The sequence below is a fragment of the Buteo buteo genome, chromosome 27 (assembly GCF_964188355.1).
Source record: "Buteo buteo chromosome 27, bButBut1.hap1.1, whole genome shotgun sequence".
In the NCBI taxonomy this organism is placed as follows: domain Eukaryota; kingdom Metazoa; phylum Chordata; class Aves; order Accipitriformes; family Accipitridae; genus Buteo; species Buteo buteo.
The window spans coordinates 78,644-364,382 of record NC_134197.1 but is presented as its reverse complement, the minus strand read 5'-3'; the positions used below and the strand labels follow the sequence as shown (position 1 = coordinate 364,382).

The 285,739-nt window shown below is 42.5% G+C and overlaps 9 protein-coding genes across 25 annotated transcripts; 7 read left to right on the top strand and 2 right to left on the bottom strand.

The window, feature by feature from the left end:
- The first annotated feature begins 76,131 nt into the window (after positions 1–76,131).
- Positions 76,132–84,192, top strand: KDM8 (lysine demethylase 8). Its single transcript, XM_075058335.1, has 8 exons — positions 76,132–76,658; positions 76,971–77,137; positions 78,512–78,644; positions 79,574–79,615; positions 80,386–80,535; positions 81,347–81,439; positions 81,538–82,069; positions 83,733–84,192. The coding sequence occupies exons 1-7, from the start codon at positions 76,155–76,157 to the stop codon at positions 81,700–81,702; spliced, it is 1,254 nt and encodes a 417-aa protein (XP_074914436.1). The 5' UTR covers positions 76,132–76,154; the 3' UTR covers positions 81,703–82,069; positions 83,733–84,192.
- On the bottom strand, positions 83,004–98,638 carry NSMCE1 (NSE1 component of SMC5/6 complex). 2 transcript variants are annotated; one of them, XM_075058338.1, is made up of 8 exons: positions 98,462–98,638; positions 96,660–96,803; positions 88,018–88,139; positions 86,707–86,784; positions 85,866–86,012; positions 84,788–84,904; positions 83,745–83,865; positions 83,004–83,263 (listed from the first exon to the last, which is right to left on the bottom strand). In XM_075058338.1, the coding sequence occupies exons 2-8, from the start codon at positions 96,775–96,777 to the stop codon at positions 83,181–83,183; spliced, it is 786 nt and encodes a 261-aa protein (XP_074914439.1). In that variant the 5' UTR covers positions 96,778–96,803; positions 98,462–98,638; the 3' UTR covers positions 83,004–83,180. The 2 variants fall into 2 exon arrangements, with proteins under 2 accessions (XP_074914439.1, XP_074914437.1); XM_075058336.1 differs by lacking the exon at positions 98,462–98,638 and adding an exon at positions 97,721–97,869.
- Positions 97,873–115,185, top strand: IL4R (interleukin 4 receptor). Of its 4 annotated transcripts, none has more exons than XM_075058322.1 (10): positions 97,873–97,964; positions 103,531–103,644; positions 107,288–107,429; positions 108,306–108,457; positions 109,550–109,704; positions 110,317–110,473; positions 111,272–111,371; positions 111,995–112,064; positions 112,218–112,294; positions 112,399–115,185. In XM_075058322.1, the coding sequence occupies exons 2-10, from the start codon at positions 103,572–103,574 to the stop codon at positions 114,596–114,598; spliced, it is 3,126 nt and encodes a 1,041-aa protein (XP_074914423.1). In that variant the 5' UTR covers positions 97,873–97,964; positions 103,531–103,571; the 3' UTR covers positions 114,599–115,185. The 4 variants fall into 4 exon arrangements, with proteins under 4 accessions (XP_074914423.1, XP_074914422.1, XP_074914425.1 ...); XM_075058321.1 differs by lacking the exon at positions 97,873–97,964 and adding an exon at positions 98,220–98,392; XM_075058324.1 differs by lacking the exons at positions 97,873–97,964; positions 103,531–103,644 and adding an exon at positions 103,730–107,107.
- Positions 115,186–115,318: 133 nt separating this feature from the next.
- Positions 115,319–144,695, top strand: IL21R (interleukin 21 receptor). Of its 9 annotated transcripts, none has more exons than XM_075058331.1 (11): positions 116,592–121,115; positions 121,606–121,696; positions 125,705–125,831; positions 130,971–131,045; positions 134,252–134,357; positions 135,004–135,200; positions 136,548–136,699; positions 137,114–137,294; positions 138,460–138,556; positions 139,398–139,479; positions 142,601–144,695. In XM_075058331.1, the coding sequence occupies exons 4-11, from the start codon at positions 130,991–130,993 to the stop codon at positions 143,507–143,509; spliced, it is 1,779 nt and encodes a 592-aa protein (XP_074914432.1). In that variant the 5' UTR covers positions 116,592–121,115; positions 121,606–121,696; positions 125,705–125,831; positions 130,971–130,990; the 3' UTR covers positions 143,510–144,695. The 9 variants fall into 9 exon arrangements, with proteins under 9 accessions (XP_074914428.1, XP_074914427.1, XP_074914432.1 ...); XM_075058330.1 differs by having other exon boundaries at positions 121,556–121,696; XM_075058332.1 differs by lacking the exon at positions 116,592–121,115 and having other exon boundaries at positions 121,313–121,696; positions 125,732–125,831.
- Positions 144,696–148,104: 3,409 nt separating this feature from the next.
- LOC142045267 (interleukin-9 receptor-like) lies at positions 148,105–161,714 on the top strand. The gene is made up of 9 exons (XM_075058569.1): positions 148,105–148,197; positions 155,223–155,313; positions 155,708–155,816; positions 157,242–157,435; positions 158,146–158,282; positions 158,635–158,809; positions 159,053–159,167; positions 160,230–160,314; positions 160,816–161,714. Exons 1-9 carry the CDS (start codon positions 148,105–148,107, stop codon positions 161,362–161,364), a joined length of 1,548 nt encoding a protein of 515 aa, XP_074914670.1. The 3' UTR covers positions 161,365–161,714.
- An 11,536-nt stretch (positions 161,715–173,250) lies between these two features.
- PDPK1 (3-phosphoinositide dependent protein kinase 1) lies at positions 173,251–209,181 on the top strand. 3 transcript variants are annotated; one of them, XM_075058832.1, is made up of 16 exons: positions 173,251–173,380; positions 181,128–181,193; positions 181,290–181,437; positions 187,395–187,664; positions 192,329–192,371; positions 192,573–192,710; positions 193,965–194,109; positions 196,603–196,700; positions 197,474–197,549; positions 199,028–199,096; positions 199,585–199,681; positions 200,911–201,084; positions 201,569–201,786; positions 202,438–202,495; positions 203,408–203,560; positions 204,127–209,181. In XM_075058832.1, exons 4-16 carry the CDS (start codon positions 187,452–187,454, stop codon positions 204,232–204,234), a joined length of 1,590 nt encoding a protein of 529 aa, XP_074914933.1. In that variant the 5' UTR covers positions 173,251–173,380; positions 181,128–181,193; positions 181,290–181,437; positions 187,395–187,451; the 3' UTR covers positions 204,235–209,181. The 3 variants fall into 3 exon arrangements, with proteins under 3 accessions (XP_074914933.1, XP_074914934.1, XP_074914932.1); XM_075058833.1 differs by lacking the exon at positions 181,290–181,437; XM_075058831.1 differs by lacking the exons at positions 181,128–181,193; positions 181,290–181,437.
- Positions 209,182–253,681: 44,500 nt separating this feature from the next.
- On the top strand, positions 253,682–268,577 carry UBE2I (ubiquitin conjugating enzyme E2 I). Of its 2 annotated transcripts, none has more exons than XM_075058625.1 (7): positions 253,682–253,825; positions 259,246–259,324; positions 259,561–259,644; positions 262,992–263,064; positions 264,672–264,781; positions 264,950–265,029; positions 267,919–268,577. In XM_075058625.1, the coding sequence occupies exons 2-7, from the start codon at positions 259,259–259,261 to the stop codon at positions 267,980–267,982; spliced, it is 477 nt and encodes a 158-aa protein (XP_074914726.1). In that variant the 5' UTR covers positions 253,682–253,825; positions 259,246–259,258; the 3' UTR covers positions 267,983–268,577. The 2 variants fall into 2 exon arrangements, with proteins under 2 accessions (XP_074914726.1, XP_074914727.1); XM_075058626.1 differs by lacking the exon at positions 253,682–253,825 and adding an exon at positions 254,013–254,206.
- Positions 268,578–270,329: 1,752 nt separating this feature from the next.
- TSR3 (TSR3 ribosome maturation factor) lies at positions 270,330–275,261 on the bottom strand. Its single transcript, XM_075058624.1, has 6 exons — positions 275,060–275,261; positions 274,495–274,699; positions 273,446–273,639; positions 272,483–272,656; positions 270,970–271,033; positions 270,330–270,893 (listed from the first exon to the last, which is right to left on the bottom strand). Exons 1-6 carry the CDS (start codon positions 275,154–275,156, stop codon positions 270,764–270,766), a joined length of 864 nt encoding a protein of 287 aa, XP_074914725.1. The 5' UTR covers positions 275,157–275,261; the 3' UTR covers positions 270,330–270,763.
- On the top strand, positions 274,883–285,152 carry GNPTG (N-acetylglucosamine-1-phosphate transferase subunit gamma). Of its 2 annotated transcripts, none has more exons than XM_075058622.1 (11): positions 274,883–274,930; positions 275,373–275,427; positions 275,722–275,789; positions 277,919–277,973; positions 278,082–278,165; positions 279,222–279,315; positions 280,867–280,981; positions 281,566–281,648; positions 281,919–282,047; positions 283,462–283,543; positions 284,663–285,152. In XM_075058622.1, the coding sequence occupies exons 2-11, from the start codon at positions 275,396–275,398 to the stop codon at positions 284,785–284,787; spliced, it is 867 nt and encodes a 288-aa protein (XP_074914723.1). In that variant the 5' UTR covers positions 274,883–274,930; positions 275,373–275,395; the 3' UTR covers positions 284,788–285,152. The 2 variants fall into 2 exon arrangements, with proteins under 2 accessions (XP_074914723.1, XP_074914724.1); XM_075058623.1 differs by lacking the exon at positions 274,883–274,930 and adding an exon at positions 275,206–275,284.
- Positions 285,153–285,739: the final 587 nt, after the last annotated feature.

The following is a 285,739-nucleotide window of genomic DNA, read 5'->3' as shown; positions in this document are numbered from 1 at the left end:
CAGTGATCCCCCCTAGGGAGCACTTGCATAACCCTGAGTTCATGACAACAGATATCTCCAGCTGGCAAAATACAGGTGACTGCATTGTAATCATTGTCGAGTTACAGGATGGCAGAGGTCAAGCGATTCTGCATATGACCACAGGGAAGGGAGACTGTGGGGACGATGCAGGGCTTACTGGTGTTTCTAGATGGATAAATGATAAACTCTCCAGCAAAGCAAGTTGTGATCATTTTTGATACTTTCTGTCAAATGCAGTGCAGGAAATATGCACTAAGTATTAATGGGATTATGAACAGGTGAACAAGAAGAACAAGCCTTTCAGAGACCCAACCTCCTACTTGCCTTTCCTCTCTCAGAAAATCCTCAGCTAGATGTAATGTAATAAAAGAACTTAACCCGTTACAGCAATTCAAAGAGAAATCTTACCACTGGTTTCCTCTGTCTTCCCCAAGAAATGCAAAGCTCTACAGATGCAATGGCAAGATTGCACAGAGCATCCCCACCTGTCTGCCTCCTCAATCTCCTGCTCAGGCAGCACCATGGGACTGCAGGGAAGACCCTCGCCCCGCACCTGCATGGATTCCCAGCATGCGCTGTCCTGCCCAGAAACACCAGCTTCTCCGCAAGGCTCAGCCCTGGCAGGGCTGACTTTGAGCTACCAGACTTCCCTCCCGGCACAAGAAGTCAACGGGTCGCCAAAATGGAAAGAGGTAGGCAAGAAAGAAAAAGAGCCATGGAGGGTCCTGCCTGTACCATCCTGCAACAGGACTGTGAGCAGAGCTGAGAGAGGGAAGCCCAGCCTGGGAAACCACACACAGGCAAGCCTTGGGGAGACACGGCCTCTGCCGCTCAGGAGAACTTCATGGGAACAGAGATCCACTGGGCCTGGGGCTTCAGCCCCCATTTGCCCACCTCCAGCAACCCCACAATGAACCAAGGATCTCTCTTGCACTGGTTAGCACTGTTTTTTTGTTCTTCCAGTTCTTTTACAATCCCTTGTTCTGAGTCTCCTGGGGGGATTTGCTGTTCAGAGCATTCAGTTGTACTTTCTTGGTGACCTTTAATATTAAGGAACATTATTAATTCTTGATTTATTTAAAACAGTCTATTTTGACAAGATTGCAGGAGAAGACACCTCTCTGTTGAAGGATTACAGACTGTCTATTAATTAAATGCCAATGACAGAGCACTGAAAGCTTTCCAAACGTCCACTGAGGAATCCCTCTCCCTGCTCCCTTCTCCCCCTTCTTGTTAGAGACCTTTCTAGGAGGTCTGGAAACCTGCCACACTCGAAGAAGACAGGAGCTCCCTCCTCTCTGCCTTGAACTCCCTGAGCCTTCACTCTCTGGTTAACTGGGCACTGAGGACCCCCTCATTACATGCTCACCTACATCCATTTGTAAATGGACGAGGCCTGCTTTCAGTCTCAAAACTGTCTTCACAAGGATCAGCAGACCAGATCAGCCCAAGTCCTGTCTCTGGACATCAGTTTGTACACCACAGGGTGCACACTCCTGGAAATTCATCCTTCCTCTTCCTCCACCTGCTCAACGTTCCTCCCCCAGGTAGCGCAGTGCAACCCTTGGGTGCAAGAACACACAGCAATACAGAAATCCTGTTTAACCCTAATCCATACTGTTAGGGCAACTCTGTATGCTGGGAGCAGACATGTTATAGTAGCTCAAGAACTAGTTGTTTCCTAACAGTGCTTCTTTATGGCACTGTCACACAGGCATATATGCATAATTATTAAAAAATGTAATTTGGCCAGAAAAAACATTGTTTCTCTATAAAAAAGGGGCATGCGGTACAAATGAACTCCAAATCTTCTGCAGAATTATCCTGAAGAGCTCCACATACATATTCGCTTCTAGCGAAACACATCTTGTACTGCAATAGAGGTAACTTTACTTCCTTCATTAGCTGTTGAAAGCACACATACGCTCTCTGAATATGCAAACCAATAGAGCATTGCAGTGACAATATCTACTATCAAACAGCATCCTCAGGTGGAAAGGAAAACAGTAAGGTTCCCCTCTTTAATCAAGATGTGCTTGCTACATTCACTGGGAAGCAGACTGAGATTAGGACTCTGCCAGCATTCCTGAAAGGGATTTCCTGTGTTCATCATGTAAGATGGTGAAAAACGAGTGCAATATTTTGCTGGTGATGTCATAAAAATGATTGATAATACTGAAAATGAGGCATCTTGCTGTGACAAAGTAAATGGCAACAACTTCCTACAAGTCTGGTCTTGAATAGGATATTACGATTTGTTCCAGTTTTCTTGGAGGAATCATGGATTCCATGTATAGAAGGTGTTGGTGCATTTTCCCCTGGCTATGAGAAGTTTTCAGTTTGATAGCAGAGGAGAAGAACGAAGAGCATCAGATAAACTGGCTACATGTCATGATGGATGAGACAATGTTTGGACAGCAGTTTACAAAAGCTTTATGTTCCTAGAGCAGATTCCATTGCTTAAAAATAACTAGTGCCTTCCAGAAGCCAATTTCTCTTTAGACAGTGTATCTACAAAAAACCTGCTAAATACACCATCTATGTTGTGTGGTATTGTGATGCTAGGACATTATATCCTCTGAACAGAGATGTTTGTCTCTTCTCTCAATGTCCCCTTTTATACTTGTCCCTGCCTAAGTCAGCCAAAACACATTTATCTTGCATCAATTTTGATGTCCATCTCTCCCTCTTCACTCTACCTGCAGTGCCTTTTGAAGAGAGAAATGATCAAGGACTCAGACAGTATGCAAAGCAAGAGCAGAAGAACCATTTACATGAAGGTGTGATGCACCGAATATTGTTTCTTATCACATTTCCTGTGAATTCTTACATAACGTTTTATATTTTGACTAGTGGTACACATTGAACAGAGAGTTTCCTTGGCCTGCCTGCAACAATGCTGCACTTAATTCAGAATCTGTAAGATACATGAATAATTCAGATTGTTCGTTCCAGTGTGCCTTGCTCTACATTTGTCAGTAGTGGATAACACTCCACGTTGCTCTCAGCTGCCTCTTCCACAAGGAGAACTACATACACAAACTCCTAGCTGAAGTCTCTGCTGCACATATTTATCTATTGCTGGATGCACTGGCTTTGTTGGGGTGACCCTCACCGTGAATAGCTTCTCAGACTGACACTGCAGGAGATGGATAGCCAGCCAAGGAAGCAGGGTATGTGTCTTGCAATTCAAATGTTATCCCATTTTCAGATGGTCTGCACCAGCCTGGATCACTGAATCACCTTCTCATGTGTCTCAGACTGTTCCACTGCAGACGAGGTCATCCCCCACCAGCTGCTGCATGAGGCACTGAACTGTTGCTGCTTCTTTCTGAGCAGGGTTTTCCATGATGAAGGGCTCCTCCCTCCTTGGAAAAAAGTATGGGGTGGGGAGCAAGCCCCTGAGCACTACAAACTTGACCTCTATAAGCTGCTAAACCAAGCATCTAATCTACTCCATAAACACTTAGACAATGGTTTATATCTCCATTCAATGGGAAAATGTTTTAATAGTCCTGTTCTCGCCTTTCCGCCTGAAGACTGGCAGCACGCATGCCCCTTCCTCCCAAAGCACGTCCAGGAGGGCTGGCCCTCTCTGCAGGTTATAGACTGGGGTGCCAGCCAGCCACGTCACCGTGCTGTGCCATCCTGTCCCAGCAGCTTGGCCCTTCCAAAACCAGTCCTCTGGGAACACTGCAAGTATCCCATTGTAAAGCTGAGGACCTCCACATGCAACCCAGCCATGGTAAGCCAGCAGAGCTTGAGACCTCACGAGAAGCAGGCAGCCTCAAACACTTGTGGCTAGGGGAGGGAGGCAGGGGGCTGCTGGAGGCCATGACCACAAGCTGCCTGCCCCAGGCAATCCAACCTGAGCACAGTACCCTGAGCACGCGGTGTCACAGGCAGGTCTGGGCACATCTCTGGACAGTGGAGCAGCAGCCCCTCTCTATACTGGCCTTAGTCTGAAGGGACCACCTGTCATAACCATCATATAAGTGATCAAAAATCACCTCAGATGCACATGAAACACTCCCAGCTTTGCAGGAAGAGCTGTGCATCCAGCATGGGGTGTCTGGCTCACCAGTGAAGCCATCATGGGCCAAAGAAGGAAATCCTGGCCTCGTCCAAGTTGCTTTTTATATTGCTTCTCTGTGCAGTCTTGATTAATTCAGCTTCATGTCTATGTCTCTTGCAAATTAATTAGTTAGAAAAATGGAAATGATTAAAAACCTTAGCTTCTTCCATGTTCCCCTGAAGCAAAACACTGCAATGCTGTCTGGGCCTGCTGTGCTCCTCATGAGCAGGACAAAGCATGGCCCAAGGCCTGGACTGTACCAGGTGCTCATGGGTGTATGGACAGCAGCCTTGTTCTTAAGCTTACCTGTGTTTTCTTATTTACTTCTGGCATTTCTTGGTGAAATGCATTTTTAAATTGCACAGAACATAAGGGCACACACCATTTAGGAACTTAAAGCCAAAGCATGCATGCAGCTGAACTCCCCAGTGGGCTGCAGGGATTTTTCTCCAGTGAGCCACGTCCTGCTAGAAGCACATGTAGTGCTGGGGGTGCTTCCCTGTGAGCAGGGACAGCCCCGCACTCCATGGGCAGTCCAGCCCAGGCCAGCTACCCAAGGAACACAGTGAGGAAGGAGCTAATCACAGAAGCTATGCCACTGGTGAGCTGCCCCAGTGCTATGCTGGTGAGCTAAGCCCAGGACAGTCAAGGGACCCTGCACTGTTGCACCCCCAACATGAAGCAGCACAGGGTACCAAGTCAGCACACAGGCAGGCACTGGGGCCACATTACCAGCATTCTTCCCAGTCCAGTCACTGCCACTGTTGGAGACATGCAGCACTGGAGGCTTCGGACTGCTGCAGCCCACATGGCAGGCTGGCAGGAGTTCATATCTGGGTTTTGCAGTTTTCCGTGCAGACAGGCATTTCTTTGCAACTGGCTGACCTTGCCCCAATTAACTCAAGGGTCTCGTCACCACAGTAATGGGAGGGCCAGATTGCAGTGGCATAACTCAGTGTTGCCCGCCCCTACAGAGCAGAGCTCATAAGCTGCAGGTGAAACCAACACAGACTCCCCCACCATCATGCAAAACTTGTGGGCAGGGCTGCAGATCTAGGGTTAACTGCCAAAAACTGGGGACAAGGGGGATTGTGTAGGTGAGGAGACATGATGGCCAGAAAATGGCTATTTACAGCCTAAGCACTTTGAGCTGCTGGGAACCCTCAGAGGGACTTGCCAGCCTTGATGGGGGCTCCCAGGTGGTGATCACTGCAGCAAACATGCACATGCCCTGCCAGAGTACCATGAGAGAAGTTACCACAACGGTGTTACAATTTAAGGTGATTTCATTCACATGGATCTCCTGCGACTTCATTCCCTTTGCCTGCTTTGTACCTAACAGAGGACCTCATGCCAGTAAGCAAGCTAAGTACCTTGCCCATGTATGTAGCAATCATTTATAGTTACATTAACAAACAGATCTAGCAGACTGCTTAATATACATAACATTTAAATTTTCATTATCATCTATTAAAGATGGATTCTCTCAAGTTGCTGTAATAGAAGAAAGATTTCTGAAAAGCTGATTTAAATACGGCTACTCAAAGGGACAAAAATCAGGCATTCAGCAAGCTGTTTCTGTTTAACTGAAAAGATACTTATTCTGACTGATACAGCAAACAAACACTGCCCATGGTCACTGGTAATTGGAATTCTGATGGTTTGCATTGGCATTTTAACACCAATTAATAACTGTTTTTTAAATTTGCATTTATTAGAAGATTTTATGTGTCTAGGAGGAAAAAACCCAAAACTTTAATATGTTCATGAAACATTTACCCATGCTTGTACTTGCAAACCACGGACTTATTCTGAAGAATAATAAGTATTCATTTGCATCTTGACTCTGTCCCACAAGTGACAGCAGTGTTGCTCTCAGACCAGCAGGCAAGCCAGGCAGACAAGCACCCAGGTGCCCCAACTCTTCCAATAGCTGCATCCACATCCATCCCTGGGGAACTAGGGCATGGGAACTCTGCAGAAGGGAGCAAGTGGGGTGAGGGGGGGCTGGGACAAGAACCCTTATTTGTCATACTATCCTACTTAGAGCAAGAGATTGAAAAAGGAGAAAGGCAACAGAATGTGGCTGGCTGCAGCTCTGGCTGGGAAGCACCAGCTAGCAGGGTACTAGTGCCACAGACCTCCAGAGCATCTCAGCATTGCTCTCCCCATAGCAGGGAAAAGCACACAGGATAAGTAAACAGATTTTAGAGAAAACTTGGTTCCTAGAGGAAGACCTAAGAGGACATTTTAACCAGCAAGTGTAAACAGATGACAAAAAAGGTGCTGACATTGTCAAACAGCAGTGCAGGGTGGCAGCATTCACAGAGGGCTTTGCTCCCCGTCATGCGCAGTCTTCCCAGCAGCAGCATCCCCACCACCCTACCCCACTTCACCCCCAGACCCCACTTACACAGGGCAAAGACACTGTACAAGCCTGCAAGAAGGAGTGGGGGAGCAAGAAGCAGGGTTGCTCCAAGCAGCAACACTGCTCAGTCCCACTGTAAAATGCCAGCACAGAGGAGAGCCGCCTGTTTGCAGAATCAAGTAGGTCTAGCAGAGGAGGAGCTGTGTTGGGGTGAGGTTCAGTGTCCGAAGAAGGACAAGGCCAAAGGAGGAAGAGAGTCATCCTGTGCTTCTCTATGTGTCTGCTTGGTTGGGAGTTGGGGAGATTGTCAGGATCAGTCACAGCCCCTTGGTAAGATCAAACCAGACAGGGAGGCGAGCGAGGGGCAGAGACACACTCTTTCCCAAGGCCTCCTGAGCCTTCACTACAGCTGGATACAATCAGCACAAGATTTGAAGGGGTCCACATGTCCTCTGCCCTGAGCAGTGGCAGCATGATCAGCAGCTGTGACATGCCACAGCAGAAAACTACTATGTGGTCCCGGGGACAAATGCAGGACAGCTGGGCTGCAGCACCTGCCAAGAACTGATGCTCACAGCAGCCCCTTTTCAGCATCACTCGGCAGCTGAATCTGCTACATCATCCCCAGCCTGCTTGCCTGGACCAGCACCCTATGAACCTGTGCAGTCCTGCAGTCCCACTGCTTGCTCATGCAGCAATCCCAGGGTTAAAACCATGTTCAGCAGCTGCTCCCTGCCCTCTGTTCTTGGGGCTTCCCTTCTGCCCATGCCAGGTGGAAAGCAAAGCAAGCAAGCGCAGCTGGATGAGAGATAAGCAACCCATGGTGCTGTGACTGCTGCTCTTGGGGGAGTCAGGAGTGAATCACAACTTCATCAGCCTACAAGGAAAAGAACCAATTATCTGGCAATTGTATGCAGTCCATTTCAGTGGGAGGCTCATAACCTAACTAGCCCTTGTAGTCGAGGGGAATAAAATATATGCTGACATCAGTACACAGAGGTTCCCATTGGAAGCCACTTTCACCGCAGTGTCGTGAATCTTTTCAGAAACAGCTTGAGAAGATTCATTCTGTGTATCAATCTTCCTGGGTAGAAAAGCTGATGATGGTCGTACATAATAATGCTTAAGTCGATTCACATGCACAGTCAGTGGCTGTCTACAAGTCTTGGCCCTAATCAGTACATTAAATAGAAACTTATGACTAATAACTCTGAAAGGGCCTCTCCAGGGGCAGTGAAATGCTCCACTTTGGCCGCTACGGCTCCTCAGGCGTGTGCTGTAGTGGCACACTCTCCCCTTGGCTCCAGGAAGGGAGAATGGAAAGTCATAACTCTTCTTCTGTTTGTTCGAGTGACACATTTTTTATGAGCTGAATTCTTTACTTTAGGTTTTGACAGTGATTCTGTGACTTTATGTTCATCCTGTAATCACAGTACTACTCTAGAGCAGGAACAGAGCCCATAAAAGCTGCTGGCTTAGCCAGCTCCATGCTGGAAGGGAAGCAGATGCCCTGCTGCAGCCGCTCTGAAGCTGCTCCGGCTGTCCTCTGCTCAGGCACCACGTGTGGCAGGGGTGGCTGGCTCTTGAATACAGTTTGCTCTCCTCCGGCAGCAGTCCAGCCTGGGCAGGTGGACCCGAACTATGCTGCTCCTGATGCCACGGGGACCCTGGGAGCTCTAAGCAGAGCAGCAGTCCAGGGTAGGAAAGGACTGGGCTGTCGGGAAGTAGGACACATTCGTTTTCTCAGCTCTGGGCATGCTGCTTCCTTCCAGTTCAGCTGTGCTTACGAAAGATACACCAGCCAGTAGCCTCTGCATCCACAGCTTCGCACAGAAAGCACCACGCAGCTGCTCTGCTTCCAACAGAGTCTGCTGGATGAGCTCGGCCTTCCTCAGCAGGCAGAGGCAACCTCGCTGCTCTTCAGGAGCCTGCGTACAGAGCATTCATTCAGCTCCCCCACCAGCCAGGAAGGCTCCAACCAGGAGCAGGTGGCTCGGAGCTCTCTGATTCAGGGCCTCTCATGCAGTCAAGATTCCTGGAGCAGTATTTGTAATGCCATACCAGTTACAACCCATCCCCCTTGGAGGTGGCACATAAGCAAGGATGAAATAACCTTAAATCCCACATCTTCTACAGAAAGCATCTGATGCATCTTCACCAGCCATCCAGGTGGGCATCATATGCTCAAGTACGGCTGGGAGTGTTCACTATATGTGCAGGAAAATCCCTCTAGAAGAAACATACTGCGCTTTGTAGATTTTCCCACTTAAACAGCTCTGGTGTGTCTTTTTCTCTCTGAGATTCTCGTGGGGTTTTTTAACAGGTAGCGGACCACCTTAAAACTCCCCCTTTCATCAACACACAGAGAAAATCTGACCATTAATCTCCTGTTCACCCCCTGTGTACAGACACCACTCATTACAGTGGCTGTGGGAGTCACCCATTTAATTAATGAAGTAAGCAAGCGCTTGTTTTCTGCTGCCAAAGGAATGTAGCATTTGAGAGAGAACCTAGAATTCACCCTTCTTTACCTTGATGTGTGCTTTACTGCGTGACTCATGGGTGGGCACTGCATCACAGGCCACTGACGAGGTTACGCAGGATGCTCAAGAGGTAGGCAGCACCGGAGCAAGCCATAAGCTTAACTCAGGCAGAGACTGCCATGACTTGCTGGCAGGTTTGCAGGAGTGAAGTGTCATCCTAGATCAAAGTCTTCTGAGTGATTCCCTGTGAAGAAGGAAGATAGAAAGGAAAGCATCTTACAAAGCAGATCCCGGCTGCCTTCACCATCCCCACCTTTGTGTGGCTGTGGTGCAGCTCCTGCAGCAAGCACATGGGAGATTGCCAGCTATGCACAGATGATGCGTATAGTGGCTCTGAGCTAGGAGCCTCTGTGGCATCCTCTGTGATACCACACCAAGGACAGGAGAGCCCAGAAGGGGTGTCAGGAGAGACTATGTCCAAAGCCACTGTTAAGAGCTCTCTATATGTTGTTTTCTACAACAGCTGAATCACAGATGGTGCTTCATTAAGCTTGAGATTCATCAGCCATTGTTAGTGTTGCGCTTAGTAATAAAATAATCGTTTAAAGAAAACAGTCATCAGAACTAAGCAAGCCCACTGGCTGCTGAGTTTGACTTCCCCCACCAAGGCCTGGCAGACAGCCTACTGCCTACCAGTTCTGACAGGCAGGGCAGTGATGGGAAAACCCCGGATGGCTCTTTTTATTGTGAAAGCACTATATGAAGCTGCAAACATATCTGTCACCTTCCAGCACATTGTTTACCAGCTCTCCTCAACATTCCCCAAACAATATTTTCTAGAGACTGTAATTCAATACCTCACACCCCAGCGTTGTAGCATCAGCCCAGAGAGCAACATGATGAATGTATCGTGTTTCTCCAGGGCTTGGGCTAGGGAACTGGTTTGTGGTGTTCCAGCTGTTAATTATCCCTCTGCTTTTTGCTATTCTCATCCCAGCTGTGCCTCTGTATTTATCATACGGGTCTACATGCACTAAAAACACTCTGATCGTTTTAAAGTATAAGGAGCAATTTACCCCTTTTGTGTAACACTAGGCAGCTCAGGGGATCAAATAGCAAGACTTGATCAATAAGGTGCTCACTAGATTAGAGGCACCAGGGCTCAGACCTCAAAGTGCTTGTTTAGAAGAAATGCAAGTGAGAGAACGCACCACGAATGTTAAGCACAGGCACAAATACAATTTCTATCCCTCTCCCTTCCCCACCCCTTCCCCAGCCTGCATCCTAGAGACATCCTCAGATTAATCCCTCTGCCAAGAGACCATTCAGAGCCAGGAGAGCTCAGGCCAGGCTGTTTGCTGGGAAGAGCCATTCCTGCTTTTCCAGCCACAGCAGCGTTGGCTTCACTGGCAGCTGGGGCACAGGGGGCGATGCCCAGGCAGCACCCATGCTTTTCTGCTGGGGAGCACCACACCAGTCCCAATCTGCTCCAGCTCCCCAGCAACTGCACGGCACAGGGCAGTGCCCGTGGCACCTCCTGCCCTACACCGTCCCCAGGCCACCCAGGCTTTTCCCCAGGAGAGCTGGGGCAGCAGCCTCCTGCTCCACCACTCTTTCTGCTGTTACCCTGGTCTCACACAGGGTTTCCTGGGACACTTCTGCTCACTCCACATTCCCACCACTGCTCACTCGCACTCCCAAACCTTTTGTTAGCGCAAAGCATAAATGTTAAGGGCTGCACGCATGCATTTTCACAGCGTACATTCCAGATGACTAACCAGCAATACTGACATACAACTTAAAGATGCAAACACCAGTCCTTCATTATACCTTCATATACACTACAATGCACCCTCCCCTTTCTCACCACTCCATTACTGCTGCAGGGCTTTTTCACACCTGCACTGAAGTCTTTTGTTTTGTTTATAATGACAGCTTGGGTTCCTTGTGAAACCTGCAGCCTGCAAAAACAGTCATGATGTACCCAGTTCAGGATCCCTGACAGAGTCTCTGTCCCACTCTCCGCCAGTGGCCAGGAGGCTTCCTCTCGCTGAGGCACCACACAACATCTTGCTCCTTCCAGAAGCGAGAGGTAGTTGCTGCCTGCAGAGACAGCACAGTGTCCTGATACCCTCAGCACTGTAGAATCATTACTCCTCACAGCCCCCCAGGAAACAGCAAAGCAAATACTATTACCCCCACTTTGTTTCCAAGGACCTCATACAGGTAATTAAGACCCATGCTGCCACTTGAGCTGTGAATTGCTGATATTTAATGACATTTTCCAAATATTTTTAATAGAAATTTCAGGTCTTGTTCCTAATCTGACATTTATCTTCTATTAGCATGAAAACAAATAGAAGGGACTGAGAATCACTGCTTATATTATAAATGACTTTATTGTTGGTTTTATTACCTTCCCCATTAAGCTGTCACAATCTGTGTCTCTTCCCATTTTTGTGATGACCAGCCAGTGAAACCTGTCATCTTTTACATATGATTTATACAGGACCCTAGTGATAACTTTATTCATGTGGAGGATAATTATCAGCTATATTATTAAGGTTGCTCAGTTGCCCTAGGGGATAATGTGTCAGAAAGGTTAAAATATTGACAAGCAATAAAGCATGTATTATAATTATACAAGTGCCAGGATAGATAACTGGCTGTGAGCAAGGAGCTGAGCTACAGTTTTGCATTTGCCCAGCAAAGACAGTAATGACATGGTCACATCTTACCCTTCCCACTAGGACTGCAGAAGTCTAGGCCAATTATTTGGAGGGGACTCCAACAAAGAATATGCCCTATCCCATTCATATATATTGATCACTTACACCCTGACAACCATGCCCTACAGTGAGCTGGTCTATTATTCATAATTGAACAGGATGCAGTAGCTGAAGTAGACAAGGTTTTTCTACAATCCTTCTGTATTTCTTCCCACGCCCCCTAAAAAAGTTTGTCTTCATAAGAATGGCAAAAGGAGGGAGAGCAAAGAATTGGCATCTCTGAAATGAAACACTGATTTCTTCTGGGATTGGAGCAGCAGGTGCATGCCTTATTGGTAAAATGGTATATAGGTATAATCTGAAGGACATTGCTGAGATAAATTGCCCTTTGGTTCAGGCACTAACAAAACGAAGCACTGAATAACTTGGCACTACATCTGAAGTGAGACTATAAACCTAACCTTGGTCATTCCTCCAGATCTACTATTGTTACATCAAGAAGAGTAGACAAGGGACTGAGGAGCTCATAAATAATTTCTCATGGAAAGCACGTACACTAGCCAGACAAAATCTCTCTCTGAGAAAATGTGGAAAAGTGGTAGATTTAACCTACTTCAAAATGTCATTTTTTTGAAGAAAAAAACCCCCGATCCACATCTCTTTCTTGATGCTTAAAGGACATATCTGTACTGCAGCAGCATGTTAAGCACCAAGCCCTAGACTGGGCTTTGGGCAGTTGGAGGAATTTGCTGCAGCAAACCCTGCCAGTTCCCTCCAGTATAATCATATTGAAAATAGATGGTCACCTGTGGATAAACATGACTAAACAAGAGCTGTAAGACATTTAATAAACTATATCAGTTAACTTTCTTCTGCTAAGGAAGTGCCAAAGACTATAGAAACCATATTTATCTCAGGTTCATCTACATCTCACCGGATTTGTCCAGGGAAACATAATTAACGTAGAAGACTGAGGTCCTGCGGACAAGGGTCAGAGCTCTAGCCCAGCCAGCATGAGACACCCCACAGCATTGCCCTGGAATATGGGCTTGTGCCATTCTTTCACTGGCTCTTTGAATGAGTCATGGACACTGGAGAAAGCATCTAAGTGCTATTAGAATTAATTCTATAAAATATCCTTTCTCTGCTTGCCACAGGTACACAAGTGAGAGCATATGGCTTTCTTCTCTTTCTCAGAACCAAGAAGCCTGTTGCTGTAGATGCAGCCTGGTGCTCATGAGCAACAGTCTTCCAACACAAGAAGTGCAAGACACTTCCCTGGGGCAATAAGCAGATTTAAGAGCCTCCTCTGCTCTACTGTCATTAAAAATCATGCCAAGAATCAGCTATAGCAAGTCTGTGAGGCACTCCAGCTCCCCTCTGCAGGCTCTCTGGAGTCCCACAGGTGATGCTTAATGCAGTTCTGGAGAAGTTCCTTGGGTACCCACAACCACATCTGTCTCCAGGCTTAACATTTACCCTAGAGTTGGACAAACTATTTGTGTAGCACACTGCTCTGGTCCTCAGATGACAAGACCTCTGCAAGGGCCACCTGGGAGCTTGCATTCCTGCCTGCTCCCCACGTTTTTCTTCCTCCTTCCAAGGAATGGCTGGCACTCAGCAAAGTGGCAGACCCAAGCCTAACTTGACTTAAGGACCTAGTTGTGTCATCCCCAGTGCTAGCTCCAGCACAAACACATGAAAGTCCTCAGAGCATGCAGTCTGTTCCCCATGCAAATGGGTTGCCAGGAAGAGGCATTACTGAAGTCAGTGCTTTCATCACACAGGAAGGGAGTCTGCCCCCCGGAAAGGCTCCTTTTCTCTGAAAACTTGTTGATAACTTCCCCAATGACCCCCACAGCTTATGCTGCAGGAGGTGTAAGAACACAGCTAGATGACCCAGATTTTCCTCAGGTGACAGCTTTGTGGAAATGGTTTGGAACACTGTTTCTCTCAAGGAAAGGTACTGGTCTATAGGGGGGCTCAACCTGACTGCAGATGGTGCTGCCCAACACACTGTAAAAGGATGAGCAGCACATGAACAGCAAGAGCTGGAACAAGAACTCATTTGGTCCACAGGCACCTTGGGAGCTGAGCACATTTTACAGTGTCACACCAGCACACAGGGAACAGATGACATAAAGAGAGGTGAATTTAAACCCACGATCTCAGGAGGGCAATGGCTGTAGCAAGCAGCATCTCCTCAGCCTCCAGCTTCAAAGCAGCAGGAATTTTAAGTGTTACCATTTACAAAGGGCTCATCTCCACCTTTTGTTTGACTGTAAATCTCCGAAACTCACTTTGTTAAGGAAAGGTGTGAGACAGCAGGAGGAGTACTGTACCTCTGTCACGCCTCTCCAAACGTGTTCCCCTCTGATACATTATAGATCATCTCCATGAGAGAATACATCTGCATTACAAAGCATGAATACTCCTTTCAAATAAGTAACAGACATGTCCACTACATGTGTGTGACAGCAGGAGACAGAGTCCTTGATTTGCAGTCACCTGCTCTAACCATTAGCTGAGCCTGCCACACTTGCTCTGCAGTCCCCCTTAATGGTCCTGCAAAGTCCCGGCGCAGTGGCCCATGCTGAGCAGCCGGGCAGTCTGGATGTGCTCACTCTCCACTGTGGGTGAACTTGTGCTGTAGTGAGGGAAGAGACAGTACCTGCCACAGTGCCCTCCCTGCCCTTGTTCAGGTGGTAACCTCCTTGCCACCTTCCCCTCCAGCCCTAACGCTGTTCACCCAGTGTCAGCAGCAGAGGGTTTGGTCTCTAGTCTGAATGTGGGAGATGTCTCCTGAATTCCTGTCCCAGATTTGCTTCAGATCGGGCTGTCGCAGCTCCCTCGGGAATTTGCTTTATCAGCCCAGGCAGTAGTGCCTGGAGTAGTGCCCTGTGCCGTTCAGGACAGCTCTCTCTGGGGTACACACCTCCGAACGCTTTTCCGAATGCTTTGAAAGCCAGTGTTGCAAGGCCAACACTGTCCCCCCATAGGTCTTTGCTACAGAGCTGTAGCTGCTTCTTTAATACAGTCTTGACTACCAGTGTAATAAAGGGAAGACTTGCCTGAGTCTGCATATTCTGAAATATCTGCACACTCTAGTTTACAGAAGCCAGGTTAAATGACAGTCCTAGAGAAGGCTTGGAAGACAGACAGACACTAAACATGGAGTGCAGGTGACCCTGTTCGGGGCTCCAGGCGGGTGCTTCCCCCACCCCGCATGGGCAGCTTCTGTCTTTGGGTCCTGCCCTCCCACGTCCCCCTCTTCCCACGGGGCACCAACTCTGCTGAGTCACCACCCTGTCCTAGGCAGCTCCAGGCAGAGGCTCGGGCAGGGATTCCCACTGCTGGGCTGCAGGAAAGGAGGCACAGAGAGCTCACCCATGCTTGGGGTACCCAAGCATCCAGCAGGTTCATGGACCTGTGGTAGTGCCTCAGGTAGGACACAACATGGAGACTGGATGGACCACAGTGAACTTAAACACAGCAGGAGAAGATGCCTCTTTCAGAAATGCGTGGGAAATCATAAACATCAAGTTAAATTAAGAGGCTGTTCTCCTGGCCAACTGTAAATATTATTTCCACTTTCTTTCAGGCAATTCTTGGAATGGCATGCACACACTTCACACATAAATATAAACTCCCTTCCTCCTCCCATGGTCTAACAGTGTTAACCCACAGCCGCGGTGCAAACAAAATGCATCTGCCGAGGCACAGGCTGCCGGTGTGAGAATGGAGCAGCCACAGGCTCCCAACCCACTGCAGAACCGGAGGGTGGTCTCAGGCGATACCCCCATGCAAGGCAGGGCAGCTGCTGGGGAGAGCGAGACACAGGAGGTGGTTGTTAGGTGTGCTACAGGGAGCAAGAGCACAGGGCATGCTACTTGGCAGGAGCTTTCCTGTGCTTGTCTTCACCCATTATTAAAACAAGGAGTGAGAGGGACTGGTGTCAGCCTGGAGAAGGCACAGGGAGATGGTCTATATATCTTCTCTCCTACCAGAAGCACTGAAGGGTGAACTCCCCCCTCGTTTGGAAGAAACCCTTCTAAGACACGTATTTACTGACACAGAATTAGAGAATACAGACTCTTAGAGGAAAGCATGTTTAAATAACATACCATTCCTTGCACAACGCATACAAATGCCTACTTTGGCTCTCTGAATGCTAACATCTAGCATCACAATACTTCACAGAGCACCAGAAGACTGTCTCCACGGGACTACCATCTTGATAAAACCTCTCCTGGAGTATTTTCTTCCCATCATGCCTTGCAGATGCTTCCCTTTTTAATTTGTCAGAGACAAGCAGCTGCATCTCTGAAAATAACATTTTTCAATAATGCTCTGTTTACTGCCAGATCTCCTTTCTCAGCTAGTACCAGTTATGTTTATCCTTGTTTATCAGAAGGGCAAACTGCAGCCCAGGCCCATGGTTTAGGTTAATCTCACAAATATGTTCAAATAAAAATCGACTTTGCACTATTGAAAGCTCTGTAGCTATGAAAAGATGGGAAACATGAAGTCTTATTTTAGCTATGTATCATAGCTTTCCAATTGTGATATCTTCTCTGAGCATAAAGGAGTTTTCTACTCCTTACCAATAAAAAACAGATGGCACCAAATTTGATTGTCACCTTCTCAGAGCTGAGAATGCTTTTGTTGTGCTGGATCTATTGTAAGACAGTTAGCTTCAAAGGTAATCAGATATTTAACGTATCAGTAATTCAATGTGAAGTGCCTGGGATGAATGTAGTAACAAGCTTGTTAATTGTCAGCTGTTTAGTCTACAAACAGTGTGGGGAGCTAGTTAAAAGAAGTTATGAACACAGTATCTGCCATTCGGGGCAGAACATCATTACCAGAGGCAGGGTCCCATCCCCATTTGCTCATGGTGGGGTGACACCCAGTCCCTCCAGCCTGCCTCTCACTGCCAGAAGTCATCCCACTCCCTGCAAGGCCATGCCACGGAGCAGTGCTGCAAGCACAGCCCCTGAGAACAGGGCCCTTAGGAGCTGAGCTGACCCTCACTGGCTCACCTGTGGCTAGTTCAGGCATCAGCACGTCTCCTGGCACTGCTCTGCACAGGCTCCTGCCTCCCACCTCCTGCCTCCACGCTGAACCATGCCGGGAGACAGGAAACATCCAGGGGCTGTCCCTGCATTAGAGAACCGGGAATGCCATAAAAGCCTGAGGGTTACAACAGAGGAAAACTAGAGAGCACTGATTGTACAAAGCTGCTTCTCCGCCCAGCTTCTGCTATGGAAATTGCAGCCGGGATGTATCTGATAGCATGCAGGTCACAAGCCTTTGTCATTACCAGATTACACCTGCTGGGAACATACAAATCACTCGGCATCTTCAGGGAACCCAATATAGCAGGGTTAGGAAAAGCCTCCTACCAGTTGCTGTCCATTTGTGTTATAGTCAGCACAGCCCTAGGAATCAATATTACTGCTCATAGAAATTACAAGCATTAAGGATGTTAGAATGTGAACTTGTCCTTACTTAGAACTAAATGTCTTTTAATGGCACTTGAAGCAGCCTAGAAGTAATCTGCCCTTATTGGATATACAACTGCAGCTGCTGTCCCAGCACACTATGAATGGATAGCAGAACCAGCACTTCAGAAGTGGCCTGGCAGCAGGGCAGGTGCAGATGTGACCAAAGGAAGCCTGAGAAAAGGAGCTCCGACTCTTAGAGTCTAACACAGAGCCAGGCTCCACAGGGACAAAACAAAGCAGAGACAGTGCTGAGCCATATCGGAGGAGATGCAGTTTGCTACATCACCATCAGCAGCTAGCACCTGTATCTTCTCTGGGGACTACTGCTAGCAGGACAACAAGCACCTTCACGGCAGGACCAAGCAGGGATGAGCTATGACAGCTCTTATCTCTACCAGCACGGTTGGGCTGCAGCTGGGCTACCCAGACAAGATTCCCATCCAAGTGTGCTGCATAGCCAGTACAAATTCTTTCAACAAGTGCCTGCTGGTATGTATTCCTGTATCTCTCCTTAGCCTGTTCTGCTCCTGCTCTCTTGCCCCACGGCAGGCAATGTTTAGGAAATATTGCTCCACACTGCCTGCCCCACGTCTGCACCACTTCTGCTGCAAACCCTCCTGCTGGCATCAGCCTCCCCTTACACCCCCTCAGACCTGGCTCCTGCTCCCCTGCTCCCAACCCATGGCCTTGGGTTGCTGCCCAGAGAGGATTTCTTCAGCTCCAGAGGAGACTAAATGCAGTGTTCCCTTGAGATGCAGCCCAAAAAAGCAAGGAAGAAGGAGTTCTTAAACACACAATCTGTGGGGAAGCAACTTCTTTTTCTGTGTATTTTTCTGGGAACGCTATCAGCCTCACCAGCCCACAGCTCCTGGCCTCTTCCTTTACCTCCCCCATACGCTGGTAACAGTAACTGTTACTGGCCTCTCAAACTTCTCCAGTGCTCCCCATTTTGTTCAAAAACAACATTAATGGTTCAAAGAACTCTTTCATACCATATTCCAAATTTAAACATTTAACAGTCCCAGTTTATCATCCCCTCTAGTTTCCAGTATAATAAAGTATTCCGTGTTTACTGCAGGATACGAGTGGTTCACCCATTTATTTACCAATACAGATTAGGAGTATTTCAGCCTTTCCTACACTGTGACTGCCGATCAGAACCCAGTCCTCAACATAATTGTGGCTAATATTTCATTTTTTCCTGGTATGTTTAACCCTGGCCCTAACCCAAAGAGTCTTCATTGATACTAGTGCCTTCTCTCAGATGAACGGCCAATTAGGTTTCATTTACTGAGTTTCTCATTTTCCCAATGAGATACATATTTGTATCTTTTTATAATTTAATTGCTACTTTAATAAGCTCTCTCTTGATCAAGAGGCTTTTTAACTGGAGATGCCTTCTTCATGACTGTGAGATTATGAACATTGGGGGTATCTGCTAAAATACCTTAAACAATCCCAGTGTTATTCATGTTTATGTTTACATTCTCCCTTTCCTGCAGTATTCTTATGATAGTATTCATCTTGCAAAACTGCCCCTGATGCATGTGCCACACCAGGAGTATATTCTTAGTCAAAAGGCCCTGATCTGTTTTTTCCTGCCTGGGCAGGACTGTGGTGTTATTATCAAAAAGGTGTTTCCTTTAGGCCACTTCACCCTTTTAGGGGCAATCCTCTGTGGCCCCGGAGAGGTCAGTGGTCCCCATGCCCTTCCCTCAGCCAGTGCACCAAAATGAAATACCAGATCTGGATCTGGTCTTGTATAATGAATGAGTTGGACCCAGAAGCCTAATTAAACCTCTCTCACTATTGCTGTCTCCAACCAAGCCCTTCTGACAATCGAACACCAGAGCCTCAGATCTCTTCAAAGGAAGATGCATGGCTGTACAAGCCAGACAGCTCTCCTCTGTTCCCACGCTCTCTGCGGCAGCTGCTGTTCCCTCGTTGAACCCAGACATCACCTTAGTCCCCCTCCTCACATCTGTGATTCTGTGCATGAACTCTTGCCTCCATAATGCAGCAAGTGCTAATGTTTGATGACTCAGAATAGGGTGAGAAGACAGGCAGGCAGCAGTCAGAAAGCTAATAAACCCCACACTCAGTGTGGCTGGTTATTTACTTTGGGAACATGAAGTTCAGGAGAGAGTATCTCGTGCCTCCTCCTAATAGCAATTTTGAGAATCCACCAGGGATCAGTTTAATGCTTTGGAAAAGGTTAATGTTGTTCGGGATTTACAGCTATATTTGAAATGGTTTAAACTATTATTTTTATTTCTTTGAGTAAAATGGAATCTCAGTGAATTGTGCAAAGTTAGATGGTCAGTTTGTGTCTGAAAGAGATCATTAAAAGCTTGGGTGGTTTTACATAGCACCTAATTCTGTCGGACAGGCAGGTAGTAGGGAACTGCCATCAGCTCTGGGTTAGCTGCTCCAAGTTGCTCCAACCAAGTCCTAAAAGAAGTGCCTTCCTCCCCTCTCAGAGGAGTGAGACTGCGCACAGCCAGCATGCCGCCAGAGTGCATAGCCACTCCTGTCCCTCTCAGACTAACTGGCCTCTCCCATTCACAGCAAGGAGCTGTCAGGAAAGCAGGAGCTGACCCTGCATCCCAGCAGCCATCCTTGCGTGGGGGGAGTGCAGCATGCTCAGTGGCCAGCCCCGCCGCAGTTCCAGAGCCGGCTGGGGCCCCGCCGAGTGTTCTGCCAGCTGCCGCCTGCTTCTCAGCGTCAGAGCCAGCATTTGCTGTCTGATGGACGTCTTGCCTCCTGGAGCTGTACACTCCAAGGAGAAAAAATTTCCACCCCAGTTTTACATGTCAGGCCCGGTGAGCATCCCCTGTGCCTGTGCCGTAAGTGAGGACACCTGTCCCTAACGCCTCCGCTGCTCTTCCCACTGCTTAACCCGCATCCGAGGCGTTTCCTCTCCCTGCATAGCACCCCACCTGAGGTGCTGTCATCCCCCTTCATAGAGGAGTGTTTGCAAGCGCCCTGACAGCCTGCCACTCTCCCACAGTAAATACCCAGGGAGTGTCAGAGTTTTCCTTTTCTGCAAGGACATGCGCCTCTGCAGAGCCTGGCTTTGACTGCTGGGCCAGTCCTTAATCCCTTACCCTCTGCGCCTCACAGTGGCTGCTGGCACTTGTATCCAGGGGCAGACAGGAGGAAAAGCACTGCATGCGCTCCTCAGTCCTCTCAAACTCCCATGTCTGCTGCCAATGCAGTTACTCTCATTGGTTGCAGGTGGTGTCTCGTGGCCAAAAATGCTGTCAGGGAAAGTCCACGTGCAGGCTGTGCAAGTGTGGAGTAAGAACACTGCTTCTTGCACACAACCAGCAGAAAAAGTGTTGGCTTTAAAAACTTGACACCGGCTACATGTTACCCCGACAGCCAGCAACTCTTTCTTATGGAAGAAGTTCAGGGCATTGATGTCTCCTGCTGCTCATTTCAAGGGTCATCTGCTAGCCTGCAATTGAAGGCTTTTGTGTAAAATGCTGTGACAATGTCAGCTGTAATTGCATCAGTCATGCCACACAACAAGACAAATGTGACTGGAGATAGCGTGTCAACCTCAGAAATTGCTTAAGACTGAAAAGCAAGTGGAGAAAACATCAAATGTTCAGAAACAATTATTTCACTATAGTAGGAATAATAACAGCTCTCATTTCCTACACACAGTTCTCCTGGGAGATGGTGCAGAAAGCTGCCAAAGTCTCCTCCCTTCCCCATGGGATACTATCAGACTGAAATAAAAACACAGAGTAAAGGTGTGCCATTTTCTTAATGGAGGCTGAAACTGCAAGATTCACCTACCCTGGACACAGAAGCATCCCTGTTGCAACCTCCAGCCTTCACAGCCCACAGATACCTGCCTCTACAGAAAGTCTAGTTCTGCTAAGATATATAACCAGGCATTTTGCCCTGCCAAACTCATCTGTAAGAGAGAACACAATGACTTGTCCCTGTTTCCTTCTGTGAGCTGTGGACACACCTCTGATACAGTCCTGTAACAATAGCATCCTGACTGCACATGAGACTGGCAAGCCTGTGCTAAAATGACCTCACATTATCCCCACAGGAAAGGACAGGGCAGGTTTCCACCTCAGCAGACTGTTAACCTTGTACCAGCGCCGCCTAGACCAAGCAGAAGGTGTGGGAGGGATTCTTCCTCCTAAAATTAAATAAACCTTATGTGAAAAATGCCATTTTCAATGTCTTGAGCTGTCAATTGCAGGAGAAAGTGATATTGATTTCTACAGAAACTTTATTTAAGTGAGTGACCTATTAAATGAAACTTATTTGACACCAGATGACTCTTGCAATTTAATTCCTGAATGAAGTGATGTCTCCAAGGCTTTGTGATGTTCTTTATCTTGAATGATGAAAGGCATTTTCCTTACAGCCATTTGCTCCTGTATCCCAGGGTCTTTGCAAACAAAGTCCTCCAAAGAATCCAGAAGGCTTAGACCTTCATTAGCAAACTCCAGCTGATAAACAGATAGCCCAGCACACACCAGTCCTTAGGAGTAAAGCTAAAAGGTGCAAAGGGCCTTAGAAGAACCGCCAGACTTTCTAGCCTGCCACTTGAATGAAGGTGCTAAGGAAAGCAGGAGGATCCAGGACCTCAGCTGCCACAGGCTCTGCAGTCCTGGCCCTGGCCAACGCTTGCCCCAGGGAAGTCCAGCTCAGTGCCAAAAGGCCAGGGTGACCTCTCAGCCCAGGGCACAGAGCCCTTCTTGTCAACAGCACCCTGAGGGTATGGAGCCTGCTGCTCTCATCACAGGCATATCCAAGAGATGTGTGCAAGGGGCAGTGCAGGCTGCCTGGCCCCAGGGAGCTCCCTCTTCCCACCCTGGGGGCACAGCAAGGCATCCAGCCCTCTGAACCCCACCCTGACCAACACGGTCCTTAGCATCACTGCTCCAGATGCAGCTCCTGCACTTTCTGTCAACCTGTTTAATGTCAGTGCAATTGCTCTCCTGGCTCTTCTGTCTGCACCAAGGTTAATTCCTCGGGAACGGTCTGCCAGCAAGCAGCTTCTGGGGATGTGCACCAAACTCCTCCCTTGCAGGCAGACTCCACCCAGGGGCCTGGCAGTCACTCTGCCCTTCCCCAGCACCTGCTGCCAACCCCAGCTTGGGCACAGCATCCCCCATCACCACCCCGGGCTTGGCAGTCTGCAGACGCTACCAGTCCTGCGGAGATGTCAGCAGGACGCTGCCTGGAGGGCAATGACAGGCCCGTGATTTATAAAAGCAGCAAATAAACCTCCTAAGCCAGCAGTTCCTTCTAAATGCAAACCGAACGCATCACAGCACCTGTGGATGTGCTGCTCCCCAGATGCCCTGCAGCAGCCTCTGTGGAAAGCAGTCTCACAAAGGGGATGGGGGTCCAGGAGGCATCCAAACAGACCCACTCTGCCAGCAACTCCAGCCCCCTGGAAAAAGCAAGTCTGCCACAGGCAGCTGCGGGAACGCCAGCACCCACTTAGAGCCCCTCCAGAGACAGACAGCTCACACAGCCCCATGCCTGCCCTCGAGAGGGAGGCACCCCAGCAACAAAGAACCCACCCTTGGAAGGGCCAAGGAGTTCATCCCTCTCCTAAAGGCACGGCCACTGCCTCCTTGCCTGTTCCTTGCAGTCTCACTCCAAGCCTGTCAGCCCCACAAGGCAGGAACCGTGTATCCCAGAATGTTTGGGCAGCAGCTATGCTTGATCTCGTTTGGCCTCCTGCACCCACTGGAACAGAAACAGCAAACAGAGACTGTGCCAGCCTCACACAGGTTTTCATTGCTGCTTCTGCAAGAAACGCCCTGGCACTGGGGCTGGGAGGCATTGGCAGGAGCTCACCAGTGCCAGTAGCGTGCTGCCTGGAATGCTGTTGTGATGGTGTTGGGGATAAGCCTGCCTTCTGGGGGATGCTCAGACTCTAAAACCTCCTCCCCTTCCTCCTGTGCATTTCTTTCCTCAAGTGCCTCAAGGCAAAGCTAGAGCTGAGAAGAGGCATTTGCTTTTCAGTCCAGCCCCCTCTGCACTGGGCCTTGAAGAGCTTGTTAGCTGGCTGTGAATACAGAGCTGTCTGCCGTGCTTCAGAGACCACTCACTTCTGCTTACAAAAGCTTTTCCACAGTTTGTTCTTTTAAAAGAAGCCAATTTATTTTTATTTGAAATCTATAAGAAACAATTGAATAGTAAAACTGTCAGATTCCAACTCTTTCATCAAAATGGCTTAGTCATGTCTGGAATGTCAGCACTGAGTAACAGCCCAGGCCCTTTGCATCTTCACACACCCAACTGCTCCTGCTATGGGCATCAGGCAAGCCTTGCAGAGCACTGAGCTCTGCAGCACACCCTGCAAAGTGCTGCTTGTGCAGAGAGTCCTAGTGGTCCTTCTCACTCAGGAGCCCTTCCCAAGGGCCCTTCATGGGCAGAGACCCACAGTTACTTTGTGATTTTAATCTCTCTGTTCCCAAAAACCAGGAGCTAAGACTGTCCCAAGTTTCAGGAAGCCTTTTTCCAGCTGCGTGCCACGTAGCATTCACAGGAGTACGAGGCAGAGCACCTTGCTGTGTACAGGAGGATCGTTCTGTGGTGTTCTGAACCGTGTGTGGGACAGGCAAAGCCACAACTTGCTTGTGCATGTGCTCATGGGAGTACTCCAGGAAGTTTTGCAGCTCAGCAAACAGTTCAAGCAAGGCTAAGGAGGGGAACAGAAGAAATGCCCATGGGTCTGGGCTGGATGGCAAAATCTCTCACTGATACTCCTTCCTTCTGGGAGGCCTCAGACCATGGCACTGGATCCTGAGCGAGCCTTGGAAGGTACAGTTGCCATCAACAAGCCAACAACACATTTAAAATGAGAACCATGCTCCAAGCAAGAAGCCATCAGATGAGCTGCTCCCTCCCAGTAGCTCTCAGCAAACATCCCAGGGGCAGGAACAGCAAGTAGAGGCCCCTGTGCACCCAGGTCCCCTGGGACCATCAGTGCAGCGTTATGGCCCAAGGAGCATGCAGCTGTGCCCTTCCTTTTTACCACAAACCTGCTGTTATCCCACCTCTGTCCTGTTCAAGAGACAGCACAGCCTAGGCACCAAGTGCTTCCCCCAGCAGGCAACCATCCAAACGGTTTCTGTAAAACTACTTTGTATATCTGCCCTAATTTCAGTTTAGTCACGGCAGAGCAGCCCACAGGATTTGAATGCAATTTTCTCATTGAGTTATACTAAATCCTTCGGGGAAGGAGCCAAAATTATGTAGAAACCGTAAAAAAATAAAGCAACATTTCTATTCTGCATTTTACTTTTTATTATTATTTAGAGTTAACCTTTTCTACTTCTAAAGCATAAACTCATTTTACATTCCACTATCAGATATGGGCCATAAGCTACAGGAAACATGAGATGACGGTTTCATATACACATGAGCTAAAAGATAATGGGGCACCCAGTGGTCATTGCTCCTCGGAACAAGACCCAGAGCAATAAATTCACTCAGACACACTAAACTGTTGTCCACTTGTTAAAAGACGATGAAATGATGCAGATGAGGCATGGATTATACTGCAACTCACCCATCTTAGCTCAGAGTGCTTCACTGGCAGTGGACAGCCAAGCAGTTTCACCCCAGCAGAGATTCTCCCTCTGCTCCCACGGTCATCTCCATCAGATTTAAACACAACAGCTGGAAATCTGTGACATAAGAACTTGGACAGTAAATACTACAGCACATAAAAATCAGAAGACCGGATTTAAAACAGATCTGCTCTTTGCTAAGCTGCACAGGGCACCACTGCCTATAGGCAGCACTGGAGGCTGGAAGGAACTGCTCTTTTCCAAAGCATCACGTACAAGTTGTCATTCCAGGGGCGGAAAATGGGCTTGACGGATGGAGAGTTAAATTAATTATGACCCTTTCCGTGTTAGCTGCCTGCAGGGGTAAGTTACTGAGGGCCGGCAAGCAGCTGCCAGGGTCACTGCTCTCACGCCCAGCCTGTCTGCTGGAGAGCAGCACAGCATTTCCTGCCCTCAGCCCAGCCAGACCCAGCACCACCACTCCAGGCCACTGCACCTATCCAGCTCTAGGGTTGTGCTCCCAAGAGTTCTTATAGCACAAGAACTAATGTAAGATCATTCCAACCTTATGGAGCGAGGGACTGAAATGCTAACTATAGCCTCAGATGGAACAACAAAGGGGACCAGTTTGTCAATGTATGCTGACGGTAGTTTGATTTTCCCAGGAACCACAGCCTTGCCTGTCCTGCTGGTAGTGCCTCTGCACAGACAGTACAGACATGGCAGCGCAGGATCCTTTTCAGTTAAGCTCTGATGGTATCAGTATCTAACCTGCTTTGAAGCAGAAAAGGATTTCCTGGTAGCGCACAGTGCATGCGCTCTCTCACAGAAAGGAGTAACTAGTTTAATCACCCTGTCAGTTCAAAGCAGCGGCTTGTGCCACAGACCAGCAATTTGCCACTGAAACCAATTCCTGCCAAAGGTGTTGGTATGCTGCTGGAGTCTATTACAGTCTCCACATACAGCTGATGGGCTGCCACACTGATCTCTCACAGCTGTCTACTGATAGCTGACAGAGTACATCCTTAAAGACAAGTTTCCCTCATCTAGTATGTTTGTTTTCTCTTCCTGCTGCCTTTCCAAATGCCAAGCCTTCTTTAGACAGAAAGCACACAAAGCAGAGTTTAATTTATAAAACACTACTTTCTTTCTGAAATTTCAGCGAAGCCGAAACTTGACTTGAAAATTAACATCAGCTGCATTTACTCTACATGTAATTAATTCCCTTCATACCAAGTGCTACCTTGGGAAAGAGAACAAGTCATAAACGTATTCACCTGTCATTAAAAAAGGCAGACAAAGTAAATAATTCAAGAGATTTAAAAATAAATTCACACTTTCACAGAAACAGAATTCCAAGCTGCTTTTCATCTCCTCTTTGCAGCATCTTGCTGTAATAGAACAGCGATACAAATATAAAGGGAGAGAACATGGAGCAGGTCCTGGGCCTGATTAGCTTGAAAACCGAAGGAATCTGTTTGCAAGGACAGAGCCCTGTGAAATACACATAAAGGCCTCCTGGATTTGCAGCAGGTCCAAAGAAACCAAAACCTTGAAATTCTGGAAAAAATACAGGCTTTCAATGCAGGCAGGGCTTCTTTGAATGGGATGGGGGAGGGAATCTGTGGTGCCTCCTCAGAGCTCTATGAAATGGGATATACAACTAAGTTGTTTAACAGGGAACCACATCAGCTTTGCTATTGCATTTATGATGTAATTTCATTACTATTTTGGTCCTGACTGGCACTTTCAAGCCATACCTTTATTAACAGCATCCTTACTAGAATGGGATAGTACTGCAGGTGCAAGACACTCCCACCATCAATAAGAAGGCTGGCTGCATCCGCTTTTCACAAGGTTCTGTGTGCATCTGTAGGAGGCCAGGAGATGGACACAGTCGCCCAGCTCCACTGCTGTGGACCTCTGTTGACTGGGCAGTCATGGGCAGAATGAGTCCCAGGGTGGCACACCAGCAGCTGACCCAGGATAATTAGCTATATTCCCTCAACACAGAAATAGGGGGTGGCCCACCACATATACACTATAAAATACTAATTGGTCTCTATCGACAGTAAGGCAAAGATGACCGTGGCCACAGGCAAGCACACTGGCATGGCATTGACACGTCTTTGCACAAATGCCACATCTTGCACTCGCTGTATGTGCATGTGGTGCACTCTCTGCTGAGTTGCATTAACTGGTGTTGGACTGCAATGCCAAGGGCAGCTCAAGTGCTTTGCCAGACACATCTCCCAAGGCAGTGTGGTCCAGTGCCAAGGGTGATACATACTTCATGTCCTTCTGGCTAGATGTAAAAGCAGGTGGCTGGCTGGTGTGGCCATTAAAGCCTCCCCCAGCCATGGAACCATGGGCTGTTGCCACTGAGGTCCTGACCAAGCCGCCGGTCAGAGCCTGGGGCTGTCCGGGACCTGGGTGCCAGCAGAGCTCATTGTGGCCCAGTGCCCAACAGGACACTGCTCAGGGACTTGTCCCAGACAGAACCGACCCTTCAGCAATTAAAAGGCATTTCAGGAATGATGGGCTTGGAGATAATGCCTGTGTGTCCCTAAAAAGAAGGAGGAAGAGTCTCTCCTGACTCCACCAAGCCCAGAATATTCTGAATCAAGGCACTAAGGCCACGTAGGATTGCTGCTCCTTCCACCCACCAGCATGTGCCTGACTTTTCTACACAGAATTAGGAAAAATAACTCCTAATACCAGGTAATGATGATCTATCACTTTTAGTATCTTCAAAATCTGTAGAAATTTATTTCCTATAATATTTGAAAATTACTCTTTGCTATTGGCTAGCTAAATAACGTCTTTGATGCTAAACAGCTTTCCAGGGGCATTGCAGGTAGTTCAGATCAGTAATTATCCTTTGGGGTAGCAGTCACATAATTAAGCATTCCTCTGCAGCTCTCTCAGTCTCAGACTGGAGTCGTCCCTGGTTCAGCACTCACAGACTGAGGCAGGGAGCTGTGCAGAGGCAGAGTCTGCGACTTTTCCAAGTAAAGAACTGGCTTTTAAGTAGACAGAAATCAGGTGGTATTTTGCTTGTATCTTTCCCAGTGCCTGATCCCTGATTTCCTCCCTTGCCAAGCTATGCTCTCTGCTTACAGGTCAAATGTGGTTTATTTTTGAGAAATTCTTTTTTTCTTTTTCATAGGAGTAGCAACAGGAGTGGGAAGTTCTTTGGCCTCTAAGCCAGAGTTGTCTGCAGTGCCTTCTTGCTGAAGTCAAGAGGCTTCCTGTCAAGTGAACCTAAATATACCTACCTCATACAACAAAAAGAGTGAAGCCACCTTCCAGCCAAGAGCAAGAAGCAGCAATTCCTGGCAGCTCCATCCAGAGCAATGATACCATAATGTTCTTTAATGCAGTTTCTGTGCCCAAAAGGGCATCCCACTCCCACTGACTGAGACCAAAAGTCAGATAATTCCACGGCACAAAGGAGCCACGTGGACGTTATTAAACGCTACCCAATGACTTTGTGCTGAGTCCCCTAGTTGGGCAGCTCTGCGGCAAGATGCTCTCAACTCTTCAACTACAGGAGCATGTGGCTTCCCGAAAAGGCTGCATTTCATTCCTCGCTACATGAAGAGCTCCTGTTGTCTCTTAGTTCAGTACAGAGTACACATATTCATATTGAACAGCGCTTTGCTCAAATGCTACGTCAGCCGAACCTCCCTATAGCCTGCCTGCTTTCCTAAAGTCTTTCAAAAAATGCTTCCAGCACGTGCTGGCAAGAGGCAGGTTCACAGCAGGCCTGCAGCATCAAATACTCAGACTTCATGATGCAGGCCTGGTAGAGCAGACGGCCAGCATTCAGACTGGCCCACAAAGGGATCCTGCCAGCATCTCTTGCTGAGACCGTGTGGGACATCAGTGTTCTCTGGGCCCATGAAAAACAGCTTACTGCTGGCTGTGACAGAGAGGAAAAAACTGTCATAACGATCCCCGTTCCCTGAAAGTGTTTCTCCTTGCAGTGGTTCTTGGGGGAAGGAGACAACGACACCAGGCAACAGCGGGTGTGAGCTATTGCTACACCTCCTAGAGTGTGCTGCAAGAGTAGGAGAGCTCAGACCATACTCCTGCACGGCCTGTAATGGCATGCTGAGTTCTGGAGATCCCCTAGGAGCTGACTGAGCAAAGACTGAAGAGGGGTTGTGAAAGATGTGCTCAGGATCTAGCATGGAGAAGAGATGGATGTGGATCTGGAAGCCTGGTGCAGAGAGAGCACTTTGGTCATCAGCTGGGTGTGAGGGCATAAGAGCCCCATATCAGCACAGCTTCTGTCAGAGCTGTTCTTGGTCTGCCTCAGTAGATGCCACTCCTCTGCTTGGGAGGAGGGAGAAGAGCTTCTCTTTGATAGAATTTCATCTGTTCTCTGCTGCAATCTCAACAGCAGGATGGAAGCACATAATGTGCAATTTGTTTTAACTCAGCTTTATCTTGTCAGTCCTAGCTATAATATTGCAGCAAGCATCATTCTGAAGAACAAAGATGTGATGGTGCAGGGTGAGATTCTGCAAACCCTATTGATTACACCACAAGTCATCACTATAAATATTTGAAGGAGAGAAAAACCCTTGTTCTATCTAAACATGTTCATGTAACAAAATGTGCAGTTGAGAGTGAGTGAGAAATGGCTCTAACAGGACACAGATGCTAGAAAGCAAAGCATTTAAGCTGCTTACCTTTCAACCTAAATAACATCCATTAAATGGAGCAGTGTAGGACTCACACTGTGAAGAGAGAAATACAAAGGGCTCAGTGTGCAGGATCCTCAGAAGCACAGACAGTATGTCATGCAGGAGACACTATGTTCCTAATCACTACAGCGGAATTAAAGCACTTTCTACAGCTCCTTTTGGGGCCAAGAACTGCTGCAAAATTGAGATGATGAAGCCTAGAATTTCTGGGTGCACCTGCGCTGAGTGGAGGAGGGCGCTGACAGCATTTACAGACACGAGGACACCAGTGCAGCAGAGCAGCTTGTTTACACCCTGCTCATTATTCCGGGTTTGTCATTGTGCCAAGACTGTTCTCACTGTGGAGGAAGCAGAGAAAAGAGGGTTGCCTGGCAGTCCCTGACCTGTCAGCTCTCAGGAAGGACCCTGGGCTCCCGCTCCTCTCTGGAATAAAAGTCAAATTCTGGGAGAAGGCAATGCATGCAGTCAACACTGGCATTTAGCAGCTGAGTGCTCTTGCCAAGTCTGTCAGGGTGATTTGCATGGCCAGCGGGCTGCCCTCCCAAAGCCAGACCTGTGGTGGCAAACCTTATTTCTCTCCTTGTCTATAGGAAGCAACCCTGATTCATTCGTTCAGCTTGTATTGATCCTCTTTTCTTTATTTTTACGAGAAATGAATTGTGAGGAGCTTTTTCTCTGTTTAAACTTGAGGAGATGCTGTTCAAGGACTTGCTGCGATGTTTCTCTATCTGACAGCTTTATTGGGTAATAGCCACTGATGGTATATGCGTGCACAGACAGTCAGACCTTTTATACTATGTGTTCCCATAAAAATGATTGGTTTTAAGGTGTTATTCTGGCATTGTTGTGATTGTACCATGAGACCAAGCAGCCTAAAAGGCAGATGTGAAATGAAGGCAGATTAGTAGGCATGCATTGACTCTCCCCGTCCTCCACACCCCAGCAGGGAGAAGCCAGGCTGCTATCTGCCTGCTGAAGACAGACAGTGTGGAAGGGGAAAGCACAGCTCTGTTGAAGCTCAATCAGCATATAATATTCAGACATCCCAGCTCCCCCAGGGAATGGCCATATCATATTTCCCTGCCATCCTGAATGAAGCCAGAGGGATTGGTCTGAGCCCAACAAGCCAAACACAGCTCTTCTGTCACCTGAGGCACATTCTGCCCATGACAGCATCCCTGGCACAAGCCACAGAAGTGCCTGGGCAGACAGTGCTGGGGCTGTTCTTCAGCAGGGAAACAACCAGACCTCACCACCCTCCAGGGTCTCGGGAAGCCCATCTCTTCCCCTGGCTCTCCCAAAACAACGTTGGAGTAGCCTGTGCACTGCTGCAATGAGAGCAGCTATTTATGCAGACAGCTAGCTCTGCTTATGGTGTGGTTTGACTGGGTAGTCACTGAGGGCTCTCATATTTATTAGCATGTTTTAAAAGACTATTCACTGTGCTCAGCATGTTGGAGGGGTTTCAATCCTACTGTTCCTAAAGCAAAAGACAGTCCCCCTTAAAAGCAAGACTGAAGGCATAATTGATGCTACTAGTATCCACATTACTCCAATTCCAAAAGAGAAACTGCTTTTGTGAATTTATTAGCCAGTGCCATTAACTACCATTAGTTAATTATCACACATTAATTGTAACTGGGATTTCAGATGATTTATAGTTTTGATTGCTTGTTTTCTTGTCAGTGGCTTCAAAATCTCATCCAACCAGAAGTGAAAAAGTTTACATGTTATGCCAGGGATGGCTGGATCACTTTGGCACCGGTAACTGAAGGTAATGAGGAAGAGTCACTGATTATTTCAAAAACGAAGAACAGATGTTCCACATATTAAAGAGCTATTATGCTAAGTGTCATTCCAGTGACTTGTGGGAGTGGCACACTCATTTGACTAAGATTAGCTGTTCCAACAAGGTCATTTATGCTTTAATGTAATTAGTTATGCCAGTATTGATAAAGAAGAAAAAATACAACCTGGCAATGAAGCATCATTACCTCATCACAAGACTATCTCCTTGAGTTCAAGCTTTCTCAAAAATCCCAGTAGAATCCAGCTCACATACAACACAAGATTTTCTTCCTTCCTTTTCTGTGCTGCAGGACAAACGGGGATGCGTCTGTTGAACCCGAGATCCCAATAAGAAACCAGAGGGTTTCAGAAAAAATGTCCTGGGAAGCAGCAGAATGGCTAGAGAGCCCAAGAGATCCTTACGCAAAACAGCACCTGGGAGAAACAGCTCCATGCACTTAGTGACTGAAATTATATTGACTCCAATTACCCCTACTGTAACTTGGTTAACTTTTCCTTGGGCTGGTGCACCAGGCAGGACTTTGGTGCAGTAACTAAAAAATAAAGCCTCATCAGATTTGGCACTGGTTTTCTGGGCTCGACCCGATACAGCTGTCACGATCAAGGGGCCTAGTGTTCCTGGGAGCTGCTGAAAGGACACAGATTTTTTTTCTACATCCGTATTACTAAGGCTGAACCAGAAGCCGTGCCAGCCTACGCTCCAGAGGCACGTTTTTGTTGCTATCACCAGGTCACCGTAGGCGACACCGACGCGAAGCCTCAACGCCTGCAGACCGCGCGGCCAGGCAGCTGCCGAGCGCGGCCTCCCCGCAGCGGGCTGCGGCAGCCTCACCGCCTCTTCGCCCCTCCTCAGCCCCTGCCCCGCAGCAGCACCCCGAGCGGCAGAGCCAGGAAGCCTCCGCCCGTCCCGCGCAGAGCCAGCGGCCTCCGGGCTGCCGCCCTGGAAAGGCCTTCCCTCCTGCGAGCGGGCGAGACGAAAGCCCCGGGCCTTCTGCCCGCGGCGGGAAGAGTCGGCCCGGTACGCCGGGGCGGCAAGGGGCAGGCGGGACCTCGCCGGCGGGGAGGCAGCCCAGCCCCGCAGGCGGGCAACCGCCGGACAGACGGAGCCGCCGGCAGCAGCGCGGCCGGCCCGGAGCGCCCCCCCCCCCCCGCCGTCCTCCGCCTGCCGCCCCGCCGAGCCCCGGGCTCCGGCCCCGCCGCCGGCCGCAAGCGGGGAGGAGCGGCAGAGCCGCCGGCCCCGGGCTCCTGGCCGGGCGGTGCCAGCCCCAGCCCCAGCCCCAGGGCCGGCCGCCGGCCGCGCCTCCTTCCTCGCCTGCTCCAGGAGCGGAAGGTAACGGACCGCGGGAACGGGGCTTGTGCGTCCGCGTGTGCAAACGGCTCGCGCGACCTGCAGGAAAGCCGTTCTGAAAGCTTGCAGCGCATTCAGATAGCCTAGCAGTGAGTTTTCAAACAAACAGCTGTTTCAAGAAACCCGGCTCCGAACCCACCCTCTCTTCTCCCCAACGCGTGTCAAATCTCCATCAAATGCTTGCCACCTGTTTCCACTTCACAAGCAACCAATCCTTGTTCATCAAAGTAACAAAGCTGTTTTCAATTTGAAAGCAACAAATCAAAGTTTAATTATTTTGTCTTTCAGAGCTTTATGCTATCTTTCACGAAAGCTTTTTCAGATACGAAGAACTATCATTGGCTGGCTTAAAAAGGGAATAATTGACTGACAGCTGAAAAAACACTTCTAAGGACAATAGTATTTGTCAGTCTGGTGTTTTTCACTCTAAAGACAAAAAGCATTTTATCAACACCCTGAAATTATTTTGTCAACAAAATTCATTTTGTAGCATTACCTTCATCTGTCAAGCTGACAGAACATTCTCCAGAGTGTTTTAAAAACCATTTTTCTAACACAATTAATTTCTGCAAAATTAAGTTTTGCCTTTTAATCATATGTGTGGGAAGGTGTTGCAATACATGCACAGGAAGGTGTGAACAGCCGCGCCATTACCTCGCGCACAACCAGAAAGAGGCCGTGTGTACAAAATACTTGCCAGGAAAAGATTACACCAGCCCGACACAAGTTGAAAAGAGGTGCGACAAACCAGCTAGCTACATGTAGACAAGAATCCCGCTTGAGTAAATCACGCTTTTACAAGTCACTTGATCTCACTGAAAACATTTCAAGGAGCTTTATGTAGAATACTGCACAGCAATGAGAGAAAGGAGTGTGTGCATACACAAAACAAAGCATTATCACCCTAAAACAAGTAGCATCTACGAGATGGTTCTATCACCCCACGGCAAGGGTGACATGGAAGATGTACCAGTACCCCACACAATGGCAATACGTGCAGCTAATGGAGAAGGACCTTTTATACACTTGATACATTAATGCTGGTAGCAAACAAGCACTGTGGTTCTATGCCATATAGGGGATTTTCAACGGGAATTTTTCCAAATGCCTCCCTGTCACTCAGACACCAAATTCTCAAATATTTTCTATGTTTCCTCTCAGAATATCTTGACTGCCTTTCTACTTGAATTTAGATTTCTAGCAGATATGTAAGTGGACAATTTTCCTTGTGCCCATTTTGGTTTTTTGAGAAAATGATCCACAAAGAGGATCCACAAAAACTTTCCCAAGGCCATGCATTCAATCAGCACCCGGTAACAGAATAAAACCTAACCTCCCTGCCTGGCAGTGCATCCCCCTAGGCAACAGTATCAGGGAAAGTTACTCACGCTTTGCCAGAATTACACCTGAGGAAGTTTCTGAAGCTTTAGAAATGAATTTATGGGTGACTGAAATACATTTCCCAAGAGCTGTATGACTGTGAGACATTCTCTGAAATCAGCTGGTAACTGGAGAAAAGGCTTGAACTGAAATGTAGGTCTCCTCAGCATTCTAGCCCTCTATTCAGGAGCGCAAACCCACAGATGCTCACAGGTATAAATATGAGAGTTGATCAAAAAAGTCAGACATGTAAATTTATACTGTATGCTAAGAAATGCTGATAGCTGTTATTCCTGGAAACACAACGTTCCATCAAAAGTCTGTCTTTAACGTTGTTTCTACATCTTTTTCCAGTTCCTATCATAAGCCTCAGTCTCAAAAGGTGAACTCAGGGTGTAAGCTTCTGCCTCACACTTTGGTTTCATTTTTCTAATGTTCTGCAAAGCACTTTCTGAATTCCTGGACATGGATTCAGGCTGAAGAAAGGAAAAGCTGCTCAGCTTCAGTGAGGAAAAGCCAGAACACCTGCACAGGTTTCAGAGCAAACACAAATTCTTTCCAGGTGTCTGTGCAGTTCTTTATGACTTGCTGCCGCTGTTGTATTGGGTTTACGTGGCAAGGTTTTGGTAGTAGAGGGGCTGCAGGGGTGGCCTCGATGAGAAGAGACCAGGAGCTGCCCCCGCATTGGACAGAGCCACTTCCAGCCGGCTCCGAGACAGATCCGCCCAAAGCTGAGCTCATCAGTGGCAGCGGTAGTGCCTCTGTGATAACATATTTAAGAAGGGGTAAAAACTGCTGTGCAACAGCAGCCAGGAGAGATGAGTGAGAAAATGTGAGAGAAACAACTCTGCAGACCCCAAGGTTAGTGAAGGAGGAGGGGGAGGCAGTGCTCTGTGGTGAAGACCATGGTGAGGGAGGCTGTCCCCCTGCAGCCCATGGAGGTCCATGGTGGAGCAGATGTCCACCTGCAGCCCATGGAGGACCCCACACCGGAGCACGGGGATGTGCTTGAGGGAAGCTGTGTCCCGTGGAGAGCCCATGCTGGAACAGGCTCCTGGCAGGACCTGGGGCTATGGGGGACCCACACTGGAGCAGGTTTACTGTTCCTGAAGGACTGTCTCCCATGGGAGGAACACCACGCTGGAGCCGGGGAAGAGTGTGAGGAGGAAGGAGCAGCAGAGACAACGTGATGAACTGACTGCAACCCCCATTCACCGTCCCCCTACACCACTTGGAGGGAGGAGAGAGAGGAGTTGGGAGTGAGGAAGTGAAGTTGAGCCTGGGAAAAAGGGAGGGCAGGAGGGAGGTGGTTTTAGTGTTGTTTTTCTTTCTCACTATCTTATTCTATTTTTAATTCACAATAAATTAAATTAATCTTCCCCAAGTCAAGCCTGTTTTGCCTGTGGTGGTAATTGGTGAGTGATCTTCCTGTCCTTATCTTCACACAGGAGCTTTTTCATCTTATTTTCTCCCCCTGTCTTGCTGAGAGGGGGAAGCGAGAGAGCAGCTTGGTGGGCACCTAGCAGCCAGCCAGGGTTAACCCACCACAACTGTTAATGGCTGAGCTGGAAAACTGGAACCTCAACCCAGTGGATGATACAGCTGCTTCTTTCTTACCTCTGTGCTGCCTGCTGCATGCCCCAGGAACTCAGACCTTCAACGCCCACTCACTGTCATGGAGTTAAAATCTGATACATCCCTTCCTTGTCCTGTCTGCACTGGGGTTTTGTAATCACTGCCACTCAGCCCCTCTCCCATTGCTGTCTTCTTAGCAGCTCCTGATGCTGCTAAGGTTTTTACAGTCACAGTCACATGAGTTAAATAGACTTGCTGCCTCTGGGCTCCTTTTTGACACTGAATCATTAATTCATTAATCTGTTTTTCGTATTTCTAAATAGAAACAGACATGACTAGTGTGCATGATCAATACTGTGTTCTCTCATTCCTCTCAATTCCCATCATTTTAGAATCTTCTCTGCTTTAATCTTAGGTCTTTTTAATAGGAATTGGTTTTGCGAAGAATTTGACACTTCATTATGGCAACCCCATGCTAATAGACTTAATAATTCAGATCTGCATTGGTCACTTTTAACTGATATTACACATTTCAGGGTTGCTTCATGACTATGTTCTTGTGAACCAGTAACAGCTTTGGCCTTCCCCGGTGATCTCCCATTGTATTACCAACACCAGGGACTGCATCTGTCAAGACTCCAAATGTGGCCTGGAAAAAGAGTGAAGATCTCCTTACACTGATCTTGAGAGCATTAGAAAACAGACTGTAGGTAAAGAGTGAAATCCAACAGACTACTAGAGCAAGACGTAACAGCCCTACCAACATAATCAAGCAATAAAGCGCACAGACATGTCAGGAGCACAGATAGTGCTGTGCCAGAACAGCATAGCTACGATGCATCAACTGAGTCCTTAGAAATGTTCAGCATGGCACACTGCGGGGCCTTCTGCTGAAAAAACAACAGTAATCCTGACAGTAGCTCATTGCAGCAGAAGAGGCAAATGCAAGTCCCACCCTCAGAACAGACTGCACAGGCTATATTCTGGCTGAGTTCATAATTGTTAACAGCATCTTTATTAAATCGTTACTATTATTTGATTTGTATAACATTTTCTGCAAGTCTGACGGCCTTTACAGCATTACTGTTGGTGTGGGATCACTTTACCCACATCTGAAACAGGAAGAAGCAGCTGTATGCAGCTAGTAGATTAGGGAGGCACTGAGAAGGGATATCCTATCCATCAAAACTACAGTAGAGCTTCAGACAGAATGTGAAGCACTGTCTTGGCGCCCAGCCTGGACACCACACCTCACAGCCTGACTCGTCTAGAAAGTGAACCAAGAAGCCCTAATGGCTGTGACTGGTCAGCATTTTGCAAATCAGCTCCATCCAGAGCCGGGAGCTTCTGCTGCTGCAATGCACACACAAGGAGCACTCGCGGGGTTTCTGATCACAGATCTCCACTGGGTAAGTGTACCCAGCTGTCCAGCTTGTGAGGTCAGAGCAATTGCAAAGCTAAGGCAACAAAGCCCCAAGCTCCCAGTGCGGTAGACGCAATGCCCTTGCACATGCTGAGAGCATATGCCAGCATGGCACTCAAATAGCAATGGCCAGTGCTTTATCAGGGAAGGAGATGCACTTTCATGTTGTATGAGAAGTTTGGATATCAGCTGTCAGGTGGACTTGAATTAACGGCGCAATTCAAAGGGGTCCCAGTGGTCCTCGAGAAATAAGGACATCCATGTATAATCAAGGACAAGAATGAGAGCACTGGGTGTTGTTTGCATCTCAAGGTATAGCACTTCCACAAAGACAAACCATCACATGGTACTTTACAAGTTGTTCTTCAGCACCTCTCCATAGTCTCTGAAACCCCAAAAGGCAAAGAGGCCCAAAGGCTACTGAGACAAGGGGAGTCAAAAGAATCTCAGTAGACATAATAAAGGGGGATGAAAGATGGAGTTTAGTGCTTACATTGTTGAAATTAGCTGAGGTAGAGACAGTCCTTGATAAGAAGAGCTGGTCCCAAGAACCAGCCAATGAGGCAGAGACAGTTCCTGATAAGAAGCAGGAGCTGGCCCCAAGAGCCAGCTAAGACTGGTCTTGCAGCTTGGGTGAATACCAAGAAATCACTGAGCCTGCACAAGAAAAGAGGTTACTAGCGGTGACGAAGAGGAGTCATCTATCTTCATCTCTGCAACCACCAGACGACCACCATAAAGAGGCACTGTGCAAGCGCAGTTGAGAGGAGACTATGGAAATGACCTCTTGGAGCTAATTTTAATATGAAGCGGGGATAGGTCATGCATATGTATAGGTGTATTGTGAATACGTAACACTTGACTGTATAAACTTGAGGCGAACTGCTGAGTCGGGCGCGCATGACTTTGGTGGGACTACCCCCCCTCCCCCGTGCTGCCCAGAGCTGAATGAACATATCTACTTTACAATCTCACTGATTGTGGAGTCTGTTTTCCGCACGTCACTACAGAGGAACAAGATGGAGAGCTCTGAGGCTGCCAAGAACCCTGTCCACTTGACAAAGAGACTCCTGATGCCAAGAGGAGGATTCAGTGGAATTAGGCAACAAGCATACCAAAACACAGATACAAGATTAAAAGCAACAGCATTAAGAGAAAATAGCTTCAACGGCTGCACAGCATTAATTAGTCCAAAGGCAAAAACTACAGAAGGCCACAGAACTCAATACATGTCTGTGGGGTGGCTCACTCCACTGGCTTTGGGGGTTTTCCCAGTGACAATTCTGGCCACATTGCATGCACACATCAATGGCACAAGAAGCCACCAGAATCCAGAGTGCTTTCTCTCATGATCTGTTTCTTCATTTTGCAAGTCGGTCTTGTGGTTTTGTGTGTTATCACTACAAGCCCTGTTAGGTCTGTGAGATGAGAGCAGTCTGGGAATGAAGCCCAAAGGGGTGTCTGAACCTCAGAGGTCAGAAGTATGGACTGTACTGGGTGTCAGCAGATGTGCTCAGCAGTGCTGACCTGCCCAGGTGCTGGCTGGCTGAACCGACACCATCAAAGAGAAAAGGGACTTAAAAACCATTGAGAGCCTGAAGCCCCATCACTGCTCTCTCTGGGCATACACACACTGTGACCTTATAGCACCTCTGCACTCCAAAATCTTTGATCACAGAGGACACATCAGGAGAGAAGCGCAGAGACACCCCTTTTGGAGCAGGAAAAGAAGGCACCAAGCTCTCAGAAATCAAGTGCCAATCTAGACTCTTCTTTTACTGTGAAGATTCACCTGAGCCGGCACCACTCCCATTACTGCCATGCAGGGCTCAGATATGCACACAATTCATCATGGGCACAGGTATGCAAAGGGCTTAGGTCTGTTACCAGGGCTGTGAAGTTCTCCACACTTACCCAGAGGTAGCCCAGGTCTGCTAGCCCAGCAGCATAACATGCTTGCCCCGGCCAAAAAACCCATGTTAAAGCCTGCTTACCACAAGCACCTGCAGTGTGCTGTATAATTAACTTTATGAAAGCTCCTACATGCCAGGCATAGCAGGGTGGAAAAGGTTCAGAGACTGGAGCAGTCTCACTTGAATGCATAAAAGCAGCAGGAAATGGTGAGATGACATGCTGGAATGAGGCTCAGAGTCCCTGTTTTTGAGGTGAAACCCCATGCCTTCATAAGGGAGGCATCTTTTCCTGGAAGACAGCCTAACTCTTGCGCAGATCCTCAGCACAACAGCTCCCAGTTTTACCCCTTGTAACTGTAGAGAGCTCTGTTTTACCCCTGAACTCTGTGATTTCTCTTGAAACCAATTGTCCTTTCTGTTAGCATCATGTGCCTTGGGGCAGGGCTTCTAGTAGAAAATAGTTTGTGTTATTTAAAACATGGGAGTTAACAAAATTGACTTCAAACAGCCCAGAGAAAAAAGGTAAATGACATATTTGCTGCAAATTCCAAAGAGAGAAAACCACATCTCCTGCTTTTATGGTAACAGGAAAACCTGAAAGAGACATTAACAGGTCCTTTAATCATGATTACAGAAGATGTCATTCTCTTTTCCTGTAATGAATGAACACATTGGTAGTTGGCCCTCAAACCCTCCTTAGCTGAATTACAATTGCTCTATACTGGATTTCAAACCAGAGTCAACAAAGCCTGCATTTCCTTTTTGTTGTTGCTATAGTAAAAGTCTATGACCAGGGCTGCTCCTCTTGGCACAGGCATTTGCTCTGTGTAAGAGGTTATAAACCAGCCCAGGTTCAGCTCACCCAAAGAAAAAGCTGCAAAAGATGAGCTAGACAGCCCTACCCTGCACCTCTCACTCTGTCCTGAGGGGAATATACTGTAACTTAAGAAGTCTTTCCCAGCTTTTACTTTGGTGGCTTTGGAATGGGAATATTTTACCCTGAGTCACAAAGAAGCTACTCCATTTCTGTACGTAAAATGGCAGAACATTATACCAACTTCTGTTTACCCACTCCTGCCTGTGTTTTCAGGGAGTGCAAGTCACCCCAGACTCTGCACCACTACCTTTGCAGTGTAACAAGTTCCCAACAGTACCATGCGAAGATGAAGGTAGTGAACCAAGGGTGGCACACGGAGTTGCTACACCCAGCAGGGATTTCTGGGTGTGAGCCAGAGGCTGAGAGGAAGCAGCACCCACCTCCCTGGCACTGAAGGGCATATGCCTTCCTGCAGCATGACACTGTGGTGTGTTGACCTTGGCTGGCCACCAGGTGCCCACCCAGCCGCTCCATCACTCCCCCTCCTCAACAGGAAAAGGGCAGAAAATATGACTAAAGGCTGATGGATCAAGATAAGGACAGGGAGATCACTCGGCAATTACCATCACAGGCAAAACAGATTCCACTTGGGGAAGATTAATTTAATTTAATTTATTGCCAATCAAAATAAAAGTAGGATAATGAGAAATAAGAACAAATCTTAAAACACCTTCCCCCCACCCCACCCTTCTTCCTGGGCACAGCTTCACTCCCAAATTCTCTACCTTACCCCCTCAGTGGTGCAGGGGGATGGGGAATAGGGATTACAATCAGTTCATCACACCTTGTCTCTGCCGCTCCTTCCTCCTCAGGGCCAGGAGTCCTCACCCTCTTCCCCTGCTCCAGTGTGGGATCCCTCCTACAGGAGACAGTCCTCCACAAACTTCTCCAATGTGAGTCCTTCTCATGGGCTGCAGTTCTTCACTAATTGCTCCAGTGTGGGTCCCTTCCATGGGCTGCAGTCCTTCAGGAACGGGCTGCAGTCCTTCAGGAACAGGCTGCTCCAGCGTGGGTCCTCCTCAGGGTCACAAGTCCTGCCAGCAAACCTGCTCCAGTGTGGGCTCCTCTCTCCATGGATCTGCAGGTCCTGCCAGGAGCCTGCTCCAGTGCAGGCTTCCCCTGGGGTCACAGCCTCCTTTGGGCATCCACCTGCTCCAGCGTGGGGTCCTTCACGGGCTGCAGGTGGAGATCTGCTCCACCATGGATCTCCATGGGCTGCAGGGAGACAGCCTCCCTCAACATGGCCTTCACCACAGGCTGCAGGGGAATCTCTGCTCCGGCGTCTGGACCACTGCATCCCCCTCCTTCTTCACTGACATTGGGGTCTGCAGAGTTGTTTCTCTCACATTTTCTCACTCATCTCTCCTGGCTGCTGTTGCACAGCAGTTTTTACCCCTTCTTAAATATGTTATCACAGAGGCACTACCGCTGCCACCAATGGGCTCAGCTTTGGGCAGTAGCGGGTCTGTCATGGAGCCAGCTGGAACTGTCTCTGTCCAACATGGGAGCAGCTTCTGGTATCTTCTCACAGAAGCCACCCTCACAGCCCCCGCGCTACCAAAACCTTGCCACGTAAACCCAATACAGATACCAACAGAGCAGCACGGCCCCAGCATCACTCCTTTGCTCCTTTTGGCCCCTGCTCCCTCCATGGCAGATCATGGAGAATACGAGACCCACCAGGTAAGTAAAGGGGCTGAGAGGTAGATCACACAGGATAAGTGCCTCTAACTGATGCACACACCTCTGGCACTAGCTCCCTGTCATCTAACTCCAGGAAGTATTTATTAATGAAACTCTCCTGATTGTTGATTCATTTGATTGTTAAAGCTTGTGGAACTCGTACTGTTATTACTCATTGTTATTAATGTTCACAGCTCAGCCTCTCTCTTTCCAATATGCTCCGCAGAGGAAATCGAAGGCTGAAGCCAATTGTTACAGTAAATGAATGATGGAGCCGCTTGAGGATAGGAGTAAGCCTGCTGCTCTGGGACTGTTGCAGGTTATTGGGAGTAAGTTAATCTTCACACACAAGGACTGCAAAATGGGAGGCTGTTTCAGGTGGGTTCTCTGGTCTATGCACTGCTTCCTCAGTCAAGTCATCAGTGAGCATCACCCTAACAAAGCTGTCTGTGCACAGGACCAGTGACAAAACCAGGCCCAGTTTTGATCTACATGCAGAAACAGGTCTGAGTTCAGCAGGAGCATGGCCCCTGCCAGATAGGTTCAACACAAGGACTCAGACAGATGCTACAGGCAACTTGGCACAGCCTTGCAGAAAACACATCTCCATATGACTGCACATACTGAAGAAAAGCAGAGTTGGCTATCCTCAGAAAGTTTTCTCCTCTCCACTCTGCAACTGCTCAATCCTCCTAAAAGGCCTAGGACAACACGAGCAGGGCACAGCAGGTGGTAGACCAGAGCTCAGGAGTGCAACACCTGAACATGCTGTGTAGAGGGGGAACAGCACACTGCTTGCTCCAGTACTCTCCCTCTCTTCCCCTTCTCCAAGCCTCCTCCACCTCTCCACAGCCTCTTTGCTACATGATGTTTGCCAATTCTTGCACCACATATAAATTCCCCAGGCCAAAATGGTAGTGCTCCTACCTGTCTGGTAGTTGAGATGCTTCTAAATCCTCAGTAGCATTCTTATGCCAGCTTTCCAGAACAATATATTTGTCCATGTTATATCTTCGGAGTCTACAGAGCCGTCACATACCATATTCGGCCTATTATTCATCTCAAACAGAGAATTCTGCAAAGCAAGAGGAAATAAAAGAGAGCTTAATACAGCTTTACTAAAATGGAATTTGCCAAAGACTCATAGAAAAATGGATTTAATTAGGGCTGCTAATGGGGAACAGTTTGTTCCTGTGATTTAAAGCAGAAGTTAGATAGTGTCTATAATTTCAACATTTTAAATTATATATAGGGGGTTATTTCTCCTTTCTACCTTAATTATAAAAATCCATCTTTATGAATCACAATTTTGAGGCAAATAAAGCAAAGGCAGCAAAAATGATGTTTTATTTAATAAAACTTGTAAGAACTCACAAAAGAAGCAAAAGACACTTCAGTATGGATAAAATAGACTTACTATAGCAAATAATAGTTGCAGACAGTCCTCTGTGCACTATTGAAGGACAGCACAACAAGGTTAATTTTTTACTTGGGAAAAGGTGTGTAAAGGAAGGTGTGTTCTGTTATAAAAAATGAAACTGGGTGTGGCTTTTATGCAATAACGGGAATGTCCTCCATTTAATTTTGCAGCTAAGCAGTCAGTCTACTAGAGTTGCAGGCATTAATTGGCCTAACGTGCTACGGCTAATAGTCCCATACTCTAGAAGTCTCTGCTATCCCTTCTTACATTGATTACTGTCAGAATCTCTGAATTGCCTGAAAATTGTTTCTCCAGATAAAAGGGCCAATAGATCTTGTTAGAACCACTCCTCCTGAGCCTCCTCTGTCGCCTTTGATTTTATTTAAAACTAACAAATGTCGCATTTGTGAAATTCCTCCTGTTAGCTGGCTCTGACCAGATGACCTAAGTAAATGAGTCTCAGAATTGTAAAGCACTGATTAATTTAATAACAAATAGCCCAGACAACTGACTAGCAAGCTAGGCCTAGCTGCCGTCACTGCTGCAGATTCTGCACTCACCATAATGCATTTTAATACTGCACCTCAGATCAGAACGGAATCAATGAGTGAAGTTCAAATGTGGCACATTTCCTATTTCCCTGACAGCTTATTTCATGGATCACAGGGACCAAAGTACAGCTGCTTATTCAACAGAGGAAAGAATGAATCAATTTTCATTCTTTAATACACTGTGTGACCTATTCTCTGATGCTCTATCCTTTACAATGGCTCTAGTCTTTTCAAGGCCTTCAGTTTTGTCAGATAGAGAAAATTTAAAATAATGACAAAATGCCCTGCCCTAGGTCTGCTTCCAACTGACTAACTGCTCTGCTGGTAATAAGTCCAAATGAAAGATATTATGTCACTCAGGTTGAATTAAACAAACTATAATCCTATATCATTAAAAATGAACCAGTCTCCTGGAAGATTTCTGTGATTTCGCTCCAAGTTCCCCACGAAAGGTGCTGGACGCCACAAAGATTTTGATCCTCATCTGCTCAAGTTTTTTCCCCTGCTTCAAAACATGAAGGAATAATGTGACAAAATGGCAGCCACAGCAGCAGCAGCTGGCTGAAAGAGCAGGCACTGTGCTGGGGAAATCCTGCACCCATCTGCTCCCTTCCTGCCTGCACAGACAGCTCAGGCCCCGTGCTGTCGCTCAGGACCCGACGCAATGAGCTGCAGGCCAGCAGGGAAGCCAGACGCAGAAATGCAGCACCTCCTCCCCACCCGTGGTCCCAAAGACCAAGCCACGCCAAATGGGGAGACCAACATTCTGTTGCTCTGCTCACCCCACCAGACTCCCTGAAGCTAGCAGGTAATGTCAGCAGTTCTTTAGGCAATTTGAGCAGAATTAATATACTGAGATGCATCATTTTGCAATTTCAGTGTGAAGATAATTTTTTTCATTTAGAAATATCCCTAGGTATTGTGGTTTTAATTACCCTCTGTGTGCCTTGTGTCTTGCCTTATTATTTATCCCCAGTTCACAGGTGATACTCATATTGTTCTTGTCGTCGATAACGTGGTTCCAGCCTGGGCTTTCTTACTGTAATAATTTTTCAAAGAAGGAAGGTCAGATTCTGCAAAGGAGAACAGAGCACAAGGGCGAGTGCTGTAGCCACCCTGGGCAGCCATGGGCACCACGACCTGGATGCTGGCACCCCAGAGCCAAGGCAGCAGGGCCCACTGCAGCCGTGCCGAAGGCAGTGTGCATGAGCCTGGCACCAGGACAGAGAGGGACAGCTGAATTGCCAGCTAACTGATGAACTGGACAGCAGTGTGTGAATTGAAAAGCTTAGAAAGGAAGCGCTCGGAGATCTCCACAGGCAAATAGGATTTCTGGCTCTCCTTTCTCAAACTCTCCTTCCCCTGTCTCATTGTACTTTATGACTGGGACGAAGGTGAGAACCCATGAGGCTTGCCTGGCCTTAAGACATAAAGGTAATAAATCAGGCCTTATCAGAATATTATCTAGATGAAATAGACATATCATGGCCAGCTTTACTTGCTTTTCTCTCTACATATCCAGTAGTTCAATTCTAGGGCTTTCAAAGCATGTGGATTTAACAAATATCAGTACTTCAGGGCACATGGGCAGACAAATTGCTTTTTCCAGTTCATAAGATGAATCTGGGAAGCGCATGGGTCACTAAATGGTTGCAACAAATGTTCTAGTCCAGACCTGTCTTTAAGCAGGCTACGAGCTGTAGCAGAGGTTGCTGGTTTGATTTGTTTGCCCCTGAGAAATTAATTTTCCTTTTTCATTTTTCTGCCTTTTGTGAAGGAAGTCCAGGGACACGTCGCAGCTCGTAACACCCCAGCAGCAGCAGCTGTTCCACTTGCTGCTTTGGTCTAGAAGCAAACAGGATACTCTGCTTGTGGGAGCTGGTGGCTGAACTGTGAGCTCTACAGTATCTGCCATCCCTCCTTCCCAGCGCTCTCTGGGGGCAGCTGTTCAGATGATGAAAAGTAACTCAGAAGACCTGAGAACAGCAAGTGCCCTGGCTCAGACATACAGCCTTACCCTCCCCCTCTCCCCAGATTATCCAGCTTTAATACAAAGATCTGCTCTAGTTGCTCAATAATGGAGCAGTTCTGAACGTTAATCAATTCTTCTTTCCATCATTAAGGTGCCCTTGAACCCAGCAGTCCTCTGGCCCGAGGACACACGAGGTGGCAGACCTGAGGGTGCTGCCTGACCTCCTTTCCCTGAGCTCCACAAGAAGCCAGCTCTGCACAGGCACTGCACTCCTCCCACTTCACCCCTTGCACACACAAATTGAGGTGCACTGTGTCTCAGCAAGAATATTACTGCAGAAGGTCCTTGTCCCAGCAGTCCTTAGTGGTGGGGATACAACAGGAACCTTATAGCTGGACCAAAATGGTCTCCCCTTCTCACCACAGACATGTTCCCTCCACACTAGCCTGCAGACTTGTGGCTATCTTCACCTTTTCCATATAAGAACAACTTTTCCTTCCCAGTTTTATCAGACTTAGCCCTCTTATCCCCTATCCCTCTCCTGAGCAGACCAGCTGCCCATGGACTGGCTGCTACCAGTGCTTGGTTCACTGGCCTGGTGCTTTTCTCACCCAGCCAGGATTGTACTGCAGCTAAACAAAATATCTGAACTTCTCATTGATCAAGCTTTAGCAGACAGTTCTGGAGGACAGTGATGAGGGATGGAGGCTGAGCAGCCAGCAGCTATTGTACAGTCAGCTGCTGAACAAGTGGATTTTGATGAGGTTCACCTGATTAGCTTTGGGTGCACGAATGAGAACTGTGTATGCGGTGCTGGGCACATGCTGTCATAGGGGTTAGTGCTCTGCATTCCTGTCACTGGGACCCATTTGTCCCCTAGCTATCAGAGAGGATGCAAAAACTGCCCACTATGCTCTGTCAAAGTAATGTTCAAAATGGAGTTTTAACAAGACCTTTTCCCTTCAAACAATGTACAAATTAACAGTCAGCAGCATTTGAAAAATGGCCCTAATCCCTGTCTGCATGGGGAGTTTGTTCCCAGTGCAATGTGCCATATTATGACAACGATATATTCTTCAAGTGAGTGAAAACTAATGAATAACTAACACCCTGACAGTCTTGCTATTACTGAGTGCTTAGGAGTTGGGTAAAACTGACAGTGCAAGATGAATATGGCACTAAGATGAGATGTTACTTTGCATGGCTGGTCAGGGGAATCCAGACTTAATGGACACTACAGATGGGTTAATTCTAACAGCTGAATTTGATTCTGAGCCATAGTTGCTCTCTGAGCAAATAGGGAAGGCTTAATCACTTGGACAACTGAGTCGAAGGTGGTAGTCCCATTTGTGAAGAAAACACTGGGAGCGCGGTTCTGGGAACAAAAGATGTGAGTTTGCCTGTTGCCTCTGCCTCCCCAAGAGCAGGCAGAGCCCTCTGCCCACTTCGGGAGGATCCAGCAAAACTCAGGCAGATGACTCTCCTACAAATGCAGTCAGGAAGGCGGGACTGTCCCTAGCAGGAGGGATCACCAGAGCACACCAAATGTGCACTAGCTCCTGTTTTCACAACGCAGGAATCACGAGGTGCCAGTGAAATTATTCAATACAGGCTGAAAGAGGAAGGGCATTATGACCCCAGAATTGAATGTGGCTCTTTGCCCTGAACACTGTGAAGCCCAGGTGTATTCATGGGTTTCAAGAGGCTTCAGAGACACTCCTGGAGCACAGCTCCACCTGCTAGTTCAGGGCAATGGTCAGACATAACCACTACTCCAGAAGGACTGCGAGCAGCATCTCTGAGGACCGCAAGCAAGTAATAATGTAATCCACACTCTGTCTGCTATAGGCTTTTCACAAATATCTGTTAATGGCTGTGGCAAAAGAGAGGCCCTGAGCTAGCCAGTCCCCCGTGCCACACAGCTTTCTCTCAGATTGCCTCTGTGGTGGTGCTGGGGCTCGTTCAATGGCTTGTCCCTGGCAGCACCCACCTGCAGCATTCCCTAGGCTCAGCAGAGCATCACCGTCAAGGGGGAATCTCCTGTGTCTCGGTTAGCTCTGCCCATCCCCAGTGTAACACAAACCGTAGTGCTGCAGGATCTCCCCTATGCCTGCAGCACCAGATGGGCTGCGTCACCAAGGAAGGCTTGGCTTGCAGCAGCAGGCAAATATCATGCATTCCTTGAGACTTGACATGGCCGCATCTTGTTTCCACCCCCATTCCCTTCGGTTTAAATGCAATCAAGGAGAGATCTTCTCTGCCCTCAGAAGACATGGAGCAGGTCCTAGTCTGTACCTCTTTCCAGGAGCAGAGATTTCAGATGATAACCTCGCAGTGCGTCAGCCTGGTGAAATCGTGGTCACAGTGATGTCAGGACGTCTCTGAGCCTCTTACCCCAGGCACAAACCAGGAGGAGCCAGTTCCTGCAATTACAAAGTTGAGCCATATCAGAGGAAAACTAATCAGCTTGCTGGATGCCAGCAAATTAAATATTAATCTAACTATTGTGAACACAAAAATGTTCATCTTCAGATATTTTCTGGCACAAGTGCCAAAATCAGAGTGGAACTAAGGCTTTATTCATTTTCCATTATCAACTTATATAAAAACACTCAGAAAAATGGGCAATGATGTGCAGAAGCCACTCAGCACAGATAATTACAGTGTAAGTTCAGGCAGCTAATCACTCCTAGAATATGCTTCAGATCGAGATAACTCTGACTGGCTTGTTTCCCTGCTTTGTTAATCAGACAGACTCTCAGCTTTGCCCAATGGGGATGCGGCTCCCAGAGTCAGCATCTTTAAATAACAATAGGGCTGCCTGGCAGGCATGGAAGCTCATCCTGCCAGCCAGCAGGATGGATAGAAGGCCTCTACACCAGGAAAGCAAAGCAGCAAGAGGGAGGGACACAGCAGAAGCAATGCTAGGAGGTGGGGCAGGCAGCCCCGGACAGGAGCAGGGAGAGGTGGAGGAATGCAGCACAAGGCAGGTGTGGAAGCAGAAGTACAGAGAGCCATAGGCAAGGACACCCCGAAGAACTGGTGTTCCTGCAGCTGCAGGATGGGGAGGAATGGCTATGGGAAGGTACAGTCCTGCAGCCAGCCTCTCCTTGCAGGGCAGCAGCTCTGGCCTTCACGGCGCTCAGGCAGAAGAGCTGCTAAGGCCGCCCACGCAGCAGCCCTCCCGCACGGCACCCACACCCCATCCTGACCACCACAGCCGGCCGAGCATGGGTCTTCCCTGTGGCCTCTCTGTTGCTGTGCTCTAAGCACTGCGCTGCCCATCTTCCCAGCTGAGCCCCGGCAGGGGCCAGGGGAGCCATACTGGAAAGAGGAAATAATGGCACTGAAACCAAAGGATTCTTCTTCAAGGGAATCCACTCCTTTGGACTGTGGGAAAGAGGGGATTTTCCACAATCCTTTCTCTGGCATGTCAGGCCCGACCTTCCCAGTGGGTGCCAGCCCATGCGCTTTATGTTCCAGTTTCAACAAGGGCCTGACTTTGCTGCCAGTGGTCACAGCAGCAAGCAGGAACGGTGAGCTCTCGCTCAGCATGGGGCAGATGCAATGAATGGGTCTGTGTATAGGGTGGTGGTGAAGGGGGCATCTACCTGAGCCAGAACACACTCAGCTGCAATCTGGATATTTTTGCACTCACCAATGTCTGACCACTGTATTTACACAATGGAAAAAACGAACTCCCCTTTAAAGTTCTAGTGGATCACCCTGATGTTCTCAATCACTAATTTACATGGGCTTTTTGCTTGGAGCTTGGGCAAGAATTATTTTTATAATAGCACTCATGGATATTCTCTCTTCTGCTTAATTATTAACATTGCTGTAGTAAATAAGGGGTGTTTATGAATTCCATCAATCTCAACAAACCTTTTTGTTTGTAAAGCACTGAGACATTTGTAATGAAGAAGCAGCATTCACTTTTGCTTTATTTAAAGGAATGAAATGACAAATACAGTTCTATGGATGCTCTTGCACCGTTTCTTAAATTTGAATGCCTGCCAGCAATTATGCCTGACTTACAAGCTGCTTCATTATAACAACCTAAAAGATAGGAGTGGACTGGAATAAATCAGGACTTTAAATAGCTCGCATGCCCTTCAGCAACACACAGGTTTTCAGAGATGGCAGAAGCTCTATTAGTTAACACAGTGCTAAGTATTCTGTTTTGAAACTGCAGTGTCGCTCCATGTCAGGAACTGTGTGTGCATCAGCCAAACTCTTCAGCCACGTCTCTGAACACTGCTTCTCACAGGCTCTGCTCACAGCAGTGGTAGAAAGCTGCTTTGGAGGGAAATGCAGAAATTCCATATTTACTTCCCTTAGCACATTCTATGTTCAGCCTTTCTTTAGTGATACCAATGGGCTTGTATTCTGTAGAATGCTGGGTGCCGCTATTTCTTGTCCTTAAGATCCCCATCAGACAGAATGAACAGGGGAAGTGCCAGCCACTGAATTATTCAGTGTGGTCCCCAAGATTGGCCTCACCATTGAAAATGTATCTCTCTAGAGAGACACAAACTAAAGCAGTAGCTGTTCCTGGGTGTTACACATACCAAGACATCTCTCCCAGCTATTTATACATCGTACTGCTAAATGGGCATTGCCAGGGTTTCTTCTTCTGATCCAGTTTGACCCTGACAAAGAGTAGTTTCCCTGAAACAGACATGTTCTCTTCTGTATTCTAAATAATCATCAACCTTTTTTCCTTCTTGAGTTAAGAAAGCCATGATCTTTGGGTATGTGCTACTTAGGATCCTAGGGGCTCAGCACAAGCAACTGAGCAGCATAAACAACTAGAGCTTTTGTCAATGTAAAATGAAAATGACCATGTGCTCATTCTGGAAGAAACTGTGGTATTAGAAAGCATAGGTTTGACAAGACGAGCTAAAACCTACACTCTTCAGATTCCAGTAGGCCTATGCCATATTAATTATTTATCAAGATGTTTTCTTAAAGTAGTGTCTTTGTGCCTTTAATTTTCAATTCCCCTAATGCTATGAGGATCTCTGCTGGCAACGCATCAATTATTAATAGAGTTAAAACAATATTTGTTTTCCCCAAATACATTTTGGAATGCTGTCCTCATACCAGTTAGGTTTTTCTGAAACTTTAATGAGGGTCTGTGATTTCCTCCAGACTCATAGCTGAGGCACAGACTTGGCTGGGCCTTTGATTTGGCTGTCGGAGCGTGCATGGCACTGCATCCTTCACACTGTTCATCCCACTGGGGTTGGGGAAGTGATCAAGCTAAACAGCTGTGATGAGGGAGGAGAAACAGCAGCACGTCTGTAATTGGGAATTTCGTTTGCTGAGTTCAGAGGTTCTGTTGTTCTAGTGACTGTTTTGCATTTTCTTATTCCAGCAGCTGTCCCCAGACTCAGTAAAGAGAGCCTGTGCTTTTCTCAGTTTGGAATACTTTTCTCCTAACAAAGAAAACAACAGTGCAGTTCCTTCAATCTACAAGAAACCCATTTCAATTCAGCAAAAGGATACTTGAAACATCATGTTTTTAAGAATTTTATGCAATCTCAGCCACTTGTCTCTCTGCCAGGGAGCATATAAAAAATTAAAACCCCAAATACTGCTTCTTGCTTTTCTAGGCCCTAATTATAAATACATTTTCACAAGGAGGAGTCAACTTAAGCCTAATATTGTGTGAAATCTCATAATTTCAATGCAGTCTTCACTTGATGTGGATTGGCAATTGGAACTGTGGAATCAATTTTTCCCATACTTGAAACACCCAAATGAGTATGAAATGTGTTGCATTTGTTCCATGCACGTCTACAGTTCTGCACTTTGCTTAGAGTGGAATGATCACTCTGATGTATTTTTTATAACAGAGCAATGTTTCCTCATACTTTGATGTTTCACGTATGGAGCTATTATAACCATTTGCCATTTAGATGCATGATCCGTGGCTAATCTCCAAAGCTTTGATGCATGCAATAATTATTACTATTGATGTCATTGCACCATATTTAAAATATGAACATCTCTTTGTAAGTCTACACCTAACAGAAGATGGAAGCAACCAGTCCACACCAAGGCTGGAAATTTTCTGTTAGTAAACCTCTGAAACGTGTAAGATGACATCCCGTAACCTTCAGTGAGGCACTGACTATGATGAATGCAAGGGCTCAGAGAGCAGGAAGGTGATGCAATGTGTGCTCTCATCTCTGTGCACAGTGAACAGCTTTAGGAAATTGAGCCCTGGGGTCTCCAGATTCCACATTCTGACAATCTGCTCTTGATGCTTGACCCTGAACTCAGCCATATGGCATGTTTCGGGCAACTCCTGCACCTAGGGCTCTGAGTAATTTTATCTGTGCAGTGTGTCACTGGCATTCAGGAGCCTGGCATTCATTCAGACCATGGTTTCCAGACCTGGCTAAGCAGAACAGCTGGAAGTTCCCTGGAGCTCTCCACTGCCCTGCCATGAAACCTGGGGCTGGAGAGATTGTTAACTGGGGAATCTCTCCTGGTCTAGTTGCTTTCACACACTGACATTTAACCAGAACTGCCTGTCCTGCACAGATGCACAGGAACATGGGCATGGGGAGAAAGTGAAAATCCCCAGAGAAGTTTGGTACTTGTGCATAAATTTTGGGTGTGGAGGAACAAATGTCAAGTTTGTAAAGTTTAAAAGATGCCTTGACCTAGCTTTGATATGCTGCAGTGGAGTTAAGGTTTCTCATGAATTGCATCAAAAAGTTCATTTCTGTTCTCCTGGAAACTCTTCTTACTCTTTGGCTGCTTCTTTAGCTTTTTGGGGACCATCTTTGCAACCACAAAAGCCAAAACGGTCAGTGGCAGCAGCCTGTGATGACCTGGGGACCAGTGCAGAGAAAGAAGCCTCTGATGACCTGGGGACCAGTACAGAGAAAGAAGCAGCCACTGGATTATAACAGGAGAAACAGACCCTGGAGAATCTTTCTAGTGCAGGAGGCAAAGGGAGAAAGTTGGAGTCCCAAAAGACTGTGATGGACCAGTAGCAGAGGAGTTCAGGACAGTTTGTCAGACCAGTACCACACAGTGCAGAAAGCTGCATTTCCAAGCATGAACGTCTCTAGGCAGGGAGCAGTCTGACAGATTCACATTGTAGGAGTCACTAAGAAGGAGACGCTTTAATGAACACCTTCTCCAGTACCTTGATTAGACTGTGCAGAATTATGGCCTGCAGAGAGATGTGCACTGCTACCCCAGTGAGCACAGGTAGGGTACATTGGCAGCCTGGACACCGACTGTGCAGTTGTGGCTGCGTGGCCAATCTCCCACAGATGCCCTGGGGATGGCTTGCTCTTCTGCGCAAGCTGTGACAGGAGTGGATGTTTTTCATGGAGATGAAGATAAAACTACACTTTGGGAAGCAGTGACTGTGACACATCTGCAGGGGAAAAACCAGAGAGCCTCTCCCACCAGACTCCTGTGCATATCCTAGAGCCCCTGGCTGTGCTGGAACGTCTTCCGGAGAGGGACCTCCAGCCCTGCCAGGCAGACACTCACTGCCGAACTGCACCACATCCCTCAGCCCTCAGTCTCAAGGAGAGCCCCTGCTGCTGTAAAAGCATCTCATGTAAAAGTTGGCCAGTTTTAGCAGGCTGAGTCTGAAAAGCAGAAGTGCAGTCACCTCGCCACCCTAAGCCCTGTTATCCTATCTCCCCTACACAATCTCACAACAGAAGTGCTGGTTTGCTCTCAAGTCTGGGAGTAGTTCTTACCCGAGATGGTAACAACCAGTCAGGGCCACCCAGCTAACTAACTGGCCCACTAACTAACTGGCCCTCACATCCCACACAGAGACACTGAGCAGATGTGCCGTGCCTGAGATTCCACAGAGTGCTGACCATGCAGGCAGACCCAGCCCCATAATGAACACAAATACTTTTTTCAAGTTTCAGCTGAATTACAAGATAAGGAAAACTAACAGTGCTCACAGTTCCTGTGGTCTTATTTTCTGCAGTAGCCTGAATGTATGTTTATCATTACAGTGTATCTAGAGCTCATCTGTTCTTGCAGACGAAACGCGCAATGTAAAGCAAACACATTTAACAGTCTGCAGAACACCACGGCTCACATGGCACTACCCCAGACTGGGGAAGGTGAGTCCCTGCTGGGGGAACACATATGAAGCAGCCATGCAACTTGCTGCCTAATTACTTCTGATGCAAAACTGGCTTCGCATCACTGCCATGGCCAGGCACAACTTCAGCCAACTGCACTCTGGGAGCACTCAGTGCTTGCACCAACCACGAGTTAGGCCCATGGGTAGGTTCATCTTGTAAACCCATCAACAGTTCTCCAACATGGATTAGAAAGTGGTTGGAACCTGCACAGCTTGAAACATCTGGTACTTTATTTGCTATGTTAAAGCACAATTTGCCTCATGAAGCCCCACAAAACAGGTGTGATTCCTTTGTTTGTTCTAAGAGCACTGGGAGGTTTAGCCCTGGTCTTCACACTCCAGCAGCCTAGGTAATGCTACAAAGCTGAAAATGTACAAATGTGTTGGCCTGTTATTAACACTTTCAACTTGCTAAAACATACTTTATAGGTCTCTAATTACACTGAAGCAAACTGCGTTAATATATTTAGTTAACTGTTCAATTATGCTACTGGCAACCATTCCTGGAAAGTCAAATTTAACAACTCTGAACACCTAACTAGTAGGAAAAACGTTATATTTTGATTGCACATGAATGTTAATGGTTAATAAATTCTCAAAGCTTCTATATCAGAATAATTTTGGTGTGCAAAGACTCATTTTTGTATCAAGAACCACAATTTGCTTTAATTATCTTAGCATAATGCCATATCTACAGAAAAAACATATTAGAAAATAATGACAGAAAATAGACCAAGGTCTTCAGCATAGAAAGTCACATGGGTCAAAATGCACTGGGAAGAGTCTGCTTGGAGCATATAGGACAAGATTAGTTTGATTCTGAAAAGTAGGTGGCTTAAGCGACTAAGCCCAGCCTCTTCCCAAGGACACCTGGAAGCAGCCTGCAGTGTAGTGTGGCTTAAAACAGCCAGCTGACCAAGCTAAAGTTGTTACTCTGCATCTCCTTACAAAGAAAGATGTGCAACCAATGAAACTCTGACTCCTGCAAGCCAAGCCAAGAGCCAGGGAGCCAGCCTGTCTGGACAGGGCATGCCCTTGTGCCTCTATGCAGTGAGACAACCTTTCTGCACTTCCATAAGAGGTGTTAATTATAGGCTGCCTTTGCCTCACTCAGACTCCACTGGTTGGTCTGACATGTCATGTCTGAGCAGAATTTTCATTGATTTTATTACGTACAGCCAGTGTTTTACATGGGAGGATCAAGAGACAGAAGACAGAGAGTGATTAGCTGAAAAAGAGAACAAAAGCAGAAGGCCAGCAAGGGCAGATGCAAGGATCAGGAGTCAAGGGCAGATGAGAGCATAAGCAGTTAAGGAAGAGAAGAGGCTCTTTGGAGCCACAAGCCAATTACACATAGCAAAGACATTCACTGTTCACTGGCTGGATGGTCTCATCTTGCCTCGCAGCCTGACTCAGCCATCGTGATCAGAGCCATGGCCTTTACTACCTCTGCCTCTTAGGAGGCGCATGTGGCTGCCCTGCTCATGTGGTCCTGACCTGCTCTGCCAGCTGCAGAACCTCTCCTCCCTGGGTCCCTGGTGACTTAGGCAGCTGCTGGTAATTCAGGAGCTGACCCCTCCTATGCAAACAGGCTACAAAAATTGCTCCCAAAGACATTGGATGTAGTCAACTCTCTGGAAGAAAATGTGAATCCATGCAGAGAAGTGTAACCAAAACTCTATGCAGGTCCTGAGGAAAACCTCTTCCCTGGCAGGCAGAAATTCCTTTGTTGGCCTCCAAAGGCAGAGCTTGCATAGTTCCTGGAGACCCTAGTGGACACTCCGGTGCTCCCAGTATCCACCACACCCTTCTCAACTGCTTTTAAGATGATCACTGTACATGCCCTTCCTTTCCTCTTCTTTAATCTACCAAACTAGAAATATTGTCAGTGTCACAGTTAGTCCAGCTATGCTGTATTGTCATTGCATCCCAGAGGCACAAACCAGGGAGACAAGTGTAACTTATTCCTGTATGAACACTGTCTAATGTCCTTGCCTGACAAACTGACAGCACAGAAGACAAACATGACAAGAGCTTGCTTTACAGATCACTTTATCCCCTTTCTAGTTAATGGGGTTCTGGTGGCAAAATTACTGAACTCTCCAGTTCCAGCTTCTAGGCAGTACCACTGCTCTCTTGATCCAAGACTGAGCAAAATTAGGAAGTTTGATATACTCCTTAGCAAAAGTTCAACTGCTCATCTTACCAGTGTGCAGAGCACAAAAAAAGTGAGTGCAGGGAACTCGATTCACAGCTGCTGTAAATCTTACTAGGTCCACTCTTGTCTGTGGGGTTGCTCACTGTGGAGCTAGCCAGCACCACGAAAAGACCTTCGCAGTGTTCATGTATTCCTATTTCACTTCTGAAACAGATGAGCTGAATGCAGCATCTTGATCTTTAGCTGGTGACAAGAGTCCTAACATGCTTCAGCAGGATGACACAAAGAGTTCCCAGATGTCTTTATCACCCACCAGGGCACTCACTCCATTTGATTTCCCCAGCAGAGATCCTTGGTAAATCTACATTGTGAAGCAGAGACCAAGTTAATCTAGAACTGAATCAGGCATTTCATTCTGCAATACAGCAATACATATCAGAAAGCACTAGGAAGGAGGTTAAGCAAAGACAGAATCTCTCTGAAAGGGCAGTATCAAGCCTCAAGCCTGTCAAGACTGAGTGTTGCCTATTCAGAACACCCTGTGGTCACAGCAGCCGTGCTTCTGCCAGGAACAACCACCTCATAGCAGCTCTCCTTGGACGTGAGGCTACTTCCCAGCCTGACATTTGCATATCAGTGAGATATCTGCAAAGTCTAATCACAGTTTTAAAAATAGATGAATTCAAGCATCAAATAGCATAAGTTCAGAATTCAGATAATTAGTAATCAAGTCTGGCCTGCATTCCATCCCATTCTGGACCTGGCAAAGAGACCCTCAGAGCTGCATGTAAAGATGACATGGTCACCTGAGCAAATCTGCAAAAGAACCTCTGGGGTATTTAAGCATTCAAGTGGCAACGTAGCACAGCACAGTCTTGTTTTAATATAGATTACCAGCTGCCCTTCATGATTTGGGTTGTTTAAAATAAAACAGAAGTACCAATGGGGGGCACTTTTCATAAAAATATGTTTGTGTATCTAAATGGCATGTAATAACGTTCTCTGGTGTAACACTGGTAACACATTAACCCTAAGTGTATGTGCCTAGGGTTACATTTCCAAACTAACAGTTCCAAAACAACACTTCATGTAAATTGTTTTGAATTCACTGAAATAAGAAGCACAACCAGTGCAGGGTCACACCCGTCCCATCCCCTCATGCTCAGTCCTCCTACATGTATCATTGGTTCCCAGATAGAGCCATGGGTGGGCAAGCAGCACTGGCTCAGGACACTACCTCTCTGCCAGATTGCAATCTGAACACATCATCTCTTCTGGACAGGGCTCTAACAAGCCCACATTGTCACTTGAGGGTTAAGGATTATGGTGACAGGGAAGGAATTACAGCATTTCCAAAGAAAAAAAGAGCCTATTAACCTGCTGCAGAGCACTGAGCTTTTTCCTGTGGCAGACAGTGCTGTCCCTGCCTAGGAGTCACAAAAACAATGGAAAAATCCCAGGAATGTTTTGCTGCTTTCACCTGGAGACTTGTCCCAAAGTCATTTCTCAATGCAAAAACAAAAGGACGCACAGGACTTTTATCACTGAAAGATGCTGCCTTGGATCTCATTCTACCCCAGAACAAGTACAGTTGAAATATATGACAATTTTTAGGCAGCAGTGTCAGTCTTGGCTTTTTAACTCACTATTCAACTTTAACCTGCTGCAGGAATGAGAATGAACAAGGCTTGCTCAGCATCTGTGACACTCTCCCACTTATTAGCTGCCCAGGTCTTAGTGTGCAAAGCACAAAGCTGTAGGAACAAATGAACAATCCTCCCTGAGAGGGATGCAGCTGAAATACCCATAATGAAAATTCAATGTTGAAAATGCTCTGAACTTATCTTCCTTTTTTCAGGCTTACATTGAAAATCATCATTATTATTATTATTATTATTATTATTATTACCAAACATTTGACTTAATTTTTAAATGTAATTATAAAACTGAGAATAATGATGATATTGTGTTGCCTTCCCCAAGGTAGGCATGAAAGGTAGAAGGTTATGTATTTAACTAATGAGGCTGCAGATGGGATGCAGGTACCCACCTAGCTCCTGAAGTCTAAAATGGGACTCTGGAAAGGATCCAGCTATCCCTCAACTTGAGAGGAGAAAAAAGAATTTCAGCTGTTACTGCCCTGGTCACTCTGTCAACAAATCAATGGAAGAGCTTCAATATCTACCATTAGAGCTTCAAATGCTGCATCATTTCTCCATCCTCAACAAGCTACTAGATAGCTTCTCTGTCCTCTGATTTCAGTTCCAGAGAAGAAGAAATTTCTTCCAAACAATGTGATAACACAGTGGCAGAATAGGCTTTGCACAAGAACACCGTAAGTCCTTATCTCTTGCCAGACTACAGAGATGGTATAAAGTCTATGGAGAAGTGACTGTGCATCCTAAACGGCAACAACTACAGTCAGTGCTTAGCAAAGACACAGAAAAAATGGTGAAGGATGAAATGCCATGCATGGAAAATTGCAAATACCTTTTCTTACTACCTTATGCTCCTCATTTCTTTCTGTGCAATCACTATTACATGTGACAGTGACTCCTAGTACAGTTAGATCATGGCCTTCTGTGGCCAAACACTGTACACATATACACCATGTGAAACTGTCTTTACCACTGGAGGTTTATATTCCACTGGTCATATTTCTTCTGAATACCAGAACAGAAAACAGCAGCTGATGCTTCTATATTAGAAAGGTAGACCTTGTAACAAAACAGCAGCCAGATCTTCATCACTTTACTGCCTATGAGTACTTTGGTGCTTGTAAAACTGTGCTTGCATCACGTCTCCAGACAGAATTCTCCTCATTTTTCCCAGTGAGGCCAGAAAATGTCTCAGAGCTAGGTTCACAAGATCTCTCTCTAAGCAGTTAAGGAATGAAACATCAGCATCCTTTTTCTCTACTCAGCCCTCCCTCCCTTCCTGTCCAGGATCCTTTTGGCCAACTACTAGTTAGAAGAGAGCCACATTCTGGGCAACTTCAGGGATAAGGAAAAGTCCCAACTTCTTGCAGCAAAGTGCCAGAGTTGGTTATCATCTGGATACACAGAAGAAATACCTGTACAGTATATAAATCACCTGTCATCATCCTCCCTGGAAAACTCATTATTATAATAGTCTAATCATTGTGATATCCACTAGCATTACTCCCACTAACATTAATTCTGATTAGTTCATCTGGTATTAATGTGGATGTCACAAGCACTTCCACGTGATTTTGCAGGTTTGTTGTGTGCTTAAGACCATCCTGGTTTCTGCTTCAAGGAAACAAGTTTTTCATTCATCACCTGTAAGACAGTCAGGCACCAAACTCCCAGGATTCATTAACTAAGCTGATCCCTTCCCTTAGGTCTCCCAGTGTCTTCCTCGCAGTGAAAAAAGTACTTCATACCCCACCATTGTACAAGCTCCTTGGTGTAAAGGATTTGAGTTTTCATTTTGTTATTTTGTGTACATTCCACAGAGCTGAGTGCAACATCAGTGCTCGACACTCAAAAACAACATGTCCACAACTCTGGAGTCTCAAATTCCATCCATATGTAGGGTCAGTCTTTTAAAGAGAAGGGAGCAGCTGGGGTTTCCTACATGTGCTCTTCTGTGTCTGTGCTCTCCCCCTGACAGCGGAGCGGGACCAGCCTGCAGGCAGGTCCCACAGGCACCAGACATTTCATGTCAGCCTGTGGCAGGTAGCACAACTGCTGGTGAAAGGCATATTCTCCTATAGTAACAGGAATGGGGATAACTCTGTCTGCTCAGCCCAAGATCTTATCACAGAGCCAAGAGTTTTACTACCAATTCCTTCAATGCTCTTTTACATTTCACTAGCTCTGTTTTAGACATGGCTGGAATACAAAGCAGAATTCACGTGAAGGAGCATCAGCTAATCCATGCTGCCCTCTTCAGGAGCTGCTATTAAATCATTACAGGGGTGCAGCACAACCCTGCCGGGCAGGGAACAACCTCGACTGGTTTTCATAAATAGGCACACCAAGAACTGCATTTTAGCAAAGGTGAAGCGCTTCTCAAAAGGAAAGGCTTCTTCTGTGGCACTAAACGTGTTCGTCTTTGGCTCAGGCTCATAGGAGCAAGAATCAGCTTTTCTTCAGGAAGAACATGCACCCAGGAGATGCAAAGGAAGATGAAGAGCAGGGCAGCAGTGGCAGTAGCTATACACACTGCCTGTAACTGGGGGAGCAAACAGATGGAAGGAGATGAAGGGTAGCAAAACTCATACTCCCTGCTTCACATTCTGATGCAATGGATAGGACGCGGATGGGGATTCCCTGATGGCACATGCCGTCACACCCACACCACAGTGAGCTCAGCTGCTCGATGACAGTCACAGACTTGAAACACTGGCCCATACTACTTCAACAGAGGACTTCATAGCTCAGGAAGCAAAGCATCCAGTGACAAAGCAGTTGGTCCACACAGTGACAGGAGTATGTTGCCCCAGAATCAAAAGGATGGGCATGTCATACACAGCAGAGGAAGAATGCCAGGAGCCAATGTGCACATATCTCTGGGACTTGTCCAGTCACAAACTCCTGACGTAGGTGTGGAGAAGGGGTGAGTATCAAACAACAGGGACATAGCAATCAAAATGCAAACATTAATAGATCACATGAAGTGGGAACAAGGGAGGATTTTAGCATTATATCAGTATGGAGAAAGACCAGAAAGAAAGTCATTGAGAGAATTTCAACTGGTTACGTTTCATTAAAGAGGTAGAATTCAGCACAATGAGGCTGTGTTTGAAAGGTGCAACTCCATCTGGGAAGGTCAAGGCCTAGCATGTGCCGCAAAGGCCTGCCAGTAATGCTGTCTTGGTAAAGGGCTTTTAGCTTCTTCCCATTACACAGGAGGAAAAAGCTAGACCCATCATATCCAAAGCAGCTATCTGGAGGCAAGCTATGGCACATTTCAGAGATCGTGTGTTTATAGTCCAATGATGTTTAAATCATTTGCTCCCATCTGCCACCCAGGGACATCTTTGCATTTTGCTTTTATTTATCACCAAACTCTATTCTCATTCCAGCCCACAGAGGCTGGTGAACAGTGTTTCTTTATTTTTCATTCCAGAGGATTATTACTTATGTTGAACCCATTTGTCCCCCTAACAGAGATGTAAGATGTAGTTCCCTAGGAATACAGATGTTATTTAAAGTTCTTTTCCAATATCCAATTTGCCTTTTATTTATTTAGGGAGCTATTTCAGCAGGAACCTTGCTGTTGAGAGACACCATGGCTTGTTTACAGCGCTGGTCCTGAAGGCGGCCAGGAGCTGGGGGAGTCAGGCAGGCAGCAACATTACAGATTAAAGAAGTAATTACAACAGAGAATACAACATTAAATAAAAGCAAAAATACCAAAGACAAGGAAGGAAAAGGAAACATAAAACTGGAAAAATACACTGGTGCTTAGGATAATCACAGTGCAGGGACTGGAGTAGGCTCCTGAGCAAGCACTTCCCAGCCAGACATCACCTCATTGCAGAGTATCTCTCCCTGCACGTGTTGTGATCGTGTATGTGGCTGCTAGCGGGGCTGGCATGTCACCTTTCCAGAGGCTATCAGTCAGGCCTGCACTGAGGGGATGGCTCCTGGACCACTGTTCAGCAGAAGGGCTTGTCTGGCTGCAGCGGAGCGTGGGGCTGGTAACTCCCAGCAACAGACACAAGAAGTCCCGACTCTGCCCGACTCTGCTCTGTTGCAGACACACTGTGCAGCCCTGGGCAGGCCCCTTCACCTTCTCTTCTGTCAAAGGTGCTGGGTGACAATGACACTCCTCACTGTCTCACAAGAAAGTGATATACTTGTGACCCTCTGGAGCTGCTCTGAGCCTGCCTGCTAGGAGAAGAGGGACTGAACAAAATCTCGTAGCCAGGCATTCTCAGGCCCCCTTGCAATACAGCTCGCAGACAGACATGCAGCAAGGAAAGGGACTGGACTTGGTCAGTTACCAGGGGCTGAGTAGCCTCATTCGCATGGGACTTCTCTAGGCCTAAGGCTCCTTGTACAGAGAACTAGCCAGGTCCCTGTGCACAGCATCACGCTGCCAACCGGACACTCCCTCTGTGGCACTTGCTTGGCAGCACCAAAAAACCTGCATTCTCCTCAACTGTAGGGGCTTCTGAACGAGCATTAAGAAGGTACGTCCGTGCCCCAAACACAAAGTAGCTGCCAATTATTCCCGCTGCTGTTAGTTTCCTTTGGTCTCACTCTCTGATCATTTAATGGGAAGTGGATTATGCAATAATTGAATGTTGGAACCAGCAGCTCTCCCCCCCCCAGCAGGGGATACACATTATTTACCCATAAAAAACATTCCCAAGGTTATTACCATGTAAACTGTGATTAATTAAATTCACAGGAATTATTGCTGAGGCATGTAAATGGGAAGATTCCTGGAGAGGAAAAGCTGGGGAGCTGGCTCCATCCTGACAGCAACACAGCCATGGAGTGAGAGGAAGCCCTCAAATTACCCCCACGACTCATGCTACACAGGGAGCAACGAAGTGTGCAAAGGAATGGGAATGCTGGAGACTGGAGTCAGTGTCTGCTTAACTCATTCAAAATTTCCATCTAGAAAGGCCATAAGCTCCTGACCATCTGGGTTCCTCCACGCTAGCAGGCTGCTATGCCCTTGCACAGGCATTAAGAACACTCACCAAAAAGTGCATAGACTTAAATCACCATCCACTGCACAAAAGCCTTCATAAACACTCCCAGGCCCTCACTGTCTCATAGAGAACTCGGAATGGATCCTAGATGCTGACTGAACCTCTTCTTCCCCTTTCTTCCTCCACTCCCATCAATCAGCAAAACATCACTAGATAAGAGGCTCGCCTACCTATCTCCAGTGGAATCTGACATCCACACAACAAGGCACTTGTCTCCTGTCTTTAGACCTGACTTCCGCTGCTGGCAATAAAACTTTCACTGCAAGAACCAAATGCATCGCAGCCTAAGGTTGCAGTGCTCTTTGACGAGTCAGAGGCAAATTTTAGAGGTAAAAGAAAGAACAGTAAAAAATACTGGCCCCACGTGTAAACCTACGTCATATGCAATTTCTTACCTAAAACGTATCAAATTCAGGATAACATAGACATGTAAGAGTGGCCACATGAGTTCAGACCTAAAGTCCATTCAGCCCAATATCCTGCTTTTGGCAACAGACAGGAGAATATGTCTAGAGAAGAATATAAGAATTAGAAAAGCACATAGCAGCACAGCCCCGACCTCTAGTGAAGTGCATACAGTTTGGAAACTTTCTGAGCCAGAGTGGGGTGGGTCTTTGGTATTTAATATTCACAGGTGGATTTTTCTTCCACAATTTTGTGCTTTCATTTTTTGAAACTTTTAGCACCTACAACATCCTGGCACAAGGAATTCCACAGCTCCAATATGCACAGTGTGAATAAGTATCTCCCTTTTTTTTTTTTTCTTTGAGTCTGACATATGCAGTGTCATGTCCTTCCCTCCATCCCCAGCTCCTTCATGATCAGAGGCAGTGAACAATCATTCCTTCCTCATCCTTCCTATTCTGCATGATTTTATACACATATATTCCATTTAATCATCTCTTTTCCAAGGCAGATCTTTCCTCATAAAGAAGCCATTCCAAATCTTTGATTATATTTGTCTCTCTTGTCTAATGTTTTCTAGTTCAATTCTTTGCTTTCTAAAATGAGGGAACAGTACTGCATAAAGTATTCAAGGAGCGCAACACCAGGAATTTATGCAAGGACATAATCCTGTTACCTGTTTTGTTCCTTCTCTAAGAACTCCTAATATGTGATTTACTTTTATGACTGAGTGCTATGCCAGCATTTCCATATAAATATTTATTACAATCCCAGGTCTCATTCATGACTTAACAATCACCTCTGTACTCATCGCTATATACACAAAATTAGGATTGCTCCTCCTTCTGCTCATCACTTTCTATTTCTCTACACTGAATTACATCAGGTCAGTCACTCACTATATAGGAGAATTTCCACAGTGCTCTGCAGTGAACACCTATTTTTACTACCTTGAATAGCTGAGAATTGTCAGGAAACACACAGTCATCGTTCATCCTTTCCTCCAGACCATGTATGAGCATGTCGAACAGCTGAAGCACGGATCCCCACAGGATTCCTCTGGTGACCTCCCTTCACTGTGAAAACTGGCCATTTACTTCTATACGCTTTTTAAGTTGTGTGTCCATCTGGGGACCTGTCCTCTCATCACATAACTGCTTGTTTTATTTAGAAGTCTTTCACAAGGGACCTTGTTGAATTCTTTTTGGAAATCCAAGCAGAATATATAAATCCAGTTCTTCTGTCCCACATGTTTGCTGCCTCCTCCAGAGAACTCCAAGAGATTTGTGAGACATGCCTTTCTCTACAGGAGTCCTAAGTCTTCAGTGAGTCACATTTACTCACATGCTACTGACTTCATGCGTTCCGAAAAGAACAAGGCACCAATTCCTCCCCTGCCCCATACTGTCTCCAGGTTTTCCCCGATTAGGTTACAATGACTGGTGCACAGAGAGTTTTCCCAAGTGCTAGCTTTGAAATACCCTGGGAATATTCAGCCAAATGTTCCCATGAAATCCTGTCTGAAGCTGCACTGAGCAGCACAGGACAACTGGGAGAGGTGCCCCTACTCCTCTCTGCGGAGGTGTATATCAGAAAGGTCAGAGGTGGTGCAATGAGGGGAAGGTGAGCACTCTCATCCCACATGCATGATGGTGCTCCTTCTCCAAGGGCACAGGAAAGCTCCCTGGCTCTAGGGCGCCAGTCTGCAGCTCTGCCACTGGCAACGGGCTGTTCATCTGTGTCCACTCACAGCTCTTAACATCCCCTGCCATGGGGACTCCTAAAACCAGCTTCAAAACAAGGGGTTTGGTTCCACACTCAGAATAGTGGCACAAGTGCAGCAGACAGCGGAGTGAAATAGCATGTGTAACTTGGGAGCCATTTCTCACAGACTTTGTTTAATTTCTTAGAGTGAAGGAGACAGAAGAATATAGGATTCATCACTTTAAATTCTATATAGTGACAAACCAGCAAGTGCATTTAACAACCGAAATATACTTTATAGACAGTAATGGATACTGTTAAAGTGTAACCTGGTATTTGGATTATCAAAAACAGAGTCTATCAATTTTTGGTTTTGTATTAAAGTTGTTTTTTTCCATCTGTTGAAAGTGGCTCTTTGTGATTTCACAGGGCATTACACTTTATGTGTCTCATTTGTTGCACCCAAAGGAATTTCATTCTGCTACATTAAAAAAAATACCTTGGGATGCTGGCTAAGCTTTTAACTTTCCAGAACATGCTGTTCCATGTCTGTCTCCATCCCAGCAGTTACCTTCTTTGAGTGTCTAATTTATACATCCCTACATATATGTATATAATGTAATTCACATGTCATATTGCCTTTGTGACAATGACGATCCTGTCTCTATCCCGTTGTGCCAAATCCATGGTCACCAGCCCAGCTTCAACCATACTTGTCTGGAAGGGATAGACCTGATCTCTGAAGCACACTTAGATCTGTATCGGTGCTTTTGCTTTTCTGTGCACTACGCACAGATGGAGAAAGGGGAAACTACATCCAAGTTCACTTTGCTGCAGAAGTCATACAGGTGCATACTGCACACACAGATACATGTGGGTATGCTTTCGCTCTCATGTTACTCTTACTTTTTTCTTTTAAGGTAAAGTACAGGCCATTCTTGCCGAGCGTTACCACGCCAAAACAGGACTACCTCTTAGTAGAGGATCATCCCAATTATAGCACCATGACTACCATCCATTACAAGTCACATCACAAAACCCACTTCCAAAGGCATCACCTATCCTTCCTTGAAAACCACAGCAACCAAACACCAGCAATTTTGCCTCAGCAGTAAGCCTGGTCTCCCATTTGTCCCAAGCTCTCAATGTCTCTAGGTCCCTGCACACTTGCCCTTCCTGTTATTGTCACTATATTGCATTGCCTCAGATCTTGCAGTCATTAGATCGGTATTCTGAAGGATCTTGCTACAAAGAAATCTGGGGAAGGCTTAGTATATTGCTGAATCTAAGCTTCCTACTGGGTCTTCCCCAGCTGCATTATTGCTTCACAAAGCTGTGACTGGGAACTGATGCTTTGGCTTGGTAGGTGACTCCAACCTGCTGTGCAACACACACTGGCAAAAGCAGAGAAGGGGCTAGGTCCTGCACAGCTGTGCAATCTGCTGGACTACCTTTTTAGAGCAGCACTATAGTCCACAGTTTCCAAACACAAGCTGTGTGTCAAGCTTGGGACTAACTAGGTGACTCATCATGAAATGTAGCCCACTCCCATGATGATGCATAATACATTCCTTTTATAATCATTATGGAGAGAATTTCCAGGGCAGAGGAAGCTGCAAATCATTTTCATGGATTGTTACAACATGAAGGGATCCAGAGTGCATGCTGCTTCTCTTATCTTCCTTGCAGTGACCCAGAAAGTTCTCCTACCCAAGAGCTCCAGCCTGCTTGAAGTGGAGAGTTGCTCACAAATAAAGGGAGGATGTTCCTTCTCAGAATGTGGATGACAATACACTCATTTCTATTAATTCTCCTCACCATGGCAACTAGCTGCTCACTTCCAGAGCGCAACGGGAGCATGACCTGACTTTGCAGGATGCCAAGCACTCCCACCCTGCCCAGACTCTCTGTACGGTCTGTGTGGAGCTTTGCTACTACCAGCACCAGACAAGGTGGGTATGCAGCTGCTCAAGAAGAGCCAAAACCAAAATTCCACTCTGTGTCAAGTGTAACATCTTGGAACTAGCCAGGAGGAGCCAGCAGAGCAGCAGGGGATTCTGCCACTGCACCAAGCATCCTGCTACAATCTGCTTGTACAGAGAAAGAAAAAAACCTGTCCAGTCTGGGAAGAACGATGGAGAACAATGCTCAGAAGCAGCCCCTGATTCCTGCTGGGCACACACAGAGCCACAACAGAGTGGAGCTTCAGTTTTTCTGTCACGATTCAAGCAGTGACACCAAGGTATATACAAAACAGATTGATGCTGGGCATCATAGGCAAAACTGAGAAGTCTGAGCTCGATGTGTTTCTCTCCTGTATTTTCTCACAACCTCCAATATTATTATAGTGACGCACAACACCAGAGAATATAATTGCTGTAGTGATTACTTACAGCCATTACATTAAGCTTTAAAATGCTCCTTTCAAATTGAACAATGTTTTTTCAAAGTCAACAGCTGGTTCACAGCTTGAAAGCAACAGTTAAGATAAATTAAATAAAAAGGGTAATAAAATCACAGACTAAATTTAATTTCTGAAGCACATGCAAACTCCAGCAAAGCCTTTAAAATATCTTTTAAAAACATCCACAGAAACAAAAGTCAATACAACCAACAATTATACTGTGCTCATTAATAAGAATGTGATGTATAAACACAAATCACTGTGTACACTTCTAACTATACTTAGAGCACAAAAACAAATTCATGCAGCATTTATAGCCCTAGTCTGGGGGATAAATCAAACAAAAGTTTCAAATGAGAGTTGTAAATCTTGGGGGGGAGAAAAAAAAAGGTTTTTTATATATATATTTTCTTCCTCTTAAGGCACATACATATATATAAAGTGTGGTTAATGAAAATGACATGTCCCTACCCTTAGGATAAAAAGGTGATCTGGTGTGTGCTCAAGATCAGTACAATGCTAGGAGCCTTTATCAGCTCTTGAAATGCACTACTGGAACGACAGGCAAGACTTACATTTCTAGAGTGTATGACTTCAATTAAATGCCAAGAGACTTTTCTCTGGCCCGATCACCTGTTTGCCATTGGGAGAACACTATTCACAATTCAAATGGCCTCTGCTTGGCTAGCGATGAAGTGCCAAAGCTACACATCCATTTGGATGAGGCAGAGAAATGTAAAGGAGCCATACCCTGGCTTTCTTCCACACTCCTGTCAGAAGAGCTTTCCACCTACAGCACTGTTCCAAACAGGCTGACTAGCGAGCAAGCTGTCTCTTTGCCTCCATCCTTTATATTGTTGATGAGCTGTTCAGCATTTTACATCCTATTGCACTTGAAAAAGAAAATGACATAAGAATCAAGAATACATATTCCACCTTCTTTATCACAACTGGGTTTTTGTGCCATATCAGAAAGGCTGTTTCTCATCAATGCTCGTTAGCAAGAAGAAATATCCCAAATTGGTGTTCCTTGTACATCTTTCCAGTAGGCAGATAGATTTAGCATCACAGTTTTACAACACACGTGTATGAGACAGGTGTATTGCAACAGACAGGTATATTCTCTGAGTTACATACCATTTTCCTTCCTTCTTCGCTGTTTGTCCCTTGCAAGCAGCAATAAGGACTACGACAGAAAGCAGAGATTAGCCAGTCACTTGCTCTAGAAATCAGTGGGACTACCTGTGTAGTAAAAACTGCACTAAGTACACATCCAAAAGAATGAGATGAATATGTGAAAGAGGATGTACCTCATTATTTTTAAGGAGAGGCATCTCTTTGAAGGTGGATTACACCAAATATTTTCCTACACTTGGTGCACAAGCAAGATTTTGGCAGGCACTCAGAACGAGGACGTGTTGGCATATATTCAGTATGTGATTCACCTCACCTACATTTATCTGCCAAAAAGCCAAGAAGGTCATCTAAGCTAGTCTTTTAGCTTCCTTCTGAGCCTGAGGAGAGAAACAGATGCCCACAGAGAGCAATTTGTTCCACTTGCTTGCCTACTCTAAGTATCCCATCTTGGGCTGGGATGGATCCCTCTCTCTCAAACAACTCAAGAAAGCCCAGAGGATTGGCTTAGGCTGGACACCTAGTGGAATCTGGCCTAGTCTAAAATTAAATCACCTACCTAGGGTCCAGCTGAGACAACAGAAAGAATACTTATTGCCATAAAGTTTTTTTTAAAGATTTGTTGTAAAGATTTTTTGTTTCTTTTAATGTTGAAGGAGCTGTCTGAACATGTTTGCAAATATGAAGGAGATTCAAGTTGATATAGGCAAAAAAAAGAAGTAACTGAATTTTAAAAATAGTCTAACTTACATAATTTCCATACAGCAAAGGTAACTAAGGCTACATATGTAAGCAATACTAATAGCGACTATGTCCCAGTTGCATCTCAGCACTGACACATATGTCCCAGATGGATGTTACATAATGTTTTTGGAAAAATAAGCATTTTCCAGTGATTTCTGAAAGTAGAACTGAGTGTGCTGTTATAGCCTGCTACAGAAAGAACACTGTGTGTCCTACACATGCTGCAATGAAATGCATTCCAAAATGCCATGTAAAATGTCACCTTATCTCGCTTAAAGTTATTCCATCTAGTAATATCAGAGAAATTACGACAATATGTTGTTCTACATGAAAGCACATGACAGCGCTATTTGTGAGACCTGGCAGCTGCCACTCTCAGCAGAGCAGATGGCAGTGATAAAAACACAATGCAGGGAACAGGTTGATAAAGACATATCCGTCATTACGCTTTCGCTGTACAATTACACTCAACTCCAAGATACAATCGAAATGCATGGCTGTGTCACTCTTGAGCAGGAAGACCTTGCCTACCTGAGGAAAATAACTCTTGTATAACAATTAATTCTATACATATTATTAATCAGAATCATTCATCTCCTGTCCACAGGAGCAGAAAAAGCAGCCAGGAAAGATATGCAAAGTCTTTAAAGTCTTATGTATTCATACTTTCATTCTCACAGGGGGAGAGACAACCATTCATCCCATGTAACAGAAAATCAGAGTCAGCCATGATAACAAACACTCTCATGGCAATCATCAATTTACACTCCCATCTGAGGACCAGAGGGCACCTTGCCTCCCATTTTCACTTTTTTTTTCTTTTTTTGGGGGGTGGTGGGGGGTTGGTGGTGTTAAATGAGTATATCGCTCATGGAAGGTACCAGCCAACCACTCCTGGAAGCAGAAACAGTCTACTTACCCTAAGGCACTCATGGCAGGGCAGCAGCAGTACCAGCCTTTCCTCCCCTTCATCCCTGCCCCAGGCAGACAAGACCACTGCTAACACTGACAGGCACTTCTCTGCTGTGATGGCCAGTAAAGGCATACACCACCCAGGCCCATCATGAGAGCATCTTCCTGATGCAGATGGCTGGAGGGGAATTGATTGCCATCACCTCATAGAAGCACCACAATCATAACCAGCAGTCACTACCAGCATGGAGCCAGTAACCCTGAGGTGGCAGAGCTTCAGGTGCTCTCAGCAGCACAGCAGCTAGATATCAGTCCTGCAGGGAGACCGTCAGAGCACCAACATGAAACTAAACAGCTTTCTCTCACTTTGCAGAATGAAGAATCTACAGATTCTAAGCCAGTTTGGCTTAGATCAAACACTGGAAGTACTGATTCAGAGAACAAGGATGCTAAACAATATTCATAGCCTGTTAACTCCATTAAGACACTGGTTTATAGTAAGGCTTTCTTTTTAAATGGGCAAACTAATGAAATCAACTAGAATTTTAAGGTCCAGCTGAAAATCTGTTAGCTTTTCTAACAGAGAATCTAGACCTGGGGCACAAACATAAAATGCATGTATAACATTTACTTTAATATATGACCTCCAACCATGATACTTTTTTAATGTTGATTCCATCCTTGTTTATTAACTAATCAGAGTAATTAACCGTGCAGTAGTTTTGAGATGTCTTTAAAATAAACGAGTGTTTTTAGTACTATATATGTTCTTACAAGACATTAGTGGAGACTACTTGTATTTTCCAAGATAAACAAAAATTAATTTCTAACAACATAATAATTAATTATATGCAATGTAAGACTAATGTACTGGTAATTAACATGACAAAATATAAGATGGCTGATACACAACCAATAGATACAGCTAAATGCATGTATAATTGAAACAGGAATAAAGATTAGCAGGTTTTAAACCTTTCCATACTGAGAGGAAGAGCTGCTTTCCTAGGAAAGCAGTGTTCATATCTGTCACTCATTTTGCTTCTACTAGAACAAAAGACAGTAAGCCTGATAATAACCTGTTAAAATATTCTACCTGAAATTCTTATCTAAGATTGGCTATACTATTACATTTAAATCTTGTGTTGTTTACTGTGCAAGGTATACATTATATCCTGATACAATTTCAAAAATTTCAGTTAGCTTAGGAAACAAATAGTTTAAAAACTAGCATCTAACTAGTTTGTTTCATGTAACAGTATATAAGCCTAATAAAGAGAGCAGAGCTGACAAGAGTTGGAACCCCAAAAGACAGTTATGAAGTATAAATCAGATGATATTCAGCTGCCCCATCTCACTCCTGCAGCACTCAGAACTTGGCACTTCCCATGGAAGGTGGTAACACTGATCTTAAAACACAACTGCCTACACTAATACACGAAGGGAATGAATCCTACGATAGTTTGAGAAATGGAGAAGTTAATTTATACCAGAAACCTGACAGCTCCTAACTCCAACTCACAACTGCAATTATTATTCATTATAAAAATACCTGGTTGTTAAAAATGTGACTGCAAACCTTGGATCTCTGCAAGGTCCACCTCACTCCTCATTCCCCGAACTGGATAGGCTTTATCTTGCAGGTTGTTTTTGAACTTTTATGCTTTCCGCTTGCAAAGGCATCATGAAATTCTGGATCTTTGTTCACCTGACATGACTAGAGAGTCCTCTTCTTTAACAGCCCACTACAGTTACTGCTAGACCCTCTTTCCTTTGTACATATAATTGGTCAAATAATAACATTTAGAGGCTAATGTGTTTTCGGGTCCCACCTTTACATACCATAGAGACACAATTTATGCCAACCTAATGGCAAGATAGAGTGTAAACTTAGTAAGATGTATATAAAATTAATATTTCTGAAGAGAGAGGATTTATAAAATATTGTGACGACCATCGAAATGTTATGAAATGTTGCAAAAGTTTCAATGTAACTTCCATAGTTTCACCTTGGTTTACGTTCTTCTTTACAAAATGTGAAGGAGATATATCAAGAACATAAATTTTTCACTTGTTGCCATAAATTTGTTTTTATTTAAGAGCAACTGCAGTAACTCTGATGAGCACAATGTAAACTCCATCTTAGGAAGCCACCACTGCCAAAAGTCACAGTGGAAGGAAACACTAATTCTTGGGAGAGGTCTCCCCGTCAAGCTGCAACAATCACTTCAGGACTGGTCTCATCAACTGTCAGGATAAGGGCAGAAGTCCCACAGAAAGTGTCTTCCAATGACTCTTTCGCAAAGGACAGGTAACGAGGAAACAAACCACCTCCCTTGGTAATTCCAGAGTGCCAGGCTGCCAAAATGGATATGGAGCTCCTGAGGAGCTGAGTGGCAGCCTGAAGTCCTGAGGAGATGGAAAATCTTTGGTGCTGCTGTTGTGCTCCTGCAGCAATTGTCAAAGAAATTACTCAGTATGAGGTGTGTTCTTATAAGAGCAACATAAATGACCTGAGTCACAGCACACCTGGGATTTGAGACAAGGTGGTCCAACAACAGAGTTTCCTCATGCTCGGATCCCTTTTTGCCCATTCTGCTAATATACTGGACAGGCAAGTGACAGAAGCCACCAGAGAGCTGCCATGCTTGCATGCCATTGCTCACGCTGGCCAAGCACTGCAGAGATGCTAGAATTAGACCCAGGATGCTCTCCAGATTGCTGTATGTGACGTGGTGGTGGAAAGGGTTTCATCTTTAATAAAAACTCCAAAGTCAACCCATCTGACACTATTTTGCCCATCAGCAGTGCAAGTAATTTACACGTCCCTACTTGGGTTTATATATTTGGGGCATCTGTTTAGTTTTTATTACTTCTGGCCCTGGCTCCCACACTCCCTCACAGATCAAATAACTGCCTTCCCTATTTGCTAATTCCAACAGCTGGTTATTACTCACCAGATTCCTGCTATACTCGCCTGGGGAAGAATCATAAATAAATGTGTACAAGCAAACAGATGCTGTCATTTTAAAAATTGATCCACCTAGTAAAAATGTCCTACTTAGGACTCAAGTGGTGAATCACTGAGCATGTATCTTGATGTCATTTTAATAAAATCCAAAAACAATTGCAGGACTTTGTTCATTAATTCAAATTAGGAAATGAGGACAGAGTGTTATAAAATAAAATATTACTACAAGTAAATAATTAAATTCCAAACAGGCCAAACACCTGCTCTTTCCAATGAAGACAAGGGCAAGATAAGATACAGAGCATTATTTTTTTTTTTAATATTTGGTATAACTAATCTCTTTTCCACCAGTGGCAGACAAGGTAACATCAAGTAAGAGTGGGTCCTGGAATCTATGACTGTAAACAGAAGAGAGAAATACAGATGGTTTATCAGACTTTATTATCTCTCTTAATTGTGTGACTGTTTATTTGGGTTTTTTTTAAATAGGTGATTTCTTTCTGAATGTCAGTGCTAGGAGAAAGTGAGCTGCCTGGAGTATGTTTAAAAAATACACAGAATATGAAAGAGAACAAAAAGTGCTTTGCAGACTATACCGTAGGAAGTAGCAGGGAAAAAATCTTGGTACCAACTTTTCCTTCTTGTTTTAAAAGGGACATCTTTCTGCAAGGTTAGGCAATTTGGCTCCTACAATCGTTAAAAAATTTACTTCTGATGAAAACAGCACAAGTTTCAGCGATGGTGGCATAATCCACCGGGAAATGAAACTCATTTTCACATCAATTTCTGCAGGTTACACAGATGACAATAATCTTTGTTCATTGGCAGCAGGAATTAAATTATTTCTTGTTGACTTAAAATGGAACTGTCTAGCGCTGAAGTCATCCACTTCCTTGGTCAGACAGCTCACAAAAAAAGAGTATCTGCATTAGTTTACAGACATTTCAAAACTAGTACACATGTACTGCAAGGTTAATTACTATGATAGCAAAACTTCCCAATTCGTCTTTTGCAGATCTTTTGGGTTTTTTTCCAATAAAGACAATTTCAACCAAATTGCTAAGATGCGGTATGATATTAGGAGCTTTTAGTGGATTTTCCTCCTAGACTAAAGGCCAAACACACTACAACAAGACTTAATACACACCTGAAAACCTATCTTTATTAGCTTAGCAGATATACAGCTCAGCCCTTTCAAGACTATTGATGCTGTATCAGCATTCAAACTGTTGTACCAAAATATGACTAGAAATAATTGTCTTCCAGTGTATGCTCAGAGAGAAACACTGAACCTCCCTGAATACCCAAAACCTAAAATCTACTCCCAATTGGTTCTTCACCTACAGTAGAACTGATAAAGCTCATCACAGCCTTAATGCCCCACCATTGCGCTACAGATTACATGTTCAGAACTTGGTGTTATTTAAAATACCAGAAAGAAAATCCAAATCTTCAAAATGTAATTTGTGAAAATATTCCTAATATTTAAACTAGAAAAACTAGGATTTAGTGAGAATTGTATTAACCAACTTAAAAGTGAATAGAAGTTAATATAAATGGCAATAAAACTGGCCAGTCCATAAGCACAAGACTAGCAACACTTGCTAGCATCATAAATTACAAACACTGAACACAAGGTCTAACAAGAAGTTTTCCCTTGCCAGTTAAATACTTTCTCCTAAAGCAGCATATATTAACATTCATCAATCAAGGAGCAGAAAATTCTAAATGAAGGTGCTAAAATCACACAGTCACAGGACAAGTTTCAGGTGCCAAGAGAAAGGCAGTTAGAAGACAGAGAATAGACGGGCCAGCATGATAAGCCAATGCATCAAGTCTAAAGTGTGACAGAGGAGGAGGAAGTCATTCAAACAAAACAGCTGGGGAATGGGGCAGAGGAGAGTTACAAGCAGCAGCAGCAACAGGAGGACTCAACTCTTTTTTTCCCAAAAGCACTTAGTGACTGAGCATGGGACAAAGAGGAATGAGCATTCTCTCAGTACAAAGGGTGATGATTTTAACTTTTTCTGTAAACATAAGCTTTTGCAGCACGTCTGAAGATTTCAACCCCAAACAAGCAACACTTTTTCAGGACTTAGAAATTCCTCATTTCTTGTCATGTTGCTTTAAATTTTGGTTCATGATGTTCAGACATTCCTCCGAGTTGCTGAACTTTAAGTAAAATAGTATTTTCTTTGCAGTCAAGTATTAAGTACTGAGAACACGTTCAGGGCACATTATCAAAGCAAGCTGGGGCTGAAAGATGCCACACAAAGCGTGTTAGAAGATTGACATGCACATTCCATACAGGAAGCACGTCTCAAGCACAGACTAAAAGCATGAAGCATAAACCACCAAAAGAATGTCCCCTCACAGCAGCGTTCATCCCTGACGCTTCTAGGCTCCTCTCAGGTTACTCAGATCAGCATGCAAGGTCCCAGACAGGCTTTCATTCTAATGCTTAAGATCAACATTGCTAAGAGTATCTCCCCATCTTCCAGGAATCATCGACTTGTTAATAGCGGTCCCACTTTTGGAACAGAGAGATTTCCAAAGTGAAACCAGCTATCTTCCTCATACCATCACTGTATGGTTGACATGTAAACTACAGCAGAAAGAAAATGACGTTGGATTTACACATTCCCCTTTAATGCAAACAGCTGCATCAATCATACAGTTACTGAATTCCAGCAGGCTCCCTAGTGAAGAGCCCGAATGACACTACCTAGACTGACTTTTGGTGGTATTACACTGCTCACGGAGACCTGGGCTACGGTTTCACAGAGCCTTTAACGCAGCAAAAAACCAGCAATGCCACCGACAGGAATGGCTCCGCTTCCTTCGTCTGCCTAAACCCCCACCGCCCCCTTCTTCACACCTGCCAACGCACACGCAGTTACGTGACAAACCAGGCGATGAGGCAGATCTGGGCCAAAACTAAGCTGAGAAAGTGGGTGTTTTTTTAATCTAGCAGAGGTCCCGGTTCCGGTTCGTTACGCGGCTGCATGAAGACGCGCAGCAGCAAAAGAGCACGAACGCCAGACAGATCGGCCCGGCGTGAGCGGAACTGCTCCTTCCGACAACGTGCTCTGAAAACCCCACGAAGAGCAGCGCAAAGAAAAGCTGGCACCACCCGAGGAGCCGCAGCTCTGAGGACGAGGTAACGACGCCCGACACCGACACCGACACCGACACCGACACCGACACCGACACCGACACCGACACCGACACCGACACCGACACCCCGACCCCTCTGCCGCGCAGCCGCCAGCGCCGCCGGGCCCAGCGCGGCGGCGGAAGGGAGCGCGCGCGGGGCGGGGCGGGGCGGGGCGGGGCGGGGGCACCCCGCCTCTCCCGCCAACGCCGCTTACCTCAGCCGCTGAGGCGGGGCCGCGGGCGGGATCGGCGCCGTCCCGCCGCCGCCTGCCCCCGAGGCCCGCCCAGGTCCGGCGGCGGCGGCGCACTGCTATGGCGGCGCTCGGCGGCGGGGAGGGCCCGGCCGCCGGCCCCGCGGCGGACGGCGCGCTGTGGGCGGAGGTGCGGGCGCTGCTGCCCGGCGCCGAGGAGGGCCTGACTTTGGCGCTGAGCGGCGAGGTGGAGGACTGCATTCTGCCGCTGCTGCGGCGGGCCCGCGGGCTGCTCTACGGCGCGGCGGGCCGGCCCGGCGCGGCGGCGGCGGCGCTGCGGCGCCTGGGCGACGTCCTGCGCGACTACTCCTGGGAGAAGCTGAACGCGGGGCCGTGGCGAGAGGTCAGCAAGGCCTGGCGGCAGGTCTACGCCTACGGCTGCCTCTTCGGGGCGCTGGCCGAGGTCGCCGCCGGCCGCCCGCTGGCGCCCGCCGTCCGCCTCTGCGACATGGGGCTGCTCATGGGCGCCTCCGTCCTGGACAACGTCCTCGCCCGCCTCGTCCGCGTCCTGCAGGCGCGCCTGCCCCGCGGGAAGCGCCGCGCCGCGGCCGAGGGGAGCGCCAAGGTACCGCCCGCGGCCCTGAGGCGACCTGGCCCGCGCGGACCCCCCCGCCCCCCTTGCCCTCGCGGCCCCGCCCCCGCGGGCTCCCCGTGACCCCCCCCCGTTCTCCCCCCTTCCTCTCGTTCTCCCGCCGCCGGGGGTCCCCCGGGCTCCCCGCCCTCACGTCCCCGTCGCCTGTTTCCCTCACCACCGCCGCCCCGGGTCCGGTGTTCCCTCTCGTCCCTCCCTTCCCCTCCGGGAGTGCGCGACCCGGCGAGGGGGGCGGCCGCGGGGGCCTTCGCTAGCAGCTGTGGAAGGAGGATGTCTGTGTTCCAGAGGGTCCGGATTGACCCCCCTCCAGTGCCAGTTGTGCAGCCAGAAGATGAGCTTCCGCACCTTCACTGCCCTTCGCTGGAGCATTTCAGAGACAACTACCTCATTCCACAGAAGCCTGTGGTCTTAGAGGGGATTATGGACCACTGGCAGTGTATGAAGAAGTGGAGGTGAGAACGAAGAGTTTCTGCCCTCTCCTAGTAAGGGCGAGGATTGTTTTCTGTGTCAGGTATCTTGATGCTCGGTAGAGCAGCAGAGACCTTCACAGAAGATAGGTGCCATTGGCAATGACTTTTGTTGGCAGCACCTTCCTGCTGCGGTGTTGTCTTTGCTCTGTAGAAGTTGCTCCATAAATGAGGGCAGCGCATCAAACCGTCCAGAGCATTGCAAGGTAAGTGCTCTGGTGCACCTGGGAAACCCCGAGCTGGCCGGCGCTGGAAGGCAGCTCGCAGCCCTGCTTCCTGGGGCCGTGCCGGGGAGCGCTCTGGCGAATTGCTGACTGACACTGTGTGTTGCTCAGCTGGAAACTAGAGACGAGCACGCGTTGCTAACTGTTCCGGTGAGCTGCTCACATCTGAAGTGGGTCTGTCTGGCACAGATCAGCGATTTTTATAGCTTGGAACTTGCTGATAATTAGTGCAATGGAAAGTGGGTTTCAGAGATGCGTGAGTAAGCGTGATTGGCTTTTTCATTCACAAGTACAAGCATTGATGTTTGTTCAGTGTTGTGTTTGAGCGTTGAGTTTCAGATGCTGCCGTTCAGAAGCAACTAATAATGTTGTGCTGCTTGTGTAATGTAAGCAATGGAGCCAGCATTTCCAATACTGAGAAGTGAACATTTGTGAGATAAAGCTCATGATTCCTTAGTGAAGGGGAAAAAACCCTCACACTTAGTTTGAGCAATTGCTTTTGTTCCGCAGCCAAGGGTAAAATTGACATTAACTGAAGACACTTGTTATTTCATAGGGGTTTTATTCTTTTTTGAGGGAAGGTACGGCACTGCTTAACTTTAGACCCTTAAAAAGATGAACTTCTCCATTTAGTTAATATCATCATCAGTAGAGAGATGTATACCACCCGTCAAAGTAATTCCTCTGACTTTAGCCAGAATGGATATTATTGGCACCTGTACACAGAACTTGGCACTGACAGAGAGCTGATCTAGCATTAATGATAAAAAGATAAAACATTTTATTTAGCAAATGTGGCAGTAGGCAGCAAAAAGATTAGCTATCCCTAGGCAAGAGAGACCAACAGCTTAAATCTGCTCAGCTCATTAGGAAACAATAGTTAGCTGAGGTAAACAGGGGTTTAAAACAAAACAGACAATTGTGGCATAATATACACACAAGCTTGACTGCGTGTTTCCTTGCTGCTTGCATCCTTTTCTGCTGCCTTTTGTCTCTGGTTGGTTGGTTTTAGAGAGAAGAATCTCGTGGTAGTAGAGTTTTATTACTCTAAAAGATTGATTTTGATTGATTGCCTTACATTCAAAATTAGTAAGAAGAGCAGTATAAAAGGGTAATGGAACTTTCTTTATTTCAGCGTGGACTATTTTTGTCAAGTCGCAGGGTGCCGCACAGTCCCCGTGGAATTGGGTACCCGATACACAGATGAGGAATGGTCTCAGAAGCTCATGACTGTTAGTGACTTCATCAACCAGTATATTGTGAATGAGGTCTGTTGATTCTTGGTTTTTTGCATCTCCAAATACAGCAGTGTGTTACTGGTACAGAATTTCTGCTTAGAACAAACATGCTTACAGGTGATGTCAAGGGAGAGGGGTATGCTGTAAGCTCAACTCTGAATTAAAAGGTTTGACATATTTTCAAGACCTGAAGCTACTAATAGTTATTGCAACAATAGCTAGGTTTGATTTTTATATATAATCAAATGTACAGCAGCTGGAATTTGATTAATAGATGGATAGTTTCTGCAGCAAAAGCAGGAATGGTGGAGTCTAAGGATAAGGGATCCTCAGCCAGGAGTTTTGTTCCTCTTGGTTATTAAACTGCTTAGTGAGATCTAGGATCAAGACCCAAATTCATATGCCACCAGGTAAAAAAAATAGAAAGTTGATTAGCAATTGAATGTCCTTTTACTTTCACAGGTGAGGGTCTGAAGCCCTCATTTCTGTTTCCTAGTGTTTTGTCGGAAAGGACCATGTGCCATTGCAAATTGGTCCACAGTGCAGCCTGGAACAGAATGTCAAGATACTTGCGGGGAGTGACGGTGAATTAGCCTGTGTACCAGCAGGGTCTAGCTATAAAGATGCACAGCGTTGTCACAGGATTGACAATAGAACTGTTGAGACTCCATGGGATTATAGCTACTGTCGAGACTCCATAGGATTATAGCTAGGCTTCTTCCAGTAATTTGAGCTAGATAATTTGTTGATCGTGGGGATATATCTACACTCTTAAAATTTCAGTGTAGCTCTTAAGTTACTATTTCAGAAGACCCCTTATACTGGTTAACTGTTAAAACAATTCTAGTACTATGAAATAGGACATTGGAAATGGATGTTACCTATAAGTAAATTAACTGACTGAGAAGTCTTACCCTGTATGTCACTGCATTTTTTTTCTTTCTCTGCTGTAATTTCAGAACAGTGTGGGATACCTTGCCCAGCACCAGCTTTTTGATCAGGTAAAACTGAGTGAATGTCTTTATCTTTCTGCAGTCAAGCGTTCCCTTTGTAGCACAAGTCATCTCTGAGGATGTCAACTTTACTAGATGGAAGGGCATAGGGAGAATTCACAGTATTTCTTAAGCTTCTATTCCCACGATTTGAAGGAACAGAGGGAGGGGTTTATTCCGTTGGCTGAAAGGCATGGAAACAAAACCCTTTCAGGGGTGAAGATATTCAATCTTGGTGCTGTTTCGGTACAAGGTAGCATATACTTATAGGGATATCACCTGGAAAGCATCATTTCCCCAAAGAATATGTAAGTCAGGGAAGAGATTTGGACAGGAAACAGTCTTCGGTGGTGATATGTTCACTGTATTCTGAAACATTGTTCCAGTTAACCAGAGATTAGGCTGCTGGGAGACGTAAAAAGGAATCTCACGGAGAAGCAAGCTCAGTGTATAAAAGCTCATCTATTCCTTTTCCATGAAGAGCAAACCTGCTTATTCTTGGGGGTTTCTCTGGTTTCTGCTAAAGCAAAGGGTCTCTGAAGAATGAGAAACCCCTTTCTCCCACCTCTCCTTCCAGCAGAATCTGCTAGCTAGGACAGAAAGTGTGAGGACATTTTGTGCAGATTCCTAGCAGTTCAGCTGCTTCTCTCCTGCCTTTGCTGGACAAGCAGGTCATTTGCTTTCTTTATGTCAAGCCTTGTTCCTCTGTTCTATGAATTACATACCTTTGGCAAGTCAGCACATACCTTTTTTAATGTTTTATTTCTTTATGGGAGTAGATCCCAGAACTGAAAGAGGATATCAGTATCCCTGACTACTGCTGCCTGGGGGAAGGGGAAGAAGATGACATCACCATTAATGCTTGGTTTGGTCCAGAAGGCACTATCTCACCTCTTCATCAGGATCCCCAGCAAAATTTTTTAGCCCAGGTCTGTATTCTACTTGCTCTACACATGCCATTAATGCTATAGCTCAAAAAAATGCTTACAGTATGTAAGTGTTAGAGACAGGTAGCAGACAACTTGATGAACCATTGAAGGATAGAGACTGCGCAGGTATTATTTTGCTATTCTGTTGCATGTGTCACTACTGCAACTTTTAATACTCAATGTAATCTTCTAGGCCACAAGCACATTTTATTAGCGTTATCATTATTAGTTTCTCTTTTCTGTTCTATTAAACCGTTCTTATCTCAACCCACGAGTTTTACTTCTTTTCCCGATTTTCTCCCCCATCCCACTGGGTGGGAGCGGAAGTGAGTGAGCGGCTGCGTGGTGCTTAGTTGCTGGCTGGGGTTAAACCATGACAATGACACAGAAATAAGAGCTAAAGGAGTATATGGAAGCTGAGCAGTCACTCTGTGTGGGTGCCTCTGCTTGCTGATGTGAACTGCACTGAAGACTCAACCTCCTTCTTCTCAGTTCTTCTAACTACTTTCTAGCTACCTAGAGCCCAAATAACATTGCATCAATTGGGTACCTTAAACTTCGAATTTAAACTAATTTGGTTAAAGGCATTTCCTGGTACTTTGAATTCTTACCTGCTCTAAGGGAACAGGTACTTGAATTCCAATAGTCTGATTTAACTTTTTACTATACCAGTCTCTGTTTATTACTAACAAAGATAACAATATTTCTTGTAATCAGGTATATTTTACTGTTAAATGCCAGCTATGGCTCACAGTTCCCAGTCATGTGCAGGTTAATGACAGATGGAAAACATTTATTGTAATGTATACAGGTATTTGGAAGAAAGTATATCTGTCTATGTTCTCCACAAGATTCAGAAAACCTGTACCCACATGAAAGCCAAATTCTTCACAACACTAGTCAGGTAAATAGTTGCCTGAAATTTTAATATCAGTAATGTTACTTTATCAAATCATATTTGAGTAAAGACATTCTACTGATGATTGTTTTTGGTTTTTATAGGTTGACGTGGAAGATCCTGACTTAGTTAAGTTTCCCAATTTCAGAAAGGCCGCATTTCAGTCCTGTATTCTGATGCCAGGACAGGTTCTGTTTATTCCAGTTAAATATTGGCACTATGTACGATCGCTTGATATCAGCTTCTCTGTCAGTTTCTGGTGGTCATAGCTCTGAAGCACGCATAAAGTCTGTGAGCTTTGTAATAGGAATTAAAAATCAGAAAAAGTAGCATCTGGTATCTTCTCACAAGAGAATTCTTTTTAAGCATGAGAATGTTCTTCCCTGTCCAGGGGTTTGAGGTGGATTAAAAAAAAACCAAAAACCACCACACTCTTGCTTCAGCATGGTGAAAGAATCTGGATGGGTAAATGGAAAGAAGATGCTACAGCCACTTTATTTTTGTAGATGCTTCTAACATGAACTCCTCATAAAGAACATCTGTTAGGCCATCATCTTGTATGTGTGTGTACATCTGAAACAGCTTTATACACAGGCACTGCCAGGACTCTGCTTCAAACTGTATTTGGAACATCAGGTTGGTGTTATCTTCTACTTGGATTTAATAACAGTAAAATTTGGGAGTTACGTAAACAATGAGGGATGGTGTTACCCAAATGTTCAATATGAAAGATACTAATCTCCTATATGGAGAAAGTTACTGGTGTTAAGGCCTAGGAACGTAACTGTAGTTAATCCATAGTTTAATTGCAGTTAAATAAACTGAAGCTTAACCATACTTTGATTAACCATGAGCTAAACTGCTGATACTCTGCCTTGTACAGCGTCACACATTTCTACCAAGGAAAAGATATGCTACCATTCCATTCTGGTACCTGGCAGTATCTAGTCCTTGTCTTTTTTTCAAGTCACTCTTAAAGGAAAAAGCATCCTTACATAAAACTGGCAACAGAAGTGCTAACACTAAAAACTAAAAGAATCTGAAGAGGGTAATTTTTTTCACCACTTTGCAGGCAGAAGCTGGCATTTCCCCAAAAGTCTTGTCCTACTCCTTCCCAATCATTTTGACTATGGGAATATTCCTTCTCTTCTTGAACACAGCTGCTCGTGACCTGGCCTTATGTCAGATGAACTCTTCTGTATCTAAGAAGGGACAAAAACCAAGCAAAAGTGCTAACTGAAAGTGTTCAGTCTCTAGCCCTAGATCAGATATTCAGCCAGCTGCCTCAGTGAGGAGACCTCAAGCACTGCATGGATTTTTCACCTACTTGAAGCCCCGTTGCATTTTCATTTGTGTAACTGAAACTGTATGAATAGGGAATACTGTTGCTGAGAAAGGCTTCTGCTAATATCTCTCCTGCATAGATCAGCTTGCAGGACTGACTAAAAACATTTGCATCTTTCATTCCCAAACATGCACTGAGAGTCAGAACCCAAGAATATGGAGAACTACATAAACAAAGCAGCCTCCAAGAAAGCTGTGCAGGCATAACTGTGAAGAAGGAGAACAGGAAGGTCAATGATTTTTTTTGTAAGATTCTTTCATTCAGGATGTTGGTTTTATTGTAAAATCCTTAAAACTTCAGGAAAAAATAAGTACACTGAACAATGCACTGTTACTAATGAATACAATACAGTCCAGCTATTCTGCGAGCGGGGAAAAAAGTTTTCACTGAAAGCGAGTTTTACTAGCATCGTCTAGTGCCAAGAATGAAGCTCTTCTCTGCTCTCCCTGTTTTAGATGGTGACTGGGAGTCTATCCGACTCATACCTGTAAACAAAACAAAAGGAAGGTTGATGAATGACAAAACAAGGATGATATTGTATAACCTCCAGATTTTTAAAATGCTTTATATATTCCTATGTTCCTGTTCAGAATGTCCAATTTCCCTGGCTAAATAGAGAAGTTCCAAAGAGATTGTGCTCCTCTTGAAAACTCGGTATTTGCAGAAGTTTGTGTCACATGTTGTGTCTGTCCCCTACCTGCCCCACCCCATCCCCTGCAACACACTTTAATGATGTTAGAAACAATCTGCACAGGATCTGCTAGTGACCATAAGGCATAATCCTTGCACTTTCAGGGCTCAGTGTTGCCCATGAATGGTTTACTGTCTGAAACATACAACTGAAGTCAGAAATAACTGATATTCAGCTACAGTTATAAATAATACAGGCAGTGCCACTGAATATCAGTCCATTCTCTAGTATTATTACACTCAATTTTTTTTTTTTTTTAATAGGTTGCTTGGTACCTGGAATGTCACAAGACCAGAAATCATTACACTGCGGACAGCGTGGTTCAGTCTGAGCTCTGAAGTACTTTCTGACACAAGGTAAATGCATTCCAATTCCACAGGATTCACATACTTGGCTCTGAAATCAGAAGTGTTGATAAAAAAAAAAAAATATCTTTCTAACCTGTCCTTCAGCTTAATGTAAAGTTGTTACAAAGGGCAGCAGATGTGCAGTGCTTTATTCCAAAGAATGGTTCACACAGTACAGTTGGTGGATACTCAAGTGAAAGGTAGTAAATGATAAAAGGAGGCATTTTCCTGGAAGCTAGGAAATACTATTTCCCTATACGGACAAAATTTACCTTGAAAGACAAACAACACCGAGCTATTTGGGTGCAATAAAGGAAACCAATTGGGATGGAAAAAGTAACATGGAAGTACGTTAGTTGGGAAGACGAGAAGATGCAGGGTCAAGGAGCAAGAGAATGCTGTAATTTTGGAATAGGAGTTCAGACTGTAACCACTTATGCAAGACTAAACTGGTAACTTACCAGCTGTCAAAATACAGTGCTTTAGCATGCTATATATAAGCATACATGTTCATTCTGAAGTCAAAGACACAAGCAATTCCTGAACCAAAATTCCAGGACCAAAGATGAATGTGTGTCACATGAAGACTGTTGTTTGTAAGGTCCAAATGTAAGATAGCTAACTCTTACGCCTATTTAAGGATAAGGGGTTCATCTCTAGCCTGCTGGCTTTGGAAAGCAAGACAGCACAATCATGCTCCTCATTGGGTGAGTTTGCTTTCTCCAAGTTTATACTTGGAGATACTGCTCCAAGACAAGTTTTTTTTCCAAAGACAGAAGATAAAATACCTACACTGAAAAAAAAAAAAAGGGAGGGGAGGCATGTTTATATACATGGGCACCATTACCAGATTACAAGACCAGAATTTTTCAGTGCCTGCCTAATTACTCAGAGTAAAGTATCACAAACTTCAACTATGACCACATAAGAACATTGGCAGATACCTACTGAGGTAATAAAACAAATGTTACCTGGATGGCAAGGCTGTGACAGATGTTACACTTCCTTGCCACATCTTGGTAGTTGCTGAGAATGTATTGTTCCATCTCAATTATGCAGCGAGTATGCAGAGTATATTCTCCATTTCTCTAAGGAAACAAGTGGCAAGACTTAATTTAATTCCTTTTACCTTTTTTGACTTTTCTAACCACCTGCTAGCAACCATTTGACATCCACTTTTTTCTGCCATCATGAAACTAACATGCTGACGCCGATATAATGCAAAACTGAAATACTTTTGAAGTAGCAGAATTCACTTGTTTAGAAGATGAGAATCAAGATCTCACACCTTTAAGAGGTCTAGTCCTTAGAAGGTACAGATGAGCAAGCATGCTCTCCTTAAAGACATGCAGTTTTGGGACCCTCCATTTGCACGTTAGCAGAAATTCTACTGGCTTTCAGCAAAATCTAGGCATTTACTGCTTGAGGTATCTTTGAAAATTTCTGTTAAATCACTCTAATGTAAGTAAACATGTGGCAGCAGGTTGGAGTTCTATGATGCAACGAATCCTGGAGAAAAGGGATTGAGGTCTCACTTCTCTTGGCAAGCAACTGCAGTGTCCATGCAGCAAGCTAGTCTCAATTTCTCCCTCGTGAAGTAAAGGAGATTTAAAAACATGCACAGTGGCCCATGCATTTCTGGTACAGGAGTTTTCAACATGTTTGCCCTCGCTGCTTTCCAGGATATTCTAAATGTAACTAACAGCACTGATGGCCCTACAGCTCTTGTTCCAAGTTTAAGTATGCCATGCTGTTGTGTACAAAGGATGTCTGTACGTTGCAATGCAGGGCTGTACACACATACCCACCTAGCTCAGGTACAAGAAACTGAAACCACATTGACCTGTATAGACCTACCCAAGGACTTTTTCCTTGTAAATGTACTACCTCTTCTTCAAAAATCACTGCAGCAGCAATAAGCACAGGCCCCACAAAACCATTTTTTCCATCATTCATTAAAGAACAGCTCCAGTTTCAGCCATCACATCCATAACAAAATAACAGCTGGACCTATTAAAATATGAACACTTGAAAAGACACAGCAGTTACCTCAGAGAGCCACTTATCCTCCACAAAAACTTTCAGCACTTGTTCCGCTTCCTTTTTCTTCATTTTCTTTGTCTTCAGTTGGTCAGTCAAGTTTAAAATATCTGTAGAAGAGGCAAAGCCATTTTCTGATAAGATGATTAGGTCCATCTACAGAAAGAAACATTTTCAACTATTAAAAAAACCATGCTATTAGATAGACACATCTTATAGTACAGTGCAGCTTTTTTACCATCCATATATATGAGATATACTACAGTATATGGCTTGAACCAGGATTGTAGAACAAAGGCCAAAAGCTGAAACAGTCCTTGTTAGCTTGACAGTTTTAATCTTTGCCAAGAAAACAATTCCACAAATAGAACTGAACAGTGCTGCCTAAATGAAGCTGCATTCAGGGGCCCTTGAGCATACTCAGGGGTGACAGCTGTGTTGCTTTTTACCTGCTTTTTGTCAAGGTTCTTTTGAGGAAAAATCTCTGACTATTAAGTTTGTCCACTGTGGAGTCATTAGTACTGCGGAACCTGCCTGGCACTTGAAGGTTGTAGCAATCACAACTGAAAATCCTGAAGGTGTTTGTTTAACTAAAAGCAGATATGTCAAGTCACTAACTCCAAGGAGCACTCCCTTATTGCTGATTTCAGTTTACTGATAACTGACTTTCAACAGGGAATCATTACTTGCATATACTCCCATCCCCACCCTCCCATTCGATTTAGGATAAACTTAGGTAAGATGGCAACTAGTTCCTAAACCACATCTCCATTCATTTCCATTTCCATTCATTTTAAGATGGTACCTTCACAAATAATGTGATTTACTAACTAATTACTGACATACTTACTGTTTTTCTGAACAATTCTAATTCATTTTCTGTATAGTCCGATGCCATTTTAGTTATTTCAGTTTCTGCCAAATTCACCTACAAAAAAAATACTTAAACTGAAATCAAAGTGCCTTTGTATTTCTACACCATAAATTGTAAAAGATCCTCTGTGCTAAAGAATACATCATCTTACAATTAACAGAAATGTCATTTCTTTAAGTAGCCTGAAAGTAGCTGTTCCTTAAAGATGGCACTCAATGGTTCTCAAGTCCCTTCTTTGTAACCCCTGATCTTCCAGCCATGTGTTCTTCATAGCTGCCTCTGCCCAGTCCAAGCTCTTAAACAACTTGGCCTCCCCACTACAGAATTATATAGAATATTAGTTCTATATAGTAGAACTAATATATTACACCAGGATACGGTGCTGGACAGTAGCACTATGTCATAATACACTTTTTTGTTTCACTGTGGAAAACAGTCACCTATATTTCATATTCTTATTGCACATGCTGCTGCTATTTATTATTAGCTTAAGTTAATTGGCAGAATGACCCAGAAAGGTTAAAAGCAGCAGCTAATGTTAGAATACTTCCTGTATGGTCTTTTGAAATTACTATATAACCTTCCGTCTCTGACATGCATATTGCAGAACATCTAGGTAAATGTTTTATAGGCCATTCCTTAGCAACTGTTTTATGCTAGGTTGATTTTTGAGTAAGAGAAAAAGAAAACTAATGTTGGAGGGCTCTCTGTGTTTTCTAGTTTAAAAATTCACCTTGAGAAAGAAAGTCTCCTGTGAAAAAGAAATCTCACTTCAGCACTTAAGCAATGTTTATGCTAAATAAATCAGATGCTGCTGTAGTCCTTGCTGCCATGTTCCATGTCCACGCACCTAGGCTGTTGGCAGTTTATCCTCCCACTTCCCTGTTCTACAAGTAGCTTCTACAGCAGCTGTCAACATAACAGTGGAACAGCCCCGCATAAACCACACAAGACGCTGCTAAGAGTAAGAAGCCTACTGGCATATGCAGCCTTCAATTCTAGATTCTCTCTGTTTTCTCTAAATATCAGTTCTATTATACTGTGACCCTAAGGTAAGTCAATCTAACATCCAAAGGTGGCAGTTAGGGCAGCCTTATGTTTATTATGCACACATACAGCTAGATTTTTTTTTGCCCAGTTACAACTGGAAGGTGTGCAGACCTTTTACTGGCATGTTATTCAAAGGTTAATTTTAAGTTGGAGACAGGGAGGCTGAGGCTCCCTCTGCCATTCATGCGCTGGTCATGAGAAGCCAAACCACGCGATGGCAGCACATCACATACTTACTAAAGCATAATGTGCTCTCCCATCACCTTCTGACATTCCTTTCCGGATCTGCATAAACAAAGGCTGTAGATGGCTGTTAATGGTACTGATGAAATCATCCAGTTTATCATGCGCGTAGTAGACTGAAGATAAGAAAAAGCACATACTCAGAAAACCCAAACAACTACAGATCAGGCAGATCTTTTTATGTTTTATCTGCTGAAACATTTTTTTCCTAGGTAAAAGAGCTAAATGTTAGTGAGGCAGAATTCAAATAGATCTGCTACATTCAGCAGACATATAATTTTCTTGTGCTGCTGACTACTAGCCTTCAGAGAAGCTCTGCTCCTTCAAAGCCAGAGTTTAGAGAGAGTCTCCAGGCATTCTGCCTTGCTGTATGGAACCCACCGCATTAATCCATTAATTACAGTGACTTGAACCAAGTTTAACTGAAAATAAAACGTGACCAGGAAAAATTATTATGCACAATACAAAAATATACTTGCATGCTTTTGTTTACACACAAGGGATTCCTTGTTTCTTTGTGTTCTGTTTCACAAATTAATGGCATATAAATGATCAAGTTACATACCAAAAAACTTAAATTCTAGCATTGAGAAATACAGGTAATATCTTGTGTCATGTTCTACAAACAAATGAAATACTAGCAGAAGTTCTATCATAGACATAATCAAGATGGACTTTGGAGTCACTCTGTAGAAGCATGTGCTATGGCTTTTGCTTGCACAGCAACAGCACACACCCTCAGGAGTTTCCATCCAAAACAAAATGATGTCAGTGGCAAAACTCCTGTTGACTTAAGCAGGCTAGGGTTTAAAAAACAGTTAAGTAACAGCTTATAACTTTAGAAAAATAATACTCAAAAATACTACCAGTTATCACTAACTTAATACTGTTTCTCAGTTACAAGAGGCAATCACTTGTGTAAACAGTATCAGATGTCCCACTCTCAAAACCCCACTATACTTTATAGTGTAGCACAATGCAAAAACATCAGTCACAGGAGGCTCCTGCCCAGAAAGTTTGTGATTCTGATATGTAAGACTCCTTAAGTGAAAAAAACCCCAACAAACAGCAATAGCAATAATAAAGTAAGTATAATATTAAAGTAAGTATAATTTTGTTAAATTGTCATGCCACCTGCCTGGCACCTGTCAGCAGGAAACACTCCGCACACATCAAAGCCAGTGAGCATTAGTGACAAAGCTCAAAGAGGGCAACAGAAGAATATTCTTTTGTACAACAGCGCTAACATTTTAATGTGAGATGAATGGCTGCTCTAGTAGATCTTCGGTGGAAAAAAAGGGATATAAACTCCCCATAAAAAATGAGTGGGGGACAGACCACACCAAAAGCTGCACTTAACAATTCTAACATCTAAAAAGTTGGTCAGTTTACAATTCCAGACTCAGAAGAAATGATAAATGCCCTTTACTATTTGCAAAAGCTTTAGCTTACCTCTCTGAAACAGTTCTTGTACAGGCAGCCATAGCAAATGATGGGATAGAAACAGGTTATTCAAATACATTACTACTGAAAAACAAGTTATTTACTGTCAACAGATTTAATGAGAAATTAGATAAACTAATGTGATCTTCATTCAGTAGGTATCCACAATCTTTGTATTCTGACTATGCAGGTACAGGAATCTCTTTGTCCTTTTTTCTTCTGGTAAAATCTCTCAGAGGTGTCAATACTACTTCGAAAGACTATTTAAGAAGACCTTGTTGTAACATGAGTATGTGAGATGCATTCTAGAGCCAGGACTACCCTACTTCCAAAATACTGGATTAAACGTTTGAAAAGTCTTAATTTCCAATAACTTGCCCTGTAAAATGCAGTACCTTAAAAAAAAAAAAAAAAAAACCAAACAACAATAAAAATCTCAAAAAACTAAGACTTAGTTACAATTTCTGTAAATTATTTTTTGTAACAGAAAATAAATAATTTCCTTCTCTAGGGCATAAAATGCAATCTCAACTAATATTGTATCACAGATGTACTTACTGTAATGTGTTTTCAGTCAAATAAATATAAAAGCAAATTGCTATTCCAGTACCCAATTATGAACACAACGAAGTTCTTCATAGCATTTAAAACCAAGTATATGCAGGAACCAGGTATTATTCTGTCAATAAACAATTCTCAGCCTTGAACACTTAATAAAGATAGCGTGTGACAGCATTAGAAAGAGAGCTCATTATGTGTTACCCTGAGAACACTGCTTGGGAGCCTTTTCTTTTAGAATAAATTCTTTCAGTTCAATGACAGACAGCAGATGAGCAAATAGGAAACAGTGAACAGTAAATAAATGGAACACAAATACTCTGGGGCTTGGGGTGGGTTTTTTTTCTAAATTTAAACAAATTCTTAATAATAAATATTTTCCACAGAAAAGCTGAACAGATCCCTCACTGAAGATAAAGCAGAGGTGCTCAGAGAAACCGGAAACTTTTCTGAATGTGCCTGTATGCAAACTACGAACAGCAGATTGCATAACAAACAAACTTACACTCTTGGTTAATTATCTCTTTTCAATAGGCACTGTTTTAAATTTTCTTGCTTAAAGACAAGCGAACAACAGGAATCTTTATTACTTAGATTAGCCTGAGATGCCACAGCTTCATGATAAATTTAAAAATATACTAGCACCATTATAAAATTAGAGCTCCCATGTTTACAGCAAAAGCCTACAAATAAGCTGAGTGAATGCTTGCTTTAAAATAGAAGAGATTGGAGCTTCACTCATATAAAAACCTAAACACAGTTATATCTATGTACTTCAGCTTCTATGTTCTCTGTAAACAGAAGATTAAGTACAATTCTAGTCTGCAGGGCAGCATTATGAAAATGTCATGTTTTTCTTCTACTTTGATGACACTGAGCAGATGTAATATAAGCTACTGATGACCGGTGTTGATATTTATGGCTGATTTTCAAGACCAAACTGTATTTAAAAAACTAGTAACTATACAACAGTTTTTGGCATAGAGTTAATAAGTTTGCAAACTTTATAATTCAACAAAAAACTAGAACAAATCGTGAAGAATAACATGACAAATTACTTTGGATTTTAAGGCACTGGTGCTCAGTTTTCATTTCACAGAAGAATAAAAGAAGAGAAAAAACATTCAGAAAAGTTTATTTCTTTAAGGAAAAAAACGTGGTGGAGTTTGGGGGGTCCCCCATTTTCTTCAGTTACTCTCCTAGTACCACAATGATTAATATAATAAGCTTCCTATCAGGATTTGAAAATGCTGCCATCTAACTTTATTATAGCTAGAAAAAACTGAAGCAACAGGACCATTACTGGTAAGAGAATCTAAAAGCTTATTTTACAAAGTTCTTTAAAAATGAAACATTCTTAATTACACTTCGCAGCAACATGTTGTACAATACCTTTTTTTTTTTCTTCTGTTTAACAACATCAAAACCAAGCCAGAACACTTCCTTGTATTAGCACAAGGTATTATACATAAATACATAAAACCAGGCAATCCCTGTCTCAGGGAGCTTAATGACGTTTGAACTATGGACTAGACTACATCATTCACTGTTGAATTTTTTATATGTATCCTGCTTTACATCATTTTAAACTCTCATGAAACCATTCACATTAACTCTCTTTCTACACGTACATCTATGACAGCTGTTTCAGCCTTCCCATGAAAAACAGAATCACTGGGAAGAAAAACAAGTTGCTGCTTCAAGTAGCATACTGCAACACAACAATCTAAACCAATCAGACTACAAAGGAGTTTAGGGAAGGAAAAGAGTTACTCAAACAGCACAGATGGATTTTCACCAGCACTGCAGTGTTGATACATTTGAAAAGTTCTAATGAACTTCAATAAGGACTCACAGCCAAGACTTCAGTTTTAAAGCATAACCGCTAGGCCACCAACACCTACACTCTGCTATAATGCTGGTTCAGTACAACTTGAGACTGACATATCCCATCTTTTTGCAGTCTTCTTAACACAGGGAGTATTGAATTTTGACCCAAGGCATATAGTCAGTCTTCATTACCAGAACATCTAAATGAGTACATTTTATGTTTCAATCCAGCTACAAGGCATCTGATGTGCAGCAAAAAATACTTAGCAGAAAATATGGGCTGCGTTACATGGGACACAAAAATAGATTACTTCGTTCTGACCTTAAATTCTATGGATAATTAGATACAAATCCACAGTAAAAACAGCAGAGTCCCTGTAGAGTGGGTAGCATTGTGACAAGATACAAGAATACTACTAAGCCTGGCAGGAGCATAGCTTCCAGAACTAGTAATAGGCAATATGATGCAGGTGAGATGGGAGAAAGTACAGCCACCGAGCAGAAAACCTCATCTCATCCTCACCAAAACGTTTCCTCAGCATTCACTTCTCCCACAACACGCAAGAAAAATAACTGAAATGCATTTACTTAAAAGCGTTCACTACGCTATAGCAAAGTACTGCTGAGGAATTGTGTGATCTCACTGTCTATACTCCCACTGATCTTCCTCAGTCCCTTTTCTGTCAGTGCTTTGTGATATTCTTCATTGTCTACACAAAAATGCCTAGTTTGAGGAGCCAAAAGCCATGTTTTATTTTTCTAGTTTTGACATATTTGATGCACTATAAAGTGAAATACCAAAACAACAGTACAGTGGATTTTTCTGTTGTTTTGCAATGCAAACACTTCTCTGATAAAACAGATGGTTATCTGCAAATTCCACCACAGATAAGAAAAATTCCCCTAAGCTCTAGCTGAACTTTGCAGACAAGATATAAGCATAATGAGCACACTGGGTCACACACAGGAGCAGCTGCTGGGGCTCTTCCTAGAATACTAAATACTAAAAGACATACAAAAGATGTAAAGCAAAAATACTTGTCTATTCTATGAATCCCTGTTTCTCTTATAGAGTTTATTTAGTGGGTCTTTCAACAGCCAAGCATGAAATATATTATGCTTAAGAAATTGGTATGACTGTAGATTAAAGTAGCACTAATGGTTATTTCCTTCTGAGTTCAGATACCAAACCAGTGAAACAAAATACAAAACACAGTTAGTCAAAAGCCAGTCTGATACAATGAACATTAATGAATGGTTAACCAGTACACTCCTGTACATCCAAACAGGCAGGAAAAAAGCAGTTTTCTCTCATTCTTCTATTTTTCTAAACATCCTTTCATATATGGACTGTATCAGTCATTTTTCTCATGAACTGCACTGTAACTTAACATAGAGTTACATTTTATAATTAATTTTATAAATATTACCTAATATAGTCCTTCAGTAAATATGGCCATTGGTTTGAAAGGCAACCTGATTTTGTCCTTCCAAATCATCCTTAGGTTCATTAAAAATACAGCAAAAGAAAATATATCTGTGTTTTTCTGTTAATCTTCTGGCCTTGAAGAACACTGCAAGGAAAACGCTTGTGAACAACCATGTCTTTGGAAAATAAAATGCCGGTCACAAAAATACCCAATATTGTTATATTTAAATACTCGTCAAATGAAGATGTGCTGAATCCAAGAAAAAATAGATAAACTTGGAAATCTATCAAAGGATAGAGAGCACATGAATCTCAATATTATTGCACGATCTGTTTAAAAAAAAAAAAAAAAAAAAAAGTCATTCTATTACAGAAAGAAACATGTTTTCCAGGAGAGGGGCACCATATTTCCAGCTGTACTATTTAGAGTAACATAAACCCAGAGCTTCAGTTATTAAAGAACTTCAGCTGGCTGGGAAGACAGCAGGAAAAATAACTACAAACTCTCCTATTTTTACTGTTTCCTGATTTCAGGCTGGGGTCAAGGTCAGAATAATAGTCTATGTATTGTCTTGTAAAGGGATCCAATAATAGCCAACTCAGATACTACCATTTCCCTGACTACACAAACAAAGGAGAAGCCAGCTTGCACCCACAGACAACACACAAAGCCATCCCAGAAAGGATGCTGAGAATGTTGTGGAACCTTAGCTATTCTGTAATTCTAGAGATCTGCAAGATGTCTTTAAATTTGCACTTAAGTTTTTACTATAATGTGTTTCATAACTGGAGAAGCCGTAACACAATGCAGACAGAAACAGCATGCACTAAGGGATTCCAGTAAAAAAGTATTCACAATTGCAAGAACCTTCCTTGGCAAGCCTGCAATTTGTATCCTAACTGAATTGTACACTTTCTAGTGGTCCTACACAGCACTTTGATAGATGTTTGGAGCTTCTCCTTCAGAGCTGCATGCAGATTTTAGCATAGACACTTGTCTGCTAACATGAAGCATGCAGGTGATACATGAAAAGTAAAAAGGTACCTCCTAGCCAAAAGGCTTAGGATTTTGAAATAAACCAGAACAAGAGAATATGCCAAACACCAGGAAGGAAAGTTTTCAGATCACTTTGCTCAGAGGCTGCACAGGCTAGTTACTATATGACTTGACTTCACTTGATGCAGCTCTTTTATCCTTTTGTATTTAAGGAAACCAATGTCATGGATAGGAGACAGCCTTGTTATGTAATGCTTACAACCTGTAAGGAAAAGGAATTAATTCAAATAAGCTAGTTTTAGTAACATTAGCTTTGATCCGATTTGAAAATTATTGTTCAGATTACAGTAAGCAGTATTAAGATGTATCTGAAGAAAACTACATCAAAATCAGAGCTTCATCTAGAAACAGTCCAGTCAGGCTGAGCATAAAAATGCTATTGCCATGATCCTGTAAACTGTGATACTGTTAACTTTGCCCCTAACAAGAATGGGATTGTCAAATCGCTGGTTCTTTTGCTCATAAAACAAATGTGTTCCATTCAGTGAGTCAAGTTCAACATCCTTTTGCCTCTCAACATGACAAAAAGCTTTCCTAGGTAGAGCATTTGATAAAACTTTAACAGTTAAAACTCCCACACTGTATCTGTGTAATTTCACAAACTTTTCCATTGCACATCAACGGTCACTATGCAGAAAAAATATCAAGTACTTGGTAGGTAGGCAGCAGTTGCAATGGAGCCATTTTTTTCTAAATCCTTCTATTAAATAAACCTTCATAATGAATAGTAACTCTGTCAGTTCTTACTGCAGTACCGCTCACTGATCCTGCATACTGAAAACACAATCTAGCTGTGAAGTTTTTTTCCTTAAGATTCTTTGTTCTTAACACACAATAAACTCATTGAAGTCATGCTATTGGCTTGGGCCATCTCTAGCATTTACAATAAATTCTTTTACAAATCACAGCGGCTTGGTTCTCACAAATACAGGAGTCAACCTGTAAAAAGCAACGTTATTTTTCCACGCTTCCATTTTTTCAGTCGGAAATTTGGGCAGGTGATGAAATAACCTCCTTTGGCTCTGGAGAGTTTGCAAACCTATGGAGTCTGTTTGACTCCTTTTAACTAAGGAAAATACATAAATAGTGCCATCGCCCAGAAAGGACTCCCCTTGTGGCAACAAAGCAAGATGGAGTTCACAACAGGTTGCGTGCATCGGCGACTACAGTCCCCTCTCTCTTAACAGAGAGAAAGAATAGGTAGCAATGCTGATGCTAAAGTTATCCTGGTTAGCCACCAGCAACTGAATAGTTCGGTTCCCCTGCAGTTACTGCTTCAGCTCTCAACAGTCACACAGATATCCTGAACTGACTAAACCCTTCAAATAACTGTTAAGGTGGCTTTTATTGTTAAAGTTGTAAATACTAGAGAACTAGAAAATAACTCAAGACATACATTCAGTGCATATTAGATCTCAGAATGTGTACTTTAAACAACATTTGCTGGAGTTATCTGCCTTCCAGTAGTAATGGTTTAAAATCACTGATTTGAACAGCATTTGGGTGTTTCCTTTTAAGTGACACTTTTTGTTCTTACACATTCCTTGTCCTTTTCAACTTTGTTCATAAATAAGGGAAAGATGAAAATAGAGGAATTTTATTCTTTTACTATCTTCAGGGAACCAGCAACTGGCACGTCTAATACCTACTGATTAACTAGCGCTAAACACATTGTTCATTACAGCTTTATTTGAGTTTGTGCCCAGCACATTTGCAAAATTAGTGAAGATGAAACACAGATCTCTGATCTGTAAGCAGATCTCTCGGAAAAATCCTCATCTAGTTGAGTACACGTCTGTACTATTTAAGTTTGAACATCAACTTCAAACAGATTTGATAGTATGCAACCAAATTTTTGTTATATGTGCCCTAAAATTCAGCTTGGTATAGCACACATTAAAACTAACCAGCTGACTGTGTAATCAGTCAGATGTGACAGATTTACTCAAGATGGGTAACAGCATATGCTTCATATATTCCAAAGGAAATCTTTCCAATTAGGTATGAAGAAAAACATTCTGGAAATTTCAGCACTATCAGTGTAAAAAATGATTTTTTTTAAAAACGTATAACCTATAAAAAACATCTTTGCTAAAATAAAAAGTGTTCTGTATGAGTTTGACCTGATTAAAACTTAAGTTTCCTCATTACTGTGTTATTTTATCTTTAGGAAAGAGAGAGAACAGTCACATCATTAAGTTTTTAAACTTTTTTTTACATGGTGTATGGTCTTCAGAAATCTAATTGTTTGTAAGCTGCAGCAGGAAAAAAAAAGTAGTTCTTCCATCTCCCTGCTTTTTCTCTGAAAAAGAGACACACCTTTATGGATTTCACAGCAGCGCCTGTGTAATTTCCTAGCCTCTGATCCTTCCATTATCCCATGAGACATCAGGACCTGCAAGAACCGTCGATGAGCATCAGTCATCTGAGCTGCCATTGCAGTATTCCACCAGGCTTCAAATGCTGCAAGAGGCGTAAGCTGGAATTAATGCACATGTTCACACAAATTAAAAATACACAGTCCAAGCATACGTAAGATTTCAATTAAACTCTCTAACATTGCATCAGGGAAAAAAAGGCAGATCCCCCAGGTTCTGCTCAGAATACGGACAGTGACTAACTCCACGGTTCTAGAAGGATACAAAAGATAAAATTCCAACCAATTTCAGCTACAGAATAAAACAACAAAGGCATTGTGCTATCGTACCCCCAACCAGAAAATAGTAGGGTTATACGTGTAACAATCGACAGAACAAAATCCTCCTCCAAACGTTCTGAAGAGCCTCAGAACCAAAGAAAAACATCTCAGGAAATTCCTTGGCCGCTGCAGCCAAACAATCCTTAACCGTCCACCAGAAAAAAGAGGTTTCCACACTCCCAAACTGCTCCAGGCCAAAGGACCGCATGACGGACCAAACCGAGAAACGCCGCCGTGCGCTGACGTTCCCTACGCCTCGCACCCCGCCTCCGCCCCGCACACCGGCGGTCGCCGACCCGCAGGCCCGAGCCAGCCCACCCGCCCCGGGGACGCCGCCCTCCGCCGCTCCCGCCCGCCCAGCGCCGCGGGGGACGTGCCGAGGCGGGCGCGCCGTCGGACCGCAGCGCGCTGGGAGCTGCCCACGGGTAAAACGTGAAGCGGCTCCCGCGTCAGCGCGCTGAACTCGCGGCAGAGCGACCGGCGGCCTCCGGCCGGGCTCCGGCCTGCCCCGGCCGCCGCCGCCGCCGCTTCGCCGCCCGCTCCGCCCTCGGGCCGCAGACCCGCCGGCAAAGCCACGGGCAGCCGTCCGAGGAACGACCCTCTCCCCACCGCCCCGCCAAGGCCTACATCCCCCCTCGGCCTCCGGCCGCTCGGGCCGCTTCGCCCCCCCAGGCCGCCTCACCCGCCGGCCTCCGGCGCCGCTGCAACCCCGCTGCTCGACAGCTCGGCGATCGCTGCGACCGCCTGCCATCGATCGGCTCGGCAATGCGGCGGCCCCGCCCCGCGGGCGGGGGGCGGGGGGCAGGGGTGGGGGCAGCCCCGCCCCGTGGCGGGGGGAACGGGACACACGCCCCGCCCCCCTCCCGCCTGTTTTGCACCGTCCCGAGTGGCGGCAGAGACGGGCGCTCCCCGCGGCTCCGGCGGAGGTGAGCCGGGCTGAGCCCCGGCCGGGCGCCGCAGCGTTCGTGCCCCCGCGGTCCCGCCGAAAGCCCCGGCGGTGCGGCGGCTGCTCCTCCCCACCACGGCTTCGCGAGCAGCCGGGCTGGGCCCCGCCCGCCGTCACGCGCGGGGCCGTCGCGCCTGCTCGGCCGCCTCCGCCCCGCGTAGGCGGCGCCGCGCGGGCAGCGGGAGGGGAGGGGATGGGCGGGGCGTGCCCGCGCGGCCGGCTGGCGTTTCCGGCGGGCCGGGCCGGGCTGGGCCGCGCCGCCGGCGGGGCAGTGCTCTGCGGCCAGGCGGAGGACGCGCGTCCGGGGAGCGCGGCGCCCGTGTCGGGGCGGACGCGCGGGTGCCGCTGGGGCCGGGACCCCCCGGTCCGCACCGAACCGAAGCCCGGGCGAGGGCGAGCACCGACCAGGCAAGTGTACCTCCGGCGGCTGCCCCTTCCCCTCCCCGCCCGGCGGAAGGACGGTCTCCTTCTCGTTACCTGTGGCCGAAGCGGAATTTGCGCGGTTTACGCTTCGCGGCTGATGCGGTGTCTGCCGTTCTCCGCACCGATGCTGAAAACGAGCTGGCTTTTCCGTGCTGCCCGCGGCCGGGGCGGCAGCCTGAGCGGTTCCGGGAAGGTGCCGGGCTTGCGCCGGCTGGCGCGGGACGGGTTGGGCGGAATTGCAGTTACTGCTCCGAATGTCCCTCGGCCTTGTCGGGGTCCGGGGGGGCGGGGGGGGGGGCGGAGCGGGAGGTCCCCGGGACGCGCGGGCTGCCGGGGGGCGGCGGGGAGCGCTCGCCCCAGGGCCGGTCCCCGGACATCCCGCGGGTGCCGGTGCCGCTCGGCTGCGGCTCCCCCCGAGGGGGAAGGGCTCTCTCGGGGCGTTGTCGCCGACAGAAGTGCTTTTCCTTCCTTGAGGCTGCTGAACCGGGGCGCCGCTTTAGAAATAAGCGAAGGCAGGACGGGTTTAACTCCCGGAACGTCCCGTCCCGTCCCGTCCCGCGGGCAGCGAGGCCCTGCCCGACGGGCGCGGGGGCACCGAAGCTCTTCCCGCGCTCCTTTGGAAAAGCCGCCTTAGCCGGGAGCCGGGAACCGCAGAGCTGCGCCCCGCTCTCGGGTCTCCTTCTTCAAAAGCGACTGCCAGCGTGTGGGGGTTCTGAGAGCGCTTCAGAGCAGTTTGTGCTAAACTCTCAGAACCCGGGGGTCAGAAATGGGGCATCAGAAGTGAGCTGTTGTAGTTAGTCGTTTTAGTCCAGACGCTTTGTGTTTTCGGCGGTTTTTGTCAATGTGTCCAAATTCAGCAGTTTCCATAGTTCCTGTCGGTTCTGAATTAGAAAATACCTGAAGTTATCTTGCTGCTTGCAGACTTAGATTTGCAGTTTCTCAAATTATGTGAAAGTACTGTATTCCTTATAGGCCCAAATGACATGTTATTACGCCTTTTGCTGGCTTCTGTCATCTCAATATGAAAATATGTTGGAATGCAGAAACCTCAGCTGAAGTCAAAAATAAAAATTGACCAGTTTCAAGTGTTTTAGAGAGAACCCGTCTGCTCATTTTGAGAGGCTCTTTTCATATTTATGAGGAGAGGTTTATCCAGGTGTGCCCTGTCCTGCTCCAGAAATGCAGATATCATTTGTATGTTGTTGCATGTTGTTGCGTAAAATGACATTAATGGAAAGTATCTCAAACTACACGAAGGAACTTGTGGAATGAGAATGACATTAAAATATTAGTAAAATTACTCCTTTAAAAATAATATAAAAGAATGTCTTTCTCCTTTAAAATCCACCATTCTGAAGTTAAATTCCTTCTTTAGCAGTCATACAATGGTGCAGGAAAGACTATGCTAGATAAGCAATAATATGTGTTATGCCCTTTAAGATAAAAAAATGGGACAAAGCCTCCCAACTAATGAATCCATAATCTAAGGACCCGTGTGAGTTTCTGCTTACCCAATGTGTTCCACTGTAGCAGTCTCAGTAAGAAGAGACCACATTAATACAGTGGTGTATTAATTGAATTGCAAAGAAGCACATGGGTGTGGTTTACTCTTCAGTTGAGATAACACAAAGTGGGAACTATTGAATTTTATCTTTAGGCCCTTCATTGACCAAAGTTGCCATCCTTAATTATTGGAACTTGGAAATATCTTCCAGTCTACCCTTTAATTTACTCCTTAACGCAGTGTACAGGACTCTTTCCTCAGCTTCCAAATTCTTGTGAAAACCCATTTTGTATGAGACGCCTACACTTTTCACCATACACATACTTTGTGCAGTTGCCTCTGACAGTCATGTTGCATGTCAAAGAGTAGGTATTATGATTTATGTTCCTGTAGGTCTGCCACTTTGTATAGGCACTTACAGAAAAAGAAATAAAAGCAGCAAGAAAAAAAGATGGAAATTACTCCCTCGCTTTTTTCTTTTCAAATTTTGATACAAAATCAGTAGATGAACTTTTGCTTTGCTATATAAGGCTTATCTCATTTTAGTCTGCAGTTACAGCCAATGTTTTAAACCAGAAGGAATAAGACAAGATGTACTTTAATTTTTAAAAAGCCAGTTTTAAAATAGGGAGTGATCCTTTACCTGTACAATTGCAGCAAAGGTAAAATAAGCAGTCTTACATAGAAATTTCTGTCATCTGTCTTTTGGGCATGAGTTACTCTTCGAGCATAACAGTTTTGCAAATTATGCGTGTAGATTAAATGTGACCCTAGTTTATTTAGACCAGACCAGAAGTCATTATTGTTTTTCTTGCTGGTAAATGAAATATCTTCAATCATATCATATTTTTTTTCAAGAAACAGAAGTGATAAATTACCAAAGCACATACATAACTTGTGCCAGTAATCACATAGACCTGCTTCTAGCCCCGATAGAGATTTTTTTCATAGTTTTGGGGAAGTCACTGGTGTCTTTTATACCTTACTGTCCTCAAATATATTGGGATTACTAGGTTTGCTGTGATTTTAGTTTTCTCTATATGTGTTATATACTTTTTTAAGATTGGTATTTCGTTATCTGATATAAAAAACTTAACAGACAGGAAAGCTACTGTCATTTTAATTTTCTCCCTTTGCATTGGATTTATAGTCCACTATTATTAAAAAAAAAAAAGTTTGCAGTTTCATTAGAGGATGGGTTAACTCTATTTTCATCAACATGTACAGATCTTTTCTCCTATGGGGGAGATATTTTTGCTCTGCCATCTGCTGATTCATACATGCTTATGTGATACAGGATTCTCTGCCAAAGTTTTAAGAGTTTCTTGGAACTGCCGTCATGCGACAGTATTACTTAACAATGGACTGGAAAGCAAACGCCACCTCTCTTGAGAATTCCAGGAAAAAGGAGGAAAAGAAGAACGATCTTTTTATGCTGGAGCAGTTTGCTCTTTTTTTTTCTGAGCAGCAGCAAAAGCACTTGTGTTCTTTTCAAAAAATTTATTACTGTACTCAGTCACATTTTGTCTGTTTCCAAAAGGTGAAGAGCTCAAAATGTGAAAAGCTCAACTCTTGAGTAATAGCTTTCTTGAGCATTTATGAGAAATAAATCTTTCAAGTATGTCCTTTCTTACTAGATGAGCAGTAACTGCCTCAGAGAAAGTCACAAAAGAGTTTCCAGTCTAATCTTCTGTTTTCGCTAGCAATGTTCTTACCCCTTAACCTCTAAGATTGAAATTTTCCATGTTTAATCTTTAGAAGCTTGTTTTAAAGAGTGGTCAATCATGCATGTGAGAATGGAAGAAATACAGTATCATTAAACGTGACTTTTCTGACAAGCGCAGAAACTTGGATTACAAGGTAATTGCCTTGGAGCTGAATCTGACATATGGAACTAAAGATTGATCATAAGGAAAGCGCTAATACTTCTAAGTATATCGGGGGAAAAAAAGTTTCTATTGCTACATTTCACAATAGTTTTGATTTATATAGATAGTATTTATCAATAAAAGGTGTGGTGGTCCTTATTTAAAAAAAAAAGTTATTTTTCTGTCCCTTAATCAACTGAGAGAGTGTCTGGCTGTTGCCTGCCTTGTGTTTATTCTATTTGTATTTGACAACTAATATTCAGCAGCTGTGCTTGAGAATCTGCACAGTTTGAGAGGAATTATTTCAGGGGATATGGCTTTGATAGCATGCCTTTGATGCTGCACAGCCTTACGTGTATACAGTGCCCACATGCATACTTTTAAAAGGTCATTAAATTTTTCCTAAGCTAGTCACTTAACAAGTTTATACCACGGCAGTTGCTGATCCCTCGCCAGTTCCTTTTGTCTAGCATGCTGGTGAAACTCAAATCTGTTAGAAGTGTCAAAGGTTGTTCTACTCCTGTAGCTGGAGCAGAGGGTATTGAAGCACCATCAACAAATGTGTTTCAATGGTCCCTTCTACTTCAAAATCTAACAAAACTTCTGCAGAAAGCCTAACACCACTGTCCTGCTAAAGGAGATCTGAGAAGTTCTCTCCTCTTCACTCCATCACACAGAGAGAATCGTGAGGTTTTGAAATCAAAAATAACGTGCCACCTGGGAACTTCGCAGATGTAAGCAGAGCAACTGTAGCACGCAGGTAGTAAGAACACTGTGTCCAGACTTGGAGATTAGAAAATAGCAAGAGCATGAGAGGGAGGGACAAAAGGGTTGTGTATTAACAGACAATGGGCTGCTGAACAAGTTTTGTCCCTCTTCATGCTGAATGCAAAGTCATGGTGGTTCCGTATTAGTTAGCATGACTGTACCTACAAATTTACCAGAATTTTAAATGCATCACATACATTTCTAGTGATATGAAAGCTGGTAGCCGTATCTGATCCAGAATATGATCTTCCACAAAGTGGCTACATTGCATCAGCAAAGGAATCTTGGGGAAATAAGTTTTTGGAAAGTCTTAAATTAGTTATTTAATCTGTTTTCAGTTTACCTGCGCAGCTTCGCTATGCTTAAAGAATTCTAATATGTAAAAGCTGCCCAGTTTTCCTTCTCTGAAGTTGTGCTGGTTATGTCATGATTAGGTATGTGGTTTACAACTTCTTTCTAATTATTTACTGTTTTAATGAATCTATGTTCTGCTGAAGCAAGGGTCAGAGGTCTTTGCGAAGAACTTTTTCAAGAGGATGATATTGTTATTATCTAGGGTATTGGTGATAGGACTCGGAAAATGTTTTAGTCAATAGATCAGGCACTTGATTCTTAAATTCTTTCAGTCATCTGAGTGGAATCATAGGGTTTTGGTGACGTGTTGATAGTCAACGATTTGGTCTATTGCTTACCCTTTTAATATCTCACATACTAGCAGCTTTGCTTTTCTAGTGGCTAAAAGAGTGGGTCTGCTGCCAATGTCAGTTTAGTATCCTCTGTAATTAAAACTTTGCAGAAGAGTCTTCTGGCTCATTTGTATTATCCTTATTCTTCTGCACCTCTTGTTCCATGAGCAAGCTTTAGGGGGATCAGGCTCTGCAGGGGATCTGAATCCTAACATCTAGCAGCGTGGTAGGAAGAACTACACCCTTCCCTTAACAGAGGCACTGACGTAAACTTATAATAATGTTTTCTGTTGGCAGAATTTCAGCATAGCTTGTCTTACTGAAGCTGGCCAGTGTCAATGATGGCAAGACTCTTAAGTGCTGCACTGCATACCCTGTGGACCCTTTTCTTTTCATATACAACAAATGAAGGTACGCTTGTCAATGTTTTAAATTATTATACTGAAGTTTTATTGACAGCATTTTCCCATGACTAGTAGGCAACACTATTATCGTTAATTAACTAATATAAAATGTGTAACTTCAAACATCAGAAATACCCATATACTAGAATAAATTCTTAGATTTTTTTTTTCTTTTTATTGACCTTTTCCATATGAGCAATTAAAAATAGGAATTTGCAGGAAGGAGAAACTGAGGTTTGGAAAGTCATCTCCCTGCTTCCCCGTTATCTAACCTCTGTTGGACATCTTGCTGCAAACAGGGTGGTCAGCAATGACCCAGGGACATCTCTGTAGAAATCCCATAAGAATAGAAAGCACTAGTCTCTCATTTGTTTATTTTCATAAATGCCGCTATTGGGCCATGCAGGACCTGGAGGGAGCTATGCTCGTGGCATGGAGCCTGTAGATCTACAGGGCATCTGTCAATTTGCATTCTCCAAAGTATGCAGAGTTATTGAGTTGGAAAATGTAGTTGATGGGATTTGAACAAATCTTGCAGGCACTTGCTGTCAGACATTAGGTGCCCCGACTTGTGCCTGTACAGGGGCAGATGACTGACATGTGATGTCCTATATGTTCTTCATACACCCTTCTTTTGGTCTGGCAGGATGCGTAGCTGCAGATGAGACAAGTTAAGATATATAAAATCATGTTTTCCGACAATGCATTTTTATTCTCTGGAAAATGAATCTTACGTTTTGCTTTCTGTATTTTTTAAGTTGTTCCACAGTAGGCTACAGTTTTGGTTTTTTAAAAGCAAACCAAAATAGTTGAAAGAAAATTAAAAATAGTCTGTCTCTAAAAAAGAAGGTTTATTAGCTACTTTCTTAGGTACTATGAAATAGTACAATTGAATTAATGAGAAGGATCAAGGTTTGCAAGAGTGCATTGGCTGGATCATCTGATCTTGGTAATCCCACGTTCTGCAAATGATCTTTATCAAGTTTTAATTTTACAGTTTGGGGTTTTTTTCCCCCTAGTTAACTGCATGTTTTAAGTTTCTTCAGCATGGTATTCTAGTTGAGGATTAAAAAAAGAAGTCCAGTATTTCAGTTCCCTTTTTTAACTACATGAACTGAAAACAAACTCTGTGCTGTATGTGGTTTCAAAAGGAAATTCTCAAATATCTGAGGTTTTAAAAAAATACAGTGTAGCAGAGATGGAAGAGAGAGGAGGTCACAGGAAGAGAATGCAGAAGATAATTTAGACTTTAGAAAGACATGAGGACGCTGAAAGGCAAGATAAAGTAAAGCTGCTAATCATCAGAGCTTAACACAGCAGGAAGACCTTCATTTAAGTGAAGTATTCTTGAAAGTGTAAGATCATTAACAGGTTGAAAAATAATGACATTCATCTTTAAAGAGCTTAAAATGTTAGTACTTCTTTTAAAAGTGCATCTTAAAGTGGAAAAAAAAAGAAACAATAAAAATACAAATGGCAACCAAATATAAACAGCAGCAACAGGATAAATAGGTAATGTTTCTTTTAAAATAAATGAGCAGTGTGACTGTTACAGTATTGCAGAAATTTAATTCTTGGGGTTTTTTTGAAGAATCCAGAACTATGCAGAACAAAGGGGAACTAAATGTGGTGCTGCCATCCAGAAAGGACATAAGAGTGATAGTTCTTATCTACAAGATAAATAGCTAGCCTTAGTAACTAAAAAAAAGCAAAACATCTTTTCTGAATATTTGAACACTAATGAAACCGTGAGCTGCAGTCAGTTCTAGGTTTATAACCAGTCAATATACCAGAAAATTTCAATTATAATTTTTACAGAATTTTAAAATGGTTCCTTGACATTGCCGTGCATCCTCATTTGGATAAGTGAGCCTCACTAAGGTTATTGAGCTTACTCAAGTGATTCAGGACTGCTTAGTAGTCAAGGTTTGTGGGAGGCCTTTTAGAAAGGCAAGTGAAAGTGATGTGTGGATTTTAATGAGGGTGAAAGACCATACACTGACAGTACTAAACAATTAAGTGTTTCTTTGAGTTGGGTTTTTACTGAAGTACCAGAGGGTACGGTAGGTCCCGTTGTATGTTATGTATCATGTCCACTAAAAGGCATCTGACCATCATGTTTATTACATTTGCAGATACTGTACTGTATCAGAGTATGCAGAAGTTATATCAGAATAAATAACATAAGTGGCCTACAGAAAAGTGGAAATGTAGGAGGGATAAAACAAAATTACGTGTTCTTGACAACAAAAGTTTTGCTTGGGAGGAATAATCTGAAACTTAGGTACCCATTGGAAAGAATAAGCCTGTGAAGCAGCTGTAGCTGAAGGACAAGGACCTCACAGGATCTGAATTGTTGGCAACTTAATCTTGAATTTGCACTGTAAATGACAAGAATGGGGAGTTAGTAATGTGCTGGGCCATGTAAACAAAATTGGCCCATGTATAATTGCCAGAGGAACCTTCTAGCAGAATCCCTTGTAAAACTGTCGGAAAAATATCAATTAATAGGATTCTTAAAACCAGCCAAAGCTATGCAAAATTTTTACGAGGAATTGAGATGTAGAGCAGGAGAGAAGGATTTAGATCTGTACAACTTGTACAAGAAAAGGGAGTTACTGTTAATATTTACTAGTAACAAACGTCAAAGAAGGCAAAGAATTGTCTGAGATGATAAAAGTATTAGCTACTTCCGACTGCTTCATTTAGAAATGATCACATTCCAGTACCACGTTTGGCACGCTGTTAGTCCTGATAACAGCACGGCATTACTGTCACAAAGCTCCTCCTCTTCTGTTCCTTGTTTCACTCGTGTGGAGTGCATTGAAATAATGGAAAATGTGGCTGGAAGGGATACCGAGGCTTGTCTATTCCATTTCCCTTTCCAGTTTTAACAAAGATATTTTGACCAATGTTTTCTGTTTTTTTTCTTAAATACTGCCAGTGAAAGAGACTGTAAACACAAGCACTGGGAGTGCAGAGACTTTGGGCTTTTCTGTACCCTCTCAGTGCCTGGAACAATGTGACTCTCAATCTCTCCAGGTCTCCGAACACTATCATAACAATGAAAAGAAAACAGAATAGGAAATACTGAGTGAAATTAAGAAAAGATGTATACTAGAAGGAAGCCTGTGACAGGAAGATCTTCTAGACAATGGGGAACTGCTCTGAGGAGGCAGAGGGCATGCATTTGGGAAGCTTAGAACCATTGTAGATAAAGCATGAGTACATGCCTGTAGGCAGTGATCTTAGTCTGACTCTGTTAATTACCTGCATTTTGGCTTTTGAACCTTTTGTATTAACACATAATGCTGTTTTGTAATTAAATGCTGATGAGTTTTACATAGAGCTATCAGAATCAGATTTTCTGTGCTTGGAAGACTGTGTTGGATGAGTTGTGCCTTTCTATTTCAATATTACAACTGCAGACCTGCTTCCTCTTCAAGACTGTAGATGTTGTCTCCAGAAAGGTACAGACATTTGGTGACATGCATCTCTTTCCATTTACCCAGAATGTGAAAAATAACAATGCTTTCACTTAATTTATAGGGGGTTGGTAGCTCTGTTTAGGTGGAAAAGTTAATATTTCTGCTTAATCAAATTTATTCTTTTGATTCTCTTGCTTCTCATTGTGTGCTGCTGCTCCCTAGTTATGGCTGCAGAACATGTACGGCAGTTTGCATGCTTCAGTGACTATGACAAAGAGCTGGTTTGTCACTGGGAAGTGACTGCACAGACGAATTGCTCCAAAGAATTCCTGCTCTACTACAGCCAGGAACATTTTCATCAGATGTAAGTGTTTAATAAGATGTTACATTATCATTGTTGGAACCTCATATATCCTTTAGCCATTATCAGCTTTGATTCCCTCTGTCTACCATGGGTTTCTGGGACAAAACATAATCCAGATTATTCTTGCGAGGAGGAAAATGGGTTGCTGCAATTAACAGCACGCTCTGTTCAGTGGCCTACTCTTCTGCAGACCTCTCTGCACTCTTAGTACAGAGGAGTGATCAAGTCCTATTTGTAGGGGTGGTAGGGCTCTCATAAGTTTACCAACCTTCATTTCATGCAAAATTTTACCTTCAGGAGAAATCCTACCTGATTTGCCAGTGTGTAGCCTGTGTGAAAGGTGCTCTGCCCTGGAGCACAGGTGACTGATTATCTCTGCACACAGTTTAACTCTGTGTTCAAGCACAGACTGTTGTCCCTGTTGTGCAGCAGGGCCAGTCATCATCTCCTACAAAGGAAGATGCATCTGGGCTCTCCTGTTCCTCTCCATATGATTTCTCCACCCAGATATCCAAATAACCTCACTTTGTAGTAAATCTGTTCCTATACTAGCAAGCTGTAAGCCTGCTTCTTCAGAGGTTGAAGTGCGATGAAGAGTGTTAATTTTTCCTCTTGGGATCAATCATTAGCTTTTCTGTCAAGTTTTTCATTTGTGCGATACAGATATCCAAGGGGTGTTTGGGGAGGGTGGGTTGTTTGCAAGTTTGGGGGAGCTTGGTTTTGGTTTGGATTTATTTGGGCCAGACATTTCTAGGAACTAAGCTTGTTTGTCTCAGATTTGATGAGCTCTACACATTGGGAAGCTTGATTTCACCTTTTCAAGAAATAGTGTGCCATACTCTCTAAATATCACATAATTTTCTGTCTGTGTTTCAGAAATACGTGTGTCCCTGAGAACAGAAAGGACAGTTCAAGGTGCACTTGCACAATATGGCCGGATTGTTTTGTATCAGGCCTCACCTATAATCTAACTCTACAGTTCAATGGGACTGATATGTGGAATTACAGTGTTACACCAGCCCTGGTTGGTAAGAAGGTGTTTACTTTGTCACCAGGACATCTGGTTCCAGGCTTAGAAATCCTAGCTAACTCCTCATTCATGTCACTGGAACAGTTTTTCCTTATCAGAGGTGAAAAGTGTCATGCTGGCTTAAATGCAAAATCTATTTGGCTTAGAAACCTGATTCTGGAGTAGATTCTTAAGGAAAGAGTATAAACAAGGGGGCAAGCAGAGGCTGATTATTCTTCTAGCTATACCCTCCCAGCTGCCAGCCAGCAGCAGTTTGGGGGCTTAGATGTGTCCTTAGTGCATTTTACTTTTGGCTGTAGAATTCAAGGATGAAGAGGAATGTGCTGCTTCCAGTTTCTAGAAAGACACTAGGCTATCCCTACTGAAATTTCTTCCATTCCTGTCTCTGTCATACTCTGATTTTTCATACTAGTTGAATCATCCTCCCTAAACAGAGATTTTTATGGTAATTGGTGTTCGGTTATAACAACCAGTGATAAAAACTTAACAAGACTGCTCTTTCACAGGACAGAGCGTAGATACGGTTTATGTCTCTCTGTAGGCACCTAGTTGGTTTAGAACAATGTGCTTTTTCATAACACTTGTCACCTCAAACACTCACAGAAATCATTCATATACCTTAGGCAGGCATTCATCTGCATCGTTGAGCTGGTTCTTTTCAGAATAGTTGATTGTCGCTGTTGCTTATCAGCAGAATAAGCAGGAGCCTGCTTCAGTTTCTAAGAGACAGTAGCCAGGACAGCCTGGCTGCAAAGTTGTCAGAAGCTCTGTGCCTGCCCTATGGCACAGCATGCTATTGTGAGGGCACAGGTTGTGCCCATTTTTCCAGGCTGAAAGGTGCATCCAGTGCACCAAAAGGTTGAACTTGCAGTTTGTTCAGCCAGCTTGAAGATTCAGTGCTTGTTAATGAATACCTTGCAGTTGCTCTGTTTTGGCCTCTATATGCTTGTGCTTACAGCATAGTGAAAAGGGCTAAATGCATTGTCTGCGATGAGATTCTGGTCTCTGGTGAATGTTTGTCTCTCTGCTTCTCTCCATCAGTGCTTTCCCATTGCCTTGTTCTCCTTAATTGTATTTTTTTAACACACAGTTAAGCCAAGGGCCCCCCAAAATCTTGCCATTGAGAAAGTTGAAAATGGTAATTTCATTCTGAGCTGGGAGGAGAGCTACTCTCCTCATTCCATGCTCTCTGGAGAGCCGGTCATCTATGAAGTGAAATACTGGAGGAAGCAGCACCCGACAGAGGTAAGAGACAGTTAGTCTCTTCATTTTCTGTCTCTCTGGAGCTTTCAGGTTTAAAAAGTCCTCTGAAAAGTCTTAAAACCATTTCATGAATAATGGTGTAAGGGCCAGCAAGAGCAAGTCCCATGATGTTCTTGATCACACAATTGCCACAGGTCATGTTGCCCCAGGGTGCTTCAGCTGGACTTTAAAGGATTGAAGCTCTTCTGACTGCCACCCCAAAATGCTCTGCTCTTCACAGTAGACAGGGCAGAGATTGAAAATAAAATGCTTCTGTTCCCTGAACTTCGTTTGCTCCTTAGACATCAGAAAGCTGGAGGCAGTTCATGACTCTGTGGCACACTTGAGGCATTTCAGACACCCTTTTGAACAATTCAGCACTTCAGAGCTGGGCTTCTTCTGGAAGGGGAAGAACATGCATGGTGGCATGTTGCAAATACCATGCGCTTATGACAACAAAATGCAGTATCACACACACCTGTTTAGGTATACAGTCATTCCTTTGCTCATTTGTGAAAGGTTGCTGAAACACATAACACTATTGTTACTTAATTGCTGTCACTAACCCTTCACCTCATAAAGAAATCAAAGTGAACTTTCTTACTTCCTTTTCAGGTTTCTGTAAAAGCAATTAACTACCAGGCAAAAAGCTTTGAAATTACTGCAAGCTCCTTGAGGAGAGGCTATGATTATGTCGCAAGCGTAAGGTGTAACTATACAAACTACCCGGCCAGCTGGAGTGAATGGAGTGAAGAAGTTGAATTTCACTATGGTAAGTATTGTAACAAATAGCAGCTTGACAAAAGGATGGTACAGTTTTATAAACCATGTCGTGGATATATCCCCACTGCTCTCCTCTCAGAGGAGAGTTATGGAATCATCATCTGCATCCTTTTGAATGTATTGTGGATACATGTGTAATGGCTTCCAAAGAGACTAAACATAAAAAGCAACTCCTGGGCAAATTAAGGAAGATAAGACCAAGGAAGTTGGATTGTTTAGCCTTGTGAAAAAAAGGCTGAAAGGGGATGTGTTTATTCTCTATAAATATTTCGTGAAGTAGACACCAGGGAAGGAGAAGAGATATTTAAACTAAAGAACAACATTGATGTAAGAGCAAGTGGGTATAAGTGAACAAGAGCTATTTAGGCTGCAAATTAAGCAATACTTTAACCGTCAGAGGGCTGAGGGTTTATAAAAATCTCTGAAGAGCAACAGAGAGGACAAGAAGCATAGCTGCACTACAGTGGGGATGATAATGCCATTCTAGGGACTGTGTGACAGGTTTGTCCCCAAGAGCTGACAAATGGCTTCACAGTACATGTTGGCTCTCCCAGCTCCTAATACTCACAGCAATGGACTGCAGTACCTGCATTGATCTTTCAGACATGCCACACACCATCACCACTGGTAGCTGTATATGTTCTGTTCTTTGTCTGCTGGAGGCTTTATTTTACATTCTCTAAAGGAGTATTTTTTTAAGGCTGAAAAGAAGAGCAATGAATTTGGTATTGCCAGTACTTGTATTTATATGCACATACACACGTAAATGTGTATGTTTATTTAACAGATTACCAAGTAACAGCTGAAGACATTCTGCAGATGGCTGTTCCTGTATCCTGCATACTGATCATGGCAGTATCTGTAACTTGTTACTTCTGTTTTACCAAGTATGTATCATACTGTTCACAGGTTTTATAGACTAGCAGTTTGCACAGATACCAGTATTGCTATTGATTAGCTGACTGTCTAGTAGTACAGGAATCTAATGTTTTGGTTTTCTGCAGCACCTTTATCATGCTATGAGCAAAGGTTTTATAAACGTGAATCAGTTGCACTCTGGCATTTTCTGAATAGATAACTGAATATTCACTATTAATCTTACTAGAATGGGCCGCTTGTAGCATCCAAAACAGGCTGCAGTTACGGGGTTTGTCAGTTTTGGACCTCAGTCTTTGCTGGAGTTCCAGTAGTGATGGTTAAATATCTGTATTTCTTTTCACATTTTTTTTTTTAGTGGTAATGTGAAAGTGGGTTCCTGTCTGGTTTGCACACTGTTTCGAACATGATTAGAAGAACATGTGACTGTGGTTGTGCGGAGCAGTCATGCACCAAACATATAAACATCTTAGCACTAGTTTAATGAAAAGCAGCCCTTGGAGATGCACAGGACAAGCACTTCCTGTTGCTGCAATGCAGATGGCTGAGAGGGAGAGAAAAGCAGAATAGGGAAGTGTACACTGGTGAAGCCAAAATGCAGTCAAAGCAAACAATTTTAATGCTTCCCTTGCAGAGTGAAGAAGGAATGGTGGGATCAAATCCCAAATCCAGCAAAGAGCCATTTGGTCGTAAAAAATGTCAAGGTAATTTAAAGGGTTTGCAAAAAATACCTTTTCCTGATCACTGGAAGTAGAATATGTAATAAGTGCTATTGTCTGGCTAGTGCAGGGCACTAGTGCTAGTGCAGATACTAAACACAATTCACGTGTCCTAAATCTCATTTGTATCTTTATTAGTTTTCAGTTTTGTGCTACATTGATGAAATTAAGTTCCCTTTCCATGACTTAAAGCAGAGTCATATGGAAAATCAAATGTAAGTAAGATAAAGGGAAACACCCCCCCCTTCTCTTTACAGTACAAAATAATTGCCTATTACATAAACATTAACTGTCCTTTCCTTTTGACTTCCAAAAACAGAAGTTGCAAGAACTGTCTGGCTCAAAGTAACATCAGAAATGTTGAGAAATCGTCTAGTTGCCACAGCAAGCCTGGAGACTGGTTCCCAAAAGGCAGCAGTGCAGTTTTAACCCCTGAGACAATTCTGGTTGAAGAGTCTGTAGAAATCTGTGAATGTTTAACAGACATTGAGGCTGAGAGCCAGGAAGAGACTAGTGACCAGATCACCATGTTTGAGCCTTGTGAGAGCAGTGTCAGTGCTTTCAGAGAGCACACTGAACACAATGATGCACTAGCTAGCATGTTTATTGAGCTCCTGGCAGATGAAAACAACGTGCAAGACAATAAAGACCCAGACATCATCACAGGTGAGAATAAAACCTTTGAGAAACTTGAGTCAGAAAATCCATCACAGCAAAACACAAAGGAAAGTGCAGCCCAGAGTCAGCAGCCATGTCATACAGTCTCCCTTTTCACCAAAGCGTCTCAAGATGACTACAATTGTAGTACAGCCAGCAAGAAGTCAGAACAATCAGAAGAATCCTTTGAATCTGGCTATCAGAGCTCCAGCATAAATTCTGCTTCTCTGGATGCAAGAGATCTTCAACATATGGTTCATCAAAGCCTTTTTCCATGCAGTTCTGAAAGTCAGCATGATTCATGTGCCCTGAGCCAGGAGTCTCCAAATAAACCATCCTTTGGGACCAAAAAAGACAGAATAAGCAACCCTGCACACAAGAGTTTTGATACCCTTATGTCTCCATCCATGGGGCTGTGTAGCTCTGCATACAAGAGCTGTGACACCCTTATGTGTCCATCTGTGGAGCCCTGTGGTTCTGCCTATAAGAGCTGCGACACCCTTATGTCTCCAGTGGTGGAGCCCTGTGGTTCTCCCTACAAGAGCTGTGACAGCCTTATGTCTCCATCTGTAGAGCCCTGTGGTTCTGCATACAAGAGCTTTGATATTCTTGTGTCTGCATTCAAGGAACCAAGTAGCTCTGCATATAAGAGCTTTGATACCCTTATGTCTCAGTCCATGGCTAACAGTAGCCTGACTCTGTGTTTTGAAAATGTGTGCTCCTCACCACCTTTGACACAGTTTGCAGAGACACCAGAACTTAGCTGCAGAGATCAAATTTTTCGACCCCCTAGCAATCAGACACGTTACACCAACTACAGATCTCCCTGCACTGAGCTTGATTTTCAAAACGCCTGTTCAGAACATACTGATTTTCCATCCTTCTCCATACATGCAAATGATAGTGCTTCAGGTTTCCTACCAGAGGAAGAAATACATAAGCAAGTAACATACCAAAATGTTCAAAAGAAAGCCAATATAATTTCTTGCCCCATTGGACCTCAACCGTCTGGTTATCAACCTTTTGATAATGTAGTTAAATGTAATGGTACTTACTGTGACAATGACAGTGAGGTTATCTCTAGGTCACTGTATGAACCCTTCATTTGTCTTTTGTGCAACAACCTGAGAGAAACACCTCCGGATACCATAATCTGTGAACCTGACCAGAGGACAGATAACCACATATGTTTGATTGTACAGGGTTGTGACTGCAGTATTGTTCCAGGTTTGGCCTCTAGTGAGAATGTCACACAGACCAGTGATGGCAGCCTTTGGATCATCAACTCTAATGAGCTGTCTAGTGATAGCAAAGATGAAAATACCAGCAGGGACAAACAGCTATTGCATTTGTTAGAACTGAGGTGTCAAGATTTTAGCAGCAGAGAAAGAACTATAAAGGGCACAAAACCCAAGAGCTTTAACTATACTGGTAAAGGAATGCAAGAGAGCAGCAGTAACAGACTAAATACTGACTGTCACTGCCACACGCACAACCACTTGAGGAAAACTGGAAATGCAGGGGAAAATAAAGAGGTGATAAAGCATGTGGTAGGCAGGAGGTGTGGCTCAGCAGCTAGCTTACCAGAAGAATCACTGGACAGCATTGGGCTAAACTTAGAAAGAAAAACTGCAGACCCCCTGGAGCTCCTGGTCTCAGGCAAGTTGTCACCTCCTCTTTTTGTGGATAACTCCTGTCCTTCTGATTCTCACCGCATTCACAGTGAGGGTTCCAGACTGGCACCTGCAGTTAAAAAAAGACCAGTAGAACTATTGAGGGAAAACAACAGGAAGAATGAGAAAAAAATGGAACTTGTACAAGCCCTTGCCCAGGAGGACAACTGCTACATGAAGGTAGCCTAGCGACACTTGCCAAGACTGAACCAAATGTGTCACGGGAAATAAACTGTGTGGCAAATTGAAATGCTGCTTGTTCTTCCCGTCTTGCCTGAAGTGAGGGCTGCTGCAGTTCAGACATGGATTCAATGGGTTGTAACACTCATGCCTGCTGCAGGGCTGGCAGTCGGTATGTGATGCAGGCTGCTGGGGGACAGTAAGGGTTAGCACCGAACAATTGCAGCTACAACTCTATCAGGGGGGCGAAGCCAGAGCTAAAGTTTCTCTGGCCGCGATTGTTCTCTAAAAGTAAGCAGCAACTGCATGAAGGAGGAGTTCTTAGTACACCTCCTGCGGTTATTGCCCTGGCTCTGTATGTTGCTTGGGAAGCACACAAAGGTGATGCGGAGGATGCTGACATGCCTGGAAGTGGGATGTAGGTGCAGGTCAAAGGGGAATTGACTGACTTGGACTGACAGCATCACACAGCTCCCATAATTTATTTGAGGGAGAGGAGGAGGGAGGTCCTGTGTGCCTAGCCCCAGCATGGGTTATATGTTTGTATACTTGTTCAGTCAAGACCTGAAATAAAGATTACTGTCATTTGGGCTTAAGCAATGCTACTGTTGATGATTAGTTTCTTATTCTGTAGAAGCAAGCAGAGTTATTTCATACTTCTACAGCTGTAAATGGAAGGAGACATTTCTAAGCAGTGTTTTCCCAGAAAGTTTATCCAGTTTATGGTCAGACTCCCTAAACTGATGGAACATTTTTTTGGCTTCTTATTCTTGTCCAGTCAGAATGGGAATTACACCTGCAGCTTTAAGGCAGCATATACTTCCTGTTGGATAATTGTTCCAAAAGTTTTATGCACAACTGAACTAGGGCATTATCATTTATTTTGTTATCGTAAATTCCACCCTAGTATGCTGGCAGTGGCACAAAATAGTTAAGAACCATTAAGTAATTTTATGTGTATTAAAATATACATGTGTATTCTCATTATTTAGAGAACTCTATTTGCATTGCCCTTCATAAGGAAGGAAACAATAATGCTAAGCACAGAAACTGGTTTAACATGTTTTGTAAGTAAGGTTTTTGTACTGCAGATCTCTCTTCAAAGTTCAGGTTGGCCAGGTAGTTGAGGTATCTATGCATCAGTTTTGCAGTGGTAAAAAAGGGTATGTAAGCCCTGGAAGGAGACCCACAGTGAAGTGTCTGTATTTAGATGTGATAGTTAATGTTTGTAGCACACTTTCACTAAGGTGGTGGTTAGTGAAAGATCTTACTGCTTGTAGCTAAGGTGCTGATGAACATGTTATTTATTTGTCTTTACTGAAAATATCAGGTTGAATTTTATTTTCACTTAGGTGAGGTTTAATTCTATCAGAAATACTCTTTCTTTGCCTGAGGGCAGTCACTGCTGTAGTTAACATCAGCACAAATGGGAGGGCTGGTAGGCGGACAGATGAAGAGGCTTTCCAGGACCCATCAACCAAACCGGCACAGAAATGGTGGAACAGGAAGATGCATAGAGGCTGTGGTCTGCCTCATGGGTAAGCTGACTCACTTCCCTAAATCCAGGCAAAGTCAAGTTTAAGCAAAATCCCACAGCTAGTTACTGCAGCTACCCAGAATGGGTTACTCACTGTTTACTGTAGTAGCACAGGGCTGTTAAGGGAGACGCAGGGACACCAGTGGTGCTTTCTTCCCCTTCTGCTCCTGCACTCTCCCTTATGCTCTTTGTGAAATCTTCCTGGAAGGCTTGCACTTGGCTGGAGCAGCCAGGAGACGTCTGCTCAGGCTAGGATTGGAAAGCTGTTTGCGGCAGCACTTCTGTGCTGAGCCCTAGCTTCATTCTGCTTTTCCCTGGCTATTTTTTCATCTACATAGCTGTGCCCTCCTGCCTGCTTATTTCTGTTGGATGGCTTTCTGTGCATGGGTATTCTTCCCCTTCTCTCCCTTCAGTATTTCTCTGGTGAAATCAAACTGTAACTCCTTGAGAAGGGGGAGCCCTGTGCCTATGCCTTTGCATAACCCAGAACTGGTGATAAACACAGGGGCTGGCTGGGGGGCTGGCCAGCTCACCCCCTGTCCTGTGATACGCACAGTGCATGACTGCAGCAGGAGCCAAGTTCATGTTCTGTCCTCCGCTGCCTCCACTCTTGCCATCTGGAGCTATTGCTGGGCTATAAAACACAGGTAGGTTTCGGATGACAGGTTTCTGGCCTAAGATGAAGATCTGCCCAGAGTGTGTGGGAGTTCTGACTTTGGGCTGGCTCCCAGGACTGCCAGCGAGGTGTACTGGCCTGAGCCAAACCTCCCGGGGACCAGCCTGTGCTTGCAGAGGCAGCTTACCCTCCCAAGAGAGGAACTTAATTTCTGAAGGCTGGGACCCTCCAAGCATGTCCATTTTAGCTAGTGGAGGGCTCCTACCAGGACAGAGAATTACTGATTGTAGGAAGTGTATTTTCAGTGTTTTTTCAGTTTGTTTTGTAAGCCTGCACTGCAAGTGGAGGCTTGTGCTGAGCATTAGCCTAGTTACAATGCTATTTATTACTCACTCACAATAGCTCCACCTCCACATCTTTCTCACCTGGCTGCCTACCAAGTATTAGCAACCTGACTCACCCTGAGTGAAATGGGTTCCTGAGAAAAGCAGGTGTATTCCCAGTTCAGGAGAAACTAGTTCTGATACACTGCTTTTCCTTTACAGAGAATGCCACGGCCTTGCCTTTTTTTTCTTGCTCTTCTTTCTGAACAGTGTTAGCTCCTTGGAAATATGCACCTCTACAGAACAGCTGTTGGCAAATTCCTATCGATCGCAAGGTTTGTCATTGCCTGTGGCAAACTAACAGTAACACAAGACAAGGGTGAGAGTAGTATGGAACAGGGGCTTGAGGATGTGGGGTCAAGTTCTTGGGGGTAGGGATAAGTTAATTTAGGGTGAAGGAGGAGTCAGCTTTTCAAATAACTTGTTTCTGCTTCTTGCTTTGGGACCCTGCATTGTTCAGGCAAGGGTGCAAGGATGTCCAAGTGCTTATCCATCATGAGCTACAAACTTTATCTAAGAAAGTAAGTTCTTTTAGGTTTTGCATTCTAGCAGTGACATGGCCAAAGGCATAAAGGGTGAGAGAACCAAATGAGGGGGTTGTGACTTCCAAAACCCTGCTCGCTAGTGTTTACCTCTGACCATGGAATTATGTGGCAAAACTCCTTAGTGAATAGAGACTGAGAGGACAGTTTGGTCTCTCCTCTTCTGTAGAAAACTCCTTAGGGAGCATGATTTGTGCAGTTTGTATCCTAGCTCTGACAGAGGTGCTTCCAAAGTGTGTAATTTTGCATACAGTTGCTTTCACAAAGAATAGGTGGTTTTGACTAATTCTCAGGGGATCTGTGCCTGTGCAATGTAGGCATCTGTGCACGTGCACACAGATCATCATCCCCCCCCCCCCCCGGCCTTTGCAGATTGCTGAGTACAAGGTCAGCCCCAGGCTCCCACATGGTGATGTATCACAATCACACGTTACCTGGAATTTTAATTTTTTTCACCACACTGCTATGACTGAGGCAGCCATGTCATGCTGTCAGCTTTTCATCAGATATTGCAGCCACGGCACGCAGCCCTCAAGGCCCCTCTGACTAAACTGTGGTGATGAGGTCGGAAGCCAAGCAACAGCTCAGTATGAACTTGCTGACAATGAGAGCAATGAGACCAATGAACTTATCTGGTTTTCAGCTGCAGGACTATTGTCTGTCAAACCAGGTTGCTCCAAAACAAAGGAAAAAACCAGCCAAGTGAGGAAGAGGGCACTTTCCAGGTACCTCACTAACACACATAACCAATGTTAAAGCTTACTAACTTGCTGTACCTCGGTGTGTTTTCCTGGAGTACCTAGTAACAGCCATCAGCAGCACCACTGGTTTGCTAAGTCCTGAGTATTCTCATTCCTTTGACAAGCTGAGAAAGCAATGTTGAGAGGAACTTTACGTCTCTGCTATACTCTGGCCAAAGGTGCTTTGCTCCGTTTGTCCCTTGTGCTGTCCTGCTTCCACCATGTCCCTTCTGTGGCTTTCTACAACATGGAAATTTTCACATAGTCGCCTTCTACCCCTCCAGCAAGATTGCAAGATGAAAAGAGAAGAAAAACTGGCTGCAGCCCTAGATGAACAGAGTGGGGAACTGACTGCTGTGGCACATTTAGCTGCACAGGGGGAAGGAGCAGCTGTTTTCTTCATTTTTTTGCTCTTAGCCAGAATACTTTCTACAAAACTGACCATCTGTGCAGAAGACATAGAATTCTGTATTCTGAATGCAGAGAGGCAATTGTAATGGCAAGAGTTGGTATAGTACCAGCCTGTGACCCACAGCCTGTCTTTGATAGAGGGATGACTGTGCTAGACCTGCCCCAGTCTGTGGAGTGTGGCAGGCATCCTGAGGAGATCCTGTCCCAGTTCAGTGATGGATCCAGTTGCTTCCATGGTCCTGTCTGTGCTCCATTGTATAAGAGCAGGGCATTCACAGCAGTGTGGTGTTTGTCCTCTGCTTGAAGGTTACCAAGTCCGTGACTAACGCAGCACTGGGACTTTCCTACTTGCTGCTGTTTCCCCAGCTCTTAGATACGGGGGAATTTGCCATAAGCTGAAGAGTTTGAGGTTGGCTGCTTCTCCCCAGCTCAGCCACTGCTGGTTTCACTTGCAGTGAGCCACCCACACAGCAACAAGAATTGTAACAGGGTGAGAAAGCACTGGACTGCCTTCTGGGGGTAGAATTTCCACACCTGGCTCAGGGTTGTAACCAGTCCCCAGTTTGTGTCTTGATGCTGTAGGGAGCTGCTGTGAGAACCAGGTCTGCACTGGCTGTGGTTGGCCCTGGAGTTGGTGCTCTTGGCCCTTGGTGAGTAGCCAGCAGAGGCTGTGTCTGGCAGGCTCTGGATTTGAAGGTTATGCAGGGCTGTTCATTGCTGGGTGGGGTGCTCCCCCGCTGCCTAGCTGAGGTGCTCCAGAAGCACACAGTATGCTCCTCCACAACATGAGGGAGGCAACAAAGCTGTCAAGTGCCTTCTTTCCTCCACAAGGGCAGGAATTAGGACCCATAGTTTAGCATGCGCTAGCTATTCCCTGGCTTCGTTCTGAGCGGTGCTGGGCCCCTGCAACAGACGCTTGTCTGGAAGGATCAGGAATTCTTACCACTTCTGGTCAGGCCACCTTTGCTGTTCTTATGACTTGTCTTAAAAACCCCCAGCTGTGCTCCCCAGTGTGAAGGACCAACACATTCAACTGCTGTCCATATTGTCTCTCTTTTGCATGTTATCTGCCATTGTTTTAGCTTCTTGCTGCTCCTAGCACATCACTTTCCAACATCCACACATGCACAGTGGCAGGGTAGGGAGTGTGGAAACCAGGCTATGCAGAGCTGGTCACAGAACAGCAACCAGGGGATCCAAGCAGCTTCCTTGTTCAAGCAAGAGCCTCACACCACAACCAAAGCCACTGTGGAGCATGGAATCCCCCGGCCCCTACATTTTGTAGGAACAACCTTCAGAATCCTTCTTTTCTTGCTGAGCACTGTAAATATTTACCAGTGCTGATTTGGATGCAGATACACCGATGCAACACAATTTCATCACATTAGTCCCTGTGCTCTAGCAGAGCCAATAACCCCACATTTTGGCCTTCTTAGCCTCAAACAAAACAAGCTCCTGCCTTCTGCCACCTTACAGTGAACTCCTACCAGCATCATAGCAAGGCCACAGCTTCACAAAACTTGGACTGCCCCAAGAAAGTCTCATGAAACCTTTTGGCTTCTCTATGCAGAAATGTATTTTGAATTTTTGGAAACATTGGTTACTTTGGAGCAATCCGTTTCTGTGAAAATCCTGTTTATCTCCAACGCTGCTAATATGCCCCAACATACTTCAAGGTGCTTCTCATAACTCTGCCTGTTTGTCCATCCTGCACCGCCATCCTGCCTTTTCTCCTGAAGACACGGTACATCCCTGCCAGTGATGTGAGAAACCACTAACTGCATTAGCACTGCATGTTCTGTGGGTTTGGGATGGAGCCAGCAGTGCTGCTGGAGTCTGTGGTCTGCCATGCGATCATCTCCTGCAGCTCACTGCTTGCCACGTGGAGGCAGCATGCAATGTGAGCCATTAGCTTTTGCTTTGAAAATACTTCCACAGTCAGAGGTTGAAAATAGCTAGTGTGTTTTTTCACCCTATTAGAGATACCAGAAGCTGTCCAAGGCACACTCAATTGCTGCACCCAGCCCCAGGTGTGGAAGGCCTGCTGTAAAAGCTTGTGGCCAGGCAGCATGGGTGGGGTATGCTGATTTTTGACAGCTGTGGTAAAACAAGGATCCAAGAGGCTCAGGGGATGCTCTTGCCATAAATAACTGTATGCCAGCAGCAGAGTTCTGGTCTTTGTGCATCCCTGTGAGCAGAGGTCTGGGGGTGAGCTGATGGATGTTCGCTCTAGATGGGTCAGCTTCTGCCAACCTGCATGAAAGGAGCCAGGAGTTCTGCTAGCACTGCTGACTCAGGTGAGTGCTGTGGGAATGTGTGATGGACTTGCTGAACCCATGCAGACTCAGTGCTCTTTGGAAGCACAAATGTAGAAGGTGTGACCTGGGACTAGTCTGAGAATGGCTGCTATTACGAGGAAGGGTGAAGAGAATGGGACATATCAGCTGAACAGACAAGAAAAGGCTGATGCTTAGTTTGTAAAGCTGCAGGAAACCAGCTGTGGGGCAGGGCTTTGACAAGTCTATGGAGGGAGAGTACTGCCTGTGGGCTATCCAGAGGATTCTAGGCTCTCAGAGGGGTGTGGTGTGGAGGCTGTCTTGGGGAGAGCATGCTTTCCTGTGGGCTGAATATGTACAGTGTAGTGAGGCATCTGGGGAGATGCTCTGGGCACATTTTGTGTGGTGCAGATGAGGGTGGTAGGTTTGAGCCTGAGCAGAGCTGTAGGTTTCTGTTCCAGATGGTCAGGGTGAGTTCACAGGCACAGTCATTCCTGTTTCTGCTTACCAGCATGTGTCTGGTGATTTCCCAAGAGAAGATACGAACCTCTGTGCAATCCCCTCTGTGTGAGCAAGACGTGCACAGTCAGAGCTCTGTGAAGGTAAGCTCTTTTCCTCTGGCAGGAGCCAAAGTAATGTCCTCCTACTACAGCCTTCATGCAGAATGGGTTCAGACTTGATGTATATTGGGGAAAATGAGGCTGAGACCAATGTTGGTGGCTACAAAGAGACAACTGGCAAAGGCAAAAGGGAGGCAGGAGGGCAGGGTGCTGGGGTCTCTGTAGGTAGCACTCAGCATTCCCCAGACCAAAAGCAATGCACTCCCTCCTCTGTGCAGCATCCTGTGTCAGCTCACAGGCTGCCAGCTGGGGGGCTTGTTGTTTTTCAACCTGCAGCTTTGCTGACTAACACCTCTGCTTTCTGCCTGGCTCATTCATGTTTTAGCCTATTTCCTGAGCTTTGAGGTGGTTTCTTCTATTGCTTTCTCTTCCAGTAGAACACTGTTACTCATATCTCAGCTGTTCTGCCATTTTTTACTCATTACTTATCGTAATGTATGATTATCTTCCTCCTAAATGTCACCAGCCAGTAAAGGTGCCTTTGACCTTAGAGTTGTACCAGGTCTGTATCTTTGACGATGCTGAGGGTATTGTTTTAATTCCATTGTGATAGGAAGAAAATATAGAGGTAGTATTGTTTGTGTGGGGATTTTTCCCCACATAGTGAACTTGATAACTGCAAGTATCACTAATTCTGCCTTCTAGAGAAAGGAATTGTCAGCACTGATTGTTATTTCCTCTGTGTATATTTATTCTGGCTGATAATTACATACAGATGTTGACCTTCCAGTCATCGCAAAATGCTTTTGGGTCATCGGTAGCAGAATCTATGAAGCCTTCCCTGGTGTGCCCGTCATGCTTCTTGGTGAATATTGCCACTGCAGGCTGGGCTGAGATTACAGCTGGACGAAAGTAGTTGCCTCTTACATCGAATCAACATAAATCCATGGCAATTAACTGCTTCAGGTCTCCAAGTTAAACCACGACACCTTGGTTGCTGGATTCAGCTGCCCTGAAGTGCCGTGGAACCTCAGGTGTAGAGGAGTCAGTGCCCACTGAGCAGCACAGAGTAGCTCTAGAACTGTGTGCTCTTGGATGTGGTCACTGCACACTGACTTGCTTTGTTCCATGCAGGAGGTGTATCTACGTACTGTGCTCCAGGTGGCAACAAGTATCAGGGCTCCTAGAGATCTTGCATGTGTGTCCTACCTACATCATGGCTCCTCCCAGGCTGGATATGGTGGATACAGTCCCTCTTAGTCACTGAGAGAGATCTGGTGGGTCACACTGTGCTGGGCTTACCAGGATTGAAGAGGTAGGCGTATGATAAGCTTTTGCTCTGCAGGGGCAAGGCTACTTATTGCTCTTCACATTGCAGCACTTGCACAGTTTCACACGTGCACATGCATGTACTTGCACATACACACATGTATAGGCGCAGTGCTAGATGACAGAAGAGTCAGTCTTTAAGTTTCAACACATCCATGCGTGATGAGCTATTTCAGCCTTCCACCAGGGCCTTAATGCTTCTCTTGGCTTTATGCTCTACCAGCAGTGAGCATCACAGAAGGGAAACTGTACATATCTGAATTCTGGCAGTCAGTGAAGAATAAAATTACTTAAAATAAACTATCTTAGAAAAGGAAGTTCCAACTGCCACTGATGCCCTTTCCTAGGGCTCATTACATACCTTCAGTCCTACCTCTCTTTCCTTGTCTTTACAGTAAATACCTCCGTGCCCCTGACTTACCCTGTGAATACAGATGTTTTGGACCATTCAGGCCAGGGCAGGTGGCTATTGACTATGCTTGCCAGGTAGTTTCTGGTAACTGGACTGGCCCATGTGCTGGTCGTGCACTGTTGTAACATGGATGGAGAAGATCCCATTACTTAGCCCAACAGCTGTTCCTCATTGTGTTTGGAGTGGAGTCCCTGTAAGAGAGACCAGCTCTTCCTTCTGCATGCTTTGTGGATCACTTGCATGGTGTCAGGCCCAAGCTTCTCGAAAAGGCTTGTCTCAGCTGATGCTGCCTATGGGTTGTAGAGGTTGTCACTGCTGGGTGCTGGGATAGCACAGGGTCAATTAGGCTCAGCAGCTAAGCTAGGCATTTCCCAGGCAGTTAGTAATACCTTTCTCTTGTGAGGATAGCAGACCAGGAGAGTGGTGCAGCTTTTGCTCCGTGGTTACACGGGACTCACCAAGTTGTGCTAGCACCATTATTTGTGCAGAAGAAGGAGGGAAGGGAGAGCATGTCCAAAGAGTGATAGTCTGGCAGGCACAGGCCACACCACTTTTAAAACGTACAATAATATGCATTTGGTATTACAGAGCTAATTTTTAAAACAAGAATGCTGGTGGTACTCTAAGACCAACTGCTTTATAAATTTAAACATATTGGACCTAAGTGCCTGTTTTTCTCAAACTTAACTCGTTAAAAATGAAAAATCATTTGTTGTGCTATTTTCTGTATAACTGCTTAGGGTGCATTTACCCTGTGTTATTAGCCTTTTGCTGTATATTAACTGAATCCCACGTTAGCTTTTCTAATAATTTTGGTTTAGACCTGCTGGCCTGCTTTATGGCCCAGAATACCCTACTTCCTTTCATAAAAACTCTGGCATGTTGTTAACATCCTTACAATCTCCTGGGAACATCCCCTGACACAGCGACACCTCACCTTGTTCCTGCCTATATATCAGCAGAGAAACCAGAGCTGCTCTTTTTTGCACTGTTATTAGCAGTTTCCTCGTGGCTGTGTATTCATCACTCCAGACTGGGATCAGCAGTCTTTTAAGTCTGGACTTCTACTTTTCAAACAGATGTTACGTATGCTGGAAGCAGTAAGCTCCTGATTATTTTTCAAACGTCTTATCGGTACATGAGAGAGAGATGCTACTGAATATGGAGCTGGTACCTACTGCCTTGAGCATCTTCTGACAATCTTATGCCCTCTGTGGCCTGCAATTGCTGCATCCTTGCCTAGATGAGGGATGAGATTTACTTTGTTCTTTAGCTACTGTAAAAATGTATTGTACTTATACTGACCAGCTATGGCTCTCGCATATCTGTAATTTCCCTTAGAGCTCTCTGAAGAGCCCTGAGGTCTGGGTAAGAGCTGGCCCCTACTGGCTGTGCATCTGCTGCCCTAGGCAGGCTGGCTGGGTTGTGCTGTGCTGTGCCAAGTCTTTGCTTCTCTTCTTGCTGTGCAGTGGGTGCAGTAGGGGCAGTGGGCTCTTCAGCTCACCAGGTCTTGGGGCTGAAGGTAGAGGCTGCCTACCCTGCACCCAGCTGCTTTGTGCCTGCTTCACTGCTGCAGTCTGCTTGGGTTATTCCACCTCCTTGTTCTTTACCCTCCTACTGCCAAGCTACGCTCTGTGTGCCAAGTCCCCTTCGTCGTGCTGCTCCTTTCCCTCTTGCCCAAGGATGCAAGGAGCATGAATTGGGCTCCTTGCAGCCCCTTTTAAGGTATGTGGAGGTGAGTTGACCTACCCTCGCTCAGTGTCAGCCTTTCAATCTGCAGATCCCCAGCCCAGACACAAGCTGCAGGCATGAGATCAGGGTAGGGGTGACCCCCTCCACTTGTGCAGGAGCCAGACCACCTCCCTGCCTGTGGTCTGAGGATTGGTGCTGTTGCCCTGGTCCCAGGGACTGTTTTGGGGACAGGTGGAAGCAGAGTGCAGTGGTACTTGGCTGTCTCTGATGTGGTACACACTGTACTATATAGTTAGGCTTAACCATTTAATGCCTTGACATTGATGTGTCCCCACTGCAAGGCTCTAACTCCACCAGCCCCACTATGACCTTTAGATCTGAGGCTCTTGAGTTTTTATCTGCTCTCCCACCTTTTTCTCATGTAAGAGAGCAGAGCAGTACAGTAATAAATGTTGCGTGGGTGTTTGGACCCGAATTCATTGCCTCCTCTGCTCACCACATCCTTCTATCAGCACAGTAATACTGATACAGTGGTGACGTCAACCACCATTTATCACTGTGTATTCCAATACACTACAGCCCTTGGTTGTGCACAAGTGGGCTTTACTCTTACACAGTGCCTACAAGATCCACCTGCTTTCCAGCTCCTGTGCATGCAGTGTCTGCAGTCACAGTAATGATTTAGCCAGGCCGGCCATGGAAGTGTTGGAGGGCTGAAATGGACAACTGAAAGAACGGGGCAAGGTAATATCTCTGTTTCCACTAATTTTCCCTGCTGCTAGTTTGTTACTGCTTGATATCTGCAACTTCACTGTAAATCTTTCTTATAGCTGACGTGGCCCTTGCGCCCCTGCTGTCATTGCTGTTGGCCTCTACCAGACAGCTAGAGAATCATTCTGTCTCCCTGTTGCTTTAGCTTTGTTATTAGATGGCAGTGTACATTGATAATGATTTTTTTTTTTCAAGAAGAAAGCTTGTGTTTGCATATAACTGGTGGACTGAGAGACTTCCACTCTTTTTAGCTTGGGTGTAGCTATGACATTTATTTTCTCATGCTTGGAAATACCAGATTATTTTTTTTTTATTAAACTGAGTTCTTTAATTAGTCATTTGTTTTGGTTTGGTTTGGTTTTTTTTGTGGAAGTTTTGTAAGTGCATGTATTTCCTGGAGACACTACAAATTGTGAGCTTAGACTGCATCCATCTTTGGCAGCATATAGCACCATATTTCCAGATCATTAACAAAAATAATCTTTGTAAATGGCTGTGTCTGTGTTGGTCCTATTTCCTATTCTCTGTATATTAAAACCTGGTAGCATCATTTACATGTGCACACCTATATGAATGGCTAATCAGCTTTATTACTGCGCTCTTGCATACTGTTCCCTAGGATACTACAGAGTTTGCAGCAATGGTGATTAGCAGCTGTACAATGCTTGACATTTTTTAAGAATTAAGTAACTGTGTTTCAAGGATGCATGAAGCTGTCTCAGAGTCCCCATTTCACAGACAAAGAAATTGAAATGAGGTGGTAGAAAGGACTCCAGGCCTGGTTGGATGGGGCTTTGAGCAACCTGGTCTAGTGGAAGGTGTCCCTGTCCATGGCAGGGGGGTTGGAACTAGATGGTCTTTAAGGTCACTTCCAACCCAAACCATTCTATGACTTTTCTACTGCCAGACAGGGAATAAGTTCCTGCCTCTGCTCATTGCCTGCTGCCATTCTTCCCTCCAAGTGAACAATCACATAAGCAGGGTGCTGACAGATGGAAGCAAATGGGAAGGGTGTAATAAATGGAGGGATGTAGGAAAGGTGGGGATCTTAATCATAGACTGGGATTGAAGCTTGCAGAGCGCCTGACTGGAGGAAGCTTCAGAACAGGGGCTGCTGTACATCTCTGTGAAGCCACGAGGTCTTCCAGCCATCAAAGACCACAGAGACACTGCTGTAGAGCTGCATCTTTCCTAGCGCTTCTGCACACACATCCATGTCTTGTCATAACAACCTGAAGCACAGCCAGGAGGTCAGACACACAGAGCACTGACGCTCTCAAAGGTAGCAGTCCATCCCCATGACACTGAGGTAGGAGAACTGTGTAAGAAGTGAAGGAGATAAGCATTGGACTAATCTGTGGGCACTGGCAAGGGTAAGAGATGGGGCAGTGGAGTCCCAAGTGAGGAAGTATTGTCTCATTGCTTCACCTGTGTTAGCAGATCCTACTGCTTTTCTCTCTTATTTTTGCTACTGTGCTTTTATTCACAAGTTTCCTTCTAGATTACAACCTTGTATGTTAACCTCTCTCCAGTGTGTGATGGGAGCCTCTGATACCTCCATAAGACGTCTTCCTGATGAGCTGCTTGGGCTTGTTGCTTTGACTTTTTCCTTTTCAGTCCTTCCTGTCCCATTGGATTGATGGTACTATTCTCTGAGCAGAGAAAGGAAAATAGGGAAGGCACTGTAAAGAAACCACAGTCCAGTAGCTAAAAGCAGCAAAGACTTCCCCTGCATTGCTCTGTCCATTTAGGCAGGAATGGGGGTAAAATGAGGGAGCTACAGAAATATCATGAACATAAAACACTGGGGGCACTGCCAGTTGGATTCTGAAACAAGCAGTGGGTCTGCAGAGCTCTCTGAGGGCCCAACCCTTCCTCCCTCTGCTGAAGAAGAGGCAGCAAGTTGCCTTTCTTGGCCTTACAGGGTGGCCAAGACTGTGGAGTGTGACAGTCACAAAGCAAAGTGATGCTGAGATGGGCTTCTGCAGCCGGGCACAGTACTAGATGGCACTAGTCTGTCCTGCAGTTCAGAGTGTGTGCGGGGTTACAGTCAGTGAGAGGGCATGAAGGCCTGAGGAAGAACAGCAGCGACCCTGGGGACTGTGTGCTCTCTCGGAGTAGGAACAGGCCTGTTTGGACAGGTTGTTGGCATGCTAAGCTGGGGGACCCCTGAGTGTTCTGAGCCCAGCAACAATAGGTTCTAGGTATTTCGCAGGGAGAAGGACAATTTAAAAAGGCAGTGGACCATCACATGTATCACGTCTCTAGGGCTAGTGGCCAGTTCATTTGGCTGCAAGGGACAGGTGCCTCTGCTAGGAAGTCACGAGCAGATGCTGCATCAGGAGACTGCCCATCTTGATGGCATCTGTCTTCATGGTGCAGCCAGTCTTAGCGTGAAGTCAGGTGAGCAGGCTTCAGATGGCAGGATAACAGGGTGCCTTCCTCAAAGGAAGGAGAATTTGGAGCAGAGCAGTGGAAGGATGAGTGGGACCACAAGGTGGGGTTAGACAGTGGACTGTGTCTTAGTAGTCAGGGACTGCACCGCCAGAAGTAGTGGTGATGACAATAGTTACTATACAGAGAAAACTTGGAGAACTGGGACTAGAGGGGTCAAGAAAAGATGTTTCCTCAAGGAAATGTATGATGCAGAAAGAAGGGCTGGAGTGTGGGGAAAGAGTTTCTTCCTGCCACTCGCAGCAGGCAAGGGATACTAGCAGGGTAAGTAGTAAGCCTGGGGCTCCTTAATGAGCTGGTACATGTGCTTCATCTGCAGGATACGTTTGGCAGGAAAGGAGGGGCAGCAGCAACATGGCTGCTCTCACCACAGGGCTGAGGTGCTGCAGCCATGAAGTGTTTGTGGCACCTCCTGAGTGAACCTTGCTGATCTCATCTGCACACTGTGGTGCCTTGAGAGCAAGTCTCTGAGCTCATGTGGGGCTGCAGGGGCTTTTTGGTGGCTGCTAAATTTATTTTGCTTTCATTGTTTGAGTAAACCTGGGAAATTTTTAAATACCACAAACGTTCCCCAAGTGGGAGAGGCCTCACTGGCATTCTTTCTGCTGACTGACTGTTTGCTGCTGGTGGTGGGGGAGGCACAGGCACCCCAGGACCTGGGTTCTGCCCCTGGGTCAGGGCAACCCCCAGTATCTCTATAGACTGGAGGATGAAGGGATTAAGAGCAGCCCTGCCAAGAAGGACTTGGGGGTACTGGTGGATGAAAAGCTGGATGTGAGCTGGCAATGTGTACTCGCAGCCCAGAAAGCCAACCATATCCTGGGCTGCATCAAAAGCAGCGTGGCCAGCAGGTTGAGGGAGGGGATTCTGCCCCTCTGCTGCGTTCTGGTGAGACCCCACCTGCAGTACTGCATCCAGCTCTGGGGTCCTCAGCACAGGAAAGACATGGACCCGTTGGAAAGGGTCCAGAGGAGGCCACAAAGATGATCAGAGGGCTGGAACACCTCTGCTATGAAGAAAGGCTGAGAGTTGGGGTTGTTCAGCCTGGAGAAGAGAAGGCTCCAGGGAGACCTTATTGTGGCCTTTCAGTACTTAAAGGGGGCTCATAAGAAAGATGAGGACAAAGTTTTTAGTAGGGCCTGTAGCAATAGGACAAGAGGTAATGGTTTTAAACTAGAAGAGGGTAGACTCAGACTAGGTATAAGGAAGAAATTCTTTACTGTGAGGGTGGCGAGACACTGGCACAGGTTGCCCAGAAATGTGGTAGATGCCCCATCCGTGGAGGCTGGATGGGGCTCTGAGCAACCTGATCTAGTTGAAGATATTCCTGCTCATTGCAGGAGGGGGTTGGACTAGGAGACCTTTAAAGGTCCCTTCCAACCCAAATGATTCTATGACCTGCACCAGGCCCTCCCAGGAGCTCTGGGTATCTTTGGGTGGCTGCAGCTTGTTGCCCAGTCTTCACCCATATCGCTTTCACAGGTGTCTCTGCAACCTAGTGCAGGGGGGGTTGCAGAGTTCTGGGTCTCTACAGAGACACTCCTCTGTGTCCAGTCACTGACAATGCTGCTGCTCTGTAGTGTGGTATATGGGCCTCCCCTGCTCTCTGTGCCTCCTTGCAACTTACTGCCAACACAAGTATGTCCCAAAAATAATACAGGTTGTTTCTCCAAAGCCTTGTCCCCAGGCAGCCTAGGCCATTTCAGAATAGCTTGAGAAAACAGTGCTGAAATTTGTACCAATAGGTATCAACAGCCAATACTCTGCAGGGAGCTCATTTTAAGTCTTTCTGTGCACATCTGTGTGTTTCTATAACTGTCAAATACTGTGAAAGCACAGACTTAATGTGTTATGTGCCTTGAGGTCCTGGTCTTGGAGCAGGGGCTGTGGGCTGAACAGTCATTTGTATGTCATGCTGTTTCCTCATATTGTTGTAAACATCCTGCTGTCCTCTTCTCTGAAGGCTTTCCCGTAGGTTCTCTTCACCAAGCTGCATCAGTACAGCCTTCCCCAGAAGTGACTGCTGTACATCATTCTCTTCTGTGCCATGTGGGAGGCTGTTATTTTTTTGTCTGGTCTGCCTTCCTGGAGTCCCTTAACTATATTCCATACTTACTTAACCATGGGTAGGCCAAATCAATGAGTTCTCACAAGCCTTGCTCATGCAGACCCACAGTGACATTCAGACTCTATTTGACTAACTCACTGTACAGATGTCTAAGCCACAACGATGTTACTTCTCCTAGTTGCAAGCCATTTCTAGTTGCAGGAAACTGATGAATAAAAAAATGGGTTAGCACTTACCCCAAGTGTCTTCCTGTTGCATGGATGGACTGAGGCTGCAGTCACTTTGCTTTCTCTGTGCACATGCTGCTGGCAAGGAGCAGAGATTTCACTGACCTGGTTTATGGCCAGCTGGCAGGGCTGTTAGTCATCCTTCCCCTTAGCCCATGGAGTAGGTACACACAGGAGAGCTGAGATGACTTGCCTAAATTAGGCACTTTACTTTTAGATGTTTAAATGAAAGCAAGATTAATTCCACCTCAACCCTCAACATATGAGTAGATGACTGAGCTGAATTTTCAATTGTTTATTTTTTTCTTAATGTTTGGGTTTGTTTGTGTTTTGTTTTGTTTTGTTTTTTTTTCCCCTGCCCAGGACATCCAGTCAGAACCAACATGAGGAACAAACTGTGGCTCCAGAGTATTTCCTTCTTCCTTTTATTCCAGTACAGTAAGTTCCCAGATATCTCTTTTGGGCTGTACACCCACAGGATTTATCTTGGTGGCCATTGATGCAGGCTCTGCGGAGATGTGCATGGCACAAGGTTGCCATGGGACAGCAAGCACAAGATAGGGTACTGGGGAGACGGTTCCCTGGGATGAGTTATAGAAGAGGCTCCATGGGCAGTGGAGGACAGACACAAGAAGGTGCAGAGCTCAGCCAGACTGCATACCACTCCAGGAAGCAGCCCCAGTGGGGAGAGTGCAGAGGTAGAGCCTGCCTTGCATTGAAATATCTCCTGTTGATGTTAGAGTAGGATTTCCCACCCCCCACCCCCCAAAAAACAAACTTTACCAGAGGAAAGGTTCTGGTGGCCAAGACTAGGATATCCCCAGGGCTTATGGTCACTGTTGGCAGGCCAGCCAGGGACGCTGGAGTGAACCTCTCCTGGTCTAAGCCCCTTTGCTCAGGATGGCACTGTGCAGACAGTCAGTCCCCCTTTCTTGCTGGTTCCTACCCACCATGCAAGCTTCAGCTGACTCAGAGCTGACTTTCTGAACAGGTCAGCTAGACAGAAAAAGACAGCGACAACAGTGTCTGCAGGGAACAGGTGCAAGTTTAGCATTTTAGATGCTGCTTCTAGGCAGAGCATTGGACCTGCTCCAAACCTAAATTAGCAGAAAAGATAAATTCAGAGTTATATCTTCCTGCCATACAGGACCATTGTGATGTCTGATCTGAATTTTGTGTAACACAAGACAGGGAATTACCTTGTACTAATTTCAGTTTGGACCAAACTAGATCTTACTGTTAAAAGTATTTGATTTTTGTTTCTGAAGCTGCCAAGGATGAACAATTCATCCTAGATCTAACTGGGTTTAGGACACTTAATTATTCCCTTCCCAGAAAAAAACTGTCCTTTTAATTTTTTGTTAACACGTTCTTGCCCAAAGATACACTTGCAGCTCACCAACTACCTAGGAATAGTAGTCCATTTGATTGATTAACATAGTAGCACAGGAGAATGCTAGTTAGCAATGCTTATTAATACTTGCTGCCCTACCTAAAGGAAAGCAAGGGGTTTATAACCCTGTAGGAGAGTAAAGTTAGGCTAAGGGAGAAAAAGTATCTTGTTCAGGACTCTGGAACAAACAGTGTTTGTACCAGGGCCCTCTAGAAGAGCCTATTGAGAGCTCAAAATGAAAAGTTGAAACTTAATGAAAATTTTAGAACAAAATTCTGAAGTCAGTGTGAAATGAAAAAGTCAAAATGAAACAAAGTGACAACCACATAATTTGAATCACAGTTTAATAAAGCATATGTACACGCTTGGGACTGGTCTGTTGCAAGCATCCCCAAATTTCTTCTGTTGCCATCCTGACTCTTGGGGGAAGGGGGGGGGGCTGCAGCACTGGGTCTTGGACATAAATCGGAGTGCTGCCCAGAGTTCATGTAGGGAGAGCAGTGTGTGTTCTGATGCAACAGGACTAGGAAGAAACTTTTGCGATGAGTGAAGTCAGTGGGAAAAGTTGAACTTACTCTGGCCTAGAATTAGGCTGCAGCCTTCACTGGACATGCCTGCTGTGCATTGTGACTGTAAATGCAGAGACAACTTGCTTGTGAGGGCTGTAATTTGATCTGGAGGGTGGAGCAGATGTTTCTGGTTCATCAATACACACTTTGGCTGCATTCCATTTTGATTGTTCTCTACAGCATTCTCTTCAACTGTAAAATCAAGCTTTGTGGTTGTTGAGCGTATCAAGTATGTCTGCTTTCATCTTAGGCAAACAACTCTTCTGAACGCAAAGCATGTTCAACAAAGGGAAGGTAGGAAGCAGGGAGTGCAGCTTCTCTAACCAGGCAAGCAGCAGAATGATAAAAGGGAGGTGAGCTTGCAAAACGGTTAGCATCAGAGGATTTGGGTGCCTGATGGCTGTGAAGTAACATGTTCCCATCAGGCTGGGGGCAGCCCTGCTGGTAGGGGAGGACCCATGCTTGATTTAAATGGATGTAACATCCTTGAGATCTTCCCCTAGATGATGACAATTTTATTCCCATCAAAAAGGGGTGATGTTGTCCATGCAAGAGATGAATAGTTGCTACAGTAGGCATGGTTTGCACCAGCATGGCATGCTGCATCTCCTACAGGCCTTTCCTCACTCAGTTACTCCTAGGTAGTAGCAGTGGCTCTTGTCAGCCCAAGATGCTGTCAGAAGAGGACTCACAAATGCAGACATTTCTCACTGTACTGCCATCTTCCCTGCCTTGAAATCCAGGGAGATAACTTAAGTGTGTTATGCACAGAACAACAGTGCTTTTGTACAGCGCATATCAGATCCTAATACGTGAGCAGAGCTCCTGCAGAACAATTAGAAGAGCATAAATGCTGCCTTGTCACCACTTTCAAATTAGCTAATTTTCTTAATGACCAGCATAAAGTCTACAATTGCCTCTCAAGTTCTCTTTAGAAGTCTGTTTCAGTTTAAGTAATTAATAAATTGTGCCTGTCACTTTAGTATGAGAATGATTTATGGAAATTATAGTAACTACAAACCTGCAATATTTTTTTTGCCAAAATTCCATGAAAGTGTATTCTGAGCCTCTGGAGCAGGATATGAAAAGTATTGATGCTGCAGATATCAAGCTGTAGAAAATAGTATGCAGAGTGAATGGTAGAGAGAGAATTACTAAAATACCACTTTTTATTTTTACATGTGCAAAGTACTGCGTGGATGTCATAAAGAAAATGACTAGCAAAGAACAGCATTCAATTTAGGAAGTGGTATCATTAAAATGTTTGAATATGCTGCTGTTTCTGATTGGGTAATCATGCCTCTTTTTATGTGCTACATAAGCGAAGACTCTTGCAGAAATAACATGTGACTCTGCTGTAGTGACTGTGTAAGAGGGGACAGAGATAAGTTTGAAAACTCAGTCACAATTTGGGCATTTCCTGGTATTTTGGCATGCCATTTGCTGCCACAGCATTTTTTTAATAGGTTTTTGTTTGACGCTTATCTTGCTGTCAATGACTTGCCTCCCTGTAGAGATAGAACGCACCTTATGTTCCAAGACTGGAGACTTTGCAGGGGGCTGGCACAGAGTGGTCTGTTCCCTTCAGATTTAGTGGGAGCCCTGAGGACTGTGTGTTGATATAAGATCCCGCTTGCTTCATCATGAAGTTGATATTGTGTTTTCTCTTTCCAAACCTACAGCTACGCGTTGTGAAAACCTCACTTGTTTTGTGGACTATGTACAGACCCTGTCCTGTATCCTGAGAAATGAGTGGGATGCCAGTTCATATAACCTCACTGCAACATGGTATGTCTCAGTAGGATGAACAAAATGCAGCAGCAGGAACTTTTAACATGGCCATAACACATCAGTGTCCTTCTGTCCTCTTTGTTAGGCAGAATTCTTGTTCTTGCTGCTGTGCTGTTTTTTACTTGGTACTTCGCACTCCAGTTATCAGCTGGCTTCTCCCCTAGTAAAGGATCCTTGGTTCCTGTGTCCAGTGACTGCACTGCTTGCCACTGACTGCTACACTGACTCTGGCTTCCTTGGCATTGTTTTCTCTCCTGCGCTGGGAACACCTTGCCCTTTGCTGCTGTTAACAATAGACTTTCACTCATGTGCTGGCAGGGCTCACGCAGCTTGTCCAAGCCCCGTATGGCTGCTGTTCTGCCCCAGTGAGGAAGTGGGTGCAATCCTGGGCTGTACAGCCCTGATGAGCACCTTTCCTTTCCACAAACGCTTCAGCATCACTTTCCTACTTCTCTCAAAGATGTTAAGCTGAGCAAATAGAATGGGGGGGGGGGGAGAATCTGTCAAAGTTCAAAGCTAAATTTTTATTTGACCATGTTGCCTCTTTTTTTTCTTATTAATGTCTGTGCCTGGTGGTTCAGCAACAGATTAGTCCAGCTACAGCATGTAGTAGATGTGGACTTGTTTGTTTTGGTGGTTTTAGGGTTTCTGAGGAAGATCCAGAAAATACTGTGGCTGCCTGCAGTCTCCTGCAATTGTCCAGAAATACCAGCCACACACAGTACATGTGCACCGTGGACATGACTGAACTCCTGGCAGATTTCAAAGTCCAGGTGGATGTTACAGAGATAGCTCATAGGCAGCATGTGATTTCCAAAGGCTTTTATATGGGACAGAACAGTAAGTACAAAAATGGTGGATTTGATAAATGCTGTCTGACCTTATGTCTAGCTGCTAGGATAGTCTGGGCAAGGAGTAGTAAGCGTGGCAGCCAGTGGTGGGGGGCTGTGTTTGGTGTGCACTTGTCGACACAAAGCACTGTGCTCTTATTGTTGCTATTGTAAACTACAGAAACACTTATGCTTGAGGCTGAGCTTAGAGCTGGCCTGGCCCCAGCCTTTTTGCGGGGAAATTCCTTTTACCCGTGAAGCAGTAGGTGATAAATTTCCACCTTGGACCAGCCTCATACCTAGACTATGCAAGTGTTTGCTTTTGGCTAGAATCTAAAGGGTGGAAGGAATTGCTTTAATTGCAAATGCCACAAATGTCATCACAGGAGTCCCAGGAGGTTCTTGCAGTGGACACCTGAACTAACATGACATTATTGTAGGTGGCACAAGGTGTCCCAGGCACAATGGAGGTGGCACTTCCCCTTTCTGGGGCAATTCCTAACCATCTGTTCTGCATGACAGGAAGACTGGGTGCAATCATATAGTTGACTTGGTGTAATGCTGGTGTGTTCTGAGTTGTACAGCAAACTGTGAGGAAAAGGGGCAGTTAGCTAGGCAGACAGGTACCATGCAGGCATATGAAAATAAACTTTACATAAGAAGTGTCATCGTTTTGACAAATGCCATAACGTTTCAAGAAAGCCCCTTGCCGCCACTGACAGACTATAGATGCTGGTGCTTTTCATGTCTCCTAGATGTCTCCATACAGAGGATCATAGCTCAGTGACAGACCCTGCAGACTAGTGCTGCAGTCTGTGCATTACTGCTTTTCAATATAAGAAAACACCCTGCAGGGGGTGCAAAAGCTTGCTTTTTAGGCACTTATGACACAGGGATTTGCACTGGGTTTATGCAGTGTCCACTAGCCTCAGCTTTTCATGATGTCTCTGTCACACTGAGGGGGATTTCCCTAACTGTGCAAGTGACCGTGACTACACAGAGTCCTCTGATGTCATGAGAAGAACAAGGTGCTCTATTCTTTACCTCTCCCAGGAGGTCTTAGCCCCTTGTGCTATCTCCTGCTCCTTAGGTGATGAGGATGTTCAGAGAAAGACAGAAGGCATATTCACAGAAGAGTGGGCCTGACTTCACTGTGGTGCTGAGGCATGAGGTTCTGTGTGTGGCTCAGGACTGCTCAGCCTGAGAGGCAGGAATGTTGTTGATTACGTCCTGTGTAGGAGGGCTCACCCCTACCGGGGCAGTTTTGCTCCCTACTCACTCTGCATTACTTATACCATGCTGGGCCACCTCTTGTCTGCAGTAATGTTATGAAGGGTAACACCATCCTGTCTTCCAGTCAAACCACAGCCTCCGTTCAATCTGACTGCTGTGTTCTCAGAGGGTTACAATATTTCCTGGGAAACCATCTACCAGAACTCTCCCTTTTACTTTTTGAACGAGGAGTTGGAATATCAACTGCGTTATAAGAGAAGGACCGACACTTGGGAGGTAAGTCAGATGTCAGTTTACCATCAACTAGCATGTACCGGCAAAGAGGAGGCCAGCATGACCAGAACAGGAGTGATGGTGTGGAAGGAGGGTTTTCATGGTTTAGAAAAAGTGTGTCTTTGCTTGTCTGGACTGAAAAGAGGCAGAACTGAAAAAAGAATTGAGAAGCAGAAGCTGTTTGAGAAGTACTAGACCTGTGGGGAAGGCTGATAGTTCATTTGCTTCTCATGCTGTCCTGCATGGAAGGATCCCCCAGGGCCCCATGCATCTACTGGCCAGTCAGAGCATGGCCTTATGGAAACAACATGAAAGCAGAGGAGATTTACTTTGCAGGGCTCCTCACTGTGCAGCAGTGAGGGTAAGGTGGGAGCAGTTCTGTCTAGGCCTGAGTGTTTGGTGTTTAATTGTTCACAGACTCAGAAGACTAAAGATGTCGTCCATGAAGATAAACGGACACTGGTGATCCCACCACGGGAACTCCAGATGAACACTGAGTATGAGTTCCAAGTGAGAGCCAGACCTCGAGAAGACACTGGCTACCATGGATTTTGGAGTGAATGGAGTCCTCCGCTGATGGTGAAAACCAGCCCTGCTGGTACACACTACCAGCTCTCCTTGCCCTTCCAGTTGCTCCAGTGTCAGAGAATGCTTCCAGAATTCTAATCAAATCTAATTAATTGGATCAAATTCTAAATAGTCTAGTAAAGACAGGCATGTTTGGCTTGCTTACTGAGTACATGAACCCCAGGCCTGGGCTGATATGTGCTGTCTGTATTGACCTTCTCATGGTTGTGCAAAGCTCACCTTACAGCATGGCCCATGGAGAAAGGGTTTGTTGGGGCTGGCTGTAGGTTTGGGTGCCACAGCAGGAGTGCAGCCTCTAGCTTCTTTTCCAGTGTCAAATGTCCAGGGTCCTGCTTGCAGCTTGCGGAAGTGGGGGAGATCTAGTAGAGATGCCTCCACTACTGGGGCTTAGTATTGCCTTCAGCTGAGAGGAGAATGGATCCTGCTCTCAGGGCTGTTCCATGTCTGGACTCTGATGTTTGGCCATGCTGGGCATGGGTGTTTTGTTTGGTAGCCACTACTCTGAGTGCACAGTAAGGTATGCACAGAAGTACACTGGTGCTTGTCGTGGTGCAACAGAGGCTATGCAAATAGGGAGTCTTGTTCAAATAGAGCAGGGCAGGATGACTGTGTTGTCAGCAGCATGTACTGAGCTCCCCTCCTCTCACTGATCTGCAGCTTGAACTGAAGCATTGCATGGTGCTGTGGCAGCAGAGTCAGGATCTGTTTGCTAAGGGTTATCCGAGTTCTGGGTCTCGAAGGTGCTCCTTTCTATCACAGGTGGAGAGCAGCCAACAAACACTCATACAGTCAACACCTTTTCTTCACATGTCTCTGGCCAGCTGCACTCTGTTTTCACTTCATGGATCATCTGTGGAGGTGTTCTTAAACCAGGAGGAGTCACTAACAGCAGGGGTCTTTGTAGCAGGGAGCTGTCCTGCCCCAAGCATGTTGGCTGTCAGTCTGTGGTGCACCTAGGCCATAGGGCAGCTGATGCATTGCTCCTTTCGTTGATGCAGTATTCTCTGAGCATCCTCATTCAGACCTCATGTCTGGAGTGCTGCGCCTCGGGTGACAGCCTCAGTGTCCCTAAGAAAGTCTGGGGTAGAAATTGAGGGTGTCTCCTCACCATCTCCTGCTTATTGACCAGGGTAGAAATGCAAGGTGAGCGTGAATGACTCTGTCTCTTTCTCCAGCAGTGACACAAACAGCAGGCATGGGATGGCTGCTGCTGTTTGGTGTTGTCGTGGCCATCACTGCCTCAATCACAACCTTTCTGGCCAAACAGCAGAGGTAAGAATGCTTCAGGAAGCTGGAGTAAATACACCTATTCTGTCTCACTAAAGATGGGGTGTTCACATGCAGCCTTCTTTGCATCTTGTATATCCATTCATGGATACAGCTACGGACCTGTGAGGGCCAGCAAACTATGGCTTCTAGCTGGTGTACTGCCAAGAGCGCCTTGCTTTCTCTGGGGCTCTGCTGCCATTCAGCTTGTTTGGACAAGACAATGGCATATGGGGAGTGAGCAGGGGCCACGCAGCCTCCTGGGCTGTTCTCCTGGTCCTGTCTGTGCTCTGTGGTTGCCAGATGGGAGCAGTAGCCAGGGCTGGGCTGCCCCTTGCCAAGGCTGATGCAGGCCCCTCAATGACATCTGGGGGCCTCTTTCCTTTTTTGAGTTTTACATGCCCCTGTAGAGGGATGGGGTGCATGCTGCCACGGAGGAGGGTGCTGGGCTGGTGCAGCAACAGGGCTGGCACAGCCCATGGCCACAGAAAAAGTGCATAGGGCAGAGTTCTAGCCTGTAGGTGCAGGCCATGAGCCAGCCCAACTTGAGGGGAAAAAGCATTTCTAGCACTTGGTGCTTTTCCAGAAAGGAAAAAATGGGAACCTCTTTCCTTAGTGTGAGTATTGTGTACACAAGTCCTGAGGGCTGAGGCCCCACCTCCTGTGAGGCTCACAAGAAAGGCCATTAGATGGCTCTGACGGCGCAAGGCATTCTTGGATCCTCAGTCACTTGCTAACTTGTGAGACTGGGCAGGTGGTTTCAGCTGCTTGAATTGGATCTGGAGATGCATTGCTTTGCATCTGTGATGTGTGCTTAACCCCAAAGCCTTTCTCTTTTCTCTTCCAGCTTGTGGAAGAAGATGGCTTGCATCCCAGACCCTGCTGCCTTTTTCAAACCTCTTTACCTGGTGCATAATGGAGATTTCAAGGTATAAATGGCTACACAAGCGAGTGGAACATATGACAAAGTTAAACTAAACGGTCCATCATGCTATCCTGGGCAAGGGGTTCTCATCAGGGCAGTGGGAGGGGGAATCTATCTCAATGGAATGCCAAATGGCTCCAGATATAAGGACCAGAGCTCTCCAGTGTCTATTCTGTGCCACAAAGGCATTTGTCATGTTTGTGCTGCTTATTCCCTGTAGGTGCTGTCTCAGTGGGCAAGCTGAGCTCATGTGTGATCTGTGAAGCCTGGGAACCTGGAGGGAGTGGACAAAGGGATACCAGGACAATAACTGGGATTTTTCCAAAGCTCCAGTCCCATGCTGCCATCAAGGCCATGGAGCAGACTTCAGTGTAGAGCCAGATCTCTCACTCCAGCCTCTGCAGTGACATGAGCTCAACATTAAGCCTTGTAGTTCTCTCTGAAGAGTCACTCATACAGACGATAGCTAGGTGTATCATCCTGGAAAGGTGGCTAGAGTTTGGGGGGCAAATAACTGCTGTGTGGTAGTACAGTGCAGCTGCCTCACTATGAAGGAGGTGGCTTTGAGTAACTTTACCTAGCCCTCCCAAATTCTCTTCCCATTTAACACCAGTCAAATTTGCTCATGTAACAAAATGATTTGCTAAGATGGCAAAGTTTGCTGGAGTTCTCAGGATGCAAAAGTAAAAGACTATTGAGCATCCATAAATAATCATTGTATTAAGCTGAAGAGCAACTCACAGTGCCGTTATCATACTGTAAAATTGCTGTCATGTGAGTGCAGACATCACTGCCTCTTTCTGAACAAGTTCCTGTTGTTACAGCAGCACTGATTGGAGACACTTCAGTGTCTGCTTTTTGTTTCTGCTTTTTCTTAGACCCTCTGGGAGAGGGACACCAGCTGGGGCCTACTGATCTTCATGTACTTTCCCACTGCTGCAAAGCTGATGTTTGCAATTAGGTTAAGCAAGTAGTCTTGGATGGGTGCTGTTCTAGCTGAAGCCTGCAGTGACTGTCTCCCTTCCTGCCTTCCTCTTTCAGCCCTATTATGGCTTCCCGTATCTGCACCAGAGGGGTACTTGCATCCTCTTGTGAGGCAGGTGGCCCTGGTTTCTCTCAGGGAAAGGAACCAGGACCAGGTGGACTCAGTGTGGGAATTCCTGAGAGTCATGGGCTAGTGCTCACAGCAGAAGGGAAAGCACCCTACATGCCGAGAGGCATGCTCCTCTCTGGGTGAAGCCATGGGGTTCTCTGTTCTGTGGGAATTACATTCTCAGTAGCTTCTAGTTAGGCTGTTCAGTGCTGCTGGGAAGGGAATGAGTGTCAGTTGCTAAAGCTGAGTGGGTTCTTAATAAATTTGCAGATTAAAGCAGCAGTTGCCCGCACAGCCACAGAAAAACATGCACAAGCAGGGGGTGTCAAGAGGATGTGGTGACATCACTAATAGGTGAACAGACTCATCATTTTTGGCTGGCAAGAAACCAATTGATGTAGGGCTCATTCAGTTGCATCCTGCCTGCATCAAAGCAAGTGGCTAGGTTATGTGTGTGAATAATGATCAGCAAATTGCAATAGTAATGCTCTGCAGACAACAGTCCTGGATTGAGTAGGAAGCAGTGAAAATGTTAGAGGAAAAGCTGAGACATGAGAAGGGAAAGCAGAGGAACATTGTTTACTCTTGTGTGTACATGGGTCTTTTGGTTCATGTTGGGTGGGAATTTGCAAAGAACTGTCAAGAGGGAACAGGAAATATTCTGCCTGCTTAATTCTGAGAAAGAGATTTCCTGCTGTTTCTTCAAGTAGCCTTTTGCACCTGAGGTGCCTTTCTGTCCATTACAGCTTTAATTAGTTCTTTGTAGCTTAGGTTAAAAATAAATTAAAATAGTGGTGCTTCCTGCCATAATGAAGACTTTTCCATGCTCTGTGTCAGAGGGTAATACGCTGTATCAAGCTGTTCTCTTCCTGAATACTTTGCTCATGTCTATTTACAGTGAGTGCAGTTTGGGACAGGAGTCTGATACAGTTAAGGCAATCTGAAGGCTGTGGCAACACCTAGCTCTCATGCAGCACTCTGTCAGAACCCTTCACAGCGTTTATGAAGCTCAGCATTGTTACCTATTTTATACACAGCAGAAAGTGGTGTACTTAGAAGAGCCTTGACACAGCTCAGCCATCAGGCAAGTGTCAGATGGAGCAGAACCAAATCTTGAGTCTGTACTGTGCCCACCCTCTGGACTGCGGAATCCTCTAGTAGGACTTATTGGCATTCACTAGTGGCACATGCCTAAAGTTTGCTGTGATTTGAGTGTCTGATTCAGTGACTTCTTCAAAAAGAACAAACTTTTACTCTGTTCTTAGATCAGAGAAACCAGAGGTGCCTTTATTCCCAGATGTGACTAAATGCAAGGGGCTTGTGATCTAGAGATAATGCATGGCACAGGGCAGAATGTAATACTAATGGTGATACAGAAGGGCAAGATTCAATGTGTGGCACTCCCTAATCATCTGAGTAAGTGTTATCTGCAGCAGGTGGTGGCTACAGCTCTTTGAAGTCCCCATTCCCTGCCTACCCCTGCTTCCCTCTCACTGTGATAGGAAAGGCTCATCTGGGGCATGGTTGCATACAGGAGACTGGGAGAAGCCTTGCCCTGACCCCCTTCTCAGGGAACTGAGGTGAGGGAAGTGACAGAGCAGGACTATGTGTGTGTTGGATGCAGATGCAGCACATAGAGGGAGAGGCTGACCATCCTTCCTGAGAGAAGCAGTGTCCAGGACAAGAGGGCAGGGGAGACTTGGTGGCTTTGGTTTGGACCTCTGGCTGATGCAGAAAGGAATGCTGCTATGGGCAGTGGTATACTTTGCAGCACAGAGAACACTGCAAAGTCGTGCAAACCTCTCAGCTAATTATTTTCAACTACTTGAGTCAGTTCGCCTGCAGCTGCCTGTGTCTGGTAATAACAGCATCTCGTACCCTGCTGTTTTGGAGGAGTCAGTGATTTTGGAGTTTGACTTTGCCTCTAAAAGCATAAGAACTTTGGTCATTTCTGTGGAACCTCAAACCTGACGATACTAACCTCTCTCTCTCCTTCCCCACCCCCCTTGCCCCCATATGTCCTTTTATGCAGAAGTGGGTTGGTGCATCCCATAAGAAAATGACCTTTGATTTATTTGAATGGGGAATAGTCCTTCCAGAAGTCCTAGAAGTTTACACCATGCGTCCTTCCAACAGCACCTCACGGGAAGAGCTGCGTGAGCTGAGAAAAGATCTGCCTTGCAGGCCCTGTGTGTCTTGCCTGACTGCCCCAGGTCAGGATAGCCAGTCTCTGCTGTCTAGTGTGAACAGCAGCAGTGGGACTCAGGACCGGTCATATGGGCATTTGTCCATTGATACTGTGACTGTGGCTGATGAATTTACACCTTGTAACTGCCAGTGCAACTGTAACCGTGTGTACAGGGGACACGAGCATACCATCGAGGAAGATAGTGGGGCTGGAGAAACTGGTTACCCCAAGGTTAACGTTGATGATGAAGATGGAAAGCTATCCAATGACTTGCATCTGGCTGACCTGAGCACGCAGGACAAAATACTTGCTTCAGGCTCTGTGTCCACAGACCACCTGAGGAGTACAAGTGTCCCAGCCCACCAGCAAGTAGAAAGGGCTTTAGGAGGAGGGATGGGGAGCATCCTAGAAGCCCTTTGCTTGCAGCCTAATCAGTGGGATTTGGAAAATCCAGGTTCTCTACCTTCTCCTGATGGTGAAAGCGTTTCCTACAGTGAAGGCTCCTATGACTTCTTCCCTCACATTGCAAGGCCTGGTGACAGTTACCCTATGATCTGCGTAGACTTGGACACTATCGACAGTGGCTTTGTGGACTCAGACTGTGGGAGTCCAGTTGACTGTGAATTTGAGCAAAACAGTCAGACCAACTGTGAGTCCATCCCTCTTGAGCAGGAGGATTTTCCACGGAGCTACGTCAAGCAGTGGGTCTCCTGTCGCTCTGATGACCCTGTCAATGGGACACAGACAAACTAAGGACCTGATGTTTCCTTGCAGAGCGTAGGGCCTTTTCCATACAGTGCCAGGAGCAAAGCCTTAGCAAAATTCAGAAGAGAAACAAAGTATACTTTGCGTAAGCTCTATTGCACAAAACTGAAAACTGTTAGGTCTGTAGAAATATATGCCTATTTCTATTGCCACTTATCTTGTTAATGTCTCAAACTGGATATGATTGATTTTTTCCTTTTTTTTTTTTTTTTTAAGAATCCTAGGTCAAACCCCCTTATAATGGCAGAAAAAGCAACTGTACCTTTTAGCTTATGTATATGTGTAAATTTTTTTAACAGTAACCTTATGAAGAGTACAAAACTTTAAATTATTTTCCCTGGTATTCTCACATGATTTGAGAGTTTGGATGTACATGGAATCTTGAAAGCATAACCCATGGCAAGTGTGTTTGTTACATTAAAGTTCCCCTACCCTTTCCAAACAACACAGATGATGTTATTGTTCCTACTAATATTTTTGGCTCTTTAAACCCAGCTGTAATAGTTTGTTAATTTTGGAGGGTCCCAGCCCTGTCCATGGGGCATGATCAAAAACAATTCTCATATGATCATCACAGAACTGTGTGTCCAAGAGACCAAACACAACTAAGGTTTCAGAAAGACTTTGCCTTTCCAGGTGGAGTCTGCAAATTAAAAGTCTTCAAAACACACATAATTCTAGAGAAACTCTTGCTACCAGGGCTTTCTACTGAATCAGCATCTCTCCCAGCATTTTCCAAGCACATTAACTGAAACATTGAGCAGCTTTTATAACTATGCAAAAATTTCAGAAATGTCCTACCTGGATGTGCCTGCAACTCCATCTTCTGCCTTGGACCTGGTCTGCTGCAGTTAATGGGTCAGTAGCACAAAGTCTGAGCAATTTCTGCTAGCAAGTAAAGACAACCATGAAACTGCTATTTACACTGTTACTGTGAATATGTTTCCATCTGACATCTCTGTATCTCTGGGTTTTTTAGGATAATCGTCTTTAAAAGTTACTGTAATACTGATATTGAATGTGGAGACCTACATCTTGTGTAGGCATAGTGCTACTAACCCCTGGGCTGCTTGGCTCCAGACGATCTTATAATGAGAGAACCTTTACGGTGTATGGTGTATGTTTCCAGTGTGGTAATAATCTGTTGTTGCTGTGATACCAATAAACTCTCTTCCTTCTCCCCCATCTCTTACCCAAGACTTTAGCCAATCCCACAGCCCACTAAACAAGAGGGAGCACTATAATGAAGAGAAGCTGTTTCTTTCACAGGGAGAGTTTTTCTATGCATCCACATCCCTGGTTTGATTGTTTAGAACAGCCAAGGTCTCTACTATGTTGCTTTTGAACCTACAGGGCTTCGCTCTGCCCATGTTGTTATTCCCCCCTCAATATACCCCTATCTCGGCGGCTTCCTGGGCACTGCTCCAAGATACCACTTTTTTTTGGTTCCTTCCCTTCTTCTTTTCCATTTTTCTTGTCATCTTCTGCGAGAAGTCGTGGGAGGTATTGTCTCTGTGCGCTTATGCAGCCTCCCTGCTGTGCTGCAAGTACCCTGCGTGCCCTCCCTGAGGCAGCAGAGGACCGAGCTCGCTGCACTGCCTGGTTGAGCTGAGCCCGCCCGCACTGGGCTGCAAGGTCTGCTTGCATCGTGCTTGTGTCTATGCCGATGTGTACTGGGCAGAAGCATCGCCGATGGCCTGTAACACAGTCTTCTGCAGCTTTGTCCTGCAGCTATTTGACCTTCAGAAACTACGTGGTGGAAACTGGCCCCAGGCTGCTTAAGGGAGGAGGGGAAACTTGCCTATCTTTCTAGGGCCCCTTCACATCTCGGTTTATCGCGCTTCTTGTTTCTGTTAGCATCGCTGGCCCCAGAACTGCTGAAGGAGCTGTTTCTGTTACTGCTACGCTATCTAGCTGCACATCTGGAGAAGGTGGTGGTTTGGTGCTGTGTTGGGCTAGAAGTTGCCTCTGGTCACCCTAGGAGGCAGTCTTCATGGGCAGAGAAGAGCTTGCTTTGATATGCAGCATAAGGTTATTAAAATAAGGGAGACTGTTCCCTTTGAAGTAAGCTGTAACAACTAAGCTTTTGGCCAAGGAGTTGTTGGCACCGTGGATGCAGAGGGTTTTGAGGTGGGTTTGGTTTTTTTTTCTGTGCCTCCTAGCAGCAAACTGCAAATGTCCCTGACCTAGCAATATCTAATTTGGAAAAACTGTGTTTCCCCAGGAATGCCAGGACCATTGTTAGAATTGCAAGTCCAAGTTTTGTTAGTTTTTGGGAGGCCTCCCCTGCCCTCAAACAAGCTGCCTCTAAAAGGTCTCACTCCACCCTTCTGTGACCTCAGTAACCCACAGTGGCAGATTCCTGAACAGCAGGGTGAAGCACAGGAAAGAGTTACGATAATAGTGTGGTAAAGGCATTTGACATTTAAGTGCTTGGCCAAGCAGGCCTGCTTAAAAGAATAGAGTTTGTGATAGGCTGCCTAAGCCTTTCACTGCAGGGGAATCTGCTTAGCCACTCCTGCCAAGCTCAGGTAACCGGGTGATCTAACCTTAGTCTACCTTGCAAAGGTGAGGTTAGTCATGCACTGAGCAGTGAGATGAGGTAGTAAGAAGATGCCAGCAACACCATCCATGTAGACAAAGCCCTTAGATGGCTGTGGTCTGCTGCACTTTGCACAGTATTCACAACCATCAGGGACATGACAGCAGACTTAAGATGTTGCACTGACCAGAACAGTGTCCTTTTACTGGGTGACTTGATGAGCAGAGGATAGAAGGGAGGTCAAATCTCACAGATTCTTGAGTGACAGTATGCTTGGTATACAGAAGTGGTCCTGGACTATAGTACTGACCATCTGCTCTGATAGACTAGCAATGTGTTCACTAGCCAAGCATAGAACCAGGTAGATACAGAAATCCCAGTTTATCTGAGGCTACCTCAGGCTCAGAAATGTGCATTACTGCAGAAGCCAAGGACTGCAGCACAGATAGAGCAAGTGCTGCATGTCCCTGTAGCTCCCACTGTAATGTGGTGCTTCTCCTGTTTACTACGTTTGCCTCTACAGTGATCCAAAACCAGAGGAGATAGCAAAACATATGCATTTGGTACTGGGTTCACAGTAGGCAAACAGTGGATGTCTATCCAAATGGAGCACTTTGAACAAAAACAAACAAACAAAAAAGAACTTCAAGGTAGATGCAACTTGAAACAAATCACCTGGTGAGAAACACTGTTCACCTGATGAAAGCTACTTGTGGGACAGGTATAAATGGGTCCTAGAAAACATGAAACAAGGATCTGAGGGACCTTTAGAGAGCAGGAGTTCAGTTAGTGGTCTTTGGGCTGAGTGGCACTTGGGATATGGGGGAAGTATGAAAAAAGGCAACTCGTAGAGAGGTGTGATGTTCTTGTCAGAAACGCTGCTCTGTATTGTGGAATAGTAATAGGAAAGGAAACCGGGAAAAGAAGTTTGTGCTTTGCTGTTTGAGCCAAATTGCTGCTGCACTCCTGTACCAATTTTTCTGTTTGGCCATGTAGGCAGAATATGGTAAAAGCTGTGGGTCTTACACGGGTGTAGCATCTTTGTGGTGACCCGCAGCAGTAGGCTGGGAAGATGCAGGGGTACAATTTGTCTCTACAGGAGACAAGATGTTTTCTGCTGCAGCAGGTGAACTCCAGGCATCTGGACAGTTCTGAGGGTGTTACTTGCTTAAATGACATGCTGAAGGCTGCTTGCATTTTAGGGGCTTTCTGTTTCTGCTCCTGTTCAGGATTGTTGTAACTGTAAAAAGCGTAATATACATTTAGATGGGTAACCATGGGGCCTCTTGGGAGCTGGCAGAGCCCTATTGGATGGGGAAGGACCAAAAGCAGGTATTGAGAGAAGCACCATAACTCAACCTGTAGTACCCATTTGGAAACGTCTGTCTCCATTTCTGCACGGCCCCTGCCTTCCTGTCTCTTGGCCCCTAAAGCTAATACTAGCAGACTGTTATTCAGTCTGTGCTTTGCCTGCTTCTCTCTTCCCCTTCTCTGGCACTAGACCCATGTACATGACTGACTTGATGGATCCTGGCTGTAATGCTACCACTGCAGCATTGCAGCTGGGTACGGAAAGATCTGTTCCTTATACGCTCTAGGATTTGGACATGGAAGCACTGCAATGCTTGTTTGCCTTTGCTTCCAGAGTTGCCCCTTTGAGTATAGTGCAGCAAGACACTATGGAAGAAGTACAGGACAGGCAGCTCAGGGATGCCTCAGGCATCTGAGCACAGTTGGGCAGAGGCCTTGGATGGAAGCAGTCTCATCTCACATCTAGACAGGGCTAAGAAACAGCTTTAGGTCACTTAGAGAGCTCTTCTGTTGGCCTTTTTTTATACAAATGTTGCAAGAAGGTACTTTTATATTCAGCAAATTACTTGGCCTTTTAAACGTTAACCCTTTAACAGAAATTCCTCAGTTTCTCCATCACTAATGAGTAATTGCAGATGCAGCTACTTTACCTCAATCTGATAATCTGAGCAGTTTTTTATTGGTTCTTGAGATTATCTTTAAAATCAGGCACAGTAAGCTCTGCTTTATTATGCCACTGCTGCTACTGCCTGATCATCAAACCACACAGCCTAAACTATCAAGGGACAGAAGCAGAACGAAAAGTGAAGTTTCCTTTGAGCTGGTAAGACAGTTTAACATATTTATGTGCTATGCCTGCCAGTAAACAATGATAGGATACATCTACTGAGCCAAGATATTGGAAAATAATTTCTTTTTACTTAAATATGGAATTCTGTGCTGTTTCTTGTATTAGGAACCCAGAACAAGAAAATCACCAGAAGGGTCTTTGCACTTCTGTTCTGCTAACTTGCTGAGCACAAAACGACACTATTGTGTTAAGTCTGATCTGGATTGTGCTAGAAAGACACACCATCTTGAACAAATGATTTTTAGGTACTCTTCTCTGATTGAAACAGGTGAATGTAAATGAATCCAGCCAAAATAGCCCTTAATATTTGGGAATTTGCAGACAAAAATCTGCTTTTTTAAATGTATGTGTATATATGTGCGTGTATGAGTATCGCTTTATTCCAATAGTCATCCTTCGTAGCAGCTTTTTTTCAGCCTCTGGGATCCAAGTCTGTCAAATCTAAAAGTACATAGCTGTTCATGAGCATCAAATTGTGGAAAAATGGCTCTCCAAAGATGAAGAGAGAAAAAGACTGGTTATATGGGGTTCTCTCTGATAATCTGCACAGATGAGGAAATCCTACTACTACTTCCTTATTCTCCAGCAGTTCACATGCTGATCGTGTGAGTCTACTATGTGCACTTGACATGTTTCTGTCAGACACGTGCTTAGAGGACTAGGTATTCAGGAGGTAGATAATCTATCATTAATTTTTCTTAAAGGACCTACAGAATATTTTCTTGTAGGCAGGGATGATTGAAGAAGTGCCCACAATAAACAATCACACTTAGTAGCACAATGGATCACTCTGGAGAATGTGCACTTGCGGCTAACCTTAACGGATGGAGGGATGTGCATCTTGGTACAGACGTGCTATTGCTATCACTGGTTTACTTCATAGGTGCGAGTCACTGTCCTGCCTTTCTTTACTGCATTTTGGTGCTGCCTCTGGAAGAGGTTGAAGCAAAGGAAGGGATTATGGCCAAGGGAGGGCAGGTCATCTATGACTAATTGCTAAGATGTAAGGAGTGGAAACAGAGTGTTCAAGGATTCAGGTCTGCTGTGCCTGCTTCCATTGTGCACCATTTGTATCTTGCTATGGGATGGAGAGTGAGCAGACCATGTTTTGGAAAAAATCAGAGCCTGAAGCTTCTGACTTTCTCTGAGATTTAGGTGAGCATACCAGACCATATGAGTGAGCTGCAAGAAGAAAAATTGCACTGACAAAACAATCTATACAAAAGTTGATGGCAGAGGTGGAATAGAACCTAGGAGTCCTGGCTGTCTGCTGTGGGCTGGCATATAATATCACTACATGTATCAAAGGGTACTCAAGCATGTTGAAGGATCTTATGCACATATGTCCACATGAAATTGTTGCTCGTGCTCTTGTATGACACCTCAATTTCATGTTTTATCAGGCCTTTGTGAAGCTGATCTTGTCTGTCTTGTAGTCATCCAAAGGTCCTTTTTTTGTGTCTGTCACTGAACCCATTACATTTCTCTACACAATTTTTCTATCTCCCTTTCTCTATCACATCAAACATATCTTCTTGTCCCCACTTTCAAAGTCACTGACAGCCTCTCCTTGTCCTCTTGCCATCTCTCACTTCTGTATCAAGAAGTCAACTCTCTCTATGATTCCACTTCCCACTAGATCATCAAATCAACTCCTCCTAACCTTCCTCCATGCTACTGCTTACATACTGAAGGTGCTGCCTACAATTGTCTTGAAGAATGAGGTTGAGGTAGCTCAAGTGTCTTCTTAAAGCTCTGCTTTGCCAAGTTGCTAAAACCCAGACAATATCTAGGCTACTCACATGCTGAGACTGTGCTGACACCTTCTTGTATTACTTTGTCTCTCAGTGGTATCTACCAAATAATTTATTTTACCCTATAAATTCTTAAAAGCAAAGGCCACCTTTATTGTGTGTTCTACTGGACCCCGAATGTGGGGGTTAGCCAGAACTTCGAATATGGATTTCTGGTAATACAAACAGATACAGCAATAACAGTCGATCACTTGTCTTTCTGTTGATAAGCAGTCGAGAGCATTTGGAAAATCTGTGTTGTACAAATTCTTGTTAAAATGCCTTGAAATGGCTTTTGGGACATGGAGGCAGCTGATGGAACCACAGGAGGGGAGGGGAAAGGCATGGCTGTAAGGCCTCATTTCCTTAAGCAGATAACAGACAGAAGAACTCTGCCCTGGAAACATAGAGAAAGGACAGAAACACCATTGCAACCTGCTTGAGACCACCTGGGAACTTGATGTCACCAATCAGTTTCTGCTGCTGAACCAACACCTGGATTGGTGGCAGCATATCAGTTCAGGGCTTTCTCTCAGACATGTGGTCTCTTTCTTTCATGCAGAGTGAAGGTGGTTCTTCTCCCTTCCTCTGACACCTCCCACACCTACAGTTTTCACAGGGCTTTTCTGCCTTCACCTGCAACTCAGTAGTGTTGCAGAAACTGGGTGTTAAAACAAGAACAAAAAAAGCATCAAGCAGCCTGGCTAGTGATTTGATTTGTCTTCCAGTCCCCCAGCTGCTGTAATAGCGCCTTTGCTGCTAGCACGGGATATAGGGCATGCCAATGAGATGTTGCCTTGCAATGGTGCTGGCACCTTATTGGTTTCTGCTTGTTTCCTGGCTTGGTAATCAGCTTCTTGCTTTCCTCCTCCTGCAGAAAGAACAGGCACTGTTCAGAGATGATGCTCACTGGGAAAATGATGAATGCCTGCCGTGTCACCAAGAAGCCCTTCACCCATCCATTGTCACTGAAATTGAAAAGTGCTTTTGCACTTGCCTCATTTTTGTCCCATTCTGTGGCTGTCTGCTGTCCAGCACCAAGAAGAGCTGAGGTCTGAATTGACCATGTCCATTTTCTTAGAATCATAGAATTGTTTAGGTTGGAAAAGACCTTTAAGGTCGAGTCCAACCATCAGCCCAACACCACCGTGCCCACTAAACCATGTCCCGAAGTGCCACATCTACAAGTTTTTTGAACACCTCCAGGGATGGTGACTCCATCACTTCCCTAGGTAGCCTGTTCCAATGCCTGACTCAGTAAATAATTTTTTTTCTAATATGCAATCTAAATTTTGCTACATGGCCTATCAGAACCTTCATATTGACCTACATAAGAGGAAGAGAATTTCACCAAAGCAGTCATTTTCTTCTGGGACTTGCTAAGACAGTTCATCTGTGGTCAGGCTGGGCTATCATCAGCTCAACCTGCCTTAGGTAATGTCGCAACTCTTTTCCCACTGCTGAGTGACTTGAACCAGGTGGGAAGCACAGTCAGTATGAAAGATGAGAAAAGGCATCAGAGCATCTCTAGGATTCTAGCAAACAAAGTTAGCAGCTATTTTCTTGCAAGGCCAAACTTATTGCAAGCGTCAGCAGACATTACTCAAATGACCTCATTAATATGTCTCTATGCTTGCACTTAGCATTTCCCCTGAACACTACAAAAATGTACAATTATTTCCTTTCTTCATAACTGGGAAGAGTCTGGCAGTTACTGAGAAGTGATAGGGCCTGTTCATGAACCAGGTTTTTAGGATGTGGTACTATAGGTTTACCTTTGCAAGGTTGAGGACTGCCGATGTTAAGAGAACGCTACCGAGGTCACTTTAGGATGGACAATTATAACTAAGTCCTGCACCAATTTAATGACTTCCATCTGAGCTAAGGATTTTTTATTATTATTTTTTTAAGATACCTAACCAAGATTTATAGTCTACAAGTCTTGGATCATATGTTTAGGCAAAAGGTTTCAGCAATAAAGATAGTTCCCTTTTGTACAAATTCTGCACTTTGTTTCTGTCTAATTGTATCTACCTTCAGTGCCCAACTACTGGATTCTTTCCATCTTTCTCTAATAGATTTTAAAAAACCCAAAACAAACCAGACTTTTTTCCTACCTGAAATAATCTTCCCATGTAAGATACTTATGGCTGGTGTGAAGTTACTACTTAGCCTTTCCTTTGGTTAAGTTAAAGAGATTTAGTTGGTCTTCAGTTGCTCATTTCTGAGGAAAGTTATCCAGGATTAAATCATTCTTATAGCCCTTTTCAGAACTATTTTCATCTTTCCAGCAACTTTTGTTTAAAGCGTGGATCCCAACAGGAGAAATGAACTAATAATGGTGTTATGAATGCTACATGTAGCCGCAGTAACACTTCTTTTAATTGATATGGATCCACAGTCTGTGCGTTAGCTCCTCTAATTGCATTAATGTACAGCAGACTCTCATTCGGCTGGTTATGTGCTATTTCTCCAAATCATTTTCTGATAAGCCTTTCAGAACTCAGTTTTCCACAGCCTACTTATGACTAACATTCATGACTTCTAACACACAAATTTGCATTTAAACATGCTGTATTTGTTTCCAGGTGAGCTGGAGAGCCAGGAAATATCTGTCATGTTTCAAACATTGCAGAACTGGACAAAGAACATCTTGCAGTGGGGGGGTGGGGGGGTGTGGAGTTTCTCAAATTAGTAGCAATTACCTGGAAATATTCTGGAAATATATCTTGTCCTATGTTTGTTTGTTTGTGTGCCTGAACAAGTTCTTGTAAGCACATGTATAATTCTACTTAATGCAGCTCTCTCTATTTCATATTTAGTCAGTCTTACTGTGTTTATCACAGAGATCGTATGCAACTCTGATTAGAATGATAAGCAGGAGAGACTTCATGCCTCCCAGCCTCCCTCAGCTAAAATCAGCTAATGGTGACACTTCCTCTCAACCCCCACTCTGAAGGTCTGCAGCAAAACAGGATATTTACAAAAAAACCCCCATAAATGAAGAGGTGGTGAAGTGGAACCCAGAAAGATTCCTTTTCTCTTTGTCAGTTTTTGAAACATTGTAATTATTTTACTATTTAATTCAGAAAAGGGACACCATAAGCAGGCATAATTATAGGAAAGATGTTGATATGTGGATGCTGCTGCCTTGCTTTGTGAAATCTGGGACTGGAAGGATATACTTGGGCATGGAGTCCAGCTCCTGCTACTGTTGGCCACATCAGATCATGTAATCCCTTCAGGAAAACAATCCTAATAATTGAAATACCACAATCCTTGCTAAGCGTAGGCTCTTTCTCACTGAGTCCTATTCAAGACTACTTCAGACCCTTTGTTGATTAGAAACCACAATCTTATTCTATAGCCAGGCTATACTCATTTGGTCTTGTGCTAATGCTGTACTTAGTGGTTCTCCTATCCTGACACTCCTCCCTCCCTTTTCCCCAGCTTCTTCTGAAAGAGGAATCATAACCCCTGGCAAATTTTGGTTGGGTGTGTTTTTTTTTGTCTTTTTTGCAATAACTAAGCCAAGCTCTTTCAAGACAGATCATTCTCACAGTCTCTCATTACCCCAGCCCTAGAGCTCAGTTCCGTGTCCATGCTTGTCAAGCAGTGCAGTGTTCCTCCAACATTTTTTGAGTTTTTCAAGTAACTGTTTTTGTCTATATTTATTAGTGGTCTCTGTCTACAAACTCGCTCCATCTTTTCTGAGTTCCAGGCTGAGTCATGGGCTCCTTATTGCAGCACACTACCTGCAGAGGTGCTGGGCTCATTTGCCGCGTTAAGGTAATGGCAAATATTGCAGACTGAAAGCATCTTTAAAAAACACTGTATATTGCTGAGTAGATCAGGTCAGGATTCTTCACATTAAACTTTGCTGGAAAATCATAAAATCAGAGAATTTTAATGAAAATATCATTTAAAATGAAAACTTCATTAGGAAAGACTTCACAGAATGGAATTTCTGGTTAAAAAGAAAGAGGAGTCCAGCATAACCTTGCAGAGAGATAGTGTTCCATATTGCAGAAGATACACTTCAAATATCCTTACACCATCCTTCAGTAAATTAAGTAACAACTAGGCCCTAAGTATTTTATATCCTAAATGAGTGCTTTGACCAGGAGCATATCAGCTATTCCCTCTGTTTCTGTCTTTTGGAGGTGGGTTTTTTTGGTTTGGTTTTTGTTTTTGTTTTTTTTACAGCAAGGAAATACTTATGAGAAGGAAATATGACCCCAAGATTCCCACACTGCAGATGAGCAACTAGGTTATCTGCCTGGAATTTTAGCTTCTTGTGTATCTGTGTTTGTGTGTCTGAGAGAGAGAGAAAATTACGTTAGGTCTTTATTTTGTTCAGATACAAAATGGGTGAATTTCTAAAACAAAAAATCCGTAGGATAGAACAGTTTTTGTTCCTGACCTCACAGCCTTTCACACTAGCTCAGGACAAGTCCAAGTGGCTTGAAGAAAGGCTCTCTGAAAAGTTTTGTGACACCAGCATGACAAGCAAGTGTTCTTCTAGCGAAGAGAAAAGGGAGGTGCAGAAGACCAGTTACTCAACTCCCTCAAGATAAAAAAGAACCATCATTAAAGGCAGGCAGCAGTGTTTGTGGTGTAGGTGGCTTTCAGCAGGTGACTACTGGTGGTGGACAAGCTCATGACAGAAAAAACTATTGAAGCCTTGAATATGCAGAAGTTTTGTCTGGTCTGGGAGGCCCCTGAGCTGCAAGTATCTGGAGGCTGAGAATGTTCTCAGAGAAGAATATCTATGCTTCCTCTATTGCTACAGTTTTCTCTAAGCATCTGGTTTTCGTTACAGTAAGAAACATGATACGGGGAAATATGAACATTTGTTCCAACCCACTGCGGCTCTCTACTGCTCTTAAAATGTCATAAATCAGATGCCAAAAAATGCAGGAAGAAGGAAAGATAGAACACCCCCGCACCCCCCCCGCCCCTGATAAAATCGCAGGAGTTAAAGATTTCCTTTCAGGCAGCTGGTGCTTTAGATTCCTGTGCAAAGTACTATTTACTGCCATGAGAAGAAGAGTTCCTATAGAAGAAATAATAAAGCTGAGCTGGTGCCCTGTCTGACAGAGTCAAGGTCAGCTTATGTCAGAGCTGGGAGAAGCATGTAGCTAAAGCTTCAACCTCCTGGTACAAATACTGACAAAACTGCTTCTAACAATTGTTCTGTTTTAGATACTGTCTGGAATGGGAGGAGATGTGTGGCAGCTGGGCCTCCAGCTGTGCATTACTGCTGTGGTGTTCTTTGGTGGAGGAAGAGGGAGAGGTAAGAGGAGACCTGGAATAGGTCCACTGTGGGAAGAGAGGCAGATGAATGTGCTCATTTTTCATTCACAGACCCTCAAGTATGCAATGCAAGACCTTGTCACTGCCCTTTCCTAGGAACCAGGACAGCCGGCTGGCAATGTCAGGCCTAGGGAACTGGGCACATACTGGACAAGCTGGGCAGCAGAAAAAACGTAGCCACTGCCCAAGGTCCCTGCCCTTATATCTTACACTCATCTCATGCAGTGAAGTGCAGTACAAGAGAGGAAGAATGTCACGAGGAAGGATAGATGAGGTGTCAGTAAAGAAAGCACTAGCACATAATGCATTTGATATACCGAGCAAGGCTTCATCAGGTGATACACGAATGCAGCTCTGGTCTCCTTCCTCTGCAGAGTTCCCCGGCAGCCTGAGCTGCCTGAATAACTACGTGACTACTGTGAGCTGCACGTGGGCAACGGAGGAGCCCGTAGGCAACGGACCTTTCCACCTGCATTTCACCAAGTAAGAGATGCACACCAAGAGCTGTCTGTGGCAGCCCTGGCCCTGGCACGGGCAGGAGAGCGCAGAAGAGCAGAGATGGGGCCTGCCTGTGGGCTTTGTCCCCTCTGCAGTGGAGACCTGTGGCACAGCTAGCTCTGCCTCCTCACCGCCCCATAGAGGGGATGCCTCGGAAGCTGCTCCCTCTGCACCCTTTTGTGGGCCCACAGCCTTGGGGGTGCAGCAGAGGTCCAGCACACGCAACTGTGTGATCTCATGCTGGCTCAGGGCAGTCTGTCTATCTGTCCAGTGTCCCCTTCAGGCAGGGGCCTCTCAGCACAGAGAGCCTTCCCATCCCAGCCTCCGCTCCCCATGGTCTGGGGACTTTCAAAGCCCATCCCACAGGAAGCTGCCTAATCAATTTCTAACCACTTCTTGTCTTGCTGCCTAGAAATTAAACCCTAGTGGTTTAATCTAAATCAGTTAATATATATATACATGCACAAAAGGATTTTGAAAGTCCAGTGAGATATAAGCTTTAATACCAGGTTTAGAGTATTACGTGAATAATTTTTCCTCTAAGAGAAGAAATCGGGTGAATAGTTTGCTAGGTGATAGGATAATAAGCATTGTGATATGCTAACTTGAGATGAATGTGGTTTAGATTATGTAATAATGTTGTCTTGACTACCAATAACTAGTGAACTATTACACGAGGGTAAGCCACGCTGACATTAGATGCTTCATATGTTCTGGTAAGGTTAAGTCAAAAATAGCCTAATTCTTAATGACATTGGACTTTACATCTATGAAAAAATGCCAAGCTGATAAACTGTGGTATCCCAGTTTATTGTGGGGTCACATGCAACATGAAATACTTGCTAATAAATGGCTACATTAGATAATTTAGTAATAGAAGACTGTTCTTTGGAGCTATTTCCCCAAGATGATGTTCTCTGTCATTTGTCCTATTATGCTGTGCTGAAGCTTGTGACTATTAAAAAAAAACAAACCCACAAACAGCAAACCAACCTCTGACATGTTTTGCTGTCAGTACTGGTTTGTTCGTAGCAAAAGAGGCTTTAACGTACAACTTGTTAGCTCTGTGCTGTGCACTTGTAACTAACTGTCCACCCACTCCTACCCCCCTACACCAGCTGCTTTCCTGGCAGCAACACACAGCAGCACTTTCAGTTTCCGAGGGAGCAGGGGGCAGCTCCTGGGAGGTTTGGTGGTCTCAGCAGTGAGGTTATGAAAGGTGTCTCCCTCCTCCCTCTTCAACCCTGCTGCCCAGCCAGCTTCAGCATTGCTTTCTCTGCTGTCTGCACTAAAGACGTTCATGTTCTTCCAGAATGCGGTGCTGTGCTAAGCTGCTACCCATCTTTCATAAACTGAAAAGCACTTAATCATGTGACTTAAAAGAAACTTTCAGCCCTTTTATTCTTCCAGCCTCTGGTCAAAGGGCCACAATGCCAGCTGCAAACTGACTGCCACAGAGAGCATGCAGAATCAGTACCACTGCACAATCCATTTAGCCAGCCAGATCTTGGAAACAGATGGTTATAGAGTCTCCCTCCAAGGCAACTTCTTTGGACATAATCACACGTACATTACCTTTCCAGAGTACAATCCCCGCAAGCACAGTAAGTATGAACCAGGGCAGCTGAGAGCTGAGGCTCTGCCTAGCAGCTTTGGGGTAGGTCTGATATGCTCTCTAACAAAGGGTTACTCACTCTCAAAGACAGTGAGGGAAAATAACGGAAACAAGCCCCACTGCCCATCCCTGCAGAGTGCACTATGTGGACTTCATCAATAAGGATGCAGTCCCAGTGTCTCTCCATTCTGACTTTTCCAGGACTTCAGAGATGGCTGGCTCTGGAGCACCTTTCAAGTATACTTCTCATCTGCATCATGATTTCTTGTGCTGTGGATAATGTACAACTAGATTGCCTCTATTGTTGCGTTTTTTTCCTAAGAAATGAAGTAATGAGGAATCAAAGTCATGGATCCAATTCAATGTCCTATGGCCTGGTACTTCAGAGAAATGCTCTAGTATTTGAAATCTCAGAGCCTGTCTATATTAGTGGTATGTTGGAAGAGCAGACCATGACATCTGGAGTGGTTCTTTGCTTGCAGGACTATCCCTGGGTCTATCTGAGTTATCGTTAATTTATGTCAGTTCCATAGCTGTTCTGACCTACCCTGTAAGCTAATTTGGTCTACTGCTGGTCTTGGTATCACTCTTTAGACCCAGCTTTATCTTCAAAGACTTTAGTCAGCCTAGTATCATGCATCTCCTTCTGTGGTGTTCATGTCCCAAATATTGTGAAAAAACCTACCTCTCTGTTTGCAGTAAAACTTGATCCACCTTTGAACATCCAGAGCAACGCCACTGCCAGCAAGTGTCAGATATGGTGGAGTGTGCCTTGGTATCTCGTTGACATTCTTCAGTATGAGTTGCAGTATAAGGAGTACAGCATGTCCTGGGAGGTAACTGGATGAGGCACACACTGATACTGCCTTGCTCTTTGGGTGCAGTGGCCTTGCCACTCAGCTCAGGGCCTTCTGGGAGCTGGCTGTTTTAAGCTGGCCTTCCTGGTTTCCCACATCAAGGCTGAAAGATTTTATATAAAACATCAATACTGAAGATTGCTCAATCTTCTTCTCCTGAACCCTGCATTCAGAAGTCATCCATCGTCCTGTAGGCCCTCTTCTTGCATCCAAGAAAAGAGGATTTGGAAAAGAAAAGGGGGGCCGGTGTGTGTGGGGGGGGACAGGAGTATTTAAAAGACCATCCCTTTGCCTGGCCTTGTTAAGAGAAATTCTTTGTAATATTTTGCAGATTGCATTGAACAAGACACCATCCAGTTCACTGCCACAGATAGAAATTGAAGCCACAGAGCTTCGCAGTGGCATTGCTTACACTGCACGAGTTCGCTGCAAAATTTCTGAAAATGAGGATTCGTACCACAGTCAGTGGAGTGAGTGGAGCAAGACAACAGTGTTTCAAAGAGCAGGTACAAAGATTGTTATTTTTACCTTAATTAATGTCTTTTCATGTCCATGGTCCAAAAAAAGGGAAGATACCTGGTAAAATGAAGCTTTTCAAATCAGAACCAGCTTCCTTCAAGTTTTTGTAGTCAAATCACTTTCCTTGAGGTCTTTAGCAGCCTGTTTCATTTGCATTGCTCGGTTCTTTGGGTTTCTATCTTGACTTCCAGACATTTGCTCAATTATTTTTTTGCTGATTCTTTTCCTAGGTGTACCAAAACTGTCTGAAAAGATCCTAAATACCAGAACTATGCAGTTCTTGTTCATTCCTCTGAGTTTTGGCACTCTACTCTATTTATGTTGGAACTGCAAGCTTTCTTCAAGGTATGTTACAGTTTTTCATTAAGTTCCCCTTGATCTTTATAGCCTGAAGAGGGTAAATCAAGTGTCCTTATATCCCTTTTGCTTCCTGTTTCTGCTGCACAGATTCAACTGTCTTCAAAAGCTCTTTTGACAGTCTTGGGATATGACATACCTTGGCTGATGATAGTTAATGACCCACTATGTATTCCTTAAGGAGACCAAGTGCTTTTGCAGCACCCAAACTCAGCTAAAGCTCAAGGCTGAGGGTGTCTTGGAGTTAAAGAAATTTAAACCAATGGAAATTTTTTTGTTAAGTTCCATGTAGATAAATCAAAAGTGCAAGCACACAGCAATCCGTAAAGCTGGTTAAACTGATGTCAATTTGAAGCTACTTGTGACGTACCTGGCAGTAGTCAGTATATAAAATACCAATATAGGCAAACTACACTGACTCAGATTCAGTGTTTCTTAGGTTCTGGGACCAAGTTGTATGGAGAAAAAAAGTGTTTCTAGAACCTTGGTTCAACCATCCTCTGCAATTTCTTATGCTGGCAGAGCAAAGGTAAATCTCCTACCTCTTCCTTTTCTGCCTTGACATACATTATTATGCTCCATATATATATCACTCTTAGAGAAACAGAATACACGATAAAATATTTTTACAGGATAGACTTGATAACAAAGGGACTAGGATGTCTGGCAGAATTTCTCTGTCTAAATGTACTGAAACTAGAACTCTCTAACACATTTCCAGAAACAGTGGTTTAGCTCAAATAAGTTGCTAAACAAATGTAGAAATAGCTCGGTGCGTATAATGAGTAATAGACTAGTACTGAGTTTGCAGCATATAGCATTCTTCAGAAACTTTTAAGACTATGCTTCAGGCTAGAAATTTTAAATGCATGCACAGGAGGCAGACAAACAATTGCATGAGATTTCAGAAACCATGTGAAATGGGCTTCTCATGCAATCTTTCTAGCTTAAGTGTGGGGCTTTCATCTAATCAGTGTGCTGTATCATAAAGACAGAATACAGAAAAAATTGTCTGTTTTTTTTATTTTAAGTGTTGTTTTCTCACTTCAGGGCAAAAAGCCTCTCCTGCTTTAATATTCCCACGCCAGCTGCTTTCTTTCAGCCACTCTATAATTTGCACAATGGGAATTTCAAGGTAAGAAGTAAGTTTCATTTCTTTCTTATGACCCTCAGTTCATGAGAGGAAGACTTTTTTTCTGGGATTAATCATTCTAGCTCCTGAGCAGGATTACTGACACATGGTTCCAGTCTTCCTGGGAGTTTATAGTTTCTCAGTTTCCTGCCTCCACATACCAGCTAAACCACCAGAGCTTCTGTCCAGTTTCTCTGTCCTCAGAAATAAAACCCCTCCAGTCAGTCACTCCCTATCCATGCTGAACATGAAAGGTGCACCCTGTCTTTGCAAAGACAAAGCAATACAAGCAGCTGCAGTATGTTCTGGAGGTAAAATCTTGAAAATTTCTTGTGACATCTTGTGAAACTAGCAGCTAGATTCTCTACCCTATTACTCTAACTTTGCCCAGTAGATTTGCACTAAATCTCTGGATTATTGTGCCAAAGCCATATAGAAAGAAGAGTTATACTGCAAACTCCAACTTTAAGCAAAATGTCCTGAACTTATTGATCCTTTCACTAGGACTGGGTTGGACCTAATGAGGCTTGTAGCCAACTTGGAAGAGAAGAGGCCAGGAACTCAAACAAAGTGACTGCAGATGGAGTTTCTGAGCTAAACACCCAAGAACTGATTTCCCAGATCTCCTTGAAAACTATGGAAAGCACAAATCTGGTTGCTGCAGAAGAAAACTTTGCATTTGCCTCAGGTCCAAGCCAGCAGTATGTTCCCAGCAGGTATGTAAGAGCAGAAGAGACAGAAGTGAGGCTGGGAATATTGTTTGCACAAAACCATGCAGATGATACAGTTGGGCTGAAAATCTCTGAAATAATTAAAGCCAACCTTGAGACCCCTGGCATGGGAAGGAATTATCCCCCTCACTCACAGTATGGAAAGGGTGACTTCCTTATGCTTCAGGAATCTTTAGAGATAGCAAATGTGTCCTTCAGCAGCAGTGACTATTGTACCTTGTGTGACAATGATACCACAGGTTTGATTTCTGCTGAACTACTGAAGCTCTCCAATGGTAATAGTCTTGTCAAACATCAGAATGATCAGAGTGACCTTCCCTGAGGAATACTGCCTGCAAAGGTTTTTGTGCTGTCCTCTCACCTCCCAACACTGTCTTCCCAAGTGGCTTAAACGGTGACTGTGCAGACAATTACACACACGTAGCATTTTTAGGTAAATCCTCAATTTCTGTACTTCAGAAGAAGATTGGGACCAACTCCTCTGGCTAGCAAATACTACCCCTACAGGCATGGCAAGGCCTGACTCTAGCAACATCGGCTGTCTCAGGAGACACTTGACCATGCCCTTCCCTATATTAATCTCCTGGCAGTATCAGAAGTCCAGCAACCCCCTCGTCTAAGGAAGCAGCAGCAGACCTGCTGTTTTTCCTCAAAAAGAGTTATTGCAATTCTGTGCCTCTCAAAAGCAGCAATATTTGCAATGTGCTGAACCATGATTTAAACTCCATTGTTATTTTAAAACTATGTACATTTTTTCATAAAACCATGATAAACAATTTTTGCTAAAGAGGGTAATTTTGCTTTTTAATATGATATTGATGACTTCAAATCGTTCTTTATTTCATCAGAATTTATAATTGCACTATTTAAAGATAATCAGGCAGTGGGCCTTGTTCTTTATTATCCTGAATGGCTGTAACTTTTTATTTTGCAGTAATTAAGCCCCATGTACTGCTTTGATTTTAACAAAAATTTATTCCAAGGTTAAGTGGCTGGGCTGATCTAATGGAGAAAGGTGAAAAGCAAAAATAGCACAAATAAGCTTTATTTAATTACAAAACAGGCCAGGCCCACTGCCTTTCCAGGGCTTTTATTATTTCTCCAGAATTGACAAGTCCCTTGCCTATCTGCTCAACAGGTACAAACTTTGAGCTGAATCTCTGGTGGTTTACTTTCTGCCCTAGACACAGAAAATCCTATATATTATTGATTACCCACCAAGTAGATTCCTGGACTCTCAGTTACATCTCCTAGATGTAAAGGGCTCAACAGTTTTAGCAAGCATACTGAAAAGTGTGCAAGTGCACCTACACTAGCTGGCACGTGCATGCATACAAGTCACATTCATTCCCTCCGCTTTGGGAGTGCTTCCCTTGTCTCTCTGGTGACTGTTAGCACTGATCAGTTTTGACAATGCAAAGAAAGATTTCAGTTATAAGTAACAAAGTAGATCAAGACACCCTTCCGAAATACATGTGCTAAGCCAGAGAACTAGTGGGGGAAGTCTTCCATCTGGGAGAAAAGCAGCAAAAGAATAGGGAGCTTACACCCAACTTGTGTGACAGCCACAGGAGGTGCCAGCAGTGATTTGTTTTCAGTGTTGTAAGCAAAGGGCTTTTCTGATATCTGAAAAAATATCCCCTTTCTACTCCTTTGTGCTTTTTATCTTGTAAAAACTATATTCAAGGGTGCTTTTTATACTATACCACAACCTAATGGTGTTAGAAGAATGTGGTGTTATTGTCATTAACAGTTGCTATAATTTCCTCTGGAGAAGAAAATCTGTAAAACAAGACCACATGCTTGAAGGATTTTGGTGATGCCAAACTTTTAGACCCCCTACTGTGGCTTGATTTGGTGTCCCAAATTTCAAATCTTCGGAATTAGAGTGATGCTTCCTGAAATTGTCAGATCAGTTGTATCTTAAATCTCTCAGATCTTGACAGCCCTTGCTTATGAACATGTTTGCACAGCAATTGAGCCAGTTTCATAAAATCTTGTTCAGCTAACAATGTATTCTGTACTGGTAATATTAGCAAAAGGAGAATGGGAACAATTATATTCAGATGTGATTAAGGAGCTGCAGGTAAGGCTATGGAATGGAGACCACAAAACTTAATGAGATAGAGAAGCAAAAGGAAATAGAGAGATTGAATGTAGTAGGAAATTACTTGAGAGAAATGAAAAGTCAAAGATGCTGCTCTCTGTGTCCATTGGGCCAGGACAGGAAGACTGTAAGAACTGAGTCTGGAGATGATGACAGGCTGATGGTTAAAGGGCTGAAATGATATTGCAGCATCAGTGGTTATCCAGGTGAAACTCTAATAACTTTGAGCTGCTTCTGCTTTTATGCAGCTACTTATAAAATGGGAAAAGTGCAAAGAGGAAAGGTACCATAGACAATGTTGTCGTAGCCAGAAAAAAAGAACAAAATGCCTCTGCTTTACAATTAGGTCTTCGGAACAATAAAAGCCTCATTTTTTTTCAGCCAATGAAAAACTACAATTTTTCTAGAAAAGCAGTGCATAAAAGCCCATTGTTCTGTCCTTTTGCTTTGTGTTTTTGGTTTTGGGTTTTGTTGTTTAGGGTTTTTGTTCGGGGGTTTTTTGTGTCATGCTTGAGGCTGGTATTAGGTTCAAGCTATGGTTTTTCACAGCTTCTTCCAGAATCTCTGAACTATTCTAAGGCTGAGTTTTCCTTCTAAGTGTGAGATATATATCTATATCTCTCTATATATTTATATATAAAAATATATATATAGTGGAAGACAGAGAACTACCATCTGGTAAGGAGACATAATGTGGGCTCTGGTCAAGCCTCTGAAGCCTTTCATTTCCTGTGACTACGGAGTGTATGCTATATGTATCATCTGCAACCAGAACAAAGTGGCCAGTATTTTCCCCTTTCTTTTCTTCCTGTTGAGTTTTGTCAGAGGAAACAATTTCAGAAGATATTTAAGTAATGCTTGTAAGCTGCTAAGGAGTTGAAAATGTTCTGTGACAAAGATTTTTAGTTGTGGGTTTGTTTTGTGTTTTTTTTTTTCTCTTTAAAGTGAATAAAGTAGAAGAACTAATGCTATGATTATTCAGAAGTAAATAAAGCAGAGGAATTAATGCAACTTTGATTTTTCAGAAGTTAGTGCCCGAGAGCTTTGGAAAGAACTTTAGTTTAGAAAACACTGACTATATGAATCATTAGGAAAAGCTGGTTTGAAAACATTACAGAAGAACTAGGAGAGGGAAGAACTAAACGCGCTTCCTAGTTCGCAGACCAAAGCACTAAGCCAGTGCTGCTGCTACCACTATCAACAGAAAAAGGGATAAGGCGGCTCCTGAGTGAAGATATATTTTACAGCTCATAAAGCCAAGGGGGACAAGCACAATGAACTATCCCATGGCATGTGAGTACCAGTACAGTTCTGCTAGTGCCCACCCAATAGCTATACCTCTGGTGATGTGTTGGTGTTCCCAGTACTGAGTGATAGCAGCTGTATCGCTGTCAGACATTCTGTTGTTTAGTCATCTGCATGCTCATTTCGAGGGGGTAAGAAGATCAGACTGCATGTTTCTCAACAGTATAGGTATCAGCACTGACACAAACTCATTTTGAAAGAACACCAAACAAGTCACAAACATTAACACACAGCACTCAACCTGTTGTGCCCTCGAAGTTAGGATGACTTGTCTTCACAGTGTGGCTTCTAATGCATCAAAGCAAAATGCAAGCATCTACTAGTGGTGTTTGGCATGCTGAAACATGCCCGGCAGCCCTGAGCTTCAGGGCTCAAGATCACTGATCTGCAAATGCCTGCTCAAAAGTGCAGAAGCCAAGCCTGTGAAAGCAATCTTTTTTCCTGAGACTGCCATTAGTCAATGGCCAAATAAAGCCACAAAGCCATAAATCTTTTCCTGGTTAAGTAAGCAGATAGGAGGAGAGTAATTCCAAAAAGAAACAAACTTGCTCTTTTTAGTTTACTTTTGTTAAATTTGGTTATTGTGTAAACAAAGGATAGAGAAAGTTGGTTAGACTGGGAGCAGCACCATCTTACAAACTGCCCAGTGTGAACTCTGTCAGTTCCAGCTCCACAGCCCTATCACTCCATCTTTTCTGTATTGCTGTGCTCCTGTGAGTCATAAATCCTGTGCTGCAGAAGTCTTTCTCTATTAGCACAGGCCTTTCCAGACAAGCATAGTCTCTTGAGTCTCCCAGCATCCCTCAGCAGAGTGTATGCTCTTTCACAGAGCCATCCACATGTTCACTCATGTAGCCAGTAAAAACACCCAAAATTGAAAATAATCTGTTTAATCTTCAGTAATTTAATCTAATCTGCAGACCTGTTCCTGCTAGAGGCATAGCAATTCTGAAGACAGAGGTGCTAATCAAGTACAGAGATCTAAACTATTAGTTCTAAAGCAAGAACTGTAATATTTGACAACATACATGTTTATGTACTGGTGATCATAACTGGAAAAAAGGAGGGGATGTTCTTTTTATGCTAGGAAAGGGAATGAACACACAGGGGCTTTTGTTTGTCTGGTTTTAACAACATGCAAGCCAAGGATTAAGTTGCAACACAAAACTACAGCACTTGGATTGCTGCTTCTTTGATGCTCACGAAGCCAAATTAATTGACAAAATACAAAATCCCCGTGTCAAATCTCATCATTTTAGGGCTGGTGAACATACTGATCTGATCAACACACTTCCTATTTTCAGTGCGTATGGAGTGCGGCGCACAAAATGCTGTGACAGCATCAGCTCTAGATATCATGTGCATGTACAACAGCCCAGTATTATGCGGTATTTGCCTCTGTCTAGAAGTAGTACATTTATATTCATATAGTACTGCAGGCCCAACACAATATGGCTTTTTGAGCCAAGCTGATTCACATGAGGCCTAATATAGGCAGTGCCAGAGCGCAGAAGTAACAGTCATTACAGTCTAAATGCAAGTACTGAGTTGTCTTTTGTATTATCTTTTTCTAACGTGGTCTGCCAAATGCTGAAAAAGCCATAGGCAAGTCTAAATAAAGCATTAGTTTAAGAAAGGAAGCAGGGCATCAATGTGGACAGCTCAGTGAAAACTTTTTCATAACATTCATAACATTTACATTCAAAACCAGACAATAGATGTATTCAGAATGAGATTCACAGTACTAGAGAAAAAAAAATTAAGAATGCTTTCACATAAATCAGCAGCATGCCCCGCCTGGTTTCAGTGTGCAGAACTGGTTACCCCAACTTCATGAGATTAGTTTTCAATAGCTTGCACAGTGGTTCTGACAGCTCAATATATTGCAGTAGGAGGTGCACCACTGCCAAATACATAGGTAATACAACCTTTTGACTCCTAATACCAGTTTCTTCTTTACATAGCTAAAGATCATATATGCCATTTAAAGACTAATGATCCCTCTCATCACCTTTCCTTACCTTCATGCCCTAAAATCTGCACTGCTGCTACCACCAAACTGAGTTTTTTTTGTCTGCTGGAAATAAGGAAATTAGTTATTTAATCAGCATTCTGTGGGAGGGAGAACACAGGATGCATTCTTCCGTGACTGGGAAATCTTGGACCAGCTCTAAAGAAATAAATGGAGCCAGCTCAGCAATATTTCTGGGGCTAGATAGTCCAGTGACATGAAAGTCACTTGCCAATCTGAATGGAACTTGTGTACATGAACTGAGAAGTCTAGGGTTTGTTTACAATATGCCTGTCTCTGATCTTCTTACGTTTGTTATAGTCAAAGTTTTCCTATTGCTGCAATATAGTTGCTTGCATTTGCAAACTGTGTATTAAAAATTAATTTATCTCTCTGGGTCTAATACCCAAAGAGCTACATGTGATTTTGTACCTGTACGGTCAGTTACAGAAATGCTTGCCATAGCCATATGATTCAGATACTTAAGTGAGAACACAGCTGGAATACATGTCTCTATGGAGAGAACTGCTGTGTCTAGTCTGTCTTAGTGTCACGGCTTAAAGTGCAACAATAGGCCTTAACTGGCATGACCAGTCTCACCTGGGACTCACATCCTCTGCCCAGGGCCTGGGAGCTCCATTTTACCTCTATTTAGGCCTGACTGTCCTGGTTTTGGCTGAGATAATTTTCTTTCTAGTAGCTGGTATAATGTTATGTCTTAGATTCAGTATGAGAATAACGTAGGTAACACACTGATGTTTTCAGTTGTTGCTAAGTAGTGTTTAAGACTAAGTCAAGGATTTTTCAGCTTCTCACGCCCAGCCAGCAAGAAGGCTGGAGGGGCACAAGAAGTTAGGAGGGGACACAGCCGGGACAGCTGACCCAAACTGGCCAAAGGGATATTCCAGCGCATATGGCATCATGCCCAGTATATAAACTGGGGGGAGCTGGCCAAGGTGGGGCGGATTGCTGCTCGGGAACTAACTGGGCATTACTCAGCAAGTGGTGAGCAATTGCACTGTGCATCACTTGTTTTGTATATTCCAAATCTTTTATTATTATTATTGTCATATCAGTATTATCATCATCATAATTATCATTATTATTTCTTCCTTTCTGTCTTATTAAACTGTCTATATCTCAACCCACAAGTTTTACTTTTTTTCCTGATTCTCTCCCCCATCCCATTGGGGGGAGTAAGTGGGCAGCTGCATGCTGCTTAGTTGCTGGCTGGGGTTAAACCGTGACAGTGACATCATTTGTCTTTAGTTTTGTTTCTGTGTCATTTCCCGGATGGCCTCTGGACCTAGGCTTTAGGCAGGTTATATTTTGGACGGACCCCTTGGGTGGATGTTGTAGCTTGTCTCCAGTCTTCTCTCTGTCCCTGACTCCTGGATGGACCCTGGACCGACGTTGTAGCCTTGTTTCTAGCCGTGCCTGCTAGAGAGACCTCGGACCTGTGTCAGAGCATCCCTGCTGCTCCTGGACTCCCTGGTTGGAGCCTGCACCTGGGTCACCACCTCACCTTGTCTGGAGTGTCAATGAACCTTGTAACCAGCATCGGGCTCTGCCCCCTTTCTTCAGAGCCTGCGGAACTGCCCGATGGGTGGTGGGGGACCGCCTGTGCTGGGTCGCCTGGCCGGCTCCCCCCGCTGCAGGGCAGCCCGGCCGGTCTCTCGCGGCTCGGTACCGGTGCCCTCGCAGGCAGCGCCCCGTCCCGCAGCATGCCATTGCCACCTGCTGGAAGAGCCCCGTTTTCACAGGCTTCCTGCCTGTAAAACTGAACATTGAGATCCTGTAGTGTTTCTAAAATGCTTCTTTTGGTCCACTCTAACCTACTAAATTACTTCTGCGTTTTCCCTCAGCTTGGTAATTAAATGTCTGTCATCAGGTGGATGGCAAAGATGCAGACAATTCTTAAAAAATCACCATTGCAATTCACTCAGCAGGGTAGGGGAGGTGCAGTTCACCTCTCCGAACACTGCAGTGAACTATCTTAAGACAACACATTATTTCCTCCAGGAAAGGAGTTCTTCCTTCTATCTGTATTCTTCTGCAATAGTGTGTATTCAACAAATCCCGTCAACCCTGTTCAGGAAATTAACTAAGGCCGCACTAGGTACCGGAAGAGAAGAGGTGTGACTGCTTTTACGCACTGGTAAGAAATGCAAAGGGGTAGAGCTACTTAAACAGAATGGCAGGTTTAGAAGTTTAAATGTGGTCATTATGTAAACTTCAGCTTAATCACAAGCCACCATATACTAAATCAGTAGTTCAGAAAGATTCACAGAACATGTCTTCCATAAATTGATTAAACTCAATGTAGATGAATGCTCCAGATCCAACACAGAAATGAGGCTCTCAAAACATTTTGTACTAAAAGTAGCTGAAGCGAAACACCTAAGCAGCTTCCAAGTATGGATCAGTGTATGAAGGGAATGCTGTCTCCACATTCATGTTTGGGGACCATGGAAATGGGATTTAAATTATGCTTAAAATAGGATGTCTACAGTCAGAGGCAGAAAGGGAAAGATATTTTAGACGCCTAATTTAATTGTCTACATTTTACAAGTGCCAAAGAGTTCTCTCTTCTGTCACTGTTATTGGCGAAAGGCTACATCAGTTACACCTGCTTTGTGGATTATGTTTATACTACTGCTGTTACTTCTGTTGATTTCATTTTTTCCTGCATTTTGCATAAGACTACCCTCCTATTTTAATTCTCTTTATATGGATTGCTACACACTTTTTATTTTCCAAAGATAATGTTTTTTCTTAAAATAAAACTATATTCGGTAGGTAGTAGAGAGATTATCTGTTAACATGGCCTCCACAGCTTCTACTGCTTGCACTGTGAAATGCAAACACATGTACCACATAGCAAAAATGCTACACCAGCAATTAACTGCAGTTGTAAAACACCAGTTTACTTTTTGACAGGAGTAATGGTTTGGGCATACCTAAAACTACAGTAGGCTTTTTCCAAGCTGTCTCAGTTTAGAGGTCATGTGACAGCAGAAGATTAGCACCCAGGACTGCAGAGGAATGTATCTGCACTTGAATGTGGTTCTTGGATAAATTACAAAGACATTTTCTGAATGATGCTGTTGACGTCATAGAACCTTGCAGAGTAGGAAGAGACTTGTAACTTCAGTAGGCAAAAGCATAAGATACTCTTAGCAAGAAAGGGTAGGCAGAAGATTTGTTGTATTATTTTTAAAATTTTGTAAATAAACTGGGATCATGGAAAATAGAGACTTCTGGGAAAACATCAATGCTGAATTATGGTATGGCAAGTAGGAGAAACTCTGCCAAGTAGCAAAAAGCTTTTGTGTAGCTTAGGGCATTAATGCTGTAACAGTGTTCGTGGCTACTGAATGTTTTGTCACTCTGCTGGTTTTTACATATGCAAATTCAAACAGACCCTCTTGGCCAAAAGGCAGGCTCTTTTCCATTTGATCTGGCAAAATTTTTCTATCATCTGTTCACAGTTTTGGCTCTGTACCTAGGCAGTATGATAATGGTCCACACAGCTGATTGAACAGTCGCATTTATGTTTGTTTATGTCCTTGCATATTTTTATAAGGCTCAAAAAGCATCAAGCCCATCACAGAACTAGTAAAATTTATGGATCACACAGAGCAAAGTTTACAGCTATTTCACAGCCCAGAGCTGTGAGCACAAAAAAAAGGAAGGAATGAAGAAGGGCAGACTCATAATAATATTACATGACTATTCAATTAAACTTATGCATCACGACAGTTCTGTTCAGACTCACTTCCTATTCCAGTAGGGCTATCTTAGGCTGACAGGATATTCTGATTCACTTGTATCCCTGCTTATCTGGGCTGCGGATCAGCCATACAGCCTATACATGTATCTCACCGTACGTGAGCTGAGGCAAACACAAATCTGGCAACAGCATCACTATAGGCAAGTTGCTAGGTTCTGCTGCTTAACATCAGACAAACTGTAGCATTTTCCTTTATAGAAAAACGAAGTATGGTGCCTTCAGAACAGAGGTGGCAAAGCACACAGTAGCATTTAAAGCTGTTTCATGAAATACCAGTATATTGCATCAATTAAAGCCTTTCAGCATGGAAAGCATTCATTGGTGCTGTAAAGAGAAGCATTGCTGTGTCATCCTTTGAGATGAAGACAATGCTGCAGAGTCCAATGGCTTCATCTTGCAGAGGTTTAGAGTAGACTTGCTGGAAAACTTGTACACTAGAGATTTTTATCTCTTGCTCAGTTGAAAACAAACTGAGAAACTAAAATTAAATAGAAAAGGGGCAGCAACAAAATCTACAAGTTTGTCAGCAGTCTGAGGAAAAAGGGAGAGTAGAGGCCCGTTACTGAGCAAGAAAGGGAGTGAGTAACAGATGATATGCAATGGATTGAAGGATACAGCATCCCCTTTCCGTTTCAGTAGAAAAACATAGTTTAACAATGGAGATAATTAATATGATTCATTTTAACATGATGATAGTAGCACACACAAAATCTGAGTTAAACCCCTTAACAGGTGTGTTAAATTCTGCAAGGCCAGACAGAATTTGCCCTAAAGTATTTTTTGCAAAAACAAAAAAAACCCCAAGCGAACCATAAATAACTACCTGAAGCAGTCTCTGCAACGCTGAAAATTATTTCTGAGAAGTCATGCAGGACGAGAAACCTAGAAGACTTTTGAAAGATAAACAGTCTCATCTTTAAATGTAGGAAAAATAGGGCCCAAAATAATGATAAAGCAACTAGCCTAACTTCATACTTTAAAAGGATTCTGGAATAAATTACTAAAAAATATTAAAAAATATTTAGAGGATTAAAAAGTACAAAACAATATAAATTGATACATCAACTTTCATCTTTGACAAAAGAGTTTACTTGGTGATGATGGGCAAGAAGTAGATATTACATAATTTGACTCTGGTAGGATTTCTGACACAGCTCAATTTTAAAGGAATACTAAGGAAGCTAGTTGGCCTAAATGATACCACCTAGACTTATGAATGAATGATTACAATTCTTGAAAATGCATTTGAGTCTAATCATTAATAGTTTCCCATTAAACTGAAATAGCATTTCAAGTGGTATTCCAGGAGTCTATCCTGGCTTAATCTTGGTCTGATTCAGTATTTTCATCAATTTTGGTGACAAAATAGAAAGTATGCATACAAGATTTGTGACACTGTTCTGGGAAGGATTTTAGTCATTTGGGGAGATGAAAATGAGGAGAAAAAATATTCTGACAAATTTTAAGTACAGTCTAAATAACATGAAATTCCATAAAGTGCAAAGTATTGCGCTTTGAAAGAGAAAACAAATGTATTAATATAAATTGGGAAATAATAGGTTAATAGCAATATACTGAAATAGGATGTGAGACCTCCAGGCTACCATAATATAAATAATGAATAAATAGTGAGATGTTACTGCAAACAGACAAATACTATCATAGCACATAAAAAGAGATATGTAATTTGAGAACAGTAGCAAGTACTTATTTCATTCTACTTGTAAGAAATGAGGCCGCAGTTGAATAGTATATCCAAGTCTAGGAATGATACCTTCAGGACAATGTAAATCAGTTGGAAAGAATCTGGGGAAGAAAACACTGCCTGTGAGAGAGGCCAAGAATTTGGATACAGTCTGAAAAAGAGTGGAGGTGTACTTGAAAAACGCCCCCCCCCCTCCCCCCGCCCCGGGCCCAACCTCTTATTAGACTACAATCAGTTGTTCTACTTGTCTGCTGAAGAAAAGGAAGAGAAAAATCATCATACAGAAAAGTTGATTTAGGCGGGCTAGTGCAAGAATCTTTCTAAAGTAGTTCAACTCTGTGACGCTGCTGCTGCCCTGGCCCTCCACCCCATCCCCCATTTGAAGCTAGGCATCTGTATGTTGTAGATTCCGATGCAGTTCAGTAAACCAGATGGTCCTTTCCTGCATCATCCTTTTGAGAAATCCCTCACAATTCAACGACCCCTTGACAAACGCAACTTGTTTGCTACAGAGCGTAGTGCGCAAGCGGCCCATCCCTCCCAGCGCGCCTGTGGCCCTGCTGGTGGTTGGCATCGGCGCCGGCCGGCTCCCGGGAGGAATCTCTTCCCGTGCTGGTGAGCGCAGGCGGGCGAGACTCTCCATCCCTTCTGCACACCTACCTGAAAGAACGTTTGTTACTAGGGGTAAAAATGGTTCGGTTCCCAGGCTGCAGAGGAAAGCCCTGGAATGAAAACTGCGCGTCAGAACCGGTGAATTCATACCCAAGGGGCACAGGGAAGGTGTATTTTTCCCAGAGAAGGCAGGCTTTTAGAGCGAACATCTGTACTGAAACACGCATTTATGAGGACTCGGCGCTCTCAGCGCACCTTCGCGCGGGCAGGCGCCGGCGCAGCCAACAGCAAGGCCCCGCGCCCCCAACCGCCGCCAGGGCACCGCCCCGGCACTCCCCGCCCGCTCCTGACGTCACCACGTCGCCGCTCCCACAGCACTCTTGCGTCGTGGCACGACCCCGGATGCGAGCGCGCGGTGGAGGTCGGGGCGGCCGCGCTGCCAGGCTGCCTGGCGCCTTCCGCCCTCACCCTGCGCAGGCCTCCCGACAGGAACTGCAGCCGGCGGCGTCAGCCCCACCACCGCGCATGCTCAGCTCGGCTGGGGGCGCGGAGGCTGACGGGGGGCGCTCCGCCCGGCCTCGCACGCGAGTAGCAGGCGGCGCCGCCAGTGAGCGAGCGGACCGCGCGGAAGTCCTGCCCGCGGCGGAGGGGAGGGGGGGGATTGTTGTGGGTGACGTCACGGGCGGAGGATGCGGGCGCCCCATTGGCTCGGGCTCGGCCGCCGTGCGCTGGGATCTTAAAGGGCGACCGGAGCGCGGGCCGCGCTGGCCGGGCGGGGCCCATGGCCAGCACCAGCAGCCACCTGGTGAGTCCGGGATTTGCGGGGCGCGGCGCCGCGGCCGCCCGGGACTGCTGGCGGTGCGCCGGGGGGGGGAGGAGTAGGCCCGAGCGCCGGGGCCGGCCCGTGAGGGGGTGGCCAGCCGTGCCCTACGCGCCGCCCGGCGGCGGGGTCGCGGTGGGGCTTCGCGGGCGGCCCCGCCGCCTGCCGCCCGCTCGGACAGGGAGGGCGGCGGGGCAAAGCCCTGCCGTCCGTGGGGCCGGCCTCCCGGTCCCCGTTCTGGCTCCTGGGTCGCCGCGGGCCTGGCGCGGGAGGGCCCCCCTCCCGCCCCGGCCGCCGGCGGGGCCCTGAGGCGAGCGAGCGCGGCGGCGGGCGCCCCGAGCTCGGCCCCTCCGCGAGAGGAAGCGAGGCTGGGGCCGAGGCTGGAGAAGCCGCCCCGCGGCCTCTCGCGGAGCTTCGTTCTCGGTTCCGGGTACGGGGCGTTGGCGTGGCTTTGCCGGGCCGTCTCCCAGCGGGAGAGCCGGCGTTGTTGCCCTGGGGCAGCCACCTGTCACTCTGTAAGGGATTTTGCTTGTAGTGGGAGCAAACGCGTGAGGAAGGTCGTGAGGGTCGCAGTGGGACGCCGTTTCAAACACGGTTGTTTACATTGGTCCGACGGCGTAAAACTCGTAACGTTTTGTGAGCACTGACTAACGTAGGATGGAGTTGTAGCTGATATACAGAACTGGTAATGGTAAATCGTAGTTTACGTTGTAGATTATACAGTTTAGTTAGTGTAGAAATTCCTGTATCGAAAGAGTGGTTTTTACAAAAATAACTGCCAGCTTTCGTTGATGTCAGTGTGATTAACTGGCAGGGATATGTTCCTTATCCTTGTGTGCGTACTGCTGTGCTTTGGGTCTTGTGTTCTTTCTGTCAGTTGCAAGCTGCCAAGCTCCACTCTGTAGCGCTTAAAACTTTTTCATCGGTTGGAATTGGCTAAGGAGGGTCTTCTGCATGGAGACTGGCATAACTGCGTTGATGCTTGAAGTCCTGTTTCAGTGTGCTCTTCTCTTCCTGCTCGCTGCTTGTTTCATCGGGGTGTTACATATAATCATATTTGTTGTCTGAAGATGAGAATTATTATGTGGAATAGCCCTACAGGGGACGACATGGAGTACTGCATTGAGGATTATGAAATAAAGTAATGTTTGATTATTAAAGGAATTAGTTTTGCTTTTCTGCCACTTGATAGAGCTCCATATGGCGCCTTCTCAGCATCAGAGATGACTTCTGTTTGCTTGGACTCTTTTAAACAGGGAGTATGCTTCCTTTTGTGCTTCTGTCCTTGCTTGTTGCCTCCCTTTCCAGGTTTTTCTCTCCAAAATACTTCCGTTGCTGTTTGTTTTCTATATATGGTTTAGATCCCTGCCTGTAAGAGAAACATACAGAGAGAGAATGAATGAAGAGCAAAGCTGACTGACAACCGTTTTTGTTAAAACTATTTTTTCAGGGTAACTTATTTTTAATTCCTTCTCTTCCATCCTGTTTAATATTTCTCTGGTCAGGGGAGCGTATTGACTGGCAGTAGCAGATGGAGGTGGCTTGATTCAGCTAACCTTTTTGTAATTCAGGTTATATCAAATATGGGAAATTCAGTATTTCTGAGACTCTGAGCAAGTTGCTGTTAATGTTTGTATGGTGGAATTAATGACATTAATAAGTTCTGTGATTATTTTACTATGAACGCAAAAGACTGGGGGAGGGTGAGGAATAGAGCACAGCTTTGAAAGGAATATTCCAGCATTCCTCTGCCAAAACAGTTAATTTTTGTATTCGTGTATGTGGGGACAATTCCTAAAACATTCTACTGTTTTCTGAAGATGTGGTACCAAGGAGAGATTTGCACTTTTAAGAAGGAAAGAACTTTAGTGCTGCTTTAGTTTTAGGTGTCAGTATGGTCTTAATTATTTGCTGTTAATGCCTTCATTATAAGCATATTGGGTCTCGTATCAAGAATTGCTCTTCCTCTCAAAATCAAGAGTCTGGAAGAATGGTTATTTACATCTTCGTTTTCAGCAACATCTTCACTGGAAGGATCAGCTGCTCTAGTGATTATTAGATTCCACCAGTGTTTCTGACCTGATAAAACCTATGGTCACGGGTATGTCTGAACAAAACTGCTAGCTTCCCCACCCCTGGAACTAATATGAACTACACTTTTCAAAGAACTGGTTTCTTAATAGAGTAAGTTCTGCATCTATGCTAGGAATTATTTGTAGCTATAAAACTTTCGGACAGGCTTGAGGGGTTTTCCTTACATACCTGTCTACTTAATATTCTCTTGGGTTTTCAGCATAAGGCTGTGACTAGTCTTTATCACTCATGCATAGGCTTTTAACTGGGATAAGTTTTCTGTAAATCTTTTACTGAAGCAAGCTGCAGGAATAGAAAACAGTAAAAGATACAGATGTTGAGTAGGTGCTCAAAGGTGAGAAAATGGAAGAAGCTTAAGAGGAGCAATTCTATATGCATTCATATTTCTAACATAGGAAGTGCTGGTAGCTAGCGGAAAGGAGACAATCCAGAGAATAATCTGGATATAATAGTGATGTTCAACTAAACAATGAATCCACTGTGTGGTTAGGCTTTTTTTTTTTTTTAAAGCAAATTATTCTTTGGGTTACTGGCCTGTTACTTACAGTGCTAGAAGTAATGTCTGTTTCATATAGCTCTTGAAACTCTACAAGTAGATTGCTGTAGCTGGACATTGTAAGACACCCTGTAGACTCAGACTCATTTTACTTCCCTAAAGCGGATCAGTTGGAAGGCAGCATTGCAGGAAAAACTTGGAAAGGGGTGCTGACTATTGAAGTACTTGCAGGAATTTTGGTACAGAAGGCATGAAACGAAGGCACAGTCACTTTGTTAGACTGAAAAAAGTAATAAACTGGCAAAGTAATAAAAATAGGTTTGATACATGAAGAGGTGAAATATTTTAGTAAACCCTGTTTTTTAACAGTAAACTTGTATTTTACCTTTTTTTTTTCTAGAAAAGCTGTGCGGATTGCTGTAGAACTAGCACATTTATCGCATCAGAAAATATGCAAGTGAGAAATTACTTTTTAATATAGAAAGATAAAAACTTAATTCAGAAAATACTATGTTTGAAAGATAAAATCCTTCTGCAAGTTCCTCATGTTGGAACTTCCTGAAGAATTTGTATGAAGCCAAGGAATTATTGTTTCTGGTATTTCAAATGGGAGAACTTTTTTGCAGGTGGCCAAGTTAGATTATGTGTATGCAATAAAGAAGCAAAAAAGGGGAAGGAGCTAATTTTTCTCCCTCCCCACTTCCCTTTCTTATGTCTTATTTGCAGGTAAGCTTGTGGAAGGTTACTAAGGTCTAACTAAAGCGTATGGAAGGGCTGAACACAACATGTACAAAGTTAGTTGTTCAGTCTAGAACCTTATTTTTCACACCTTATGGATTCTACTCAACAGTGCTGTAGGAAATGACTGGTTTGTTGTGTGACTAAATGTTGAAGTTGAGACTTGCTTTCTGCTTTAAAACACAAGCTGTAAATACTTCACCTGGCCAATATTCTATAACTCTTTATGGTGAAAAGTTGCAAGGATTAACTTGCTTAGCACATTCTTCTGAAAAGGAAGTGTTACATTTGATGTTTAGTTCTTTAGTAATCCTGCAAGAATCTAATTTACAGTTCTTCACTGTGCTGTCCAACCTTTGTACATTGCTGCCACCTCTGTGTGGCTGCCTCTCTGCTCTTCACCCCAAGCTGTTCTCTTTACCTCCTAGAATTGCTAGCAAGGAGCGTAGTATAGGAAGTCCTTCTGTGTTTGTTAGCATGAGCCCCCATCCATGCTGCGCAACACTTCTTAATATTGGTGTGCTTCATGAGATAACTGATGGTGTAGAATGTGATCTAGACTATTGCGATTACAGATGGCTTTTGTTTTCTTGTGAGCTAGCCTGGATCTGTTTGTGTGAAATGAATTCTCAATGGCTTGTTTACATATATAGCTATTTGGGCCATAGGCTGACTTTAGGTTCTTAGAGATTTTTGTGGTTTCCTGTTTCTGATCTGTTTTGAGGCTTGGGGTGGGGGGAAGAAGGTGGTGGAAAGAGGCCTTAAATAGTCTGCCCCTGAGGGTGCTTGGAACTTATGCTTTGCTTAGCAGTAGAGGAGGTTAGAGGGTAACTGGCCGATACGCAGGTTCTTACAAATCTTCATTAGCTTTAATCCCTACCTGAATTTGGAATTAGAATCCTGGAAGTTAGTGGCAGGACATACCACCCTATGTGTAAGGTTGTCAAATTTAGAAAAAGGCATTTGCATTAACTAAAATGTTTGGGTCAACATTGCTCTGTATGTGAGAAATTAATTTCTGTAGAAACAAAATCAGTCATGTGTATAAAATATCTTTATTCGCTAAATGAAGAATCAAAACAATCTAACAATGTAGAGGTGTCCTCTGTGCTTCCAAATCCTTGAGCCTGTTGGTTCTATTTTTGCTGATATAACATGAATCTGATTTCCTAATTACTCATTATGGATAAACCGTGTTGTAGATTTATTGCAGAAAGTAAGGAACTGGTGGTAAATGATCAGTTCAGTTATGAAGGGCGTGGAGTGTCAGAGCTGAGCTTTGTTTCTAGTGTTTTGAGATTATTTTATATGAACAATACAGTGTGTCTCCCCAAACTCTAAAACACTTCTTTGTATACCATGAACTTTGTGAAGATGTACATCCAGAAAGCTTAAGAAGAAGGGACGATTAATTTTGATTCTTCTTCAAAGTTAATCTTCTTGATTATGTTTTGAAGGTATGTTTTGAAGGACTTGTATCTACCAAAATTGATTTTGAACATGAGGCAAACAACTGCCAGCTAGATACTAGAGTCTTTTTTAACAACCTGCTTGTGCCTTACGGTAGTACAAAGAAAAGTCCCTGAAAGAAACTATCTTACTGATCAGATTCTCACAGGTTATTAGAGCATGACATTATGTCAGGCTTAGCTAGGGCTTTATATAAAATTGCTCTGAAATAATGACTGTATCTTATGATGATTTATTACAAGTATTTTCAACATTACCTTCATATTACTGTAATTTCTCTTTAAATTGTATTAGGACTGTTAACATATCAAGCAGACTACATTAACTTGAGTTCTTTTCATACTTCTGTTTCCCACTATTGCAAAGGTCCCACCCAGTTTAGGTAGAATAGTGTCTTTGAAGGGTTATCTGCTCCAAGCTTTCCTCTTCCATTAACACAATCTTTATTCTTGAAATGTATTACCAGGACATTATTTTTAAAGTAGTCTTTCTTTTCTTTTAAATGATGGTCATTTCTATCAAGATACTTTAAGAGATTTTTTTTCGGGGGGAGCGGGGGGGGGGAGCGGGGGGGACAGTTTTATGCAGTGCTTCAATGAATGCTTACCTTCCAGCATTTGAGAGATTTCAAATGACACTGCACATGAAGGTGAGCATAGTTGTTTTGGTGGATCAGAACCTAGACTTCTTTATATCAGTTAGCATGGCAGCCTGTTCAAACAACAACAAAGTCCTCCTTTTATACGACTGAAGGCTTTTGAAACTTGCATGGTTTATTCATAAAAATGGTCTATTAAGCAATAGATTTTTCATGTAGCAACTTTTGAGATCAAAAAATTTCACTCCACATAGACGTATGACTTTTTTGCAAAACCAAGTTGTGTTAAAATAGCTTTTATAATTGAAATACGAGATTTCAACCTGCTCTTTTAAATCTTGTAATCAGTAACCATTTTTGAACCTTGATCAAAGTATAGATTTTGACAAATTGTTTCTCTTCAGACTGTTTTGCTGACTGTAATGGTCAGTTTCTTCAAGACGTGGAGTTGATGGGCAATTTGTTGGGTTATGAGCTAGATCTTAAGTTCTCTACGATAATCTTTGCATACCATTTGACGATGAGGTTTGAAAGAGTGCTGATGCAGCTCTAGACAACAAAATGCAAACCACTGTGCTACAGAAGATTAATGTTTGATGTTAATGCTTTTTTAATATGTACAAATAACTAATACTTGGAGTAGGGTTTGTTTACTGCAGTTTGAAGAAAATGGTTTACTATGATCTTCAGAGAACTTCTCTGTAGAAAAATAACATCCTGTTGTCCTGGGAAAATATCTTTGGCATCTTTGTAACCTAGTACAGTTTTTAATAAGTACCTAGTTTGCTTTTTGGAGAGGAGTGTTTGTTCTTAGAAATGCCTGTGGCTTTTATTTGTTATGATTTTGTGTTAGACATTTGAATTATCTGCCTTATGAAAGGTTGAACAAGATCTGTCATTTCAATATAAACTTCACTTGTGGTATGTTGAAGATTAACCAGCTTGTTTAATTAACTGCTTTGTATAGTACCTAAAAACAGGAGGGTTTTTTTACGAATGCCTTAATACCACCCTTTTTGATCAGATTTTTTTTAACTAGGTTTTTTTAATGCTATGTTTTGCACTCTGCTGCACAGAGATAAGTCATTAAAGTATGACTTAATGTTTTCATCCCAGAGAAAACTAGGTATTTGCCAATGTAGTGTTCAGTTACAATTTTTTTTTTTTCTAATATATTCCTTCTTTTCAATGAATGAGTGTTGAGTGTGGTTCTTTAAAACCTCTGGCAATTTTTTCCTCAGATTTCAGAATCTGAAAGCATACTTCCAAGTCTGGTTTCCTTACTGTTCCGGTGTAGTGGTATTCCTTCTTGACTGGGGAGATATGTAATTATCAAGCTGAAAGTGTGAGCAGAGTACATATTTTTAAATACCTCCCAATTACTATGGTGTGTTAATTTTTTTAATATGGCTGTATGTATTTGAGTGTCAAAGTTAACCTGTTAGGTGAGTGAACAGTTTACTAGTTGTGTAATGCATTCAGGAGTACTGCTGAGGCTCAGCTTAATCTGAGTTTTGTCTCATCCGTAACATGCTTGATTTTATGTTATAATGATGAGACAGTCTGGCAGCATCTATTGACGCTTTTTAAGGCATATGAATGGATTTTCTCTTTTTCTTTAGGTAAATATTTTAATTCCTTAAAGGTAATAATAATGTTGGCAAATAGATGTATTATTAAATTCTTTAAATTATCTGACAAACTTGTAAGCATATATAAATGGAAACTGCCATGCAACGGAGTTTCATAAATTATTCAGTATATTGTTTCTCCCTGTATACACACATATGTACAACCGGTTAATAGAAAGGGGATGCTGTTGGTCACTTAGCAGAAAGTCTGGCAGTCCATTTTTAGACAGAAGTCCAGAGCATAAGTAGACATGAGCATATAAGGTATGAGAATTGATGTTTACTGCAGTTTATGAAGGCACACCATCTATTATTTTTCTGGGTTGCCTTCATTCACAGCAGTCGCTTTGATGTAGCAGAGTACACAGTTTATGAAAGGGAAACTGGTGTTGAATATTGACAGGGATCATGTGATAGTCATTACGCTTCCTGCAAATCACTCCTGGATGGGATTGGTATGTAAAGGGAAGTGCCACCTGTGCTGTGCTCTCTGCCCTGGAAGGTGAGGCTTTTAGTTGGATTTTGTTATTCTGAATCAGTGTTTCTTTGTATCTTATGTTTCTTGTAGCTGAGCTACCCTGCTTTTGCCTGCATTCTCTTTTTAGGTACTATGAGGAATAGTATGAGGACATATATTCAGGCCCATCTTAGTATATGACCTGATGAGTTGCTTTTTTTTCTTTTGGAATATGCTGGAACTTCCAGGGTGTACCGCACTCTAGCCTTTGAAGTGGAGGCTGTCACAAATAGGTATTGGAGAACCTGGAGAAGGTAAACATTTTCATTGTGGGATATGAGGGGGGAGGAGGCCAATGGGAAAGCTGTGCATAATATCTGTTAATTGCCCTTTCTTATGCTCTTTTACAGATACAAGATGTGTGTCAGATGCAGTTGCTGCATCTTTGTCAACCCTCTGAAACACCAGTGTGCCATGAAAAGAATATATTAAATATAACTACCTAGATGTTAATTTGTTCCCTTTGCATTTTTCAGATAAATCCTTAGGAGACCCCAGGTTGTCAATGTTTAAGTTATAAGCAATACAAAATAAATTTCAATTTCAGAATTTTTGGCTTGTATGACAATATCAAAATAATTTATAAAACCTCTCAGGTCAAGCCTTATCTATCTTAAACTGTCTTTAGCAGAATGTCAGTATTGATAAATAGTAGCAAGTCAGCTTTGTCTCTAAAACTACAAAACACCTGTCCAATGCACGCAATTACTTTCTTTCAATGTGGAATAAAGGCCTTTATTCCTCCTTAATAGCACAGATAAATAGATGGACTCCATATTTTTACTTGAAGACAAGTATATTAATTCGGACATTGAATCTTAGATTCATAGATTTTGGAAGATCTTTCTGTTTCTGTATCAAAGGGCTATGTTTGGCAGAGGTGTAAAAGCTGTGGTTGGATACTATGACATGTGGGGAGGGTATCTTATACTGTATCATGTAGTATCTGTTTTGAAAGCCTCTCAAATTCTATTTGCAAGTGAAAAGGTTAATTCATAGATATTCTAGAGTGCTGCTATGTTGCTTTCTGAATCCTATAATTTCTTAAGCAGACTTTGCTGATGTAGGACATACATGTTTGTATTGATTTATCTTCATGATGGTCTGTGAAATTCTTATCAAAATTTAGTCTTAGTACTTAGGACATACATCATGCAGTAATTCTTATATCCAGTAAGACTTGTGTTGAATTGCAGGCGATCATAATTTTTGGAGTTCTGTGTTCTCTGATACCGCAAGGCTAAAAGAGTCAGATCCTTTAATGAACACAGATTTCAGGAGCTTAATCTAGTCAGGTGATTAGATGTTTTTCCAGGAGTTCAGTGTCTTGATTTTCTCCTGAAACTGGTTTGTTTTGGTTTTCTCCTTAATGTTTGCACAGTACTAGTGGCAGTAAGGCTTTGCTTCTCCTATTTGATGCTTTTTAGTTCTGTATATTCAGGTATGGACTAGCTTAAGTTCTTTGTCCACTTGTTTCCCACCATTATGCCTAAGTTCTTGGACCATATTTTAATTTGTAGTAGTGTTTTGGTAGAAACAAAAATAAAGTCTCACTGATTTTCTAATTTACCAAAAGCTGTGGATTGCTTTGAGTAAGAGATATACTTTTTTGCCAAATGGTGTGTGGCCTTCCCCTCCCTCGCCCCCCCCCGCCCTAGTCTTTAAATTTATGCAGTTATTCTTTTTCTTTCAGCCTTTTTGGTTTAAGAGTCAATTCAGTTGTGAACTGGAAGAGATCCTTCTTTGGGGATGACTATTAATTATAAGTTGTTTAAGAATTTAACCAGTATTAGTTAAAACGTGTCCTATATTCGTTTTCCTCAACAGTAGTCTGTATTTCAGACGTTATATAATGCCAAGTCAAATGTTTTATGGATGTCTATCTGCATTATTTCATTTAGTAGACCTGTGATGCATTTTACCATAAAAAACATTCATAAGAGGCTTGTGCCAATGTTCTAGCTTATGCAGTCTCATCAGCATTGTTTATAATCAAAACAAATATACCAGTTGAGGTGTAGACCTCGTGTTGCTTTGTGTAAATAATACTCTGTTAGCAAGGTATGCTTCCAAAAAAATTGGCCTTATAGGTAAGTGGATGGAAGAGCTTTTCTGATTGTGTCTGCCCTATGTCTTAATGCAGCTAGAGATTCAATAATACAGTCAGCAGTTAGTAATACAGTCAGCAGACTCAGTGTTATCAGGCAAGTGATAAGTTAGGACCCTGTTCACTGATTTTCTTCATAACAGAAATGAGATCTTGGTAGTAGAGTTTCAGTGATAGCAAATATATTCTCAGTCATCTTCAGGGTTCAGTATCATGTCAGTTAGGATAGAAGTAAAAGATACTGGAAACTTCAGAAGGCCCAGTGTCTAGAAGTATTTTTTGCAATACTGTGTCAGCATACTTGCAATACTGTAGAACTGTATCAGCAAAGCAGTGTTGCAGATTTTGCAGTGGGAAAAAGCTAGTAGAGATGCAGTTGTCGTGGTTGTACTTGCTTTAGAGCAGTGTGGTATTTGATGCATACGATATGCTTAGGTATATTAAAAGTTGTGGTGGTAGTGCTGTTGTCAAAATGCTGAATTGCAAAAAGGATTCCAAAAAGTATAGGTCCTTTTAGATAGCTGGGAGCTTTGCCTGTGACTGGCTTTTGAGACAAAGGGGAGTGAGGAAAGTATAAAAGGAAAAATGTAGTGATATCTAATGGGCTTTTTGCACTGATTCAAGTTTTCTTCTCTTAAGGTTTATTTCTACTGTTTGCAGGCAAGAGGGGAAAAGAACAATATAAGGACTGATTTCATATGGCATGTAAATAAAAGGAAGCCTGTTTCTAGTGATTTAGTGAAAATTAGTTAATCAAGATTTTGATATATCTGTTGATCTATAATTCCACTTAACCTTCAGCAGATTTGTTATTTTCTTCCTGACTAGGGTTTTCAAACTCACAGTATGTTGCACTAAGAAGGAAACAATTTTTATATGGAAGTAAATTAGAAACAGCACCCTGAAGAGCTTGGTAAAGTAGGTAGTGTTAGGGACTAGTTTTTTAAAAGCAGAGGTAGAATGATTAGATTAGTGGTTACCAGTGTGGTCCATGGTGATCTATGATGTGCAGTAGGTAAGTGTGTTGTCACTATGTGAGGGTCTGTGCTTTCATTGGCTTACCAGCTGAGAAATGTTAGTAATGGCTGGAAGGAGAGCATCTTCACGGTTCTGAGAACTGCAGATGCAGTTTAGAAGGTTTTTGAATTCTTCAGTGATTGACTTCATATCTCACTAAAAAAGTCTGTATCCAACAGAAGCAGAATCTTAAACCTGATTTTTGCAAGAGTGGCTATACAAGGTTAAAAGGGATGAACTAGCCTGTGTCCTGTCTCTGGTGTATGTGAAGACATATATGTAGAAACATGTGTAGTCTCTGCAGATGTGTTTTTTTTTGAGTCTTTCAAAATAAAACTGAGGAGGTAAATAGTACAGGACACAAAATACTATACAAGAATGTGGAGTGTGGAAAGACAAGTGTAGGAGTGACCTTCTCTATAAATGGTGAGGTGCAACACACCTAGTTGCATAGTTCTGTCATTTCTTAGGTAACTGATACTTTAAATCTCTTGCATCTTCCTCTGTCTGTCTTGTTCTTAATCTTGACTTTCCTTTGAGAAAGTCAGGGGACTAACTGACGTTATACCTTGGCTGGAAATAACGATCTCTTCCTACAAAGCCCTTTACTCCTGTCTCTTCTTCCCTTTATGACTTTTCTATACTTGATATTCATTGTGATTTAGTATCAGATACTATGCAAGGAAATACACTGGGTCCAACATCTTTTTTCCCCCTTTTTCTCAGTGCTCTCTGGTGCTTTTGTGGTGTGTTTTTTTTTCTTGTTTGTTTTTTCAAGGTGATCTTGCTAGCTGCAGAATCTAATCAGATCCCCCACGGTGTTGCTGCTTTATTTACCTGTAAACCCTCAGTTGCTCTAGAATAGCCTGACTGGAACCACCAGTTCATCATTTAAATCCTGATACTTAGTCTGTGTGCATGTGTTTTTTATTTACTATATTTCGATTAATGGGATATTTCTTATATTGGCATCACTTAGGTTGTTGAGCAGTCATGCTTGTGTCAGCCTTGCTGCCCTCTTGATAAGAAAGAGTACAAGCTTTTTTTTAATTCTAGCTACTATGTATCTTTATACAGGCTGCTGTTTTCATAGCTGTCTGAAGGAAAGGTGATTCAGCTGGGCTATGAGAATGTTAGGGACAATAACTAGTCTGGGGAAGCTAAAATATCTGCATGGAAGGCGTAAAAGGAACTGTGACCTACAGCACGCATAATACTTCAGTGTGTATGTGCTGTTTTCATAATAGCATCAATATAGTTTCTCCTCTTCAAAGGGAAGAATGCTGCATAACTGATTCTGAGTAGGGGTATATACTGCCCCTTCAGGGAGTTAGTGAACTTTTCAAAAAGCAAAATTCTCGCCATCTGTCTCCCAAGTCCTCCCCCAGGCTCGCCCCCCTTCTGTCCTCACAAAAGCTGTACAAAATGTAGCAAATGGCTATCATTATAGGCAAATTCCTCATTAGTCTCTGCTGTATCACAAAACTCAGACAAAGGTCTAATAGAAGAAGGTGTTACTTGTTCTTGATTTGCTGCGCTATTGGTGTAGTCGTAGTTCTTGGAAAAAGCCCTAAGAAGCAATAGAGATCCTGGGGCAAGTAGGCTGCACTCAGACTGGAAAGGGAATCTTCCCTTATGCTCCTTGGAAGATATTGTTTAGAGTAGTTGCTTAATAATAGTTAATTTTCAATCTTGTGGAAATTGATATTTATACATGAATTATGGAGAGTGGAGTTTTTAGCTGTACTCTTTTTGACCTTGTTACCTTTGTCTCAATTTAGAAAGTATACATTTGCATGCTTAGAAATATGTTGGTGTCACATTGTTCTGTAATGCCACTAAATGTGTAAGTAAAGTGTATTTCTGAATTGTATCTTAGTTTTGAAAGAAGTTTAGCAGTAAATAAAGGCTGCTTTTCCCTACTGCATAGAGCACGGCCAAGTGAGTAATTGCTAATTGGGGAGTTAGGTGCTTTAAGCCCATATGCGTGATTGAATGCAAGTCCAATTCCCTTTTAAAGTGGTTTCTGATAGAAATGCAGAAAATTGTTCTGAATCAAATTGAAGTTCATGAGATAAAAAATTATTTTTGTCAGAAGTAATGTTTATTTGAATATCAACATGAGGTATGTTACAGACTAGGTCAGGGTTGTACAATACATCTGTTTTGAGGTTAGGAGATTTTCCTTAGGTCATAGGTTCATTCTGCTGCATGTATGTTAGAACACTGAGATTAAAAAATAATATTCAGGCATGGTGTTAATTTTCTTAAATATTCCCTCTGTTTTTCATACCATTTCATTTTTTATTATCAGAAGTAGTTCACCAGAGCTCTCTTATTGTCTGTGTTTTCTGGCCACTTTCAAGTAAAACGTTTGGAGCAGACACCTGACAGACTAATGGAGGTACATTGCCAACAGGGAGAGAAAGCAGCTTGACAAGTTTCTTTGCTCTTACTTGGAAAAATTGATAAAAGGATACCAAATGATGATTCGCTTTGTATATTACAAGAATCAGTATTTGGAGTGTATCTTCTTGTACTTGCTGTTTTCTGGGCTATATCTGGTTCTTTGTTCTGGAATTGGGAATCTCTTTAAGTGACCATATGTACAATTTAAATAGTGTAATCTCCCTTGTTTTAAAAGGTCATGGACCAGAGCATTCTTCAAAAAAGTATTAGATATTGCTGATTATTAAACCCTCCAGCTGATCTGTCTTTTGTATGTTTTTCTCTCTTCTTTCTGTACTTCCCCAATGTGTATTAAAGAGAAATACTACTGGAGAAAGTGAATTTCCAAGTAAAAATGTAGGAATGTATCCTTTGTCTCCATTGAAGTTTTCTTGCTTTACTTGTTCATTTACAGTTCATTGTAACTTGGATCTCTAAACTAATGTTACTTGTGAATATAGGTGTTTACTGCATAACTGGATAATTCTTTTAGTTTCAGGGAAACTACTACTTGTTAAGATTGGATAGATGGCTCTGTCTCTAAGCACAAAATAAAGTTTAAAGATCATGTTATTCATAGGAGAGTATACCGTGAAATTTGATACCTTGGTGTTAGGGAGCATTTTTTTGAGTTTGGAAAAAAAGCATTTTTTAATTTAAAGTGTCCAGACTTCTGACTTATGGCTATACATGTGTGTGCAACATGACCTAAAACAGAGTTGTTAAACAAATTAAGAGCTGCTATTTCCAAAATAAATACTAATGTTCCCTCCTAAAGACATTTTAATGATAACCCTTTCAAACAGGACTTTATCTGATGCTTCTACAGATATAAAGTGCAGATGTGTGTGGTTTGAAGGTATGGTTTCATTTCTCTTTTCAGTATGATGCTGTTCCAATCCAGTCTAGCGTGGTGTTGTGCTCCTGTTCATCCCCATCAATGGTGAGGAACCAAGCAGATTCCAGCACTCCATCTGTCATTTCCACCTGTGGCAGCAGACAGGGATCTAACATGGAGGGCACTGCTGCTGAATCAAGATCTAGTTCAAACTCCTTGCAGCAACATACAGGACAGCAGCCTCCACAGCCTCGAAAGAAACGACCCGATGACTTCAAATTTGGGAAAATTCTGGGTGAAGGATCTTTTTCAACGGTAACTTTACTTTTTGTAACAAGTGCCAAATATCTTGGATAAACTTCAAAATTTGTTGTGCAAGTAATATTGCTGAGATTTAAATGTGGAGAGAACAGCTTGAAGAGTAAATGAGAGGGACATAGTGGTTTTAAGTTTAACTATTAAAATTAAGTGTGGCACTAAATACGGGTGCTGATTTTTCAAGTACCTTTTAAACTCATCAGAAGTTCCATTACATCCTGATGACTTGATACTTGGATTTTTAGGAGGCATTGCTTTCTAATTTAAGTTTGATAGCATAATGGCTTATGTTAAAATTTTATGATATAAAGGATTGGAACTGGGCTAGGAGTTTGTCATGGTAAGAACTGTGCAATGTCCTGTCTGTGGCAGGAGCTACTGCCAGATGCTTAGGGAAGAAAGTAAGAACAGTGACACTTTTCCAATATTCTTTCTCAGCCTGTAGTGTCATGGCCCTCAAGGACTTCATGAGCCACAGTTAGTGTCTCTGTATTTAGTAGCCTTAAATGGATTCTTTCTAACTTACTTCTCACATCCATGGCCTTGCACAAGAATGAATTACTTAAGTGTTATCATAAAGAACCCATGAAGCAATTAATACTTCCATTTGATGCTTTTGTAGTTGCCCCATTGTAAGACAATAAGTAGTATTTTTGTATGTTTTTCACATCTTTCACTTGTCATTTATTGTATGTACCTTTTGGTTGTTGATCTCTAAATGTTGGGTTTTTCTGGTTCTTCCTATACGATCTACTGTGGTGTTTAGGAAGCAGGCCTCTAGTAGTCATCAGGAGTAATTTGCGCTTAAATACATAGTTTGCAACTTGCAAGTTTCCCTAAAGAATGCAGCAGAGTTGCTGCCTCTTGGGTATAGCAGAATACTCTGCTTCAGTGAGAAACTTTTAATTTCTGGTTGTGGTCTCTGAAAGTTAGCACCATGTTCCTTGTAAACAGAGAAATTCATAGGGCCTAGCCCCGACTTTGAATAAACTTCTGTTCCAGCATTCTGCTACCTGTTCACTGGTAGATGTTTTTTTGGTCCCAAGTCTAGGGACTAAATGCATTTAGGTGGGCAGCAGGAGAGAGACTGAATACTGTGAAAACATTAATCCATACGTAGCCTTATTCTTTTGAGTTTTACAAGAAATATTTCAGTTACCATAATCATCTGGGCCTCAGATAGTGCTAGAGAGAGCATGTTTGGGAGTTAGTTCTTCCCACCTGTCACCTCCTTTGTCAACCTTAGCAGTTCTGGTCCATTACTGCAGTGCTATGACTTTAGAAACTGATCAATAGTTTTAGGGATGCCTTTCATAATGTTCCACAGGAGGTGCTTGGTTATGCTCTTTCCATGGCCACTGAACAGGTTACAAACTGTTGCTGGAGGGGACTTAACAGTACTTGCTTATTATTATTTTTAAAATATAATGTCCAGTCCTGTCTTCAGCAGCTGGATTTTTTTAATTTAAAAACATTAAGCTCAGAATAATGACTGTAGCCTTCAGCCTATAGACTGCATCCTTCAAGAAGGAAACTTGCTTGCTGCTCTTACAGAATCACAGAAGGATTGAGGTTGCAAGGGAACTCTGGAGGTGAGCTCATCCAAACCCTGCTCAAGCAGGACCACCTAGAGCCAGTTGGCCAGGACTGCATCTGGACAGCTTTTGAGTATCTCCAAGGATGGAGATTCTCCAGCCTCCCTGGGCAACCTGTGCCAGTGCTTGGTCACCCTCACAGTAAAAAAGTGTTTCCTGATGTTCAAATGGAACCTTCTGTGTTTCAGTTTGGCCCACTGCTTAAAAGAGCCTGACTCCATCTTCTTTACACTTCCCCTTCGGATATTTATATACATTGGTGAGGTTTCCTCTGCGCCTTTTCTTCTCTAGGCTGAACAATCTCATCTCTCTCAGCCTTTCCTCAAATGAGAGATTCTTCACTCTGTTTGACTGGGGAGCCCAGAACAGGACACAGTACTCCAGGTGTGATCTTCCCAGTGCTAAATAGAGGGGAAGGATCACCTCCAGCAGCATGCTGGCAACATTCCTCCTAATGCAGCCGCCTTTGTGACAAGGGCACATTGCTGACTCATCTGCTGCCTAGGTCCTTTTCTGCAAAGCTGCATTCCAGCCCATCAGCCCACAGCATATACTGGTTCTTAAGATTGTTCCTCCCCAGGAGGAGGAGTTTGCGGTTCAAAAAAGGGAACTGCATGAGATTACTGCCTGCCCATTTCTCCAGTCTGTTGAGGTTCCTCTGGATGGCAGCACAATCCTCTGATGTATCAACACCAGAGCTCTTGATCTGTGGGGCATGCATCTTCATGTTCTTATCAAAACATCTTGTTAAAAATGTATGCTGTGTTCTTATTAAACATGGTTGTAGATTCAGAGGTCTGATTGTACTCCCCAAGATCTTCACCAATATTCTGACTGAAAGGTATTCATCTCAAAAAGCATGGGCCTTCATATTACTATGCCTCCAATGACAGCTTCAGATTAAAAAAAAATAATTAAAAAAAAATCATTTACTCAGGGTCATAATATATTCCATTTTCTTGGACTTCTATTAAACTACAACAAACTCTACCTGCTGCCAGTGCTGTATTTCAAATTCGGCAGAGATGTACATGATCTGGCCTCAGGGCATTTTTCTTCAGAGCATTCTGCAATTTTGTGGGACCTGCTTCTGCAGCTGTTAACTGTTCTTGGACCCATGCTTGATATTGACAGATACACAAATGCAGGGCCTTCTAGTTGTTGCTCTGCTCTTTTAAAGTAATGAAAATCTACTTGCTATGTAGACAACTTCAAGGTCTTCTCAGAATAATACCTGTTATGTGGTGGCAGAATTATAATTCTCATGTTTGGGTAAGCATGTTGTCCTGCTCACCTCCTTCTATGTTGCTGGTACATTTCCCACCCCACCCCCTTCCTTGGTTTTGTCTCCACCTATAAATGAGGCTTCATTCTCTTAAAAGAGGAGGAGCTTTAAGGAAGGGTGAGTGTCTAACCGAAACCAGTTCTTAAATGCAGACATAATGTCTGATAGTCTGAAGTATTTGTTCAAGTTTAGAGTTGGGATTGGCCATGATGTCAGCCAATTACGTTGGCGGTTATTTCTGCTTTGTAGACTCTGTTGAGGGTTCTCTGCTCTTATCCCACCTTCTTCCAGTTTGAGATGTTTAACTACATTTCTTGCCTTGCTGTTTTCTGAATTTGCAACTAACACATTTACATGTTATGTTAATGCTTTTGGTTTTGTGTTTATGTTTTGGTGGTTTTGGTTAGTTTGTTGTCTTTTTGATTTTTTTATTTTTTTTTAAGCTACCTGTCTAAGGTCTAATTCCTTTCTGTAGAATTTACATTCCTTATTGATATTACTTCTTCCCATAGTGTGGATAAGATTCAGGCCCCTAATAGCAGAGACGTGGTATTAACATGTACCTCTGTGGGGTTTTTCTTTTTCTTTTTTATTTTTGTGATTCTACTGGGGGTTTTTTGTGGGTTTTTCTTCTTCTTTTTTGTGGACTATTAGTTAGGAGGAAATTAGGATATATTTAGGATTTTTCCTTGATCAAAAACTGTGAACTATAGTGTGTTTGTAGATGATGAACTTTTTTTAGAAAATTAAAGGTGTCTTTTTACTACTGAACTGAGATTTCAGTTTTCTAATACTGAAAGAGTGCAACTGCATGCACTTCTTTCACCTGAAAAACCGCCCTATTTAGAAGTTCTTTTTCCTAAATGCCTAACTTTTAGTATCAGGTGTATGTAATAATACTTTGGAGTACTCCATTATAACTGATTTTGCAAGGGGTTAGAATATAATGAGAAGTGGATTAGAAGCAAGTCTGGTGCAGTGATTAAAAAAAAAATCAGTATAATGTTGAGATTCTAGCAAGGTAGTAGCGTGGATATAAACTTAAAATGAGAAAAACACAACTTGTAGTCATCTATTGTTACAAAGTCATTGCTCAGATTTATGCAAGAGGACTTTTCAGATTGTCTTAAGTTGCCTTTTCAGATTGTCTTAAATTGCCTTTTATAGTTCTTTCTTGAGGGCGAGCTTTAATTTGTGGTCCTCCAAAAGCTTTTCTCTTTAAAAATGTAGAACTGTTTGTCTGAAATTTATCCCTTGCTTCTGCTAATTGGAAATCTCTCATTTCCTTTCTTTAAATCTTTTTTCTAACCAACTGTAAATAGTTGAAAGCTCTGTCTCACTTGTTACTTTTGATCTTTCAGATAAAATTTGTCTTTCAATCTTTGCCGTTTATGTTAAGAAAACTTACTGTGACAGTTAGATTTTTATAAATACTCCTCAGCACACTTGTTGCTTTTTTCACCTTTAAGAAGATTTGGCAATTTACTGTGACTTATTTTACAATCTTCAGAATTTTTCGGGGGGGGGAGTAAATCGGTGATTACCCAGTTAGGCGTATAAGTCTTTTAGCAAAACAAGCTTTGTTATGCTGAATTGAATTTCTGCAGTGGTCTTGCTGAAGCCAGCATAATATGAACACAGCTTAAATATTTTGCTGATTGCAGTTGTGATAGCTTATTTTGGACAATCAATATTCTAAATACCTACTGAAAGATCAAAACCAATGTTAGCATATGTCTTTAATGAATGGTTACAATATATTTTCTCTCCTCTGGCAACAGGTTGTCTTGGCTCGAGAATTGGCTAGCTCTAGAGAATATGCCAGTAAGTATTGACTCCTTCAAAATGAACTTTTAAAAAATACAGTATCAATGTAGTCCTGTTACAAAACACCCGTTCAAAAGACAGTATTAGTGGTTTTATGATAATTTTCTCTAACCAAAAAAAAAAACCCAAACAAATTACTTGGATGGACTTCATTTGGTTTTACCTCCTGCATTTTCACTCTGTCTTTTTCTCATCAAGTTAAAATTCTAGAAAAACGTCATATCATAAAAGAAAACAAGGTGCCATATGTGACACGAGAGAGAGATGTAATGTCCCGCCTGGATCACCCTTTTTTTGTTAAACTCTACTTCACCTTTCAGGATGATGAAAAGCTATGTATCCTTTGTGTTTTAAAACTTGCTGTAACATTTTCTTAAATGTAGCAATCACCAGTTTGGGTTCCTTTGAAACATTGTCTAACAGGAATGATGAAAATAACTTGAGGCATTAAAAATATCTTAATGATGCAATTTTTGCAGTAATGCTTGTAATAGAAATTAAGCAAATAGAATGAGTGTGCCCCATGAGAGAGAAGAGTGGGTGACTTGTGGTTCAGGGAAGATTAATAAAACAATAACTTAAATATTGTCAATGTGGTAAATGCTGAAGGGCAACTTGCAACAATCTAAGTTTAAAATAATTAAAAAAAAAACATTAAAAAATTGGAAGGTGTATGAGAAATGTTTTAGAAATGGTTTATTTCTGATTATATACAGTAAACCACCACAATTCCTGTGTTTAAAATAGGGGTAGCCAGCTATATTTACTACTATTTTGTATTTGAACAATTAGATCTATTAACATTTTTCTTATGTAGAAGTGCTTACAGAATAATCTGAATGGTAGAAAGCTGAAACTTCTGTTTGGGCCACTATTTCCCAGGTTCTCTCTCTAGCAGTAATTGCAAAGTGCAGTTATGTCTGGAAAGCTCATTGGTTTGCAGTCGGCTTTTTTTTTTTTTTTGGTTCATGTGAAGAAAGTGTTAAACATGTGACTTTCCTTCTAAACTTCCCACTTTGAATTGGCTGTACCAAGGGTAAAAGGATAGATCAGTCTGTTTCTGGGGTCAGTAAGTATTTGTGTTTTTCATAGAGGCTGCTAGCAGTGCTAACAGGTTCTATATCATGTGTGTGTACGTACATACGTATGTACACACAAGCACTAACAGAACTTAGAGGCTCTCATTTGTAATGTACACATTTGCTCATTGAACACTAGGCTGACTTTGGAACTTTCCAGATGATGGGGCAATTTTAAACCTGGGCTGAATGCTAGTTATGACTGTAAATAGTTCTTTTCCAGGGCAGTTATGTATACAGTTTAATTATTCAGGTGTCTAACTGGAAAAACTACAAATTTAACCCTTTATGTAGTCTTTGCTATGCTAAGAAATTGGGACCTGTCCCCTAGGTTGTTAATATATTTAAGAAGTTGGTTTGGGTTGCTACCATGTAAAGTTTCAGATTGACCAACTTCACTTCTTCCCTGTTGTTCATGTATATTTAGTATTATTCTTGTCTTCGGAATGAGGTGTGGGGATTTTTGTTTTAGAATGGTTTAGTGATAGACCTTAACTATACTTACATTCAGATTTTGGACTTAGCTATGCCAAAAATGGAGAGCTGCTAAAGTATATACGCAAAATCGGCTCATTTGATGAGACCTGTACCAGGTTTTATACTGCTGAAATTGTATCAGCCCTGGAGTATTTGCATGGGAAAGGAATAATTCACAGGTAATACGAAATTGAGACCAACATGCATTTGATTCTGCACAAGGTGTTTTTTCTAGAAATGTTCTTTGTGAAGTCTAAAGCAAATTGGTTTTTTTGGAAGGCTAATGAGAGCATAATAGGGTTTCATTAGCATTAGTACTGTTGTTAACAGCCAAACAGAAAACTTTAGGAGGAGGAGAGCGAATCTCTGTTATTAGACCAACTGTTCTAGCCAGAAGAAGTAAGAAGACTTTTTGGGCTACAATTAACATTACCAAAAGCTTGTCTTTTTCAAGGTTGATCAGTTGGTCTAAAAACAGAAACTGACTTTTTGTTTAACTACTATTTTTTTTTTTGGTGGTGATACATACCAAAAGTAACTAGAACTCTGCTGGAGTGTGAATTAGTGTGCAACATGTCATCAAGAAAAGTAAAATTAATGTATGTCAGTTTTTACTGAGTAAACAGTTTCCACAAAGCTGAACAATAACTAGGTAAATGGTGAAATTTAGCGAAGTTTTTAATAGGACCTTTGTAGTTGTTCTTGATGCAGTTATATTGTCTGGATAAGCATGTTTTGTGATTCATGTGTATTAAAGAAATTAAAGCTGTAAATGTGAGAAATCTGAGCTGCAGAACTTATTTTTGGGTAAGAAATCTATTGTGTCTGTAGGTTCCGAAGCAGCTGTTCATGGAACAGTAGATGCTAGTTGGGAAAAAGCTGGATGATTATGTTTCTGATAAACATAACTGAAAGTAATACTGCTAAAAGGACAAAGTGTTTTGCTAATACTTTTCTGTGAAGTAATTGGGAATAGAATCTAAGGGGGCTGGATGTGGAGAGTACTAAAAGCATAAAATTTTCTACAGGGGAAAAATAATGTTCAAGAAGTCCCATTTTCACTTTGGTTATATAGCTCATGTGTTACACTGGGAGAATGCTTATAAAATGAATGCAGCATGATTGTCAGTATTACTAAGCCTATATTGGAAATCTTGTATTATAAAAGAGCTGCTTTAAGTTTTTTTCTTCATATGAAGGCCACTATGAGAAACTCAAAAGAAGACACTGAAATTGTGCAATTAGAGAACTTAGTATAAAGTTTATTTAATTATAAGTCCATAGCTCTAGCAGTGCCTGAAAGCTCTTGGGATTTTCTGCTGCCTAAGAACTATGACATGAGATAGAAACATTTTAAGATGCCAGGCTACTCTGGAAAACTTACTACAGATATATCTTTCTATATATCTAGATATATAGCTATAGCCTAGATGCATAATAGAATATTAATATATTAATATAGGTATAGGATACATTATATAAACTGTATATGTATGTGTGTATAGAGTACAATATATATACATATATATGTATATGTAAAAAAACCCACACAGAACTGTTAAAAAGGCCCATTCTATTCATGTGCTTTCTACTCCTCTCTGAGAATAGTTAACAGGAAAATGAACAGGATTTTTATGGCTTGTGTGTCATAATCACTTCATTCCAATTGCTCTCTGTGCTAGTCCACAGACTTTAAACTGTACAACTGCACAACCCATGCTTTTCAATAATAGGGGACTGTAATCTGAGGAAAATAATGCTGCACAGTGGTTGATGGAAACAGCTTTGAATTTGCACTGATTTTTCTTACCAGTCAACCAAAACAACTCCCATGCTTCTAGATTTCTTTATGAGCATCCGAAGATACTTCTTAGGAGGGAAGTATGTCATCTTTTCTTGTCAGCTGAGGAAACTTGGTGCAAAGTAAATAATACCATAACAGTGTAACCCAAGGCTATTTTTTTTTTATGTTGTTGCTAATGAACCTCTTGACATCTAACTCTATATTGCTATATATTGTGTGTGTGTGATACTGTGAGGTCTGGTTTTATTTAGAATCAGAGGCAGTGTCCATACAAATGGTACGCACTTATTTGAAATACAGTTTATACATGGATTTGTATGTGACAAATGTAAATATTTGGTGGTTTACAGTTCTTACCTGTTCTGGACATTTAGCTGGGGCTGGGGGGTTGCCATTGTTTGACTAACTGGAGTTTTGTGCTGAGTAAACAGGCCTAGAAGATGTTACTGCCATACCAGTCTGTCAGATGTTATTTAAGTTAAGACTTGGGAGTGAAGGGTGGGGTTTTTTGGTTTTGTGTTTCTTTGGGTTTTGGGGTTGTTTTTTGTTGGTTTTCTTGTTGTTGTTGGGTTTTTGGTTTTTTTGTTTGTTTGTTTTTTTCCATTTGTGTTGAACAAGGGAGATGCACAATAGCTTAGTTTTGAGATTATTTGTTACTTCAAGTCTTTGTAGAAAAAATTTAGTTAATGGGCTTTTCAAAATCTGTTAGCAGTCTGCATGTTGACAGGTACAAGTTAGATGAAAGTTGACATAACAATGTTTATAGAATATCTGCATCATTTATGATAGTATTATATACACAAGTCACTAGACAGTTTTGCAACTTTAATTTGTGTGCTGCTTAAATATAAAAATCTGCCTTTTCCAGGGACCTTAAGCCAGAGAACATCTTGCTAAATGAAGATATGCACATTCAGATAACAGACTTTGGAACAGCAAAAGTATTATCTGCAGATAGCAGACAAGGTATGCCATTATTTACTTCATAATGTGACACAGATAACTATAGCAAGTGGCCCTTTGAAAATGTACATATGTTGTATTTACCCAATTTTAACCTTTAAATATCATTACCTCTTATCTAACAAAACCACTGAGAGATCTTGAAACAGTTTTGAACTGTCGCTGCTTAGATTATGTCAGAAGAGGTAATATTTGGTGTAGTAGTATAGCCAGCTAGATCACCAAATATAGTGGGAAGTTAAACTACTTCAAATTACTTTTCATCTGTAAGACTAGAATACAAACAAATAGTTACTGTGGCTCAGCTGAAACAGTAAGTTTTTACTCTGCTTATGTATCTAACCCCAGTGATTATCAGAGTGGCTCAAATGTGAAGGTTATAGAATTCTTGTGTCATTAGTTGCTTAGTATTAACCTGTGAATCAATGATGCTGCAAACAATGCCTGAAAAAAAGCACTAGGCTGAACTGAATTTGATAAACTTAATTTTTTACTTGAACGTAGTAAGCTTTTGTTGGTAGATTTTATACCTAACAAAGTGCCTAAATGCCTAGCTTCTTGAACCAAATAGCTATCACTGAGATTGATTTGTCTCTTGCAAGTAGGTTTTGTGGATGGGTAGAGAAATTAAATTCCTGTGAGTTCTTTGTAGCTTTACATAAATTGCAATAGATTGCCTTTGGGGTATTTTTTATTGGGTGGGGGCAGGGGGGTAAGGAGGAGGTTGGCTTCTCTATCAGTATGTATTTGCTTATTTTTTTCCATTTTCTTACCAGCACGGGCAAACTCATTTGTAGGGACAGCACAGTATGTTTCTCCAGAACTGCTGACAGAGAAATCTGCCTGTAAAAGGTGAGGATTCTCTTGTATCTCAGAACTTTACTGACTCTGTCAGGATATTGTCAAATGGTGGGGAGGGGATAAATAAAGCAAGCCAGCGAGCTTAGTATTTCAGAGAAACAAGATGCTTGAGTATAAAGATTTTTTTAAGAGAGTTTGAAATATTTTTTTTTTCTTAACAAGTATTCCTTCTTGTCTGAGTGCTGGTTTCCTCAGTTCATCTACCTTCTGGAGTTCTACAGACAGGATTAGGTGTTGTCAGGAGAAGGTGTGTAATGTGAAGTTGGATTTCTCTTACCCATAAATAAATCAGAAAAACCTTTTCTGTAATCCAAATAATATAACTATTTTAATTCTGTTTTATATAAGCTTGCTCTAATATGGTAATTCCTGCTGTAAAAGCAACAGAATGTCATGTTCTGTCAGTTAGGGGAAAGGCTACAGCTTTCTTTATCTTGTATTTAGATCAACTTGTGGTTATCTTTGCTAAGCCCTACTTGAGGCTTGCAATGGTTTAAAGCTCATCTCTGTACCTGGTATGAGTGATACCCTTAAGAAATTTCTTACCTAATTTAAATTGGTTCTTGATGGTAACCTACAGACTGTTGTATATCTATTTTATTACAACGCTGGAAGAATAATCAAAGTAATCATTGACATCATAGGGAAAAGAGATCTCTTATATGAATAACTGTGGTAACTTGTGGTAGCATTTCTTGAAATGGTAGAAATACCATTAGACTTTCCACTTTTGCTACTAGGAAAGAGGTTTTGACTGTTTTGGCTAATGGTAAGACTTCATCAGGCTATGAACTCTTTTTAGAAGTTACGTCATGCTTCATCTTTACAGAAAACTCTTAATTTGAGTAGTTTTGAGTGTTTGTTAGTATTTTGGTCTTCCGTGAGGAATTCTAAGCTTTAATCAAATCTATGTATAGTTTACCTCAAGGTAAAATAATTTAAAAATGCTCTTTCAGGCCAACACACTAAAACTTAAGACTTTCCCTCACCCATGTACCATATAGCCTGCCTGTTTGTTTGTGTCTTCAGAAAAGCTTTAAGTGAAAAAACTGTTTTGTGACTTTTTTTTTTTTCCCTAAAATATTTAGAGGAAAGGATTTTAATTCTGAAGGAGCATATATTGCATGCAGTTGAATGCATCTTTGAATTGTGGTAGTGGATAATAAATATTCTTTTTAGTCTCATTACATACCCATTAATTACTTTGAGAATTCAGCTGTCTTGCACATGTGCTTGTAGTCAGTTGTTGTGGGATGGTTACTGTATACTTAAAAAAAAAAAAAAAAGTCGTATTGCTAGCCTGCTCTTCTGTCAATGAATGAAATTGTTGGAAGTTGTGCTAGGCAGGTTTGTCCAATGTGTTCATGCTATGTTCTAACTAGCAGAAGTTTAAGAATTCTTTTAAAGTTACAGTTTAAAGACTTTTTATAGGAAAACATACTATATGTTTTTTCCTCTTTCTTTTGAAGCTCTGACCTCTGGGCTCTGGGATGTATAATATATCAGCTTGTAGCTGGATTGCCTCCATTTAGAGCTGGGTAAGAGATTTAAGCTAATTATGTGGATCATACATATGTTGACTTGGTTTTGGCTTTTACCTTACTACCTGTTCTGGACTACAACTTTTCATGGTGCAATGTTGGTGTTAATGTCATGCCTGCATTTATTTGTCCTTTCTGATGTCATGAAGATGTTTAGACAGCTATAACTAGAGTTTCTGAGAGAGATTCCTTAATTTATCCTAGGATTTCACATGTAATTTATACCATAAAGGTAACTATGCCTGCATGAAGAGGGTATGAGGCACCTCTGCGTTGAGCCATTTGAACTTTCCTTATTCTTCAAGTATCTGGTGCTTACAGGATCATAGATACTTGGAAGACTGTACCCCTTCACTCTGGAAAGGTTTATGGGAATTTGACTTAACTTGTAGATCTCCCGTTCAATATTTGTCCAGGTTATGCACTGTTAAGGTGAAAGAACCATGGAGAACTAGTAACAAGAGCTATGTTTTTCTCTTTTGCAGAAATGAATACCTTATATTCCAGAAGATAATAAAGTTGGAATATGACTTTCCAGAAAAATTTTTTCCCAAGGCAAAAGACCTTGTTGAAAAGCTATTGGTAAATATATGCTGCTGTTCAATGATTTGATGACATTGGAAACATTCAGCTTATGTAGGTTTTTTTTTCCCTAAAGTTTCTATGCACTCTGTTGCAAACCTTATAATAAGAACGACTGTGAGCATTAGTGACTGCGTAGGGGAGTGTCTTGAAAATCAACAGCCATTATTAAACAGCACTTAGGTTGTAATTTTTTTTTTTTTAAAATCTGAATTCTAAGGTGTGGACAAGGAATGTCTCTCAGCGAAACGGAAGCAAATGATTCTAAACACTGTGCATTACACACAGAAGTTAAAAGTCAAATACTTAGGTTTACATAGTACTTAGATTGATTCTTGTTGAGTTGTATAGTGAATCGTTTAGTTGGAAACAATGTTCTATACATCATGGGGAGATATATTCTCATCACAGTAAAAATCAACTTACCTTGCATTTTAGCATGCACTTACTTTGCACTTAATACATGGCTCAATAGTATCAGCCAAAGAGTTACTCTGCATGTGAATGTTTGACAGATAGGAAGAAAAAAATAGTTGTGTCTCATCAGTGAGATGGCTATGACTCTAAAGTGAATATACAGAGAACATTTTGGGTGGTATAAGCTTTTTGAAGTTCAATAGTGTAGCATATTAGCATGGGGCAGGGGGTGAGGAGGAAATTCTGTCTTATGTTTGTGGATGATGATGAGTGCAACCATTGTAAAGGGCCTAGCAGCATATTCCTGTGTCCGGGCCAGCTCTATGGCCAAGCCAGTGCCTGCTGAATGGTAAGGTCCAGGTTGCATCAACATCCTGAGAACTGTGTAGTTTTAGGGTGCTTGAGAGGTTGATGTTTGACACCAACTGTAGCTTCCACAGCTTCTTGCATCACTAGAATGTGATGCTGGGCTATACTTAAATGAGCTATGCTCCACCAGGCCTTCTCTGTACGTTTATTTGGTTTTGTTTCTGTCTGTATGAAGAATCAAAGCCAAAAAAATGTGTGGATCCAAAGAAGTGCTCCTTTCTCTAGATCTGTGAGCTGATGTAATCTAAAAATGTTGCTGCTGAGACATATTGACAAATAACATCTTGTATTATAAGCAGTCTCCTTATATTCTAGATATGTATGCTTAGGTCAGTGAGACCAACTGGTTTTAAGTTTTCACATGCTGCTGTGCAAATGTGAATGGTGCTCGCCCTTTCCTTGTCATTATTTTCTGCGTGTTAACTTAACTGTAATTTGCTTAGGTTCTAGATGCTACCAACCGATTAGGTTGTGAAGAAATGGGAGGATACGGACCTCTTAAGGCTCACCCCTTCTTTGAATCCATTGTGTGGGAGAACCTACATCTTCAGACACCCCCAAAACTTACAGCATATTTACCTGCTATGTCAGAGGATGATGAAGACTGTTACGGAAATGTATGTTTGTCTATTGCTCTATTCAGCTCTGATGCTGCCCGAGACTTTCATTAAAGCATAATTATTGCATATTAAATATTTTTATTGAAACTACTGTTTAGTTGTATTTTAATGAAGGCTCAATTATTAAGAATCTAATATAAAATTGCTGGTTAGCTGGTTAAAATTTGAACTAGTCAGGTGTTTGGGGGGTTTTTTGGTTTGGTTTTTGGGTTTTTTTTTTGGTTTGTGTTTTTTTGTTTTGGTTTGGGGGGTTTTTTTGTTTTTTTTTGATGAAGTGAGAGTTTGGAAAAAATACTGGTTGGCTTGCTTTTGACCAAGCGTACTTTTTTGGATAAGTGACGCTTAATCTATAGAGAGTAGGCTGTCTTTTTGCCCAAAGCATGATAAACAAAAGCATGCTTAAACTAGAAGCCACAGTTAGTGCAAAATAAGCTTTTTTAATCACAGAAATTTCTTTACTTCATTTTGTTTCCTCCTGTAGTATGACAATCTCCTGAGTCAGTTTGGTTGCATGCAAGTTTCTGGTTCTGCCTCTTCCCATTCACTGTCTGCCCCAGAGACAAGTACACCACAGACATCAGGAGGAAATATTGAACAGTATATTCATGATCTTGACAACAATTCCTTTGAGCTGGACTTACAGTTTTCTGAAGATGAAAAGAGGTTACTTCTGGCAAAACAAGCTGGTGGAAATCCTTGGTGAGATCTTTGAATATAGCTGCTCTGTTACTTGCACAGCAGTAAGGAATCCAGAAAAATAAGTTATTTTGATTCAAATTAATATTTGTCAGTCTTAATGTCTTCAAGCAAACAATTAGCAACTAGATTTTTCTTGACTTCTATATTTAAAGCAATAGCAGTGAAAACCTAATACTACATTTCTAAAATTTAAAAGGTCTGGAAGTTGTTGTGGAGTATGTTTGTAAGATAGGCAGAAATGACGCTATACCAGTGCTAGGACTCCACAGAGTCCTAGAACTAGAAAAGGTTCTTTCCTACTTACAGTTGCCATAAGTTGTTGGGGTTTTTTTGAATTATAATATTTGGTTGATATCTAACCAAAATACCTCTAGATCACGTACTTATTAGTGTTTCTCTTCACTTTTGAGAGAGGTTTCTCATTTGTGATTTTTTTTTTTTCCTTCCCCTCCCTGTCAGATTTTAGAAAAAACTCTTTGTCTTGGAATGAGGAAGAGTCCAAAACTCATCTAGTAAAGTTGTTCAGGACTTTGGAAGAAAAGGAGACACTAGGGAGAGACATGGAAAATTGCTTGTTAATAATAGTAAAAAGAGCTGTTTCTGTGGAAGAATTACTTCTGGAGTAATAGTTACTTTTCTTTTTTTTTTAAGGCATCAGTTTGTAGAAAATAACTTAATCCTAAAAATGGGTCCAGTGGACAAAAGAAAGGTAAGGGCTTTTCTTAGTTCCCTGTAACAAGATTCAGCTGTCACATTTTTGCACAGTTGCAGCATAGATAAGGAACTGGTTTTAGAGCTTCCTTGTTTTAACTTACTTGCAAGTGTAAAATTGTTTTGTTTATTTTCTAAAATGCAGCATTTTCTTGTGAATAGATTGTTTTTTCTTAATTTAGTGGTGTGCCCTTGATTTTTGGAAAGGCTAAAAGTAAACGTGCTATTGATGCTTTCATTTTGAGAGTGTAGTAAACGAGTTTTTGGTCCCCCTCCTCCTCTCAATCTGATATAGCCCACTAAACGCTTTGTCTTGATGCATTGCCTGCATGTGGATTGAGCCACAAATATTGGAAAATAAAATAAAGCCCATAGTGTCCTTAACTGTGGTGTTTTTCCTGGATCCGACTATTGCCTGTATGCTGAGAGAGGCAGAGCTGACATTAGAACAGATAATTAAGTTTAACATGGTACAGAGGAGCAATGATAGTCTGTGTCAGCTTTACAGGAATGTAGGTTCTCTTTCATCTAAGTTACTACCTTCTTGTTCCTAATTTTCTCCACAAAATCATGAGTATTGATTTCTGAGCTGGGGTCTTTGACAAATAAATTTTGCTTCACTCAGTACAGCTAGTTGTTTTATGTTTTGTTAGAACTTGAAGATGCTTTCTTAATATAGTACTTGTGTTTTGCCATGTAGTAGGAATGCATTGTAACCTCCTAAAAAAGGAGTGAAGTCAAATAGGTAAAGCAAAAGGAAAACAAAAAAAGTCCCCCAAATGCAAACGTACTATCCTATCACTGAGCTGTTTTAATTCTACCTCTGTTTTTAAATTCAGATATCTACACATTTATGTTTTTTCCCACCTCATGCTTTTTTTTGCATTGCTGCTTCTGCTTTTCTTGTTAGGGATTGTTTGCACGTCGGCGCCAATTGCTGCTCACAGAGGGGCCCCACCTGTATTATGTGGATCCTGTCAACAAAGTTCTAAAAGGAGAAATTCCATGGTCTTTAGAGTTGCGGCCAGAAGCCAAGAATTTTAAGACATTTTTTGTTCACACAGTAAGTGACTTTCTTTAATTTCCTTATAAGTTGCACTAAGATCCTTGGACAATTATTGTAAGTCGTTAACAAATAAATTTTTCCAGACAAAATACAGTTCCTTAAATACAAGTCTTGATAGCCTTAATTTAAAAAAAAAACAAAAACAAAACACCACCAACAACCCTTCCTGAAAAACAAACCAAAACAACAACAAAAAAACTGACATACACATCTCCCACAAAAATACAAGTGTATTTTTTATTATTTGTGTGTAAATAAACTATAAGTAGATTTGAGGATTTGAAGTAAGTTCTTAAGAACTTTTAAAATTTAGCCCTATTTTTATATAATGGATCACAGGGAGTGTACCAACAATATATTGTCAGTTGACTGCTTAAACAATACTGAGATGCCAGATGTATGGTTATTCAGTAATATGTAATGTTATATAACCGTAATTGGATTTAACCTTTGGGAAGTTTATGAACTGATTCTGAATAATTATTTTATTGGTAGGTGCAGAATACTTACTGCTTTGGTTAAACTGTGTTTGGAATACTCATTAAAATGTTGTTCGCTTATAGCCAAACAGGACATACTACCTGATGGACCCAAGTGGGAATGCTCATAAATGGTGCAAAAAGATACATGAAGTTTGGCGGCACAGATACCACCAGAATGCTGCTAAATAGTAATGCTCATCCAAAATTTCCCAGTTTCCCTACTTGCTGCTAGAACTCCGTGTGCAGCCGATCAGAGGAATCTTTTCAACCCACCTGTTACCATCTCAAGGGGAAGCATATGTCTGAAATGTTCTGTTTTGTTTTGGTTTTTTTTTTTTTTAAAAGAAAGAAAAAAAAAGAAAAGCAAAAACCTAATGGAATTCAGGGTCGCTTTGCTTGCTCTTTGTGCTTCTGTTGAGGCTTCCACATGCATATCATTGCAGTGAAGATCTTGCTTTTGTGCACTTCAGCTCAATTTCTGCTGCAGGCTAGTGGATAGACCTTGTGTTACCAGCTTCACTTAAGATGAGTTAAAATCAATCCACACGCACACATGCCAAATCATGTACCAGCCTTGCATTTTATAGGGCTGGAGTTTTCTGTGACTTTCAGATTATCATTAAACTGTACTTCATCAGGGAGCTTTTATATGCCTCTCCTAAGCACCACCTCTTTGTTTTATCTTCCTTTCCTCACAATCCCCCAGCTTATTGGTATATGGCATTTGTAGCCAGGTCAGTTGCACCCTTTTGTAATTCCTAATATAGTTCTGGTTGCAGGATTTATGTGGTACTTTAGTAATTATGTGAATGAGTCAGATGTATGTGTCTGGCAGACAGGCTCCAATGATACAGGTTTTGAGAGCTGAACACGGCACTGAAAGTTTTCTAAAATTGAAATGTTGGCTTCTGAAGCATATAAGATTTTAAACATTCAACTTAAATTTTAATATGAATCATATATGTATTTAATCAAGGGACAGTAAACTTACCAGCATGCTTTTAACTAATGCTAACTAAAAAATTAACTAGTTAGTATGGGGTAAAAAATGTTGCTATTGAAGTAGTAAATAGTTTTTCACCTTTTCAGGAGATGAGGGCTAGAAGCTTTCTTTCCAGGGTGTGCATGTATTGTGCATTTTAGTGGGGCCAACCTATTTACCTGGGTAGAGAAGGAAGTGTGAAAGCTTTGTACAATTGATTACTTGACTTTTTTTGTCTCATTGTGTAATGAGATGTACAAATAATACTATTTTTGGTCCTTGGCTAAATATTTAGCAACTCTGAAAAAAATTAAGCAATTGAAATATTAGATCCATAAAGTAATCTGGTTAAAAATTCAAAGGAAAATACTGATACAAAGGGGAAAATATATGGTACATAAGGCATATCTATAAAATGAAAATATTTTTCATATCGATCTCCTTTAGCCTCTTCAAATTTCTTGTGGTCAAACATTTCTTGTAACATTGCAAAGATACAACTTTCTATGTGCTAAAAACAACTTCCCTAATGTTATTTTCAACATGCCTGTGTTCCTGAACCTTGCAGAGAGGAATGACCTAGGTCTGGACAAAGGGATTCCTCCCCTTTTTTTAAAAGCAGTATAAACATCACACCTATTTATTCACCTTCTACACATACAATCTCTTTGCATTTTGAGGTCTCATACTATGATGTGCTTTTCCTTCCACCAAAGAAAGAAATGTTCCACTGCAATGCTGAAAAAACTCATGGGCTACTGTTCTAGAAGCGGTATTGTAAAAGCAGTGGCTTATCAGGATTTCTCAGAAAACAGATGAATGTTGGATATTTTGTTGTTGTACAGGGTGAAGGAGATTTATTATTGATCTCTTTAAAAACTGTGTTATGTGGTTGAACTTGATGACAGTGAAGCTTTTCCGGTATCTTTCAGTCTTTAAAGAAGAGAATGCAGTTGCCTTTTCTTTTGGAGAAACTACATTCTTGTAGTCTTCTGTTATCCCACAATGTACACAGACTTGACAAAAGTAAATCATTGGCTTACGGTGCCTCGTTTTAGGGGAGCTAAGGTGTCCTGTAAATGGCTGAGATGAGAAAGAGACAGAACACCATTCCCTTTGCACTGTGAGAATTTTCATCACATACAAGGTACACTCACTCCTTGTCACTAAAATTTGAATAGCACAGTACACCTCCTGTCTGTGCCTCTATTAATCCTGTATTTACCATTCTAACCAGGATGATGTGTATTGTAAGTTTGTAGTGCTATCCATTTGTTCTTTGACTGTCTAATTCCAGCTGTATGTTGGATCCTCTGGAGGCAACCCTGCTGCTTTTGGATTTAGTCTTTGGTTTAGAGATGTAGATGTAATCCCAACTTTATACAGGAGAGTTTCGCGGTGATGGAAATTCATAGTGCTACTGCTGTTCAGTGTGACAAAACTTGGCCTCACATAAAAAGTCTGGCAAAGTTGTTCTGCTAATAGTGAATACCTTAGCTTCATTAGGAGATGGAGTGATCTTCATTGGCTTGTTCACTAGGTGGAAATCTAGGAATGCCTAAACATGTTTTCTGTAATATTTAGACTTGTAGTCATTTTGCCATAACAAAGTAATTACTCTGCTTTTTCACACCTTTAAAATCCTTTCTCAGTAGACTTCCGTCCTGCCCACCAAAAACTTTCAGCCAAAGAAATCTTGATAGCAGTAATCTATCAAGAAAGGTGTCTGGATGGCTGATGTCTGCATTCTAGTATTCCTTTTCTCTTTTGACAATGCTGTCATTAGAAAACTGTGAGCACCTCTTACAGGCATCCCTTCCCTTAGAACTTCAGTGTTCCAAATCAAGTCTTCCTTAGCTGCTGCTTTTTTGGGAAGGGACTAGAACTTTTCTGGGAGACGTATTTGTCTGTCTTGGACTGTAAATGAAATCTGTGGGTTTGAAAGATGGCAAAAGAATAGAGTGAGGCAAGACAAAGCAATCATGCAGATTTAAGTATGTTTCACCAGTTTGTCCACTTAAATGTGTATTGGCAGGTGCTGCATACTATGAAGGGCTGGTTCCTATTTTAAATGCTTATACCTGAAATGGGGTAGCCTCAGATCTTTGTCCTGAATATCACTCCTGTGGTTTATGGGAGTTTATGGAATGAAATGTACAAGGGAGATTCTTCAGAGCGGCAGATAAGCCAGTTAATTTCTCTGCTCTTTACCCGAGGTCTTCAAAGCACAAAAAAGGGTTGTTAGGCACTTGAAGACTTCTTCAGACTCCTCACTGCAAACCTACTGAAAACCAAATCTATTGATTGATTCATTCCATCTTTTGCATTTTGAACAATTGCCAATCATTTATAAAGAATCTGGTCAATAATGTTGTAATTTTGTTTTGCTTGGGCTTTGAACTTCAGGAAGGTGTTTATTGCATCTGTTTTCTGTGGGGTGGAGCTTAAGAAAGGACGAAAGGATTTTTGAATTGCAATGTTCTATTTAGTGTCCAGCCCAGTCACAGGAAGTTTAAAACTACTTTGATAAACTGGAGAGATGAGTTTATTACTGTTGGCCTTAAAGTCCAGTTTTGAGAAGGACTTACACTAAGGAAGACTTGCTTCAGATGTGATGGTGAGGCATTGTGAGCAGACTGATATTACCTATTAAGATCTCATTTGCTAAGCACTTAGTGAGTACCTCAAACTATCAGCTAGTACTGTGCTCCACTTTCTTTTCTCCTTCTGATGTGATTTAGTTGTGAAGTATCTGCTATATATAAGCCCGGAAAAAACTCTGTAGGTTGAAACAAAGATGTGATAATTGTAATCCATTTTCATAGTTCAAGATGTTTAATTTAATGTGCTTGATATAATTACATTTTGTGCTGGGAACTTGGAAGAATCCTGAGGATTTCCCACATGTACATTTAACAGTTTCTTTTGAATTATTTAGTAAAGTCAACACAATTACTCCATTTGGCCTGTGGACAAAACATTTGATTTCAACACCTTGCTGAGGAGAGAACTTGTGTATTAATAGTTGCCTGAAGATGCTGTCTGTGGATTGTGATCATTCTTTCTACAAGTGAATTACATGAATAGGTGTGGTATTTATACCTGAAATTTTGCTGAATGCCTGTAATATTTTATGCAAATAGTTTATTAATCAAACAGAAGTGCTCCTGCAAAGCTTCATGACACAGTCCATCAGCTGATCAAGTGAGCTTACAGACAAGTAATTCTCTGACCCAACTTGGTATGCTTTCAGTTAACACTGGTAATTTAAGAATGTTTCCTCTTTCTTAGAAGAAATATGACTTTCGTACCGTAAACAATTGGAGGGGTTCTTAAGCACCCAATAACCTGGACTGTCTGTCAGCATGGTAGCGAATGTAGATGGTTGTCATTTGACAAAGCTTCCTATGACCATGTACTAACTCTGACTGGATGTGGCAAATGTTCTAAATTGTAGCAGAACTTACAATTACTGTATCTGACAAAAGAGAAAAATAGGAACCAGGAACCATAATCAGTTTTGATAGTTGTATGCTAGCTGTTTTCAGGTTGGTGGCAGTCAGTTATGTGTGTAATATTCTCTACCTGGTTTGTAGCTGTAACTGTGATGTACAGATAAAAGAAAAAAAAAACCAACAAAAACAAACAAAGAAAAAAAAACCAAAAACCCCACAACCAAACCAAACGACAACAAAAACGAATCCCCACCCCCCTCAACAAGCACCACAAAAGAATCTCCCCTTCTCCAAGAACCCGTGAAAACAGAAGCAAATAATGCAATGATATAAGATACACACTTTTGTATTTTTATTCTTCTAAGGTTATTTGCTGGCTCTTGTTGGCCTCTAGTTCAGTCTGTGTTATTTAAATTCTAATATATGAATTATTTGGATTGAATTCATGTTCGGGGCCATGGTGTTGTATGTATTGATGTACAGCCTTGAATGTGAATAATTATTGTAAACTATTTTACACCTTTTTTCTGGCTTTATTATATAAATTTTCTATTGGTCGATGATTTAATCATATCTCATAATTTAATGACTGTTTATTCTCCTCTCGACAGATCTCTGTGCTGTAGATGTGTAGTTAGTGACTGGATGACGGATTTCACTTATGCTTGGTAGTCTGTAATAAAGGCATGTAGGGTCCTGGCCCGGCCTCCGCCTCTTCCTTCCGTCGCGGGGGGGGGGGGGGGGGGGGGGCAGGACCTCCGGCCCAGCGGCGGCGCTGTCGCACGCCCGCCCTCCGCTTCCGGGGCCGCGGCCTTGGCGCGGCGGGCGGGCTGCCCCGGGCCGCCCGCTGAGGCCGTCGTTCGCCGCTCGGGCGCGGCCGCCCGTCATCGCGTCGTCGCGAACGGCCCCGGCGGACGAGGCTGCTCCGGCGCAGGCGCCGGGCGGGAAGGGGGAAGGGAAGCGGTTCCGAGCGGGACGCTTCCGGTGGGAGGTGCACCCGGGGACCTGTGGCTGGGGCAGACCCTTGCGGCGGCGAGGATGGCGGCGGAGAACCACTGCGATTTCCCGGTTCACCCGATCGGCGGCCTCGGCCTGGGAGGCCCGGGCGGGCCCTGCCGCCGGTGCAGCTCAGCGCCGCCGCCCGGCGCGGTGCCCGGCAAGTGGGTCCGGCTGAACGTGGGGGGCACCTGCTTCCTGACCACTCGGCAGACGCTCTGCAGGGACCCCAAGTCCTTCCTCTTCCGCCTGTGCCAGGCCGACCCCGACCTGGACTCGGACAAGGTGAGCGCGGGCCCCGCCGCGCCGCTGCGCCCGCGGCCCGGCCGCGCCGCTCCGCCGGGCCCCCTCTTCGCGCCGCCCCCGCCGCGCCGTTGCGGCGGGCGCCTCGGTCCCGCCTGGGAGCCGGCGCTGCCGGAGCTCGGTGTGGTGCCGGCCCTTGGTGCGGGGCGGGGTGGGGCGGGCGGCGTTGCCGCTGGCGGTGAGGCAGAGCCGAAGGGGAGCGCGGGGCTCGGTGCTGCGGTGAGAGGCTGCGGGAGCGGCGGCAGGCTCCGCCGCCGTCGGGGGAGTCTCTCGGGGGTCGTGGTGCTTCGCGAGTGCGTGTACGTGAGGGGGTTTAGTTGGGTGAGGGTGGGCTGATTTCGTGCAAAGCGAGGGGGTTCGTGAGTAACGCCACGGCTTATAAATCCAACAGAGGGAGGACAGGGTCCTTTGTATACGTTCTTACGTTGTCCGACCGGGTTAGTTTTAGTGTTTTAATGGGGTGTCAGCCTGCACTGATGCCGTGTTATTTCTGCACTGTCATCACCCGCTTGTTGAAGAACCAGATCAAACTACTGGTAATAACATCTATCACTTAGCCATAGTATTCCACGTTTCAGCAATTGTTTGAGTAAAACATTGCTTACTCTGCACGGACTGCAAATGGTGGGTGATAATGAATATTTGGGTATTTGTTCTGACTCATTTTTAGTAGGGAAAGAAAAGTTACTGATTAAGATTTTATTTATGGAGTGGTATGTAGTAATGGATGTAAAGTCTTCATATAGAGTGCTGGCTCTGAAAGATTTTGGAGCGTAATGGACAAGAATGGACTTCCAGTACAGCATGCTTAGGGAAAAGAAAGGAACAGCTTATAACCCTTGAATATATAACCAACAGGTTGAAAATAAAGAGTTGATTTTTATATGTCAGTTTTTCATTCCTTTTTTTTTTCCCCCCAGTATGACTAGTAGTAAATTTATCAATTTTCTCATGCATATCTTCCAGAAAGGATGTTTAAGAAGGTAGGGAACAGAACCTGAGTAGTGTTCCAGAGTTAGAGAAAAAATATCTTAAAGTATGGCCACGTGGGGATTGTATTTTGTTGTCTTTGGTTTGGGTTGGGTTTTTTTGGAGAGGATTAGCTTAAACTGACCTACAAAAATAAATTTAAAAATGTCAGTGGCATGCTTATAGGTCAGAAACTGTCTTTACTTGGGACGGAACAGGAAACCTTTCTTCTAAGGTTTCTTAAATAAAAGATAAGGCACACTTAATAATTAAGGCATCTGTCTCGTGTTCCACTGCAAAAAGGTGCTCATTTGCTATCTCTCAATGCCATCAGGGAAGGAGAGAGAAGTCACATTTTTAGAAGAAATGCTTTAGTTCTAATTAAGGTATTTGGCTGCCTTTTTTCACCAATTGATGAAATCAATCATCTTTCACAAGCACAATCAGTGAGGTGATGCTGTCTTCTAACATTTCTTGAGGCTACTAATCTAAACATTTTCTTTTTTACTGTGCTTACATTTTTGGGTTGTAGCACCAAATCATAAATTTATGCTAAGGTTATTTAGCTGTTTGGTAGGATATGGAGAGACCTGATGAATTTGTTCACGTTTTTAGACTTATGTAGTTATAGTTGTTAGTAGCGTACGTGACAACTTAGCTAGCTGCAGTCACAGCTATAGAAGGATATCCTTTGCTTACAGGGAACATGCCTATACATTATTTAAGCTGCTTAGATATTACTGTCATCCTTTTTTGCTAGTGTAGAAGTCTAATGGAAACCACTTTGGCAAGATGCAAACAAATTGCATTGTCCTGTCATTATGAGTAGCCTTTTTTATAAAATAGTAGCTGGTATAGTTATCTTTAACAGATTATTGTGCAAATCAGTAACATGAGGCAAGCAGTAGGTATAGAGCGAACTCCAGATTGTTGAGGAAAAGCTGGATTTAGAGAAAATCTTGTTATTCAGAGATGCATTGTCTCGGCTTGTGAAGCTGGATGTCTTCAATTTGATGTACAAAAAGCAAAGCCTTTCCTGGTTAAATATGCACTATGGTCTTCTTTTCAGGATGTTTGACAGAGTGTCATGTCCTGTTGTCTTGATCATCTGTAGTCATTGATTTTCACTTCAACCATTCAGAGCCTGCAGTCAACTGTAATCTTGGATTTTGCAGAAGTGGCCTACCTCTTAGATTACCCATCATAATGTGTTAATTACGGTACCTAAGATTACTTAAATACATAGAGCCTTTCTTCCAAGGATTTGATTTGGAATCTTTAGATTTTTCATCTCCTGTAAACAGCAAAACATAATCCAAACGGTTCCTTTTTTTTTTCCTCTGAATGATAAGATATCATAGATGTCCTTTCAAGAGAAAAAAAATCCTTCCCTGACATCTCACCAGTCTGTGAGTGCACTGTCTTGGTACGATAGCACATCAATATAATGTATGGCTTAGTTTTGAAATATCAGATGCCCTTAAATGATGAGCACAGATAATTCAAGGGGATAATTGGTAATATTTGTGTTATCATCCTGGACTCTGGTTCTTCTCCTTTCCCACATATATGTAAATCAAAATCTGATAGTAATAGATTTGTTTTTTCCCTCATGGTTTTACTCTTTGGAGTCCTGTTCTGAGATGTAACCTGATACTAAGTTAATATATTTTTGTTAATCATATAGTAAAGATTATTTACAATGGCTACTATGCAGCACAATTTTGTGCTCATAAAACAGTAGTTCTTACAAGATGCAGCTAATAGGTAAAGATACTGCCCTCTTAAAAGCCTGGAGCATTAGAGCTGGTCTTTGACCTATAATTCCCTGGGTTTGATTCCATTGTGTATTCTTCCTAAAAGTCACATGGGTTTTAAACACCTAGTTTTAAACTTTAAAGTGAGAGAGAATGTGTATTTTGACCTCATGTGTAGGCTGATGCCTGTTACACCCATCCCAGACATACTTGTGCCTACCACCAGATGAGGATGTGGGGGAGGTGGGGCGGGGAGAATCCTGAGGGATGAGCCAGCAGGTGAGATTATCAAAATTGATAGCCACAGCCCTCTGTTTGAAAGAACTATGAAAAATCTAGCCTTAACAAGGTATATCATGTTTCCAGTATGGGGAATTTGTCTGGGATGCACTTCAGTAACTCGCTTTGTGAAATTTTAGATGTATTTTCAACAGATTAATACTGAATTGTGCTTATAATACAAAACACGTTTTATAGTTCATAAGCGCATTTCATATTCCTCTGATCATGTTCCATTTGATAAGTATGTAACTCAGCAAAAATGGAGGAGGAGGTATGTTTTTTTTATAACTTCAGTGAGTTAATCTGGCATGTGGAATGCTCTAATGTTGTCCCAACTGACAAAAGGGAGGGCAGCAGATTGCACATCTAGAAGCAAGACCAAGCAGAAGAGCCAATAATGAAATTACCTTGTATACCAGTAAATAGATCTTTGAAGAAAAAAGTTTAGTTCACATTCTTTTTTGCTTTGCAAGATTGCCAAATCAGAATCTTTAGAAAATGAAGGCGTAAGAAATGCTTATCTCAGATGAGAACACACGTATAAGCAAACCCCAAAATCAATAATAGAGCTGTTTCTGCTAAACTCAACAAGCGAGGCATACCAAAATTAACCATGTTGATATGTTAAGAAATTCTGAAAAAGGTTAACTGGATGAGTTTATTAGAAATGAGAATAAGACACTGAAATAGTTAATCGGTTGCAGTTTACAAATATCAGTTGCATACATAGCGATTTTTCTCCACTGTAATTTCTACACCAACATGTTTTGTTGTTATTTAACTACATAAATTACAAGATTTCCTTAATGCTTGCTACTAAAAAAAAATTGAAAGGCTTCAAGAAAGGTAGCATGTTTACCTTCAAATTATCGTCAGGTGCTAATGTTGTACAAGGCCGTGCAGCTTATCTCTTGGTATCAGATATGTTTCCAGTTGCAGCAGCAGAAAGGTTAACCTTGGCACACCCTGTGGCAAAAGTAGTGTTGAATGGAATGAGATAGTGACATTGATTCTCTGAATTTAGTATGTTTCACAATGTGATATGCGTCTTTGTATTTAAGACTCTTCTTTGTATTTAAGACTATTTGAGAATCATTTCAGCAAATGAATGAGTGGTAGTGGTCATACCTACTGTTCACAATAGGATTTGTTTTCCAGAGTATTTAAATCTTTCTTTAGAGATAAATACATAAAAATAGACAAGCAGAGTATTGCTTCTTGCTCACTTTTTCATCCTTGTTTAACTTAATTAATGCTTGTATTGTTAAGTTTTACTGCTAGGTATTTCCTGATTTCAGCACCTTCCTATTTTATCTATATACCAGTTTTTCTTTTATGAACTGTTCTGTCATTCTTTAAACTTTCCCCTAAGCGAGAAGATTGTCAGCCTTTCTTCATAAGTTTTTTGGCAACAGTATTCATGCTTGATTTTTAATGCCTTTCTAAAGTTAAGCGTGATTGTACTGAGGTAGAATCTCTTAAGGAAGGAAGCAAGCAAGCACTGAATGTTTTAGAAAAATCAAAATCTTCCTGGCAGCACATCCTTAACTGGCAGCACATCCTTAACTGGCAGCACTAAAAAGTATCTTAACTGTAGTCATTGTTCTAAGATATAACTGAGATAAACTTTATTTGTCCATGAGATTTCTGACTAGTTAGGTGGCTTGTGTTATTAATGTAGTTTTGATTAGTACTGGCAGCCTGCTGATGCTCAAAGTTTTTAGGTCACATAGTTTGAGAAAAATGTGTGCTGGGCATCTAGCTCAAGATTTAAAAAGCACAGGGGGTAGGGGAGACAATTATTTCTAAATCCATACTTAGTGCCAAATATTATTGTATTTCTGTGCATATTGCTGCCTTTAACAGAACTTTTGCTTGCTCAGTATATGTAAATGATGTCAGTTCTTTAGATGTTCCTGGAGTGTGTGGAACATAACTTCCTGACACAGCCGGTAGGTGAGCCAACGAGGGGGAGGAGCCTTGCTAGATCTGTTGTTCTGTTGTTTACGAACAGGGAAGGACTGGTGGGAGGTGTGATGGTCAGAGGCTGTCTTGGGCTTAGTGACCATGAAATGATAGAATTCTCAGTTCTTGGTGAGGCAAGGAGGGTGGTCAGCAAAACCACCGCTATGGACTTCCAGAAGGCAAACTTTGGCCTCTTCGAGGCACTAGTCGAGAGAGTCCCTTGGGAGACGGTCCTGAAGGGCAAAGGGGTCCAGGAGGGACGGACGTTCTTTAAGAATGAAATCTTTATGGCTCAGGACCAGGCTATTCCCATGTGCCACAAGTCAAACTGCCGAGGAAAACGACCAGCCTGGCTGAACAGGGATCTTTTGCTAGGACTCAAGAAAAAAAGGAGAGTTTATCATCTCTGGAAGAAAGGGCGGGCAACTTGGGAGGAGTACAGGGATCTTGTTAGATCATACAGAGAGGAAATTAGAAAGGCAAAAGCTCAGCTAGAACTAAATCTGGCCGCTATTGTAAGGGACAACAAAAAATGTTTTTACAGATATGTTAACAGTAAAAAGAATCCTAAGGAGAATATCTATCCTTTAATGGATACAGAGGGGAATGTAGCCACCAGAGATGAGGAAGAGGCTGAGGTACTTAATGCCTTCTTTGCCTCAGTCTTTAATAGGGAGACCAGTTATCCTCAGGGTACTCCGCCCCCTGAGCCAGAAGGTTGAGGATGAAGAGCAGAATATCCCCCCCTTAATCCAGGAGGAAATAGTTAGTGACCTACTACGCCATCTGGGCACTCACAAATCAATGGGACCAGATGGGATCCATCCAACAGTACTGAGGAGGTGCTTGCCAAGCTGCTCTCCATCATCTATGGTGATCCTGGTCAATGGGGGAGGTCCCAGAGGACTGGAGGCTTGCCAACGTGACTCCCATTTACAAGAAGGGTCAGAGAGAGGATCTGGGGAGCTACGGGCCTGTCAGCCTGACCTCAGTACCGGGGAAGATTATGGAACGGTTTGTCTTGAGAACACTCACATGGCAAGTCCAGGACAAGCAGGGGATTGGGCCCGGTCAGCATGGGTTTACGAAAGGCAGATTCTGCTTGACCAACCTGATCTCCTTCTATGACCAGGTGACCCGCCTAGTGGATGAGGGGAAGGCTGTGCATGTTGTCTACCTGGACTTCAGCAAAGCCTTTGACACTGTCTTTTATGGCATACTCCTTGAGAAGCTGTCGTCACCTGGCTTAGACAAGTGTACTCTTTGCTGGGTGAAAAATTGGCTGGATGGACAAGCCCAGAGGGTTGTGGTGAATGGAGTTGCATCCAGTTGTCGGCGGGTCACAAGTGGTGTTCCCCAGGGCTCAGTGTTGGGCCCGGTTCTGTTTAATATCTTTATCGATGATTTGGATGAGGAGATCGAGTGCACCCTCAGCAAGTCTGCAGATGACACCAAGTTGGGAGGCAGGGTCGAGCTGCTCGAGGGTAGGGAGGCTCTACAGAGAGATCTGGACGAGCTGGATCGATGGGCTGAGGCCAGTTGCATGATGTTCAACAAGGCCGAGTGCTGGGTCCTGCACTTGGGTCACAGTAACCCCATGCAGCGCTACAGGCTTGGGGAAGAGTGGCTGGAAAGCTGCCCTGCAGAGAAAGACCTGGGCGTGCTGGTTGACAGCCAGCTGAATATGAGCCAGCGGTGTGCCCAGGTGGCCAGGAAGGCCAATGGCATCCTGGCCCGTATCAGAAATAGTGTGGCCAGCAGGAGCAGGGAGGTGATTGTTCCCCTGTACTCGGCACTGGTGAGGCCGCACCTCGAGTCCTGTGTTCAGTTTTGGGCCCCTCACTGCAGGAAAGACATTGAGGTGCTGGAGCATGTTCAGAGGAGGGCAACCAAGTTGGTGAGGGACCTGGAGCACAAGTCTTATGAGGAGCGGCTGAGGGAGCTGGGGCTGTTTAGTCTGGAGAAGAGGCTGAGGGGAGACCTTATTGCTCTCTACAGCTACCTGAAGGGGGGTTGTAGTGAGGCGGGTGCTGGTCTCTTCTGTCAGGTGGCTGGAGATAGGACGAGACGAAATGGCCTCAAGTTGCGGCAAGGGAGATTTAGGTTAGATATTAGGAAAAATTTCTTTACTGAGAGGGTTGTCAGACATTGGAACAGGCTGCGCAGGGAAGTGGTTGACAGCCACCATCCCTGGAGGTATTCAAAAAGCACCTAGGCGGGGTACTCCGTAACATGGTTTAGTGGGCATGGATGATAGTTTGAGTCGACGATCTTGAAGGTCTTTTCCAACCTAGATGATTCTATGATTCTATGTCCATGTTAGAGTGCACAGCTTTGAGCCAAGAGCTTGGCAGTGTGGATTCTGAGTGTGTCCATTCTGGAAAAGTCTTTGGTCTAGTTTTGACCTCAATGAAGATAATTAACTGGAAATAAATTTCTGACATTTCAACTAGTGTATTAATGCAATTATTGGGGAGAATGTTAATTGGGATTAGGGAGATGTATGTATTTAGTCTTACTTTTTAGTCCTACTGGTATCCTCTGCCTGGTTCTGGTATCCACAATGCAAGGTCACTTCAAAAATTGGAGAACTTGGACAGTAGTCACAAGATGAAATAGGATTTGGTGGAAGGTTATAAAGAAAAACTGTTTTTTTGGCAAGGAGTTTAAGGAGACTTCTCAGTCCAGAAGTACATACATGGAGAATAGAAATCTAATGGTGAAGCCTGTTCAGTCTAGCGAAGGTATTGTGAGATCCAGCTAGGGAAGTGTGAAACTATAGATATCCAGGCTAGACAGTACATATTTTAAAGCTGTGACAGTAATTAGTTATTAGAATGGCTTGCACAAAACAGTTAGGTTTCACCGCTACTTTCTAAAGGTTAAATTTCACTGTAAATAAATTTAGTCCTATGTATGTTTTAAATGAAGATCAGGCTAAGTATTCATTATGATTCCTTTGAGCCTCAGTCTCTATAAAAATTGAAGTGGAAATGTTTTAAGACTGGAATACATGATCATTTAAATGTTTTGGGCAATGTTTTTTCAAATTCTTTGAAAATACATGTGCGTTTTGAGTCTCCTGTCTCCATGAATGCTGGATTGTAGATATGCTTTAGGGTTAATTCTTAAGAAAGAAGGAATATGACTGTGAGCTACACTGACTTTTCATTGGTACGTTGAACCAGGTGATCGAAAATTAAGAGCAAGTTATTAGGCTTCCTCTAAAATTCCATGGTGTTTGTAACTTGGGACTAACTTTGGTGTGGGAGAGTGATAATAAGCAAATGCAGCCTTCACTGTACCTCAGCAATGTTGTCTCTTAAATGACGTCCTCATAAAAAGGAGCAGATATGGAAAAGGTCTAGGACTTACAGACAAGGAAGGAAAAACCCTTGGTAGAGAGAAGAATGTAATACAAAAATAGAACTGGGTAAAGATACAAACACCTCTGTGGTTAATTAGCACTTTTGTGTTGGATGCACAAAGAACTGGAGCATTTTCTTTGAGTATCCTTACAAAGAGTGGGAAAATTTGTACGGAACACCTGTGGAATCAAAATGTGGGGTGATGTGACTATATTGAATAAAGAGGAAACTTGAGTTTCAGCTGCTGTTCTGGTAAACATTAACACCTGTTTGTATAAAATATATCTACAAGAGAGAAAACTGAGACCTTGTTAGAATATAGATTTGTCTGGCATTTGTGGTATTCACCTGAAACTTGGGAAATGGCTTCGAAATACCCACATTAGTTGTGTCAGTGAAGATTCAAAGTTGCTCAAAGCCTGTAGAAACCTAATTAACTAGTTAGCAGAGGAAATAGCATAGCTGGGTGTCACAACCCAGACTGGACAGACCAGGGAGTTGTGTTTAATTCGAAATTCCCTCGGGCTAAATTAAGGTGAAACGACACCAAACGATCAGTTAAAGATTTTATTCATGACAAAAGCAAACTGAACTGGGGAGGCGTGGTAGTAGGTGGCAGGGTTTCTCACAACAGGAATTGGCATAAGACTACTTCTGTAAACCGTGTAACCATATACATCAATTCAGGGAATAAGGAGATCCCTCCCGTTGAGTCACGACGTTCAGAGCAGACCCCCTTGCTTTCCAGTCTCCTCCTCAGAGAAGGGCCCAGGGGCAGCTGGATCCACTCTTAGTCTCAGACTTGGTCAACGGTTCATATCTTGAAATGGATGAGGTGTAGGGGTTGTGAAAAAGGAAAAGGGAAGAGAGAAGAAGACAGAGAGAGAGAGAAAGGAAGAGAGAAAGATTTCACTGGTCCTGGGTCTAGCGTTGGCCCAGTCAGCCAATGGGTCCAGTTCCGGTGGGCTTGCGCACCCGGGGCTTCAGTTTGTGTCCTTTTTATCATCCTTGCCCCTCCTTCGGGCGGGCACCCAAATTCCTCAGGTTAATGAACAGTTTGTGAGCCTTTGGGCTTGGGAGTCCTTTGGGGAGTAACTTCTCCTTCCCTGCAGACACGGCCGTTGTTTGATCTTTGTATCAGAACAGGGAGCTGTACCCTCCAGCACGCCCTCCCCGTCCTGTTGCTGATGTCTGAGCTGATGGGCTTTTTGCCTTGGTTCCTTGCTGTGCAGGGTTTGTCTTTAAGCAGAACTTGCCCCACCACAATGTTTGAGACATTAACTCTTTCAGTCTCTCACACTGGGACAACACAGTCTGTTCATATCCAAGGTAGCAAGCTTAAAGATAGTTCAGTTATGTCTGCGCAAACTGTAGCTACACCTTTAAACTGTCTAGATGATCACATTTGAAGTGCAATTTATTATTCTTATCTTACAATAAAACAATAATTTTTCTTTTAGAAGGAGTGTCCAAAATGCTAATTACATGAGAATACAGTGTGTTTTCATGTACATGTGGATGAAGCCAATCCTGGCGATATTCTGAAAGTGTGGAAAGACTTAGCACCATATTTTGAGAGTTCTAGGTAGAGCAGATAACTACATTACTGTGTCAAATTGTATTGGGTTTATGTTTACATAAATATCCTTAAAGATCTTGTGTAATCGGCTTTTCTTAGTGATTTCAACATGAAGTGCTTAGTGTACATTGAAGGATAATCAGGCAGCTCACTCTAAAGGAGGAGTGAGTAGGCATTTTCTGTAGGAAGATGCCTAGGAAGTAACTGTTGTGCCTCTTTTGCCTGTGCATTCTTTGCATATTGTTACAATATTCTTTACTGAATGCTTTACGTTTTGGGTCTTGACTCCCTGGCACTAGTCTGTAGCATACCTGAGTTGTAAGGTCAAAGTCCAAGACACACATCTTTCTCTTTGGAAGAATGTTAATTAATGCATGTTCTCCATGTCTGTAATCTGGGTAAGCAAGTGGCCAGTTACTCTGAATTGTTCAATCTACTCATAATTTTGCATGGAATTTACATACTAGAGTGAATCTTATTGACAGAATTTGGATTGCTCACTGTTGGAATTTAGCCAGAGTTCTTAAACTCTAACTTGATATTTACTAATGTAAAAAAGAAAAAAAAGTTACTATTACACCATAAATTGTAAGACTTTGGGTTCCTTTTTCTTCTTATTATTTTTTGAAGACACATTCTTGGCTGAAAGGCTTCATAGAGTAAACTATGACAGTAGTGAGATGGCACTTTATTCATATGTGGTATATTATACATACGTTTGGTATGGTATTTGTATTTATCAGTATGAAGTTTAAGCATTTTTATAGATTTTAGATGGTAATTTGGTAATGAAGAAAACTTGATAGTGGTTAGGAAAGGAATGAGTGTAACAGGAAAAAAGTGGGATGAGAAATGATAGAATGGAAAAAAGTTTGTGGGTGATAAGGAAAATGGTTAAAACCAGGCAGAAGATAAAAACAATTCTATCTTATGTTTCACAGAGTGGATGCTGTCAGTATGTGTAAAGCACGTGTAGTGCAAGTGCTAATAATAAGCTCTGATGTGCATGCTAGGCTACTGAATTCAGGTAATGCAGGTTGCTGGTGACCTCTTATTAGGTGGAAGTTGAAAGAGAAGGTCTGACATAGCTTGTTCCCTTTGTGTTTTTGCTGGAAGCTTGTTTAGTATATAGAAATCTACTCAGGTAAGAGTAATTTCAGATACTGTAGTCCATAAAAAAATAAAAAAGGAAAATTAATTTTTTTGAGGCCGTTTGTGTAAGGAGTGAAGTAACCATTGTTACTTGAGATTTCATTCAGAGCTTCTAGTTATTTTGCTTCTGTGACCCACCTGTCTATCTCTGTAATGGTGTAGAGCTGGTGGCCAGTATCGCTTCAGAGGGGAGGGCGATGTGAGAAAACACTGTAGGGTAAAAGAATACAATAATCATTGAAGAAGCTTGCTTCTAGAGACTTAATTCCCTTAAATGGGAGGAATTCTAGTTTTCTAAGTCCATATGTTTCTTAATTCAGTTCCAGTTCAACTGATGACCAAAGGCTGTGTTTTTTTCTTTAAAACAGCGTTTCTTTTTATCAATTTTAGGTCTTCCTTTCCAACTTCACTGGTTTCTGTTTCTGTAGTAAATAATACTTTTCAGCTTATAATTCATACAGTTGTCAGCTAATTTAATTTCTTTGGGTTGTATCTGTAAATTGTTCATTCTTGAAGTGTTTTGGTAATGTAAATATATTTAAATGTGAAACATTAAAAATATACCATTTTATGCACCTCATCTATCTACTGTTTTTGGTGCATAGTCTTGCTTCTGTGAGACCATGAGTTTAGGTCAGAAGAAATTGTGATTAGACTTCACCAAGCACTGTCTGCTCTGAGTTTAGGTTAACTGACAGCAGATTTTAATATATCAGCATTTTTTTGAACAGTTAATTTTATATAAAATATAACACCCCTTCAGTTCTTCTAACATGACAGTGTGTCTAAGTGTGTAAAGCATTTAGCTTGTAATTATAGGAAGATGTTTATGGTTTTTGTAGTTCAGGCTGTGGTCCTTCTACATTCTACCAACCCTGGTTAGACGAGCACAGTTATTCAGAAACTAAATCCATGTACCTGAAAATAAATCCACCATCTTTCTTCCAATGAAACATTTTAGGAACTTCAGATACTGTTAAGTAGAGAGAGTTTTCAGGTATCACAGTTCAGTAATCAAACCTTTACATATCAGCAGTAATGTCCAAATGCAAAAGATTGGGTCAGTAGAATTTTTTTCAGGTGATACAACATGTATGACTGTCACATGTAATTTTGGGAGAGAATGACTCAAATTTAGCTAGGATTGTTGGTAGCGATGCTTTGTTAGTATTTCCTGTAAACTACTAGAATATTAAAGATAAGAAAAAATGAAAAAAGTATTTGGGGTGCTGCCACGTCTCTCCAGTATATGTCTGTAGGATATCTATTGCACCAAAACTTTAGGTACTAAAGGATTAATGCTGTTGGTGATCCACTTGATAGTAGAAAGGAGCAGTGGATCTATTAGACGTGTCTTATCAATCTTCCTCAGACCTCTGGCCAGCGCAAAGTATGTCAGTACTGCGTTGATCACAGGTGTTCACACATAGACTCTAAATCATGTAGGAAAGACCAGTCTTGCTCCTTCATCTCTTTGTCAAGAATATCAGCTGTGCAGGTGAATTTCTTGAACTGTGTTTTGCATTCCACAAAATGCTGTGCTGTGTTCTGTAAACTGAGCATCAGTTAATTTGATCTATCCCTTCTTTGTTGGCATGAGGTAGGTAGGAACTGCATCTTCAGTGTACTTTTTTTTTTTTTTAGAAGATGCACATACAACCCTGGCTTGGTACACAGCTGTTCTCTGAGCTAAGACAAAACCAAAAGTTTTAGAACAAAGTGTTGAGGTTAAAGAGAAGGTAGGTTTGTTTGCCTTTAATTTAAACAAAAGAAACCACACCCCCACACCCCCCCCAACAGAAAAATCCAACAACAACCAAACAAAAAAAGCAAGCTGGTATTTGAACCTCACTGAAATGTAGCCTTTGTTCTGATTCTTCAGGTTTCCAAACAAAATGATAGTTTTGTGGGTTTAAGTGTTATTTTTAACCTTAATTTTCGGTGTTCTCACTTACTGCTTAGATCTTTCATGCTAGCAATGTTGATAAGCTTTTGATAAAGGGTTGGGGGAAATTGATCAGGTAAGAGAAGTTATGCAGTACATGATTGAGTTGAGTGATCAGTCTGATATAATTACAACTACATTGTTGAATTCCTTTTAATGTCTTCAGTAAATTTGGCTTCAAGGGATGTGGCTATGTCTGAATACCTGCTTGCTATTCAGATGTCAAGCTGAATATTAGCCTGCAATTCCTGATTGGATGTTTAAATCTTTGTGGGGTTTTTTTTGGCCTTTCTGTTTGTTTATTTGTTTGGGATTTTTTTGTGGTGTTTTGGGATTTTTGTTTTGGTTTGGGTTTTTTTGTGGTGTTTTTGGTTTTTTTTTTGTTTTTGTTTGTTTGTTTTCTAATCTAGGATGAAACAGGTGCCTATTTAATAGACAGAGACCCGACCTACTTTGGGCCAGTGCTGAACTATCTCAGACATGGGAAACTGGTTATTAACAAGGACCTAGCTGAGGAAGGTAAGATGTTACTAAATCTCTTGCTTTCTTGTCACTTGCTTATTATTTTCACTGATTTTGAGTCACCAAAAGTAACTTACAATTAGATGGTAAATCTTAATCAGTGTTAGCATTTCAATCTGTTTCAAGTGAGGGTGATAGTTATTGTGCAGTTATAGTATATGCTGTTATTTGAGTGTTTTGAGTGTGATTCCTGATTTCACAACCCCCATCCCCAGCTGGAAATAGAACATAAATATTCAAACATGAGGGGAGATGCCTTTTATCATATAATTTTGTATCTTTCCTGTATGACTGTGTGAAATACTTGGGTTTAGTCCTCTTCAAGCAAAATAATACTGACTGTGAAACAAACTTTAGAAGATGTAAAGCAAAATAAGAGTGAAGTTCTGGGATGTTCAGTTGTGTGGAACATGCTCTTGAAGAGTAAATTCTGCCCCCAGCTTCTCCCTCCCTGTCCCCAATTCATATCAGTTTTACCCTAATAGAGGATGACTCTTTTAAACCATACAGTACTAAAACTGTATTGATAAGGTATTGAAGAAATTGATCAAAGAGAAATACCGTCTAACAATATTAGCAGGAAATAATGTGAAATATAATTTCCATGTGCATTGTTAAACACAGAGTATGTGTGGAGAACAGGTAAGGTTTGAACATGTGAGTGGGAGCAGTCTGTAGTATGTGTGTTTAAGCTTTTGTTTCAGGGTCTAAGATCTCAACTGGCAAGAAGAAAAATTCTCTGCACACTAGCAGCTGCAGAGCTTTTCAGTAGGACTATTTGAATTTCTCTTTCGTATTCCAGCCTGAGGCAGGGCCTGAGCTATGGTGGTCCATCAGTCTGCTACAGAATGACATTTGAGCCCCTTTTTTTTGTTTCCCGCCTCTCATTCTGTATGTGAAATGTCATCAGTTTTCTTCAGGGTTTTTTTTTTTTTTGGACAGTTTTTCAGAATGAGCTAAACTTTGAACTACATGTGCCTGAAGGAAGCCAGAATCGTTAGGTTGGTAAATGAACTTTTCCTAGGGCAAAATAAATCATTTTCTATAGCTGTAGAGAAGATAATCTTAGGAACTGGTTGGTGGTTTTGGCCTGGAATCTTTGGTTACGTTCTCTTTCCGAAAAATGTTCTCATACTAGGTGTACTGGAAGAGGCTGAATTCTACAATATCACATCACTAATAAAACTGGTAAAGGACAAAATAAGAGAAAGAGACAGCAAAATCTCACAGGTGAGGCTGTTTTCTAGTGTGGTTTTGATTATTTGTTCTAGGGCAAGTAGTGGGTGGGTTTTTTTGCGGTTTGTTTTTTTTTTTTTCCCCCTTAATTGCTCACTTCCCCAGTAAGATACTGAATGGCTGCCCCCATCACTGGCTGAGCTGGAACCATTAGTACGCAAGGATTAATATTCTTAATTGCCAGTACCTGCCAGTCTGCTTACAAAGGGCACAGCCATATGGTTCCAGTTCTTGTTCAGAAACTGAAAACATTCTAAAGAATTGTTCAGAAATGTCTGGTAATAGTAGAATTTGTTATAATATCATTTCTGGAAATAGTTATTTTAGAAAACAGCTTTTGTAGTATATATTTTTCTCATATGCATTTAAATACTCTGAATACGATGAGTTTGCCTAACTACGGTATAACTGCTGTTTATACAGTATGTTTATACAGCATACATACAGATGCTGTTTAACTCCTGTCATATGCTTTTGTAGCAAAGTAGTTTATTTGTAGTGCTTGGTAGTTGAGAAGACTGCCTCTTCTCATAGCAGCTCATGGATATTTCTTTATGGAAGTGAGTATGATAGAGAAACTGTTAATTGAAGAAAGTATTCAAGTTTGTTCTTTAACTCTGCCACTCTGGTCTTCCCTGATAACTGAGTCTTCATGGAGATATTACAAACTCATATTGCCAAATTTCTCTTGAAGCCGGGTTGTGGGATAACAGAGTTTTGCTCTGATAGCATTTTCTAAAGGGTTTCAGCTGAAATGGTCCTAGTTATTCGTTGCTCTGGATGGGAAACTTTGACAGGGAAATAAAGACATTTTTGAATATGGTCAGACATTCCTTAAAGTTAGGTAGGCCTCTGCAGAACCTCAACCTTGATTTTGAATAATGTGGTTTGCCACCACATGGACCGATAGGTAAGTCTTAAGATTATTTTGTTATAAATGTTAAGTAGCACTTTCAGTCCCTGAAACATTCATGAAGCATTGAGTCTTCTGCAAGGTAATTCTGAACAGGTGAGATTTCTTTTAAAAAAAAAAAAAAAGGCTGTTCAAGGTGGTGTTGCTTACCGTTTCTAAAGAATAAGGGCAACTTTAGACAAGTCACAAGCATAGTGAATTCCATGCTGTATTGAGCAACTTATATTTCTTCTTGAAGGTGCCAGTCAAACATGTGTACAGGGTGCTGCAGTGCCAGGAAGAGGAACTCACTCAAATGGTTTCCACAATGTCCGATGGCTGGAAATTTGAACAGGTAAAAAAAACCATATGGGATATAATTACAAAGTCTTCTAAAATTTCAGTTATGTCAAAGAGGAGTATAAAGTCAATTCTGTGCATCTTTTTTAAGTTCACTAATTTTCAGAAATTGGATAGATAAAGATACACAGTTAAGTTAAAATTTGGTATTTGTATTCTTATTTGTCAGAGGACAAAAAACTGTAGCTTTCCAGGAGATAAATTGTGCTGACTTTCTATAAAAACATCTACATCATGCTTGAAATGTAATTCTTCAGTGCCTATACACTAGCATTTGAAGGGTGAATAAACCAAAATTAACTAATACAAGTTTATACGAATGGTAAGTCAGATATAAAGAGCTCCAGGTAAAAGAGATGAGCTTGGGAGATAAATGTTTGTCAGGCCCAAACAATGCTTCTTCAGATAAAGGACTGATACGCATAGGAGGGTGAACTTAACCATTGCGGATGTGAAGCTGGATAGGTGTAAGCTATGTGAACCTTTTCATTCTTTGCGCTGTGTAAAAATAGCTTTGTGTGTACATTCAAGAATACATTGTAAAATTGCAAGATGATCTTTCTGTTATCTTTGCTAATCTCTGTAAGTAAGAAACTAACTACGTGGCCTCTTCATCCTTCATGTTCCTAACCTACCAGAATATTTAAACTGCATTGGAGCAATGAATCTGTTAAGTCAGGAGTGAGACAAAGTGCTTAGCCACCAGCATCTTTTTCAGTGTCTGGTGCCAACTGTAGGAGAGATTGGAATAAGCACGAGCCTCTTAACCTGTGCAGTCTCACTCTAATAACACAGCAAAGCAACATTTTAAAAAAGTACAGCACACAAAAGTAAAAGAGAAAGTTTTGTTTATATTTGATGAAATGTGTAAGGTGCTGGTGTCATGGAGACAGCTGTGATCGAATAAACTAAACCAGCACAGAGAAAGCTCTTGTGCTTCAGTTCTCTGGCTCAAGTATTACCAGATCTGTTTGGCATGCCAGAAGCTGAGTCCCTGAAAAAAGCTCTCACTTAATGCACGTGACTGGTTTTTGACCAGTGCATTGGCAAAATTTCTTTGATATTCTTCTTTGTCATGAGAAACTAGCTTTCATTACAAACAGAGATTCTTTACTTTTTGACAGATTAAATGATACTATGGCTTTTATCTGTCCTAAAGCCTTGTATTCTTTGGGGTATTGTATTTGGGAGTAATACTGCTTTGACAGTGCAACTGCTGAAAGAACTATTAGAAACTCTTTTAGAACCGGAATATTCCAGTGGTTTTCTTGAATGTTATGTCCTTGTTTCATCCAGATTTCTCCCTATTTACTGCCTCCACCATGTGTCTCTTGGACACATGGTTTGAAGTAGATAAACACAACAGCTGTATGGTCTCATAATACTCAGCTTCTCATTACCTCAGACTAGGCCATTCTCTCCTTTGGTTGTATTGTAGACCTGCTTTTAGCAGACATCGTTCACTTGAAACATGATTAGAATATTCTGTATAATCTAAACAGTTTTATTGTTAAGATTTGAGAACACTGTAGCATTTCTGTAATTTTTTATCTTTTCTAAACCTGTGTTGCTCAGCAGCATGCTTCCTTCAGAAGCAGTCTTTGCGGTGGCAACTACCATGCTTTGTACGTATTATCATTGGTGGGATAAGAATCATCAGCTTTTTCAGAGGAGTACTATTCCTATGAGTTGAGAGTCCTTGTGCTCTGTGCCCCATATAACATGTTTAAGTGGTTGTTTTTGATAAAAAAATATTACTTTCCCCTTAACATTTCAAAATTTTCTTGTAAAATACAATTGAATGTGGTGATTAAATAGGAGTGGAAGGTGTTAAACTTCTGGTGCACTTAGGTGGATGTGTTGATGCACTTTTCCAAAGAATACCAGTGGAACTGCTGGTAGAATACTACAATCAGTTCCAGTCCAAAAACTACTGCCAGTAGTTGTGCTACCCCACTTTTGTGATTTCAGTGGGTTATTTTGGAGATGATTTTTAGCTTCAATTGTTACCTCTTCAGGCAATCAGAAAAAACAATATTTTGGCAATACTCCATAATGGGAAACTTTGGGCTATACAAAATTGCTACATACAAAGGCTTTAGACAGCAGTGGTGTGTCAGTTATGTAAATTTTAATGATTAATGTAACCTGAGTCTGTCACCATAATGCTGTCTTAAATATATTCACTGTATGAGGAGGATGGTATTTAGCTGCTGCCTTCAAAATTATTCACATAACAATAGCAAGATAAAAATAAATTTACTGTTCATGAGCCTTCTCATCACTAGTAATCTCCAGTTTACTCAGAATAGGCAGTTATTGTCTAGTTCTTCACACTTAATTTAAAGCTCTAATCTTTCTCAAGTGCGCTGACAGGCTATGCTTTAATTTAAATGGGCTAGGAATTGCCATGCATTATTAAGTTAAAACATTTTCTGTAATGACAAGTTGAGAAATTTAGCTGAGGTTGTTCTGAACTTCTGAATTATTAGATGTTAGGCAAGTGTGAACAGAGTTCTTGGTACTGATTTTTATGGGAACAAGACAGACAATTTTTTCCATGCCAGTTATTTTCTTGGATCTTCTGTAAATTACCCCTTCGAAAACCAATTTAGAGCACTCAACTTTTTTTCCTCTAGTTGACTTCATATGTTTTCTTAGCTATATTTTGTTTATCAACATCTGGAACAAGATGAAGCTCTTTCATGCCCAGGCTTGATATATTGCTTTACATAACACCTTCCAGTCTTATATCGACGTTACCTTCTGCACTTGGCAAGTGTGACAGGAAAATAATGTTCACTTTCATAATGCACCAAACTTTGTTTATATTTTTCAGAGTAGTTGACTACACCACAGTGATATGGGAAGTTTTCTGACTTACTACCAGTAACTCTTAACTTCCCTTGAAATTACAAAGGGCTTTGCAACTGCCTCTTTAAATTTTAAGTATGTTGAAATGAAAGTTGTAGCTTGATAGCAACCTGTTCTAGTGGCAAGTAAATGTTACCTGAACGTTTGAGCTCATCTGTTATTTGTACGATTTGGATAATGGTATGTGCTTCAGCTTTACAAAGGTTTCTTTTTGTGTTTTGCTTTGATTGGTTATTTCAGCTTGTCAGTATAGGTTCCCAGTACAGCTGTGGCCGGGCCCAGCAGTCAGAGTATCTGCTGATAGTGTCACGGGAAGTGAAAGGGGAAGAGAGATGCTTCCAGAAATGCTGCAGTGAGGTGTGTCACACCATTCTTTTTGCCCTCACACTGATATGCTTGGCCTCCTTGCGTTTCTGCTGCTTTCAAATCATTCCACTTTATTCCTGGATGTACAGCACATAGTAATTTGTGTGTATTTGTGACTGGCTTTTATTTATATTCACGGTATTTCATTATACATTATGATTGTTCATATTGTAAAAATAATAAACAAACAGACAAACAAAACCCCCCTAGTTATTTAGTTAAAGGTTTTTCCCAAGAAGAGTTCTTATGTTCTCAATAGGTAACTTCTTTTCCTTAAATCTTCCTCCAAAGTTAACAGCCTTTGATCTATACTTGTTTAAATTGTACCACTTTTACTTAACATTAGGAGCCCTCTAAATAAAGCTTTGAGTTCACTGGGTTTAGAAAGGGACATTTTTGTGTTAATTGTTGTTCCAGTTGAGCGTATTTCATCCACCTAATAGCCAGTAAAGTTCTGAGTTCGAACCCTTTATTTCTGGTAACTCGGAACTTAACCTTTTTTTTAGGTGGATGAAATGTATTCAAGCTGGAACAATGAATAATGGAATTTTTCAGAAATAAAATAAGGAGTGAGGGGAGAACAAAACCAGGAGTTTTAAATCTTGTCTCAAGTGGAAAGAACATCCTGGGGTTTTCTGGCTTTATTTTTTTTGTTGTTTTGGGGTTTTTTTTCCCCCTTGGAAAATTTTCTTGAAACCCAAATGAAGAATCGTAGCTTCGCTCATTGGCTTTTTAGGCTGTCTCATCCTTCCTGCTCCTCTTGCCATCAAGTCACTGCTTTTTTTAATTGCTGTGTTACTTGCCAGTGTTCAAGAGTTTGGGAAGGGATTTTTTGGCTAACCAGTAACATTGGAAGCAGTTTCCAGTTCTTTACATAGCTGTGCTTCATTTTGAAGTGTCTTATGTGAATTGATTTGGGAACCTGGTGTTCTGTAGTATTTTTCAACAACAAAATACTCAGAGTACTTGTTCTTTTCCTTGCTTTATATGTGGTTATTCAGTCTGAAAGATCAGTATAACATCATGAAGATAACATGACAGTAAAGTGACTTGATATGAGCAGAACCTTGCGTATGAATTTACGTGGACACTTAGCCATGCAGTTATAGATTTTAAACCTGGACTGTTGCCTAGCTATGTTCCAGAATCTGCTTTCAATGTACCAAGCACTATCTGTTTCTTGCAGTTGTATAGGTAACATTTGGAATGTGGAATTAATCCATTGGGTTGCACACTTTCTGGAACTGAATAGGAAATGTGGCTTGTTGTTAAGGATGCGTAGAGTACAGGCAGCATGATGTTATTCATGTGTTCATGTCCTAGATAGCTTAAAGTAAAATTCAACATAATAAAATGGGAGATGGGGGAAGGCAATGAAGAAATGAAGGCAGGTATAAAACTTAAAAGAAAAAAAAATAAATCTGGAAGGGAATGAATTTTCCTTCCTCCTAGATTAGAAGTCCGACAATTGCATTAAGACACCTGAAATAAATATGCTTGTGGTCCTCGTGTCAGTTATCAGTGCTGAGTTTAATGGCTGATAGCCTTAAAGGCTTTATATAGCCTTTGGCAAATCCTTTGAGAAGGCAGTAGAATAAATGCATTATAACTCTAAAAGGCATAGAGGCCATTCTTACATTGATACAGCTTGATTCTGTAAAAAAAAATTGAGGGGAGGACTTTGTTTTATTCTATCAACTGTTAGTATAATTAAAAAAAAAAAAGAAGATAAGCTTTCCAAGACAAGCTTTCTAGTGTACAAGTTCACGACCTCTGAAATAGAAGCAGTAATATTCAAAGTGTAAGAATATTTAAAATAGAATTTGAGAGTACTTGTTAGAAAATTTACTCAGTTTTGAGAATCAGACCATCACAGAAAGAGAAGGAAATTGGTAGTCATGAAGTAGAAAATTTAATAAGTTTGAGTAACTCCGGCATGAAGCAGAGAAAGACAGGGATGTTGTTTGTGCAAGTTGGCATGGTTATCTGTGATGGTAATGCTATTGCTAATTTGTCCTGTAAATGTACTGTATAGATTCTGCATCAATATTGTTAAACCAGTATAGCAAATCTGTGTAGGCAAATTATTGAAATGTGACTGGTTTTGAGATCTGTCTCAATTCAGTTAGGTGTGAGATTTGTTCACTTCAAAAATTAGGTTCCTATAAGTGATGCACCACCCATTTTGCTTGTTCATAGGGATATTTTTAGGTGTACAGTCATTGATTTAAGATGGGAAGAGATTCATGCATTTTGCTGCCATTGAATAACTTGGTGCAGGAATCATTTGACCTATTCTCTCAGCTATACCACTTTTATCATCTGTTTTTCTTGAATAGTCTTTTTTGAAATACACAGTTATCCTCTTGCAAGGCTGCAGACTTAGGAAAAGTTCTTCAGGAAGTTACTTCATCATTGTCCCTGAAATCATTCTTAAATCATTCCTCTTTGAAAACAAGCCTGACCATAGCTAGGCATTGGGTAGTCTCTGCCTACCTTTACTTATGCCAAACTGTTGGGTTTTGTTTTTTTTTTTAACTTTGCTCTTTATGATTGTCATCTTCTATCTTACTTAAAAGTTCAGGCTTTATGAGACATGGGAAATCCTGAACTGTATTGGCACATCAAGCAATATAATACAAATAGTTGTATTTCTGTTGATTAAACAACAAAAATAATAATGCTTTCCATTCCTGCCTTTTTTAGTTACAGCTGAAAGCCTGCTAGTGTCAGCACCCTTATTCCATGCAAACAGTGAATGGATCATGGTCTAATGAATTTTCTGTGATAAGTAACATTGGCATTTTCCTATGCTCAGTTATGACACTGTTGGAGCTCACAAGGCCTCTCAAGCAGGATCACACTGCTTTAGTAAGGAGTATAATGAAATAAGTAATGGAAGGAAAAAAAAAAGGATGAGGAAAAATACATGCCGGCATGTTTACATATGTATATATAATCATACGAATCTATGAAATTCGGAGTTTGAAAATGTTCTTTTTTTCCTTCCTTAAGTTCTTGGTCATTACAACTCTCTCTACCTTTAAAGCCCCATGAGCCAAAAAGAGTTTGTCCTTTCAGAAAGTCTGAGAAACAGTAGGCTGGATAATCTGAAATGCTTTTCCTACGCATTGTAACACATGTTTTGCAGACCTTGGATTACTCTGATTTGTTATGGGTTCTTTTTCTTTTTTTTTTTTTTTTTCTTCTTCTTCTTCCCTGGGGGTGGGCAGGGATGGATGAACATGGGGCAGGAGAGTTTAGCAGTTCCTTCCAGTTTATCAGCATCCTTCTTAAAGTGTTGCCACCAACACTGGGAACATTGGGGTGACTTTTGGAATACAAGTGCTAAAATATTGCTTTATTTCTGATCATGCTTTCTGACACAACACTTCAGTTCTAGTCTGCAATCGTTTTCCATGGTTTCTTTTCCTGCCATCACCCTTATTGCTGCTGATGCATCTCAAAAAGCTACGATGAAGTTTCTATCATGCTATTGATACTACGCAAATAATACATTCTTAGTTGTACACATATGGAACTGCTTACAAGAGCGTCACGTCTTGGAGTTTTGAAGAACTTGTGTTTAATGTTGCTAAAGTGACTTTATCTTGAAATGCACCAGCTGATTAATAATTGCAAAAAGTCATCCAGATGTTTTGCAGTCAGCTAAATCAATAGTCCTTTCCAACTAGCTAATAAGTAGTCAGTCTGCCATGTCTCCTAAAAAGACTTATGTGCAAAAGGTCAACTTACTTGGATTAGGAAGCATTAGTGGGGGATGTAAGTAGCTATCAACTGAGGACCTAATAACCTTGTTGAACCAGGACTGATGATTTGGCTGATATTTGATCTTGTATCATGTCTCCTTTCAGAGAGGTCATTTATTTCTTTTGAGTGTCAAGGAGTAAAGAAGTCTTTTTCCTTCTGGTAGCTGTTATCATAGTTTATCTGATATCAAGTTCTTGCCATTTTGCAAGAAGAAAAGTTGACTGTATACTAAATCAAATCATACGCTTGAATTTTATTCTTCCAGTTTCTCTTCAGAGAAGGTGAATTATCTGTGGCTTTATTTAAACATGTATCCAACTTTTTGAATGTTTTCTAGCCTTTAAGTGGGTTTAAAATACTGTTTAAAATAGTCCTACATTTTACTTCAGTAGTTGAAGCAGTTATTGTATTTGCAGTATATGGCTTGTAATGGCTATATAATATATAGGATAAACTTCATACCACTTCAACAGGCTTAGAGCCAACTTAACCGCTTTTTTTCTCTTGAAAATTTGTGCATGATATTTTTTGCTGATAGGGAAGAGAATCAACAAATCATCTCTATATACGAAGCAAGTCTGGGTTGATTTTCCAGCTTTTGAGTGGACTTTCTTAGTCCATTTTGTGCAACTAAGCAACTAGTTACTTTATGGGTTTTGTGATTCTATATTGCACAAATATGTTATGGTCCAGACTGCAGAGTATCCGTTGTGAAACATTAGCTGACTTAACATCTCAAGATAAATGGTGCCTTTGTATTCCAGTGAGAATGTATTGGTCCTTCTAAAAAACTGGGGTTTTGTAACTTCATTACGTGGTTTTGGTGGAAAAAATGTCTTTATCGCATTCATTTTTGATCAGCCTGTGTTCATTACAGACTATGTATGTATTTTGCAGAACTAGAGTGATGTTAGGAGTAGAGGAAAGAGGGAAAGGTTTCTGGTGATCACATCCAGACAGTATAGTTAAAGTAGGTGGTTAGAGAGTGCTGAATTTTGATTGCCAGTAATGTTCATTGGAGGCTGAACCTTGTATGCTGTAATACTATCAGGGTCCAAAAATTTTGACATCACCTAAGCCTGGCATCAGGTTGGTTCATTGTGCCGACATACTGCCTGCTGCTCTTTGTAGACATTGGTTCTGTCTGTCTGTGGAGGTGCTTGCTTGGCTGTCTTACCACAGTGCTGGAACATCTGAGCATCTCTCCTCTCTCTCCTTAAAAGTACAATGAGGCTTTATTTTCTCCTGACAGTGCTATCTGGAAGCTGCTTTTAACCTTGGTCTACCTTCCACTTTTGTTGGGGAAATAATCTTATCCCACAAGTACAGATTCTAGACCAAGATTTCGTCTTGGCTGTATCTTCCCTGCTTTAACAAGGCTTTTACTGTCTTTGGTGCTCTGCTAGAGTAATGGCATTACACAGTTTGGTTTTAGACAGATAACTACAGTGTTTTAAGTGCTGTTGCTTGAAAAAACAAGTCAAGCCTTTTCTGTGGGGCCATTACCAGGACATTTTAATGATATAATAGAGATTGGGGAATAGGACAGCCTTATCACATGTGTGTGGTGATTTGGTATGTAGATTTAATACAGTTTTGGTAATAATGTTTAGATACAGTGTATATGTGCAACAGGTTGATTTTTAGGACTTTGAGCTGTGTCAGTAGTAATAGCACCATATGTTATCTTGTCATGCTTTTGAAATAAACCTTTAAAATAAATGAACCAGCTACATCTGAATTGATTCTGGCTTGGAAAGGCAGGCTATGTAAAGCTCCTAGGATTAGGTAAGTGTACTGTGTGTAAGGTAAGACAAGTTACGTGAAATTTCTGCCATTTGATAAACATGCTGCATATGAGGTAGTACTGATGTTGAGTATATTCTTTCTTCTCAGTAAATTGTCATTTATCATTCAATATCAAGACTTGCAGAAACTTGTAAATATGTCACATTTCATTATACATGGCTTCTGCTTGTCGCGCTTCCTTAATTAACTTCCTTGTAGTAGTACATATGAATTTCAGATGTTAATCTTGGTGTCCCACCATGCTGTGTCTTGCTGTTTTCCAATCAAATGCAAATTTTGTCTTTGTCCACTCAAACTATGTTTTAATAGAAGTATTGTTATTCTGTAAGTAAAGTGGTGGGTATCCCCTAAGGCCAAAGTGCTTCCTGCATGCAGCCATTTACATATTAAAACATGCCACATTAAGATACCGCATACAAACTTTTAAAAATTAACTTTGGAGGATGGGAAGGTTTCCACTAAATAACAGAAACGGGGAACAGGCTACTTCTCACTGGCCTGCCTCTGTAGCCTTTTCTTTCACAGTATAGTCATAACCATAAATCATTAATTTTGTAAGTGTTTAAAAAGCAAAGCTATGTTTATCTTATCATCAGAGTGTCAGTGTATTTGTCAACATCAAAATGTATTTGCAGTGAAGTGGAGAATCATGCTTCAGGCACTACCAACAGTCTGAAGAGTGAGGAATGTTTGTACTAATGATGAGAATTTGAGGAATTTGTTTGGAATTTGTTTTATGTGGAAATGCAATTGACTTTTTTTTTATCTTTCAGCTAGTCAGTATTGGTTCTTCCTATAACTATGGCAATGAAGATCAGGCTGAATTTCTGTGTGTTGTCTCAAAGGAATTGCATAACACTCCCTATGGCACAACCAGTGAACCCAGTGAAAAAGCAAAGGTAAGTTACTAGACATTGGACTAAAGAAATGGTGTCAAATTGGGTGGGCTTCACTAAGTCGTGCTAGGCCCACCTCTGTTCTGGACCATTATTTAGTTGCCTTTTTTCCCCTCATTCATGACTACTAATGGTTCTGTGTCCATTGTATGAGAGACTGTAACTAACTGTAAATGGTACAATTACCACACATTTGTTATACCAAATGAGTTCTTTAAATGCAGTACTCTGTACTGTTCCTGATGCCTGTCCTGGTTTTTTGAGTATTGGCTGATATTTGCTGTTTACAGTTGAGAATCTAGGTTTTGTTTCTTACACGTTTGAATGCTTCCTTATTCTGCCACTAGTTCAGTTGAAAACTGTTTTTCTTGCTTGAGTTCAACTGAAGAAATCTTACTGTCAAGAATGGAGATTGTAATATGCTGTCTCTGAAAAAGAGTCATGTGCAATATGTTATAAAATGAAGGTATTTGTTAGCTTAATATTGTCAGGTTTCTACCTAGTTCTCTTTACTTTCTGTAACCAGCTTTACAAAAAGATTGTAATAGGCGCAATATCTTAGCATTTTATTCAGTTGTCTTTCAGAGTTTGTACAAGGGAAAATTTAAAAACACAACTGAATAGTAATAAGGCAGACCAGTGGTGTATGTAAGTGTATTCTTCTCTTCCATGCATATTGAAGTTTTTATCATTGTATTGTTGCTTTGTATGAGGAGATGACTATAGACAAACTGGATATTTCTGTAGTTGGCTTAAAAGCTTTTCATTTAGTATGTGTAGATGGGAAACAATTGGTAAAACGTCAAATGTTTCTTTTTCAAGAATCACCTTCAAAGAAATTAATTTTGAAATAATGCTAAGAATTGATCTGGGTCTTGGCACTGAGGCCTCAGATAAACTTCTCTGCTTTCTGTACCTTGTAACTTAGTTATGCAGCTATGCATATAGAGATGTTTTTGTAAATTGCACTGTAGAAATATGTTGGATTCTTAGTGAAATGACTAATTTATGCTCTTTTGTTACTGTTGAGATAAAACTTCCAAAGAGTTGTAAGGGGTTAATGTAGTCAAGGGTAAACAGTGAACCTGGCAAGGGTAAACAGTGAACCTGGGTAAGCCATGGCTCACTCTTTCCAAAACCCTAGTCAAGGTCTACTTTTGCTAGGATGCTTCAGGAGAACTTTAAAAGCTGACAAGTTAAAGAGGTGCGTGGTAATAATTTAGGGTGGAGATATATACCTGAAATAAAATGTGGAATTCTAGAACCTAATAAACATCTTTATAACGAATGGTAGTGCATCTTTAGGGAACTTCAGAAGTTGCCAGAGTTACATTGCATTCTTAATGTAAAAGAAAAATACGGATCAAATAAAACTATTAAACCCTAAATACAAAAGCTAGTTCAGAGTGAAGTACAACTATGTAAAATCAGCAGCTCTGAGAGAAGCTAAATCTTAGACCTCTCCATTGAAGTGCTTCTTGGTCATTGTTTCAGAGAAGAGAGCAAAGCATAATTTGACCAGGGTGATGAATAAGAATTACTGTTAATTTTCGTTGGAGATATAAACTTTCACTCCTTTTGTCCTGGAAGAGTTGATCTGTTGCTAGCAATTAATGGCAATACTTGAAGAATCATTTTTTATACATTGTGTTTCTAATAGATCAATTTTTTTTTTAATAGGTATATGTTGTGCCTGGCGGGGGCGGGGGGGGGAGAAAAAACAAATTCCTTTTTGGTTGAGAGGTTTCTGACAGCTGCATTCAGGAATCTTGACTGGACTTTGGGAGCTTTTGTCTCAATAGTTCCCTCTTAGCCAGCATTAATCCTCTAGTCTGCAATTTGAAGTTCATATGATTGAAATTCTGGTATCCACTGATATATACAGAATAATCTGTTCATGTATTGGGACTGACTTTTAGAAGCCATGAGAAAGTCTTCCTAGTACTTTTACAGCAGATTGGGTTAGAGAAATCAAAACACTGCCAATATGTAATTTTTATTGACAAGCACTTTAATTAATAGTACTGGACTTTCAGAATAGGAAAAAGCATTTTCTGATAGGCATCTAATCAAGCTTCACCTTCATTCCTTCTTAGAGACTTCTTCTTGTGTCTTCTTTTTTTGGAAAACAGTTTGCATAGTAAGTTAGTAGTTGACCTTCTAATACACCTAACCTTCTAATACACCTAAGTGAAGGAAATTAATGGCATTTGGGACATTGACTTAAATGGTTCCAGTGCTTTTACTGGTTGTCATGGCACTGCTAAAAGATAACCTGTATTCCCACGAGCATTCTTCTCTTTCATACTACTTTATTGAGCTGTCACTCTTGGGACAAATGACCAAAACTTGTTCATAATGTTTGCATCCAAAGTTAGATTCTCAAGTATTATCCTTTCCCATCCATGGTGAAGAGTACATGGAGTTAAAGTACTAGCTTTACAGTTTTATTTAAATTTTTTCCATACTTATGGTCCCTATTGTTATGTTGGATGGCACTATTGGCTTCTATCTGCTGACTTTAGGACATTTGAAAAAGGAAATTTTCATGAAATCTGTAATGTTCCTTCTTGAAATTGTCTGCCTTCATACTTTCTTACAAAGAGTGGGGTCCCAGAAAAAAGTAAATAAATGTCAATCCCAGATGCTTCAAGTGTAAGTGGACTGTACTTTGTTGCAGCTCTGACTCACTTGCAATCTCTTCTTTTCCTTTCCTTTCTCTATACTTGCTGCATGCTGCATGCTACTCAGAGTGAGGATGAAGAAACGGATTACGATATGAATGACTCAGATTAAGTGTAAATGTCATGGTGAGCACTAGCTGCCCTAGGATTTTACCCAGATGCTTTTCTGCCCCATCTAATTCCTACCCCCACTAGTGCTGTCCTTTGGCTAGTCCTGGTGGTGTGTGTGTTTGTGATTGTAGTTGTGGCATGGTTAGCAAAGAAAGAATTCCTGTTCTGGATCTTGCTTCTTTGACAGAATAATTAGTGTTGGTGTTATAAGCTGTATTGTGATTGGTTCCTTTAAAGCTTTGCTGAGAAGAAAAGTTCGTTATGTCGATTCTAGGGTCAGAATTGCTTTTCATTTTTATTTTCTGTGCACCAGCTTTTCTGTCACATTTTTTTAGGTATAGAGGCATATGATACAAACTTAAGTATACACTTTAAGTAAATGTCTGATTTGGCAATAAATTAGCAAACTTGACTGAAGTACAACATAGTGAAAAGATGGTCTTACCTGATTATTTTGAAACTAATAATTTTTGAATCAAGACCTGGCTAATATAAGTAGTGTGATCTCAATGCTACAGTTATATTTATCACAGGAAACAACTCTCTCCGGGGAGGGATCAGGTCATTTCCACTGTAGTTTGACATCTTACTGAAGATCAAGGTACTGTCAAAGTCACAAGTGGAAGAACACAAAAGTTGGCGTCAGAAAGAACAACTTTGCAACCTTTTCCTAATGTGTCTGCAAGCACTGCTCGTATTTATTCTGCTGTCCAATTTCTAGAAGATAACTTATCATTCAATGTTCAGTGGTACAGTATGCGGGTAGTCACTTGAGCCTGTATAAATTGAAGATTTTTACCATTGCATGAGATTGAGCTCCAGCTTCTCACCTATACACCTGAATTTTTTAGCTGTAATGCAGCCTTATACTTATCTCTGAAGCGTTGCTTCCACATGGCTAAAGAACCTACATTATTTTCTTAACTGATGCTAACAGAAACTACTGCTGAGGTAGAATAAGATTTTTTTCCCAGTCTTCAGGAATGGCTGCAAGGAGTGGATCAAATCTGAAGCTTTACTGAAAAAAATAAACTGGCACTGTGCTGGAATTGAATGCAAGATTCTTAAGCTGCCCGAGAGACAAATAGTCCTTAAAACACTATTCTGTCTGCAGCAGATTTATTTTGAGTGGGAGGAAACAATTCTCATGTTCTGCTTCCCTAAGAAGCAATCATACTGAAGCCCCTAGGATATGAGAGTTCATTCAGCATTGTTTAGAGTTTATAAGTCAACTTTGGATCTGGTGCACCTGGAGGAAAAACAGAACAGAACACAGCAGATCTGTACCAAGGTCAGGACAGTCCCCAGTATCAGTACAGACTGGGTGATGAATGGATTGAGAGCAACACTGCAGAGAAGGACTTGAGGATACTGGTGGGTGAAAAATTGGATGTGAGCCAGCAACGTACACTCGCAGCCCAGAAAGCCAATTATCCGGGGCTGCGTCAAAAGAAGCGTGGCCAGCAGGTTGAGGAAGTGATTCTCCCCCTCTACTCCGCTCTCGCGAGACCCTACCTGGAGTGCTGCATCAGCTGTGGGGTTCCCAGTACAAGAAAGACATGGACCTGTTAGAGTGGGTCCAGAGGAGGGACATGAAAATGGTCTGAGGGCTAGAACACCTCTGCTATGAAGTGAGGCTGAGAGAGTTGGGGTTGTTCAGGCTGGAGGAGAGAAGGCTCCAGGAAGATGTTATTGCAGCTTTCCAATACTTAAAAGGGGCTTATAAGAAAGACTGAGAAAGACTTTTTATCAGGGCCCATAGTGACAGGACAAGGGGCAATGTTTTTAGACAGAAAGAGGGTAGATTTAGATTGTCTATAATGATGAAATTCTTTACTGTGAGAGTGGTTTGACACTGGAACAGGTTGCCCAGAGAAGTTGTGGATGCCCCATCCGTGGAAGTGTTCAAGGTTGGGTTGGGTGGGGCTTTGAGCATCACTTCAAGCATCTCATCTAGTGAAAGATGTCCCTGCCCATGGCAGGGGGGTTGGACTAGATGATCTTTAAAGGTCCCTTCCAGCCCAAACCATTCTGTGATTCTGTGATCTAAAGTGTGTGGACAGAGGAGCATGTGTGTGGACAGAGGAGCATTATCAATGAAGTCACCTGTTAAGCTAGTAGAGCATGTTCTCAAATGAAAACTTCTTCTGTGCCTGGTTCTGCTCCAGACATACTCCCTAATCCTAGCTATTAGCAGTTTGGGAGAAGACCTGCCATAACTGTTGCCAGATTTTATTGACCTCTGTTAGTGTTGAGACATCTTCTCTCGGCATTTTTGCCCAGTAACCCACTAAAATTTTTAGGACTAGGCTTATTAAAGAGTTCTTCAGGAGGAAAAAAAGAAAGGAAGAATTTTGAATTGCAGAACAGAGTCAGTGATCCTTTCAGTATTTAGTAAGTACAATTTTGATAGAATTCCTGATAATTGAAATTCAGTTTCTTCTTTGGACGAAGTCACTGCCCATGACTACAAAAGATCCTCTTTCACACAGTTTCTGAACAGAGGTGGATGGAACACCTCTCATGAGAGCTTGCTGATCAGAAATCATTTCCCCTTTAGTAAAGGTAGGGGTTACAGAAGAATTACCAAGCAAAATGTGTAAAATATTGCCTGATCTGATAGAATTTTCTGCTTTACGTTAGGTTTACTGGCTCGGTGAAGTATGCAAAGTTCAGCATCCAGATCTGACTTAGTTTTATCTTATTGTATGTGTTCCTGAAGCTACAGAAAATAGTTCTAAGACTATTACTCTTAGAATTACTTTTTATCTTCTAGAATAAACTCAAATGTTTCATTTTAAATTGGAAAGATTCACAAAATGAATAGATCCAATATTATTTTCTAACTGCACAGGTGCTTATTTCAGCCATGTTTTTTTTTCTGTTAGAGATTGTTTCACTTACTGACTACATTTGCTGGGTCAGACTGTTATCCATTATGTGGCCATCTACTCCAGCACTTTGCGACAGCTGTGACCAACAGTAAATAGCCAAGGAAAGAGTTTAAGTAGGAAGCATTTATAAAATTAATTCCTGATATATTTCCCCACCTTCCAGTAAGCCTCAGTTTAGGAATTTTGGCTTCAAGCCTGCATCCAGATCATTGTATGAAAGCTACAATGACACCATGGTACCTTGAGTAGGTATCAATGGCACTATCTTCTGTAAGTTTATCTAATCTCTTTTGAATATATTATACTAGCAGTTGCTGAGCAATTTTGGGGGCCTGGCTTTTCTTCACAGAACTCACTTGTATCTTTCTTACAGTTTCATATGACATGCTTTTTGCTTAGTACACATAGTAAATTATTTTCATGAACTAAGCAATGTTTGCGTCTAAACTATACCCTAAAGCATGTATGTCATGGCCCATGGGAAACATCTTTCTGTATTTTGGAAATTTATCAAAGTAGCTGCAGTGACATCTGGCTTGATAACTTCAAAATAATAATACTGAATTTGAAATGAAAAAGAACTCTATGCACAAAGCAAGTTCCAGGTACTGCAGTAAGTGCAGTAAGCAAGTGACAAAGTGGATTTTTATTTTTTTTTTAATTAAGCTAACACTGAACTGTCTCTGAACTGACCCTGAGGCACACAAATGGTGATGGGTTCTTTATGAACTCCAGTCCTTAAAAAATCCCATGGAGTTGTGCAAAGCAGGTGAAACCCTACTTGACTATAGTCACTATGAAAGACATATTAGGCTTGACAACTGAGAGAGGCTGATAGGTTAAACTATCAATGTTTTAACAATATTAAAAATAAACCAAATAGCTAGACTTTTTTTCTTTAAGACCATACATGAAACTGCTGTGCTGTGTTAAGCGGCTGCCAACCTTTACCCTACAAGCACAAAGATTGAAGTGTTTGTGTGTGCTGTCAGATTCTGTGGGTCCTCTGGGATGGAATGTGCTACTGAGTACTAGCATCAGGTGTTTGTCTTAATATCAGACTACACTGAAGGAGATTCTACATTGAAGACAGCTGTGCCATTGTCCAGGGGTGGTGCCTTTGCTTTCTTTCAGCTTTTGAAATCAAGAGCCCTTCCCAGCACTAGGAAAACTGTCAAGAAGCAAAAGAAAATGAAGTATCATTTACTTACAGATTAACATTGTTAAGTATTTGTGCTCAGTACCTTTGAAGCTTTGCTTAGTGCTTTATTTGGCTACTGTCATGACTGGTTCTACAGTTTGCTTAAAGGCTTCCCTGCAGTATTATGCAGCCCGAGAGCTGACCTCATTGCTGATTGCCATTCAGTTTAGAGTAGCAACATGAGAAATGTTGTTGCTTGGATAGTCAATCCTAAGACTTGGATCCTTTCCTCACTGGAGGAGCCAAAGAGAATTGAAATAGAAAAGGGAAAAAATAGTCAAATTGGAAGTAGAATAGGTGGTCTTCAAGTTGTAAGATACTATAGACAAGGATTGCTAGGTTTTTCAGGGGTAGATATTTTGTTTCCATTAGACTTCAGTCCCTGTGTTTAATATGTACCTTTTAAAGTGAATATTAAACAAACTAACTGCTTTTATGGGAAAAAAAAATCCTTTTACTCACTGTCATGGGAATCTCAGTTCCTTGGTAACAGTGGGATAAAAAAATTCCTTAGACAGAATTTTTGAGAAATATATTCCTCCTCATGAAGTCAGAGCCTGCATTGCCTGTCAGCTGCCTGCCTTGAGCATTTCAGAGGATAATGATGGACAAGGTAATGCATGAAAAGTTCGATGTGCTATGTCCTGTGTCCACAGAAACAATTTTCATGTGGACAAGGATGCCTAAAAAACTTATGAGATCTTGCATGAGCAAATAATATTAATGTAAAAATATTTTTAAACTGCTGTCAGAGTTCATATAGCTGGTCAGTCCAACTGATAAGCTTTGTGTGTCTGAACAGCATAGTAAAAATCTGTGAAGAAATGTAGTTGGTTGACTTTAGTTCATGCAAAAGACCAAGCCTGGGCATCTATTTCAGATTTTAAATCAGTCTGTTGATTTAAATCTTGCCAGCTTGTACTCTTGGTCTTTGAAAACTTCCTGCTTCATCTCACCCAGTGTGTCATTTGTGCACATTTTGAGTTGCTAGTTCATGTTTTCATTACTAATTTGTGGGGGACAATTTGCAGCTGAAACTTCAGAGAGTTAAGGATGTTTTACTGGAACAGGAAAAATGAAGCTTAAATCCAATCTCTAATAAGTACCCAAGTTCATTTACCACACAGGACCTAAGTATCTTCAGAATTAGGATGAGGCGAAATGGCTTACTTTTTATATCTACCAACCCTTATCTTTGGTTATATTAATCATACTCATTTACTAGCAGTGATTTACATCTGTTTTCATTATGTTTGATGGTAGACATTGTATGTATCAATCTGTCTTTTTTCAGCCTTAAAGCACAGACTGCAGGAATGTCCATGAACCAGCTCCCTGACACTTTATCAGTTATTTGAAATAGTCATTATATTGCTCTTTGACCATGCTTTAGGAATGACGTTGAATGAATTTTCATTCATAGAATTTTTACTGGTCTGTTTCAGATTTTGCAAGAACGAGGTTCCAGGATGTGAAGACAGTATTGAACGGTGACAATTTTTTCTCTTTTATTCCAAGACGCAGTGAATTGTCACACTGAAGAGGCTCAGCTGCAAAAGAAAAAAATCTGATTTAGACAATTTTCTGTTGATCTGGGTTCAACCATTTTTGCCTATAAGCTGGTGTCAACTGGCTGAAAGCATTGCAAGATTACATAGTGGGAATAGACGGTGTGGGAGTGTGTGTTAAGTTTTGGTTGTAGTGCATGGTTGTAATCTCTTGTGGGCTGACTGATGCTGGTCATTTGAAAAGAAATGACCACGCACTCATATTTAACTCTGAGACATGTAGCACTTAATGTCTGGTGCTGGATGGCCCAACGTTGATCAGTTCGGAGACATTTTCCTACTAATCATTGTAAACATTTAAAGGACAATGTAATTGGTGCTACACACACACACACACACACACACACACACACACATTACAGCCCACAAATGCAAATATTTGGGTCTACATTGTTTCAGAATCAGTGGCAGCCCCAACTGACTGTGTTATACTGCACATTCCTTATGGCTCTGTGACATACTCTATTATGTAATAACAGCCTAGGAGATCAACTGAAACTAGCACATAAAAAGTTACACAACAGTCAAAAGGTTTCTCTAAAGGAAGGGTGTATATATTGATTGGATTTATAGCATATTTTAATACCCAAAGGGAAGACTAAACTCAGAGAAAATCATCTCTGAGAATTTCACCTGAGTTGTTCTTGATGTTCCTTCTGTTAAAACAGTCTCCTCCTGCAAAAGTTATGCTCCAGTCTTAGCCAGATGTTTGGAAGGGGAATCAAAAAAATTCACTTAAAATGAACAACTGAACATTCTGTTTCTTTTGAGATGTTTGTGCTTATATGTGTGTTTGTGCTTTTATAAAATGCCTGTAAGCACTGAACTCTGTGGATTATGGTAGAGATTTTTCAAGAGCTGGAGGTTGTACAGAAATACGGCTGGCTAGTCCTAGGCCCCTATCTCTATGACTGGGATTAAAATCAACTTTGAGTGTGAACACAAGCTCATCCAGTTGAAAAACTTAATTACTTCAGACATTCAGGATAGCTGTAATCAATCTTTCTGTACTGTTTCAACTATGCAGTTGAAGAACACTGTTTGAAAACATCTGGTGCAGCTTTATTAGTTTGTCCTTGATGAAGGCTAATATACAAGACTGGAGCTTTTTAATACACTATGTTTTGAGGAAAATCTTTAGCACATCTTTAAAACACTTAATGAAATTGATGGTATAAAACTCTGCTTCATTGATTTATGAAAACAGTGGAAGGGAGTTTCAAAAAGCTACAAGATTGTTTTGAATTCTAAAGACTTTATGTTTTCATTCTCAGCAACTTCAGAATTCATGCATATAATCCTTTACACAAAAGTGTGATTTTCAAACACCCAGGGTCTACTTTTTTTTTTTTTTTAAAAAAAAAGGACTTGCTATACATTGATAAAAGTTTGGCAGAAACAATTTGTAAAAACCATTTCTACTAAGCAGGTTAAGCAATGGGCTAAATGTTTTGTCCATGCGTCTAATGCTTGAAAGGGTTTGTAAAGCATTTTGCGACTTGGATGTGGTCTGCACAGGAAGCTGCTGGCCCCTCCACAACAACACATAAAATGTTTGTCTTTTTTTAAGATGTTAAAACTGAATTGAATTTACTAAAAATGTAATTGTGTAAGGGGAAGTGTTTATACTTTTATACTTTTTTAGGCACCCATATTTTATCAGTTTAAATTTAGCACCCAAATTTCCCCTAAATAGTAACAGATTATCTTGTGTATCTGAAAATAAGCATAACAGTTGTCTGTGTTAATTGCATATTAAAACATTTCCTCTGCTGCAGTAGTTACTGTGTTTTTAAACAGTATGACTCCACCGAATTCTCTGAGCTCCCTAGCTCATGGAATTGCAGCCAACCATGTTTCTTGTTGTTTTCTTGATGTGCTCTACAGAGTAATTTGGCATTGGCCTAAGTGGATTTTAATACCTAAAATATCTGTTTTACAATGATCCTTCTGAATCAGCATTTCTGCTGTCTCTCTTATTTAACCCAAAAAAGACAGAATATTTTATTTCATAAAGTGACATTTTCAAGAACGACAGCAGCAAAGCATGAGTAACAAACCGAGCAAACTGAACAAATTTAGAATATGTAAGAGAGTGGGTTTTTTTAAGTATTTTTTTTCACTGGAGTATTTTCAGCTTAAAAACATGCTTTTATGATGAGATTACCTGCAATCTAGTTTACATTGTATCCCTGTTGTAGCAAATTTGGGGGAAATGAGTGGTTAATCATTTTGCACTTTGTTTCCAATACCTCACAAATATTTTAAGAAAGAAAGAACAAATTAAAAAAGATGAGAACTTTAATAGGCAGGTACCTTGTAAATTATTTTAAATATGCTGTTGTTTGACACCACCTGAACTAACTACTTTCCTGTTCTTGCTAATGTCATTATTGCTTTAATTTTTGCTTTAATTTTTGTGAGCATGTGAGGCTTTCAGATAGATGGAAGTGCTACCGTATGCCTTTTGAAAAAGGCATTAAGAATTGATCCATAAATAAGTGTGGTTTCTTTTTATTTGACTCTTGTAATTTCAAATAAAGTTAGCTACGGTAACAAGGTAATTGCATTAGAGTCCAATCTACATCACCAGGTTTTGCAAACATTGCTTCGTCTGTTAAGATCTTGCAGGATGAGGTAGTGTACTGATACAGTTTAAACCAGAGTCCTTTGTCTGTTTCTTTTCTGTCATTCCGAGAGTATTTACCTCAAGAGAACTGCCTATGACTATGTAAAGCTGATGGGTTCACTAGGGGGCTGTAGTTGAAAAGCTATACTACAAAAGCCTTTGACATGAACTCTAGATTTACACAGCTCCTCTGTTCTTAAATCAAAACAGTATGGCAGCTTAGAATTTAAGATCCTGAGCACAAGGAGATCATAGCAGAAGAAAATAAAGCAGGAAGGGAGAGATACCAGAACATAACAATTAGTCAAGGTGACCTCTCATGAAAATGTAAATTCTATGGAAGATTTAACTTTCTACCCTTTTGCTATATGAATATTTAGTGAAGTTGTTTGGCTTATTGTCCATGGAACAGGAGGTTCATTCAGCAGATGATTAGTGGATTTTCAGTGAAATTCTTTAAAGGCTTTTAGATGACAGACTTCTTGCAAAACTTGTTTAAAAACTAAGAAGTTCAAATTTACCATAGCAACTTCTTGCTTTGAATTAGGAAACATATAGCATACTGTTGTCCTTAAGTTTTGTCAGAGGCTAATTTCTGTATTGGAGATGACATTTTTATATTAAATTTCTAGCAATGTGAATGCACAGTTATGATTGGTTAGAACCAGGACTGTTTCCTGAAGATACCAAAATTGAATCCATCTCCTCTTTCTCTGAGAGAGGGTTGTTTTTTTTTTTTCTCAGGAGAAAAAGGAAAAGTTCTAGCAGATTAAACAAAAGAAAACTTGATTGCAGGTATGCTTAAGGAACAGGTCTGTTGAGTAGGATGATGGTGTTTCAGAAAACTGCTTCTCAGAACAGAACGCTGTATTCTGTGAATGTCTGTTGAGGTTGTTGAGAGTTGTCAGTCTTTTTGAGCAGTAGAGAACTACCACCAGCAAATTAACACACATTAATTACAAGTTACTATTTTTATTAGTATTACAAAAATGAACTTGGAATGCAAAAATGCAGTAGTATCTGATTGAATGAAATTACTTAGAAACTGAATTATAATGTGTGTTGTCCAATCATTCAGGTATACTGGAATACATTCCTTGAGAAGTACTGAGAGAAAAGTGAAGTACTGGGGTTTTCATGGAGATCAAAGTCAAGTGAAAGAGAGTCTGGAGAAGCAGCCTGGGGTTTTGTTCACTTGAGGTGTGATAAAATCAAAAAGTGTCATTCTCCTATTTTATTCTATCTGACCACATCAAAAGAATCTTTCAGGTTTTTCAAATTAACTTCTTCCATCAGCCCTGAAAGGTGGGGCCCTTGAAAAGAGGTGAAATTTTGTTACGCCTTTAACAGTACCTGTTAGCTCAGGACAGTAGGATTAAAACTTCTAGCGGTCATTGGAGAAGTGTCTTTTCTAACAAAACAATTTCAAAATGCATATGGTCTGAGGATGCTGCCTGTTACTTCATTATAGTTTAGACTGCAGTTATCGCCAGCTTTAAGGACAATCTTAGGATTTTACCTGAGTTTGTGTGTACAATTACTGGTTCTTAAAATAGTCTAAATATTCAGTTTAAAAAAAAAAAAAGTGGAAGGCTGTCTGAACTCAGTGTTGTATAACTTTTGTTTCTTTTGGCTCACAACAATTAGGAGCTGTCTTTAAAGGCTTCTTACTGAGCTGAGGCTTTCAAGGGCTAAACAGATCTTACTGTTCAGTTTGCCTAGATGAGTGTCAGACAGAAGGAACTCTTTCCATTTTCAGTGCAGAAATACTAAGGGCTAAAATCCTTTCCGGGGCTAATTTGAAGTTCCGGAGACATACAATGTTTAAAAAGCAGCTAGTCTGTTTTTCTTTCAACTCATGGACTCTAAAATAATTGTTACAAATGGCTGAACCAATTACAGATATAAGTGTTCATATATGGCTTGGAATTTCAGTACGCGGCTTGGAATTTGAGTATGCAGTTTTGTGAGGAATACACGAGAGAAGACAGTACGCTTCCCCACCACTTTATTATTGCCTGTGTTGAAATCTAACAACTTTTATGAATAGCACTGGCAATAGAGAGACTTTGAGGAAGATTCTACTGCAGGAAATTGTCGCTGAGTATTTCATTGCAATTTAGCTGTCCTTTACTTTAGCAAGGCTTACCAAGGCATAAACTTCTCAAAAGTTCAGTGAATGGATACTGCTGCAAACATAGCTTTCTGGGCCCATCAAAGTGTTCTCTTTAGGATGTTGTGTGTTAATAACTACTATAATGAGAGAATCTTTTTCAGAAGTTATTTTGCTACTTTGGGGGTGGGTGGAAGGGGAGGAGGTTCTGCGACAGTGCTCCTCTGCTTGCCTTAGAAAGCTGAGCCTAAATTTTGACCTGACTTAACACATGTTGAGATTTTCAGGCCTGGTCATCTGAAATGTAAGAGTTAATGTATTTATGTACATGATTCTTGCTCCTTTTGAAGATTTTCCAAAAGCTTATGCACAACTTTACTCAAACTTAACTTGGCTTATGTATACTTGCTAGGATGAAGCAAGTGCCAAGGCACTGTAAGAGAAATGTTGCCAACCTGTCCACCTGGAACTGAAAGATCACCCAACTGAAGGAGTATCAAATGGCAACTATTTCCAGCTGCTCCTGTACTGAGCCTCATCTGAGCCTAGCTATGAAAAATCTGTTTCCTATGGACTCTCTAGGCCCACCTACCCAATTCAACAGATGCTCTTTTTTTCCCGCCCCCCCAAATCACTGGTCTCAAGATCAGTTCTGCATCAGCTGTTTATGTTAATATCCAAGCGGCCATACTTGCACCATGTTATTTCCTGGATAGTGGATTAGCAAGAACACTTTATTTTGTGCCAATTCATTATCTCTGAAGTGTTCTTACTGCAGCAAAGTTTGAGTTTTGATCTGGTTTTAATGGGTTTGCATTAGCCAAAACTCTTAGCACAGACATAGACAAGAAACTGTATCCATGGAATTTCCCTGGATAAAAATCAGCTAGGGCTTCCCAAGTAATTTGAAGATGGTTACAGTTAACCATCATTCTTAAAAACATACAATTAAAACGTGTGTGGGTATTTTTTTAACCTCCTTTTCATAACACTAGTGTATTGTAAACTGCATGAAATAAACCTGTTTTTTCCCTTTTAAACTGTGATGTCTTAAATTTTTCTTTTCTAAATCTGTTGATGTTGACATTAACAGTGTAATATGACTGATACTCCTATTTTAGCACTTCAGATATAAAATGTAGTTGCATTTTTCTGCAGTGATTCAAAGCAGTAATACTTTTTCCTTTGTAAAGGAGACGTATCCTTTTCTGCTGCCCCAAAGACTTTGTCACAAAAAAGTCATGTTTATTCAGATATATATCTGCTGGGAAATGAAGGTGTTTTCCTTGGTGTTTGCTATGACTGTTGCTGATCATTATAGTAAGACATAGTCCCTTCTGGTATGGATATATAATCACACAAAAACACATGTAGGAAGTTTTAACTAATCACTTTGCATACATTTTCTTTCACACGACTCACAAATCACCCTGCTTAGTATCACGGATTTATTTTAGAATCTAGTACTTTGCTTTTTAATATAAATGCTTCTTTCATCTGAAAAACTAAGGTAACTGAAATTGACACTTCATAATAAGGCCAACATATAGTATTAGAAATGTAAGTAAGAAGCCACTTAGTACATGTTTGCTGCAAAAGTTTTAAAGATAGAAATGGCTGAAGGAAGTAACTGATTAAGTACCAAGTACAGGTTGCTGAAATTATTCAGGCAGTTTGACAGCTGTGTCCTCTACAAGTATAGAAAAGTTCATAATTCAGTATTAGTATTGAGAAGACCACTGGACTGCTTATTTTCCAAACTGGTAGTAAGAATTAAGTGTGAGAAGCTAAGACCTGTGAGTTCTAAAATTTTAGAGGCTGTACAGTTACATATAAGGTGAATTTCATCTTAACAGTTTTAAATGCAAAACATACTCTAATCTTTCCTTATATATCCAGCAACTTCAGTAAAGTGGTGTCATTTTACTAAACTGATTTTCTGCATTTTAATTGCATTTAAATTTTACTAAAATAAGTCCTAAGTACAAACATTGCTGTAGTAGAAATTAACTAATCATGTGCATCTATTTTTTTATCAGACTGTCTTACTAAAAGTATTTGCACTTTACAGTCAACCAGCATTACTTTCAATCGAAATTCCTACTATATGTATCTGTAGCTTCAAGTGTCTTCACCAGTTAGCAAAAGTGAGCGCATAAAAGGGACAACTGTGTACACTAAACCAGAAACCAGTTAATAAAGGCAACATAAATAAGTCATTAACATCCTGTTTGGATCTTTTGTAACATTTAGAGTTTATTTGGAGCTAGCTTTCCTTTCAGTGGGAAGTTTCACTTCAGAAAGATGAAAATGACCCTGTAAATTCATGTTTCAGTGTGCTAAGTCTTGCCTAGCAGTCATAAACACATAGTCCATATTTATGTGACGTTCTCTGAGACTGCAATCTGCGCAATTTCATGAGAGAAATCTTGTGAGCAGTGTGTTGTTTCCCCTATAACCCACTGCTTTTGGTAATGTCACTGGAAAAGGTAAACAGGGGAGTACATGTATGTCATCGTTCCACTGTGGGCATTTGCTACTGGCAAAAGATTTCTTAGCTAGAGTGATCTTTAGTCTGATTTGGCATAGCCATTGTTGCACTTCAACAGCCTGCTGAAAGTCTCTATTCCAAATTAGTGTAAAGATACCACCAGACATTCCAAATAAATTTTCACCAAGTAACATGCTACTGAGATGGCATCCAGTAACCGCTTAGTGAATCAGCCTGCAACTGGTGTTTTCATTAAGATCTTTGAAACTCCTCTCTTTCCCCAAGTCATTTGTGACTGTCAGGATGTTTTTCTGTACACCCAGCTGCTAACTGTCCTCCACCTCTTCTCCAGCACTTATTGGTTAAAAGGAATAAAGAAATTAAGGCAGATGCTGCCATAGGTATCCATGCATTGGGAAGAGAGAAAGCTGGGCAGGAGCAAGGGCCCACAGGAAAGCAGGTATCCTATTTTACATCCTTATGATATGTAATTGGCTAAAGCACAAATGTGAACAGGAACTGTTCATTCTAATAGAATGTAATTACTGTTAAGTAACTCATTTATGGAGAGAAGCTAAATGAGGACTTGATGAGAACAGGGCAAGTGGTCCAAGGATTTGGTTTGCTTATATGAAGGTGCAATCATTATTTTGCATTCTTAAACATTTCTGTGATATGTCACTTACTGTATTTCTCACTGCAATAGGAAGATGTTGAAACTGCCCACCTGCATGGGAGGAATTCGAGCCTAAGGCCAGCCTTCACCAGTGGAGGTGAATCCAAAGACTGAAAAGTCAATTTCAACTGAGACATCAACCTGGTAGATGTGTGATTCCAAGCACAAACTCAGACCCATCCTGGAATGAGAGGTTTCTTTGATGATGTATAGCTGTTACAAGTATGCCTGTGGAAGCTTTGGAAGCACTTTGTCCTTTTCCATCTCTGCTGGCAATAAGGTCTCTTAAAAACATTAGCTACTTGACACAACTTTGAGATTTAAAACAAAGATTTTGCTATGTCAGGCAATACCCATTCCTTTGACAGCTCAATGATTTTCTTGAGACCAGCCTAAAGAGATACAAAACAGAAAGAATGCTCACCTTTTTTATCCTTTCTGTAGGAGTTAAAACCAAAATAAATTTAAACGAGAATATGAATTGTTCAGTGGAAAAAAAAACAACTGAAAAGAGCTATAACAGGCCACTCAGCTCATCCCCTTGGCTAAAGGCAGGAGCGGCTACAATTAAAACGCGTGTTGTCTAACTTGCCTTTAAAGCCCTAAGTAATGAAGACTTCATACCCATGCTCTCCCCATTAGGCAGCCTAGTGTTGTAGTATCTTTGCCAGTAGAAGACTTTTTTTAATACTTCACTGCCATTTTTCTTACTGTAGTTTAAACTGATGACATCTTGCCCCCTCTGTTATGAACGTGAATTGTAGATTGTTGCCTTACTCTGTGCAACAGCCTTTTGTTTTCTCAAGGCGGTTTAAAGCTCCATATTGCATACCTCATGTTTGAGGTGATACAATAGGCAAAAAAATTAACAAAATTTTAAGTGGGAATTTTAAAAGCCAGATAGAACAAAGTATAAACAAAAAAATGTCCAGCAATGCCTAGATTTATTCTGCCAGCTTTAGGTGCCAGTTGTAACTGAATTCCAGCTGCCTGGGATTATGAAGAAACAGAATTCCTCCAGTGGGTGTTTTAATATGCCTAAGATGAATCACTCTTGCAGGTGCCTGCTCACTAGGTGGAATGTTGGGCAACAAAGTTCCTAACTTCAGCTTGTATTTTGATTGGGGCCGATTCAAATTTAAGTGATTATTTATTGAAATAGTTAATTCTAGAGTTCCCAAGAAGAAAAACCATTTTGAACTTTAATACCACATAGAACATAGTTCAAGAAACGTTAACAAATGCAGACCAGCGCAAGGCATGGCTAAGCAGAGGTTTCAGGACTGAAATTTCCCGTTTCATTAAAATTACAAAAATAAGTCAAAGACAAGAACAGAATGTGATTCATACCCTATATGCCACCAAAAATGCGTTCTTAGACGCCCCTCCCCCCGCAAGAAAAATCCCCAGTGGAAAACAAAAGCTACAGAGCGTAAAGCTTCTTAAAAATTAGGTAAAACAAAAGCAGATTTGGGCCAAACACACAACTAAAGACTGACCAGAGGAAGCCTCGGCAAGTCTCTGCGCTTTCCAGCACCCCACGGACGTGGGGACAGCCCCAGACCGACGGCCAAGAGGGATGGTCGCCTGTGGCACGGCTGGTCGCGGCGTTCCGCTGCGGCTCCTCAGCCAGCCCCGGGCTTCCTGCTGCCTCAGAACGGCGGGGAACCAAGCGGCTGCGGCGGCACCGGCGGCCGGAGCCGTCCCCGCCCCCCGCTCCCTCTGACAGGCTCTCCCACCTGCCCATCACCTCCAAAAGCCCCGCCAGGGGCAGAGCCCCCGCCCTCCAATCAGAGGCCTGGCTGAGCACAGGGGGTGGGGCTCGGCCAGGCTCGAGCGCGTCCCGGGGCAGGCGCGGCCTGCGAGACCCGCGCTAGCGCCCTTCGAGGGAGCAGACCCTTTTCAGGGCGCAGGTGACTCTCTCGGCGCCCGAGGTAAACGTTCACTCGGTTTCTCGACGGGGGCTTGTGGGAGCCGAGGGGCACGAGGACGCGGTCGGGCTTGGGAGAGCCCCGCTGGGATTCCTTCCTGCGCTCCGTGCTCAGGCATTGTTCCGGTCGCCTCTGGGTCCTGTGTCGCGAGGATGCGTAAAGCGTGGCGGACGGATGGCGCTCGGGGTCATACCGCGCCGGCGCAGCGGTGCGGACGGGTCGGGCTGAGGGACACGCAGCACTGCCGCGCGCCGCACCGAGGAAAGAGGGAGGGAAACTCCGGACCAAAGACAAAGGGGGGGGGGGGGGAGCCGAGTCGGGAACATCCGGGTCATTCGCTGCCGCTTCAATCCGGGACACGCGCGGCTGCTGCGGCCGATCACGGTGAGGCCTGGCCGGGCGAGGGGCCTGGCGCGGCGGGGCCTGGCGCGGCGCGCAGGCGGCCCGGGCCCTGGGAGAGCGGGGCCTGGGCTGGTGCTCGCCGCCTGCGGCGCGAAGGGGCAGGCCAGCGGCGGGGCGTGTGGGCCTGGCGGTTCCTGCCGCGGCCGCGCGGCCGGCCCCGCCAGCGCGTCGTTGCCCGCCTGAGGCGGGCTCCGCGTCTCCCGCGGCCCGCCCCCGGAGGTCCCGGTTCGCCGCGGGCCGAGTTCACCGAGGAAGTCCGGGCACTGCCGGGCTCTGCGCGAAGCGGTCCCCGCCCCGAGGGGTGCTTGCCCGGGAGCCGGCGGGCGGGCGCCGGGGTGCCCTGTGCAGGCCTCGGAGGCTGACCCGGCCCCCGCGCAGGGCCCGCGAGAGCAGCGGCCTTCGGCGGAGGCGGGCGGTGCTGGGCCCTGCCGCGGCTGCTCCGGGCGAAGCTGCTCGGCCGGTCGGGCATCGAGAGCTGTTGCCGCGCGGCTTCTTTTGTTGTTCTCCTCGCGACTCTGGTAGCCGTTCGGCTTAGTGCCGCCTCTTCCACCTTTTCCGTGCCCCAGGCAGGAGGAGACTTTCTGTTCCGGTCGGGACTTAGCCTGCTCTGATTAAACCTCAGCTCTTGGCTTTCTCCACCCTTCCGAAAAGTAAAGTTTGTATAGTTTGGGGGCAGACTATGCCGATTGATAATGTCTTCCTCTGTCAGTATTTAACCTGCAAAGTAAAAACGTGAGGCTAGTAATCTTAACGGTTTTTTTCATCTTTTTTTCTTTTTTTTTTCTTTGCTGTTTGGAATTAATAAGAGCTGTTGAAAGTTTTTCAGACTTAAAGAGCATGTTGTTGATGTATTTAGAGACTTGTCACGGGTCAGAATTGTGGGTGCAATTGCCATTCCGGTGGCATGTGAACACTTCTTTGCAAGACTTGCCTTTTGTGTTTGGCAGTAGGTTCCATCCTCCCCCCCCCCCCCATCAGAGGGTATAGATGGGTAAGATGATTTGTAATGGAACACAAAGTTTGCGCCTGTGATGAGTGTGTTGGATTTGCTTTGTCCTTTTTTCCAAAATAGGTAGTAGTAACAGCAGCAGAGGCAAACTGCTGAGTAAATTTGGAAGTTTTTGTTAATTTTCTAATGAGTTGATAGCAGTAAAAGGGACATTGCTACCTCTTAATGCCAGAGTGTGCTTGGGGGAATTAATCCCAAACACAACGTGAAGACTGGTCTCTTAGGTACAATTGTGTCACCCCTGCAAGGTAGGGTTGATATACTTCCTCTGGTGTGAAAGTTTGTGTTCTTTCCAGTGATGTAGCACGTAAATGTGTTGGGACTTAGATTCTGTTAATCAGCAGTAAATTTCTCAGGTGAAGAAAACAAATTAGTTGTGATATTAAAAAAAAAAAAAAATCCTAAGAACTGGGGTGTTTGGGGGTTTTTTGTTTTGTGTGTGGTTTTGGTGGTGTCTGTGGTGTTTGTGGGTTTTTTGGGTTTTGGTTTTGGGGTTTTCTGGGTTTTTTTTTTTAATTTAACTATTTCAGGTTAATAGACATATCTTGCACTTGTGAGGTATTTAAAAAGCTTACAAGAGCTAAACTTAACTTATAGATATCTGGGCAAACTACTATTCCAAAGGAGAGAGAAAAAAAAACAAAACAGCAACCAAACAAACCATGCACATAAATTATTGAAGAAGATAAAAGTAGCAGTGAGAATATCGCATCTTCAGGTTTAATACCCACTTAGTATCTCACTCCTTCCTGCTATTCTATAATTTCTGAGACCAAAATATATACTGAGATGATCAATCTCTGTTTGTCCTATCTCAAGCTCCAGCAGGACTAAAGTTAAATTCTTGTACTGAAGAGCTGCTAGAGAGTATATATTGGCAATTTGTCAATAGATTGACTTACTTTTGAGGGGATGCTTACCTAACAGGATCTTAATTTTTGAAACGGGCTTTCAGTCTTCTTTATTGCTAATCTCTACTTGGTAGTAGTTTGTGATGAGGTTTTAGATGCTTGTCTGCACTCATCAGGGTAACTGAAGCCTGTGGTCTCTCATATGTGCTGAAATTTTGGATGTAGCCTGTCAGTGCTTAACTAAGTCAAGTGCCTCAAGATTTGAAAAGGTATTTATAAAACATAAGAAAATCTTTAATTTACTGGGGCACAGTATAGTGCATAACCAGTTGCAAAAGCAATCAGGATACAGGGCCTGAAAACTTAGGGGTTTTCTGTTGAAAAGTTATTTGATTGGTGATGTTTTGTAGGACACATGTCATTTATATGCCCTCTGAGAAGTTGGCATTTCCCTTGAGGTGCATGTAATTAATTGGCTGTTAGCCACAGGAAATATAATTCATGTATTTGAAAGTATCCTGTAATATGTTTCTTGGCAGAAAAGGTAGCTGAGTTGCTAAACTACCTAAGAATATTTGAGTGGTTTATAAGCACAAAAAATTTTCTCAAACTATTATGGGAAGGTTGGTATTATTACAGTGGACCACCAGCTACTAATAGCACAACTGAAATTCTGCCATATATTCAGTAACTCATTTACATCTGTTGCAAGGGCATGGGCTCACAAAATATTTAAAATTACTCCCTGTATAATTTGGTTAAGGGAGAGTCTTTTTGTTCTGATGGTATCTTTTCAGTGGCTCCACATCTCCTGCATATGGTAGATCTGAAGTGGTATGTACAGTTCGTGTAGACTAAGTCCTTCAAATCTTCAGACATACAACCAAGATACAGATGGATGTGTTGGGAATATTAGAGGAATATTGGACTGAATATAGCCTTTGTGTATGTGTGTTTACTGAGTGTTAATGGTCCCTCTACTCTGCTCTTGTGAGACCCCACCTGGAGTACTGCATTCAGCTCTGGGGCCCCCAGCGTAAGAAGGACATGGACCTGTTGGAGCGGGTCCAGAGGAGGCTGCAAAGATGATCAGGGGCTGGAGCACCTCCCCTATGAGGAAAGGCTGAGAGAGTAGGGGTTGTTTAGCCTGGAGAAGAGAAGGCTCCGGTGAGACCTTACAGCAGCCTTCCAGTACCTAAAGGGGGCCTACAGGAAGGGTGGGGAAGGACTTTTTACAAGGGCATGTAGTGATAGGACAAGGGGTAATAGCTTTAAACTGAAAGAGGGTAGATTTAGATTAGATGTAAGGAAGAAGTTCTTTACTGCGAGGGTGGTGTGACACTGGAACAGGTTGCCCAGAGAAGTTGTGGATGCCCCATCCCTGGAAGTGTTCAAGGCCAGGTTGCATGGGGCTTTGAGCAACCTGGTCTAGTAGAAGATGTCCCTACCCATGGCAGGGTGGTTGGAACTAGATGATCTTTAAGGTCCCTTCCAACCCAAACCATTCTGTGATTCTGTGATTTAAGAAGCTTGATCTGACATGAATTTAATTGCTAGTTTGGAGTTGAAATTATGGATTATGGCCATCCATGCAAAACTGATTTTGAAAAAATGCTAGAAGGAGGGATTTGAAATACTAGCTGTCCTAGGAACTGCATAAAATTCTTAATCTGGTGCTTTTAAAGACTTCTAGTTAAGGTGTCTGCACTACTAAGCCACTTTGATGTGTAAATATTTAAATTGGAAGCATGCTGTCTTCTAATCTTTAAAGGGTATAACAGATGAACATGAGATGAACGTATCTACATATCCTACATGGAATAGGTACATTCCTGGTACATATTTTCAGCATGAACATCATGCTAAAGGGCATAGCGTGAATGTGTGAAATTTTTAAAACAAGCATCTTTGTGAGCTACAATTCCTATGGTTATAGTAGTAGACTGCAATATTCTTACAAGTAATCTACATATTAATAGAATGTGAATTTGCATAGTTCTTAACCAGTGTTTAAGTGTTTGTTTTAATAGAGTGGTAACACTCCTTTCATTAATTCTGTGACCTTGTTTAGTGGAAGAATTCTACTCTCCTGGCTGTCATAAAGCCTTGTTGGCTATGTGTGGAGTTGAGAACAAATTGGCCTGACTTCCCCAACTGCCAAGTATCAGCTCTTATTTAAAATGGGTAGAAATGCAGTAGGGAAGAGGATTAAAAACCTTCACTGTGAGTTTGTTTTGACCATGTGGCTAATGAAGCCCTGAGTTTAGATACAGTTTGACAATGAAAAATAAACTCTCCCTTTGACTGCTGTTCTGGGTGAATGGAGAATCCTCCTCTGAATTTCAAAGCACCATTCTGTTGGCAGCTATTGCGTCTAGAACTGTTCTTGCATCATACACAGTAGTGGCCTGTGCTGTATGTGTTTCTTCTGCAGTCTCAGACACCATGCTTGGCTGTTAATAAGGCAGTGAAGGTGCAGAAAGATCATTCCGCTTATAGCGGAATCGAAAACCTGTCTTGTGGAATGAGTGGGCCAGTGGCTCTTCCTTCACTCAGTTCTGTATTGCTGTCTGTTCCTTCTGCTGTCTAGAAGTTGTATAGTGGCATCACTGCAAAACTGAGATGATTTTGTTAAGTTCTGCACCTGTGTTGCTTTTGTGTAGAATACTGGCTTTCAACGGGAAGTTACAGTCTGAAAATAATATTCTTATTCCCCTGTTTGCCAGAAACAGGAGCAGTACAGGTGTTTGCCTACAGAAGAAAGCCATACCTTTTGTGTTGTAGTAAGGAGATTGATGTGTGTTTATCAGTTGCACAAGTAGGAAGTACCATGTGTACTTTTCCCATTACTAATAGCATTTCAGTTGTCAAGCTGCTGTCAAAGTTGTTTCTAAGATGTGATTCAAATATAAAACACAAGTTGGGGATAGTATTTTGTAGGTCAAGTCCCATAACTAAGAGGTTGATGACAAGGGCAAACTTGATGTTATTTCTGAATGTTAACTTCTGCAGGGTGTGCAAAAATGTGTGTCTTGGCTATAGTAGTGAAAATCAGAGGCCAGAATATTTCCTGAGTAAGCAGGGCTTATGAACAGATAATATAATGTGTTGTTTACACTGTAAGAAAAAGTTTATACTAAAAGCAATTATTTTTGTTTTAGAGGGACTCTGAATATGTCTGGCATAGCTCTTAGCAGACTTGCACAGGAGAGAAAAGCCTGGAGAAAAGATCATCCATTTGTGAGTATGAGAACTGTCAAATTTCTGATTGCAGTTATTTTGGTGTTCTGATGATGATTTTTTTTCTTTACCCTGATGTGATTTTTTTAAAATTAAATTAATTTTTTAAATAAAAAAGCTGCTTAAAACTATGTAGTATAAAAAGAGATAACTCCGTGTAAAGATAAAGTATGTCATGAAGAATTCTAAGTACATCTTCTGAAATCCTTACCCTTTGGCTTTTTGCCTTAATTCAGGGATTTGTAGCAGTACCTACAAAAAATCCAGATGGCACAATGAATCTAATGAACTGGGAGTGTGCTATTCCGGGAAAGAAAGGGGTAAGACTTACTGTTGTCCTAACATCTCACTTATGGTGAAAAGTAACATAAACCTGCACGTGCATTACACTGACAACTGAGAGTATAACTTACATGTACTTTAATAGAAATGCTTGGATCCTGCTGCTACTTCAGAATCTAGGTGGGGTGGGCTAGGAATGATACTGGACAAAATACACCATGAGCCTGTTCAGCTGTTGTCACTGACCACCTTAAGAATAAAAGTTTTCAGAGGAGTGTGTGAGAATCCTGCATTGAGCAAACTTGAGATTGTCTTCTACTTTATGCCAGGGTTTATTGTGACTTTGTTCTTACTAAATGCTGGTTTAAGCCCTAAAGCTTGAAAATGAATACTACCAAAATGTTGCCTCTGCTGGTTAACTGCCAGTACCTTTTTTTTTTCCACTAAATAGTGAGACCCTGCAGTCCTAGAGAAGTGCTGTAGCACTGGTTTTAAGGTTTTGGATTTAATGGAAAAAAATTCTATGCTATCAACATGGAATCTCATTGCCTTCCATTTTATGGAATTTTCCCTTTTTGTATTAGGGAAAGAAGAATAGAACTCTAACATTGTTTCTTTTTATCTGATTTTACTTGTGCTTCTGTGTCCCTTTCCTTAAAATAACAAGGGAAAGGAAAAAGTCTGTAGAAACCAGAATTGTTTATTTTTATCAGCTTGATCTGGTTCTAGGGGACAGGACAAATGCAAATTTTCAAGTGGAAATAATCATTAATGCATGAAACTTTGATTTTGTACACTGTCATTATAACACCTCATTCTGAACAGACTCTTCTTTCTATTTTTCAAGATGATACTTAGCATGTAGAGATTATTCTTGACTCTATTGGATGCCATTGTTTCTTCTGAGATACTACTATTAATTACTTGATGGTTTTCATTCTTTTGGGTCTTCAGTGTTTTGCATTGGATGTGGGACTTCCTTTTGTTGCTTTGCCTGTTCTACTGCCTCTTGCCAATGTGCTTAAATCCCATTAAGGTCTCGTTGCTTAGATTCTGAGAAGACAAGGTGTGTAGGCAAAACCTGCAGATTCTGTACTACTACCTCAGTTTAATGCTGAATATGGCATTGCTGTTACGGTTATAACTTAGCTCACTATTTTAGTAGTTGTCTGCACAGCTCAAGGTAGTTCTTAAAGAAGCACCTAAAAATAATTTAACTGTGTAAGGGAAAACTCATCCCCTCGTGTTCTGCCAAAATAAGATTATCCCTCGTAATAGCCAGTTATGTACCATTTCAAGATGTCGCCTTTAAATACTTATGTAAAATCTTCAGACCATACAAAATCTTCATGTTACTGCTTTAAAGTTTTGTAAACCACAAAATCAAGCAAACAAGACCCTTAAAGCCAGCTTCTTGCCTCCTAGAAAACTTATCACACCAGTAAAAGATCAGTTATGCTCACGTGATTCCTGGTAGAGATTTATCTAAAAGATCAGGGTTTTTACTCTAGTAAAAATGCTGTGTCTTTAATAAGAAGCAGCATGTCTGGCTCGTGTTTACCCGACCAACCAGTTGCCCTCTATTGCCTTTGTGTTTGGAGGCATGCTGTACTGCAGCTGCTTCCTGTGAAACAGATGAGTAGTTGAAAACACCAAAATGCTTTCTTGTCAGCCAGATCCAAAATTGAAGTAACGTGGTGTTAGTGCTGGGTTGGATATCTCCATTCACTTTTTTGACAGCAAATCACCTATTAACTACCTAGAATTTGACTCAATATCTGCAACCCGTCCAGTAATGCAATACAATCTTGATGATACTGCTGTCAAACTATTATCTTAGTAACTCTTTTGAGTCTGCTGTCTTTGATCCGTAAGGTATGTTGCTCTATCAGAAAGACAGTAGAAACTTTTTGTTGATTGTTCTGGTGTTCTACTCGAAGAAATTATTAAAAGCTGTTTGTCTTCACCTATGACTGGAAGCAAACAAAATAGGAGAAGTTTATTCTGTCAAAAGGCTCCTCTCTTCTAAAAATGGACACGTGTCTTCCGAGAAGGTATGGAGAATAGATATTACTAGTTGCTGACAACTGACTACAGCTGTTCAGAAGAAGTTCTTTAAGTGCACTATAGCAAATGTAATGAAACTAATTTGCTTTTTAAAACAACGTTATCTTGGTATTCAGTAGCACATTTTTTTTCCTATTCTAGCTTGACACTTTGCACAATAAATACCAACGATAATGGAGTGCTGCTGCTTTTTTTGGGGTGGGGTTTTTTGGTGTTTTTTTTCCTTTTTTTCTTTTTCCTTCTGCTAAAAAAAAAAAGTCACATAATTCAGGTAGGAAAGAATTAGGGATTTCCTCCTAAGGTGGTCTTCAAACATACCTGTCTGTCCCTGAGGATAATACTTATATTGATAAGGTGTGAGACCATCTTTACTCCAGTTTGTTTTAAAGAATGAACCCAACACTTATTTTCATTGCAGTGATTCCATAGCAAGGGCAAGTTACAGAGAAGTGGTCTGAATTTTACATATATAATAAACTTTTCTGTATTTCTACACTTGCCAGAAATCAGTTTGTCAGAAGATGGGCTTTTTTCCTTATTTCCAAGTAAGATGACAAGGAAGTATATATTTGAGACAGGCTTTTTGTGCTTTGCTAGATGTTTTCCTGTGCTTATATGACCCTTCTGAGTAGTGCTGTCTTATTTGGTCTGCTCTGTAGCATGGGAGCTGCTTTTATCAGTGCTCTTCCCAGTTTCGGATGGGGATAAAAAGCATCTTAGAATTTGTTACACAAAAAGATGGAATGTGTGAGACTACCTGCTACGAAATCCAGACAGCGTTAGTTTAGTGAACCTCATTAACTGTAGCAGTACTACAGTGCTGTGCAAATTTTTTGTTCACTTGTGGTTTTCTTAGCCACGTTCTCATGAGGCAAAATAGAAGCCATTTACATCCATGTGCTTAAGGGGTGTATCCATATCCTGTCTTCTCAGGCTTACCTTAAGTGGGGCTGTAATGGCCCCTTCCTCATTGCATGTGTATCATGTAAAACTTGAGAAGTATTCTGTTCTTCTATGTACTATGAAAACTTTACTTGTATATGGAACTGTTGGCGATGATCCCAACTATTGATGACTCAGCAACACTTACTAGCTGTAATGAAGTGGAAAAGCAGGGTTTTCTTTCTTCAACTCCTTATATAAGTGGGATAACTTGTCTCAGTCTAGACAGCATGCTACAGCGTAGGGCAGCTATTTTCTGCTGTGTAGCAGAAGGATGTCTTGTGCTTTGCCTGAGAAACTGTATTCTTGATAAGCTGTTTTCCACAAGTTTGACTTTTCCTTGCTGTAATCTAAACTTTACCTTAACTTTTTATAGACACCATGGGAAGGAGGCTTATTTAAACTACGGATGCTTTTCAAGGATGACTACCCTTCTTCACCCCCAAAATGTAAGTAAAATGACTAAAAAACATGGGTTTATTAGAAAAATGTTAAACTAGTCCATGAGGTTCTATGAATGGTTATTACTTTTCTTACAGATTTTTTTTTCCCCACCCACCACTTTGCATTTAGAAAGTTGTGATGAAATGAGTTAAGTGCTCAATAGAACAAAATTGAGAGGAGAGGGGGATTGCTGTATGGGTTTCCTCAAAGTCTGACAGAAGCAGTGCTTGAAGGGTGCGCTACTTGATCAGCACTCTTAGGAAACTAATAGGTAGGCATGGTTAGACCAAATCCCTTTGTGTGTTCTCACTGTTAAGTTGGTCTTCTAAGGCAAGAACTTAGAAAAAATAATTAAAACCCAAAAAGTTCCATCAACTTTAACCTTTTAATTGTCTTGCTCTAAAACATGGATCTGTTCTTTTCCTGATACTATGTACAACAGATATCTTCAGATACCTAGTTTCCTTGCTAAGTTTTTGAATTTTCCTTATCCCATTTCAAACTTACCTACTTTAGAAATCTGAAAATATCTATTGCCTTGCCTAGTTTCCTGGTTTTTGAATTGGCTACCAACTCAAATCAATGACTGATTACAAATGGCTCTTTTGACAGCGGTTCATTTCTCATTTCATTTTGGTGTTTCAGCTGTATCAGTTGTCTTGGCTACTCCTTTTGTTAGGTGGTATTTGTTACCACCTAAATACATGTGACACAAGGGGAAACATATCTTCTTAACTAGAAAATATTTAACAAGAGTATCTTGAGACATACCAACTAGCACATCTGCAAGTGTTAAATGAACTCTCATGCCTTAAATAAGATGTATATGTGACTAGTAAGACTTCTTACCAATGCAGCTTCTGAGTTCCTACTGAACTTCATTGAGCAGCTCATAAGCAAGACTTACTTGTGATGTCAGATGGATTTGAAAACTGCACTAACATGTAGATATTTCATACAGTGCTAAACAAGTGTTCATTACATTACTCAAGATGGTGGCTGTTGCATTTAAGTCCTGTAAAGATTAAAGAAATGCCAGAATATAGATTGTGGCAGAGGGAGAGCTGCACAAGCCTACTCCTTCAGTCAGTCTTGCAACTTAAACTTGATTCTTCTTGTTCAGTGCATCTTGATTATACATAAAGGAAAAGTGAAACTGAAAAAAATGCTAGAAACTTACTTTTCTTTGTATGGAACTTTCAGTATTTTAAAGTGAAGAGAGAAGAGTGAAGGGCAGTAGCTTTCCCTTATATAGTAGTATGTGAGTCTGTAAAAACAGGATTGGTTTAAAAAGGTCTTTACCACAAAGCTACTACAAACTATTTTGTCAGTTTCCATTCCTAAACCAAAAGATTTCTGGTCACAATGATAGTGTTACGTTGCCTGGATGGATAGCACAGATGTGATGGAGTTCCTGCTTTAGGTGCAGACTGAGCCAAGAAGAAAACCAGTATTAATAGCTCCAGAAATCTGTGCAGGGGTTGGTTTTTTTGGGGGGTGGGGGGTGGGGTGTCTTTAGCCTTTTTTTTTTTTTTTTGTCCCCACTAATCTAAACCAACTCTCTGATCTTAGTCTTAGTGCTGCATGCAAGTAATTCTCTCTTCTTCATCAGGTAAATTTGAACCACCATTATTCCATCCAAATGTGTATCCTTCAGGCACAGTGTGTCTCTCCATCTTAGAGGAGGATAAGGACTGGAGGCCAGCAATCACAATTAAACAGGTCATTAATTGTACTTAGACTTATTCCTAGCCCTTTTATTTGCTTTGCTTGCTTATCTGATGTGAATATAAGATGTTCACTGTGTGTTTCTATTGGTTTCTACGGGTTTTTTAATTGAATGTCTCAATAATATCTGTGCCTATGTTACTTCTATTCCTTCTTCTACAGATCTTGTTAGGAATACAAGAACTTCTAAATGAACCAAATATTCAAGACCCAGCTCAAGCAGAGGCTTACACAATTTACTGGTAAGTATCTGCGTATCAGCTTGAAAGCTGTTGTATTGCCTACAGCTGTCTGTTAATGCTATAACATGCAAATGTTTTTAGGAATGATATGGGGAATTTTCCTACCTTCATGGCTGTATCCTGTAGAGATGCCTAGCTTGTGCTAAACTTGAGCAGTAACTTCAGGGTTAATAGGCTAGTGGAGCTTTTAATAGCATTGCAACAGCAATAAAGTGTGAAGACTCCTTCAGTTAGACCATGATTCTCATCCTGGTTCTAGCCCACCATAGAATCCTTTCCCCTAAAGGCTGAGTAGTAGTGATGAGGCATAATGATTTCATGAGACAGTGATAGAGGAGACTGAATTAGGTAATAAGTCCCATTCATCAGTATAGGAGTAACTTACTTCTGTCCAGTAGTGGGTACCTATAAGCACTTGTGCCTGAAGGATAAAGGAGAGCTTCTGTGATTGCTGTGGGAAATATGGAGCATTGTGTGGAAACTGGATCTTCCAAAAGAATAGGTTAAAAAGTGCAGAAAGCTCTTAGCTTTAGCAGAATGAAGTTTGCATTGGTTAGGAAAGGTGATAATTTATGAGCTAAAAAGTACTTCTCTCTTTTTTTTTTTTTTTTTTTTTGCTTAATCTTAAATTTTTCCCAGCATTAAAAATGGATGGTAAAATCTATAATCTTTAGGGGAGCAAAACACTTTAAACAAATGCTTTTGGCACTCACAGCTACTGAAATGACCAAGGTGGAAATGTAGAATTGCCATTCTGGATAGAAGAACAAGTCTCCAGGAGAGTGCCAAGTTTGAAAAATGGCATTTTGAGACTTCACATGCAAGCTACGTCAAGAAAGTCTATTATAAGATCCTAGTGAAAAGGAAACATAGTGATGGGTAGTGCATCTTGGATTTAATTAAGGGCTTCACTCTGTTATTTTTTTTTAAGTATCTACAGAAGACTTGGTGGGACTGTGTGCGTATGGAGGACAGTTAGATGGCCACAGTTATAGGCAGCACCTTTGGGAGTCAGTAATGATGAGGCAGGCCTCCCCCCATTTTTATTTTTACTTTTTATTAAAAGCCACTCTGAGGGAATATAGGGCAGGAATAGTATTCTTTCATACATGTATAAATAGTCTGTGTGTTTTATTTATCACCTCCCACACACATGTATGTACAAAACCAGTCTTTGCTACTCTTGTTTCTGCTTTATCGTAAGTGCTTCTAGAAAAAAAAAATCTATTGAGAAGAAACTATTACACATTTTTTGTTACTTCAGATATGTAATCTCCCATTTATTCTTCATGTCTTTTGGACATGCGTAGTATTCCAGATGGGTTACTATATTTCTGCAGTCTGAGAGTGTGTGTCTCTTACTGCTTAATGAGTAACTGGTAGAAGTTCAACAGAGCAGGATTATGTATGCATCTGTAATTTGGCATAGTTGATAAATACTGGGGAAGATGCACTGTTATTTAAATAGATGTCTTGTAGTCAAATTGTTAAAATTCAAGAATAAACTTTGTATTCAAAACAAGAATACTTGTTCTCATTCTCAGGATTGCTTTGGTACTGTCACTCTAACTTTAGCACTCCAAATGTGCTAACCTACTTCCTCCTCTCTGCTGTAGGCATGCAGAGTCTACTATGGCAGGCATTCTTTTGTGTGGATTCTGAGGGTGTGAGACTTAACAGCTAGGTTGTGTTCTTATGTGACAATGCAATATAACTTAAAGAAAAATTTTAGAATAAAGTTTGTAAATTTGTTTGAGAAGAAACTAGAGTATTTTCGGTCTGCTTGCTGGTAATTGTTCATTGGATGTGACCAAAATTGGCTTCATTTCTTCTCCCCCCACAAACTGTCAACTTCTGAGGATATAATTTGCTGCCTCTTTTTTTTTTTTTTTTTTTTACTGCAGCAAGCCTTCATAGCTGAAAGTAAGTTAAGTTTACTGCAAAGCTGTCTGCAAAATCTAGTCACTGTAAACTACCTTTGGCACAAGAGTAATGGTAACAAATTTTTGTTTAGCTCTTGACTGACACTTCTGACAGCTAATACAAAATATGGTGTTGAATGTAAATGGATGCTCTACTAAGCTACTACCATCCCTTGTTGGCCCAAGAATAGAAAACAAAGAACTTGCCCTTTTATGTGTCGAGTCTGAGGCTTAATGACTGGTCATAGTTCCCTGAAGTAGTACTTGCTTGTTTAATTAATCTGTAGCAAGTATGCTAGACTTAGTGAACTATAGTGTTTTTTTTCAAAATGTTGAGCTAGCTTTTTTTTCCAACTGAGGTTAGGATAAACCTAATGCTGTAAGTCAGGGTCTGCAGAGATAAAGGCTGAAACTACCATACTGTTACCATTTTCCCATTTCTTAAAAGAGCACTTGCCCTCTCTCCTCAAAGCAGCAAAGATGACACTTCAAAAATCATATAAAGTTCACCAGCTGTTAGTGAACTGCTCTCAACGACCACTTTGTGCTGTTAGGATACTGGAATTTATTGTTAATGACCTCAGGTCTTAACATGGGGAGTGGAAAACTTGTGTTCTGATGAGTGAGAATGCTTGCACGTAAGGTACAGCTGGCCTTGAAAAAAAGCAGGCGCAAACCTGTTTATGGAGACTGGTATGGTATGAAGTCAGATAGTACGATCATTTGACAGCAGATGAAGTTTGGAAAGAAACTAGTTAAACAGCATCTTACTTCCCTCCAAAGGAAATTATCAGAGTAATGGTCCAGAAAAACCTGTAATAAATTGTAGTGTTTGGTGAATTCCTATCTAATGGTTTTGCCTTCAGCAATGACTTAGTTTCATATTGAAGAGAAATAGAAGAATAACTCTATAATATGGCCTCTGATTTCTCAAGCTGTAATTACCCTTTCTCTCTCCTCTATTCAGCCAAAACAGAGTGGAATACGAAAAGAGGGTTCGAGCACAAGCCAAGAAGTTTGCACCATCATAAGCATCTGTCATGCAGCATCTTAAAAAGGAAGGGATTGGTTGGCAAGAACTTGTTTACAAAACTTTTGCAAAATCTAATGTTGCTATGTACAATTAATATCCACTTAGGGGAGGGGGTTGTATGTGTGCCATTTTCCATATTCGCCACTTGTATACAGTTCTAAATTTGCTGAATTGCCCCCAGTTTTTTCATACAGGGTCTCTTCCTTCAGTCTTTTGTATTTTTGATTGTTATGTAAAACTTGCTTTTATTTTAATATTGATGTCAGTATTTCAACTGCTGTAAAATTATAAACTTTTATACTTCTATAAATTCACTAGTATCTCTAGTTACTTTGCTATCTGATGCAGGCATGCTTTAAAATGTTAGAACTATATTTAGCCTCTAGCTGGCTGTATGAAAAAAAAATCATGCCCTCCACCCCCTTCCCTCCCTGAATTTGTTTTTCTATCTTTCAGAAACTAGGTTGTTATTGCTTAAGAGCCTCTGAGATCCAAAGTCAGCCAGCATCCTTATTCTGCATCACTTCCTTTGTGTTTATATGGCGTTCTGTCTGTGTTGCTGTTTAGAGTAAATAAACTGTTTATATAAAGGGCTTTGTTTCATTTATCTTCATTAAAATGATTAAAAGACTGCCATTTAAATGGCTCTGAACACAATTCAGTGCAAGTCCTGTTTTTAAGGCCTGTGATGCTGCACTTACCTTTTGTTTAGATGTTGCCTTCATTTCTTTTCCCTGCCCCCACCCCCAGCATGAAAGCAGCCCTTCTTTGGGCCCCAAGTGGTAATTGCAGCTATTAAACTTTGATCAGTTCCTTAGGAATTCTGACTAGCTAGAGACCAATTGCTTACTGTGCATAATGGGATCAACATACTGGTGTGACCATGTTAACATAAAATAACACAAGCATTAGACTGATATGAACAATTATAGAAGCTGTCCATGGAATGCAAGGAGACCTACAGCAACTGGGGATTTTAAATGGTACTTGTTTATCAGAAGTACTTCTGTGCCTTCTTCCATATGTCAATGTATATAGCTTTTAGGAAAAGGACGTGCTCTATGCAATTACAGTTTCCTTCTGTAAAGGAAATCAGTTAAATTATGTAAGTTATTTTCATGTATGTCAAGCTGATATGCCCTCTATTAAACTTTAACTGCTTTTTTATTGTATTTTTAGTCAAAATCATTCTGCAAAACAAATGAAGTGTGAGAAGTTTTGTTCCATCTGAGCTGTAGCTTCTTCAGTGCTTTTGTTATTAAAAAATGGCTATTGCTAGAGACTTAAGTTATTCTAAGTGTGATACAGCTCTGTTCCCAGATCTGTTCTGCTTGTCTGCATTTGATTACGACAGCTTTGTAACATAAAAGCATTCCCCCAAATTAGAATAGCTAACACCCTCACGTTACTCTTAGTCTCCTAAAAATTGTTTGTGTAGGATTGCCTCCTTGTCACTATCTAGAAATCCTTGTTACAGCAGCTGATTTGGAAAAGACTTCATATGCTTGGGCTGGGAAAGTAACTGAGAAACTGAGCTAAAGGAGAAGGTTCCCTGTCAAAGTCACTTACTTGGGCTTTTTTTTGTTTTTAAAGGGAAATGGCATATTTGTACCACTAAAACTGCTGCTGTGACTGCCAATTCTAGTTCCAGTAGAGCTAGCATTTACTGTTTCCAGTAGATGAGGGTTAAGAGGTGAAGATCTTGCTGTGACTTCAAGAACTTCTATATATGGAGGTAACACTATGAATTGTCCTCAGTATCTCCAATTCTACTGAAGGGTTGCTGAAGTTTAGGTTTAAATAAGTTCCACTTCGGTGCTGGAAACAGTAGAGCATTCTAGTTAAATGTACAGAAGACAACTGCTAACAGCTGCATTTTCACTACACAAGCTGGCAGGCATATGGAAAAAAGTGAACTAAGATACTAGTGCTGATGAGAGTCTCCGACTCAGATCCTTAAGGGCTGGACAATGTGTATTTCTGACTTGGTAGAGTGCCGCTTCAAGTAATGAGAATGCAGGCAGATAGCATTGCTGAACCTGTTACCTGAAACTTTATGGTACAGTTGTGAATATAAAGTACCAAAACGTATGTTGCTTAGGACTATTGATCAGAGTAAAAAAAAAAAAAAAAAGCATGTAAAGTTACTGAAAAGACATACTGAGATGTTAAAACAATTCCAGGAAGCATTTTTTTCCTTTTAAGCTTAGGTATTCAGTTTACCCTAAACTAGATGAAGTAGTTGAAATACATATGGCAGGCTCAGGCCTGCAAAAAGTCAGAGGCTCTTTATGTGGTAGGTACTCTGAAGAGCGTGGTAACTTAGTCATGTTTTCCAGTTGAAATATAGCCCAGAAGTTAGAAGGGTTTACTTAATGTACTATTAGGTAAAAATAATCCCTATAAACACTTTCCAGACACATTGATTAGAATACAGTTTTAACTTGTAACTAAGCTTCAGGCTCTTTACATAATAATCAGTATGCCATAAACAATTATCTAAAAATTAAACAACCTAAAGCCTTTATGCGCATAACAAATAGACCTATAAGCGCACATATCGCCTGAGGTTCACCTAAAGGAAGGAATTTGCTAGGCATCAAATTACAGGTGAACAAGCCACACTGTTAACTGTTCACAAGAAAATTTCTTTATACAGGATGTTACAACTCTTCGGGATTGTAGGGGTTTTTTTGTTTGTTTGTTGTGGGTTTTACTGTGGTTTGGTTTTTTGTTTTGTTTCGTTTTGTTGTTGGTTTTTTTTTTTTTTTTTTACTTTTCAAATAGTTGATTTATTGGCTGTTGTTGCAGCAACTTTATCTTCTGGACTGCTCTCATCACTGCTTTCAGTGGCATCATCTGGAGTGCTCACGCTGTCTTCCTCAGATTCTTCATTACTTTGTGCTTGTCTGGAAACATTTTTCAGGATTAAAAATGCAAAACAACTTATAATAGGAAAAATAGTATTTAAATTAAATTCATTACCGTGGGGAATTGATTGGTCTGTTGGGATTAGAAAATTCTTTTCCTGATTCAACATCAAATGGATCTGGAAAAAGAAGGAAAAAAACATACCCATTGATGAAGAAGGCATATTTTAATGGTCTGCCTTAATTTTCATTTTAAGAGAAGATTGTTGGCATGGAGGGGAAGACATAGGAAGTCCAGTTCAGCTTTCTGTAAAGTTTACTGTAGTCATTTGGTCAGAAGCCAGGGGAGGTGAGAAACAACTACCAAGTCCTGACCCCCTGCCCTCCATTCTAGTCTTTTCACTCTTTTCCATGCCCTTTGTGCCCCTCCCCCCCCAAAGGGGTTCAGTAGCTCTTTAGGAGTAGTCGGACTGTACACATAGGTTTCTAAGGCTTTTGGTAAGAAAACATGGATGTTCTCAGAATGGTTTAGTTCTAAAAGGGCTGTCTAGTTAGTTCATCTCTACTGAGAAGTGAAGTATAGCTGTCCAGGCTTAGCTCTTGCTCAGTAAGGGTAGGGCTAGATTTACTTTGACTTACACAGCTGGGGAGAACTGTTACCTCAGAAAAGTCAAACAAGGCATGACAGCTTTGGTACTACAGTCCATCCAGAAAATACATACGATTGTGGGGGGAAGCGTGCTTTGTTTGGCATAGTAGCGTTGCCCCTCAAGAACTGTCTTCAGTTTAATGTAACAGTAGTTAGGCTTCCAGCAAACAGGAGGATGATTTCATTCAGCCTAGCATGTCATGGCAAAGACATCAAAGTTCAGTGAAACTAAAGGCTGTCTACCATCTTACAGTGTGAACCCCTGGCCTATTTTTATGGGACTTAACCACTGTGAAAGGAAAACATTAATTAGGAGCACCTCTCCTCATATGTTCTCGATCACTTGATGTAGCTTTTTTTGATGCTGTCTTGAATGAGACCAAGCACTCACCTGTGAATATAGCCTGAAATACTGGGATACCAATAAGTTACTGGAAGAATTTGGGAATAAACTACTGTACGTATTATAAGCTATTTTCATTATCTTTATAGGTCTGATTTTAAACATCCTGATTAGGGACTATATAAATGTATCCATTAAAGGTCTTTCTTAGGTTTATGTGCAACTACCTTGCTGTCAGACTGTATGCCTATATTTCTCTTACAGTCCTCCTGAATTACTAGTCTTTTTACTCATACTCTGCTTTTAACATCTGTGGATAAAATGAGGAAGCATCATATTTTCTTTTTACTCCTTAATTCTCCAATATCCTTAATTTAATCAGGGTAGCTGCTCCACAGTTCAGCTGTGAATACATTAATATATGCATTAAATTACTTTAGTCGTTTTCATCTTTTTGAGTTAAAAAAATAGGCAAACTTGCTTAGAAGAAGAATATACAGTATAAAGACAGAACAACACATCTCAACAAAGCTCTTATCTTCTACCTTGCCAATATTTTCATGAGATTAAAGGAAAAGATTGTAAGGAATTTAGCTAGGAAGAAGGTGTGTGTGGTGTGTCTGTGGTTTTTCTTACCTATTTCTTCATCTTTTGTTTCTTGGACACTAGCTAAAAAGTCCTTTTCAACTCTCAGCACTTCTTCCTGGCAATGACAGGCTGCATACTTTTCCAAGAGATTTTTGTTCAAGTCAATAAATGCCTTACCCCATTTAAATTTCCTTAGAAGAATGGTGGCTAGGTCTGGGAATCCTAAAACAGAAGATAAATGATCAGTTTTCTTTTTCATTGTAAGATTTCACTCACAGTACATACCTATGTATCACTATGATAGATGTTTGCCAGCATTTTTTCAGTGTTCAGGGATTCAGACTTTTAAAAAGATTAAAAATATCTTCAAATTTCAGTTTAACTTGAAATACTTAACTGAATCCAAGAAAAATTCATAGTCTTTTAGTGAGTGTTATATAAAAATATTTTGTACAGGTAATGAATGATTCAAAGTCTAGCTCCCACAGTCCTTCAGCAAGACAGCAATTGTACATATGATATTTTCAGAAGATAAGATTTGTCTGCAGTATAGTAGAGCATGTCTCTTCAATTGTCAAGAAACTTCTGTGATGAGTTTGCAAAACATCACAAGAGGGAGCAATTTCTTTTGTTCTTAACTAGAACCCACCCTATTAACAGAGAGCTGTTATCTCTCATTAAGACAAAGTTGCTTAAGGATTCATGCTCTGTCTTTTCTGGCTTTTTTTTTTTTTTAAACAGTTTTTCTAACATTAAGTGCCATCCTGACAAAACCAGGATCATCAGTTTATGTGTCCTGTATAGTAACTGACATGAACGCCCCAGAGATACCTCGATGCTACCAGATACAAGCACTTCGAAGAAAGCTAGGCAATCTGATTCCAAACTCAACAAAGTGATGACCAGTGGGACCGCATTACAGTTTAGTCTATCGCAGATCATCTCTGCTGATTTATTAAGGATGTAAGAATTGGTGGTAACATATTTCACATCACCCATATTACAGCCTACCGACAATGCAAAAAGCTGCAGCAAAAGCTTCCACGCAGGACAGCTTGCATGGCCGACCATAGTTTACAGGATTTGCAGCCACCAAGTAAGGCAGCAGCCGTAGATGACCTCCTCTCATTCTCTTAAAGGGAGTTTCTTCTAATTTGGCCCATGAGCAATCTATGACTGCCATTCCACTCTGAGCAATGACATGCCTAAAAAAAAGAAACATCACTGTATTTGAAAAACTGTTATCATTGTATTGGTAAGTTAGCGGGAACTACAATTGCCACTTTATACTGGCAACAAATTTGCATACAACCCCGCCTTTTGTCAATCAAAAAGCATGCATTTTACAATGATCTAAAATACAGATGCAATGAGAAAGAATAATAACATGCTTTTTGTCTGAACATGCCATGTGGCAAAAAAGGTTTATCCGTACATTTCAAACTGAAAGTGAAAAATTCTAGGTTTAAAAAATGTGACAGAAGAGTCTGGTTAATAGTAACATTCGCATTCTTAAAAGTACACCAAAGTTCAGATTTAGGTTCTCCACCAGCTTCTAAAGACTAATCTTTTCTCTGAGTAAATACATCTTTATAAAAATTCTGCAGGCACATCTGAAGAAAATTCTTAGTGTTTCCCCCAAGTACATTTTCTAGTTAATGCATTGTGTTGCCTAGCCAAAGAACTTGAATATGGAATCCTAAAAGATGCAGTAGCTATAGGCCCGTGATTCTGAACAAATTAACCTACAAACCACATACTTTGATTTCTCATTGGGATCTATAGATGCTTTTTTCACCTGACAGCAGCTGTGTAAAAATATTAACCTGATTTAATAAAACAGCTCCGTTTCTCACGTTCACGCATCAATGTAGTGTAGCAGGAAGGTCAAATTTATTCCGCAGCACAGTTGTGGCCATGGATCAGTGGTTAAAATGTTCACCCTAATACACCATCGTTACAGCATTTGAACCAAGTGCTCTTCCCCACAGCCTGCACCTCCCCGGGCTTTGCCAACAGGCAGGGAGGTCACCTGTGCACGGGCCTCACCGGGAACTTGCCTGTCAGCTGGAGAGACGTACTCAGTAGCCAGAGGACTGAGGACGAGGCCCGGGAATCTCTGGCGGAGGCGCAGGGTTCGGAGCAACCCTTTTCGGGCCAGTTTCCTCCCAGTGCATTTCTTGGGATCGCAGTGTCCGAGCTCCCACATGGCAAGAGGGCACGGGAACTTTGCCCCCGGGGCGGCCCCTTCTCCCTCCAGGCAAGCTGAAAACAGCAGGCGCGCATTACTGCCCGGCGGCCGCCCGGCCCGGCCCGGCCCGGCAGGACCCAGGGCAGGACCCGGGGCCCGGCAGGACCCAGGGCAGGACCCGGCCCGCCTCGGCAGGACCCAGGGCAGGACCCGCGGCCCGGCAGGACCCAGGGCAGGACCCAGGGCAGGACCCGGCCCGGCCCGGCAGGACCCAGGGCAGGACCCGCGGCCCGGCAGGACCCAAGGCAGGACCCGGCCCGCCTCGGCAGGACCCAGGGCAGGACCCGGCGCCCGGCAGGGCCCGGCCCGGCCCGCCTCGGCAGGACCCGCGGTCCCGCTCGGCGCGGCCCAGCGGCCGCGGCACACTCCCGCACCTCTCAGCGCGGCCTCCGCCTCCGCCGCGAAGGTGTCGAGGCTGCGAGCCCCGCGCCGGCCGCCCCTCCGCGGAGCGGCGCGCCGGCCGCGCTCCATGGCGCCGCGCTCCCCGGTGCCGCGCCTAGGCGGAGCGGCCGCCCCGTGGCCCCGCGCCCTTCCGTTTCCAGCGGAAGAGGCGATGGCGGCCGCCCGGCTGGTGCTGGCGGCGCTGGGCGCGGCGCTGGGTGAGCGCGGGGGCAGGCGGGGGGCGAGCGGGTGCGGCGGTGGGTCGGTCCGCCCGCCCGCCGCAGCCAACTGCTCTCTGCTCGGCAGGTCTCTTCGCCTCGGCGGGGAAGATGAAGATTGTGGAGGAGCCGAACACGTTCGGGTGCGTGGCCGCCCGCTCGCCGCGTCCCGCGACCCACCCGGCCTCGGCGGGCTCGGGTTCCTCTGCCGCTGTGGCGGCTCCAGACCGTTCCGTCCTCCGGGGAGGGGCGGCCCCGGCCGGGCCCGGGCGCCTTTGCCGCCTCTGCCGCCTCCGCTGGTGGGCCCGCGGGCAGGGTCGCTGCTCTCTGCGCGTCCTGCGCGGCTGCGGGTGTTGGGACGCTCGGGCAGGGGAGGATACAGCCGGAGCCAGATGCGTAACTCGGTCTTAAATGCTTCACTCTCCTTCTTTTGAAAGGTTGAATAACCCGTTCTTGCCTCAGCCAAACAGGCTGCAGCCAAAGATGTCCCCCTCTGCAGTATCAGGTATACGCAAGCGTTACCTTTTTTGTAGTTTTCATCATTGAGTGACAGTCACTTGCAAAATAGTCTAACCTGACTTTATGCAGACAAAGACTGATTTTACTTGTCGTTTTACGAGCATCGGGGGAAATAAGGATGGGCAAATATATTTTATTGTGCTTCTGACAGATTAAAACCTGGATTAACCTCTTCTGTGTTCCATGTCCCAGTGCTGTTTGGACTGGTGGTGTCACAGTGCTATCCGTATGTTTTATTCTGCGTTTATTGAGGCAGTCACAGATCCTTCTGATCCTTACTAAAAACTTACTTTCTTCTTGAAACAATCCCTAGCATCCTTGAGATTGTCATATAAAAGCCATCCCATCATCTGATGGTACTTAATACTCAAAAATTATTTTTAAAAAAGTCCTAAAAGTAGTCTTAGAACAAGTCACAGAGGTTCAGTTTCACAGACAAAGGCTGGGTGCTGCAATGTAAATCCACCACTTTAGCAAAATAAACAGGAATCTAAAAATTCTAGACAATATGTGGAGGACAGTAGATAAAATAAACCCTGAATGCAAGGAGTAAGCAAAAGGAAATAACTCTTGTCTCTCTGCTAACCTTAGGCACGGGCTTAAACCTTGTTCAGGTTCAATAAAGGCATCTTGGTATGGTGACACTGAAAGTGATGATGCTTAATGTCTTCTGTCATGTTTTATAAATCCAAATCAAATGTATAAATTCTGCAGGTACTGCATGTGAAAAGTGAAATAGAAATACGATTAGTAATAGAATGCTGAATGGAAAGATGCCAAAAATAGCAGGAAAAAAGTGAAAAGGACAGTATGATAGAAATCCTTCTTTCCTGGATGTGGGAACTTATGTGTGGCCAAAAATTGGGAATGTCTATGGAATTGGAATCTTAAGGCATGGAACCCTGTCTTCACAATTATTTCTTTAGCATGGAAACCTTACTTGTTCTTTTCTTTTACAAGACAGCTGGGGTAATATTTACTATAATTTCTCTTTCAGAGCATCTGCCCAGGAAATGGAGGCATGAGTTTAATGCATTCCTCAGGGACATTTGAATTTGCTTTTTCTTCCTCTGTGGGGAGAGCATCCTAATCACTAAAGCACAGGTTGCATGTAGTAGAGGAGCAAACCCTTTGGCCAAGCCTATGATAATCTGTAGAATGAAGCGCAGGATCGTACAGTCAGAAAAATCAAATGGGAAAGAGAACCTGCCTGTATCCCAGTGGTTAGGGCATTCCGGAGGGCATGATTCTGGTGGTCTGATCTTTGTTTCTAGGATTGCTTGTCTGCCTCTTTGGAAGAAGTACATAGGCAATCCTGGCAGTGAGGAATTAGAATCCAGGATGGGGTTTTGTTTTACTTGCTTTGTAATCTCTTTTCTTCTCCTTTCCTCACAAATATTTAATCATCCCATGCAAAATTACCTTAAACAAGGGACACTGAAATAGCCCTGTAGCACCTAGTTCAGAACTCTGGGCCCTTTTTTGAATGACAAGTTACCTGTCTTGGATTCCTTTGACAGCAAGGCTGGAATGGTCAATTCTACAAGAGTAGAATTGTAACTGCTGACCTGTCTGACAGTAAAAGGTTTATCTTGCTGAATACTACCTGGATCAGACCATGAAGGCAAACTATGAAAAGGAATATCTAGTTCGAGAATCTCAGTGAAACTTAAATATGCAGCACTGTCAACATTCTGAGCAAATGGGCTTTACTAGTATAAACTTGAGGAGTTTGGATGACTTTGGGGACAGACAGCTGCCAAGCAAGACTTCTAGTCATTTCATTGTCAGATTTTGGCAAGATCTGCACTGATGATTCCTTTTATGGATCTGGCCTCCGAATATTTGTTTGTATACAGTTTTCTTATATCTGTCATAGAAAGAGGCTGATCTGTTTCACTGAGTGTTGAATATGAAAAATGTTAAAGATCATGATGCAAACCAATATAGCACTAGTGGGAACTTACAGTAATCTATATGGAAGATAGAAATTTCCTTATGTACAGCAGAAAACTAAATTTGTCACATACGCCTTGCAATTTTGTCACCACAGTAACTTGCTTAAATTTAACCAAAATGTTATTCTTCCTTGATGTAATTTTGTGGTGTTTTTAGGCCCTGCACATCTCTTTAGGCTTGCTGGCAAGTGTTTCAGTTTTGTGGAATCCACGTGAGTAATGGATTTGGATATTTGATTCTATATATTTATTGGGAACAAACTAATTTTTTATTTCAGTCTAAAACATTTCTTCTTTTCTTTTTCTTTTTTTCTTTTAAGGTACAAGTATGAGTTTTGTCCTTTCCATAATGTCACTCAGCATGAGCAGACTTTTCGATGGAATGCCTATAGTGGGATTTTAGGGTGAGGCTTTTAGACCTTTAAGTTTTACCTGTGTTGTTAGTAGATTGTTTTATAGATTGTCAAAAAGGAGGCAGGTTTAAAATTAAGATTCTTTTATTGGTCAGGTTAGGTCATTGTAGTTCCCAAGGCGTTATGCATAAAAATACCCCATCTTGAAAAATTCAGATTTTTTTGTTGATAAATACTAACTTCCTGTTTTAGCTGGAGGCTGATTAATAACCAGTGCCAACTGCAGGTGTGATATGTTCATGTGAGAAATTCAATAATGTATAACTACAGCTTATACTAACAAAGATTTCATGTCTGTTAACTATTTTCACTTTGAGTTGAATGTGACCTTACAAAATGAAATGAGTGCTTTATGCCTAGTCGTTGTGTTAAACATATTTAACAAAAGGTAATAAAAGACTCAATATAGACCCAAAAAAGTATCCCAAAGTATTCAAAGACCCCAGAGTATCCAAATCATAAGACCTAAAATAAACTTAATTATAAACCAGAGCACTGCTTTAAAATTACTGCCTTTCTAAATATTTTGTATATAGATGTCTCTTTTTTTTCCTGTGTGCACAATAATTAGTGAGCCAACATGAGAGGAAAAGGGTACATTGAGATGCTGAGAGTATCATTGGCTTTAAGACTAGCAGAAGTAGCAACTGATTTTTGTAGGTGCTCTCATCAGCACTGAAAATCCTGCAAACAATCCGAGTTGCACAGGGTACATAGCTTCACGGAATTTGTTGTGGGATGATCTATAAGCTGTATTTTATTGGATGTAAACATGGATTTGTAAGTGCAAATGGTTTGCGAACTGAAAGCTGATCCAAAACTGTGCTCTCAAAGTAATGTTGATGTGCCCTGTGTAGCAGCCTAGATAACAAACTACACTGTTGATAAGGTCTTGGCTGGAAATACTAAGACAACAAAAATGAAGTATATACAGTTAAATTGAACATGGTATAAGGGTATTCCTGTTTTTCCTTCTGAGTGTTCACCTTTTTCTTTCCAGTAACTTAAAATAAAATGATGTCCTGTTTTGGGTTTGTTTTCTTTCAGAATCTGGGATGAATGGGAAATTGACAACAACACATTTGTTGGAATGTGGATGAGGGAAGGAGACTCATGTGAAACTAAGAGCAGACAGACAAAGGTATAATAACCTAGACTATGCTAATTCAAACAGCGTGACTCTCTGCACACACTCATGACACTCTACAGACTGAAACGTTCCTACCTTGAAGAAGTCATAATTTAAGATGTGATATAAAACATGAAGATGAATTCCTGTAGGAGCTAGGTGAATGGATGGAGGAGGGAAGCTAAAACCAGGATAAATTTTTGAAGAAGTTTACTTATGTATTCTCATTGGTTACTTTTAACTCCTTTTTTTCCTTGATAGAGTGGAATATTCTGGTATTATCACCACTGTAGAAACATACAGTGCTTTGTAATTTGTGTCAGGAAAAATAAAGAAAATTAGCTATTTGTTGAATGCGGGATGCCAGCATATTGTGCTAAGAACATCCAGGGAAAAGGAGGGAAAAGAATTAGGCGTTAACAGCATGCTGAGAAGCTAAGTAAGGTGTTAAAACAAGAGCAGAGGGCATGCAAGGAGAATTGAGGAAGGAATCAAATATATGGGAGTGGCAGAGGAACCAACTCAAGATAAACAGATTCTTCTGTGAGTACATTTTAAAGAAAAAGTAAAAATTCTTATTTTGTGGAGTGGTTAAAATGTTCTTTTTCACATTCAAGTAGTCTCTGTGCCAAGGGTAAGAAGGGTGTCTGAGACTTGCCCAATGTGTGGCACATGATTTGCATACATTGTGTATCCTTTCATTCATTAATGTTTTTCTTTTTCCACCTCCTGTTTCATTATGTTACACAGTTTTACAGATACAATGAATTAAATCTCACATTCCCTGGTAACATAGGTAGATGTTGTGAAGAAGAGTTAAAGATACTGTATAGTTCACAACAGGCTGCTTTTCATGTAGAAGATGCTTAGCTATTACAATGATGGGTAACAATACAATACTTAAGAGAGGGATATATAGTTGGAATAATAATTAATATGAAGATGGGATAAGTGACAAAATGTCTTGGCCAAGGTGAAAATACTCTATACTGTGATGGAGGTGCCTTGTTAACATCTTTATCTCCCATAGGGGCTGCGGAAAGAATTACTATTCTTGTATCACCTTTGATACTGTGATTCAGATCTTTTACTGGCATTTAGTTTTGAACAGACAGAAAATACTGGTGCTGCAAGTTTAAAGATGGAAACAAATTTCTACAGGCTAGATGTGTATTGTTCTCTTTATTTAGCACATTGGACAGAACTAAAATTTGTCAAGTGAATTATGCTTATGTCAGGTGAGGTTCTAAAGGGTGTCCTATTCACCCTCCCTTTTACTCTAATTCTTGGTGGAAATACAGTGCTTGGGAGTCCAAGGAACAGTGATAGGTGGGGGGACCATTTCCCATTAGAGCAAGCAGTTTTCACGTTTGATAAAATAATTTGAAGATGTGCTAGCTATGATTCTTTTTCTGTGGGTGACAGCACTGGAAGCTTTGACATGACAGTATGTACAGAAATGCATCTGCTAGCATTGGAAGACAGCAAATGGATCATCAATGCTGGTCCTGTCCTGTTTTATGTGGAGGTGATTCACTCATCTTTGTTTTTACTGGTGTTTAGGTTCATCTTGTTTGTGGAAAGAGCAATAAATTGGCATATGTGTCTGAGCCGAGTACTTGTGTTTACTCTCTGACATTTGAGACTCCTCTCGTGTGCCATCCCCACTCTCTTTTAGGTAAGATTTAGAAAATCATTTGTGTGTGGAGCAGCTGGCATATTACACCAACCTCAGAGTGTAAATTTTTAGGTTCTTTGAGTTTGTAACTTGATATAAATGAGTATTAAATGTAACATATAATATGAAGTGTATTTTAAATCCCAATCATTATAACACATAGGTATTTCTCAAATAAATTGTCATTGCTAGTGTAGACTCAGTGAGTGGGGTTTTTTTTGGTTTTTTTTTTTCTCTTTGTCTTTTTTTCTTGGACTGGTCGTAGGAATCAGCCCTGCAGTATTTGCACATTTAATTACATTACAAAAAGGGAGAGGTCAGTGAGAATTACATTCAACAAAGAAATATGAGGCCTTCTAGCTGGAAATAAGAGAAAAATTTTTGGTTGGTGGCATTCTCCGGCAACTTTCAATGCGTGAAGTGGATTTTAAGTTTAACCCCAACTCTTGAAAGCAGTAGAGACTCTGTACTGTATAGAAACCTTGACTTCTTAAAACAAATACACTTGCATGCTACTAGAGGAGCATTTAACTAATGCAGGATAATGCTGTTGGTTTTTACGTGGTTTGACTTCCATTTTCCAGTTTATCCAACTCTGACTGAAGCACTACAAAGGAAGTGGGATGAAGCAGAGCAGCTTCTATATGATGAACTAATAACTGACCAGGTTTGTTAACTTCTTCCAACCCTATTTGGTAAAGAACAATTATTGTCAAATAGCCAAACCTGGCTTCTGCAGTTTCTCCTTTTTGAATGGATGCATTTATTCTGCAGTTGGCAAATAGTAATTTTTGTGCTCTGTAACTGCTATATCAACTGATAATTGTAATGTTTGCTACAGTGAAGCTTGAGGAATTGGAATGGCCAGTGCAAATTACAAGCAGAGATGAGAGTCGGGTGGATTGATCTATTGTCTCTTAGAAACTTTCTTTTTCAGGGATACAAAAAAATACTGAAAGAGATTTTTGAGGAAGCAGGACTTCTAAAAGCAACAGAAGAAGAGGAAGTTGAGAAACAGAATAAGAAAATAAGTGTGGAATTTGAAACAGTGGAGAAGTGCAGTAAGGTATAGAGTGTAATATTTACAGTGTGGAATTATATTGCCAGTTTTTACTGTATGACAGTATCAGTGTGACAGCATTATGTAAACACTCTTTGGATTCAGCTGAAATCTGTTCATGGGATTATCTCATCTGGTTTCAATATGTAGCAGTCTGCATACAGAGCGGTTTGATATCTTTATTCTAGCCCTTAAGTCAAAAACAAAGCAGCACAACTGAATGCCCAATAAGAAGACAGGTGTGTGTATAGGAATTAGAGTAGGCACTTGCGTTATGAACACCTTATAAGTACTCTTTCTGGGGAGTATCAGTCTGGAAATAGGAAGGACTTGCTAGTGAAAATAAATGTGTAACCAGCCTTGGGAATGTTGACATGGATAATTACCCAGACTCGTGTCAGAATGCATTGGCTGTTGCACAAGCAAAGGGCAGAATGATCTATGCTGTGTCCATTTCTGAATAACTTTCATGTGTGTGAACAGTCCTTCTGCAACAGAATTGGGAAAATAGAGGTAGACAATGTGCTCCACCTCAAGGAGTGCAAGCTGAACATCAAAAAAAGAGCATGGAAGGGAATTAATTCATTATAATGCAGAGAAGAAGCTGCTGTTGTAATTTTATTTGAAAATGTAGCAAAGACAAAACACCACGTAGTAATTCCTGAATATAACCAAATAAACTGGGGTTAAGCTGAATATACTTATATAAGGATCACCCTTTTGATGTGGTACTGCTAGGAGCTGGAATATTCACCTATTTTTTTTTTCCCCAATAGTTAACAATACAATATTTAATAATTTGTACTTCTTTTTCTGCTTCATCATAGCTCAATTGACATAAAGTTGGCTGTTTTGGTAACCACAGAATCTTAAATAGTTAATCTTTTGCTCTTTCTTGATTGATGTAAAAACCAAAACACAATAAAAAAATTAGAGCTTCTTTGAGATTCCAGATACGTGGTTTGAGTCTCAAAAATACTAAGCAATCCCTGGCTCTGTAAGTTAACAGAAACTGCTGAAAGCAAGAATGTGAAGGTCAAGAGTTGAGGAGGTGACAAACTTCCAGACTGTAGCATTGTAATATAAAATAAAATAAGCCTGGTCCTGTGGCAAACTTTATGAATGCAATTTTATGCTATGATAAAATGCTAGTTAGAGGATAGATCTGAAATAGTTACAGAAAGCACTCCTAATTTTTACTCTTGGGCTTGGAAAAAGCTGGCTCCTGTTTTGGCAACATAGGAATATATCTTTTTATAAAATTTGTGCCTTGTTCTTGGAATAAGCAGTTTATCTTTTAAGATCTTCTAAGTGAAAAGCTGTAACAGCTGTGCACAGACGACTTATTTTTTATAAATTCCCATTTTATGTATGCATTTGGAGAGTGAGAGCGCCATTTAAAATCTATTTCCTTTCTTAGGAATACAAGCAACTTTCTAAAGAAATAAAAAAACTTAAAGATTTATTAAGTCAGCACGGTATTGCATACAAAGGAAATTCTGGTGAGTTTTTTGGTATCATTTGTTTTCATTATTGTCTATTCAGAATGTGAATACCCAAATGTTGGTTTTGGTTACAGCAAGGATTAAATAATCTGACATATATGGAGGTAAAATTCAGTAGACAAAGTTTTTAATAAGTACTTAGGTCTTGATTCCTGTGCAAGAGGACTTATTTTGCCCCCCCTCCAAATGTGTTGATGACTTGAAATTTTAGCTTTATAGAAAAATTTTGACTGCTGTTGTATTTGAAGTTTGTCTCTGGTACTTAAGGTGCCAAAGAAAAAGGAAATCGGTGTTAGAGCATTCATAGCATGTAAGCATCTTTTAAGTAACTCCATTTTCTGCATAGTCAACCACAAGGCCTGACTTCTTCAAGAACACTTGAAATGTTCTCTGTATCTCTTTGAATTGGTTTTATCCTTTCTTAGTCAGCTTTTTTTCCTGTCTTTGATTTCTAAGTACCATATCACATGCACTTTTTAGGAGGAAAGACTGTTTGGTGCTGGCTATGAAGAAGCAAGGCTTATCTGGATTAATTCCAGACAAGTTGGGTTTTTTTTGGGGGGGGGGTTAGGGGTTTTTTTTGTGTTTTTTTTCTGTCGTTCCCCACCATGCCTTCCAGTCCATCATGCCCATTATTACATGAACTATTTGTCTAAGGAGGATTTAATCTCCCTGAATATATATTTACACCTTTTATGTTCAGAATTGGCACCTGAAGAAAACAATGAACCTTTGAGCTAATTAAATTAGCTTAAAATCAGTGACATACTTTATTTTTTCTTCTTTTTGTTTTGAGAAACTTTCTTCTCTGTTTTTTGGGGTTTTTTTTGTTTTTTTTTAATTGGCGACCCTTTTCTAGGGAAAACTCATCGTACTGAAATTTTCATAGAACATTTTATCTGCATGTTTAAACTATTAACTATGTAACTTGCACAGTATTTCTGACAGTTTGTTAGTTCATATAATTATTGCAGATTAGAACTGTACAATCAAAAGCGGAATTCACAGCTTACTCTAGATGACTTATTATTTCAAAACTATTGAGTAAATTCTGTGACAAAAATGTTTTGGTGTTTAAAAGCGGAAATAACTGATGTCTTAAACTAAATATTACAGCTGAAAATACCAGTGTTGAACATACAAGTCACAAACTGGCAACTGCAGTGACAACTGTTTTTAACGGGTCAAAGGATGATGAGCACCTGCATGGCGACACAGGAATTTGGAATGACACTGTATGAAGAAATTTGGCTGGTAAACAGCAAGTTCATATGGAACGTCAAGGAAGTTGAACGTGTATCGTGGCACCGAGATGACTGACCTTCTGCGAGGATTCTTGACTTTCTGAATTTCTGCCGTAAAGCAGAACATAATGGAGTGCAGGCTCGCCATTGCGGAGAAGAGTTGGCTAGTCTCCGAGATCATTTGTAAAACTTCTTTGCTAAGGCCGATATTGGGCATAGGTTTACAGACTGTGCATCTCCAGTCCCAGCTGTTATTTTCTTTGATCAAGCACGGCAACAGGTGCTGTATATACAAAATAGTTCAAGACCAGTGCTGTAAGATGTTGCATGCATGAAAGGCAGCAAGTACACTATTAAGAACACGTTGCCTCATCTGTGTGCCGAACGGTTTTCTGTGCAGGCTTTAGCAGAAAAAGCAATGTTTTCTGCCGTAGCAGTGCATAACACCCCACTCCACCCGCGCTGAGAGGTTGCTGTCATCCTGGGAGAGCGGGTGGGTAAAACGAAAGCTCTTCAGGCTCTGACGGAAAGGCGCTATGAAAGCACCAACACTGTTGTAAAAGAACAGCTCCGCAGAGGGAGCACAGGGCCGTTCTCTGTACGTAGCATGGAACAAAGAGGACTTTTCCAACGCAAGCGGGGGAGCCGTTACTGTGGGAGTCGGTGGCGGCCGGGAACGCCGCCTCCTCTCGTCCGCTTGGTGAGCTCGCCGGGCGGCCAGCGCGCAGCCCGCCCGCGCTCCACCGCTTGTGCCCCCCAGCTCCTCGGCGCCCCGCGGCGCCGGCTCGGCCCGGGCCCGCCGTCCGAGAGCCTGCGGGGCCCCGCGGCCGCCGCCGCGCTTCCGCTTCCGGGCGGCGCGGGGAGGAGCGGGCAGGGCGGCGCGGCGGGATGAGCGGAGTGCTGGGCCGCTGGCGGTGAGGTGGCGGGCGCGGGGTCGCGGCCGCGGGCT

Excerpts from the sequence above, each read along its gene's own strand:
- IL21R (XM_075058326.1), top strand. The coding sequence starts at position 116,016 with ATGGGAGGGCTGGTAGGCGGACAGATGAAGAGGCTTTCCAGGACCCAT. Across the intron at positions 131,046-134,251 it reads CTTCCTTTTATTCCAGTACA|CTACGCGTTGTGAAAACCTC; the intron begins GTAAGTTCCCAG and ends CCAAACCTACAG. Across the intron at positions 139,480-142,600 it reads TGCATAATGGAGATTTCAAG|AAGTGGGTTGGTGCATCCCA; the intron begins GTATAAATGGCT and ends CCTTTTATGCAG.
- NSMCE1 (XM_075058338.1), bottom strand. The coding sequence starts at position 96,777 with ATGGCAGCTCAGATGACTGATGCTCATCGACGGTTCTTGCAGGTCCTG. Across the intron at positions 83,866-84,787 it reads GTCACAGCCTTGCCATCCAG|AGCCAAGTATGTGAATCCTG; the intron begins GTAACATTTGTT and ends TTCTGATTTCAG. Across the intron at positions 83,264-83,744 it reads CTGGTCTTGTGACATTCCAG|GTATGAGTCGGATAGACTCC; the intron begins GTACCAAGCAAC and ends TTTTGTTTACAG.
- KDM8 (XM_075058335.1), top strand. The coding sequence starts at position 76,155 with ATGGCGGCGCTCGGCGGCGGGGAGGGCCCGGCCGCCGGCCCCGCGGCG. Across the intron at positions 79,616-80,385 it reads AGCACCAGCTTTTTGATCAG|ATCCCAGAACTGAAAGAGGA; the intron begins GTAAAACTGAGT and ends TTATGGGAGTAG. Across the intron at positions 81,440-81,537 it reads TTCTTCACAACACTAGTCAG|GTTGACGTGGAAGATCCTGA; the intron begins GTAAATAGTTGC and ends TGGTTTTTATAG.
- LOC142045267 (XM_075058569.1), top strand. The coding sequence starts at position 148,105 with ATGCCACTGCTGCTACTGCCTGATCATCAAACCACACAGCCTAAACTA. Across the intron at positions 155,817-157,241 it reads TTCCACCTGCATTTCACCAA|CCTCTGGTCAAAGGGCCACA; the intron begins GTAAGAGATGCA and ends TTATTCTTCCAG. Across the intron at positions 160,315-160,815 it reads TGCACAATGGGAATTTCAAG|GACTGGGTTGGACCTAATGA; the intron begins GTAAGAAGTAAG and ends TCCTTTCACTAG.
- IL4R (XM_075058322.1), top strand. The coding sequence starts at position 103,572 with ATGATGGCAAGACTCTTAAGTGCTGCACTGCATACCCTGTGGACCCTT. Across the intron at positions 111,372-111,994 it reads TGTTACTTCTGTTTTACCAA|AGTGAAGAAGGAATGGTGGG; the intron begins GTATGTATCATA and ends CTTCCCTTGCAG. Across the intron at positions 112,295-112,398 it reads AGTCATATGGAAAATCAAAT|AAGTTGCAAGAACTGTCTGG; the intron begins GTAAGTAAGATA and ends TTCCAAAAACAG.
- UBE2I (XM_075058625.1), top strand. The coding sequence starts at position 259,259 with ATGTCTGGCATAGCTCTTAGCAGACTTGCACAGGAGAGAAAAGCCTGG. Across the intron at positions 263,065-264,671 it reads CCCTTCTTCACCCCCAAAAT|GTAAATTTGAACCACCATTA; the intron begins GTAAGTAAAATG and ends CTTCTTCATCAG. Across the intron at positions 264,782-264,949 it reads CAGCAATCACAATTAAACAG|ATCTTGTTAGGAATACAAGA; the intron begins GTCATTAATTGT and ends CTTCTTCTACAG.
- PDPK1 (XM_075058831.1), top strand. The coding sequence starts at position 173,357 with ATGGCCAGCACCAGCAGCCACCTG. Across the intron at positions 192,372-192,572 it reads TAGCTCTAGAGAATATGCCA|TTAAAATTCTAGAAAAACGT; the intron begins GTAAGTATTGAC and ends TTTCTCATCAAG. Across the intron at positions 203,561-204,126 it reads AGACATTTTTTGTTCACACA|CCAAACAGGACATACTACCT; the intron begins GTAAGTGACTTT and ends GTTCGCTTATAG.
- GNPTG (XM_075058623.1), top strand. The coding sequence starts at position 275,239 with ATGGCGGCCGCCCGGCTGGTGCTGGCGGCGCTGGGCGCGGCGCTGG. Across the intron at positions 280,982-281,565 it reads CCATCCCCACTCTCTTTTAG|TTTATCCAACTCTGACTGAA; the intron begins GTAAGATTTAGA and ends TCCATTTTCCAG. Across the intron at positions 282,048-283,461 it reads CAGTGGAGAAGTGCAGTAAG|GAATACAAGCAACTTTCTAA; the intron begins GTATAGAGTGTA and ends TTCCTTTCTTAG.
- TSR3 (XM_075058624.1), bottom strand. The coding sequence starts at position 275,156 with ATGGAGCGCGGCCGGCGCGCCGCTCCGCGGAGGGGCGGCCGGCGCGGG. Across the intron at positions 274,700-275,059 it reads GGCGGAGGCCGCGCTGAGAG|CTTGCCTGGAGGGAGAAGGG; the intron begins GTGCGGGAGTGT and ends TGCTGTTTTCAG. Across the intron at positions 270,894-270,969 it reads AGACCAATCAATTCCCCACG|ACAAGCACAAAGTAATGAAG; the intron begins GTAATGAATTTA and ends AAATGTTTCCAG.